We start from the raw sequence: 275,820 nt of genomic DNA, 5'->3' as shown, positions 1-275,820 counted from the left end.
CCGCCTCTAATCCAGCCTGGGTGCAGAGGCCTTTCGATGTGGACAAGCCTCTCTTTTGTGCCACAGAAGGGGGGAGGGAGAGAGGGAGGGAGAAGCCCCATAGCTGTTGATGAAATTCAATTTCACCTCCAGCCTGATTATGATAATTTGCAATGCGCCCGAGAAAAAGTGAATTATTATTAAATGCAAATAAAGTTAAATAATGCTGTTTGGGAGCTGCTCAGAGTGACAGAAAAGCCATAAATTAGGAGGAGAGATGTGAGCGGCGCATGATGCATGGCAGGAGCAGCAGTTGAGCCTCACTGAAGGCCCAGCTGGATCAGGGCTGTGCGGCTCTTGCCTCCAGCCAGAGAGGCTCTGGATCTCCCCCCTGGAAGGGCTGGGCTGGGCCAGACAACCTGGGCAGCGCGATGCCCATCTGCCTGCCCTCTCACATTGGGAGTACGATGAAGATGAGACCCTCTTGCTGCTCCTCAAGAAAGAGGTGCGCTCAGCCTGGGGCGGGATGGGAGACACGCTGGGGCCGGGCCCCTCTGCAGAATTCACAGTCGCTGGGCAGAGCTCGTGAGGGTTTCCCACGGGGTGAAGGCATTCTTTGGGTGAGCACAGACACTGGGCAAGTGCTTCCCTTCAGCCGTAAGAGCAAGAGGACCACAGACACACACACCCCAGTCTTGAAAGGACAGGAGGAGATGTTTGCTCCTGGCATCCTCTGGGGGGGAGGGGGAGGGCACAGCCAGGGGCTGAAGGGAGGGCATTTGCCCACCTCCCTTGGCCAACTCATCCCCAAGTGAGTGCAAGGCCAGCTGGCTGCCCTCTCCTGAACCCCTTCTCTAGGCGTTTCAAAGGCAAAGGGAACCACGGCTGGTGGACTTGCTCTGCCAGGGCAGTGAAGTTAGCCAGCTAGGAAGGGAGGAAGCCCCTAGCTGCAATGGTCAGAGGTGAAATCTGCTGAACCGCGCAGCAGTTGTGGAGCATAGCAAAGCACCCATGTACCTCCAGTTTCCCCAGCAACAAAGGATATCCGGCACTGGGCTCCAGAAAGACCCACAACAATGGATTTTGATGCAAAATGTGGGCTTGTGAAGAATTTCTCCAATGTTTTTATGAAAACAACAGTAGACCTGTTTTCTGACTTCTGTGAGCATTTAAGTTCTGAATAAGAATTCACAATTTTTATCAGCAAAACTGTATTCATGATTCTTTCAAGGGAGCTCAATAACAGAAGGTAAGTAAATAAAGCATGGAAAATATTACATTTCATGCATTCTAAATGCCGACATATTTTTTTTCAATTACCAGACTTGGAATTTGGGTGAATTTTAATTTCAGCCATCTAATCCGCTCCCTACTTTGCACCTCCTAAAACAACTGAGTGGGGTGCTGGTCCCAGGATCCTGGCTCTGCTCGCCCCCTCAAAAAGCAGCTGAGCTGCAGAGGGTCCTTCCTGGTCTCCGGGGGGGGGAGGGGTGCGTGTGGGGCAGCCTCTCTCGCCTCCTCTGGGCCTCCTGAGGAGCGGAATCTCCCTTGTCAAAGTGCTTCCGAATTCTCTAATGGTCCTGCCACTGTGATGCCATGGAGGTTTTTTGCAATCTCTTATCATACCAAATCCCCCAGCGACTCCTCAGTTATGTCCCGTTTTATTAAAGCACCATTGAACTATAGCCTATTGATTTAGATTTCACAGACAATTGAAATTTAAATTGACTCCAAATTGAATGCCTCCATGCAGCTCGGAAGAAGACAGGCGCTTCTTTTGGGTGACAGCAAAGGCTCTCCTCGTGCTGGGAGGGAGGGAGGCCGGCCAGGATATCGCGGGTGTTTTGAAGAAGCTGCTGCAGGATTGAAGAAGGCAGGCCTTTTCCCCCTTCCTGCAACGCTGAAGCTGAATGAGGCAACGCTATTCATTACCCCACCTTTTTCGGTCTCTCTTTGTTTCCCTCTGCTGCTTAAATGGGCTCTACAGGTTTGATATCACCAGCCTGTTTGACCAGAACAATGGGGTTTCCCTGCCAAGAAGTGCAGGTGGTGGGTTCCTCCGTGAAACCCTGGCTTGATGCTGCCGGTGGCTCCAAGCCTCTGAGAACACTCCAGATAACAAGAGTTGCTCTTGGAAGAAATGGGCCAGAGGAGCTCCAGGTCTGAGTTGGGGGCATAGGTGGGTCCCATCCGTGCCCTGAAAGGAGGGGGCATTCCAAAGGTTGTGCCTAAGAAGGCCTCCTGCAGAAGGCCTGCAGTTGGGGGCGTGGGGTGTCTCTCTGAAGAGATTCTCTCTCTCTCCCATTCAGGCACAGGGAGGAAGCTGCACACACCCATCTGAAATGGGGAGGGAGGGAGTTGGAGAAGGCCAGGTTTGGTTTCCTCCAGAGGACTCAGGCCTGTCGAAGGTGGCAGGGGAGACAGAGGGAGCCTCCACCAAGCAAAAGGAAGGGCTAGACAAGGCAGGAGTCCGAGCACCCTTGACAGAAGAGGGAGGAAGGCATTTGGGGGTGTCCCACACACTTCTTCAGAGGCTTTGACTGAGGAGGGCAATGAGGGAGAAGCCCAGCAGCACCGAGGGAGCTCAGGACCTTGGAGAGCTCCAGGTGGCTCCAGAACCTTTGGACTGGAGTGGATGACCCCAGATCCAAAGGAAGTCACCTTCAGTCAAAGCTGGTGGTGGCCAAGTGTCCATCCTGGCTGAGATGGATCGTGAGGAAAGAACACTAAACTGGACATGCAGCAGGAAAGCATCCAGGAAGGGGAAATCCTTCTGGTTGAGAGAGTGCAACTGGAACCACTCTGGTTCTCGGAAACGCTGGGGAGAGTCTCCCCCAGATGCCCTGCCAGAGAAGAAGGCGTTGCCTAGGAGAAGCGAGGCTCACCTGCGGGGAGCTTCCTGCAAGAATGTTAGAAAATAGTAGAGGAAAAAGGGTAGAGAATTCAGAGGCCTCCAGCTCTTTAAAAAAAGGTCCCATTTTACGGTAGTTCATAAGAGCAAAATGGAAAAGCTGCAGATAATATGTTGATATCAACATGGCAACAATATTTATGAAGACGTATAACTGTAACAAAATCATTGGGAAAAATTGTTTAAAAAGTCAAGTCTGTCTAGCTCACAGTTGAGGCATAATAGATCTGTGATTAATTTAAATCACAATATTTATTATAATTGGTTTATATTATTCTTGGTAACCATCTAGTGTCTATTAACAGACTATGATGAGGATAATTGCCATAGCTAAAATAGTCTCGGTGTCCGAAGCTCACCATCAAGGGGGATGCTTCCAACCACAGCCAAGAGCTGCCTGTCCTATGGAGAGGTGGTGGATTCCCTGCTTCCCATTCTGGCCCCACCTGCCTCAGCTGAGACTTTCCTGGGGGGGAGATCCTGTGCTAGTGCTGGAGTCAAGGGGCATCTCCCACCTCACTGTCTTGGCCTCCTCATCACCTCTGGAAGGGTCTTCCCTTCTTGAGAGGAGGAGAAGCTCAGAGGAGCTGACCTGCAGCCTGGCCAGTTGGTCCAGCCCACTTTTCTGAGCTACGTTACAAGCGATCAGCAGAGGCCTCTGTCCATGTTCGGCTCCCCCTGCTATGAGTGCTCTGTGGCTGCTCAACCAGGCCTTCCTTGTCTTGGCCCTGCCTTCTGGGTCACTCCTGACCACCGGCAGAGAACAGGCGGTTCTCTTCCATCACAATCCGCTCCTTCCTCCTGCCAGGCTGGACCGGGGGGATTCAAGAGCTTGTGGAAGGCTGAGGGGCTTCACATCTAAGGCCAAGAAGCTCCGCCAGAGGCTCCCTGGCCAAAGGCTGCTCTTCCTTTGATGCCCACTGGGCCCCAGTGATGGGAAGGATGGTGGTTGGCCCCCTGAGGTAGTGGGAGCAGCATCTCTGGGAGCGTCCCCTCTAGCGTGACCTTGCCAGACTATCGGCGCTTCCTCCAAAGCCAGGGAAACCTTGATGAGAAAGAGTCACCTCGGGGAAGGGTCAAAGCATTGGGAATTGCCCTCCCAGCCACAAATCATCCACACACCCCCAATGGTCACTTCCCCTCTTGGCCCAGGATGGGTCTTCGCTTGTGAGCTGGGCAAAAGTCTCGGCAAAGGAGATCCAGCAGGTGCTTCTAGGAGGGGCAGAATTGATCAGTGCAGCTGCCCCAATGCCACATGTGGTTATTTGGGGAAATAATTACCCACTTTTTCTAATTACTTTACTCTCCATCCTGCTCCTAAACCAGGAAGGAATATTTTCTTTACATCCCAAGGCCTTAAAGTATCGAACCTTTCCACTTGGCTTCCTTTTTGCAGTCAAATCGCTGTGTTGATGCTAGACCAGAAAACGCTGCAGACCAGCCTGGACATCTTTTTTGCCACCTTGCTATGGGAGGGGATGGTAATCCAGCCAATGGGAGAGTGGGCTCGTCTCTTCCTAAAGAAGCCCGTCTGCTTTCCAGACACTCACAGCAGCTCCGTCCTTCAAGGAAGAGCACCTGGACCTCTCAAAGGGCAGCCAGGGACTCCGCAGACGGGCATCATAAGATGTCATGACGCTCATCCGGTTCAGCTGTATTTCACCTGCCTCAGAATCTAAACACAATTCAGTGCATGTTGTGAGCATGCATTATGCACAACAACAGAGATATTGTGCCATAAATGTGCCGTGCCTCCCTGGTTAAAGATTGCCAAAGGGTTCTCCAGCAATTGAAACAATTCAACCATCTCAGCCATTACTGTAAATAGCGGAATCGTAAAAAGATGCAAGGAAGAAACCGGGCCTTCAAATTAATATTTTATGTAAACATGACATATTTGCATTCAGAATGCCACTTCGTTTCTGCCCCCACCCCCTGGAATTTCTACCCTCCACAGTCACAGTTGTTGGAATAAATCCTTTTCTGTGAGGAAATTGCTTCAGATCTGAAACAGTATTTCAAAATAATGACATCTCTAAAGGACTAAATTCCTTTTTGCTGGACAACTCGCCAGATGCCCAGAAACGTCAGAGGTTGGGCCAGACATAAACCAGTTTCTGCAACGGAGTGTGGCAGCCCCTCTTCCTGTTTGCACTGAGCCTTGGAGCACCATCAGAGGTTCTACCTGGGCCCAAACCAGGCGAGGGCAAGGGAGCCATAGCAGCAGGGAAAGCTGCGCTCCACGGGTGACCCAACCTGGAGCCTTTGCCTCTGCCCAGGAGCCCCAGCCCCCGCCAGAGGCAGAAACCCTTGGCCTCACACCCCTCCAAACCTTGTGCCCCTCCCAAACCCCACTAAATGATTTTTCCTTCCCCGATTGCAAAGGCATTATTACTTTTCTCTCTCTCTTAGAAAAAGCCAAATCTTGTTTTATGCAGGGATGCAAAAATTATTACACGTAATTAGAGTCATTTTGATTCCGATCTCGGCTTGGGCCTGACATATTTTGCATACTTTGCTGGCATATAACAAGCCTGCTCATAAAAATGCAGTCAGCTTGCAAGAGCCGTGCGGCTGGGGCGAGATCGGAGGTTGTCTAAACCGGCGTAAAAACTGCCTCTGCTTCAGAGGGGGAGGGGAACGACATGGTGTAAATTTATTTTGTCTCATTAGGGAGAAAAGCAGAAGCGAAGCTCCGCATCCCAATCAGGCTGCGCTTCCTTCACCCAGCAATGGAGCAAGGACACCCCACACCCTCCTCAGCAGAGACCGGGGACACGTCTCTCAGCCCGTCTTGGGCTCCCCACAGGTGGCCGAGAGGAGGAAGGGGCTGTGGGTTTCATGGAGCTGCTCTGCCAGCATGCAGGGTACAGGATTGGCCAACGCCGGCCTTCTGCCAGCCTCCGTGGTTGAGGGCACTGACCCATCTCCAAGGAATGGACCCTGTGTCTCCATTGCAGCCAAGATCAGCCGAAAAGGAGCTGGCCTGGCTGCCAACTTGGCCAAGGCTAATATGGGAAACAGCCCCGGCTGGCATGCAACTCCTGCTTTTGCCATCCGATCCAAACCAAGGTTGAAAGTGAAATTCCAGGTTCTGGAATTGGTTGAAGAGGAATGAGGTTTTGGCTGGGGAGGGGGCTTTCTGGTGGCTCCTTTTCTCCAGTTCTTTTCCTAGGAGGAGGAGGAAGATGAAGGGGGCCAGGACGTGGGCAGGGGGATTCCCAGATCAGCTTAGTTCAGCTGCTAGTTCAGCTTAGTGCAGGACTGGCATCGTTTTTGCTTTCCTCACCAGACCCCGATCTCCCCAATGTTGACCTGGCCCAGGAGGTAGTGGGGACAGCCGTGGCAGTGCCCATTTTAAATGCTCCTTTTGGCACTTTGAGCCCCCTTTCTGGATTCCCAGGAGACGGACCTGCCTGTAACTCCCGGTTGGGATCTTGTGCGGATTCCCTTCTACACCAGGTGCTTCTTTGAGTCCAAAAGGCCCCTTTCCGTTTGTCTTGCTTGAAAATGGCATTTTGTAGAGAATCAATCTTCTTCTTTTTAACCATAAGATGGATTGCCTGGAGCCAGAAATGAAGGGGATGGGAGGAGAGGGGATGATGGATCATGGACCAAAGGAAGGAGGACATTTTCCTAGAGGGACAAACTGCTTTTCAAATGGCATTTTCTTCCCATTCGAGGTCAATTTGCATGACCTGGCTTTGAGGCTGAGGAGGTGCTCCAGAGAAGTGCTGAGGCTTGCAGGGAGCTGCCAGTGGAGAATAAAGGAGACTGCCCTGGCTCTTCCCGTCCAAAGACCTGGGCTCCAATGCCCATTGCACACCACCCCAAGGCGGAAAACCATCGGGAGAGGCTGAGCAGGTGGATCTGAAGGTTGAGCAGAGGGTTAGCTGGGCTTCCCTCCTCAGGGCAAGTATGGGGCCTTTGGCTGGAAGTAGCCTCAGGCCAGGGGGGAACTCTGTCCAGTGGCAGAGAGGGCTAGTTATCCATGAGCTGCCAAGTGGCAGGCAGACTGCCCGAGGACATGCAGCCACAGCCCTGGCCATGCCTCGCTGTGCCATTGTTTGGCTGGGAATCTGCCAGGCAGAACTGCACTGGGCTTGAGGTGCTTCCCTTGCCTCATTAGCCCTGATTTACGGAACGTGGCAGCAGGCTGGGCATCCTTTTGGCAGGCTGACGGCTTGCTCATTGGCCTCCACAGTGGACTACGAGGCCCCCAAGATTGGCTGCACTGAATTATTCAGCCAGGGAAGGGAGGGTGCCTGGGCAGAGCAGCCTCCCGGGCCCTCTTCATGCATGGGAAGCCCTCCTCGACACAGGCAGAAGGTCACCTCTCTCCCTGGTTGAAGAGGGGTAGCAGGAGCAGAGGAGTGGGGGGTTCAGATAGCCTCTGACCCTGGGCTGTGACACAGCTTTGTAGTGTACCTTAGCCGAATGGCTGCGAACATCAGACAAACGCCACAGCTCGGGCTCTGCTCCAAACCCAGATTCCAAATATGGAGCCTGATCTCTATGGAGCCTTCGCTGGCAGCACCAGTCTAGCTGTTGCTCTCTCAAACTACCAATTCTGATCTCATGTAACTGCCTGGACTTGGCTCACCTGCCTGTAATTAGCTTGTAAAAGAGCAGTTTTTCCTAGAAAATGCTTGGCATCGATTGAGTGAGCGCAAGTCTTGAGCAGCTGACCTTAGCGGTCCAAACTGCAGTCAAGGCAAACAAAACACAGACCTGAGGGGGTCTATTTTCTAGTGCAAAGAGGAAACCAAGGACCAGTCAGGCAGTGGGGGCGAGTCGTCCCAAGCCTGCTCCTTTGGGCAATCTAGTTAGGGAACTGCATCCCTGGTTGAATTTCTACCTGCCAGGCAGCTGAGAACAGCCTCTTGCGAGAGAAGGAAGTTCCCAGGAGAAGATGTGAAAGAAGATGAAAGAAAAGAGAAGAGAAGAGAAGAGAAGAGAAGAGAAGAGAAGAGAAGAGAAGAGAAGAGAAGAGAAGAGAAGAGAAGGAAGGAAGGAAAGAAAGAAAGAAAGAGAAAGAAAAAGTGATCCACAGCCCTGAGCAGCCAACCGTGTACAGATGCCAATTCAGCTTTGCAGCCTGTTAGCATTTTGCAACTCCCGATGGCTGCGGGTGAGACTGGAGGCCGATGCTTTGCCTTCAGCCAGGCCGGGGATCTTCCAGCAATTAACCTCCCATCTGACACTCTCCTCACCAAGGCTGCCTTTCAGTTCCAGAGAATTTTTCCTTGCCCTGCGATGTTAACAAGCAAGGCAAAGGCATGAGCCACCCCCAAAGACCGGCTGTGTGGGGAGATATGTTCTTTCGGTTCTGGGGACTTGGGCTGGGCAGGCCTTGCCACTGGGGACATGGCAAGGCTGCTCATCGGAGAGGTCCCGCCTCTCTCTCTCTCTCTCCCCAAACCTCTCTGTTGTTGGGTGCTCTGCTGCTGTCCTGCTGGCTCCTGGCACCCGTGTCATCTCCAGGCTTCCAAAACCATTGGTGGGACATGGATCAAATGGGGTTCAAGCTCTTTCCCCAGGATCTCCCCAGGAAGCCCTTTCCTCCCGGCTCCCAGGCCTTCTGAGATGGGTCGGGAGGAGGTTGAATTCCCCAGCCCTTCCCTTCCCTGCCTTTGCTAATCCTCTGGCTGAAGAGAGGCACAAGGGAGATTGTCACAGAAGCCAAGAGCTGGAAGGACAAACGAGCTGGAAGGATTTTCAAAAAAGATAGCACAAAGCTCAACTTCCTGCTCTTCTTCTCTTTGGCCTGCCTGAAATGACCTGCGTTCAGAGCAACCCCCCCACACTTAAGACCTGTGCTGCCCCCCACACACACACCCCAAAACAGACCTCCCCACAAAGCTTCTGGGAGAACAAGGTGGTTCAGTCCCTGGGTAGCTCCATCGAGCACAGCTGGAAAAAGAATTTATTCCTTGTTTGTGGTATTATTTTTAAAGGATGGCACTCGGGAAGCTTTAAAAATGAAATTATAGTATGCAATAAAGAAGACACATATAACCCAGGCATGTATTCAAATTATCCAACAACAGTAATGTTCCAAGTTCATAAATAAACATCACTTATTAACCCTTCTCTTAACAGAAGACAGAGGGACTCCCTCTTTCCAAGGAACGGCTGGTTCTCCCTGGAAGCTCCTTTCACCAGGGCAAGTTGGGCAGGCCTTTTGTCCAGGCAGATGCCAGGCTGCCTCACCACCAGCTGCTCATGCCCCTTGAGTGCCCTGCCCACCCCTGCCCCTTCCACTCCCAGGAAATCCCAGGCAGGCATTGAAGCTTCGGTGGGTTTTTCTCTTCATGTCCAGCGGATGCCAAAAGGGCTCAGGCACAGGGCACTCATAGCAGGGGTGAAATGCTCCCGGTTCGGACCGGATCGGCCAATCCGGTAGCGATGGCGGCAGGTGGTTCGGAGAACCGATAGCAAAAATCCCTGCCCCCCCGCCCATGCCCACCCAATTACCTGGTTGCCCGCTTGCCACTTCTTTTAAAAAATGCTTTTAAAAGTTAAAAAAAAATCACGCGCCACAGCTGATCACCCCCCCACACACACACGCTGTTCTACTTATCCCATGCCTCCTTTTGGCATGCGTGGTGCGCGCTGCACATGCACAAGCAGCATGCATGCACATGTAGAGAACCAGTAGTAAACCGGTTCAGATTTCACCACTGACTCAGAACATGGGTTGTGCCCAACCAGCAAGGCCTGCAGCCTCCTGGTTGCCAAGTGGCCCGGCCCAGCCCAGCGCCACTGCCAGGGAGGGGTAAGAGAGGGGCAGAAATGATTGACTCCTCCCCAAAGGATCCCAAGGTTTGAAACCCACCGGGCCAAGCCAACCACTTGTGAAGTCTGCTCTGCACCGTGTGGGTCAGCATCTCCTGAGTGCTGCTCTTTGGCCTGAGTTTTGGGCAGAATGCAAAGTGCCAAATCAATCTGGTTGCAGATTTAAGTGGGGAAACAGCTGTTCCATTAGTGGATCTCTCTTCTCCCCCACCCAGGATCCTATCTCCAGCTTCAATAATTCTCTTTAAGGTTCTTGAGAAATATATGCTTAATTACATTTGCATATGAAAAATTGAGCCTAATTAGTGTGATTGATTATTATTTTAACCTTAATGACATTTTGAATATCTGTCCCCCTAATAGCAAAAGTATCGCTAATAAATCAAGGGTTTGGTCTATTGAGTTGCTTTATGAAATATATTTTATTAATGTACCAGAATGTATTGAATCTGAAACAAGTCAAACAACAGCTCATTTATTAAACCATTTAAATGTCAGCTTTATACAGGCATAATATTACAGAAAATATGTTCCTGTGAAAGACATATGCAGGCCAAGCAGATTCAAAATATTAGTTATTTCACTCAAATATATGAAGGAAATAAAAATTCAATTATGTAATTTATGGCACTAAATAAATTTATATCGGCTAACATAACTGTTTTGAATTAGCAGGTGTACTTTTCTCGCAAAGTCAAGAGAGTCTGCATCACAGCTGCCATTTAATCCAGACCGGAGGAAGGCAAAGGCAGAAGCCTCCAGGAACCCCCCTAATGCCAGGCTGACCTCACCGGAGAAGGGGCACCGCTTGGCTCCTGCCGGTTGATCTGCCATTTGTGTGTCCTGCTGGTATTTCTGCCTTCATTAAAAATCAGGAGAACCTCACTGGCAGAGTCAGGTTAAAGATGATCGGGAAAGGAATAGAAGGAGCATGCAAGAGCACTGCTGATCAGGATCCTTTAACTGGGCTCAAATCTTGGCCTGGAAGGTGCCTCTCCCCAACCTCTCCCAGGGCCAGTTGGCCAGCCGAACCAGAGCCAAGGTGAAGTTGTGCCAGTTTGGCAGGAAGCGGGAGGTCGCACCGCAATGATGGAGTTCCAGATGAGGGTCCAGAAATGCCACCCTCAATTGAGGAACGGTGAAATTTGTGTGCATCCTGAGGATGCCTTCCTACCTTGGAGAAGGGGGCTTTGGGCAGCAGAAGGGCAGCAAGGGGGAAAGGAGAAGGAGGAGGAACAGAGGATGCCAAGCTTTGGCCAGAGGAGAAGGCAGTGAAGTAGCTGGCAGAAGTTGAACTCTCTCTGTTGGGCATCGGCTGCTCGAGGGTAGGGAAGCCCCGGAAGGTCTCCATGGGAGACCGTCATCCTCCCTGGATGACAACGGCTGTGCCACTTGGAACCCTTTCTGGAGCTGAGGCGCTGCAGGCCTGAAGGACATGGGGGGGAGGGTGTCCCCCAATTCGGAGCCCCTCTGTAGCAGAGGCCTTATCACTTTTATTCATGTAATAGAGATGAAGTCACCAGGCCTTTCTGGAGCATCAATCTAGAGATTTATTAACCAATTTAAAATACTATTGTCTTTCACTTCAGAGGGAGATTGAGGTGTGTTGTCGGAGGAATATAAAGCTACAATCAGCAAGGCGCTCTCTGCCAGACGCCACTACCTGGAACTCAATAGATATTCATGAACCCGCCCGTCTTTAGTGAAGGAAATAACTTAATGCCGACAGAGTCGATGGAATAATGGCCGCTTCCTGGCTGACTTGCAGCCCTCAGAAAATGAGATTGCACCTGCCTTCATTTTTCTTGTCTTTTCCGAGTTTCTTGCAGCAGAATGCGCCAGCAACTGGGATGCGCCCTGCATTCCTAATGAGATGCTCTTCTGGCGGGCAACTCCCCTTTCCTCTCCTTCTGGCCAGGTGGGGTTCCTTGCTCTCTTGGGTTTGGAGGAGGCAGAAGGCAATTCCCGACCTTTCAGCCCCCTCCCTTGGGGCTGTCCCCCTCCCCTCCCTCCCCTCCCTCTCTTTCCCTTCCTCAGCTTCTGCACAGCAGGTTTTGCTCAGGAAGATTCTTGGTCAGGCTTTGGGCTCCCGGGATGGCCAAGCATCTCCCTCCCGGCCCCTGGTGCAGCTCCCTCCTTGCTCTGGGTGGAGAAGCCGAAACCTCCAGCAGTCTGACAAGAGCCAGCAAAATTTGGTGACAAAAATTTACAACCTGTAGCATCGAATGAGGCTTAGCTGGTTCACCTGCAAGAGACTCAGTGGCTGCGCATTTCCTAAACATGCCACAGAGAGGACAAACATCAGGGTGTTGACAAATGGGGGGAGAGACTGCTGTTCAGAGAGGCCCCCTGGCCCAGGGGTTTAACCCCCTCCCTCTGCAAATCTGTGCTTTCCTTCTGGGATGTATCTGGCGTTACAGAAGGCCGACCCAGGCAGGCAGGGGGAAATGGACGTGGGGGAGGGGGAGAGGTATGGGTGGGGGTCTTGAGCTCCTGAGCTGGCAGGGCCCTTGCAGGGTGGGGAGAAGAGAAGGGCTCCATTGCTATGGTAACTTAATCGGTTAAAATCCTCCTGCTCTTTTGCATGGGGAGGGGAGGGGAGGGGAGGGAGGAATTCACCTGAGCAAAATTGGCTGATTAAATTAATAGCTATGGATGACTGGGGCTCTATTTCAAAAGAGCTATTTTTAAAAAAGATATGCATAATTTTAATTACACATCGACACTCGCTCTACAGTTTTTCTAATGAAGCAGGGCTGACTATAAGGGTAGGTGCTCTTAATTAGTGCTTCAGCAGAAAACAGGCCAAGAAGGTGGGGAGGGCCCCAGTTTGCCCCCTGCCACCCCATCCATTAGCCTGAGCAAAGGTTGGCAATGTTGGTGGGACCCTCCCCCCAGCCCCTCCCAGAAGTCCTGGCCTGAGTCCCAGCTGAGCGTGGTGGTTGGAGGAGAAGAGATACGGCTCTTCAGAAATATGAAAGTCACCCCTTTCCTCTGCCTCTTGGGTAACCAGAGAGGACACCCCCCCCCTTAGCCCTTTTCCCTCTGGCCTCTTCTCTGCCATTCCATCAAGGGCTTTTTGGAGCTCTTGCCAGTCCCTGGAAATCCTGAAGAAGGAGCCGAGTGGGCCTCTCCAGCCGCCACTTGGGGCTTTCCCTTCAGCTTCGGTCAGACTGACCCAGATGTTCCTCCTTATTGAGCCTGGTCAGATTTGCCAACCTGGGATGCCTAAAGCCTTCCAGAATATGCCTGTGTGAGGGGTGTGTGTGTGTGTCTGGGAAGGAATAGCTTCCTCTCTGCTCCCCCCACCCCCCGCCCCCCCGCCTGAGCCTTAGGTGGAGTTTTCTTTGTGGTTCCCTGTTGGCCTTGTGAGCCAGTTGCTGTTCAAACACCCCAGAAATTATGGCAAACGTGTTTTAAAATTTTGTGACAGTCCGTGCACAAATCACCAATTACAGGCTCCCAAACTACCCATTAACAAGATAAGTTATAACAGCTCCAAACGAGACATTATTGTTTATCATGTCAGCGACCCGTAGATTAAGGGCTCCCTGGGTGTGCCTTGGCAGCCTCGTACCAACAGCAGCAACACTGTGCCTCTCTCTGCATGCACCTGGGATCTGTGGGGAGGATGAGGGTTTAATTAGTTCGCCCATGTGGCACCCCAGAGGGGACGCTGCCCCTTCCTTCCCTCCCTCCCTCCCTCCCTCTCTTCCCTTCCCTTCCCTTCCCTTCCTTTCCCTTCCTCACCAGCACACCTTGGCATTATCACCCGAGACACACATGTTTCAGCAAGTTTCCTGGAACATTTTCACTTTGCTGCTCCAGCATTGCCATCTTCCTCTTAGCAGCAGATCCACCCAGCAGGTCAACACAGAGCCCCAGGAGACCCACTTTAACCCTGGGAGTGGTTGAGCCTCGTGCCCTGGGCACTACTAGCTGGACATCACTGAGCCTGCCTTGCCCTGAGCATCACCGGCACCTTTCCCTCGTGCACGTCAGGTCCTTCCATCTGCCACTCCCAACACTGCCCTGACTCTATCACTCCTAAAATGATGCCAACCCATCTCCGAGCTCTGCACAGCAGCTGGCACTCCAGGGCATGAACTGTGAACCTGCCTGGTTGCACCCTCTGCTGTCCTCCGTGTGGCAACAAGAGATGTGGGCAGCCCTGGGTGGGCAAGATGGCTGATTACCAGTAGCTCCAGCAATGCTGCAGCTTCCAATCCCAGCAGCTTGAAAACATTGCAGCCCCTGCCCTCCAGAAAAAAAGCTTTCTGCAATTGGTGTACAAGATTCTCGGTGCAAAGTTCTCTGCTTATCTTTGATGCAGACTCTTTTGACGAATGAACGGAGGGTGAAAACTGAATACACCTTCCCTGAGAACCAAGTTTAAATTTGCTCTGTTTCTTCTCCCTTTTATATTTGAGTGTTCGTTTTAGCTTAAAAAAAGCTTCATCTGCTCACTCTCTCCTGGTCAAAGTGCATTTGTAATCACACAATTATCCTCCTGCTAAATTATTATATTAAAATGTTCAAACATTTGTTCCAGTAATTAAATAGATATTGGAGAAAACCATATGTGTGTGTGTGTGTGTGTGTGTGTGTGTGTGTGTGTGTGTACAGTTAATATCTCGGGTTTCTTCCCGTGTAATTGTAAACATATCCCTAAAAGGGTAGTAGTGACGTTTCGACAAAATCTGGCTAAAGTTCTCGGTTTAGTGCTTATGGGCAAACCCATAAAAAAATGGTTTGCCCATAAGCACCAAACCGAGAACTTTAGCCAGAAGATGACGAATGTGATTTCGTCAAAATGTCGCTACTACCCTTTTAGGGATTTGTTTACAATTACATGGGAAGAAACCCGAGATATTAACTGTACACACATATATACCCATGAAAACTTACATAAACAAATATATATATATATATATATATATATATATATATATATATATATATATATATATATATATAACAAACTATTCTAAATATATATAAAAGGATGTATGTGTGTATGTATGTACGTATGTATGTATTCTACACACATACACACACACATACATATTGCATGGCCCCCAGATTATGCCAACCTTTCACCTTTTTCAAACTGCTACTCAGACGATGCAAAAATGGTTAGTTAATTGGATGTTTCATGTTCCTGGGAAAGCATCAACCTACCAGGAGGGACAAGCCCGTCCAAAGTTGATGCTGAACCCTGTGCTGTTTCATTAATGAGATGCCTCTCCCTCCCACCCGGCTCCTTTCCATATTCATCCCTGAAATGTACAAAATATTGTCTGCGATGTTGATCAAGGTCCTTCTCTGACCTTGAGACAGTTCCAGCCGCAGCAGAGAAAGAAAGAGGAGCTTCCGTTGCCCTCCCGCAAGTGGGTGATTTGGCCCCAGCGGAGAGGCTGGCTGCTCCCTGCAGCCTCAGAAGGGACAGGAAGCCCTTGGGGGTGAGGGGGGGGCAGCCCCTTTATAGAGGCATCATTTATCTGGCCCCTTTTAGAGACAGAAGTCTTCCCTCAAAGCCTCTGTAGCACCCCAGACTTCTCCATCTTCTCAAGTGCATTTCACTTGCTGAACCATTCATTTCTGCCATTGCCGCAAGCTGCTCCTCACTTAGTGACCGTCGTTATCACCTGCCTCTGGCAGGGAAGCTAGTGGGCACAGAGGGACAGGTGGCTAGGAATCAGGACCTCAGAGAGCGCCTCCAAGCAGCCCAAACTCCAAAGCTCCTGGCAAGAAAGGTTAGATGGAGCCCGGGGTGGCCAGACAGGATCGTCCACCCGGGGTGAGGAAAAGGCGCTGCGGGCCAGCTTGGGAGGCTAGGCAGCTTCTGGTTTGGAGGGAGGCTCATCCTTCTTGATGCAGAACCACATTGCTGCTCCATTCTGAGCAACGTTCCTGGTTATTTCTAGAAAATAACCCTTCCCCAACTGTTTTAATTTCAGGTCAGAAGTGGTGCCGGCTGCCCTCCCCACCCCCCACCCCCATGACAAGAACAGCATGCCAACCCACTCATCTCTCTTGCGGACGGCCTCTCAGGAAAGGGGCTCCCCTCTCCATGGGGGTCACCCTGGCAAGACCTTCTGGGACCTTTGCCACGGCCAGCTCGCCACAGGACCAAGAGCTACACTAATATTGAAGAAATGCTGGAATACAGTCGTTAAAGAAAGGATGGAAAAGATGGGACAGAATGAAGTGTGAATGATAAAAATTAAAATATTTTTTATATTTATTTTAAAAGTTAAATTGAATTGTTAAATTGTCCTGTGGCGAATTGGCCGCAGTGTGTTGGCTGTGGCCAGTTGTTCCATTCCGGGGCTGGAGAATGGGCAGCAGTTCTGCCTTGGTCAGGGAGGGAGGGGAAGGGGAGGGGGATCCGTAATAGCGTCCACAGTAGTGTGCCATGACACATGGATACATCTCACCATGCTCTTCTCTATCCCATGGTAGAAACGCTTGAGGAATCAGCCCAGAGTGTGTGCATGTGTGCAAGCACAAACATACACCTCTCTGTCCGTGTGTGTGTGTGTGTGTGTGTGTGCCCGTGCATAGGAGCAAACCAGAGTTGAGTGAGAGAAGAGGAATGGTGGGTAATTTATAAGAGAAGCAAATAATAATTTTCAGGTAATTAATGGGCCAGGAAAGTGTGTAAGATAGTGCCAAAGCAGAAATAATTATTGGGAGTGATTAATAGGGCAGCCATCCATAATTCTGCTATGAAAGACTCCTTTCCCTCACTGGCTCCCTCCCACCAAACATCTCCGTCTTCATTGGCTAATTTGATCGACAAATTAATTTGATAGAGATAAATTTCTAAATAAACGAGCTTCAAATTTATCAGATGGATACAATTTCTTCCAGAAATCAAGAGGAAAAGCTCTCTGGAGTCCCCAGATTATTGGGAAGACGGAGACCCTCTCTTCCATGTTGCTGTTTGGACCTCACTTCTTAACATCTTTTTGTCCTGAAGACCCAACATTTGGCTCACGCCATCGATCCATGATGCAAAAGTGTCTCTGAATATGTTTGAGGAGAGGTTGTGCCCCACTCCAGACCACTGATATGTTGCCCAGAGTCAAAGGTGCAAAGTGCCAGCCAGCCCGCCCTCCCTCAGGCAAAATGGCGGCTTGTTGGACTGTCACCATTGGCATTTGAAGGCCACTCGGAGGCTTCAGCTGGTACAGAATGCGGCCGCGCGGGTTGTGATGGGAGGGTCCCGATACTCCCATGTTACACCTCTCCTGCATGACTTGCATTGGTTGCTGGTTGCCCTCCAGGTGAGAGTCAAGGTGCTGGCGATGACCTATAAAGCCCTATATGGCTTAGGCCCAGGATATATGTCGGACCATCTGCAACCAGCAACGGCTTCCCATCGCCTGGTGCGTTCTCACAGGGAGGGCCTTCTCCGGGTGCCGTCGGCTAGACATTGTCGGCTGGTGGCCCCCAGAGGTAGAGCTTTCTCTGTGGCTGCGCCCACCCTTTGGAACCAACTCCCCCTGGGGCTCCGGTTGGCCCCTGACCTTCGCACTTTCCGCCGCGAACTAAAGACATGGCTGTTTAAATTGCCTAGCCTGGGCTGATGGGGTTTGATTATTTTAATGAATTTTAATATACGTTTAATTGTATTTTAATATGTTTTTATCTGGTTGATTTTAATTGTTGTGAGCCGCCCTGAGTCCTATGGAGATAGGGCAGCATACAAATCAAATCCAATAAATAAATAAAATAAATTTGATGATTTGAACTGGGCTGGTTATCATCTAAGAACATTATTTGGTATCCATTTTAAATGCATCTTTCCTGACAAACAGAACATAATGAGAGTCAATTTTGAGATTATCTGAAAATGTTTCCAGACTTGCATGCTTTTTTTTTTTTTTAAAGAAGACAGACATTTGTTTTCAGAACATTTTTCAAAATTGTGTTTCAGCAGTAAAACGTCCCAGGATAAAGTCCTCCAACAATGCCGTCAAAATGACTCAATGCGACTCCCCAGTTTCCCAGTCGCTAATTCCACTTACTTAGGCCTCCTTCACGATCGGTACTGTTGTGCCTTCTGGGAAAGGGGCAACTTGTGAATGCCTTCTTAATATACCACAGTTTAATATGCAGATTAACACAACTTGAGATATCAATTTGTAAGTGGCAATGTAAACAAAACCTGACTACCAGGCTTTAAAAGCTGCTGGGTGAGCAGAGGTTAGCCGAGGTAAAGGTAGCTGGGCTTTTCCTGGGGTTTTAAGGAACATCCGCTGCAAATGCCCCAAAATAACCCAGATGGAAAGGGTTACAAGCCTCCTCACCCCAGTGAGGTCAATATTCGGCTTTCAGGCAATCAGGAGGAGCCTTTGTGCCAGGTCTGATCAGGCACGTGACCTGGATGCATAACACGCTTCCTTTCCTCCTACGCCCTTTGAGAGGGAATTGATTTTTAAAATATAGATCCTCCAGTGTGCAGCCTACATTATGCATAGAGGCTCTGAATAATGCACTGCTATCACCCGCGTTAAGGAGGGCTCCCATCTTTAAGTAGGATGTGAGTGACAGGAATAGGAAGGAAGCGGAAATCAAGGGAAAGCTGCAGAAGCCCACCAGTCCCCCAGGGAGAGAGGGAAGGAAGGAAGGGCAAGGAGAAGGAAGGAGGGAAGGGGTTGATTTCCGGAAATGTGCTGGAAGTCATGGAGGGAAAACATTCAACATCCAGCTGTCCTTCAAGCAGGACCCCCAAGCTTCTCTGCTCCACCACGGCCCTTTTTTCCCAGAGAAGAAAGACTCTGTTATGGGGAGGTCCACAACCAGCCTTGAGGTTCTATCTGAGCAGTATTGGCCCAGGTGATGGATTACAGAAGAGCCAAGGCCAACCGGACCAGTGGAGGCCCACTACTGCATCCATAAGTAGAGAGGAGTGGCTCTCAGAAGGGGAAGCCCAAGGAGCCGAGATGGTTGGGTCCTCCAAGCGCAACTGCCAGGCAAGCCTCATCCCAGCAGCCCAGACCCCTCACGTGACTGGGGTGCTTCAGTTCTGGGCCGGGCCCCCTCAGTAGCCTCAATGGCCCAGGGGAGAAATGGCTCCCCTTGAAGGAGCTGCGAATACCCACGCATTTGTCGTCCCACTGAGACCGAGGAGTGATTTGAGCTGCCCCCCCCTCCACTGGTGCGGCCTCCATCATTCTCAAGCATGGAAAACCTTTGTTGTGTGGAAGCAGCCGCTGAGGCATGGGGAGCCCCACTTCAGAGGCTCTTTCCTGGAGAAGCTGCCTTGGTTTCTTCTCTGCCCTTCAGGATTTCCTGGGAGCATCTCAGCTGGTTCTTGGCTTCCTCCAGCCCAAAGTTGCCGTGCAAATAGACTCCCTTTCATGTCTGAATAGTTTGATTAAAAATGTGTTGAAGTACCTGGCAGAGTAATGAACCCACTTTGTTTGGCTAATCACAGCTGCCCATTTCCCACCGGCAGGCCGCCGTATGTGAAGCAGAGCTGTGTTCTGCGATCACATTAGAGTTTATTAAATTCTCATTCAAACATTAGCATATTAGGTTCCTAATCCCATTACAGCCAATTAGCCGCCCCTCCGTAGATTGCCAGCCTGGGTGGGCTGGGCTTGGCAGCTCTTTCACGGGAGAAAATAGCTCCCGGCAGGGCTGGAGCCTTCGGCTGGCTTCCGATTCAGAAGAAGGGAAGCCCCTGAGCCAAAGGAGAAGCCAGGCCCCTCTTCTTCCGTGGAGCCCGTGGGTGCAGGAGGAGCAGGCTGAAGAGCGAGGCAGTGGCTCCAAAAGGAACCCCACTGCCTTTTCCTGGGAAGCTGTCCTGGGCTTTAAGCCCGGCACTTCAGGGGTCCCCTCCCTCCCTACTTTTAGAAAAGCCAAGGCAATCGCTCACTTTCCCTGCTGAGTCCCTGGGAGGCGGTTCTGGCCTCTCTCCAGGGACTCCGCTGCCTGTGGGACTCCAAAGGCTGGAGGCCCCCAAGGCCGGCCTGCTGCTTCCCATCCAGCTGGGCTCCGCAGGAGATGGCTTGGCTTGCAGGACCGGCTTGCTCGGGAAGCCTTTCATTTGCAGAACTGGGGTGCCTCTTCCAGGCCCATCCCACCTGATGTCCCCCGTTTCATAGTGTGGGTTCTGGAAAGAAAAAAAAGTGTGTGGGACGGATGGTGCCAGGAGAGAGAGAGAGAAGACTTGGCATTTCCGTTCTCTGGAGAAGGGCTGCCCACTTGGGGGCACTGGTGCAATCTCAGTGATGAGTTATAGGCCTCTGCCAGGAAGGCAGCCAAATGCCCAGCCCTAGCCTCAGCCAGGGAGAGATGGCCAAGAGGAAGCAGTTGGTCCTCCTTTTCTGAAGAAAACACACTTTTTATGGGCAAGGCATGGCCGATTATAGGTTAATAAGCCTTTGCAATTTGTGGCTGGAAAAATCTACCCATTCTAGACAAGAATGATTTATTCCAATTAACTACAAAGTAAGATCAAGCCAATTTAAGCCTATTAAAATGAAAATGTTCATTGTCTCCCATTCAAATGAATTTACACTTGATACAAACGTAAGAAATACAGGAACCTTTGAATATTTTTTCTGATTTGTGGCTTTAAGTAGAGCAGAGTAGAGGCCTTCCCCCCAAAAATACGACAAACAAACACCAGAGAGAACAGAAGGAACAATAATTAGTTATGTAAATAATGTGGCATTCTTGTTTATAATTAGTTCAGGAATAAGATAAAATTCACGCATGTCACAAGACTAATTTTCGTATGCAAATGAACAATCAAAATTATAAACAGTAATAATGCAGTTTGGGAGAAGGTGGCATTTCCAATTTATTAGCAGCAATGCACAAGAAAGCAGATTCCAGCTGACTGACGTCTGGAGCTTCTGAAGGTAGCCAGGGGCCAGCACGGCCGAGGGAGGGAGGGAGGGAGGGAGGAGCTGCCAAAGCCCAGGGCCTGCAGGAAATGGTGGGGGGGGGGTACTTGTCCCCCTACTCCCCCCAGCAGTCCAGTGGCTGCGCTTTGCTTGGAAATGGGTCTGGCAGCCTGACCTTCAGAGCCAACCAGACAGAGATGCACTACAGAAGAAGCGTTTCCTCTTTCCAAGCAGGCCTTTTCTGCCCCCAGGTTGCAGGCCAGGGCTTGCCTGGATGAGTTCAGTCCATGCAGGACAAGAGCAGTGGCACAAAGGGAGGGTCGTCATCCCCACCCCCAAGGAAGTTTTGTTTCTGGATCCAGGAAGCCAAGGTTCCCCACCCCTCCATCCTGCATTTTATATTTTGCCCATCACAGAGCAGATCCGTTGGAGACGTAGCACTGGGGTGGATGGGCGGGGTATCAACACATCTGTTAGAAATAAAAAGCTAATTATAAAGCCAAAAGGAAGGAAAGTCAGTAGCATGGATTTATAAATGCACAACCTCAACGCCTAACAAGAGAAAATCCCCTTTTTCAAGGAAAGATGGACTTCATCAGAGAGAGGCAGCTTCTTGGGGATAAGTTTCATGTGGGCAGGGATAGAAAAGGAGGTGAAGGGTGTAAGTTACACCGTGTAACTCTACACACTAGTGCCTAACCTGGCTAGGAATGTGTTTCTGGCCAAGGAAAACAGGGGAGCTGCGTAGCCCGTGGCTGCTTCCTGCATAGCAGCCCCTGCTCTTCCTATGAGGAGGAAGGAGCAAAACCCCTTATCTGCTCCCAAAGAGAACCCCCACCTGTGGGGCAGCTTGATGAGCTGTCTGGAGAGGATGTTTTGCGTTGCCTAATCAAAGCCCCATCAAAGTTCATCAGGCAAAATTAGCCAATGAGAGACGGGGATAAGCAGGGAACAAGAGCAGAGCCATGATGTCCAGAGGGCATTAGTGGCCCTGAGCGTGGCAAGTTGTCTATCTGAAAAGGCATCAAGGCTACCAGCCAATTACAGCTACTCCCCTCTGCTGAGGAAGGCAGCAATTCCTTGAGAGAAAAGCCTCACAGAGCACGCAGGATGGAAAAGATTGAAATCTTGCAATCCTCTCCTTTTGGATGCTAATGGTGTTAGGATTGCAGCCTGGCTCTCCTCCTCACCTGAGCACCCCAAAGCTGATGACCAAATCTCTGCATTATCAGGTTTGCAGACCCTCTCTGGGTGGGTTGGATTTGGCTGGCAGCTGCAAAACCTGGGCCCATTTGGCAGCTCCAGCAGGGCTTCTGCTGGAACCGTGACTGGCCGGACAGTCCCCTGTTGGCCGGAGATTTCATCAGCCAGCTTGGTGCCAAACACAGAGTCTCCCTGAGACAGGCACCCAAGTCTCAATTCCCGAGATTCCAATGCTGGCCAAGCCCTGGTTGCACAAAGCCCATCGAGGATATCGTTGGCTTAGGGTGAGGGGCAAAGAGCTTCCCAGCTGTCCCCACCCTTCCCACAAGCGGAGTCAGACAAGGGGACCAAGCAAGGAGGCCCTTCCGTGCCCAAAGAGCCTCTATGAGCTCGCAGCAGGGCGAGCTGCAACATCCAGCAATCACCCATCCGAGGCGTCTCTGACGGGCTGCTGGTTTGGCAGCAGCAGGACCTGGGCAGTCGGGTTGCCCGCTGGCTTTCCTCCAGGCTCACCTGCAGCTGCCAACTTGGGCAAATCAGCCGCAGGTGGAGGCCTGGCAAGGAAACCAGGGGAACCATGGAGTTGCCGCCCGCCCACTGTGGAGGAATGGCACCCTCGCTCTGACCTCCGATGCGGAGGCAACTGCCCTGCATCTGCGGCTAAACAAACCAAGTAAATCATCCTGGCAGATAGATAATTAAATAATTATCAGCCACTTAATAACGAGGAGTGGGTGTTCAGCATTAGCATATTAGACAGTGTCTTTAAGGGCTAATTGTTGCATTACATCAGAGTTACTCATTCATTATTCCTGTCATTTCGGGTGGTAATTTGCACTTTAGAAGACAGAGACAATTTTAGCAGCAATTAGAGGCATGTCAGCTTTGGCCTAGTGAGTTACTGTCACAATTAGAAGCAGTTCGCTTTTGCGGTTTCTTTCTTTCTTTCTTTTTTCTTTCTTTCTTTTTTTTTAATCTGGGCATCCTCATTTGCTGGAATGTGTTTAAGGGCAGCCGTTTAGCAAGAAAGCAGGAAGACGCTATTGGAAACATGATGGTGCCCAGTGGACTTTCTTCCAGGCAGGAAATCCAGTCCCACTTGCCAAAATAGCAGGGGACCAAAGCCGGGCCTCCTGCTGCAGCTGTGGGGGAGAGGCCAAGACAAAAGGGGCTACCAAGCCCTTTTCTGCTTCTGACCAGACCCTTCTTGCTGCCCGCTGTCCTGGGAGTGGTCAGAGTCTTTGCCCAGGTGATGGAGGTGCCCAGGTGCGGCCAAGAGGGACGCACGGCCAGGGGACCCCCAGTTGTTTGTTTCTCATTGGTGTATGAAGCTGTGCACAGCTTCTGGAAGTGGAGGTGGGCGCCCCCCCTCCCCTTTCCAGCCAGCCGCCCTCATGCTGTTCAGAGAAAGACAGACAAGGGGCAAATTCCCCACCCACGCTCCTTTCAGGCGAAAGAGAAGGAGCTGACTTAGAATTATTGGAAAGATTCAATATTTCTTTAACTACAATAGAAAAGAGGAAAACAAAATATGTATGCCAAAGACCATGGGAAACATGCATTATAAGGGTACATATAGTCATATAGAGTTAATTAAGCTAAAACCACAGTAAATCTGTCATTTTTGTATTAATGTGATGGTCAAATTTGGAGGAAATATAGTATTTTGTATAATAAATTGTGTCCCATTGCAGATTTATGCTGGCATCTGCATACTTACCACAGTTTTACAATAATCATTGATCAATCAAACTTTTATGACAAAACTATAATTTTTACTGCATTTACTTAGTTTCTGAGTTTGCTTAATTCCCAGAATGAGGCCCAGTAAATCTTGTGCTTTGAGATATAAAGTAGATAATAAGAATGCCATATAAGATTTGCTTATATTTTAAGCTGTCTTTGCAAATGATTTATAATTAGGACAAAAATCTAAGACAAAACATTATTAAAGACAAACACCACTGTGTAAATCACTCGAGTTTGCTTACGTCTTTGGTAATTTATCAGAGAGTTTTGCCAACGATGGCCACAGACTTACATGTCATAAGTAGAAAATATTTACGATTGGGAAAACAGGATGCAAAACGCTGTTCTTCCCTCAGCGACCTGGCTTGCAAAACCCTCTGCTGTAGCCCAGGAATTGAGACCAGATCCCAGAGCAGAAAAAAGCAGAAGCATTTGCCAAACGAGGCCACCGCCTTCCGCAGTTCTCGGAGGAACCGGTGGCTAATTCACAAAGCCCAGGAAGCCCCCGTTAAGCCAGCCGAAGAGTTGACGGCCCGGCAGAGGAGGAAGAGGAGGAGGAGAAGCAGAAGCCGAGAAGGAAGCGGGGAGGCAAAGCACAAGACCGGCTCAGCTGCCGCTTGAGCTCTGCGCGAGAGCAAACATTCAGCTGCCCTTTTAGCTGCGGCGGTTTGCAGTTGTCAGTCCTCAGACACGAGTAAGATTTTAAAGACTAAAGCCTTATTACTATAGATTTTAAATATCAATTCCAGGAAGCCCTCGTTGAGAAGGGCCTCTGACGACACGCAGACGGATTGGAATGGAAGCCCTCCGCCTCCAAAGCGGGCTCAGGGTTCGGGATGGGGCCCCCTGCTCGAGTCTGCCTGGGCGGAGCTTCGAAGGTTCCCCGGTTTGTACAGCGGCAGCCCCAGCCGCTTCCTACCCGCTGCCCCCCATTTTCCTCCCCCGGCCCTTTCCGGGGAGCCTCGCGGGAGAGGCAGCGGCCGGCCAGGTGGAGGCGCGGGGCGGCTGGAGGCCCTTCCCCTCCTCCGGCGGCTCCTCCGGCATCTCGACGTTCCCGAGGGGGCTCGAGGGGAGCCGCGCTTTGGCGCTCCCGCTGCCCCCTCCGTCCTCTCCTTGGCTGGCTCCCCACCCGAGGCCAGGGAAGGGCTGAGGGCGCCTTTGGTCCTGGTGCTGAACGCGGCAGCCTCCCGGCGGGGCCAGCCTTCATGCCAGCCCTGGCCGCAGAAGACTTTGTATCCTTCCTGCCCTCGGTTAGCTGATGGTTGCTAATTAACGTCAGGGTGGGGATTCTCTCCGGAATCTCTGCCTTCCTCTCCGAAGGGGAGCAAGAAGGGGAGGTGGGAGGGGCTGGCGGCTGGCAGAAACCGCAGCAAGCCTGACTGAAGGCTGGACCTCTCGGCTGGGTCATCTGGAGCAATTAGGCAGTTGCTTCCTGGGTCACAGACCAAACATCTGAATTTTGAAAGGGGTTGCAATTAAAGTGCCCCCTTTCGAACCTCATTCTGATGGGGGGCAAGAGATCAGTCTGCACTTCTGAACAAAGGCGACCCCCCCCCCCCCCCGCCATGGCAGATACCCTGCAGCCTGTCTCACATGTTAGCTAACTTATTGGGCTTGGAAGTTGGGTGGACCCAGCCATGGTGGTTTATTCAAAAGCAAGCTGGTCTCCAGTTTGGAGGAGGGGCAGGTGGGTTTTAAGAGACCCCCATTCCAAAGGCAAAAAGGGAGGCAGCCCAGCTTGGAAGCTCAGTTCTCTTGGCTGCCTTTAGTTGGTTGGCACCCTCCTTTCTGGCCCAGACAGGCAACCGAGTGAAGGGGCTGCTGGGAATTGGGGGCTCCTGTGGTGAACGCCTGCGTGCCCCCTTTTTTCTTGCTGCAGCCCCCTTTTCTTGAGCTCTTTTACAGACAGCTGGGGGCCACCTTTGCCCTGGCTCCACCCCAAGGGGATCTCCAATCCAAAAAGGGGCATCTCCAGAGGCCCAGCTCTGCTCTCCTCCTCCAATTCCTCTGCCAGGTCCCCTCTTCAGTCTACCTGCTCAAGAGGCCTGGGCTGCTGATCACAGAGAAGACCCCCTCCCAATTGGCTTTGCCATGTCCTCCTCCCTCCCCCACCACCCCTGAAGGCCCAGCCGCTGCAGGCGCTTCCTTCCTCTTCATTATTGGGCCCACCAGCGGCTGGCTGCTCATCGGTTATTCATGCCTCTGGATGGACTGCCACAGCCCTGCCCTCTCCCGCCTGGCTCCTCCCGGCCCTCCCCCCTTTTTCAGGGGGACCAAGGCGGGGAGGGCTCGGAATACAGAAATATGCAGATAAGGCCATTAACATTTTATGGGAATTTGGGGAAGGAGTTCTCCTTGGTGTTGACTCCATGACGCAAATAGGTATGAAAATTCTGGCGAGGCGCTTCATTGTTGCAAAAATCAAATGGCTGAACAGCCACTAATGAGGCAGACAAGAGCCGCACTGAGCCCCGGAGGACTGGAAGGCGGGTGAGAGGACGGGGGGGGGGGGGCGCTCTGCATTATTCATGCTGCCTTGTTTGAGTTTCCAGTCATAGGAAATCACGAGGAGAGGGCTTCGTAGTCGACTGGTGACCGACCTTGCTGGGGAGACAGAGGTGGGGGGAGCAACCTGATTCCCAATTCTGCTCCAGCCTGGAGACTGCCCAGTCTGATGCCCCGCAGAAAGGATGGGCTTTGTGCCCAGTTTGTGCCCATCTGCGGACAAGCCACAGATGGCCCCACCACTGTGCTTCAGCAACAGCATGGCTTTTGGGCGGGGGAGGTTCACACCCCCACCTTGGTGGCCCAGACCCTTCCCCATCCCTTTGAACAGGATGGGAGGGCAGGACAGGTTGCAAGCCCCCAAGGCTGGGGGGTGGGACTGGATGGATGGAGGAATCTTTTTGGAAGAGTTTGACTCCCCTGTCTGTGGACCTCCTTTCCCAGAGGGATCCCAAGGAATCCTACCTGATAGAACTTCCACATTTTCTGTGCTCCCCCGAATTCACCCCAATACCAATTAGCACAGATCACGTGGCTGTTGCTTCCAGATAATTCAACTGCCTTGAACTTCATCACAGAGAAATCTTCAAGGGTGAAAGGCGGTTTTGTTTCCATCTTCCAGAGATGCCGATGGACAGGAGGGCCTGATCCCACTGGCCACCCGAAGGGGTTGCAGGTGGAGAGATGGGGCAGCTGGCCTGTGCAGGAGATTCCCACCCACCCCAGTCCAGAGTGACCCTGGGGCCGGCTGCTGCCTGCCTGCCTTCCTGCTGGCTATCTCAGCAGCCTTCAGAAGGCCAAAGTGAGTGGAGCTGCTTCTGCTCCTCATCTGGGCATAATAAGCCCAGCATTTGCTGAAGCTTAAGTCAATGGTTTAGACATCTGTCCTTGACTTGCATGCAAGAATCAGGTTCACTGGTCAATGTGAGCAACAGACCATGGTTGACACCTGCAAAACCCACATTATCCATCTTCTCAAACCAATGCTACCTGCCTCACGAGGCCACTTCTTTGACATTGCTCAATGTTGGGGGTGCCAAGAACCCCCAAAATCTTTTGCAAGGTCACAGGGTCTCTGGGCCTGAGCTGCTCAACTCCTGGCTTGCAAGACCAATCCAGGCATCTGGAGGCTTCCTCCCTGTCTCTCTCTTTTTACCCAGTTAGCTTTGGCCAAGACACAACCATTGGCAGACAAGCCATGTCAAGGGAAAAGGCATCCTGGCTGGCCAGAAGTTTGACTTTTCAAGTGGAGGACATGGCTTCCTCTTTGGCGAAGGGGACACATCCGCTCAAAGGCTTCTGCCCGGGCAAGGGCTTGGCAAGAGACCAGCAGGCGGAGGGGGGAGTGTCAGGTGGCCCAGCGCAGCTGGCAGATCAGGGCCTTCTGAACCCTCCCCCCCCCCGGGGAGAAGCACGGTGAGGCCCACTTGCCTCCTCCGTGATTCCTCCCCCCGCACCCGCCTCAACCCATTTTCTACCCTGATGTCTCCACAGAGGTAAGCCTTTTCATTTCTACTCAACCCACTGTATTCCTATTATTTTCATAATCGTCCAGGGCTTTAATGATAGATTAAATATCAAATAGCTTAACATTTGAAAAATGACATTTATTATACGGAGTAGTAAATAGAGAGATGCGGGGAGGGGGGATGTCTCTCGAATAGTGCCAAACTCCCCAAACGGCATCGCTTTGGTGTATTGCCTGTGATAATGTCAGTGCTAACAAGCAGATAATTGGCATCAGGGAAATAAATTTTGGCACCTTCCACAGAGAGGAAACGGCACTGCATAATTATTTTACCTAGGAATATTCTTTATTTAACAGGCCAATTTGCATGGCAGCTCAACCTTCGCTCCCTTCACCCTGCCCTTCCCCCCCCCAAAAAAATCCATAAAGGGCGTTTTAATGGGAGAGTTTGTTTTAGCCACAGAAAGAACTGTTTATTCATGAGAGCTGCACCTGAGGAGGACTTGGCAATAAGTGCCCCCTGCGCAGGAGGAAAAGCCCCTCAACTCCTGGGCAGCTTGGACAGCCACCACCCCCCATTCCCGCCATGAGCTCAAAGAGGATAGAAACTCCTCCGGGAGATAGACAGACCCTCCTGCTTCTCAGAAGAGATCCAGACCCCCTGGGAAGAGCAGGGGGAAAGAAGGAAGCCTTCGGCTGGGGGCTGGGCTTGGCCCAGGAGGGGGCTGAGAAGGCACAGTCCCTGGAAGAAACTGCTCCAGGTTCAGTTGGTAATTTGGTTAGGTGCCCACTGTGGGAAGCCTGATTCCTCTGCCCCCCTCCCCCCGCTCCCTTCACTTTGGGGACTGGCAGAGGGGCTCCCTTCTGCCTCGCAGCATCTGTCGCTTGGAGCATCAATTTGGGCCCTCAGGTTCTCAGGAGCCCACCCAGCCCCACAGCATCCCTGGTAGGTAGGAGAGGTGTCTCCTCTGGTGCAGGGGGGCTGGGGGGGCTGAAGGGGCCTCTCCTGACAGAGGCAGCATCTAGTTGAGACTACCTGGCTTTCTTTCCCCTTGCATGGAAATGTGCGGCTAAACGATCTGCCTTCCCAGAGATTGCCAGTGTCTCTGGCACAGCAAATGCCTGCCTCCGCCCAGTTGGCACAGGCAAGCCCTGGAGCCTGCCAGCACCAAATATTCACCATCTCCAGCAGGTAAAAGCCATCTGCTGCTGAGCAAATTGGAAAAGGCCCACCCAAAATCACAGCCCAGCGATAGCAGGAGGCAGAAGAACACACACACACACACACATTCCTCCCAGGCCCGGCCATCTATTTTGACTTGGACCAAGTCAGTGGTAGGTTTCAATTTTTTTTTTTTAATTGAAAAAGTTTTACAAACATCAATTTTTCCCCCATTTCCCCCCCCATCCCTCCCTAACCCCCCCAAACCCTCCCTCCCCATGACTTCCCCAAGGTGAAATCCATCCACATTGTATTATATCATACTTTACCACCCCTCTATTCTCCTCCCTGTGCACTATAAATTTCTACATAACAATAAACTATTTTGCCCCCATATACTATACATTTCTACACAACATTTAGCTAAAAGCTATCTGGTACTTCCTGGTTTGGTATTTATTCTACACCTAATCTATCCAATTCTTCCACTCCCATGCATAAGTCTCTTGAGTCCGGTCTTTTAAGTATGCTGATATCTTCGCCATTTCTGCAAAACTGGCCATCTTCAAAGTCCATTCTTGAATTGTAGGCATATCAACCCTTTTCCAATATTGACCAATCAGTAACCTGGCTGCTGTCACCATATACAATATCAATTTTGTTTCACCCACTGAAAAACCCTTAACTATACCCAGTAAAAACAAATGAGGAGAAAATTGAATTTTTTTCTTTAAAACATTTTGCATAACCCACCAAATTTTTATCCAAAAAGCCTTAGCTTTCTTGCATGTCCACCATATATGATAATATCCAACATTTCGGTTGAACATTAGGATACATACATGACAATTTCTTAGGATCTAAATGCCACCTATAAAACATTTTATAAAAATTTTCCCTTAAATTCTGCGACTGTGTAAACTTAACATTCTGAACCCATATTTTTTCCCATGTTTCCATCATAACTGGTTCTCCAAAATTTTGCGCCCATTTTATCATACAATCTTTAACCAATTCATTTTCTGAATCTCTTTCTAACAAAACATTATAAATCCTCTTAATATGCATTGGGCCTTTCTCTTTTATCTGTCTAACCAATTCTTCTTCATGCAACATTAAACCAGTTTTTTGATCTTCTCTCCATCTCAATTGAAGTTGATTATACTGTAACCAAGTTAAATTAATCAAATTTTTTTACTACCAGTTCAAGTTTTTTTACTGCCAGTGGTAGGTGTGGCTTGGTGGGCATGGCATGGCTTGGTGGGCGTGGCGGGGGAAGGATACTGTAAAATCTCCATTCCTACCCCAATCCAGGGGAAGGTTACTGCAAAATCCCCATTGCCTTCTGATCAGCTGGGACTCGGGAGGCAGAGAACAGATGGGAGCGGGGCCAGTCAGAATTTTTACTACCGGTTCTCCGAACTACTCAAAATTTCCACTACGGGTTCTCCAGAACTGGTCAGAACTTGCTGAAACCCACCTTTGGACCAAGTGTCCTGCACCCCCCACCTCCCAGCTGACCTGGCTGGAGGAAGGCGTGAGTGCTTGTGCCCTCACCTCTGCCCCTCCCTTCGGCTGCACTTTTCAGCTGACCTTCATGCATTCTTAGATACCATCCCCCTTCATCCTTCTTGTCTGCTCTTATTCCTGGAAAGGCCCCTCCCCCCCTCAAAGCTGGCACTGAGCTGTAACAGATGCATTTATTATGCAAATACAAACTTGAGGGCCCCTGTGGGTCAGCTTCATTTCTGCCCTCTAAGCCAGTCCCCGAACATGGCGCCTTTGACCTGGCTGGTTATTTGGAACCTGCCTTGGGGGTCTGGGGATCTGGGTGGGCGTTGGTTGGTGGCAAATGGTGCCTTGCCCTGCGGAACAGTCTGGAGCCTTGGATAGCCGGTTGGAATGTGCACTTCTAGGCAGCTGCCACCCCCGTCAAGGAGGCCTCCCAGAAGACCCCGGAGAAGCCCTAGGCCACCCCCGGGATCTGGATGGAAGAAGCCTGAGCCCTCCCCCCTCCCTCCCCCATCAGAGGTAGGTGATGCTGGCTTTGTTTGGCAAGCAGGGTGGGGAGGAGAGGGGGGCCTCCCCGCCAGGTCAGCTCAAACATCCCTGCCCCTAAATCCCTGCTGAGGACAGCAGGCAATTTAGACCTGAGAGCAGCAGCTAATTAAATCAATATGAGATAATGAGGAGCAATTAGAAGTCCAGCTAGGCACATCTTCTCTTGTAAATACTGTTTCTCTCCCAACGGGAATCTCTTTTTTAATAATCTGTTTGTGTTTCGTTTCCAGAGTAGTAATTCCCCAAAGAAGCAATTTGGGGAAAGTGATTTGCTGGTTGGCATAATTGCCAAGGCAATTTAGTTAGGCTTGTTTTGGGGTGCTTCTGCCCTCCTGCCCCTTGGAGTTTGTGTATGGGCCTCTTTCTGCCCCGCCGTTTTCTCGCCTACCCAGCTGGTTGGGGCAAGGGGCCTGCAGTCGGGATGCTTTCTATTTATTTATTTCGATTTATTCATCAAATTTAGTCCTCCTCAATGTTGAGTTTCATTCCAGAAGCCGAAGCCACCCGCAGTGGCCCTGAAGGCCAGGGTAAAGCCAATCGGCTCTTTCTGTCTCCTCTTCCATTCTTCAGTTAGAGGCCCCCAATGCCCACTCCCAGCCCCTCTATGGGGACAGGGTTGCAGCCTCCACTTGGCTTGACCAGGGCTGTCCACACTGAGTGCCGGCTGTTCTTGTCCATTTGGGGCTGTTGGGTGCCAAGGCTGCCCTTTGCCTCTCGGCCAACAGCTGCAAGAAGAGGGAATGCCAGGAAGCCAGGCCGGGCATCACCTCTGCTGCCACAGGGTGGGGTTGTGCTCTGCCAGCTGGCCGGCTTCCTGACTGCCATCCAGAGCAGAGCCAAAGCCTCATCCTATTAAATTGCAATAAGCTTTCACATTAAGCTGAGCGCCCTGTTTATTAGCCATTAAGTGCTTCCCCGTCTCAGGACAGAGGACACTTGGTGCGCGGCTGCCTAATTGGATAACGGCCCTGCTTGGTCTGGAGCCAACGAAGGCCCAGCAGGTCAGAGCTTTGCATGTCTGAAATACGGCTTTTTGAGGACATGGGGCACATGTTTGTGTGTTGATGCATGTAACTTAGCATGTTTTATATTCAGGACATGGTCTGAGCCCAATAAGGAAGTCAGAGGCTCTGTGTCATCCGCTTTGCAGGAAGGGATCAATATCTCAGGCTGAAAGCTTAAAATCTGGGAGGTAGAAATTGGAAGAGAGGTCAGCAATCCCAGACTGGTCCTGCGGCCGCTGATCCCTCTTGCTTGCACCAGAGCCAGCCTCCTTCCTGGCTGCTCCATTGGGAAAGCAGCCACTCCACGAGACAAAATCTGCAGGGGTGGGGGTGGGGGGGAACCAAAAGGGAAATCGAGGGTGTGCATGTGTGTGTGTGTGTGTGTGTGTGTGTGCAGGCACCACCCGCCCTGATCTAATGGGACTTATCAATTATGATCCGGGGCCGTATTTCTTGGAGGAGAGATTGTTTCACGGAGGCTGACATCTCATACAGCTTTAAATTACTCACAAGCAGGACAGAGCCTTACAAGATAGCAGTAAAACCAGCCGCGATTGGCCAATGTAATTATAGTATGGAAATGATGCTGATCTTTCAAGCAGCGAGCAGACCTTGAATCAAAGGGAGGGAAGGGAAGGGAAGGGGCCTCCTGCCCCCCACCCGCTGCCCCTGCAGACCCCCAGCTGGAGGGACCCAGAGCGCCCGCCCAGCCGGGTTAGTTGCAGGAGGGACCTGAGGGGATGCAGTGCTGGGGGGGGGGCACAGGCTCCCTGGGAAGAGTGCCAACTTTGGGGTAAGAAGGGCCACGGCAGACTGCCCCACCCCAAGCCTCAGCAGGACACCTCCCAAGCGGGTGAGGGCAGTGCCCTGGAAATTGTCAGGACTTTGCAGGGCCTGTTTTGAACCTGGGTGCAGCCCCTCACCCTCTTGGTGGAGAAAAAAATCACTTTCATCCTGACCCTGTGGAAGGTCCTCTTGTGGCAGCTCCCCCTCCCCCCCCCGTGAATTGGAAATGTTGTAGGTGTTTGTTTGATTCTCTGGTGGCCCCCCTGCCTCTCCAGGGTGCATTCACTACATTCTTCCCTCTCCCCCACCCAGCAAAGACCCTCTGAGCTATGCAGGGCTGCAAGGCAGGGAGGAGGTGGCCAGGGAGCTTTTTTAGCTGGGGAAGGATTAGAACCCATGGTTCTCTGCTGCCAATCAGTCGCACCTCTTCCCTACAACACCCCACAGGGGCCCTCTATATTTCCAGAAAGCTTCCTTGGTTGATTTAGGATTTTTGGCTGCTCTTTCTCTGTGGTTGCTTTAATTTCAAGAGATTTTTTTTAAAAAAGCTTTCCAGCCATCTATGTTCAGGTTTGTTTGTTTGCTTGTTTGTTCGCTTGCTTGTTTGTTTGTTTATTTATTGGTTCGATTTATATGCTGCCCTTCTCTGGAGACTCAGGGCGGCTTACAATACGTTAAGCAATAGCCTTCATACTTTTGTTTAAACCTGCTTAGTAGGGCTTTCGGCCCCCTCTAAGCGGTGTTCTATTTTATACAAAGTCAGCTTATTGCCCCCACAATCCGAGTCCTCATTTTACCTACCTCGGAAGGATGGAAGGCTGAGTCAACCTTGGGCCTGGTGAGATTTGAACTTGCAGTAATTGCAGGCAGCTGGCAGCTAAGTGCTACTTAACAGCACTTTAGTTCACTGCACCACCAAGGCTCTTGGAGGTTTATCTCCCCTCTAAATGTTTTTTCCATCCAGGACTTTCTTGCTCCTCCTTGCAGCCCAAAAGAAACACCCCTTTTTTTCAGTTCCACCAAGAAAAGTCTCTGGGCATTTGCAGGGTATATGGAATTGGGGGCAGGTAGAATGAACCAGGCCTGCTCCCCGCTCCCCAAACTCTGGGGAAAAGATCACTTTCATCTGGAGCCAAAAGCTGGGGACCGCCAGTCCAGACAATTTCAGCTCCATCTCCCAGTACAGACTCAGAATTGACTTCTCTTTCAATTCCGTCTGAATTTCCAAGCAGATTTCACATTTATAAAGCAGGGAAGGATTTCCAAATTCATAACAAAAAAAATTAAAAATGTTTGTATTAAAAATACTTCCTGGCTCTTTCACGGCAAGCGGTGGAAATGAAGAAACTCTGCAGAAAAGTGTAAGGTCACTTGGAGAAAAGAAGGCAGGAGAAAAAAGAAAAGTGGGATCGGAAGGGATTAGGATTAACTGAGCACTGCACAGGGGGAGGAAGGAAGGGGCCCAGCTCTGGACTCAAGAGAGGCCAGTCTAGTGTGGTCACCCACGTTTAACCAAGAGGTTGCAGCAGGGGTGAAATCCAGCAGGTTCTGACAGGTTCTGGAGAACCGGTAGTAGAAATTTTGAGTAGTTCGAAGAACTGGCAAATGCTACCTCTGGCTGGCCCCAGAGTGGGGAGGGAATGGGGATTTTGCAGTATCCTTCCCCCAGGAGTGGGGAGGGAATGGGGATTTTGCAGTATCCTTCCCCCAGGAGTGGGGAGGGAATGGGGATTTTGCAGTATCCTTCCCCCAGGAGTGGGGAGGGAATGGGGATTTTGCAGTATCCTTTCCTCAGGAGTGGGGAGGGAATGGGGATTTTGCAGTATCCTTCCCCCAGGAGTGGGGAGGGAATGGGGATTTTGCAGTATACTTCCCCTGCCACGTCCACCAAGCCACGCCCACAGAACTGGTAGTAAAAAAATTTGGATTTCACCACTGGGTTGCAGCCCCAGTGGCTGGGCAGAGACTTGATTGCCAGGCTCGGCCGTGCCCAGGAGACGGCAAGGGGGATGCCCGGTGCAGAGAGGGCCGAGGGCCAGCCCAGGAAGACCCAGGCCTGGACCTTGCCATTAGGTCGGACTGGAGCCCCCCTGAGCTGAGCTGAGCTGAGCTGAGAAATAAATCAAGACAAGGCTGGCAAAATCCACAAACTGAGTGCCCGTTAATACTGGGAGAATTTCCATTTTGGCAGATTCTACCATTTTACTTTAAACAAAGAGAACAAGGCAGAGAGCACCAGGAAACCAGACAGATGTTCACGCACCCATTCTGGGTCCGGGGTGTTCTGCAGGGGTCCATCCCCACACAGTTCCCAGAAGTAAATTTTGCAAAATAAGGCAAATAAATGTGTTGTTACCCCCCCCCCACTTCTGTACAGACTCTGGACCCTTGTCGAAGACAGAGTTTGTGCTCTTTCCTTCCATCGTCATCTGTGGGAAAAATCAGGTGGGGTTAAAACAAGGGGGCTTTTGGGGGGGGAGATGAATCGGGAACACCTGTGGCCTCAGCGCTTTCCTCCCAATCAATGGATTTCCATATATTTGAAAACCTAATATAAACAACAGAGCGGGAAATTTGCATTGGAGGCAGCAAGGAATGAAAAATGGGAGCCGGTGTAACGTATGGCCGCTCGCGGAAGAGAGAGGACTGTGGAAGACCCCCCCAATCGGCCCCTCCTTTCCGAGCAGAATATATAAGGTTTCTTCTGCTGAACATTTCAGGCGCATCAAAGAAAGATGGCTCCCTCTTCCTTCGCCACAATGGAAAGCCTTCACTCTGGCTCTATTTCCACCATTTTATTAAATCTTTTAGATAGTTTTAATATAAAACAAGCTGTTTTCCAGAACTCCTGTCCTTTTAGTAGTCTCAGAATTTCTAAGGGTTAAGAGGCCGCCTTCTAGGTAGGACGGGAGAAGAATGTGCCTTCTGCCCCAGACTGAGGGAATTGTGGGGCTGTGAGAGAGCCAATTCCCCTCACCAGGTGGGTCCCCCAAGGGTGAGCGAAGCTTTGGCGCCCCTGGAACAACAATGGAGCACCTGCAAATCGTCCAGTGCCCAAGATCATCTTCCCTTGAGCAATGTGAGGTGAGGGCGACCAGGTGAGGCTCCCTCTGGACTCACCTCAGTGCTTTCCCCAACTTTTTAGCCTCCCTTGGACCCTCTGGTGGGGAACAGCCCCCAGGTCAGGAGAACCAAAGGGGTCCCTTTCCTGTCCTCGGCCTCCCTAAAGGCAGTCTAGAGGAAGCATCCACTGCTCTGCAGCTGGAGAGCTGAACCCTCCCGAGGCAAGGAAGGGGCTTCATGGAAGGCTTTAGGTCAAGCTTTGGCCAGCCCCAAGTGCCACAATCCCCTTGCAGGATTACCTGGGAATTCCTTCAGGGACTTTTCTGAGTGAATTCAAGCATGTGGGGCAGAGTGGGGGGGGTGTCATCCTTCCAGGAACTCTCATTGCAAGGAAGGAAATGGCCCAGAAGGAAGATTGCCCCCTCCCCCCTCCCTGGGGAACTGATCCAATGTAGGCGGCAGGGATGGGTCAAGCTTGGGCATGGGAAGAAAAGGCACTGGTGAAGGCTAACCTGCCCTTAACTACACTCACTGCATTTGGAAGGCCAAATCAAGGGGTCAGTTGTGGGAGGACGAGGCTGCTCCCCGCTTTCTAAGCAAGCCCTGCATTTGCCTTTCTGGGGAACAGGTGCCAGGATGATGTGGGGGGGGCAGCCTCCCCAGAGCAAGGGCTTGAGCCTCTTTTATGGGCTCCTGAGATCTCTTGGCCACACTTGGCTTTGCCTTGACAGAGAGCTAAGATGCAGCCTCCCCCCAGATGCTTTTGCACATTTAATGTTTATGGCTGAACAGCTCTGATTCAGATGGCTTCCATCATCTTGTAAGAGAAACAGGAGAGATGGCCCAGTTTGTAATTGGTCTGGACTGATGGTAGAGGCCATGCTCCGTTTCACCCAATTTGGATGAACCTCAGCCCAACCTGGCTGGTTCAGGCCTGGCCCTGAATGTGGGGGATTGAGTCCAAGCCAGGTGGAGAACTCACCACCCCCCTTCTCCAAGCAGGATCAGTCTTGCAAATGCCATTGTTCAGCCCCTTCCCCAGAGCTGAATTCCTGGTTTTGTCCACCTCCCCTCCTACCCCAGAGCCCACCTGCCCCACATTTCTTCATTGCCTTTGGGTTCTTCCCCCCCCCACCCCTTTCTAGAAGCGTTTTCTACAAAGTCAGCTGAAGTTATAAAAAACGGAGCCCAGTGATAAATGGGAAGAATGTGAGCCTTTTATTAGAAAAGTGCTGTCTTTCAAATGTTTAAGAGATTTGTAAAAATAATTTCTCCAAAAGGTTACAGTTCCACTGAATTCCATTAAGGAGACAAAGCTTCTAAATCACGCTGCCTGCCGGCTGGGGACGGGAGCTCAGCCCTTCCTTTCCCTTCCCTTCCCAGCCTGGTGGGTGGGCTCAGCTCTGCTGGGGGGGCTTTGAGTGGAGGGATTCTTTCACACAGGCACAGGCACACGCGCGGGGGGGGGGGGGAGAGAGAGAGACGGTCCTTCAGCTCAAGAGCAAGGACGCGAGGCAAGCGTGGAAAAAGACCGGCTGCTCACCGCTGCAGAGCCGCGCAAGTGCTCCACCCGCTGCCTGCCGTGGGAATGGTGCTGTCCCTGCTCTCTCCACGGCGCTGGCCTGTTGCGTGCCAGGCGGAAAAGATTGTATTTATCACCTGTCAGGGTTTGGCAGAGCTGAGTTACGTGGAGCAGGACAGCATAAAATTATCATACACAAGCATGAAATTACAAAATCGCTCGGAACTGAACAACAAAATTATTTCATTTCGGAGGCAGCCCATTCCATTTTTTTAGTCCTTGACACCTTCTCGGCTGCCAAACTTTGAACAGAAAATTGATCGCGAGGGGAAGGAGAATAGAGACGCAAAGAACAAGCCAAGGCATGTAAGCGACCCAGGTAAATCCACGCGCATGAACAACCCCTGGAAATTCTCACCAGGGATCTGTAACTAAAGCAACGCTGGGCGTTGCCCCCGAACTTCAGCTCCTCCTCCTGCTCTTGGGGAAAGGAAGGAGGTCCCAGCGGGCAGCCAGGATTCCTGGACGCCTGGTGGGCGAGGAGACCCTTCGGATCCTGGCTCTTAGAGGGAGGACACCGGGGCAATCTCAGCTCAGGCACTGACCACGTGAAGCACTCCGAGCCCCACTCCTGCCCAGCGCAAGCGTGGCTGTGCCCACCAGACATAGCCAGGCACACTCTCCGTATTTTCCCTGCTCAGTTGATGGGACACCCTTTGGAGCGTCCAGGAGCCTCTGGAATACCCCCCAGGCCAGCCCTCCTCCTCGGCTAGGGGGAGACTTTTGCTCCTGGCCCCTGATGGTGCCTCCTGAGAGCCTGGCCAAGGCCCCTCCTTGCCCTCTAGCATAGGGCAACCCCCTTGCCTCATTCTTGACCCACAAAAATTGCCTCCCCCGCCCCGCCTCGCCTCATTTCCTTGAAGCACCAGGAGAACTCCCTGAATTTAGCAAGAGGAGGAACGAGGCTGAATCTCAGGAGACCCTGAGGCTCCCTGAAAGGAAGACCCTGCCCCCCCCAAAGGTGGCCTGTGTTCTAAACTGATCTCCATGAAAACCCTGCCCCACCCCAGCATGGCTTTGAAGCTGCCCCTAGCAACCCTTTGCTACCTGGAGCTACTAATGCATGGAAGATGGTCTGATTTTTAATTCGAACCAGGGAAATGCTGCAGTACAAAAGAGACTTTGGCCTCCCCCCCCCCGCCCGCTGATCTCCAACACATGCCCCCCCCCCAGGACTGTCTGCACGGCCCTCACCTCACCCGCTTCCTTGGCCTGCCAAAGGGTCAGACTGGGCTAACCAGCCCCTCCTGTCTCCCTGTCTTTACAACGGTCTTTTGAGGCAGGCCTAATGGTGCTTCTCCTTTGATGGTCCGAGACCTGGAAAAGAAGGAAAACTGGCCATGGCCTTGCTGGAGACGGGCACCAGGCCAGAGACTGGACAGGGCCAGGCCCGGGGTGGGGGGGCTCAGCATATCTGACTTTCTCAGGCAAACTCAGCTGCTGAACAAGGGGCTGGTTCCCCTTCCTCCTCAGATTCTGCACCAGGTGGCCAAAAAGAGAAGATGGCCCTTGGCATTTCTCTGGATTTTGGGGTGCAGGATTCCCTGGCACTTCCGTGATTACCTACTCACGCCCAGCAGCTTCCAGGAAGGGGCAGTTTTGGGCATCACGTTGTTTGGATGCATGGAAAAAGATGTGAGAAGCTGCTGGAGGGGCAAGAGGCAGCTGAAGCCCCCCAATCCACCACTCCCCCCCCCGGTGGTCTCTTTTGTGTCTTTGGCATGTCAGGAGGAACCAGGCGGGAGTCTAGAAAGAGTTAAGCGCTGCTCTGCCTGCCCGGCTGCTGCTGCAAATTCTGAGCCCTTCTCCCACATGCAGCCCCCAAACAGCTTGACATTTTCCATCCTTCACGAGAAAGACAAAGGCTTGAAGATATTCCCATGATCCCTTTCTGCATGTCTAACGGTGAGCTCAGGTGCAGGCAGCATTTGCCCTGGACCGGCCTCATCAACATGAAGGGCGAACTCATCCGCTTCTGCATCTTTCCTCGCCACGGCTTGATTAATTGGCTGGCGAGGATGCCGGCTGAATGCCTAATGCCGCTCTCGGTCCCTCTCCTCACCCCAAGCCCCCCCGGCTGCATTTACATATACTTTATATTCCATAATTTTCTCTCTCGCACACACACACACACACATGCACGTGCGCACACACACAAGTGGGAGCCCATCTCGGTAATTTGATGTAATGACGGCATGTCACCAAAAAAAAAAAAAAAAAAAAAGGAATTAGAAGAAAAATCTGTAGGTCCTTAATTTATTCTTGGGCTGGTCCTCCCCCCAGTCTCTTTCTCTTTCTCTCCCTCAAATCTCTCTCTGAGAAAAGCATTAATATTCATGCACAAAAGGAGGAAGGGGGGAGGAGTGCTCTGTCTAAAAGAAACTCCTGCATTTTAGCCTTAAATTAAAGGCATTTCCAAAGAAACAATATTTAACTAATAATATTTAAAGGCAAAATGAAGGTGGGGAGCCCTGATTTTTAACCCCCAAGTTGAAGTTTGCTCACCTTCACTGGCTAAACAGGAAAATAAAACTGGCAGAATAAATGTGGTGGTGGTGGGGGGGGGAGTAAGAAGCAAGTTGCGTTTTCAAAGAAGGACATAAGATAAAATTAAAACGCCTTAACTTATGCCAGCTGTGGTGGTTGAGCTGGATAATATTTCAATAACGGCCAGGATGCTTTTCAAGGGGGCTGCATGGCAGAGGACCCTCCGAGTGAGCAATCTGTGGGGCAGGGGCAGAGGGGGCTCTTCCCCAACTAAGATGGAGAGGGCAGAGAAGGCAGACCTGGGCTGGCTGCTGGGTTCTCCTGCTTGAGCAGGGGGTTGGACTAGAAGACCTCCAGGGTCCCTTCTGACTCGGTTATTTCGTTATTAAAAGTCTCTTCGGCTCCCACTGCCCTTTTCCCAGTGGCGAGTGGAGGGCCAGGGACTTCCACCCCATCACAGAGGCCTAAGGGGGCAACCAGGGAGCGTCCCTGGAATCCAAGCCGGGTGGAGGAGAGGTGGTTAAATCCGACTTGGTTGGCCGGTCAGTTCAGACTTTCAAGCAGGGTCTGGTGGCAGGCATAGAAGCAGCAATTTGGAAAGGCTGCTGCTTCTGCCACCTTCCTGGGCCTACCTGCCGCTCTCTTTCAAGGGAGAGGCCCCCCCAGACAGGAACACTGCAGAGGTACGTTCCATTCAATGTTCATCTGGGCAAAGGTCAAGGGGAACAGCAGTGTCCCCTGTCCGAGTCTGGAAATAGCACCTCCCGTGTAGCTCCCTCCTAACTCAATTATTGGGGGGAGGCCTTGAGGCCATGGAGTCCAGCCCTCTGCTCAGCAGAGATTAAAAACAGGCAAAGCTGTTCTCCAAAAGCCACCTCCTCCTATTCCCTGGCAGAGAAGTGTGTGTGTGTGTCCCCTCCCTGAGACCCCCCTCTCTGCATTCCTCCCTCAGGCTTCGCTTTAGCCCCGGCTGGAGAAAACACAAAGGAGTCCAGAGTCAGAGGCTTGGTAGAACCCTGATGGCAACTTCATAAAATCGCTGCCATTTAAGTTAGGAAACGAATCAGTTGTCTCCCCATTGCTTTTTGAAATAAAATGAATTCAAAGTGATTCTCTCCCAACTGCATGAAAATGAAGCAGCACTAAAACCTTTATTTTATTGTGTTGTTATCGTATATCTGCAAGATAGAACATGTAAGGGCAAGAGGATCTCAGAGACCTGGCCCAGAGTGGCCGTGCTCGCCTCCCGGCAGGCCAGGTCAGAGAAAAGTGCCAGAGGACCCCAGGCAAGGGAGGCCACCAGGTGGAGGGGAAAGAGGGTGAAGGGTCCAGGGGTATGCCGGACACCTGGCTCAAATGCCAAGGGCCACCTGCTCAGACCCCCTCTGGACCCTTTGGGTTCAGGTTTGGGAAGGGGAACTGCTGGGTGAGAAATGTTGCTGGGCGCACGAATGCTGCAGGCTGGAGACAAACCAGCACGACTAAATCTTCGCTCCCTTGATGCTGCTGGTAAAAATGGGACCATGTGCTGCCACCGGCTGCCAGCCTGCCCATCCATGCCAATTTGGCTCATCTCAGCACCAGATGCCTGTCCGAAGGAAGCTGCCCGAGAACTGGCATGGCAGCATGGCAGCCGGGGCCCTGGGGAATGCAATGTGGCAGCCCAAGGTGCCAGACGTCAGCCCAGGAATGCCAGCTGGCTGTCTGCAGGGAGTTGCCAGTCAGACTGCCCATCTGCTCAGAAAGGGCCGTGGGAAGCCAGCCCAGCCAGATGGGCTTTGTGCTCTCCCCACCAGGCTGTGGGTTGGCAGGAACTGCTGCGAGCCACCATGGAGGGGCCGGCTCTGGCCTGCTGGGCACAGGTCCCGGTGCCCCCTAGCATTGCTTCCATTTCCCTCCCCCCTTCCCTCCCTGGCAGCTGGGCTGGTTTGAAAGGCTGCTGGGCCCCTCAGGCACTTCTATTCCTTGAGGAGATTTTTCCCACCACCACCCAGTAAAGCTTTGGGGACCAGCAAAAGTAGGAGGAGTTTTTTGCATTTGGCAGGGAAGCCTTGGGGCCAGCAGTGTAGATTACATTTTAATAGAGTTGGAAGGGACTTTGTAGGTCATCTAGTCCAACCCCCCGACCAAGCAGGAGACCCTACACCATTTCTGACAAATGGTAGTCCAATCTCTTCTTGTAAGTCTCAAGTGATGAAGCTCCCACAACTTCCAAAGGCAACTTCTGTTCCATGGGTTGATTATTCTCACTGTCAGAAAGTTCTTCCTCATTTCTAAGTTGAATCTCTCCTTGATCAGTTTCCATCCATTATTCCTTGTCTGGCCTTCAGGTGCTTTGGAGAATAGCTTGACCCCCTTCCTCCTCTCTGTGGCAGCCCCTCAAGTATTGGAAGACAGCTATCATGTCTCCCCTGGTCTTTCTCTTCACTAGACTAGCCATGCCCAGTTCCTGCAGGCGTTCTTCATGTTTTAGCCTCCAGTTCACTCATCATCTTGGTTGCTCTTCTCTGGACTTTTTCTAGAGTCTCAACATCTTTTTCATAGTGTGGTGACCAAAACTAGATGCAGTACTCTAGGTGTGGTCTTACTAAGGCTTTATAGAGTGGTATTAGTACCTTACTTGATCTTGATTGTATCCCTCTGTTAATGCAACTTTGGCTTTTTTGGCTGCCACGGCACACTGCTGGCTCATATTTAGCTGGTTGCCCACTAAGCCTCCAAGATCCCTCTCACAGTTACTGCTATTAAGCCTGGTTTCACCCAGTCTATATGTACTTTTGGTTTTTCTTGCCTAAGTGTAGGACTTTACTTTTCTCTACATTGAATTTCATTTTGTTAGATAGGGCCCAATGTTCAAGTCTGTCAAAAGCCATCTGGATCTTGAGCCTATCTTTTAGGGTGTTAGCTATTCCTGCCAGCTTAGTATCATCTGCAAATTTGGTAAGTTCCCTTTTTATTCCCTCATCTAAGTCGTTTATGAAGATATTGAAGATTACTGGGCCTAAGACAGAGCCTTGTGGTACCCCACTGCTTACTTCCCTCCATGTAGACTTAGACCCATTAAGGACTACTCATTGAGTACGGTTTGTCAGCCAGTTGCGAATCCATCTGGTGCTGATGCTATCTATCCCACTTTTTTCTAGCTTACTAAGGAGTAGATTGTGGTCTACTTTGTCAAATGCCTTGCTGAAGTCTAAGTATATTATGTCCACAGTATTTCACTGGTCTACTAATTTAGACACTAGTCTACTAATTTAGACGCTAAATTACGTGCCCTCATGCCACTCTGAGGTGGCATGTGTATGTGTCCACATGCCACCTCAGAGGGCTTGGGCTGTTCTGAAGGACCCCTGGCTGCCCAGGGGCTGCTGCTCAGAAGAGGCCAGGAGGCCAAGCCTGACTTCCTTTCCCTCTGCCTCCCTGGGAAATGGGTGGAAAGCCTGGGCCATCTCCTTGCTGTGCTGTGTGGGGCGGGTGGTCCCTTGAACCATGGCAAAACTCTTCCCTGATGGGCCACACAGCAATTTTCCCTGTGACGTTCGATTTGCATATGATCTTTAAGCAAAACGCATAACTGTTTTGTTCCTTTCTCCCTGTGACGTCTCCACCTCGACAGGCTGTTCCAGGCCTGCTTGAATGTCCAAAGAAAGACATCTAATGACCTCATTGGACGAAGGAGAGAGGAGCTGGAGGCTGAGCAGCCTGGTCCCCACAAGGCCTGGGAAAAGGGAGGTGCTTCTCAGCAACTGGGTGCTGCCCAGCCCTTCCCTGGCTTCACTCACAAAGGTGGCTCTTTAGCCTCTGCCGAAGCTGGGGCTGCCACAACTCGGGTTCTGCCACTGGCGAGTGGGTGAGCCTGGTACCCCTGGCTGACTCCATGGCCCCTCTGGACTCATATCCAAGGATGGGCAGGTCCCAAAGGCCAGTGAAAATGCCCCCCCCCCTGACTACCACATGGAGACGTTTGGATCGGGAAAGATGAATTGGGACATGGAGATTTGCTTGTCCATTCATATCTTCTAGTCAGTTGGCTATAGATTATAGATACAGAAGCAGGGATCCCATGTGCTGCTTCCTCTCTCCAACTGCTGCTCTTGGCAGCCTGGCAAGGCCGTCTCCGGTGCCCGGGGAGGAGGTGGCTGGGTGGCACTGCAGCTCCTGGAGGCTGGCCCTCCTCACACCTTTCTGCCCTTCACGGCTTCTTTTCAAAGAAAGAAAGAGGAGCAGGGGGGTATGTATTGGGGGGGGGGTTCCATAGAAAAGTGTTGCATTAAAAAGAGATGCCCACAAATCCTGCAGAGCCCATGACATCCACAGATGGCAGTGCAGATGGGAACTACAGATTGTAGGGAAAAATCCAGGCTTCAGGGGAGGTGGTGGAAACCAGGTTTTGGAGAGCAAGTCTCACTTTGGCCTTCCTTGGAGCACCCCAGTCTTCTCACTTTCATCGAGTGGAGTAATGGCTGTGCTGATTGACAGCTGCTCCCTTCCTGGAGCCAAAACTCCTTCCCAGATCATCAGCCCAGAGTGATCCACTGCTGGTCCCACGGAGAGAGGACAGGTTTGAGATCCCTTTGAAAAGGAGAGACAGAGAGACAGGAGGGGATCCAACCCGCTCTCCACAATCAAAGGCCCCCTTCATATTGCTCCAGCGTCCAGCCCAAGGGGGAATTGACAGGTATCCTGTGGGTAGCTGAGCCGTCCCTTTGTCCCTCCCTCCAGGCCGAAGAAGGAACAAACTTCACTGGAACAAAGTTAATTGGCACTGAGTAATTAGACAAAGGGAGCTGGCAATTGCTCCAGCATAATTAGTGCTTCATATTATTGCCATAATAACTACTCCTTTGCTCCAGCATTCGACAACAGGAATCCTCACAAGGCAGAGCAACATATTAGTGTGTGTGTGTGGGGGGGGGACACCTGCAACAGTGGGAGGGGCACTGGGCATGGCACTGGTGCCCACCTCTGACCCAGGGAGGAGCCCTACAACTGCCTTCTTTCGCTGCACCTATCCTGCTCACTAACTGGACCTGCTTTCTGGGTTCGCCCAACTTCAAACTCAGGCAGAGCTGCGTTCCCGCAACAGGCCTTGGAATGAAGGCATCTGCTCAACCTCCTTCCGGGTTCTGTTTTAGAGCCAGAGGCTTTGCTGCCTCCAAAGAAGGCCTGGAGAAAACTCCTGGCAGCGATGTGGTGCTCTTGTGGAACACCCCAGGATGCCCTGTTTGGAAGGGGGGGGGAGTTTCCTGCAGGCCAGCAGCTTTAGACAGAGCCAGAGGCTGGTCCGGCTGCTCTGCGCTGACTGGCAGCAGCCCCTCTCCTGCCTTCCTCCCACCCATCCCCATCCGCACCCCGGTCAGGCCTAACTGGAGATGCATCTCTCCTTTAATTGAAGTGTTTATGTTCGGCCTTTTGCCCAGAGGGGCCCCAAGAGGCAAGGAGATTTAAATCCAAGTCATCTGAAGAACAGAGTGGTTGCCTTGCAAGGTTTAGGGAGGGGGGGGGGTGTCCCGTAAACATAGCTGCTCCTAAAGGGTTTAGCACCAAGGATTGCTCCAGGGTCCCAGGAAGGTCCCCCCCCCCCGGCCTCTTGGCCTGATCTTGGCCAGGAAGCGGCTTCAGATTCCCAGAAGGAGAAAGCGGTGGGCTGTTCCGGTTGGGAGGGGGGCAGGTATGTGGGGTGGGGGTGGTGTATAGGCAGAGCTTCCCATTCCTTGCTTTTTTTACCTTTTGCAACTGCTTATTGTTTGAATGTTTGTGTTTTGCAGAAAACAATATTTCCTTGGGAGGCTTGTGAATTTGGGTTACAACATGTCAAAAAAATAAAATGGGACTAAAAAACAAGAGCCCCCCCCCCCCTCAGCAGAGTCGTCGGTTCCAAGGAGAAGCTAAAAATCAAGAAGATTAGGCAGGGGGAGGGGGGACCTTCTTAGATGGGATGAAAAGTCTTCTTAGAGGTGGTAGGCAAAGAAACCCACAAGGCAAAACTGCAGGAGCTGCTGGGGGAGGGGGATGCATGAGGGAGGGAAACTAGCTGGTGGGGAGGGGCAGTTCTCACCAGTCACCCTGCGGGATGAGACCAGAAGTTGTGGCAGGCCATTTGGTGTGAACTGGAGTTTGTGTAAACAAAGTGATTCCCCACCCCCCCTCTGGCAAGTTGGGGTGGGATGCTGCTTCTCCCACACCGCCAGGGAGTCATAGCGAGGAGGGGAGGGACAGGGGGGTGCAGAAAAGGCCACCCCTGTGGGAAGGTGGCCCACCAGAATAGCTTTGGCTTGGCACTCATGGGAGGTCTTGTGAACGTAACTAAACGTAGCTTGTTTAGCAACCGTGTTAAACAAACCCACCTCTTTCCTGCTCCCTCCCTCCCCCTCCCTCCAGGAGCCTTTTTCAGAGAGGGAGGAGCACTGGGGAGGGCCTGCAGAGGGAGGAGGCGATGGGACACTGGGTGGGTCCATGGGGGCCCTGGGGCAGCGGGGACCAAGGGCTGTGGTCCCCTCTCCAAATGAGAGCCCTGCTGGTCCTGACAGCTGACTGACATTTCAATTTAGTCAAGGAAGATGTTCCCTCTCCCATTGCTCGGCTGTCCCTGCAGGGCCCGTGTTTGGCTCGGCATTAATCTTGATCAAAGCAGCCAGCCTCGCTCTGTGGCTCTTCCTGCCCCGGCCTTCCCTGCAGGCTTGCCATGTGGGGAAGTTCCCTGGAGGGCAGAGATCCCGGCCTGAAGAGGCCCGTCCGTCAGCTGAGAAAGAGAAAGGCCACCCCACCGACTTTACTCCAAGCCAAATCACCAGAAGGGGCATGCTCTGAGGCCAGCCCAGCAGCCAGATGTGATTGGAAAGCTGTTCCCACTCCAACCAGATGTGGCTGGAGGCCACGGCTTCCCTTCCCAACCTCTCCCTGCCAGAAAGTCGGGGTTTCCTTCTGCCTGCGGTCTACAAGAGGAGGGCTTTGGTGGTTGCTGAAGTACTAGATCCCTGAGCTGGGTAAGGGCTGGACTAGATGATCTCCAAGATCCTTCTCTTCTGCGATCCTAATGGACTGAAAGCATTTGATCCAGATGAAGCAAAGCATCCTGCTGGAGGGCTACCCTCCTTACCACAGAAGAGGAACGCGGAGCCGGACACTGGGTTAGGGTTAGCTCTCACTTTTAAGAGCTCTGGCAGAAGATGGTTGAGAGCAGGGGGGCCAGCCTGGAAATGGCAAAGGGGGCAGGGGGCAAACAGGCTTGCTGTGGCTTCACTCGCATCAGCAGTTGGCCCGACTTCAGCTTTCATCATCCCATCCTAGGAATGTCCTAAAGGCAGAAGAAGAGAGAACCCAGGTGCCCCTTTGATTTTCCTGGAGCGTTTGGGTGTCGTCTTCGATTCGGCCGGTGCCAGGCACGCTTCTCCTTCACTGGATGGGAACCGGGGGATCAGTTCGACCAGGGCAAACCCCCTAGCCTGCTCCCCGGGAGCCTGGCAATGAAGCCATGCCCACCTCTTCCAGGTAACGCTTTCCTTGCTGCGTTGGGGGAACTGAAAGGGGCCCCTCCTACCTGAGGGGATTCTGAACCAGGTGGACTGCGCGTCTGCAGAACAATTGGCTCAAGGCAGGGTTGGACCTTGCTGACCGAACTGACCCACCACGTATCCAGGCCAGGACTCCCTCTGCTGCTGCATGCCAGCCCTGCAAAGGAGCTCACCATCCATCCACTGGCAGGAATGAGGCCAGCCTGCAAGGAGCGAGGAGTCCCCCACCTTCCTCTGATATCCTGGCACAGTTCACTGGCCAGAATGAGGCAATGGGGCAAACCCCTCACCCCATTCCTCCCAGGCCAGGATCCTTTCCGATTCAGGATCCTCCTCAGTTTCCCGGCTGGAGAGTTCAGCATCTCCACCCACCCACCCAAAGCCAAAGAGGCCACAGCAGGGGCGGAGGTGAAAGGTGGCCCTCTGAAGGCCCCTCCCTGTGGGAGAAGCTATAAAAACAGGAAACCTTCCCAAAGGTCATTCTGGGGAGACCATTATTTAGGGCCCCCCACACTGCTGTCCATCATGCAAAATCCCCCTTTCCCAGCAGAAAACTGGCAGTCCCTATAAGGGAAATGGGGAAGAGAGGAGGGGGAGGAGCCCCAACTTACCCCTCCCCCACTTCCACCATCTTTTCCGGCTCCCCAGGAAAGCCCAAGAGCCCTGTGGGTAAAAAAGCAGCATAACACAAGAGGAGTTGTGGGGGGGGGGCACTTTTCCTGCCTGCCTTCCACTTAATCCCTGTCTGGTGTGAGGCGCATCATTCCTTCCCAACAGGCTCTCTTTGGACCCCGGGACTGTTTAGGCACAGGACTCCTGGGCCGGGCAGAGGGGGCCGTGCCCCAGGACAGGCCACTTGCTAAAACCAGGCCTTTGCCAATGCAGCGGGCCTCGTTCTTCGTGATGGGTGGAAAATGGAAGGGGAGGGAAAGGAGAGAAGCACCCAGGGACTGCTTTGAGTGGCATCAAACAAAGGAGAAGCCAAACTGGGAAGCTTCGCCTGGAAGATGGAAACAGCCTTTGGAGGATGAATAAAGGCCAGATTGGATTAGATTAGATTAGATTAGATTAATAGAGTCGGAAGGAGTCCAACCCCCCGCTCAAGCAGGAGACCCTACATTATTTCTGACAGAGGGCAGTCCAGTCTCTTCTTGAAAGCCTCCAGTGATGAAGCTCCCACAACGTCTGAAGGCAACTTCTGTTCCACTGGTTGATAGTTCTCACTGTCAAAAAGTTCCTCCTCATTTCTAGGTTGAATCTCTCCTTGGTCAGTTTCCATACATTATTCCTTCTCTGGCCTTCAGGTGCCTTGGCAAATAGTTTGACCCCCTCCTCTCTGGGGAAGCCCCTCAAATATTGGAACACTGCTAAATAATGGAAGGCCTTTTGCCCCCCTCCTGATCCCAATCCCAGGGAACTGAACTGAGTGATTTCAGGAATCAGCCTGGCTCCCCTTCAGATCGCCTGCAATGGCTGTCACTGCCTTCCTCTCAGTGGGGTCTTTGGGGTTCCTTCTTAAAATATTTGCAGATTTCTGCCTGCCGATAACATCTCTGCAGAGAAGCGTCTCCTGGCCAAGGTGGGACGCACATACCCCGCCTTCACCTCTCCCACGCACAGATGCACAGGGAAAGGCTGTTCTAGAAATCCTTCTCATGGGGGCTCTAAAGGGCTTGACACCCGCCCACCCCCCCTGCAGAGAAAGCATCTCAACCTGTGCCAATCCCAGCTGAAATAGCCCTGTCTCCAGATGGCCAGGACAGCGGGCGACAGAAAACAGAGGGAAAGCAGCCCACTCCTGAAATACACCTCTTCCCAGGATACGATTTGGCCATGCAAATGTGCCATTTCCTGGAGTGAGTCTGGATGCTCTCTCGGGGACCCTTCTGCTTGCTAGGCTTGAGCAGCTGTAGCCGCTTGACCCCCACAGAGGGGCTTTCGTTGGGGAGGAGCAGCAGAAACCAGGAAGAGAGGAAAGACCGAGAGCAAATATTTTGGAGAAGGTGGATGGAAAGAAATACTCAGGGAAGCGATTGGTGGGAAGGGGCTGGAAGTGGAGCCAGAGGGAAAGGCTCACATTCCTAGACAACGGCATCATGTTTGGAGAAGCCGAGATTCTGGCAGGTGGGGGAGAGGATATTTGGAATTCCTGGGCACCAGCAGCATCCAGCACCGGGAGGGGGCACTGGGGCTGAAAGGCAGCTTGCCTGTGAAAATGCCTGCGGGGGCCGTGGGGGGAGAGGATGAAGAAGGGGAAACAGATTAAGTGATCTGGACAATTAAGCCTGCCTGCCGGGAGACAACAATTTATTCACAAATTAGATCTGTCTGAGGCCGGGATGCTCCCCTCCTCCTTTCGCCCCTTTGGCCTGCTGGGGAGGGTCCTTCTCTGGTCGTGTCAGGCATCACGCGGCGGTCACAAATGTTAAACTCTCCAGCTCATTTTTATTTTTTCCCCTGCCAGGATGCAGCCAGGCCTCCAACCCAAGTACCTAATCTTTGTCTTTAAATAAATATGCTTTTGTCAGGTTTATGAAAAATAATCTAGCCTGTGATTTTTCATAAGTCTGGACCGGACTCCTGATTTCCCTTTGGCTCAGCTTTCCTCCCGCTAAACGATTTCCTCTCTCCCACCCCCACTCTGCTTCGGCGCAGGGGGAGAAAAATGTGGTGGAGGCAGGGCCGGCCAAGCTTCCTGACTGATTATTGACAAATTAAAAATATAAGCTATTGAGCAAGGCTGGGATAGATTTGCAGAGCTGCTGTCCGGAATCTCAATTAGATTCTTGAAAGTGCACCAATCAATACTGCTGCAATGCACCCCGGCTGGGCAGGCACAGGCAGGCCAGGGCGCAAACCATGTGGGGCTGGCATCTGAGGCTGAACCCCTCGCCCGCTGGGTGCCTGTTCTCTAAGGGCAGGCGGCAAGCTGGCGCACCTCGGAGACAGCGGCTGCTTTGGTTGTCAGAGAGAATGGCCGATGCATGCCCATGCTCAGGAGCACTGTGATCACCACCTGATGGCTGCACGCTACTCAAATACTTGTCTTTAAGCCAACAGGCATCCTTTCCCTCTGGTCTGGCCTCATCCAGCCAGGCTGTAATGCAAGCTGCCCATCCCTCTTCTGGGCCAGAGGCTTCTTCCTGCCTCAGCACTGCTTTCCACATGCACAAACAAAGATGTCCCAGCATGAGCCGCCCCACGGCAACGGTGGTGTGGACTCCCCGAAAGTGGGCTTTCTTGGGACATCCGGAGCCCTTGCTGAAGAGGAGCTTTCTTGGCCAGCAGGCTTGTGCAGAGCTGCAGACAGGGGATCATCTAAGGGGTAAATCAATACTTTATCTTGGATTGCATTTTGGTGCAAGAATCAGCTTTCAAAGGCCTCTAGAAGTGGAGGTATGTACCATTATGCCAATAATTGTGTTCTTATTCACCCGACAATGTGAATCTCTGTGTTTTTAAAGACGAAACCTATAGAGTTTCATGGCTGGGGGCCCTTACATTTTCTGAGACTTTATTTAGTGATCTGTGATTACAAAAAGTTTAAGAAACCTTGCCCAAATCAGGGAAAGCTGCCTTTTCTTTTTGTATTTTTGAAAGTCCATTTTTTTTCTGGCAGGAAACACAAAACCATCAATTTCATTTCAGTGTGTGAACGAGTGGAAGCATTCCCCAATTAATGTCAGCTTCTCATCAAGATAACTGATAATTTTTGAAATGTGGTTACATAAAAATTATTACTGGTTCAAGGTAATTGACAGCCACAGATTTCTGGATCTTTAATCAGAAATTACTAGTAGCTTTGGTCATGTTTGTGTTCAATTGGCCAATGCCATCAATGCTAGTTCCATGAAGCTCCTTTGCAACACTTGTGTAACTCTAGTAAATAATGGATGTGAGGATGATATTTCATCACTTTTTCTTTCTTTCTTTCTTTCTTTCTTTCTTTCTTTCTTTCTTTCTTTCTTTCTTTCTTTCTTTCTTTCCCCCTAACACTTTCCATCCCAGGCATGTAAAACAAAGGCAGCTGGAAGAACAAAGAATCAGTGGAAGGACTTGCCTTGAGAAGTTGTGGATGCTCCAACACTGGAAGTTGTTAAGAAGAGATTGGGCAAGGATCAGTGGTGGGTTGGCCCCGGTTCGCACCAGTTCTATAGAACCGGTAGTAAAACCGGCGGGAGGCCCCACTCACCAACCCCGACATCATCAAAACACTTCTGCGCGAGCAGCCCCACTGCGAACCAATAGTAAAGGTAAGTACACCCCACCCCTGGCAAGCATGTGTCGGAAGTGGAGTAGGGTTTCCTGCCTGAGCAGGGGGTTCGACTAGAAGACCTCCAAGATCTCTTCCAATTATGTGATTCTGTTATTCTGGAAGAGAATGGCCGTTTCCGGGGGAAGTAGAAGCAAGATCTGCTCCTGAAAGAAAGGAAGCCGAAGCGGAAAGCAGCTGTCCGAGATGGCTGTGAAAGGGTTACAGCGAGAGACGTTGGCTGCAGTTCTACCTCGGTTGGATGTGTGCAGCAGGCCTGGGAGCCCTGCTCTCCAGGGACTCCACCAATCAGATTGCTGCCTGGATGTTGGAAAACATTGTTGTCGCCTCCCCAGCAGAAAGGCGGCTCCACTGATCGACAAGGTCTGCTCCCGGCAGCTGTTCCAGAGACCGGAGTGAGTCTGACAGCTGCGCACCACACCAGGAGCTGCCAGGGACGGGGTGCTCTCTTCTGGTGCTGTGGATGTCTTCCTGGCCCAGGAATGCCAGTTTGCACACAAAGCTCCCCCGGGGGTGGGCAGCTCTCCCGCTGAGCCTCAGTTTTGCACACAGGTAGAACTACAGCAATTCTTCATCGCTTTTTGGCAGACAAAACTTTACTTTCCGACAAGACCAAGCTTTTCCTGACGGGCTTCTCCAAGATACCCTGCAAATGTGGCCTATTTACCTCTGCGGTGAAGTTATGTGGACAGCCAGTTGTGTGGGTAGCTTGACATTCCTCACCTCCAGTTTGCACATTTGTGTTATTATGCAAACTTGCACTCTCAAAGTCACAGCGCTGCCAACCTAGTTGATCAGGGAATGGTGGCTTTTGAGACTCTCCATGGCTACATTTTAATAAAAAAACCTAAGCTCTTTGAAACAAAGTTTTGTCTGTTTGCTTACAGAAATGTATTTTAAAGATTGGCTTAAGGAAAAGTGAAAGTTGATGAGATCCACCTGTCTTTCCATTTGCAGCAGGAGAGCATCAGGTTTCTCCCTCAAAGCCATGCCGGGAAGTGCATTTGGGATCCAGCCCAACTCTAAAGACTGACCAGGAGGGTCCCCCTCCCCTATCATCCCCATCAGCAAAGAGGGGGAAGCTCATCAGCAGGAGCCCCCCAAGAGGCTCTGGGACCGCCCCCCTCAGTACATGCCTAGGCGGAGGCACCCCACATCTTGTCCCCTCCCCCGAGGAATTTCAGAGGTCAGGCAACTCATTCCCAGCACAGCTTGGGAAAAGGAATGTCTGTTAAAATTTTGGCCTTACTCTGGAAGCAATTGCCCCCCTCTGTCGCCCCCTCCCCCCTCCCCCCGCCTTGTTGGTGGTGGCCTTGCAGGCTCCCCTCTCGGCCTCTGTGCTCAAGGCTTGCAGAGAAGGCGAGAAGAGCGGAGGCCGGCTTCCTTTGTGGGACAGGGCTGGAGGGCTGCGGGTAGAGAGCCAGCTTCTTCCTGGAGCCAGACTGCTGGAAGGGGACCCCCCCCCTGCCGCCACTCCATCCCTCCGGACCCTCTTGCCAAACGGCAGGCAGCGGCCCACTGAGGCTCTCTTCCTAAGGAATTCAATCAGGAACGGAGACACAGCAAACAGCTTAACTGCGAGGTGGTATTTTGAAGGTGAGGGGCAAGTCTTAAGTAATATTCTCCTTTTTTATTAAAAGCTGTCACTGCAGATCCAGAGCAGGGAGAGGTTTAAGCGCTACGCAGCTACTAGTGGATTCATTAAACTTGCTCCAGAGCAGCTATAAAAAATCAATTTAGTTCACCAGGCAGCTTGAACTGCTGCCAAAGGCAGCCACCGTCTCCTGGGTGATCAGAGGCTGCTCTTCCCCCAGTGCAGCTGAGAGAGTGGCATCCCTGGGGGTGGCAGCTGTGGGGTCCAACTGGCAGCCCCTTTTGCCAAGGCTGCGGCCTGTTCCTGAGGAGGGCTGTCCCTTGGGCAGCAGGTCTGCTTGGCTTGGCGGAGGCCCAGCGGAAGGCAGGGACCCCGCCCCACAAGCATCTCTGCCTCTCAAGCTTTGCACCCTCGGGAAGCAGCACCCATCGGGTGCCCAGGGCTTTAAGGTGCTGAAGCGCTGACCTACACAAAGCTGCCCCGGATGGTGCCAAGGAGACACTGCCCTTTGCCCAAGGACCAGCTGCCTCCTGCTTCCAGCCTGTTTCTTCTCAGCACCCCCCCCCCATTGGCAAACGGGGAGCAGCTTTTGAGCTCCCCAAAGTTGAATGAAGCCTCCTCAAAGGGGAGGGGGAGGAAGTGGGCCTCTCGCCTGGGCTGCCGCAGCCTTCTTGTCCCAGACAGACCAACCAGTTTATCTATAATGGATGCCTCTAAGTTTCGGTTCCCAAAGAAGCACTCCATTTTTTACAGAGAGCAATGTGTACTACTAAAAGATGAATTTTTTATATGTTTCCTTTGTTTCTTTGAATTTTTTATAAACTTTGCGCCTTAAGGATGTTTTTTTTTACAGCAGGCTATAAAGTATGTTAATTTCATGCTCAGAGGGAAATGCTCACTTGCTCTTCATTAAAATATTCCACACACACAGACATGCCTGACACCCCCCCCCACCCCCCACCCCGTCTTCCGGGTGTCTGCTCCCCCAGCTGAGCCGCCATGTCCGGGGTGGGGCCTTGAAGAACCAAGGCAACTTTGTCCCTGAGATGCAGCTCCCTCCTCCGGGCAGAAAGAGCGACGGATGCCCAGGTCGTCGGCATTTCTGCCTTCCAAACTGCGGGCTCTGGAGGACTGCCCATGAAGGGAAAGGAGACCCTGGGGTGATTCTCTAGCCAGACGCAGCTGCCTGACCACTCCGACCAAACCACCTGGGGCAGGGAAGACCGAAGGAGTCTTCTTCCTGGCTCCATTTTGGGACCTGTCTTGGCTCCTTCCCTGTGTTTACGTCCTCTGCTGGTATGACCTGTGTGTGCCACGCAGAGCAAAAGACGCCTGCTTTGTGAGACACACACCCGCCATGCCCAACTTTTGCCTTCCCTCCTGTTGTTGCACCTCTCAAAAGGGGTGTTTCTGTGGGGAGGAGGTAGAGCCAGGGACTTTAGGAACCAGGATCAACTGCGCATGCTACAAATCTGGAACTCATCATCAGAAATTCCCCTGAATTAATCCAGCAGACCAGAGGAATGGAATGCAGGATTCCCTACAAGTGGGGGGTGTCCTTCCACAAGCCCACCAGCCGGCCTGGCCCAGAGTGAGACCTTTCAGAGGCTTCCAGCCCATCTGTTTCCCCCAGGTGAGGATTGACAGCCTCCTCCCCTCTGCCACCCTCTGCAGTCTCTGCAGGCCTGCCCATGGGTGCCTTTGCCCTCGATGACCTTGCTTTCTGAGGAAGGGGCACTGCAGAGAACTTGGCCCTCCAGGGAGGGTCTCCCTCCTCACCCCTCACCCCTATCCTTGGATCTGAGCCCAGCTCCTGCCCTCCTCCGGGCACTTGCTCTGCTTCGGAGCAGACAAAGCCAGGGGGCCTGTCTCTTTGCTCAGCCCCCCTGCCCGTTGATTTCCGCCCCCTCCCTCAGCCGGGAGGGAAGCTGTCAACTCCCATCTCTCCAGCTCGCTGCTCAATCTGCCATGGAGATTGTGGGGGGGTCTTCTTTCTCCAGATCTGGAGTGGGGGGAGAAGGGACTCAGGCCTGACTGCTCCCCCACTAGCTCCTGTCCTTTAAGAGCGCCTTGAAATCCACATTCTGAAAAGTATTTTTTCCTCACATTATACAATTTATTTTGGTATGTTTTGTTTTGGAGCTGAGAACACCATGAAACAAGCAACTTTGTGAAAAGGGTGGGAAAACCCATTTCAAGCCTCTTTTTCATGGAGTCTGGGCAGATGCAATCATTTCATAATAGATTTGAGTTTGCAGGAGCCAACCCCCCCCCCCAACCACACACACATATTTCTACTGAGAACCAGACCACAAAGCAGAAATTTGTAAGGATTGCAGCTGGGAAGGTGGGGGGGGGCAGAGAACTAAGAATGTACCATTCGGAAAAAGAGAGAATATTGTAAAACATAGATTGGATCAGACAACAGTTTGCAAACATCCAACTCAATCATCTTAACTAACATGAAGCAGCAAAAAGAACAATGTCATCTCCCCTCCCCAATATGAGACCCACACCGGGACCCCTCAATATAGATTGCAATTTTAACTGCCCCTTTGGGGTACAGCTGTCAATTACCAGCTTCTTTGCAGTAATGATTTAGTTTGTCTCATGGGCACCAACCAACAAGCATGAGTCTTTGAATTAAAGATACAGCCATTTTTAAACTTCAAACAATTTGCCATAAATTGTTAGCAATGCAAAGGGATTGTTTTAATGCTGCAAATCAAATCTGGGAAAGAAAGATCTTAATTTTGTCTCTATGCATGTGCAACACAAAGTTTAGAGTGTAACATCTCAATTCCTTGTATAAAGGAGTGGGGAATTCCCAAGAAGTGGGGGAGCAGACCTGACCTCTCTCAGGGCTACCCTGGAGCAGAGAGATGGGGTATGTTGAGGAGTCTTAGCACCCTAAAAATAAATGCAAGTTCTAGTCCATATGAAAGAGGAGCCCAATCTTGAAAGGGATTATTATTATTATTATTATTATTATTATTATTATTATTATTATTATTATTCGTATTTCTATGCCGCCCACTCTCCGAGGACTCTGGGCGGCTTACACCAAAGACAGTATACTACATAGCATATTGCCCCCAACAATCTGGGTCCTCATTTTACCTGCCATCTGGGTGCCCCTTCCGTGCTTTTGTTCTTCTCCAGCTCAAGATGAGCCAAAGACATGAGGGGAGCAGGGCCTGCATCTATGTCGTCGTCGTCCCCCACCCGCCCCCACCCTGAGCTGGTTCTTTCCTGCCTTCCAGACAAGAAGTGAAGGGAGCTGTTGCATGGAGCATTATGCTCTCCCCCCAAAACCCTACCTTCTCTGGCCAGGGAGAAACATCCTGTTGTGATGAGGTGGGGTGGGAGAGGAGGGGAGCCATTGCCCCTGGCCATGCAGGCTAACTGGAGTGATGGCTGCAGATTCCCCCTCCCCCTCGCCCTCCTCCTAGAGTAGGGCCAGCGTGGAGGGAGGAGGAAGGCAGCCCGTGTCTCCCCCTTTGGACAAGGAACCAGCAAAGCTGTGCCATGTCCTCCGGTGAAGGCTGCTTGTCCGAGAACATAAAATGCTGGAACAAGCCAAGCGCACTCAAGGGTGACAAGAGGCGCAGGCTTCCTCCCTCGTAAAACACTGGAGGAAAGGCAGGAAACATGAATCAGTACACAACAGACGGTCCTCCTGTGGAGTGCGCAGCTACGGCTCTGGCCTCTCTGCCCAGCGGGCACATAGGAATCTGGGAGCACCAAGGCTCCTCATGGCGTACCGTTGGGGGGGGGGTCAGAGAAAGGTGCAGGCTGCCCCCTTGCCTCCTCTGTATTGTTTAGTGATTCTGCTAACAGAGGTGTCCCTCAGAGGGAGAGGGCGGCTGAGCCACTTGTGAAAATCCAGAGAATTGACCGGGTCAAGTTAGGTGGATTTGGGCTCAGCCCTTCCCCCCCAAGAGCCAGAGAGGCCTCCATGATGGTCCTGGCAGGCAAAGAACTGCAAACAGAGAGCTGGGAGTGGGGTGGGGGTGGGGTGGAGAGATTGGTCCACATTGGTTTTGCTGCTGGCATTATTGGGTCATCAACAGTGGCTCCCAGGCTTCTTCCTCCTTTCTCCTCCTTGTGGAGAGCAAAGTCCTCTCTTTGGAGGATGGGACCCAGGATAGTGCGGTGGCCATGCCACTCAGGCTTTTGCACAGCCACCACCACCCAATGGAAAGGGGGGTCTTCCACCTGAAGGAGCAAAGCAAATGGGCATTGCAGGAAGCCTGTTTTGTTTGGAGCCGGTGAGACCCTTCTCACTTCTGACCTGTAGATGGAGCAACCAACACTGAGGAAATTCTGCTCTGAAAGATCAAAGCAATGCGGAGAACTCTGTGCTTCATTCTCTCATTCCAAATCCCCCCCTCCCTGCAAAATGCAAAATTTCCTCCCCGGAAAAAATATTAGGTTTCTCATAACCACCATGGATAGGGGAACCTGCCTGTGGCAGTTGCCAGATTAGTCACCTTCCCTCCTTGGGGGCAGCACCTTGTCTTGCCCAGAAGCAAGGAGTTGACCAATAAGGCGACGTCTGTATTAACCTGTACATTGAAGAAACATCCACGAACATTTGTTGGTCCCCGAAGTTACCTGCCCAGCGTACTTTCTCCCGAGGTCACTTTCCTCACGCACCAGGTTGCCTGCCTGGAAAGGAGCCGAACAGAGGAGGACCTTTGTCCAAATGAGGAGTCCCGCTGCCCCCCAGGAGGCAGGGTTAGAGTTAGGGTTGGGGTTCACCCCACCAGCCCCTCCAACTCTCTCCTTCTGCAGCCGGGGGCGCTCTTCTCTCCTTCGACCAGCCTCTCCTACCCGGTGGTGGGCCCACAAGCCTCCTGCTCTGGGTCCAAGACCTGAATTTCCACTTCCATCCACCGGCCCACCTGGCATGGGGAAGTCCCTCCGCCTCCTCCTCCTCCTCAGGGGACAGAGCTGCGCAGGGGTCCTGTTTTGCGCCCCGCAAGACCCTGGAAGTTCCTCGAGGGGCTCAAGGCAGTGGCAAATTGGCTTGTTATTTAATGCCCCCTCGCTGCTCCGTTTCGCCCCGGCCTCCAATTACCGTAGGTATTCATAAGGCAATCAGCAAGTGGATCCCCCCGCTCCGCCCCCCCCCCTCGTCAAGGGTAACCGGAGCCCAGCATCCGAAGAAAGCGAGCCCCATTAAGGAGCCTGGTGGTCACTGGGGTGGATCGAGTGTCCTAATAGCCCAGCTAACAGCAATTAAGTCAATTAACCGTTCAAAGCCCCGCTGTTCCCTCCTTCGGCAGCCCTCAGCATCTGCAGAAGACTCGGAAACTTATTTATGGGCTAAGCGGCTGTGAGTCATTATTAACTGTGGAGAATCGGCAAGAGTTGGGCGGCTTGTAAAAAAATTAACAACTGCAGCAAAAGAGGCATCCTAATTGCCTAAGGGAGGACGAGAGGGGGCGGCTCACCCCCCCCATTTGTCATCTCTTTTGGAATTTACCTACTTGGCAACATGGGACCAAAGCCAGGAGAGGAGCTGGCTCCATGCAGCTCAGGGAGGATCCAAGAGGCTGAAGGATGCCGGTCCAGGGGCTCCCGGGACCTTGTCCCAACCGGACATGGTTGGAGAAAGACCCCCCCTCAAACTCAGATCCTGCCCAGATGCCAGTCTCTCTGCGGGCAGCCTCCGAAGTGGAGGCTCCAAAGTTGTGTGTTCCCTGTTAAAATTAATTTAGCCGTATAACATCTAGGCAATATCCTCCATAAACATAGGTAAATAGAGATGGTGGAGATAAATAACCATCTGGTGTGGCCAGAGTGACAATGCGCCCTCTTTCCTGCAGGGGAGGGGAGGGGGCGCCCGCCACTAGGGCCTCACTTTGTTTGTGGCAGCAGCAGAGGGCTCACACTTAGTGAGCTAAAGATGCAGTGACATGCAATGCTTACAGATAATTAAATATTGATTTTTTGTTTTCTAATCCTATATAAAAATTGTCCTGGGTCTCCCGATGGAGTTTCATCTCACCAGGACATGCAGAGAGCCATTAACCCTGCTGGGTTTCAAGCTGTTGCAGGACAAATAATAACAAGGAGGGAGCACTCCCCTCCCCCTCCCCCTCTTCAAGGTGGCTGGCAAAGGGACCCCTGCTTGGCCAGGCCAGAAGAGGCACCCAGAAGCTCTCCCCCACTCCCTTCTTTCTCCCGGACTCCCCCTCCCTTCACTGATCTCTCCCATTGATTTGCTCTGGTGCAAATGAGGCTCACCCACAGAGACAGGCAGAATGCAGAACTCTCGGTGCCCTTTTGTGGAAGGACATGGGAGGGTGCTACATGGGGTGCTGCTTCAGAAGGAGATGGGCCCCAGCAGTAGGGTAGTCCCACAATTCAGGACAGTGTCAGTGAGGCTTCTCTGACATTTTTGGGAAATTTCCCCAGCAGTTGCTTCCACCAATTTCTTGGGGGTGGGTGGGTAAGAGGACACCAGGAAAATGGTCAGTGTTGTTGCCCTAGAAACTTCCTGGAGGAAAGTGGGGGGTGCATGTGGCACTGCCCATCCATCCAGCCTTATTGGGGGCTCTTCTCTCCAAAGGCCTTTGCCATCTCTGTGCCAAGAGACCCTTCCCCGAACTCCTGCCAGCCAAGAGAAGGGCCTTTCCCTCTGGAACTGCACCGAAGGCACTGTGTGATGGTCTAGGTTTCCAAAATGGGAGGCAGCCTGAGAAAGGGGGCAGAGTGCCCTGCTTTGTAAATTGAACAATATTGTGCACAGGGAGGGGAGGGGGCTTTGGCAATTCTGTCCCTTGCTGTGTGCACAGCACTTGCTGCATGTTTGAAAATGAACAACTTTGGAAACCAAACCTTTGCTGGAGGCGATTGTTTTCCCAGCTGTGACAAAGACCAGCCAGAACGGAGGGGTGGGGGCTGCAATTGTGATTTTAATGTGGCTGAATTAATGTGGGGAAGACTCCCATGGAAATGCCCAGTGCCAGGATGTCCCTTTTGCACTGGGCTGGTCAATGCCAACATGGGTGCCAAACAGAGTTTGAAACGCCCCCCCCCAAAAAACCCCATCTTCTCTGTGGTTTGCTTGACACCCTGCAAAGGAAAGGCCCTTCTGTAGCCTTTTCAGCTGAAGCATTTTTGACTCTGCCTTGCAGAACTCCTTACGCACATTTGAAGCCAGAATTTGTTTAAAGTTTTCATTGTTCTGGGACCATGGCTGCCCTCTCCTGTTCTCCCAGACAACAACTGCCAGAGGACTGCAGAGAAAGGCAAATCTCCCCACCACCACCACCACCACCAGGCGAAGCCCAGCCAAAGCAGAGCAGACTTGCAGTTGACGTCCCACCCTTTCTGCTCTCTAACAGGGGCACCGTGAAGCCTACCCAGGAAGGAGGCTGTGCCAGGCCAAGCCATTGGCCTCTGCCCATTGCTCTTTGATTTTAGCCATCCTCCAGCCTCTTGTTTTGCCACGGAGCCCAGTTGTGTCAGTCACAGGGAGCTGGTAGAAGAATCACAGCTCACACAACTTACCCACAATGGGGGTTGCCCAATTGATCTTACCCTGTTCTGGGGAGCTGCCTGAGCAAGAGGGACTAAGAGCCACACAGGGGAGTCACCCACGAGCCCACCTGCCAGCATTTGGCCTCTTTTCCTGACAAGATCTGAAGACCTTCGCAAAATCCCACACGGCCGAGAAGGGAGTTGATGGATTCATCTACGCACTGCCTTTGCCTCCTCAAAATCACTAAGCAACAGGAGTCAAAAGTCTTCCATTTGATAGAAATGCTTATTGGCAGCAAAGCATCTTTCAATCAATGCTAAAATAAGAAAATGCCCATTCCTCACTCTCACCCCAATTTAAATCTGGAAAGGATTTCATAATGCCTTGCTGGTCCTCTTCAACTTGGGAAGCAGAAAACAAACTTCTGAAGAGACTTTAAAATAGGAACTCAGATGTGGTTTTGCAAATGAGTCTATTGGCTTGGGGGTTCTGGAGAAAAAGGAAGTCACATGACAATGTGGGGCAGCTGCTCCGGAGTGGAGGGCCAGGAGGAGCAGGAAGGGGCTGGAGGCAAGCGGTGAGCACTGGCCCTGGCAGTGGGGCAGCCAGTGAGACAAGAGAAGACTTGGCAACCAGCTCCCCAACATCAAGAAATTTACATTCAGGTCAAATCAAGTTTGAAATGTGGGTTTGGGTGCCAACCTTTGATATTTAAATTTCAGATTCTGAAGTCTCAAACCTTTAAAAAAAATTCTTGAGTAACAAACACTTCTTTTTAAGAAATGTCACTGCATAGGAACCGGCAGGACATGCCTGGTGCTGCTCCCAGTTCTCCCAAGCCTCCCGCTGAGATGCTGCTGAAATCTGGGGGGGCATCAGTCACCCCCAAAACCAGGGGAAGGCCCTGCAACAGAGCCCTTTTCTTCCTGGACAGCACTTGCTTAGTTCGGGAACAAACCTAAGTATGTGTCCAAGACGATGAGACATAATTGTTCTTAAAGTAGGGATGAGTAAGAATTTAATATGCTTCTTTTAAACAAAAATAAAAAGGAAAAAAAAGAAAAGAAAAGAAAAGAAAAAAGAAAAGAAAAGAAAAAAGAAAAGAAAAGAAAAGAAAAGAAAAGAAAAGAAAAGAAAAGAAAAGAAAAGAAAAGAAAAGTGATTTCTTCACAGAAATGGGTCAGAAAGCACTGATCTAAGAAATTTGGGTGAGAGAAAAACAAAACTGTCCGTTCTGGAGAGTGAGTGCATAGCTCTTAATAGTCTGGCTTTGAATTCATTTGTGAGGCTGCTTCTTTTCTTTGGACAAGCTTTACATTTTTAACACTTTTTAAAATATTTGCAGCCTGTTCCCTTCTGTGCTGGAAATAACTGTAAAGTTATTTAACCTGTAAAGATTAAAAAGAGAATTTCATTTGGTTTGAGGGTTCTGGTTTTCACAACAAACAAACAATCAAGCTGCACAAAGGAGAACGAAACAAATTCAGAATTGTTTAAAACCGGCAGGTGAGAGACGGCCTACCCTTTCTGTCCCACTGGGCTGGTTGCATAGCCCCCTCCCCTTGGGCCTGCCTTCCCCAGAAGCCCTCTCCAGTTGCCTTCTCCTTCACCGCAGAAGGGTAGGTTAGGGTGCTGGAATAACAGTTACGCTTTCCCAGCAGTCTCTCTCCCGATAGGCATTTTATATATCATTACAATCACAGAATCATTACATGCAGCCCATTAGGGAACAAATGGGAAAACTCAGGCAGCTGGGCAGAGTGGGGGGGGCAGGCAGGGAGGAGCAGACTAATGTGTTGAAGAGGGAACTGCATCCCTTTCTTGCCAGGTGCAGCCAAAAGTAGCAGAGGCAGCTCTGGCCAGCCAGCCGACCCGCCAACCACATTGGCCGGTCCCTCCCAGGTCCTGGAGGCCTCCGTGTCCCTTCCCTTCTCCAGCATCCCAACAGTCACCCCTCCGCTGATTTGGGCCCTTTTGCCAGCCTTCCTTTGGAGTTCAGGGTCTGGAAAGCCTCCTCTGCTTTCAAAATTGGTTTTCTGACCACAACGTTGTTTTACTGACATCTGAAGCCCCAGAACAAGAAAGAACCCCTCTGGCTTGTTTTCCAAAGGAAGAGCCAAGGCAAAGGAAAGGCAGCCGTGGCTCAAGGTCGCCAGGTCAGGCGGATGGCGCTTGACGTCCATGACAGCTCTTGAATGAGCCAGCCCTCGCCAAGGGCCGCTTTCCCACAATGCAGCATGTGCTGCAGCTGATAAGAGTGCAGGCCACCTCGCCTGGCTGTACGTGAGGGGAATGCAGAACAGGACGGGGCTGGGAACGGCTCTCTTGGCCCAGGGGCTTCTAAAGGCCCACACCCCTCAGGCCTCCAACGTGAGATGGGAACGGCAGCCCCGAGGCCTTTCTTGCAAAGGGGAGGCCGTGGCCTTCCTTTGGCTGTTCAACATCAAGGAGCAAAGGCAGAAGTAGATGCTGAGTTGAAGCCTGAAAGCCAAAGGGGCTGCTTCTGCGGGCAGCCCAGCACTTCCAGGCCCCAGAACCAGGCAACTCTCCTCCATGGTCAGCTGCTCCTGGGGTTTGGAGATGGGATCTGGGGAGGGAGGAGGGATGATTCGACAGTTGTGGTTCAGAGGAAGGTCAGGGCAATGGAGACTAAGCGTCAGGAGCACGGTCTGTGCTCTGCTGACTAGCCAGATTTAGGATAAGAGCCCCATAAGACAAAGGAGAGGAAGGCTGGGCCTCCTTCTGAACAGCTGGTCAGTTTGCCTGCTTTGGCATCCCTTTGCCAGCCCAGGCAGTGAGGGGGAGGAGGGGTGAGGACAGGGGGCCTCTGCCTTGCTGGGCTGGGGATGCACCAGGGGGCTCAGAGCTGGGCACCTGAAGGGCTGCCTGGGACTCAAGCAATGGCTTCACAATGCTTACGGGGGATGCTGTCCACTGGCAGGAGCCCCTCCCTGCGCCCGGAAGCCCACCCCTTGCAAAAGACCTCAAGCAGGGAAGGCTCCAACCACTGGAATAACCAGTTCACTCCACCTGGTCACCACAGCCTCAGGGATGAGGGTGAGGCCTGTTCTTTGGCTGCTGTGTGGGGATCTGAGGGGCCGCTGGTCTGACTCCTCACAGCTGTGGGAGGCTTCCGGCTGGGCCTCTGCAGGACTCCCCTGATGAATCTCCCTGGGCTGAGGCGGGGGGGGCACTTCCAGTCTGAGCCATTGCCTCCCAATTTCCAGTCCCCCCTGCTGCCCAAATACCCACCCCTCTCTGGTGGCACCCTGGAAGCAGAGGGCCAAGTCTGGAGCCCCGTGTGTTGTGGGCTGCCTCTCTCTGCTTCCTCCCCTCCTTCTCCTGGTGTCTTTTGATTACAACTCTCCTTGGAAGAGACACTAATTGTTACTTCCACACAATGCTCCTAATTACGCCCTATTACATTTTGAATCATTTCCATATGTCAACACCACAACGAGGGGGTGTGAATTGTCAGGGGGGAGCGAGAGAAAAGTGAAAGGGTAGTTTTTATCATTGGTTATTATCTGAATGCACACAACACCAAAAAAAAAAAAAAAAAGAAAGAACAGACACACCAAAGGGGAAAAACCTACCATGAAACATGAGTGAAGTCGTCTTTGTTGAAATTGAAAATAAGATTATAAATAAAAGTCTTTCTGTGACAGTTGCAAAATGGACACTTTAAAATAAATTGCCACCGTTGATCATGAAGATTGCTAGCTACCTTTTTCACTAATGATGCCAGCGTCTCCTGGTCTCTAAAGCAACTCGCAGAAGCGTCTGTCACTCAGGCCTCCCCTCTTAAAGAAGTCTGACCCCCATGGCGGTCAGTCGCTCGGGCGAAGTCCTCCCACGGGAAGCTCCCCAGCTCAGAGGCTGCCCAGAAGGTGCCCTGGAGACGGGAAGGGCCAACTGCCTGGGGAGCCTCTCTGTAGAGGCACCTTAGCTCCTTCTCTATCCACTGTTCTCTTCTAGCATGCCCTCAAGGCAGCCAGCAAATGTTAAAAATAAATTTCAAGTAAAAAACTATTTCTGAAATTAATAACCCAATCAATTAACTATTAAAGCCGGGTGGAAAATATGCACCTTCTGTGATGCTGGGCACAGCTCTGGGGAAGCTGAGGGAGGGAGGGAGGATCTCTCTGATGGCCAGCCCACTTCAGCCCCCAGATCCAGAAAAGAGGAGCCAGTTGTTTGGCTGCTGCTGCTGCTCTGCTATGCAGGGCTGGAGAGGGGATTGCCCTGTTGGCAAGGACTTTCCCCCCTTCCCCACCTGCAGGTACAGTGGAGCTCAGGGAGGAGCCGAGATGAGTTGGGCAGAGAAAAGCAGGGCCAGCAAGACAAGCAAGAGCACCCCATGGAGCCTGCACATCTGGCTTAGCTCAAGAATGGGGGCTGGCACTGCCTTCTACCTCCTCCCTCACTGGAAGCCAAGTGGGCTGGGAATGGAGCCTTCTCCTCCTCCTCCTCCAGCGGTGAGAAACCTCTTCTGCTTTAAAAGTCCCCATTCCCAGAAACCAAGGATCAGGGCCTTTTTTGACCCTGGTATTTCCCAAATGGATGAGGAGTTTGGATGAAGAACTTGTCTCCTAGAATTTGCACCCTCCTGAATTGGGAGCTCGGAGAAAAGCATTTGAGCAACGTGTGCCCTCCTGGGCTGCCTTACACTTCAGAGACCCTGTGTGGGTGGTGCCCTGTGCCCAGAATATGCTTGGCTTTAGGGGATAGCAGGCCTGTGCTGTGTGGAGGCCTTGAGACTCAAGGTGATGCTTGGAGCCTTCCGTGTGGTGGGCAGGAAGGACCCCAAGTACACAAAGCAAAGCAAAATACATCAGCTGTTCTTGTCCAATTATGACTGGTTGACCTGCTGGCTAAAGAGGGCCCGAGTGGCTGAGGACATTCCAGAGTGCCAAGCCTGTCCTGAAGCCATTCTTGCTGCTCAGCAAGGAAGCGAGGAAAGGCCTGCCAGATGCAAAGGGCTCCCGCCACACCTCCTTTGCTGGCAGTTCCAGCAGAGAAGATGCCCTTGTTTTACCCTCCAAAAAGGGCATCGTCTTCCCCCCGCCAGCTCAGCAATCAAGTCTGGGATCCAGAGAGCCCTGGGGGTGGAGGGAAGGCCCTGCACACCCAGATCTGCTGCATGCAACTGCCATACAAGGAGAGGCCTTGGGACAGGAGGAGGAGGATCCCCAAGGGGAGATTGGGGAAGAGAAGAGGGTCCCCTGAGTCAGAAGAGAAGCAATGGTGGGGGCCTCTGGGGTGGGGAGAGGCTAAGCTTGGAGGGTCCTGCCAAAGGCTGAAGCTTCAGGCAGAGGTGGGGGGGGGAGAGCCGCAGAGCAGTCCAGAAAGGAAGAGAGAGGGGTGTGTTTCAAAGTGCAGCCACATCCCTGGAAACTGAGCAGGTAAAGCTGTGTAAAGGTCACCCTAAATGACCCGTCTCTGGAGGAGGGGATTGTGCGTGTGGACCAAACATGGGGAGGAGCTGTGTTGTCTCAGCAAATGCTTGGAAAGGGAAAAAGTGCCTTTTTTAAAGGACTGTGGAAAATATGAAGATTTTTGATTTTGGAAGAGCTTTGACTGGCCTAGAATCAAATATTCAGAAGCTGTTTGGGAACAAATAATAAATACCGTAAGAGTTAGAAAGCAGTTTGGGGAGCGAGACTTTGCTTGAATTTCTCCATTTCTTTTTAAGTAACTTTTTGGGTGTAAGAAGCTGTTCATTGCTTGTTTGTTTGCCTCCAGTGTGCTTCACATTATTTATTTTAGACCCTGCCTGTAAGAAAAACATGGCATTTCTTACCCATTTTGGCCCTCCTATTTTTGGATTAAAACTGCTCCCCAACTGCTGCCTAGCAGAGGAGACGCTGAGTGCCAGACAGAATGGGGCCCAGCACCAGCAGCCAAGAGCAGTGTTGTCACCTGGCAAGGGCCCCCTTCCATGAATGGGGAGGGGTGGGCTTTTGCCAGGGACCGAATGAGCCCACCCTGCTGAGAAAACCAGGCAGGCAGAAGACCTCTCCCCAACGGGACATCTGATCCACACAGACACACAGACACACACATACAGAGGGAAAAAAATCTTTGCTGAAAGACCCCTCTTTTTGTGGGTTTCCATCAGGGCCTTCCAAAGAAACACAGCCCCAGAATAGGTCTCCCCAGCCTCATCCCAGCTATGCTTGGAAAGCAAATGCTAATCTCTTTCTGGACCCCTAGTCTGGCTGGAAGGGGTCTTGTCTCAATCCTGTTGCTGTTCTTGCTCTTTTTTGGGGGGGGGAGGACTGTGCTTCCTCCCCCATTAAGCAGCAGGTCCTAGGCCCCCTTTCTTCAGCTCCAGGGATGGACCCGGCAAGGGAGGGTGCTGGTTAATCTTACTGCTCACTTTGCCCACTAAACTCTGGGGCAGCATTCAACCCCTTTGTATGTTAGTGGGCAAAGGGAAGTAAAATGACCCAGGCAAGATCCTTGAGGGGCCTCAGGTTTTGGGGGAGCAGGGATGGGGAGAGGGCCAAGCAGGAGCTGCACAGATGGAAAGGGACGTTCTTTGCAGAACTTATCCTCCAAGGTGTAAATTACACTGGCAGATGCACAGTTTGGGAACTTTTCCAGTTTTGTTTCTTAAGAAAGGGAGACCCCCAAAGTGGGAGCCATGTGGCAGCTTGGGAGAGCTGGGCTGGGTAGGGCAAAGTATTGCCTGAACGGGTTTGAGTCACAGTAGCCCCATTGCACAAGGCCCAACTTGGAGGTTGCTGGTGTTGTACACTGGACAAAAAAGGCTGAGATGTCCAGTGTGTGCTGTAGTGGGCAGCAGAGCTGCCTCTGTCAAGGTGAACAAGGCCAGAGGAGCATGTCTCTCTCTATGTGTGTATGTGTGTGAGTGTGAGTGTGCATGCGTACCTACAATCTGGCTGAATCTCTGCACTTTTCCCTCCTATTTGCCACCGTTCCCTGGGCTGTGGCCTAAGTCTCCTCCAGAGATCCCCTCTGCCAGGCTTCCCTTGCTCCAAAGGCTCTTCTCCTGGCAGCTGGGCTTCTCTCATTAGGGATCCTTCTCAAAGCAAAGTTTTCAAAATATATTCTAATCTTTACAATCTAATCTTCATTCTGGAGATGTGCCTCAGTTTTAGATGCCTGTTGTGAATTTCATTGGTCTTTAATTGTAGTTGTTAAAATAATAGATATCTACAAATAAGGTGGGGAGAGTATTTAAAGCTATAGTTTTGTTTCCAAAATAAATTTTTGAGAAGGACTGGTCTTTTTTTCCACCACGCTTTCAATTCAGCACAAGTTTTCAACAGAAAAGGGGAGGAAAAACTATCCACGAAGGACAAAAAAAATGACTATGATAAAATCTGGAAGAAATAAAGAAAGCCTCCTAAGCCAAAATGTTGCTCAAGCAACGTTTCTTTTTTACACGGGGCAAAGAAATGGAAAAGGAGGAGACAGCCCTGCCTTGGCTCTTCGGGATACAACTGTCTCCTTGGGAGGGAGCCCTCCTCCCCCCACCCCACCTCGCCCCAAGGAACTCGGAAACGCTGGTCCCATGTTGTGGTGCTGAAGACGCGAGGAACAGCAGCGGCTCTTCGGCTTTTCCTGGGACTGCCCTCACGAAGCTTTGCGGCCGGCCTTTCGGGGGCGGAAGAGCCGCCTACTTCGGTTGTTTCTCGAAGTGGGAAGGCGCAGCCCAGAACCCTGTTGGGTGCCACCTTTTCCCCTGGCAGGAGGGGCGAGGAGCAGTCCAGGACACTTCCCAGGCAGGTTATAATGGGAGAGGGTCCGTCCCGGCTCCTCGCAGGGGGTAGGGGGGGGGAGAGGAGAGGCGTTGTCTTGAAAGTGGCCGAGCCGGTCTGGCCGGAAAGGATTCTGGGTCCTCCAGTGCCTAAAACTGCCCTGAAACTGCTCTAAATGTCAGGTCTGGGAAGGCAAGCGAGATTTCCTGGCGATGGTGATAAAGGCGAGGAAGATGGAGGGTTGTTGGGTTCTGCTGAAGGCCAAGCGGGGGTCTGTGCCCCACAAAAGCCTCGCAGCATGCCACAATAGGAAGCCCCAAAATAAGGCTGGGCCTGGTGCAGGCAGAGCCCCCTTCAACTCCGGGCGGCGCCCTCTCCTTTTCGGGTCCTGCATGTGGCACTCCTGGCATCTGAAGGGCCTGCCAGCCGGCCGGTTGCTCAGGGAGAAAATCGCTGCCTTCCTTCTGAACAGGGACCAGGCTGCCTCTTCAAACTCCATACCAAATCACAAGCAACAGAGCAGAAAACCAAATTATTCTCAGCTGTTACACTGCTTAATTTAATATTTCCAATGAGCTCCTTTGCCTTCTCCTCAAGAATGAAATGCATATTTGTGCTGTGTCACAAAACATTAGATTTTGTCAAGGCAATTCATTTCTCGATGGTAATTTGTAAAGTGTGCACCCTCCCTCCCCCACACCAAGGGTCTGGGGCTTCTTTCAAGAAAAGAGGAAACTGGAGGCATCTGAAGGGCTATGAGAACAGGGGTGGGGGGGCAGAGAGGGGACCAGGCCAGAGAGGCACTGCTAACAGATGGGAGGGGGGCCCTCCCTCTCTCCCTGGCAGCCAGCCAACCAAGAAGGAAACCAGAGCAGAGCAGAGTAGGGGGGGGTCTCAGTCAGGCAGACCCACCCCTCCCTCCCCAGGGAAACCTCAGCTCCTACAGCACTTTACATGGCCCTTAATGAAGCATAAAATGGACCGAATGAGATCATCAACTAATAATAAAACAAATAAAGTCAGCCTAGTATTTCTTGCTTTTTCTCTCTCCTTGAAATCAAGAAAGAAACATCTCATTTCTTCCAAGGCAACCAGAAAATGCCAAGGGCAGAGGGAAGGTCGCTTCCTGGCCAGCCCTCACCACTCTCTCCCTGGACAGAGGGGGGGGAGGAGGAGGAGAGACGAGGCCCAAAGGCCCAGGCCCTCCTTGGCCGGCTGTGCAAGTGAAGAGGCTGCTGCATTGGGTGCTGGGCTGTTCCCAGGAGCAGAAGCAGGCACGACCCTCTCCAGCACTTGGGGGGGGGTGTGTGTGCCTGAATCTTTGGGACCCAGCCCTTCAAAAAACAGGAGGGGAGTTCAAATGGGGAGGACAGGTGGTTGCACAAAAATAAATAAAGCAAGGAAAGGAGAAAGTAACAACTGTGATTATGAAAGAACTAAGGTTGTAATTATTGCAATAATGAGCAAACCATGACCAATTATTTTCAACCTCATTAAAGTTCAGCCTTCTCTCTTCCTTAAGTAGATTGTGAGTTTTGCAATGCCGCAGAATTCCCTCAGTTATTAGTAACAGAAGGAGATTAATGGCCTAGATCCCAGATCATAGTCCATGTCCGCTGGAACACAGGTGTAAAATCCCGCTTGGCTGTGCATCTGTGCTGGATCAAGCCAGAAGGCCCCACTGGTGACCCCAGCCCCCCACTGCTCCAGCACTGGGCCTCCCACCTTCAGACAATCCTCCAGCCTGGCTGGAGAAGCTGGTCTTCCCAAAGGTTAGCTCCTCTAAGGGAGCCCCATGTCCAGCTGGAAGGGATGGGTGGGTGAAGGGAAGTTGCACAAGTCATCAGGAGCTGCTTTTGCTTTGCCTAGAAAATGTGAAGTTTTTCCCTCCAGCCTCGCTTCCTGAGAAAGGCTAATGAACTCCCCAAAAGAGGGCCATTTCCTGGCAGATCTGGTGTCGGGCAATGGGGTAGGGTTGGCTAGGAAGTGAAGATCCAGAGCTGGGGTGGGCTGAGCCGGATGTCTGCTGCCTCTGACCTGCAGCCTTCTTGATCCCCAACTGGGTCTGTGGGGTTCCTCAAATGGACCCCAAATCGAAGCTGGCAGGGTGATGTTTGCTGCTCCAAGTTGAAGCAGCCAGGAGCCCTCTCCACAAAGACAAAGAGGCTCCCATCAATGGGGCTAATTAATTGGATTAATGGGAGGGCAACCCACAAAAGGACTGGCTTGGATAATTTCAGCTGAAGGCAGAAGACCAATCTCCTAAAGTCGATGAAGAAGGCAAAATGGAGCTAAAGCAGTGAAAATTGCTGAATTCATTAGACTGCCCAAGCTCTGAAGCGGGTGTTTAGTATGCAAGCTATTAATATGCAAATAGATGCAAATGAAGCCCTGTGATATGGAGGGAGAAGAGCTCTGCTGAACAAGGTTGGTGGGGGGATCAGCATACTCCAATTCTTAGGACCTTCCCCAATTGGCCTGCAGACACACAAGGCCAATGGCCAGAAACAGGTCAGCCCTAGTGATGCTCTCCTCTCCCTTGGCTGAGATCCTTTGCCAGAACATTGGCTGCCACTTGACCATACATGGAGGGTCTTCCTCAGGTACACCCACTGGGAGACGCCCTTCAGGAGACAAGAGCAAGGCTGGAGGAAAAGTTGGCAGCCTGGCAACAAACTCCTCTGGGAACACCCCTGTTTCTCCAAAGTTCAGACAGGTTCCAGCTCTGTATGAAGGTGGGACCTTTCCAGGACTGTTCAGCATGGGGCTCCCAACTCAGCAAGGGCCCTTTGCACCTCTCAGCCCTAAGAAGAGCTCCCTTATGCATAAGGGAAGGGGCATGCTCCCCAGTGGTGGGATCCTACCGGTTTAACAACCGGTTCGCTGAGCACGCACGCGGTCACTTTGCAGAAAATTGAACTTCCGCGTTGCTGAGAGCAAGGAAAACAGCTGAGGAGCGGCAATCCTCTGCTGCCCCAATCAGCTGGGCTTCGGAAGCAGAAATATAGGTAAGTATTACGCAGGGGCGGGCCCACTTCAAAAAAAGAGGGAACTGGTTCGCTCACGGTTAAAAGTTGGAGCAAACGGTTTGCCTGAACCGGTCCAAACGGGTAGAATCCCACCACAGATGCTCCCCCCTACAGCCGCCCTATGCTCTTTCTAAAATCCTCAAAGAATGGAGCAACTGTCCTGATCCAGCCTTTTCAGCTAAAGGCAGCTTTCTTTACCTCTGCATCTGCTGGGACAGGAGTTATTCTATCTGCTCCCCCCCCCCTTTTTTTTTTCCTTTTAAAGTGGTATTTTATGGGTGGCTTTGTAGAGTCATTTGAGTTTTATTCATTGTTATATTTTTAGCCATTATAATCATGCCTTATGCTGCTTTGGAAAGGGGCCAAGTGCAAAATAGCAGAGTAGTATGAACATAGTGCCATGATTTGGGAAAGAACAAAAGATCAAGAGAATGTGAGTTATTTCAGAGTTTGTCGTGAGTGTTGGGCTCCTGCTCAGTGATTCTCTTGGTGATGGAACCAGGAGTCTGATCTCTGAATCTGCCACCGTTTACAAATTAGTTTGGCTGTTGGTTTAGCAAATGTGTTTATTGCTTTTCTGTTTCAGCTTCTTATGCAGCATTCATAAGGACAAAAGGTACAATAAAATGCACATAATCAGAAACTAGGGAGAAGGTTGTGGGGGTTTGCCCTGGAAAATGCAAGTGCCTGACAATGGATCAGAAGAGCTAAGAGAAGCTTTCATAGAGAAAGGCCCTTTTCTCCCAAAACACCAAACATTTCTCCTTGAATAGGGCTGAAGACTAGCTTGCTTCCTTTGGCCAACCTTGGCTGTCGAACTCTAGCCGTGACTTCCCCAAACCCTAATATTGATGCCTGCTCCTTGCAATGGATTAGGGTTAGGGTAGTGCCTTGACCCAGAAACATACACACCATCTTTCCCCAAGTCCCAGTTCCATCACAGTGGGGATAGAGGGTACATGTAGAGTAGCAGCAGTTGGGGAGAAGAGGATCATCCCCTCGCCCCAAACTTCTTTGGTGGCAAGACTTCCTAGCCTCACACTTTTTGCACAAGGAAGCAGACCCCTGCCTTGCTCTGCTCTGCAAAGGGCTCAAAACTTCCTCATTTTGGGGCAGCTGGTCAAGGAAACCCCCACAAGGATGGACATTTCTGAGGGCAACGCAGAGATCCTGCCTTTAGAAGAGACTTCTGGTTTATCTCCTCTTGGAGTCTGTAAAAAACCCACATCTTTTGTTTTCCAGAAAAGACTGAAGACATTTTTCACTAGAATATTACCTCCCATTTCTTGTGCATGAAATATCTTTGTTGAGAAAGCCTGCACAAATTCTGGTGCAGATGAAACTGCAGGCTTCCTATAACCTATGGAAGACTGACCCGGTCAGGAAGCTGAGATGGTATTGAAGAGTAAGAATAATCTATCAAAGGCTTCTCACACAATGGTCAATGCTGGAACCTCCAACCTCAGTGGATTTCACCTCTGAATTTGCTTTGTTCTGGTGTGGATTCCTGAATCAGTTCAGGCAGCAGCCAGGCCTTCTTCACCTAATGGAAGAGTCAGGGAGAACCTGGCCTGCCTTAATCGAGATCTCCTTCCAAGCACCAGTGGCGTACTTTCTGTCAATTCAAGCATTATGCCCATTCTCGTGACAGGCAGTCCTCCTTCTCTGCTGCTGGGGACACCTTGCCTGCCATCACCCCTACCTTCCACCTTCCTCCCGCCCTTCTGACAGCAAGAGGGACTGCCTGAGTCAGGGGCAAGGAATGCAAGGCGGGCGGGCGGTGTTCTCACATTACTTGCAAAGCCCCTTTCATTCCAGTCTGGCAGTGATGGAGGGGGAGGCCCTTGAGAGGATGCACCACACCCGCCTGGACCCTCCTTTGGCAGCTTCTCCAGAGCAGAAGAGGTCAAGTGTCCCAGAGGAAGTGGGAGCAGGCAAATTGGTGATTAAGTGCGGCTTTGCTTAATTAAGCACTTTCTAATAACTCTTAGCCCAAAGAAAGTGGAGAGGATTCCGTGGCTCCATCATGTTTTGCCCAGTTTGCTCCAGGCAAGATGCAAGGGGGGTGGAGTAGGAGGGGGATCCTTGAACCACCCTGCTGCGGGGCTGTGTGTGTGGGGGGGTCTGCCTTGTGCTCCAGAAGCTCCTCTGACTCAGAGAGGATGGGATCTGTCCCGGCACAGGAGGGACTCGGAAGTGCTGGTCCTTGGCCCAGATCCTGGGTCCCCACAAGGAAAAGGCTGCCTTGGACCTGGGATGCCCCTCCCAGTAGTCCAGCTGAAGCAGGGTGCTCAGGGTCCAAGTCCTGGTTCTCTTGCACAAAGACCTTGCACAGAATGGGAAAGGCACAAAGAGGTACATCTCCGACCTACCAGATGCTAATAAGTTACTTATTTCCCCCATTTCTTCCTGAGAACCTCACAAACATCAAGCTGGGGACAAATATACTTATTTAATCAAATGTGTGGTGGCCACAATCAGAAGCCCTTGGAACAGCCAGCATTTATTTTTGCCAACTGAAACAGCTCCAGGACCATGGGTGGCAGGTTCAGTGCTTCAGGTGCCAGGTTTCCCAAGAGGGACCCTCACCCTTGTGCTCAAGAGGGAACAAGTGTTCTCCATTTTGCCGGGCTGCGTACCACCCTCCCTTCCCAGCCGGCTCAAACTGGGGACTGCTTTTCCGTTGCCCTCCAGGAAAGAGCTGGACATTTCCCCAAGTGATTCCCTCTCTGGACAGGAGGGGGAGATCCAACATGGCCAGAGTCTGAGTTACAGGAGAAAGGCCCCAAGCGATGCCAAAAGGAGAATCTGCTTGCTGATGGTGTCTGAGGGGTCACTTTGAGCTCTGTATCTTCAGAGCCTCCCCTGATGCTCCCTGTCAAGCGACCTCATGGTGCAGGTCCTCCCCTCCTCTTGGGCCAGCACTGTCCCCTAAGGCTAAGGAATGACCTGTCCCTAGTCTGGAGAGAGCTGTGGACATGGGACCTAGACCGAGGGGGCACCATTGGGGTCTGGCACTCAAAGTCCTTGAAACATTCAAATCCCCTCCAGTGGTCTCTTTGCCCCCTTGCTGCAGCTTCCAGCAGGTTCTCCCATGGGAGACCCACAGCCAGGGGTGAAATGCTCTCGGTTCGGATCAGATCGGGCAATCCGGTAGCGATTGTGGTAGGTGGTTCGAAGAACTGGTAGCGATGGCAGCGTGAGGGTCCGCCCATCCCCCCAGGTGTCATTATTTCCTGGTTTTAACCAGGAAGTAATGTGTTTTTTACCCTCTGTGCATGCGCAGAGGGTCTGTGTGCACATGTGACACACACGTACGGCACATGCACTTCCAAACCGGTAAGGAAGGTAAGTAGATTTCACCCCTATCCACAGCCCTATTGCCTTCTGCCAGGGAATTGTCCAGCAGGTGTCCAAGTGAAGTCAGAGACACTGACACAAAAAGTTGTAGTTTTATATAAATAAATATATTTTACATCTATACAGAGAGCAAACAGGAGCATCATGAGGTAACTCACAGAGCACCCAGAAGAAAAAGGCGGGAAAAAGGGGAAACGCCTCCTCCACACCCACAACAACCAATCACAGTGCAGATTGCCTCACATAGGAGCCAGCACTCTGGCGTAATTCCACCATTCTTGGAGCCCATGGGAGAGGCCCCAGGACCTAAATCAAGAACCTCCTCAGAAAATATTATCGTTTTATAGTTATGGTTGAACTGTGTATTCTGGCACATTGTGCAACCCCACTGTTCCAACTACTAAATTTAAACACCTTCTCTGGCTTTGGATTGGGCACAGCCATTCCCCAGCCCCTTCCAGACTTAATCCTAAACCTTGGCTTTTTGGGTTTTGGTCCCACTGCATTTCTGCAGCTCCCCTCATAATCCTTTTCAATTTGTCAACTTTCTTTGTTGGACTGTGGGAGAATTGCCTGGAGTGGTTTAACCACACAGCCACCACAACTGTTTGGGGGCAATTAATCCTGACACCTTTGGGCCAAATCCTTCCTTCCTCTTTTCATATGATTCCAAGCTCTGTCTTGGAAGAAGTCCAAAAGAACTTGCAAAGATGCCCTGATTTGATTTGGAATATACCACATCCAGACAAGATCCAGGTGGACAGCTTTCAAAAGCTTTGTGCAAAATCAACAGAGAGACATGTACCCTTTTTCCAGCTATATGTCAGTATGAGTGTGTGTCCATGTGCCTGCAGAAAGAATCCTGAAGACAAACATATTTCCTGAGACCCGAGGATTCAAGGACTGACTTCTCTTCACTAACACTTCACTGGGATAAATGTGTTTTCTTTGAAGGGGGCACAAAAATACTTTGCCGCTGCCACAGATTTTACATGTTTCCCCTTCCAGAATAACTGAGGCAGGGAGGCTCTTCCAGAAAGGCTTGACAAATGCCTTGGAAACGAGCAAAATAAAATAAAACAAAAACTAAATTGGCAGCTAAGCCCAAACCAAATAATAAAAATGAAAGAACATAAACCCCTGTGCAGGTTTAATTGCCAGAGAGGGATTGCAGAAGGTTTGGAGCAGAACTTTATTTTCACCAGCTCAGCTCTCCACTCACCTCCCTTCCATGACCAGCATCTATTGGGAAGGGACTCTGGCTCCCTTGCTGGCCTTTCCTTCTCCCTAGGAAGGCGCGTGCACACACACGCGCACACACACATACACACACACACACACACACACACACACACACTGAGAGAGAGAGAGAGAGAGAGAGAGAGAGAGAACTGTTTCAGTGGCTCAAAGAAGTTGGCTGCCTCTCTCTTTAAATTGCAGCGCTAATCAGAAACACATTGTCCAGATTGTCAACACTTTGTTTAACCACTTCTATAAATTCAGTATTAGTGTTAGAAAGAGTCTGCCTTGATGGATGAAATACTTCGACATTCGGAGGCACAGCCCCAATAAAAAATAAACTAATAACTCAAAAAAATAAGAGAGAAGAGATGGCTCTGGAGAAAAAGGGAAAGGAAGGGAAGGGGAGAGGAGAGGAGAAGACAACAGAAAGAGAGAAACAGAGGGAGGTAAGGAAGAAAGGAAAAGAAGGAAAGAAGGAAAGAAGCAAAACCATCCTGTAATTTGCATGAAGCCAGGAAGCAGTTGCCAATGAAATAATGACAGAAAAACAGCTTCGGTGCAAGCATGGCAGGATTTGATAGCTTTTGGCAACAAAAAATGTACTGGGAAAGTAAAAATCTGGAGGTTTTGACAACCAAACATTTGTGCAAAATGGAGAGTTTCCCCTTTTTGTAAGCTGATAATTTAAGGGGTTTTTTTTTAGTAACAAGAAAATGCCACTGAAACAAACAAAAAAAGTTTCATTTTTTGATGTCGCAGAACCAAAGGAGAGAATAAAATAGCTAGAAGGTGGGCTGCCAGTGGCCTGTTCCTGCTTCTGCCTCTCTGACCCTGATCCAATCCCACAACCCAGCTGGGCTCAGAAGGAAGAACAGTGCCGGCCAGGCATGTAGGTGGAGCAAGGGATACAAAGAAGGAAGGGGTGTTTTCTCTCTGTCCGGGACTGAAGCCCTCACCATTCTGAAAGCCCATGGGAGAGGCCAGGGAACTTAAATCAAGAACATCCTCAGAAAATTCTGGCACTCACCCTTCATGTCCACTGCCCACCCCAGAGACAGGCAGCCTCTCTTCTGCCTCCTCTTCCCGCCGCTTGCTGCCCAGGTCATTTTTTTTTTAAATTTATTTGTCAAGAACGTATTAAGTAATATATATAAGTATAAGCATGAATTGAATACATAAAACAAATACGAATAGAGGAAACATTAGAACAGGGATGGTAGGCACGCTGGTGCTCTTATGCACGCCCCTCATGCATTTCTTATTTCTTATTATTATTTCTTCTTCTTCTTTATTTATTATTATGCACACTCATGCATTTCACTGCGATTAAAAAGGGAACAAGGTGGCTTTCTGCCCTGTAGCATAAACTGGATCCAATAAACCAAAGCAGAAGGCCAAGCTGCCTTTTGAAATCAGTTGCATCCTGATTTTACTCTGGGGAAAAAGCAGCTCCTTTTCTTTTGACCCCAAAGTAGGCAAGCCCAAATCTGAGCAGCCCCTGTAAAGTATCCCTGGAGGCTTTTAACCTTTGTTTTGCTGAGGAGAGAGACAACATGACACCCAGGCGGGGCCATCACACTGTTTGCATTCTATGAAAACACACACGCACGCACACACACACACACCAATTAGAAACATGCTTTATCTTATACAGGAAAATAGAATTGGGAATGTGTCTGGAGTCTGACCTATGGTATTTATGCTAGATGAAGATTTAAATACTTCTTGGATGGAATGTGCAGGGAGACCTTGCTGAATTTTCCACATTGTTTCCTCTTCTGGGTCAGGAGGCAGGCCTGAGATGGGGGTGGGAGGTGTTTCTTGCTGCTTTTAACCCTTTGCTGTTCCAAGACCTTCTGTCTGAGGAGTTTGAGCACTTGTAGGAATCACAAAGGCAAAAGAACACACTTGGGGCGCAGAAGGGGAGCTCTGCCTTTGGAGAAGCTTACAGTCGCTGATGGTCAAGCCCCTTTGTTGGATTGGAGGTTCAGGGAAGGCCACCCTTCAGCCCTTAGCCTCTGCTCTGCTTGCCACACAAGTGAGTAAGCGCTTGCTCTCTCCCTTCCCCAACTTGTTCCCAGAGCAACCATAGACACCCCTATCCCCCAGCCTGGGAATCAGAAGTAAAAGGAAGAGCCACCCGGTTGCCCTGGAAAGCAGACCCTCTGTGCCACCAGTGTCCCTTCTTTTCCTTGGCTTCCTGTCTGTCCTGGAGAAGAGGGAGAGGAGCCTCTCCTTCTGCAGAAATCCTTCCAGGCTCTGGTTACATAGCTCAGAGCTTTGCTATGAGGGGGCGGGGGGGGGGCGCAGTCTCTGACTCACAGCTCAGCCAGGCACTTCCTTGTAATCTTGAGGTCTGCCTTCTCCTCTGGGTTGCTCGCAGGAGGGGAGAACAGCTTTACTTGGGAGGGTGAGGGGCTTTGGTTGATCTGGAAACTCCACAGCCAAATGGAGAGTCTTGTAGATTGCAAATAATTAACCTGGAAACACAGAGTCTTTCGAGACCTTGAAAAACAGATTTTAATGTCCATGAGCTACTTATATTTCTAGACTGCCTTGTAGACGTTTTGATTCCCGAAGCTATTGAAAACATATCTGAACAAGCCTCTATTCAAGTGAGTCCCAAACCGAAGAACATGTAAAGCAAAGGCCTTCCTACTTTACATGAGAAATGAGAAAGAGAGCAAGTGAAAATGCTCAGATCCTCTGTGCAGAAGGACCTAACTCACTGCTGGAGTCCAGATGGAGGCATCCCAGGGAAGCATCTCCCAGGCTTCTCTGAAGCCCTGTCAGCAAAGGAGATCCCTACCCTGCAGCAAAGGGAAGCCTAGTCCTCCCTCCCACAGACACAGTTCCACCTCTCTAACATGCAAGCCTTTCTGGCTAATTAAGGAATTGGTGAAGGGGCAAACAAGGGTTTGCTTCACCCTCCCCCCTCTTTTGAAAGGGAAAGAGATGCTAAATCGCTCCATTGCCCACCTTTTAAAGAACAACATCTGTGCATCCAGAAGCCTTGACTGCCCAACCTTGTGGCCTCCTTTGCAATCTGGAGGCCAAAGAAAGCACAATCTCCTGGCTCGCCACCAAATTTTAGCCAGATGTAGCCGTGGCCTCTGTAGCCCAGTTGGCCTCTACTGTTTGTTAAACAAAATAAGAACCCTTTTAATTAGAACTTGGGAAAATTATTAGTGGCAATTTCCTGCCCACATTTCTTATTTGTTGTAAAAATAGTCCACCGCTAAAATCTCTGAGCAGCATTAAATTACCCCAATGTCAAATATGTTGCAGCTGAGAATCAAGCAAACTAGGAATGCTGACAATTCAAGGATCCAAGGATTTATTTCAACAATGTGGAGAGGAATGAACTCTGAGGGGGTCGCATTTTCCCCCACTTGAGCCAAGGATTCTGTCTGGATCTCAGAGAAGGGGCTTTGGAGCTCGGAGGGCAAGGGGGAGGTTGGATCCCTGGAAAGGAGATGGGTTATCCACAGAGGGAGTCCACCCCTTCCCCCAGCCAGAGACGACCTCACGGCACAAAGTCCTAAATCCTTTATCTTTTCTGCTAGGCTGTTTTCCACATGGTGACAGGTCCTCCATGGAAATGGGGGTCCCATTGAGTATCCAGTTCCCGCAAAGTTCCACACGGGGGTAGCTTCACTTGGAGCGGGGGGTGGGGCAACAGATGTGCTGTGTGGCAAAGCAAGCCAGATGAACAGGTCTATGATAAGGGAAGGGAAAGGGAAAGAAAAGAACCCTGTTTCCAGAGAAAGAAAAGTCAGCCCCATCCAGCACAAAGCATGGGGGGAGTGCTTCATAGCCCAAGTCTTAAATCCTCAAGTTTCCCTGCCTTTTGAGCAAGTATTTCTCTGCATTTCCTTCCTGCATCCATTCTGCTTGTTGTTCTCGGTGGAAGATGGCACTTGCAACCCCCTATGCCCCACCCAGGCAGAAGCAGGGCAAGAGGAGCCAGGGGATGGAGAAGGGCAGGAATGCAGGGAGAAGGGGCTTCCTGAGACGAGGCTGTGGGTGTTGGCTTGCCCTCTGGAGTGGCTCAAACCACCAGCCAAATAGTGAATCATTAGAACTCTTTGCAATGAAAAGTTTCTTATTTTAGAAAGTTCAGGCGTAATTCATGGTGATGAAAACAAGTCCCAAAGTACAGCTATAAATAAGGCACCATAGCAACATGCCTGCAGCCTCCTCTTTCTCCAACATGCGTTCTTGCAGCCAAGCCATGTGCTGCGGGGTTGCGCTCAGACCCGGAAGTGATGGCCCTGGTTTGCTTATTATTTTGCCAGTGGAAAAACGTTCCTCTCTCGCACTTCCCTCCATCTCAGGACTGTGCAATCTTTTCTGCAAGTTCCCCCTCATGGCCCTCTCCTTCCTCCCTTCCTGCTCAAGGCCTTTTCTCCATCTCTTCTCAGAACTCCTGCTGCTCCCCTTTTGCTTCCTGCCTCCCATGGCTGAGGGGGTGCTTGGGACATACTTCTAACCTGCTTGGTTGACCCAGTGAAGAATCCTTGGTCTCCGCCCTGAAGAGGCTGCATCCAAGGGCAGAACTGACACAGAGGGGGAGCCAGCACCCAGGAACGGTGGGGTTGCACTCCCTTCATGGCCTTGGGGTAGCACACTTGGCACTTGGGGGGAGTCCTCCAAGGGGAAAGGAAGGCACCTTCACTTTTCCATCACCTTCTTGAGAGGCATTTGCAGCCTTCCCTGGGAATCTTGCTCCTCTTTTGCACCCTCTTCCAAGCCGGCTGCAACCTGGCAATGGGGAGTCCTGCAGACAGTTGGAGCTTACAATCTGAGCTTCTTTGAATTAAAGAAAAACACAAAAAGGAATGTGACCGTGGGAGCAGCAAGCAGCAGCGGCAATGGAGGGTGATTGTGGAGAAGGCGAAACTGGAGAATTTGTGCCCCTCGTCAGTCAGTCAGTCAGTCGGGGTCAGCAAAACCAGACTAAATAGTCTCGCGGACGGCAAGTGAGGCATTCTGGCACAGCCTGTCTGGAAACTGATCTGAGAGCCTGGGAGGATGGCAAGGGGAAATGGAGAGGAGGGGAGCGAGCCAAGAAAAACTGGGGAGGGGGCTCCCACCAGTGCTGCCAAGACAGACCCAGAAGGAGGAGGAGGAGGAGGAGGACAGGAGGAAGCCACCTGCCTCTGTGTCTTTTCACCAAACATGGAGATGAGGAGCTTTGCAGGCAGGAGGAGAGCCAGGATGTCCACAGGCTAGCTGAAGGGACAGGCCTTGTTGTCTAAGCCGCCCCCCCCTCAAACTCCTTCCCATGAGGCGATGGAGACCCACCAGGATGGTGCTCTTCTGTCTCCCTCTACTAGGCTTTGGAACTTCCCAAGTCTCTCCTGGGTGCTCAGAGAGCAGAGACTGAAGCTAGAGAGTCCCCGGCTCTTTCCTGCATCTCTGGACAACCAGCCCAGGTGGATGTTCTGCTCTTTGCAGAAAAACACTCTTGTGCAGCTTGGGGGTCACTGTCTGCGGCTGCCCAGTCAGATAGATGGCAGCTCAAGCCCGAAATAGCAGCCTTCAGCTTCTCCCTCAATTGGGAGATCGGAAGGGCCCAATTTTTGCCTTCACTGCCTCTTGAAAACTCCCAGGCCTCGCTCAAATAATCTTCATCCGATATCCAGGGCACCCACTTTTGGAAGGGCAAACGCTGAGTCACTGGGCCACCCCACATCGTCTGCTTCCTGCTCCCTCTGGGTTTCTGTCTTTTCTGCTCTTCCTGAAACTTCTCTGGCTCCAGCTCAGTTGCCAGAAGCCTGGATGGCAGCTCACCTTGCCATCTGCCACATAGACCATCCATTCAGTTCCTACTCCGGCGGCAGCTGAGGCTCGCCCTGGGAGTCACCAGTGCCACATTCCCAAAGGGAGGCGGTTGCCTTGACAGAGTGAGGATCGTGCAGGCCAGCAGCCCTGAAACTTGTTGAACAATTATTTGATCTCCGTTCCCCTTCCCTGCATGGAAAAATATTGCTTCCACTTGGCTGCTTCTTGCTCAGGGCCCCACGGGGCTCTGCCTGCCACCAGAGATTGGCCTGTCATTGCTGAGATGCCAGGAAAGATGTTCTTGGCAAAAGAGGAGGCCAGGTGAGCCAAGAGCAGCTGCAGAGGACAGAACAGAGAGAAAAAGACCTGGGGAATGGAGGCACCTATAAAACCCTGGAAAGAGGCCCCATTTATTGGCCCTTGAAGCTCCCTTCGGCTGGGGAACTTTGGGGTTTCTTGGGGAAGTTTGCCAACCTCCAATAAAAATCTTCTCTCAGTCGACTTCAGCCATTCCAGTTGTCTTTTGTCTTTCATGGACAACTGGAAAGCAGAGAGTAGGGTCTCATTTTAATCCATTTGGGGAAGAGGTAACTTGAACCCATTACCCAGTGGGTCCTGAGCCTACTTTCAGGGTGTGCAGTGGTGTGCAGTGGCAGCAGCAGGTCAGGACAGGGGGTTGGGGGCTGTTGTCAGATCTATCTCAGCGGGAGCCAGGCTTGCTGAGGGCTCCGTAGAGGCAAATGCTGTGGGACCCTTGCCAGAGGAAGGGGAACAAGTAGGACCAGCCCTCTGGGGTGACTCCTGCCATCCCGTGTCTGATGGGGTTTCCCTGTTCCCCCTGCACCTGCTCAGCCAATCTTGCCACCAGTGCCTTGATGTTATGCAGCAGAGAGAGAGAAGCCCCAACAAAGTCTTCAAAGGCCTCCTTACAAACTGTATCAGTAATCAGCTAGTTAGTCTGGCAACTCCCCAGGGCCCCAGAGAAGGCTGAAGGGGCATGCATTATTCAGCAGCAGCAGGAAAGGGAAGGAGAGTGGTGCCAAGGTTGTGGTGGCAGGAGAGCAGCATTAGGTGTATTGGTCCTGGTCAGAAGGGGAAGGAAGGAAGGAAGGAAGGAAGGAAGGAAGGAAGGAAGGAAGGAAGGAGGGAGGGAGGGAGGGAGGGAGGGAGGGAGGGAGGGAGGGAGGGAAGGAAGGAAGGAAGGAAGGAAGGAAGGAAGGAAGGAAGGAAGGAAGGAAGGAAGGAAGGAAGGAAGGAAGACTCAACACAAACCCTTTGCCCATACTAACTCCTGTCCTCAGTCCCTGCTCTGGGGCTGCACTCATCTTGGAGCATTCAGATGGATGAGCTGTGGGAAATGCTGTCAGATGAAGAACAGAAGAGAAGGGACCTTGGAGGTTATCTAATCCAACTCCCTGCTCAAGCAGGAGATCCTATGCCATTTTAGACAAATGAATGTCTAATTTCTTCTTGAAAACCAGAACTGCATCCACAACTTCTGGAGGGAAGCCATTCCACAGACTAATTGTTCTCACTGTCAGGAAATTTCTCCTTAGTTCTAGGTTGCTCCTCTCCTTGATAATTTTCCATCCATTGCTTCTTGTCCTGACTTCGGATGTTTTGGAGGACAGGTTGATCTTTGTGGCAGACCCTTAGATATTGGAACCCTGCTCTCATGTCCATGCTGGTCCTTCTGAAACTTGTTGTGATTGCAATCATTTTCTTTTTTTCTTCTTCTTTCCTGTCTCATATCTGCTCAAGCCTGGCTCAGCAGACCTGCTTACTTGATTTATTTTCTAAAAATTCAACAGATAACCAAAGTTTGAAAAATAGGGAAGGAATCTCATGCACTTACATGGGTGGGTTATAAATCCACTGAAAATCAAATCCTAGCATGTAAATAAAATTGCAAATCAGCAGCAAAATGGGTTTCATTTCAAGACAGGAATGGCTCCTTTCCACCCACTGGCATCTTCCAAAGAGACTCTTTAAGAATCCTGATCTTTCCGTGTCATAATGGTAAACATTAGCTGGTTGCTTTAGAAATGAAGAAACAGCTGACCTCTGGGGATTTGTTGGTGGGAAGGGAACTGTAGGCAGTTCAAATTTGAAAATCCAATTTAACTGTCCATTATAGGGAGAATTAAAAAAAAACAGTAGGGGAGGGATAATTTTGCAGTTACACAGCATTTGACTAAATCTGATGCCAGGGTGACAGCTTACACCTTAAAAGCCTCATGTCTGAATGTAAAGAGACAGCGGATGATTTATTTATGATTGGGATCCAGCCTCCTGCCTAACAAGTTAACAACTGCGCCAGCACTCCAGGGCCCAGCCACGCGTGGCAGCCTGTCAGCGCTTTAGAAAGAGCTTCTCTTTGAAAGGCTGGGAGGGTGGCAAGGGCACAAACTGGCATGGTGGAAATGTGGGGTGCAGCTAGCCATGATCCTGCTCCCTTATGCACCTCACCAAGAGAAGCCTGGGGCAGCAGAGCCCAGAGCCATCTTTTCATAAGCTGAGGAGACTCTGGGGTCTGCCTGGATGGCCCCACTGTTGTTCACTTGCCCCAAATCACTTGCTAGCCAGCTGCTTGGCTCCCCCCACCACCCCATCTCCTTCACCATCATAGAGCATTTGCAGCTCTTCCAGGGGGGCTTCCAGAGTGGGAGCAACCTCTTGGCTCCTTCCACAAGCAGCACCTCAATCTCATGGTCAGGTTTGAAAATGTGAATGCCCCATGAGGTTAGAATTGGTTTGCACCCATAGTTTATACTAGGAAGGAAGAGTACATAAATACACCCAGGCCTGCCTCCATTGGGACAGCCTGGATAAAAAAGCATTCCCCCCCTCTGGAGGCTGAAGGGCCAAATAATGCTTGAAACATTTTAAGCAGGAAAGTCATGGGGCGGTTCATCCATTTAAACTCTACATTTTCAAGAGTATTGTGGGATCCAGCTGGAGACAGAGTGGAGGGGGTGGGGGGGTAGGAGGAGAGTGAGTTTAGAAGAACGATTGTCATTCCCCCCCCCATCCTGCCCCTGGAAGCCCCAGACCCTTGCTCTGTCCAGGCAAAATATGGAAAGAGGCCCAAAAGGCCTTCCTGCCAGCCCTGCAATGGGCATCAAGCCGAGCGTGAACATTCCATGACATCACAGCTTCTCAGCCAATGGTGGTCCAGGAACGCTTCACTGGTCCACTCGCCTGCCCTGGTACTCAAAGGCCAGTGATGGGTGGGAGCCCATGTTCCCAAACCCCGCACCGTCCATAAATTTATTTATTTATTTATTTATTTATTTATTTATTAATTATTGCGATTTATATGCCGCCATTCTCCCGAGGGACTCAGGGCGGCTTATAAAAACAATATCCAATACAAATCACAATAAAATTAAAATCAACAACCCAATTAAAACAATTTAAAATTATAACAATGTACACCCATAACGGATCAGTTAAGTTGACGAAAGAGCCACGTCTTCAACTCACGATGGAAGGAAAGGAGGTCAGGGGGCTGTCCTGAGCTCGGTGGGCAAATCATTCCAGAGGGTCGGGGCTCCCACAGAGGACGCTCTCCTCCTGGGAGCTGTCAGCCGACATTGTTTGGCTGAAGGTACCCTGAGGAGGCCCACTCTGTGAGAGCGCACAGGACGGTGGGAGAGCAGCTGGAGATGGTCCTGCAAGTACCCCGGGCCTAAGCCATGTTCTCCAAAGCTACTTGGGGGTTGGCTTCCAGCTTCGCAGAGCTGCGTGTAGGAAGCCTGTCCAGCAGATCCAGGCAGGGGAAGGAAGATGGGGGTGGATCAGCACAGTGGGGTGCCCAAAGTGATGGGCAACAACCAAGGGCCTCCTGAAATGCCAGCCACCCCAGCACCAGCAAGCTAATTAATTTCCTTTTTGTTTTTTCAAAGTTTCATTTTTAAATTACAGTCTTCCCTCCTCTCCAATAAATACTTGACAATTAAAACTGTCTCCCTGACATGAGATGCCAGGGTAGGGGCCGCCCCTCCCCCCTGTCACCTTCTCTGCCATAAACAGATTCATAAAAACGGCTTTTCAAACCCCAGCTGCCATTAGCCACTTAAAATCCCATAATTATCATCCTATCATGGGCCTGTTAACGAGCAGTAAAAATAAGGCCATTGAATATGGTAATTTATTCGTAAATTAGCCTAATGAGAATAGGTTTCAGACACTGTTTACTTTCTTCCTGCTTGTTCCGGTAGGAAGCTGCCTGGCTGTAGGAAGGGAGGGGAAGCGGGGCGGGGGGTGGGGGGTACGGCTGGGTGGCAGACAAAGCTCCCAGCTTTTCCAGGAAAGATTTGTTAAGTTAATGTGCCAGTCCACATTTTCTGCTAAATGGGGTGTTCGGCAGAAGGCATTTCTTCTTTTGGCAGGGTTTCCATCACACTTGAAATCTCAGCACCCAGCAGACTCTTCCTCTTCCTCCGTCTCTAGAGCTGGCAGGGTCTCCAGCATGGCAGGTCCCTCCAGAGCAGCTGCCCATCAACCCCTTTCCATGTCCAGCCAAAGAGGCAGCTGTAGGCTCAGGCCCCCTTCTCTGCTCTCTTCCCTTCTCTTTCCCATCTGCTTCATATGACAAATGGTTGAGGGAGCTGGGTGTGTCTAGCCTATTGAAGGGAAGGATTAGAGGGGACAGGATGGCTGTTTTCCAGTACTTGGGGGTTGTCACAAAGAAGAGGGGGTTGACTTATTCTCTCTGCACCAGAGGGCAGGACCAGAAGTAATAGGTGGAAGCTTGCTAAAGAGCGATCTAATCTAGAACTAAAGAGGAATTTCCTGACAATGAGAACAATTAATCAGGGGAATAGCTTGCCTGGGTCTGTGGACGCTCTATCACTGGAGGTTTCCAAAAATAGACTGGGCAACTATTTAACTAGGGTGGTATAAGCCCTTGAGCAGGGGGTTGGACCAGAGGACCTCTGAGGTCCCTTCCAGCTATAGGATTCTATGATTCTGACTCTCTATTCTCATCAGGCCTCAAAGAATAGCAGAGATTGCTCTGGGGAGGCTGCAGCATCTCAAGGAATCAAGCATTTTCTGCCTGCCCTTCAGCTGCCCACTAAGCCAGCCTGACCTTCACCCACCTTCTCTTGACTTCCCAGGATGTGACCCTGGGAAGAGGGACCCCTTGGATATGCATGCTGAGGAGGGCAGGCCACCTTCCTCAGAATTTGCCATCTTCCAGAAGATGGAGTGGTTTGCATCTAATCCTTTAAGTTCAGGTGAAGAAGAGGTGAGGCTGGTGCTGTAACCACTTCCTGTGCAGGATAGGACACCCTCCTGTCTCCTTTGGGTGGAACTCTGGCCCTGATCTGAGCAGCATTGACCAGACCCACCTCTCCTCCTACCCCAAGGGCTTCTCCTCCACCTGGGGCATCTCCTGAGCACTGGAGGAACCCCTCCAGCCAGCACCTGAAGTCCACCCACCCTGGCCTCCCACTCTACCCTGCCAGGCTGAAAGGAGAACTCTACATTGGCACAGCTGCTTCCTTCCTTCCTTCCTTCCTTCCTTCCTTCCTTCCTTCCTTAGGAATCAGGTCTTCCCACTCAGATCTATCCATGAAGTCACCAGGACGGGAATATGCTTGGCACAGCCTTTCCTCTCCTTTTAGAGCAGGGAGAATATTTTAGGCAGCAGAAGGAGACAAAGCCATAAAATGCCTAAATGTTATCCTACAAACCGCTGGGAATCATCTACATGGCAGCAGGATGAAAATACTGCTAGCTAAACAAGCATTACTAGGGAACTATGAGCTTTTGCAGAAACTCTGAAAATTCCAAACATCCAGCAATTTAATATAATTTTGCTTGATAAAAGTATTTATCTGGCTGAGGTATTTAAATGAACAGAGATTCTGATTTAGTTCTAATTTGGGAAAGATCTACTTGTTTCTCCTCAAAATACCCGAAAGCTATTTTGGGTATTGGGTATTGGGTCATTGGGTGCATTTTCTTTGTTCAAAAATGGAGCCACAGCAGTCCCAGAGAAAATGGAATTTATTATACCAGCAATATGTAAATGCTTTCCCTCTATCTTTTCAGAAGCTGCTGGGAATATGATTTCACTTTCTTCCCTTTTCATTTTAAGAGGGTCAACCAAACCCTTGGTGGTTCTGCGATTGGTCCATCAGCTTCATTTTCTTTTTCATTCATCCCCCTCTTCTGCCTCTTGAGGTGCTCCTAGGACTTGGGAAATGACTCCCAGGAGACTGATCAGTTCTTGCCACCCAAAGACATTGGAATCATTGAGAAATACCCTTTGAAGGCAGGAAGGAGGGAGGGATCTTGTAGATCCACATTCAGCTCATTCCAAACTTGGCTGCTGGCTGCACAAGGAAACTTCCCTGGGTCTGCTTCGAAGCCCCCAGAGGGTCAGTGGATGGAACAGAAAATGTTCACTCTGTCTAAATTGATTTGTGCCCTTTCAAATACTCAAAAGCACCCCAAGAATTCCTAGGGTTCTCACTTATTAGAAGGAAGGTGACACTAAGTGGCCAGATAGCTCCGTTTCTAGTTTTTCTGGTGGAGAAGATAACAAAGAAAACACCAATGGCAAGAATGTCCTTTTCTATGTTGGGGGGGGGATGGGAAATGTTTAACATATTTAAAGTTGTTAATTTAATTTAACCTTAACTTTCCCACAGAATATGTAAATAGAGCTCAAAAATCTCATGTTCCAATAACATGATTAGATTAACCTTTTTGCCCTGGAAATATAATTTGGTACTTTTTGAAACAAGATTCACATATTAATTCCATTGAGCATGCTTTGTTGAGCTAGCAGTGGCAACAGAAAGAAGCAGAAGCAGAAAATGTGTTCACTGACAAGGGATAAAAAATGTGCAGACTCAACATGAGTACAGATATATATAACAAATGCCTGGGGAAAAGACCCATATAAAAAGAAAGTATATGCCCAGAAAAATTAGGACTAAGGGATTGTATTTATTTTATTTTATTTATTTAGAAAATTTATATTGCTGCCTACTCACACATGGCAACTCAAAAGCAGCTGTATCCCTTGCAATGTATCAGCTTTTGAAAGATAATTAACTGAATGTAGTAATTCAGTTGTTATATTAGCCAAATATATCAATTAACTGAATGTATCAGTTCAGTTTCAATGTATCAATTTTTCAAAGGCTGCTAACTGGAAGCGTCCTTAAACAGTTGCCAATAAATAAACAGTTGTGTATTGCAGCTTACAAAACCTTAAACACCCTCCAATTCTACACCCACCAGTCCAAACCTGTCCAAGTTCACAAATCCAGCAGGTTAGCCAAGAATTTTGAGGAAGCCAAGCGGGGGGGGACCATGAAGGGATAAAACATGTTAAAAAACCCCAGGGGAAAAGAACGCTGGTGGGATTTGGCATTGCGTGGGAAAAGACCCCATTAGAAGAAGAAAAGAAAACTTCACCTGTGAAGCTATAGAGATGGGCCTGCTCAAAGGAGGTGAAGGGGGGGGCACTTCTGTGCAGCAAATGCAGGCCAGGCATTTCTAGACAAGCCATGGGGAGAGGGAGGCACACAGCCGGAAGAAGGCAAGGGGCTGCCCCACAGACCAGATAAGACTGGCCACTGGGCAGGCTGTCCATTTCCAATGCTCCAGGCTTGGTTCAATGTCCCTGTGAACATTGGTTCTGCAGGCTGGTCCGGTAGAGATTAGGGCTATTTATTATTGATTATGCTGTATTCACTTTTTGGGACAATTCGTTCCAAAGGCGGGCAAACTTTGCCGATGCTTATTTTCTCCGAACGGCTTGGCTCACCTCTGATCCCTCAGTCCCAGTTTCCAAAAGAAAAGCGGCTTCACTGACTGGCAGAAACGTGGCCTACAAAGCAGGCAGGCAAGCTTGAAGATGAGAAAGGATTCAGATTGGAAACCCATCCCAGCCCCTGGCAGCCTGGCTCAGCTTGTGGCGTCCCCCTGGGGAGGAGGGCTGCAGGGCACCAGGCATGAGGGGCTACATATACTCCCATGGAAAACCAAATCCTCTAAGCAGGCAGGGAAGCCCAAGTGGCTTCGACCGTCTCCTTGTGGACCCCTACAGGGTCTCTCATGGAAGAACCCCCCCCCCGCCTGCCAAACTCAATATTCCAGTCAGTTCTTGCCTTGGGAGGCAGCAAGGCATCCGTCCCCTCTCAAGCCGAGGGAATATTACTCACCGGGTCACGGTCGGCTGAGTAAAATACAACTCTCATATATCATCATAACTGCCAGCAAATGACACTTATAATTGAGACGGCAATAACTAGGAAAGAGTTCTTTAATTTAACATCCAATTATTACAAGTTATCACTCCTTAATAAATGTAATATAACAGACAATCAATGTTGCATGTGACGATGGAACTGGATATGCTGGGATGAGAAATTTATCTCAGGGAATTCAGGCTCCTTGGTCTTGGGCGGGGGGAGGGGGGGAGGCACCGGGATTGTGGGCAGGGCTCCCAAGAAAGGAAGGATGGACACACGGACAGTGAAAAATGCTGCAGGAGGACCGTTCATGGCTGCGCTGGCAGGACTCTGGCTTCTGGTGGGGAGGGGGGGACTCCTGGGTGAAGAAACTGCAAAAGAGGAGCAGGAACAGAAGGCAGCAGACCCTTTTCTTCCAGCTGAAACGAAGGAGCCCCTCAGGGCCTCCGCCTTCCCGAGGAGGAGGAGGAGGAGGAGGAGGAGGAGGAGATGGTGGTGATGGAAAGCTCTGGGACTCCTGCCTCTGTCTAAACTCTGCTGATTTGCCCACTTTTTATGACAAGCAGACCTTGAGCTCTACAGACGGATCAAGACAATGACCAGCAAAATCAAATTCTTCCAGGGGTTCAAAGACTGACCAGATCTCTCCTGAAAGAAGAGCGCCTCTTCCACATGGAGGGAAAAGGAGGAAGCCCCCACCCAACAACAAAAGAGAATCATAGCCCAGCTGTCTCTGGAGAGAAGGCCAAAGTGCAAATGACACCCACCCACCCCGTGGCTGCTCACACTGCTCCAACCCGTCTGAGGGCCCCAGGCAGTGGGAGAAAGCAGAGCAAAGGGTCAGGTTAGCACCCTCCTGCTCCTAAGCGGACCCTCAAATTGTGCACGGTCTGCCCTAACCAATCTCCCTGTTTCTGCCTCCAATAGAACCACCATCCCTCTGCTGAAGAAGCTGCCCTTCCTTGGGGGCTGAGGGCAGAGCATTCTGGAACTCCATGGGGCACTGAGCTAAAAGGAGCCCCTCACTCAGACCCTTTTGGGGGGAGGGAGAGAGAATGGTCACCAGGTTGCTAAGGCAGCCACAAACCTTCTTGGCCACAACTTGTGGGGTTGTTAACAGGAGGAAGACTGGGAGAGGAGCAGCCAGCCAGTTCAAGAGGTGGAGTCAGCCCCCCCCATTCCTCCCCACCTGTTGCAGCACCTCTGGGGACCTTCCCTGGTTCTGCTGTTCACATGCTGAATTAAAGAGGACTTAAGTCCAGGGGGAAGATGGATCTGCCCACTCCCCCTCTTGCAAGATAGTGAAATTTTGCAACCAGAATACATTATGGAAATCAAAGTTATTTGCATAAAGGCTTTCTTTAAATTTAAAAAAAATCTCTTTCATTGCTTTCTGCCTAGGGGAAGAGGCAAAGAATCCCACAAGGGAGGGAGATCTTGCTCACCCCTCATACACCCCATGCCCTTAGCAGAAGATAGCAGAAGAGCAGCCGGATGCCTTCTTGGCTTTTCCAGCCCAACTGCTGAGACTTTTTTAAAAAATCCTCCTCCCAAAATGACAACGAACCTATGCTTAAAATCCCGCACATCCCTGGGGTGGGGGGCAGGAGGGGGGGGCAGGAGATGTGTTCCAGCTTTGCCAGGTTCAGCAATTAACCCCGCATGGCCCGCAGGCAGCCAGACTCCCTTCTGCCTGGGCAGAGCCCTGCGTCCCCCACCCCTGTCCAACCACCCCTACCTCCCCCAAGCCCCCAGCCATAGCTCCTTTCTTCCACAGTTCACTGCCAGCCCAAATGCAATTTTTCCCCCGTCTTGCTCTGGGAGACTGCTCGTTGTTCAATCCTTCCCCTGTCACGGCAACTCCAGCGCGGTTTCAATTGGATTCCAAAAATAACTGCTATATTCACTGGGCTCTGGCTATTACAGCGCAGCGGTGCTGGGCAGGCAAGGGGTCATTCCATTATCCAGGAATGAGATAACGGAGCAGAAGGGCAGCTGGGCTCTTTGACTCGCTGCCCTCCAGTAATGGGCCTTTTTTAAGGGCATTAACCAATGTTTCTACTAGGGATTTGACAAGAGTAAAGGTAACATTCCCATTTAATCCTCTTTTTCTCTGCCCCCCCCCCGCTTTCTGCTTTGCCAAATGGAACACTCAGCATAAGGTACCAACTTCACTCCAGGGGCTCCAAAAGACTCTGCGGCTCTTGAGTAGAGGAAAACGCGTGCCTGCAATTGGGAGGGAGGACTGGCTGGTGAGCAAATCGCAGAAGCCTGGCTGGTTGGCCAGAGAAGGCCACTGCTCCCCAAAAGCACCAGTCCCGGAGGAGGAGCAGGAGGGCTGCTGTGAGGCCTTGATGCCCCCACACCCATCAAGGGGGGAGCTCCCCCAAAGCAAACGCTAGAAGGAAGAGCCAGGAGCCCCCCCTCCCAAATGTGGCATTTAGGAGAAGGAGTCCACAGCCGTCACAGTGGGCCAGAAGAGTCACAAATAACTGGCATGGGCCAAACAAATTGGGGGGAAATGAGCAAATTATCCTGATAATTGGTTTAAAAAATGCATCAAAGAAAAATGATCTCCAATCAAGCCGCCAGTTCCTAATGAAAGAGCCTGTAATGGAATCTGGCGGCTTTGGGCTGCCGTTGGCCCCACACTTCACATCCCCAGATTAAAAATGGAACATCTGTGATGATTTAATTTACATGTTAATAACAAACAGGCCTCCAGAAACCAAGGAATAAATGCTTTTTATTGCCGGCATATCTTCTCCACTGCAGCTTGAATGGAAACTCTGGTAATTAATTGTTTTAAGCGATTCTATTAAAAAGTGTCTGGCAGGGCTGTGTGCAGAATGCTTATGCAGGGAGACCAGGAGCCTCTGAGGAAGAGGAGGGAGCGGTTGCTAATGAGGAGCCTTTTCAACATTCCCTGGGACCCTTGAAACCCAGCCCACCCTCCTCAGCTTCCCCTCCTCTTGCTTCTTTCTCAAAGGAAGATCAACATGGAGAGGCGGACGAAGAGCAGAGGAGAGACAGGCCAGGGGGCCAGACGGGCAGCCCACTTATGCCACCAAAGCAGGGTGGGGGCCGAGGGCTCACCAGGGACCGGAGCGGCTGGGTCAGGAGCCTCAGCCGGGCCCTGTGGCCCTGCAATCTGCTCTCTGTGTGGCAGCCACCCCTTGGGCAGCGCCTGGGTGGTGGAGGCGAGCCTTTTCTGCAGGGGGGAGGACAGGGCTGCAGGGCCCAGTGGCCAAAGGAGATGGAGAGTGCAGCTTTCAAAGGCAGCTGCTGGGAGTCATTCATGGGCTCCGATGGGAGAGATTCATCACAATCATTTCCACCCCAGAGTGGAAAAAAGCAGGTCCTCCAGGCAGCCACCATGGGGGGTGGGCAGGGAGCACTTACATTTTGGGGGGGGGGGTATCTTGATGTGAGCTTGGGCCAGGGTTGACCACATCTCTGATACCCTCTCCCCCCACCCCCAGGGAGACCTTCCTGGTGGTGAGGATCAATTGCAGAAGGGAGCCTGGCACCCTCTGGCTGGGTAAGGGGACAAGGAACTCAGCCAGAGGGTGCAGCTCAGGTGGCTCCAGGAGGGAGGTTGCGGCAGGAGCCCCCCCCACCACCACCCTTAGTTTGCTTAATTGGCCCCCTCCCCTCCCCATTGCTGCAATCCCCAAAGTTCTCACCTCACGAGGTCCAACATGGAACTCTCTAAACAGTCCTTCCATGAGGTGGGGAGAGGACCTGTTCCCCTCCTCTTGGAAGTGGGGCCTGCCTCACTGATGTGGCAGGAGAGTCTGCCTGGGAGCCTTTGAGGAGGTCAGCTAATGGCACTCCTTATCTCCTCTGTATCCCATCCTGGCCTGGCCTCTGCCTCGGGCTTTTGGTCTCCAAAGAGTTGAGTCCTGTTTCCAAATGAAACAAAATAGGGGGGGGGAAACAGCCCCCCTGGGAAAGGGATGGCGATGGGCGTGCCAAGGAGGCCGCAGGAGAGTTATTCAGAAACAGCAGGAGGCTCAATTCCCCCACCCCCAATTCCTAACCTGAGGGGGAATAAAAGCAAAAGCAGCCAAGCTTGACAGGAGAGAAACAAGAGCCAGAGGTGGGAGTGGGGGGGGGACGGGGTGGGGGGGGCTGAAGTGGCCCACAGGACCTGGGCAACCATGGGAGTCTGAACCATCCCCCTGCTGTCCACACCAGACGGGTGCTGGCTTGCTTAGCTCTCCCTCCGGGGTCTTTGCTGTTGCTTTGTAGTAGAGAAGCATGAAAAGCAAAAGGCTTCATTTGCCACATGCCAGTTTGCCAAATAAACTAGTTACATTATGTGTGGACATTGGCACGACCACCATTTAACTTAAAAGATTAGCAGGTGAAGGTGTTAAATCCCCAAATGCATTCAGATGGGGTTTTTTCTTTCTGTTTGGACTCAAGCTAGGGCAGGGTAAATGAGAGAATTTGTCTTGCCGTCACTTCGATCTATATTTCACCAAAGTTTGTTTTCACTCTCTCTCTTTATCACAATTAAAATCCCAAGGAGGAGGCCTGTTATAAATCAAAGTTCTGTTCATGTGTCCCACATAACTGTGTCTGTTGCTGCCTTTGCACCAGTAAGAAAATAAACACAACCCCCTTTGGCTACATGAGTAGAAATAAGCAATTTAGGATCTTAAAAGATAAAAGATAATAAAAGTAATTAAGATAATTAACCATCCTGAAGAAAGAAGAATTTAGGGCTGTAAATTTGGTCCTTGAGCTGAGACGCCATTCTGCAGCTGCCACTCAAGGCAGAGACGATGCCTTGAGCCAAAGGGGGAACAAAAGGCCTGACATTCCCCATCAGACCCAGCCGTGCCTCCCAGCGGAGGCTTCCTTGGACCGCAGAGCAGAGGGCTCCTCGCTGGCGGCTTGGTTGGCCACCTCTGGCACCTGGTGTAGCCTCGGAATGAATCAGCCCATTTCAGACAGCTGCCTCTTGTGGCTGCCAGAGAAACCTGACCACACCCCAAGTTGGTGCTGTGTGTGCCGGGGAGGGGGATCTGTGTGCCCAGCAAAACATCTGGCTGGCTGGGACATCTGTCACTTCTTCACCCACCCATGTTTCAGAGGACTTCCAGGGAGTTGCAGGGATCCAAATAACACTCAGGGGGAAATATTACATGAAACTGAGACAAAATGTCAGCAGGGTCTCGAAAAGGCAGAGCAAGGAAGGCTGCAAAAAGTTTTCTTAGCTTTCTCTTTGTAGAAAGTGAGATGTAGAAATAAATCTCCCAAATGCCAACACTGGTTGTTTTGAAGCAGCTGTGCCTGAGGAGGTTGCCCACCGCCTCCTTATAGCCCACTGGGCAAGCCCAGTGGCTGGGAACAAAGAAGGGGCTGAGAGCCAAGCCCCGCTCCGTGGCTCCAGCAACCAGCTATTCAACATGGGCGGAAGCTGACAAGGGCAGCCCAGAATTCCCCACACCTCTGCCTTCTTGGGTTTCTGCTCCAGAGAGACCAAAGAGGCCACCGAAGCCCAGGGTTGAGGGTTGGGGGAAGGCTGAAGCCCCATGCATTTTGCTCCGTGGGGGTGAGTGAGTGGGCAGGGCTTGCAAATGAAATCCAGAAGGCTCCCAGCCAAGGGCCTTTGTCTATTCAGGCACAAAGGCTCGCCTTCCCGGGCCCTCCCCCAGCTGCCTTTTCAGATGCAGGAGGGCCCCTCGGAACAGCAGAAAGAGGTGCTGAACTCCTGCCAAGGGGGGAGGGAGAGAGGGAGGGGGGCAAGGTTGCTCTCTATCCCAGAGAAGCCAGCCCTGCCTGTGCATGGGAACACCACCAAAGACTCATGGCGGGGAAGGAGCAGCTCTGGCTGCCAGTCAGAGGCTCGGAGTGCCATGACCTGCCAATCAATGTGGACAGGAATGTGGGGGTCCGGGAAGCCATTGCCACGAGGGCCCCAGCAGAGCACAGGGACTCCAAGGCGGCCATGGTAGTCCTTCAATCTGAGCAGCGCTTTTCTGCAGGGCCTCAGCCGACTAGGGATCTGATCTCTGGAGGAATAGAGAAATTGCGGATGGGGGAGCGATCCTTCTGCTGAGCCTTCAGCCCAGAAAAAGGCCTGCCCAGAGACTCAGCCACTCTGCAAGCTGTGCTCTTTCCCCGTCCCGGCTTTGCACTTCTCCTGGCTGCTCTGGAAAAAGGGGTGGGTGGGTGTAATGGGTATGGATGCCGCCCCTGCAGGCAGGGAGCTCTGCAGAGCCTCTCCTTTGGACTGACCTCCAAGGGTGGCATAGAGACGGGTGTTCAGGATAGGGGGAGAAAGGGGGACTTGGGCCAATGCTTCAGGCTGACACAAACTGAGTGGTTCTGCAAAAGGAAAAGCGCCCCTCCTTTTTGTCTGAAGAGTTCCTTGGAAAGCTTCCTGTGAAGAGAAAACCTCCATTCCTCTCTCCCCCCTCCCCCCCCGCCCCGTGAGCACATTTTTGCTCAAAGCTGTCATTTCATCTGGCTGCTTATCCCAGGAGGGATTTCCTTTTGCTGCCTGGCCTCCCTGTGCAATCCCACAGTACGCCACATCCCATTCAATGGCCTCCAACACCGAGAACCCTGGGAGAAGCCCAAGAAGCAGCCCAGGGCTCCCAGGACTGCCAGGCTCCATCGATCCTCAGCTTGGGAAGGGAGAAGCACCAACAGCACACAGAGGCAGAGCTGGGGCCGCCAGCTGTTGAATGGGTGTTGCAAAGCGCAAGGCTGGGCGTGCACACACAAAGGCCTGGGAGAGGCCTCCTCCCGCTCTCTCTCTCTCACGGCACCCTTGGCTGGGCCTCCCATTGGGCGTGCTCAGGAAACATCCTCAACAAAGGCAGCCCCCCAGGGAAAGGTTCCCCAGCGTCTTGCACCCTGAGAAAAGCAGGGACGAAACCAAGAAAAGGTTGGGGCAGAAGAAGCTTGGAGGATGGTACTACACCCCCCCCCCTCAGCCCTTGGCACAGGCGCAATTGAAAGAGGCCACATCCCTCCTTGCTGCTGACAGCCACCCCGAATGACGGAGTCAGACGTCCATCCTGGACCAGAGCCTTGGCCCATGGCACCTTGGGCACTGACCCGGGCCCTCAGGACATCTCTCTCTGCTTGAAGCAGACGGCAGAGGGGGGGCTGAGGGAATCCAACCTCGCACCATTTCCTTGAGGTGTTGGTATCATCATTTAGTGAAAAGTGATTTGCACTCCTTAATTTTTACTGCAGAATAGTAGCAATGCACTATATTAAAACTTAACTAGAAAGCCTGGGGAACAGCGCTGAAAGAGGGCTGGACCTCCACCAGAGAGTGGAGTCTGAAGGGCAGCATGGGGAAAAGCTGAAGGAGCTCAGGGCCTGGACTGACCCTCGGGGGTAAAAGCAACCTGAGGGAGAGAGTCACTCCCAGTGCTGTCTGCGCACATTCAATTCACCTGCTGAGATATTGGGATAACAGGCACGTCAGCAAAGTGTTTCTATGGTCTTTTTCTTCCTGGGATTTGGCTGATCTTGGATCATGAGAAGGGCTTATTGCTATTATTGTTCCAGTGATTAATGTGGCCCATGCATGGAAATAGACACAATTGCCCTGCTGGAAGAGGGTCTGTGTGTGCCATGCTCTCCCTTCCCACCAAGTCTCTTCCTTGGCCTGTGGGGTTTTGCATTCACAGCACCTATTTCAGACAAGTTGTTGGTGCTTTTTTTCCTGGGCTTCCTAAGATTGTTGGAAGGGTAAATAACCAGCCTGCTGACATTGCTTCTATTTAAATAAATGACACACTGCGCACGTACATCGTTTGCATAAAACAATATTCAAGTAGGGTGATTTTAATGTTCTCTGCTATTTCTGACTCTCGCTGGATTGCTGTTTGCATATATTTGCATACCCTCAGAGAATTAAGCTCAGAGTATGCAAATGCACTTACAGGCTTTCTGGCTCTTCTCCCCCCACCCCACAAAAGCGGTTTATCCCCTCAATCTTCCCTCCCCCTTCAGCTTCAGGTTTTGGCACCCAGATCAGCAGAGGGGGGGGGATGGACAGGGAGGGAGAGTGCCGGACCAGCAATTGTGCTCTTGGAGAGGCCCAGGGCCAGGCAGCTTCCGCCTCCTCCGAGAACACAGCTAGAAACCAGTGCCCACCCTCACCCACATCGGGGCTGCCTCTTCACACATAGCTTCTCTTCCTAGAACTGGGTGCCAGCCGCTAATGCACTCACAAAGCAGCACCCTAGACACTACCCAAGCCAAGTGATGCAGCAAGGAGCAAATCCTGGGGTCTGGCCCTGAACCCAGCCCTGAGAACGCAGGGGCCACTGGTGCCCATCTGGAGAGTGGCCAGGTCTGCCTACCCACTTGGCTTCCATCTTTGAAAAGAAGCCTTCAGTCACCCTCCGAGCTGTGCAGGCAGGGCTACAATCGCACCCTGATTGCCCTTCAAACTCAATGTTACAACAACAAACTGGGCCTGGTTCTCAAGATGTCATTCTTAACCTCAGAACAGGGGAAAGCTGCTTCCCTTGGTTCCCACAGCTGAGATGATTTCATCAAGCTTAAAGACTGCACTGCACATGCTCACAGTTTGGTCCTCCCCCCACCCCCATTTTTTCTTTTAAACCAGGGCCAGCATAATTACCCTTAATTTATCAGAAAGTGTAGTATTGCACCGCCCTACTGAACAATTCCTCAATCCACAGCCATGGGTGGGTGGCAGAACTGCACAGTAACTGAGATCAAAGCTATCTAACTGCTCTGCCAGGCTGCTTCTGTGCCACATTGTGGTGGTCCCGTAACAGGTTATTATACACCTGGGAGTTGTAGTTCTGTAAGGCACCTAAGGCAGCCTCTCCAACCTGCTTCTAAGCCTGTAGGGAGAAATGGCAGCAGGGAACTGGGGAGAGGACAAACTTGCTCAGGGGCCCTGGGGGGAGGTGTGTGGGCACTGGCATCCTGTTTGCCCACCTGGGGTTGAAGGGCCCCTTGGCCCCTGAGGTCAAGGCAAGACTCAGATCAGCAGCTGTGGTCCTTCAGAGGTGCCCCTGCCCACACCTGGCTGGCAGCAGAGGCTCCTGCAGCCATCGTGATGATCGGCAACTTGAGGCCTGATTATTTCCTCTTTCGGCTTTCCCAGCATGAGATGTGCCAACAGAGTGATTTAGTGGTAGATTTATGGCGGGAGCGTCTGATTTGTCCTACATGATGGAGCATGTCATGCAGTTGCTTTGCCGGCTGGGCTGAGGGACTCCCTCCACTCTGCACAAGACAAGAAGGGGGCTGGGGGCGCAGCCTGTGAAAATGCAGCCATTTGCACTGGAGGGAAAGCTGGGCTAGGGGTTGGCAGCTTCTCCTGCAGAAGATGGGCCTGCAGAGTGCTGGAAAGAGAGCTGACTCCATCTGCTGAGCCACATCGGGGAATCTGTGGGGGGCGCTGTGCAAGGCTAGAGGGGAGGGTGGGGCCAGGGCTGGGCAAGGCAAGGCCATTACAAGAGCAGAGCCTGGAAATGCCACCTTGCTTGGCGGAGGTTCTTCTGAATTGATGCCTCCGTCTTCTACCCCTCCCTGTGGCTTTCCTTGCAGGCCTCGGGGCATTCCTTTAGCCCATCCACCGAAGTCCTCCTCCTTCCTCACTCCATTTCCAGGGCAGCGCAGGGCCTTCGGACGGCTGCTCTGCCCACATTTTGCACCAGTGGAAGAGGCCTTCTCTTCAGTTCCTCTGGGCTGGCATCTCCAGCCTCCCTTGGGGCTCCTTATCACGTTAAGATGCTTCCTCTGCGAGGCCCCATAACTTGAGGTGCTGGAAACCCAGCGTGGAATCTTCTGCCAAGGGTTGCTGCAGGCCTCTGCCTCATCTGTTCCCAGAAAGCCTAGTTTCCTTTATTCCTCCCCATCCCTGGATATTTTTCCTAGCAGTGACTGAGAGGAGAGCTCCATCTTCTTCAGAAGGCAGCTGTTGCTCAGGTCTGGGCTCTCTGGAATTCCCATGTGCCCACCCAGCTCTATTTATAGATGGTGCCTGTTTCTCAAATCTTCCCCCTTCATCACAAGAGCAGCGCTTGCTCAGTGGAACATATTTGGTGCCTTCTCCCAACGTGGCAGGGAGGGACGATCAGGCCCTCCTGCTTGACTCATCCCTCCAGGTGGGCTGCATCCTTCCAATCTCTGAAAAGCAAGATTGCCACAAACAAGACTCAGCCTTCCTGCTCCTGGGATGAGGTCAAGGTGTCGCAAAAGCCCTGTACCCCCCACCTTCCCGTCTCCATGGGAAGGATAGGTCTCAACTGTCAGTAGCTATCCTTCCATTTACCCTCCCCGCCACCATCACAACTGATGAAGCTTCTTGGATGACAAGTGAAACATTTTGTTCTTCTTCCTGAAGGAAGCAAATATCCCAATTGCCTTTTGAAAAAGCACCTGGGGGCCATTCAGCCAGAGGCTCTCCAGACTTCTGGGTTCAGGTTTTCCTTCCTAGAGAGTGCTGTGGATATGGGGAAGCAGTGCTTTCCTGACCCAGATCCAAGAGGGCAGCCCCTCCCCTTTTCTTGACCCTTCCCATCCAAAGACTTGGCCAGGGCAGCTTGAAGGACAACCAGGGCAGAAGCAGCTCAGACTCGCAAACTCCTGTAGCTCAACTGGCTGGGCCAGGTTGGATCTGCATGGACTCCTGGATGTGTCAGACTGATGCTCGTGTGTGTGTGTCCCCATGTGTGTGTCCTGCCCGTGCTTTAAACCTGCACTAGACCTGCAAGCGAATCACATCACAGCTTAATGAGCTCTAAGGAGAGGCACCAGGGCCGGATTTTCCTATAGGCTAACTAGGCTTCAGCCTAGGGCCTCAAGATCAAGAGGGGCCTACATTCAAATTGTTAGCAAAATTAAAATTACACTTTCACTATAGGTGAAAGGGCCTCATAAGTGGAATAGCCTAGGGCCTCTTTTCATCTAAATCCGGCCCTGAGAGGCACCTATCAAGTGGCAATTTCCCCCTGTGCAAAAACACCCCTGGCAGAACATCTGGACTTTGGATGCTGTTTCTGGGCATGCCCGTTGGCAGGGAGGGGTGCTCGTCACACGGCCACTCTCCCCCCCCCAGAGGCCAGCAAGGGCCTTCCTCCAATCCCTGCTTCCTGCTAAGGCCCAAGTGGACCAGAAACACAGGATCCCTCCCTCACCCCTGCCTGGGCAAGTGGAGGAGCTGGAAGGAGAGCAAGCGCCCAGCAGCTCCGTTTCCATCCTGCGGTCCAAAATTACAAGGCATCATATTTTGAAAGTGATGCTGACATTCCTCAGCCGGGAGGCAAAGCCAAAAACAACGCAAGCACAGCTTGTCTTGGCCCGGGTTCAAATCCAGGGCCTCAGCCAGTGAAACCAAAAACATTGACACAGCTGGATGCAAATCTGCCTGTTTCTCTCAGCTCCTCTTCTCACTCAGGCCACGGCTGGCCAGTCAAAGGCTCCAGTGTTCTCAGCCTCTCCCGGCCAGCCGATCTAGAGATGGACATGCACTAGGGAAATTGGGTGGTCTTTCTAGGGAAACCCCAACCCAAACAACCTTGGAAGGGGCTCCGGGAAGATAGAAATTAACCTGATCTAGAGGCTCATCCATCCACAGTCAATTTGCATGGGGAGAAATGTGGAAGCCTCATCAATTGGCGATATGGAAGTAATGGCTAATAAACGCTTTAACAAACCACAAAGGAAAACAGATGCAAAGGCCGGAAGAGCCAACCGACCAGCCAGCCAACCAGCGCTGCTCGCCTGCCAGAATTTTGCTAGGAGCTTCAGCTGCCCTGGGCCCCATGACGTCAGGCTGGTGGGACTTCTTAGGACAGGAGAGCTTGCTCCAGCCGGCTGCTTTTTGCATTCACATTTGCCCTTTCATCTGCAAGACAGAGGGGAAGGGGGAGCAGTGGGAGGGCAACCGGACCATCCCAGGGACAGCCTCAGAAGTCTTCATTTCAGGGCTGCAATGGAAGGGCTTCTCTGGGACTCACCAGGAGTGGGTTTGGCCTTTGGTTGGGGTCAGCTTTCTTTAAGGCGAGGAGGAGGAGGAGAGGTTGTTTCTGTGCAGCACCTGGATGGAGGGAAGTGAAAAAAACTGATAGGTGCACCTGGATGGAGGCCTTGAGGAGGGGGAATAGGCACAGAGATTTCAACCAGACGTCAATCTAAAGGCCAAACATTTTATGTGATGTTGATTGCTCTGAAGGGGGCCCACCTGTTCTTTCACCAAAGTTGCAGCTTCTGCTCTGCTGGGCCACCACAGCTTCCTGCTTCAACTCCAGCCTGGGGCCTCCCTGGTCGCTTCCGCTGGTCACATCTGCCCCAGGGCGGCCTTGCCCCATTGCTGCTTTGGCTGGGCCACTTCCTCTCCAGGTGCAGCTGGGGGCCTCCCTTCACGATGGCCTCCTCTCCCTTTGGGGTCTGTCCTCACAGTGGCTCTCTTGCCAGGGAGGAGCTGCCCCAGGCATCCCGTGGCCTAAAGCAGGATCACCACTGTTCCTTCTTGAGGCTCAGAAGCTCCCTTGTTCCTCCTGCGGAAGGAAGGAGAGCTGGGGGGGGAGAGAAAGGCTCTTTGCATGTGACAGCCTCCCCTTAAAATATGCCCTCCGTGACGGACAGCAACTGCTGAACTTCCAACAAAAGGCAAACGCTGCAGAGTCTCAGGGGAAGGAGCATTCAAATTGAAAACCTATGCAAACCAGGCCCTAATTTGCACACACTTTTTTGATTTGCTTTGTTATATTTTCTTGGAAGGAAGTTGGCTCCGTTCAGATGCTCCTTCTGAGCTGCAAAGGAACAGAGTAAGTTTTTTTAAAAAAGCTTAATGCCCCACTCTCCCTGCAGCCGATCTGGAAAGGTTTGCTTGTCTGGTACCAAAATGCCCCTTAATGCACCACCCTCCTTTGTGGTGCATTTGCACTAAGCCAAAGCGGTTTCCACCCACAGATTTCTGTCCACAACCAAGTGGAAAATTCCAGTTTGAATGTCCCACCATCTTTCATTCTTCCAGGGAGAAGCCCCGAGAACAGCGCTGTTCTCCCAGGCTTGGAACTGAGAGCAGCCCTTAGCCTGGACTGGGGTAGCAAGGGCTCAGGGTTGGCACGGTGGCAAAGGAGAGTCTCTGGCACTTTCTGGGAAGGGGAACCCTCACGGTTCCTGGGCAAGGCACGTGCACTCTGGCAAAGGGTGCCCAGGAATGGTGCTGCAGCTGGCACTACTTTGCTGGGGGGGGGGGCACACTTACCGCTGCTGCTCTGGTCTGCATTAGCTCCAGATTGCCCAGGTCTGCTTTAAAAAGGGAAAAGAAGAAAAAAAGCTTTATGACTTCAAATAGAAAACTCTTTTGAAAAATAGAGTTTTATTCAAATTAACTTTTGTCCAAATGCTTTTGACAAGAAAATAGGTGACTGGGTTGAGAGAGCTTATCTTAGTTGGTGCAGAAGAAACCCATTACCCATACCCATGGCTTAGGGCCGGGGTATCTATGAGACCGCCTTCTGCCGCCAATAGCCTCCCACCGGCCAGTTCGCTCACACAGAGAGGGCCTCCTCAGGGTGCTGTCGGCCAGACAATGTCGGCTGGCGACCCCCAGGGGGAGAGCCTTCTCTGTGGTGGCACCTGCCCTCTGGAACAACCTACCCCCAGAGATACGCACGATACCAGACCTCCGGACTTTTCGTCGGGCCCTGAAAACACATCTATTCCATCTAGCCGGGCTGGCTTGACCCCATCCTTACGGTTTTAAATTTATAATTGGTTTTAATTGGGTTATTTTTAAATTGACGGCCAAAAGTATTTAATGTTTTTTAAATTGTTTTTAAATTTTATATGTTGTATTTTTACCATGGCTGTTCACCGCCCTGAGTCCTGTTGCAGAAGGGCGGTATACAAATTAAATAAATAAATAAAAAATAAATAAATTACACATCTGGGGGGGCGGGAGGTCCTGGGACTCCCGGTAAGAACTTTCTCCTCCCTTTGACCCAGGGGATGAGGCGGGGGGGGGGCAGCTGTCAAGGCTCAGGAGCCTCCAAAAAATGCACTTCATGGAGAGGGTCTTCAGCAGGACCAGGGAGCAAAGACACATTGGGTTCCAGCTCTTAACCTGTGGGTCTTCTGCCTGATGCCCGGGCAGCACAGCATTGCCCCCCTCTAGCCCCAGCTCCTCTTCCCCCGGGGAAGGGCCAGCAGTCCCTAAGCCCTTGAGTTGGCCCAGTGGCCATCTTGCTGGCCCGGTTGCTGCCGCTTCGCTTTGGAGTGCTATGACAAGAGACCCCTTTCGATGTGCCCATGAGCCCCTGAGCCCCCTCTAGACCACCCAACAGAGAACAGGCAGCCTCCCCTGCGATCTGACTGGCTGGCTTTGAGTTCTCAGTTCAGGGCCTCCAAGGCATTTTAGGAAAACATTCTTTTTAAAAAAGGCTGCAAATCAATGCCCTTTCCGAGACAAGCAGAGGGGTGAGGGCCTGTTCCCCAATATTACTCTGATATTGGAGCTGAGCTGGCCAAGGGCCCCCTGCACATCTGGGGCTTGAGTCGCGTGTCCTTTCTCCAGAGCCCCTAGAAAGGCTGCTTCCCGGGAGCCTGGATGGGGGCCTCACTCTGCTCCCCAGTCCCTTAACCAGGAAGAGCCAGCTGTCCTCGCTCTGCATCCCCCCTGGCAGAGCCCACCGCGGGGTCCTTCTCCCCTTCCCACTGACCTTCAGCAACTGAGCTTCACTGCTCCGTCTTCTTGGTGGGTGAACCAGTTTGACTATAGTTTGCTAAGTGGCTTTAGGCTATTTCTTCTGTTCAACTGAGAATGTCTTTCTTTCTATTTTGACTGATGCACCTCATCCAGAATCATATATTCTGAGCTGGGCAGCTTTACGCATCTCTTCAAGAAAGAAACAAATCAATAACCAGCGGCAGCAACCCTGGTGATTGTCTCCAACCTCCATCTGTGGATGCCGGGAGTGGGTGGAGGGGGGTCTAAGGGTCTCTGGGCTCCAGCAGTTATGTTGTGATGGCCTTTAGCCCCCAATCCCATGCCGGGCACCCAGGTGGGGTTTACCCAGCTATGAATCTCTCTCTGTCCAGGGCTCAGGTTGCAACCTGAGTTGTGACTCGGCGGCGATGGCAACTCTGCTCCCACTAGGAGGAAGTCTGTGGCCGGCCCTGGGCCGACTCTGCAGATGTGGCTGATGGCCCTTCCTGAGCCCTAGTCGCTCCCCTCCCCGTCCTCCCCTCCCAGCAGCTGCACCCGACAGATGTCGCTCCACAAGCCCCGCAGGAGCTCTTTCCCCACTTTGTGGTGGGGCACATTGTTGGGAAGCCACCGCGTTGGCTGCTGTGGGGTGGCACCTTCCTCACTGAAGAAGCACAAAAGGAGACGGCTCCACCACTAGCCTCCTCCTCCTCCTGGTCAAGGCTAAAACGAAGCTCCTCCAGAGCCCTAAACCAACGTTGACCCAGCCTGCTGCAAGGAATCAATGGAACAAAGGCTTTGTCCTCCACACTGGGGGGTGGGGTGGGGGGGTTGGGGGAGATGGGGGGGAGGGAAGCAGGCTTGTGAGTAATTAGCCAGTGATTTTGTGATCTCTTTGGAATCCTGATGCTGAGCCTTCCCTCCCTCAGAAAACACCAAGGGACAGAGAACGGCTGATCCTTTTCTTGCCCCCCTCCCCCTCCTCCCCCCCCCCCACTTGAGGAAGGCTGCCTTCTCTCCCAGGAAATGGCTGACTTGAGCAGGAGGCTTCTTCACCCTTTTCCAGCAGCCATCCCCCCCCCACCCCAAAGCAGCAGCATCAAGTCAGCCTCCAAATGACATGATTGCTGCCCCCCCCCACATTAGTATTCACCGCACATCTGACTCCAGAGAGGATTAATGGACTCTGATGCCTAATATCCTGGAGAACAATTAATTTGCCCACAGTTTTGTCATGGTTGAAAGTCAAATGCTGGAACCGATCGATGCTGGGAGAAGAGCGCTGCAGCCTTCTGTTGGAGCTGAATTTTAATTTCCCCATCATTTCCTGCCATGCCCACACCAGCCCCCATCCCACGGTGGCTCTTTTGCCTTTTTTTCTAATGGATTTAAAAGCCTCTTTTTCCTTCTCACACATGACAAGTTGGGCTAACAAAAGTCTTTACAAAAACTAAGTGGGGGACGGACCCACAGATATTAGAGTCGCGCATGTGATGAAAGTGAAGCTGGACCAGGAAGGTTCTCTCTCTGCCCAGCTGGGCTGAATCCTTTGTGCTGTGACTGATGCCCAGAGATACTTCCCCCCACCACCCCCATTCTCCTTCATGCCCCAAAGACATGCTACAGCGGGGGAGATGTGCTTGGGGCTGCCCCTTCTGTCAGGTCAGTGGGGTAGGTGGGGGATCAGGACCTCCTTCCTCCTACACACAAGAGTGGGACTCTAGCTGAGAAGCCCCCTGGGCCCAGCGGAGCCTACAGCGATGGTGGCAGCCCTGTCCCAACACACGCAAAGGAAAAGCCACATCTCTCGGGGAGGAAACCTTGGGCCGCTTTGCCCCCTGGCCACTTTCTCCTCATTCCCCCCATGGCTGGTCTGGTCTCCCACCTCCAGGCCAAATGTGAGGCTCGGACAAGCCCATCACTCGCTTGGCATTCCAAGTTCTTCCTCCTTTCTTGGGAAGCTGACTGACTCCAGCTTTGCCCCTGAAGTGGCCGGTCCCCAGAGGGACGTCTCAGAATCCAGGCCAGCATCGGGTCCTCTTTGGCTGGCCCACAAGCCCCAGGCCCAGGATCCTGGCCTTCTCGGGGCTGGGTTGTGCCTGTGCCAGAGACAGAGATGCAGCCCAGCCACACAATGGGAAGCCAAGGTTCCTCCCCCATCCTGATTTTAATTCCGGTCATGGAAGAGTTGCCTTTCCAGGTTGCAAGAAAGGAAGGCAGGCTTGGAAAAAGCTCCAGGCTCAGCACGGGGCAGCCTGTGGTGCACAAAGGCCGGTCAGTGGTCCTCAAGGGAGGAAGTTCTGAGTTCACATGTGCACAGTCCACGCGTGACCTCCTTCTGGTCTCCCTCCCCTCCCAAGGGGAATTATGCCTCCCATTGCCCTTGAATGGAAGCCTCTACTTCCTCCCACAAGCAGATGCAGAATAGGGTGCCCCTGATCTCCGGGCTTTGATTAAACGTCATAGCTGGGGAGCCCCTCCATAGATAATTCCTCCTGCCAGGAAGGGCTGCTTATTAGAGCCTCCTCCAGGATGAGGGACAGGAGGCCTGTCAGAGACACTTCAATTGCACACTCGGGTTCACACCCACCACCGCATAGGATTTGTGCATGGAGATGGGATGCCTTGAAGTGGGGGGGGGCAGGGAACAGGCCTCAGGCCAGATCCCCTTGACCTGGAGATGGAAGGGCTGGCCATAGTGTGTGTGTGTCTGTGTGTATCCGTGTGAACCAGGAGGACAAGAGGCAACATGGCAAGCAAAGGGTGCCCCCCTCCCCCTCCCGTGAAACTACAGCCTAAAATTGGAGTTGACTGGGCTCCATTATCCCATGGCTGCGCTGTTCAGTGTCCCCAGCAATCTTTTTGAGGCAAAACAAGCCTTTGGAAGCAGAGGTGACCCCAGGAGCGATAAGGGAAGAAGCTCACCTGAGAGGCTGTTATCAGCTGTTTGTGCCTGGCTGGGCCTCCAATGTCTCATTTCGATGCGAGGCGGCTGAAAATTGGATAGATACGGACTTCACCTCCAAGCAGGCTTCCCTTCCTTGTCTTCAAGGGTAACGGGATGAGGTTGTGCGAAGGGGGCTGGGGAGCCCAATTCGGCAGCCAGCACCTCTCTGTTATGGCTGGAGCCTGGCAAGGGGAAAGCAGGAGCCTGGCCTGGGCAGAGGTGGAGGGATAGCAAGGAGGATGGAGCTCCACAAGTTGGACGGAGGAGAGGGGTTGGGTCCTTCCACCCCGGTTTCAGCTTCATCCACCTGGCGGGTGGAAAAGAACTGGGTGGGGGGCGCCAAACATAACAGGGAGAAGTGACAACTGCCCTACCAAACCAATGGGACCCCATGCCCTTGTCAATTCCAGCTCCTTCAGCAGCAGCCCCTATTCTCCAGTCCCCCCTCCCAAGTGCTCTTTGCCTCTGGTCATTTGGCCCCCAACTCAGCTGACATGACGCTCTGAGGTGACCCGGGTCTTGGCCACCTGGTTTAGCTTCTCGGCAATTCTTAAATAATTCATCTTATTTCTGGGATACAAGTCCAGCAACCTTCTGTTTTCTCTCCCTTAGCTTCTCAACAGCTAATTGTATGAATTCTCCACTCTTCTGCATCTTCATCAAAGATGAAGTTTTAGCATATTTAGATTGCTAACTTTTCATTTAGTGATGAGTTCGGCCCCTTGAGCAGCAGGAAAACCTGGAGAGTTAATGGCTGAGCCACAAGAAACCCCTACCCAGTTTGACTCACAACTTGAAGTCTCATTGGCATGTCTGCCCACGTCCCCTGAAAAACCCTGTGCCAGAGCTCGTGCTGCTCGTTGCTTCGGTGGTGGGCACCGTCTCCGGCGGGGCTGAGGCTAGAACTGCTTGTGGTGGGCACCTTCTGCTCCACCCAGCCTCTGTGGCCCTGGCAGCCTCAGGAAGAAAAGGCTTCCCTCTCATTGCAGATGGTCTTTCTTTCTGCTGCAGTGCTGTAATTACAAAAGGCTGCCATAATTATTGAAACACAACTAGAAGTATTTCATTATTAAAATACCCCCCATGGCCCTTTATTAATTCATTAAATAAATTTGGTTTATAACTCTCAATAATTAATGGACTAAAGTTTACTCTGTAGATTCTTTCTTTTATTAGTAACGTGTCAGTTCTTGGTTTGAAATAGAAAAGAATAACGGGAGGCAGGAACCCAGCAGAATTTGCCCAGAAGGATCAGGAAAAGTGCCACTGAGGAAGTCGTGGCCAGGAGGCAGCCTTGAAGCAAGCAAGCTCTGCAGCCGAATCAGGAATAGAACTGGGGAATCTTTTCCAAATAATTTGCAATTTCTTATCCTCCCCACCCAACCCCGTAAAATTGGGGCAGATCATACAGGTGGAAGAGTCAGCAATCGCTCTCATCTGCTTCTCCCCCAGAATTCCTGGATTGGAGGCCCCTGAGGTCTTTGCAGCTCTTTTTTGAAATGTGCCCCAAACTATCATCCTAAAGAACCACGACCAGCACTCCCGACCACACTGGAGGTGTGATGGGATCATGCAGAGAGGGACCTTTTGGGAAGGTGTCTGGTTCTTAATCTGGTGCTCTGAACTGACTCTGGAGCCATGTGGGCATTGCAAGTTCCCTCCCAATGTTTGGCAGCCAAGTGGAGGGTGTGCCCTGAGGTCTCCTCTGCCAAGCCCCACCTGCCTCGTTGCAGGCCGCCTTTCCTGTGAGGCTCTGCTCACATCAGCACAGAAACTGGGGAAAGGATCACAACACGGTGAGGTGGCACCTCTAAGGAGTCCCACAAAGGCTAATGAACATCCCCCAAGATTAAAACCAGGCAGTTTTTAATTGCCTGCTTATTGCAGCCAAAGCCAAAAAAATTCAGGAAAGCCCCTTCTGACTGGAAATGCTCCTTTGCCCTGCTTGTCAGCCACAGAAGCAGCTCTGGCAACTGGAGGCCACACCTGGAACCACGGCTGTCCATGCCACAGGCCGGCTAGAAACATCCCACTGCCACCCTTGAGGGTTAAACTGAGGAGGCCTTAACCTCCCTTCCTCCTTGGTGGGGCACAGCAAAGAGGGCTACTCCCTGCTTGGAAAAGTGGGATGCTTTCCTGCACCCCAGGACTTTGCTTCTTTACCCCAGCAAGTTCCAGGCAGAGGATTCCCATTTCCCAGCAGGTCGAGTCTAGGCCCGCCTGGCCCCAGGTTCAGTGGCCACTATGGGAGGTGGGTCACAGGTCTTCCTTCGGAGACTGGAGCTCCGTCCGGCAAATGAGTTTCTTAAGGTGGAATCTTGACGGACAGCAGGAGGAGGACTGGGAGGGATGGTGACCTCTGGTCCTGCAGGACGAGGGGCAGGGCTGGTGCAGGAGGATGCCCTCAACTGCCTGGTCTTCCGCATCACCATCGTGCCAGATGCTGACCCAGAGCAAAAGCTCCCCATCTCATCTCTGGGGCTGGAAGAGGCTGAGCCTCCTGTCACTGTGAAGGCAAACAGAGAGAGTTGAAAAGGTCACCAGGACCTAATGGATTGTCCTGGCGTTGCTCTCCCAGAGATTTGACCAAATAAGACAAGATTCAGAGCAGCTCCCCTCCATAAAGAGGGAGAGAAAAGAGCCTCTCCTCCCACCTGCCTCTGCTCGGCCAGAGGAGAGACCTCCCAGCCTCCAGTAGCCCCCACGGCAGCCCCTGCAGGTGGGTCTTCCTCAAAGGAGCCTTCCCTCCAGGCTGAGGGGGAGCCTGATTTTGCAGCCAGGGCCTCAGGAGGGGGGAGGCCTTGGGGTGGGCCGCAGGACCCTTTCAAGCTTCTGAGAGCGCTTTTCTTCTTGCCTGGCAGAGGGGGTGTCTCAGGACAACCTCAAACCCCTCTGTGAACATTCGGTTCGTCCACAAGGTCCAAGCCAGGCAAAGGGCTGCCCCTTCCTTCTCTGCCGTGTGATTCTTCCTCCTGCCCCTTCCCCCCTTCCTCTGGCCAATTTGAGTGGAGGGGTGAAGGAGACCCAAGAGGGGCCATCTTTCTGGCCAGTGGCTACCGGAAGATGCAAGCCCCCCGGCCGGCAGTGTTGCTCCTGGGCTAAATCAGGGGTGGGCCTGTGAATCAGCCCATGCATGAATGCACAGCACAAGTATGTTCATGAAAACTCCCTGGAAAGGCCACAGTTAATTGCTTGCAAAATGACACGGGCTGCCCCTAGGAAGCTTCATTTCAACTCTTCAGGAACAAAATCCCCCCCTCCCTTGGTTGGTTCTGTTTGGCCTCAGCAAGGCCGTTCCCTAAGAGGAAGGCCCCCACACACGTAGAGGTTGCCTGGCAGGCTGGGGGGGGGGCGTGGTCTCCCGGCTCAGTCTGTCTGTCTTGGAACTCCTCTGCCCTTTGCTGAACTTGGCATTAGATCTGTCCTTGTGCTCCTCCCAGGAGGTGGGACAGCCTTGCCCTCTCAGACTGTGTCACTTCTGCTTGAGCGAGTTGGGGCTTTCCTGCGCACGAGATGCAGCCAAGCACTTGGGCTGGATCTGGGCTGTAGAAACTCTGTTTTTAGGTCCCTGGAGGCCCCTCAGGGGGTTCCCTTGCTTGCCTGCTGATACTCCTTTCAATTAACAGAGGTCTTCCTGCTCCAGCTCAACACTTGTGGAGCAACCTGGGAGAGAAGACCCTCTCCTGGCATGAGAAGAACGACCCTCTCCATGTCCCGATCAAGGTGGCCGGCCAATGGCCTCTTTCCAAAGGGGTCTCCTGGGACTCTGCCACCACGAAGTGCCAGTGGTTGGGTAGGGTTTTCCCCTTGGTCATTATTAACAGATGGAGAAGCTTCAGAACAAGTTTACAAGAAGCAAGTGGCAAAGCAAGGCAGCCGCCGGTGTTTAATGGACTGTGTTTGAAATATTGGAGTCTATGATAAGCCATTATGTAAATTACATTCATTGATGGCTCTGCTGTGAAATCGCTCTGCTAGGGGAAGAGCAGATAAACAGGGGGCTCTTTGGAGATGTCGCTTACTCATCCTCAAAATTGGGCAATGGGGGGGAGACACTTCTTCACGCCTATCCCTCACCTGAGCCAAGGAGCCACGATGGTGGCCGGTCACTCCTGGAGACGGACAGACTGTGGGACAGCCAAGCATCTGGGTCTCTTCAGAGCAGCTGCCCCTCCCTCAATCCATGGTGAAGTCTGTCGGGGGGCAAGCGATCCCCAATGTTGAGGCCGTTTGACTGCTCCAAGGGACAAGGGGCTCTCTTGGGGCTACCAAGCAGGAGAGCCCCAGCAACTGGGCAGGTCCCTGACAGGCCTCAGATGGGGTGGGGGAACCCTGCCCTCCTCCCTAGCGGCACATGCAGATCCAGATACGGGCCAGCAGAAAGCTTTGCAGCCAGGCCAATGGTTAGAAAAGGGAGGGCCAGAAAGTTTCTAGTTTCTAGAGTCTCGGCCAAGCAAGCTCCTTGAGAAAAAGGCCTCCCCTCCTCCGTGGAATGTCACGTCTCCCCCCTCCCAGGGCCCCAATAATAACTCTTGGAATTCAACCTGGTCAGGACCCCTCGGGCCTGTTTGCCTTGGCTTGTTTCTGCCAGACGTGGGAGTTATAAATAAACATTTTGCAAGGCTTGGAAATTCCTACTCCCTTGGCTGGTTCCCCCCAATTCCCAAACACTGCGCCCCTCCAGCTTATGAGACATAAACCACAGGCAGGACATGACTGCATGTGTGCGCACAACTCCTGCTCCAGAAATAGCGGATCTCTTCCCCGTCTGGCGGCTGTGCTGCTTTTCCTCCAGGTCCTCCGAGGCTTCTCTGCCTGTCCTTGGCAGCCGAGGTGCTCCGAAGAGTCCCCTGACCCTTTTCTGCACCTGCTAAGTGCTGGGCAGGGAGGTGTCAGCAGATATTGCTGGGGGGGGAGGGGCAGGGAGGCCTGGGATTGAGGCTCAGACCTGGAAGGTTTAAAGGAGGAGGAGGACAACTGCCCCCCCCACCCCCCGGCCTTTGTAAAAGGGTTCCTGGTCCTTCTCACGAAAGGGAGTCCCGCTGCTGGAGATTCAGGGGTCCTGGCCTGGCACTTGACTCCTGGGGTCACATCAGTCAGTCAGGCTCTCTTTCCTGTCCAGACCCAAAATGGCAAGAATGACCCTGCTGGCCTGGTTTAGCTGATAATGGGGGTGGGGGGGCATGAGAGACTTGCAGCAAGGGGGTGTTCTTTGTAAGCTCCCCAAGTGGCAGAGCTCATCCCTTGCTGGTCGCCATGGGAGTTTCCCACTGCTGGATCCATGGGTGTGCCCTCCCGAGAAATATTTTATTCATGGCTGCTTAGTTAGAGGAGTTTTTCCAGGGTTCCCAACTGAGAATGACCCAAAGTCCCTCAAGAGATGGAGTCGGTCCCAGAGAGCCAGACTGAGTTTGGCTTCTCAAAGCACGAGCGGTGCCAGCAGGGAACCCATTCCCACGCAAAGGAGGCAGGTGCCAGGCAAGGGCAGGGGCTCGGGTGGGAGTGGGCAGGGAAGGTCAAGGCTCCAAGTGGAAGCTTCGCCCCCCAAGGAGCTGCTGATCTTCTCTGTGCCTCTTCCTGCGGGTGGGGGGAGCATCTGCTAGAGGGCAATTATTAGAGGAGAGATCCTTTTATCTCAAAGACAGCATTTTGCTAATCTGATTACTTGTTAATTGCTCTAATTAAATCTGAACATATGGAGTTTTCTGAAAGGAGAACCTGAAATAGATTTTAGTCAGTAGATTCCTGTTGGCTTGCTGGAGAAGGAGACGGGGGGGGGGAGCCTTTCCTCTTTTTCTTTGGCAGACATTCCTTGGGAGTGCTGGGGCCCCAATCCTGTAGCCTGCCCTGCTCTCCAGTTTGGAAGGCCCCTGGTGAAGCCCGGCTCCCCCACCCCGAACCTGGAGTTCCAGGATTGGAGAACTGGGATCTTCCTACAATTCCCCACCTGCCCTTCTTTTTCCAAGTGGGCGACACAAATGAATGGCCCCAAGATCCAGAGGCAAGTGGCTTGGGAGAGAAGCCCCAAGAGGTGCCCACCTCTGCTTGCAGGAAGTTGTGCAGGGAAGGAATGGGGGAAGGGGAGGCTGGCAGGAGGATGGATGTAGCAACGCTCTGATCAGTGGGAGAAGACCCCAGGGCTGAGGCAAAGCAGAGGCTCCCGCTCCCCGTTATATTGTTCTTATTTCCTGCCACCCTTTCTTTCTCTCTTGAGGCCTGTTAAACATTTGATACAATCTGGCCTGAGTGGGTGGGTGCCAAATCTTTTCAGGGATGGCTGCGCTGGTGCCTCCTCCCACCCCCTCCCCATGCTGCAGCATTGCTCATTCCCTCCACTCCAACAGGCCCACTTAGTTCAGTGCTCAGCTAGAAGCCATTTTGACTCTGCCTGGGCTCTTCTGCAGAGAAGGCATGAATGGGACGGGGTTGGAGCTGCTCTCAAGACAGGCAGTGGAGGGAGGGAGGGGCTACGGACACCGTCCAGGGTCTGTCCAGCCGCCACCAGCATGGCAGCCCTGGATTTCCGTAGGTGCCGGCCAGCTTCTTTCCTGTTTGCCTGCAGTCTCCAAGTCGCCTAGCAGAAGCAGAGGTAATTGTGAACAGATGCCCCCTCCTTCCGGTCTCCCACATCTGGCTCCCACAACCTCCCCCCACCAGAGCTTCCATACTGTGGGATGCAGCTGCCCTTCCCTGGTGCCAGCAGGCTTCTCAGGGACCTCCATGGTCCTCCCCCTCCTGCCCCCCCCCCGCATTGTCCCCACTTGGCTTGGGAGGGGGGAGGGAAGAGAAGACACCCACACCCTGCAGCTGCATGCAAGGAGTCTCCTGGAAGTTGAAGGAACCAGACTTGAGGGCTCCGTGCAACAGCCGGAGGCCTGAAGGATCTCAGCAGCCCAGAAAGGAAGATCTGAGCTCCTCCACTGTGGGAAGGAGGCAAGTGAGGCTGCGACCCCCCAGCACAAAGACCCCCCTGTGGCCACTCAGGACAAGAGTCAGTTGGAACATCAAAGCACTGGAATGGAAGAGCTGTTTTTTCTTGCTGGGAATAATTCCCAAAGCTTATTTTTGACCGTGTTGTGCTGCAGCTCATGAAAATAGACAGAAAAGGTTTCTGTTTCCTTTTCTTTCTGACTCGGTCATAAACCCGGCCGAGCAGGAGTGCGCAAGGTCTCCTGGCTGGCTTTGATGGACCAAAACCGGGTTTCTCCACTCCCAGCCTAGCACCTTCCCTCCGGGCCAGGCTGGCCCTCAGAAAATGACCTGCAACAGCCTCCATCAGGCTCCTGGGTGCTGACTGGGTTCAGTCTGAGTCTGGCCACCTGCTTGGGGCTGGCACTGGAGAAGCCTGGAGAGCCTCTTCCGTGTCCCAGATATGGTTCCTGGATCAGAAGGGCAGGTGGGGAGCCTTGGCTGGAAGGTGCCTTGTGTGGCTTCACTCTTGGCCACCACTGGTCCCCACTGGCTTATTCCCCTACCATTCCAGGTGCTGGAGAGCCACTGAAGAGGCTTGATCTCTGCTGAGAAGGCGGGTTGTGTGTTTGTCTGTGTGTGTTTCCCTGGCCTCCTGCTCGGGCTTCTCAGCCATCTGCTCTGCTCACTTTCTGGAGCCCAGGATCAGCCAGCTTCTCTTCCTCTTTCCAGAGGCATCCCTGGCTGCTGCATGTGACCAAAGGCTTGTTTTCTATTTAAATGCAAATTCTGACTTTTTCCCTCTGTGGCAAGAGGAGAGAATTTTTCACACTGGAGTGAGGGTCACGATAATAATTTATCCACAGGCCTCTTTCTGCAATTCTTGTTTGCACAAGAAAAGTGTTTATCCTTCCCTGCCAGAGAGGAGGGGAAGGGGAAGAGAGAGGGAGGGAGGGAGGGAGGGAGGGAGGGAGGAAGGAAGGAAGGAAGGAAGGAAGGAAGGAAGGAAGGAAGGAAGGAAGGAAGGAAGGAAGGAAGGAAGGAAGGGGCTGAGGCAGCAGGAGGTTCTGGTTATTGCAAGCATGATGGGGCAGTGGCCATGGGGGGCTTCACATGGCCATCCATTGGTGGCCAAATCCTCAGAAGGCCAGGCAGAGCTGTCCAGCTGGCACCAGATTGTGTGCTGTGCCCAACCGTTAGCTTGCTGCATCTCCCCTGCAGCCCACCCCATCTGCTGCCACCTCCTTTCTTCAAGCCTGCTGGGGTTGCCCATCCTTGGCTTAAATTCCTCCTACAGGAAAAGGCTTCCTGCCCCCAAAGCACCCTCGATTCCACTATCGGCTCCAACTCTGGGAGCCTAAAGGGACACAGCGGAGGTCCAGGGAGTTCATCAAACCCCAGAGGCAGACACCTGGCAGCTGCATTCTTCCCTCTCTGGAGGATGCAAGGAAGCCAGGCCGGCAACTTCCTTCAGAGAAAGGATGGGGTCAGGCTGAACTCTGGAGTGGGTCACCCAAGCTGGTTCTCCCTCCCCCCCCCAGCACTTCAGCCTTGGGTGCCTTTCTCTGGGGCCTCTCCTGGTGTCCACCATGGCACCACAAAGCCAGTTCACCCCCCATTTCCTCCTCTCCTTGTGCCCCCCCACCAAAGTCTGGAGCTAAATCTGCCTTCTTTTCTCTAATGGGAATTAATCTGAGTTCAGACTTAATTGTGAGGATTTTCTGTTAACTAAGCAAGAAATCTTACAACACAACAATAAGGTGCCATTTCCCTGTCTCCAAATGGAGCGATATGCTGGCGCCTCATTTATATGCAATTTCCAGACCCCCCCCCCCGCCCAATTGCTGATGCTGCAGCTTTTAATGTATTTGCTCTGGGGTGGCGGTGGCAGCGCTTTTGCTGGGGAGGCACAGCCATGGGTGAGAGGCTGTGCCTGAGGTGGAAGCCTGGGACCCCTCTCTCCCCATCACTTGTGGGGCTGCGAGCAGTCAGAGCCCAACTGAATGAAGGGGCTGTGTGCTCCTCTGCTAGCCCTGAGAGGGCCCCAGTGGCGGAGAAGAAAGAAGGTGCTTCAGGGTGGCATTGCCCAAGGGCACAAAGGAAAGGGGGATAACAATTCATGGTGCCCCTGGTGCCAACATGCTTCACACCAAGCAAGCCAGGTCTCCTGCAAAACTCACGGGGCTACGAGTAACCCTTTAATTACTTTTGGAGGGCATCTTGGCGGCCACTTGCCACACACCTTCCTTTAGCCAAAATTCCTCTGTGTTGGGGGGGGGGCTTGACCAGGAAGAAGATGATAGTAGACCATTTCTCAGGGGAAGGATGGCTGCTACTTGGGGCACCATGCCAGGGGCAGTAAAGTTCTCCACATTGCTGGTGGTTTGGAACTGGAGGCCACAACCTTGGGGCCCAGAAAGCAGCCACCACATGGAGGAGGCTCCCTTCTGGATTGTGCTACAGCTATGGGCCCTTGAGGATCACTACGCCACAGCCGCCATCTCTGCCGGCCCCAGAGGGAGGAGAGGTCCGTCAGGCATGTGTCCTCCCAGGGTCTCCCCAGCCATCCTGTGAGCGCCTGATAAGCCCTGGCGAGGGAGGAGAATAGCGGGGCCTTGTCTATCAGCCCATTAAAGGCTATTCTTGCAAGCCCCCCCCCCTTCATTAATACTCTGGGTGAATAGACCACTGAATAAAGATCGGTGGAGGCCGCACAATTGTCAAATTGAAAGGTAACTGTCAACAGAAGGAACGGGGTTACAAAAGGGCCCATTTCAGTGCTTAGCAAATGGTTTTCGGCTTGTCATTTCAATAGGCTGTGTTTTTCAGAGATTGTGGTTTCCTGAATAGCATTTTATTACCCTGCTGCTGCTTTTGTTTTTTTAGCCCATGCTGTCTCTTTGCAGGCTCCATTTAGCTGGAGATGTGGGCTCCCTCCTTTTCAGGAAGGTTGCCCTCAACTGGCCCAAGGAGAAGACTACCCTGGGCTGGCGAGCAGGAGAAGGAGCAGGAGTGCGGCTGTGGCTGGGACCACTCCGCCTGCCAGCCAGGGAGCCACTCTAGCCCACCACTCAACTTGCATAACTATGCCATGACCATGCCAAGCACAGTTGTGGGGGAGGACCCATCACAGCAAGGGGTCTCTGGCATTGCCTACCTCTTGTTCTCTCTGCCCACTGTTGGCAAGGTCAGGCAAAAGGCTGGATCTGAAGCAGCCCACTCAGCCTCTCCCTCTTGGCCGCCTCTGCTTCCCGTCTCCAGGCCAAGAAGACTCGCCCAGTCCAGGATGACTGTTTGGCGAGGCCTCTAGAGAGCCCCAGGGTGGTGGGCACACTCAGCCTCCGCAGCCTCGGCCTCAGCGAAGAGCATCCAATCCACCATGTGGCTGCTGCTCCTGGCCTCCTGCCCTGCCTGGGACCAGAAGCAGCATTTCCAGACCATAGAGCAGGAGGACGGCCCCCTCCGAGTCGCAGAAGCATCTGGAAATCACGGAAACTATCCCAACTGGTGCTGGCAAAGAGGGAGGGAGGAGGCAAAACTTATTCCTACCAGCCCCTGGCCTGTTTTGCCAAGAGACCATTTCCTTGTATACAGATAACCCCTTATCTTAAATGACCAGCTCCCTTCCCATTTGTAGTTAACTGTGGGCCCATTTTCTTTCTGCGATGTTATCCCAGCAAGATGAGAAAGGCATGACTCTAACGCCCCCGGGATCTTCCGATATCAGCATCCAACGGTCTGACCTGTCCCAAAAGTGGCCCTCCCCTTTCTCTTGGAAGGCTCCACCCTTCTCAGAGCCTGCTCCAAAGGCAAGCCCACCTCCGCTGGTGCCGATGGCCACCAGCCCACCCATGGAATGCAGGGACCCCAGCAGGGACCCCCTCCCTCCCTCCCTCCCTTGCCTGGCCGTGGCTTTCCCTGTGCAACTGCTGGCTGGGAAGGTCTGCTCTTCACCCAGCTTTCCTACCCACCATATGCTTTTCAGGTCTCTGTTTCTGGGCAGACTCGCCAGGCCTCTGGGGCATCAAGGGACAGCCTGCCTGGTTCTGCATGGGCCATACACATCGCCCTCCCCGCTGTCTGGGGTCAGAAACGGGCTGGCTGGGGCCATGCCGCTGAAAATAAGTGCCTGAGGCTGAACAACCAGATTTCCGACACCATCTCTATGGCCTTGCCAAGACTTCAGGGACAGAGCGAGGCCTCTCCTGTGCAGGGCTGGCATATCAGACCTGGTCAGGAGGCTGGAAACCCAAGGATGCCTTTCCCTGTCCAGCTGTAAGGGATCTCTGGGTCAGGGGCTGTCTGGGGCGAGGGCTGCCATCAGAGCCGAGTTTCATGCTTCCTAAGCACGGAAGCCGCTTCAGACGTGGTCCAGAATTGCCAGGCCAGGCTGTCCGAAAGGGTTAATCCTGGAAGAGTGCTGGCAGCAGGCAGGGAAGAGGGGAGGGGGAAGCAAACTCTACCTGGGGAATTGGGCATGAATATGTTTCACCTTTTGCAGAGCCCCCTCCCCCCGCCTCAGAGGATAACTGACCTTTGGAGGAAAATAATGAAAAGAAGAAATCCCTTAGAGAAAATCTTGTGGCTGGGCCTCTGAAACGAGATCTGCTCCTGTAGGTTGCCATGGCAACCACAGTCATTTTATGATATGAAATCCATGAATGGAGAAGCCCCCCCCCGAAACTCAGTGGGGCCAGGAGCTGGGGACCCCCATTCTACCTTGCTTGGGACAGCATCAGCTTCCCCTGGTGCTTGGGACTCCCTCCTGGCTCCTCGGAGGCACCATTCGGGAGTGGTCCCGGGATGCCAAAGAGGACCCTGGCCCTGTTGGGAGGGAAGATCAAAGAGTGTGGGTAGAAGAAAGGCAAAGAACAAATGGCTCCCCCGGCCTTGGCTCTTCCTCCCTTTGGGATGGGGCGGGGGGGGGGGTGTCAGCCACCACCCCTGTTTGTTCAGGGGGGCCTCGGTGCCCCTAAGTTCAGAGGAGAGCAAGAGAATGGTGGGGGCTGCCATGGTTCACCTGCCCAGCTCCGCTTTCTGTGATGATGGTCCTACTTTGCTCCCCTTCTGATCCCTTCTGCCAACAGGGAAGGCCAGAGCAGGGCTTCTCCTTTTCAGGGCGGATGGGCGCCATCTTGACAGACCCCAAGGAGACACCCACAAACTCCTTAAGATGACGGGCAGCAAAGAACTGGAGCTGAGAGCAAAGGAACAGGCTTGGAAGGGGAGGCCTCATGGAGGGGCCCCTCCCTCTTTGCCTAATCAATTAACTTTGGGTCAAATTAGAAGGGTTAGAAAAATGAGCCGTAAAGAGAGGGTTTGGGAACAGGGGCTGTAATAAGAAGCAATATTGATTACTGCCATGGAACCTTATAAATCATTCATGTTCTCTACCAATCTTCCCATCTGATTTCCCCGAAGCTGTTTGCCTCGGAGATGCAATTAAAATTAAAATGTTGAGCCGGCCATCATAGAGAAGACGGAAGGCTCACAGATGGCAAAGCTGGGCCTCCAAGCATGATGGCCAGCCTCAGCGAGACATAACCTGGCCTGTTGTTTTCGCCTCTTGTGTTTAAAAAGAGAGAACCTCTCCAGGCTCTCCTTCCCTCTTCCACTCCCTTCCCTGAGACAAAAGGTGCCTGCTCACCCAAGGCAGGCAGGGCCAAATGGGCTTCTGGCAGCTGGCTAAACAAGAAAAAAGGCCAGGCTTGGTAACTACTTCTGAGAAGATTTGAGATGGGGCCTGATGTTTCTTGGAGGCCTCATAGCAGGACAGCCTCTCTTGATTAGTAGAAGATCAAATGCCTCCGAAATAGGAGCTCCACTGCAGTTAAATGTCTCAGGCACAGTCGGAAGCCGCTTGGACTGGAGTTTGGGCCTTTGGCCTCTGTGCCCAGAATAGCCTCAAACTGGCACAAGGGCTCAAGCTGCCTGGCGCAGAAGAGGATGTTTCCCCAAGCCCTCTAGCCGGCCCTCAGTGGAAGTGCCAAGGTTTTTGACTGCTGGGTCTTCTGAAAGCAAAGGGGATGTCCCAGCCACCAAGGAATGGATTGTCCTGGCTCAGATCCAGTGTTGGAGGCCGGGGCTGATGTGCCCTTGAGAGAGGATGAGGAAGCCCTTGGAGATAAGGCACCACCAGAGGAGAGAGCTGGTTGTGGAGGAACAGGCCAGGGGAGGAAGAGGTGGATTTGCTAGGTTAGCCAGCCCAAAGGCCATGCGGCAGCAGCGCCTTTACTCATGTTCTGGGGTCCCCCTTCCCATCCCATTAAACGCCTGGCTAATCAGCCACGCAAAAGGGGTTCTGTACATGGAAGCAAGAATTAACTTCCACTGCAACTCCAGCGTTAGCCATGGCTACGAGAGAGAATCCTAATTTATGGTAATTGCTGCTTGTGAGCCCACTTCAAAATAGACCTGCCTGATTCTGTGCATTCTCCCCCCAAGATTCCAGTTTAGCTCAAATCAGGGTGATTTAAGCTTTCAGCTCCTGGAACAGGGCAGCATGGATTGCCAAGTAATTTGTACCGGACTAACACCCTTAATTAATAGCAAACTAATTAGCAGCCATTGACTCAGGCAACACCCTTCCCTTCCCTGCTCAGAGGGGAAGAGTGTCTCCTGGGGCGCAGCTAGAAAATAAAGAATGGCCTAGGCACACACACACCTGGTCTGAAGATGGGGGTTGAAAAAGAGTCTGCAGACAGTGGCAATCCCGAGAACTCAGCACTGGAACAGCCCTGCTCGAAGAAGGTCTGTATTCCTCTTGATTCCTCAGTTGCCCCCTTCGGTCCTCCGCGTAGGTGGTGGGACTGTAACTGGCTCACTCAAGGCAAGGGGCTCTGCTCTGGGATGGTGAAGCACAGCTGGGGGTGGGGCTTGGGTGAAGGTTTTGCCCAGAATCTGTCCTGTCCACCCTGCGGGATAAAGTCCAGCGCAGACTCAGGGAGGGGAGAGGCTTGCTGGAGTCTGATGCTTTTAATTATGGGCTGCTTTGATGCTCGGTGCAATGGTTCTGACTTTTCCAGCAGATGGGTGGGAGTTAAATGGGCAGGAAAAAGGATCTTGCGCTCCCCCACCCACTCACTCCCGGCCTGGCTGAACTTGTTTTTCCAGTTCATGGAAGCTGCTGTGGGCCTGACCTCCCTCCCCCCCTCCCCCTGCAAACAGCTCCCCTTTGGAGGCTGCAGCTGCCCAGGAAATGGAGGAGGCGGTGCCACTCCGATTGCTGCGAAGCTGAGCTGAGTCGAGTCGGGGCTAGCAAGGCCCAGGAGAGAATGAGCGTCTGGATGGGAACTGTTGAACTGGCTGGTTGGACTCTTCTTGGCCAGTGAAGAAACAGACAGAACCCCAAAGAATGGGAACTTTGGCCAAGGATCTCAAAGAGGCCCCAATTCTTTCCTGAAAGAACGGTCACTCGGAGCAAGGAGGGCCATCTGGACATCATGGGACTCCAGGGGTCTTAACAGCCCACCTCTAGTCCAAATGGGATAAAGGAAGGAATGTCTCCTGCTTGGGTTTCAGCAGCTGAGAAAGAAGGTCCTGCCTCATCGCAAGGAAGCTGCCGGCTGTCAGAGGCGAAGCGGCTGGTAGGGCTTTAAATAAAGTTCCCAGCACTCTGGAGCAGGGTGGGACAGGATTGCTACCACAAGCTGCTATTGCTGGGAACAACAAAGCCCAGAGGTCCTGCAGCCAGCAGAGTTCCAATTGGGAGACCCGTGGGGGGACCCCGAGACTCTTATCAGCAGTGCCCCCCCCCAGCCCAAGATATTGATTTGGAGTGTCTTGCAGATGAAGTGCATCCAGCCTGGATTATTTGAATGTCTCCTTTTCCCCTTGCCCACTGCCAGTCTGGAAGGGAGCAATGACGCTGCAAAAGATCCTTTTGCTGAATGCCAGAAAATGGAGGCTAGGCTTCTCTCACCCCTGGGGACCTCCAGCATCCTAGCCCTCCACCTCCCCCGTTCAGCCCAGCCCAAGCAATCTGCCCTCCCCTGGCCAGTCTGGGCTGATTTGTCCAGAGCTGCCTACTTTTGCAGGGGGCTTTCAAGAGATGCTTTCAACAGGGCAACAGAGTGCCCTCCCACTTGCCAGAGGGTTTGGTTCACAAGCCATGCTGCATCAGTGGCAGGAGGGGGCAAGTGGCGATCCGCCCCAGCTGCAATGTGCCACAGTCACGTTCCTCTTGAGAGGGAGAGCCAGTGGAGGTGCTTGGGTCATTCTTTCCCCCAAGGGTGGCAGTTCCCCTTCTGCAGGCTTCACCCCAACAGAAGCGGCCAGAGCAGGAAGCTCCCACCGTACCTCAGCCTGGATCCTTCTGCTGCCAGGATCAACCCTTTTCCCAGCTCCAGAAGTAGAAATACTGGAAATGAGGGGAAGAGGGAGTGGAATTCCCTGGCCACTCGGGCTCCCATAGTGGGAAAGCCCTATCCCTGGCCTGCCTTACCAGCTGGGGTGATGCTGTTTGTCCCAGGAGCCCCAGCTTGGTCAGTCAGCCAGGCAATCCAGAGCTGTTGCTGGAGCAGCAATCCCTGCCTTCCTGGCAGGCTGCTGGAAGTGTGCAGCCAGTGCATCCCTCTCCCTCAAATGCGAGGCGGCAGGCCCATTTCTCGCTTGCCTGCCACTATCACCGAGGAGGCACTAACGGTTTCCGACAGAGCCATTTGCAGGTTTGGCAGCTCCAGCACCCACCCTGGAAAGTTTATTTACTCCGGCTGAGCTGACAAGCGACGACTTCTCCAATCATGACTGCCCAAACTATTTGTGCAGGAAGACATGGGGACCGGCACCCACGGAGGGGACAACTCTGGCAAATGGCCTTAAGGAGCAGGCGAGTCTCCTTCTGTCCCCAAAGACAAGGTGTCGGTCTCAATCGGCCTGGGCAGAGGGCTGCCGTCATTTGGGCTGGCCTGCCCGGAGTACCAGACGCCCTCGAAGCGATGGCTTCCTCCTGGGTTCCAGCAAAAGTGGCCCAAGCAGATATTGGAATGCAAGCAGGAGAGCGGGAGCACTGGCTGCCAGCCACGTGGAGACCGTCCGGCTCTTTGTGCCATCCTGTGGAGTGGAAGAAGATTGCAGGTTGTGGACCCGTGCTTGCAGCTGGCACAAGTTCTGGTGTGCAAAGCAAAGGGTTTTTCTTGTGCACGTGTCCCGCAGAATCTCCGGAGAAGGCCAATGTTGTCTGTGGAAGCCTAGCTGGGTCTGATGAATCAGCTGGGTTAGTTTCAGCTAGCGTTTTCTATCCTTGAAAATGTTGGCCAGCTTCAGAGTTACACTCAGTCCTGGGGATCGAGGCCTCCTAGCCACGAGATTCCCTCTGGAGGCCATTGGCGGGGAGGAGTGGGCTTCCTCGGGCAGCTGGTTGGCCACCATGAGAACAGACTGCTGGACTAGATGGGTCAGGAGTCCAATCCAGCAAGGCATGACTTTGGTTCTTCACAGGAGCACAGGTGAGAGCTGGTGTTTAGGCTGCTGCTTATCTGGCTACGTTAAGACTTTCTCCTCTTCCCACAGTTTGCAAACTTTTAAAAAAATAATCTCATCATTTCAACAAGTGTAACAACTAAATTATCATCTTTACATGATTAAAGTCTGTGCAGTGTCTTTTCTTGGCAAACATTACATGCCCATAATTTTACTAAATGTAATAAACCAACCATAGAACTATTAATTTTACCATGGTATTCATAACAATTAGAAACGCGTGAACCTTAAAATGATGAAAACTGAACTGAATGCTAAAATAGTCGTGACTGCAGAGACCCCCCTCCTGCTGATGCCCTGCTCAGAAAGCAGCTGCAAAGAGGCCACAGACAGAGCTCTGCTCTTCTGGTGCCCCAGGGATGCTCCCCCCAGCTAGGAGAAGGGGGGCTTCCATTTGTCCATCTCTTCGGCCAATTTAAACAGCCACCCATCTCAAAGCAGAGACTGGTAAACAATCACAAAAACACTTAAAACTCAAACTAAAAAGAAATAGCAGCCAAGAGATATTACAGTCCATCGGTGTCAGCATTATCAGGCAAGGGGCCTTTTTCTCTTCCCCTCTCAGTCTCTCCAGTCAAACTGTCCCATCCAAACAGAAATCCCCTCTTGGGGTGGATATGCTAAAGGAGACGAGGCTGGGCTGAGTCGCTTGCTGACCGCCCAGTTATGCGTCTCCCTTGGAGCCAGACCAACTCTTTGGAGGACTTTGCATGCAAAGACTGGTGTGATCATTGCAACTTTTCCCCTGTCCAGGTGGGCAATTCCTTCACTAGGTCAAGGCAAGGGGTATCAGGGCCACAATTTCACCGCTCCTGATAATCATTTTGCCGCAATTTCTCATCCAGCAGCAGCTCCACTTTGTTCCCTGGAAGTATCTGAGCAGGCAGTTTGCAAGTGGAAAGTCTAGACCACAATTCCTGGGTGGAAGCAGCCTGGGGTGCTTTGCACTGAGAAAGGAAGGAGGAGACCCCACTTGGGCCAAAGCTGGGAGTTAAAGCATTTATGCGGTGAAAAGAAAACTGGGTGCAGAAGCGAAGGAGCGCCTTGGCCAGTGAGTGCAGGGATGCTGAAATGACCTTCTCAGTTGACCTTCTTTCCAGGCAGGAAATCACTGCTTTGGTGGGCCTTGTAGGAGGTGAGAAGACAGCTCTCCATGCCATGAATTCTTCTGGAGTGGACGTGCCCCCTCTGTGTCACTCAGGAAGGAGCAGCGGTGATTAATGGTGGGGGTTCCCAACCCAGCGAACTGCCATTAGAGGCTGGGCGCTGGGAACAGCAGGGGTAATTAAACCACTTGTTTAATTGAAAGGGGTTTGATTTATGGGGCCATAAACTCTTGCCTTCCCATTTTCTAGCCAGGGCCTGGGGTGCAGGCAATCACCTAATGGATGCTCACGACCACTTGGGGGTTGGAGGAGCTTAGCCAGGCTCCATCCCATCCTTCATGCCACATCACAACCTCCCTTCCTTTGCCTTTGACCTGCATCCGGCCCATCTGGAGAAGCTGGAAAAGCCACCACAGGCCCAGAAAGCATCCTTTGCAGCCTGCCCAAGTCTTTCCCTTGGACCGACACAGGCAGAGCCCTGGATGCAGAATTCCTCACAGGAGAATAAAAGGTGCCTGAATGCAAAAGTCTTCCTGGAGTCTTGCAACGGTCCTTGCAGTGTGGATGCCAGGGCTGGGATCAGGTTTCCTGTCCTTGCAATGTGGGACGCCAGGGCTCCTGTGCCCTTTGGCAAAGGGCTGCCTTTCCTCATGTGGTGCAGCTGCTCTCTGGGGGTGGCAGGGGAGAGATCCACCCAAGGAAGGCCAGTAAGTTGACCCAGAGTTGGGCAGCCTGGAAAACTCCCCCAAGAGCTGTTATAATGCAAAGCCCGCAACCCCCCAGGAGGGGGGCTCAGGATCGAGTCAGGGTAAAGCTAGAGTGGGCGGGCACAGACCCCCTAGAGACACTCAGGTCAGCCAATGGAAGGGGAGCAATTTGCTTCTCAGAGGATGCCAACCTTGGCCCAGTGGGCCAGCGAGATGCTGCTCAGTCCTACATCTCTTCAGTGAGAGGCCCCCTCGTCCAGATCTCTTAATCCCAAGGATTAAGAGGGACCTGCAGCAGAGAGGGACCACCTGACTTCCACCTCTGTCCCAAGGAGTCCCCTGCTTCTCCTCCTCCTCCTCCTCCTCCTCCTCCTCCTCCTCCTCCTCCTCCTCCTCCTCCTCCCTCTGCCATTGTCCTTAAGGTACTCCTCTCGAAGGAATGCAATTAACAACTGACTGTGAAAGGAACAGTTCTGCTCCCACACAGGGAAAATCAATTCTTTGCTTCCAGAGATATAGATAATCATATTCTGCTGCCTCTTCCATGCTGCCTGTCGCTCTTAGGGAAGTCCAAAGGAGCCTTAAGGAAGGACACCAGCCAAATCAACAGGGCTTAGCTGCTCAAACCAGGGCCAGGCAGCAAGCGTGAGACCAGGAACAAAGCTACGTCCTGCGTCCCCCTCCTACCCCCCTGAATTTTCCACTACTCTCTCCCTGGGAAGCCTGGCTGTTGCATCTCGTGGGAGGCCATCCTGTCCACCCATCCTTGAGGGCACCAAGATGGCTGCAAGCCAAAGGCCATCAGTCTCCTCCTGGGGCACTTGCCCACAGTGTAGGGAGGTTGAGCCCCTCCAGAGATTGCCTCTCAGGCGCAACAGAAGGGGGCCAAGTCGGAGCAGGGTCCAAAGGGACCACCCAGGCACTGCAATCTAGCAGTGATGCAGGCATGGGGAGGGAACTCCTCTTAAGGACAGGTCAACGGCCGTGACCCTTTCACACCCAGAAGAACTTGTCTCCCAGGCCTTCTCCAGGCTCTCAGGATGCCGCTTCTCCCAGGTTCCCAGCAGTTCCTCTGGCCATGGCTGAGGAAGAGCGCCTGGTTTCAACAGTGTCAGCTTCCCCTTTATTACAAATCACCGTCAGTCCCCAAGACAGCCACAGATCTTGTGCTTTTAATTGCACAGCCCATCAATCTTTCCGCCATGGTGGTAGAAATGGCGGTTCCTTCACCCGTGAAGGGTGATTTTCTTTTATGAGTGCTGGAGCTCAATAACTCAGGGCCGCCTGGGGAGGCCTGGAGCAGAGCAGAGCACCCGATCCTGCTCTGGGGCTCAAGGGGCCCAGAAGCATGGGCACTCGGGCACAGCATAGGAGTTGCACATGCCCAGACGCTTGGAAGGGCCCTGCTATGCCAATGGGGCGGGTGAACCTTCCCCAGAGAATGCCTCTTACAGGAGCGGGGTCAGCAGCCAGGGAGGGAGGCCAGTCAGGACACAGGGAAATTTCTTTCGGCCGGTTGCAGCCCTAAGCAGATGCCCCCTCCCTGCACAGTAAACAGATTCTCCCGGCGAATGGAGACAGGCTAAGCTGCTGCCCTTCCCTTCCGCTGCTTGCAGCTCAGGCCTCTCCTAAAAGTTGCCAGAGTGGGGACGCCTTCCTGGCCCGAGAGAAGGGGGGGTGTTTCATTTTCTTGGCAGTGGCAGCTGCAGCCTATTTGGCGGGGGAGGGGAGGGTGTCTTGTGGTGTGGCGTTTGCAGTTCATTAGCAGCACTCGCCAAGTTCATCAATAATGGATCTTGTGTGGCGGATGGTGGCTCCGTCCCAGCAGGTGGTCCGGGGTGGGAAGCCAGGCTGATGGATGGTTGACCACTCCAATCTTTCCAGCAGTAATTTAAAGCAATTAAAATGCTTCCCTTGGAGATTAGCAAGGTAAAGAATGGTGGAGGCCTGGGGGGGGGCAGGAGGCACCCAAGAAATTTGTGCGGTGATGGTGGAAGGCAGACAACTGGAGGGGGGCAGAGAACTGATCACAGCCCCTTTCTGTTCCAAGCAAGCCAAGGGAGCCTGTCGGTGAACTTCCAATGGTTGCCCCAAAGTTCCTGGGCCATCCCTGGCAGAAACCAATGGACGTGCCCCCATTTGGCCCTGGCAAAGTTGCTCTGTTCAGGGAACGAGGTGTGGAGCCAAAACACATCTCTCCAGGTAGCAGCAGATCAGAGGGGCAGATGTGCACCCCTTTTGGGCCATCTCCCAGCTGCTTGGCTCCTGCTGGTTCTTTTCTTTTTGGAACACCCCACCCATGACCCCTGGCACAATGTCAGCTGGGCAAAGGTGTCCAGACCAGGTGAGGCTAATCTGCCTCCTGCCCCTGCAAAGGTCTCCAATTCAACTCCCCACTCCCCCACCCCACCCCCGAGCAATGTGATATTTGGGGGCCCAATCAGCTGCTGCAAATTACAGTCTCTTAACTGGAACATTCAGCTCAGGGAAGCCCAGAGTTTTCTCTCCCCTTCTGTACTTAACCATAGCAAAAGTCATTTGACCTTCCACACCCTGCCAATGGCAGGGAAGTGACTTTTTGACAAATGTGCTTTGTAATGGTCTCTGGTCTTCCTCAGGCAGCAGCTGAAATGGCTTATATCTCAAACTGAGGCCGCAACCACCCCAAGAAGGCTCTCATGAATCTGACTTCCCAATTAATCACCCCCAATGGCTGCCTTGTCATCACTTCCCAGGGCACGGTGGGGCTGGTGCCTTCCGCACAACTGCAGAGAGAATTGCTGATGCTCAGCTGGCCAGCCTGAACAGGTCAAAAGAGGGAAGCCTTGGTGGGTCCCTGGGGCAGCGGAGAGGGACACCTGTGCACAAGCACATCTGGGCTGGGAGCTCAGGCTATCTTCCCCTCCCGTATTCTGATTGTGTTTGCGTGACACATATATATCATTAAATCACTCCCCAGCCCAAATTTTATGCACAACGCAAACCGACTGCATGGGCTGGATTTGCCCAACATACTTGACTAAAATGTGCTTGTCTACTTCATTATCAGTGCATCGTGTGAAATAGCCTCTGTCCACAAGCTTAATTTAAGTCACTCTCGTGTTCCAGGACGCTTCTCTTGATGCTATAAATCCTCAAAGCCTAAGATGGGAAGGCCCATCGGGGATCTCCTCTACACTACATTCCCCCAGATGCCATCGGGCATTGCTTCCTTCCTTTGCTGCAGCTCCTCTCTCCTGCAGCTAGCGAGGCAGCAGACTGCCTGGTTCCTTCCCCCGCATGGCTCCTCCAGTCCTGCACTTGGCCTCTGATTTGTCCTCCTCAAGAGCAGGTCTGAGCAGGAGGGCCTGCTGAAATTCATCTTGCTGGCTCGGGACTGTCCTGACTCTAGGTCCCCTCAGGTCTGCATCTCTGAGATTCGACATCCAAGTTGCTGGCAAGGGTGTCGAACAGCCGAGGCTGAGAAGCGAGACTCCCCTCCCCTCCCCTCTGTTGCTTTGAGGCAGAGCCCTCGACCTGGACTTGCTGGGCACCCTCCTCCAAGCGGCTCTGCCTCCATCCAAGGGCAGCAGAGTCCGGTCCACACTTGGCCATCTTCTTCAGCCACGATTGCGCTGAACCCCTTTGCTGAAACCTAAACTGAACCTTTGATCCAGTTGAACCCGATTTATCCTTGATGAATCCCTTCTGTAACTCTTCTGGACTTTTGCCCAGGGCAGGTGTCCACCCGCCCTGGCCTCTCCGTCTTTTGCAAGGCAGGAGCATTGCTCTCCTCCATCCTCAGCAAGACCCTCCACCACCCCCACTCCATAAAATTCACCTAAGGGCCTTGTGCTGCTCCTGACTTGAGAGATCCAGGAGGACTGAGCGCCTGGCTGCCTGGCTCAGGATCCCTTGCAGACCAAGGGCCAAAAGCAAGCAGCTTTCCTTAGTGGGACAGCCAGCCCCTTGGTTTCACCAAGCCCCTCCCATCCACTGGCCCACTGTATGTTCCCCACCTTGCTGAAACTGCAGGGTGCCTGATCAGTTACACCCTGGAAATCAGGCAAGGGTTGGGACATGAAAAACCAGGAGTCATCTGGCCAGCCTTTCCCAGGTCCACCCACCCACCCACCCCAGGCACGCAATGCCCACAGGATTTGGAAGGCTCCCTGCTCTGGGATATTGGCGCAGGTGGGCTGGGAAGCCCCAGAGGACGGCAGGGCTGCATCTCCCTGCCACAACCTAATGAGCACGGAGGGCTTGGAAGCCAACACGCAGCACGCCACCGGCCTCACAGGCACGCAAGTGCCACTCAATCTCGGCTAGCATCCTCATTTAACTTTTATTGACAATTAATACCACAGGAAGGAACGCCGCTGTTGTGTCAGGGAAACATAACACTGCTTTATAGCCTCATCAATTAGATGTTTCTGGAAACAACAGAGGTGTGGGCTGAGTGCCAAGTCTCCCTCCTGCCTGTCACCTCCTGATCTCAGAGCTGCCGACCTGGCAAGCCCAAGGAGCCTTTGGGGACAACAAGCAACATGCCGAAAGCAGGAGATGGCATGGCTGTGGGCAGCAGGGCCACTCCCCTCACCCCCCCCGGGAAAGCGGTTTCCCCCCCCCATGGGCTTTGGCTTTTCCGAGGTCTGTGGCTGGGGGCAGCAGCGTTCAATCCCCTGCAGCCCTAGCAGGACTTGGGCACTTCCCGTCCGTGCCCAGAAGGAGGCATAGGGAAGCAAAGTCTCTGGGGAAGGGCCACTGCAGGCTGCCCCGCCTTCCCAGTAGGCAGTCTGCCTCGCTCCAGTCAGGAGGACCCCAGAGTATAGGGGGTCCTGGAGAGGGTCTCAAATTGAGTAAATAGGCACAGAAAGTAAAAGCTCAGAGGTGGTCTTGTGAATGGTCCCCCCACCACCGTGATCTTCCCCTCTAGAGGAGGGGGCTCCCATTCAAGCTCCGTCCTGGGAGCCACTGTCCATTTCAAGGCCCCGGCACCTGCAGATAAAGGGGGAGGGAGGATGCTTTTGGGGACCTGGAGATTCTCTGCCAACCAGTTTGCCAAGCCCTGCCTACCTGGTCTGCCTTTGTACCTCAGGGTATCACAGCACCCCCTGAGGCTGGAACTCCAGTGGGCAGCATAAATTGTCGTGCAAAATGCCCCCAAGATCCATCTTGGTATTCAGGCATGGAAAGGGGGCTGAGCAACCTACCAGCCCATGCAGAATTTTACTTAGGGAACTGCTAGGGACAGTAAACAATACCTGCAGTGGCTGGGACGTCAAAAATGAGATCAGGGGATTTTTTATTTTTTTTTGGAAAAAAGTTTTTTATTTTTATTTTTCATCAACATGTTTAAATGTACAGTCTTTTATCCATCCTTATCCATTGTTCATTCATCTTCTTTAACTTCCATTAGGTAATTAATTAATTATTTGTTCGGGTCTGCTCTTTTACCATTTCCTTCTTTTGTTTTACTACAACCTTTCCTTTTTCCCTTCCCTTCTTTCTCCTCCTTTCTTTCTTCTTTCCTCCTCTCCTCTCCTTTCCTTTCCTACTTCCTTTCCTCTTTCCCCTCTCCTCTCTTCTTCCTCCCCTTCTTACCCTCTCTCCTGCTCTTCTTTCCCCTTCCTTCTTCCTCTCCTTTTCCCATTCTTCTTTTCTCTTCTTCTCACCTCCCAACTCCCCTATTTTCCCTTCTCTATTCTCACCTCTTTTCCATTCCTTTGTTGTTTCCTTTTTAATTCAATCTGAGATGGTATTCGAGCAGACCCGATTTCTATTTACATAAGTCTTCATTTCCAATTTCATTTTTTACTTTACTATTATTCCTCTAGTATTCCTGTACATTTTTAAATCAATCCATGTATCATCTGGGTATAACATTTGTGCTATCATCTTCAAAGTTTACCATTATTTTTTTAAATATATATTTATCTTTCCTTCTTTCATTCAATTTTAATATACTACAACATATTCATCTCAAAGTTCTTGTCTTTATCCTGTTTATTATCTATATTCACTTTCTATCCATTGATAAAATTTTCCCCAAATGTTGTAATACTCCTGTTTTCTCTTTAATTGCCAATGTCAACCTATTTATTTCTGCACATTCCAATATTTTCTTAATTATCTCTCCTTTTGTAGGGATTTTTTTCTATTTTCCACTTTTGTGCAAATATCATCAGGGTCAGGATCAGGGGATTTGATATAATTAAAAACAACATCCTGAAAGAAAACGTTGAACGTGTAAGCACATGTTCTGCTCTTCTCAAACACCAGGAGATAGGAAAACAAAATCCACCTGAAGCGAAAGCGGTTTGCCAAACCAGAGTTGGAGTCCAGAAGCTTAAATTCCTTGAGCTGCGCTCTGATGGCACCTGCGAAACGCCTCCGCTGCCCTCCCCGCTGTCAGCCGCAAATAACCAGGAGTGTCGATGGAGCTCAAAGGACAGAAGAGTTTGTTAGTGCTAGCTATACACAGGATCTAGTTAACTAACGGTCAAAGTGAAACTGAAAGTAGATCAATGGGATCCGTAGGGGGCTGGACCTGCCACACAATGACACCAAACTGATGACATGTTTGACTCCCCCTTCCAGCGCAGCTGCTCTTCCCCTACACCAGCACAGAGTTCATGCCTGTGGGAGGGGCCTCCTGCTGCCTCCGATGCAGGGAAGGGGTTGCTGGCGAGGCCAGAGGTCAGCCTTAAATGGCACCCTCTATTTGCCAACTGCTCTCTACAATGCTGCCTTGAGACTTTCTGCTCACCCGCTCCCAACGGGTGAGTGGGAGAGACTCTTTCAACAAGAGCCAGTTGGGCAAAGAGGCAGAGAGCCCACCTGGCCCTGCTCTCCAGAGCTCAGCTCCCACCTGCAAGCTGGTGCCATCAGCTGGGAAAGGCGGACATGTTTCTTTGCACAGCAGAACAGAAGCAGCAGAGAGTCTCCCTGCCCTTAGCAGGCACACCTGGTGGACCCCCCTCGAGGAAGACCCCCTGCTAGGCTAGGGGCTGCTAGGAGGGGGGACTGCTCTTCCCCTAAATTGCCCCAACTGCCAGGGGAGGCTGCAGCCACGTGCACAGCGCCAGCATTCCCAGTGGCTGGCCAACCAAGAGGGCCCTGCCTCTCCCACATTCACTCTGGCTTGCTCCAGTTAATTGTTGGCACGCTTTGCCTGAATACATGAAAGGCCTTATGACAGGGTGTGTGATTTATGGCACCCACTGCAGAAGGGGACAGAAGCAGCAGCCTCTCCCCTCACTTAGCCAGGCACGCCTGTCCAGGCAACTGTTAGGCTGGATCCTTCGGTTGGCTCTGGCCTTCCTCCCCAGGCCGCATTTGTGGAGCCCTGGACAGGCCAGCCAGAGGGAGAGCCACAGACTAACCCCGGACGGAGCAGCCTGACTAATTACCAGCCTCTGCCGGGCTGCTCCTCTCCCACCCGGATGCTCATCTGCCCCTGCAGAAGAGGCGCAGGGAGAAGCCCTGGGCAGGGAGAGAAGACCCTTGTCGGCCCCCTGCCCTAAGGCTTGCCCGAAACAACAGGCCTGGCCCCTGCCTCTTTCTCCCTGAAACAGCTGCCTGGGGGTTGCTCGTGATGCACCCGTGCACCCTGGGCCTCCTGAACCCCCACCCTGGTCCCACGCCATGAGAGGCTTCCCTATGGAGCACCCACCCCTCTCCTGGGCCTTCAAAGTCACAGCTGCTGCACTGCCCAACCGGGGGCCAGGCCACCCTGCCCCAAATCTGAAAGTGAGGCTGGAGCCTCCGAGGGGAAGGGGTTTCTCCTCCCACAGGCTGCTCGTGCAACCCCACAAGGGCAGCATTGTCCTGGCCTCTCCACAGGTCTCGTTATGCACAATTAGTCTTGGGAAGAAAGCTGCTGCCTTCTCTTTCCTCCCCCCCCCCTCCGATGCCCCCAGGTTGTCATGGCTACTTCCTGGAATATATTTGTCAGCAGGGTGTACCGAGCGGGGATGTCCCTGCATTTCAATGGGGCAGACAGCAAAGGCCCTCCCCTGCCCGGCCTTTGTCATGCCTGGGCTCCTCTGTGGGCCTCCCCAGTTCTTCTCTGCATGGGGATCCCAAAGTCTCCAGTTCTCAGGGCATCAGGTTACCTGCACAAAGGAAGCTTTGTGGGGAGCAGCAGGTGCCGGGGCCTTGCTGGCCCAGCTGATAGCATCGGCTTGCAGTCCAGAGCTGAGCCTGGTGGGCTCTCTTCCTCTTTACCCAACTGGATCTTGTTGGAAGGGTCTCTCCCACTCCACCACCTGAGTATGTGGGGGGATTGCTGGATTCTCAGGAGGCCTGCCTGGCTGGGCCTGCTTTCCTGGCCAAGGACAAATCTGAGGAAGAGGGAGCAGGTCTGGATTCACAGAGCAGGGCCACAGCTGGCTCAGGGCCATGCTGAAGCTCCTAAGTAGCTCCCCTGCCTGGAGGGCAGGAGCACATCAATTCTCCAGCTGTGGAGGTTTCTGTGGAGAGGTGAGAATGGGGCAGAGGCAACTGAGGCCACCACCTAGCCTTTCAGGATGAAAGCAGGCCGGTGAGTCAAAGGAGGCGGTCTGGAGTGCCTCTTTCCACAGCCAAAGGTGTCCCAAAGCAAAATCTGGTCCCAGAAGCTGGGGATGGGTGCCTCTGTGGAGACATGAGTGACTGGACCTCTCTGCTGGGACTAGAGATATGGCCAACCTCCATGGAAGAAAGATGGTTCCAGAGATAGCCCAGGACCACTGCTGCTGCTGCTGCTGCTGCTACTGCTACTGCTACTACTACTGCTATTATCATTATTATTATCTCTTTTATTCATTAAACATTATTATTATTATTATTATTATTATTATTATTATTATTATTATTATTATTATTATTATTATTATTACCTCTCCTTCTCCTTCTCCTTCTCCCCCCCTTCATTCTGCACATCCTCCACCATGGCCACTTTCCTCCTGGTGTCCCTGCTTCTCAGCTTCTGTTTCATTCTGAGACGGTCTCTAGATTCATTAATTTTAAGACCCTCACCCTAGCAGAATCACCCATCATTCTCCTGCCCCAGATAAGTCCAATTACGAATGGTGCTGGCCACCTCTATGGTTGGCAATTCACATTCCCTTCCCCTGATTTAATGACCTATTTGTATTCTATCAATAAATGAAGTTCCCAGGGTCCCCCCTTAAATGGAAGAGATGCTCGGCAGGCTCCAATAGCTGAAGCCCGGGGTGGGGGGGTGGGCGGTGGGCGGAGAATCTCATCACAGGGCCCAAATGCCTTGTAGGATGAAATCTCATGACTTATCGGCCTCTCCTCTTGGCTGCACTTGAATATTAAACGTTGTATTAATACCTCACTCTTAATTATCCATGAGTAATGTACTACAACTGGAAAATTAATGGAGGGGAGCGCCACAAAAATGAGAATTCCTACTCTGCCTTGGTGGGGCTTGAAGGAGCAGATTATGTTTCAGCCACTGCATCCCTGAGAGGAGGGAGGGCTAGAAGTCGATTGACTCTCTCCGGCTGCCATGCAGACCCAGAGCAACTCTGTGGGGCCCTTGGCCCTGAACAGTGGGGAGGATGCCATCAGTGGTGCCAGTTTCCTGGGGAAAGAAATGGACCAAAGGAAGGGAGTGACGTGGGAAACCAGCTGGCAATCAGGAGAATATGGGAAGTACTGAGGAGGCTGCCTCTGAGCTTGCTCAGAGGGCACTTCGCTCTTTATCCTCTAAGCTCAAGGGGGGAAGCTTTGCAGATCATACCCTTGTCTGAAGGGGAGCAAGGCCAGAGGCACAAGAGGTAGAGACCCCGTGGGCCTCATCCGGCTTGTGTTTCCCTGTGCTGCCTACCAGGCAGGAGGGGCCTTGCTTTGCCTGCATTTTGCATACACACACACACACACACACACACACACCAATAACAGATGGCCCAGCACTTCCCACCCTGCTTGATTGGCAGCCTTACCTCAGAAGGGCTGGGGGCACTCAGGCAAGAAGCTTTGGCAGAATTAAGGCTGGGGGTTGCGAGGTTCCAAATTGCCATAGCCATCAAGTGCAACGCTGCCCTCTTCTCTGGATGGCCTGGCCGGCTCTGCCCCAGGTGCCAGGCTGCTGGTGGGTCCTACCGGTAACTGTCTGCAAGGATCCAGCAGGGCAGCCAGCCGCCCTGCCCCCGGGTCAGGCCTTGGCATCGTTGCTCTTTGAGGGAAGAGTTCTGGCGTCTTTCCAACCCACACGAGCTGGCCAGAGGACAGCTGCCAAGCTCTGCCCGCAGAGGGGCTGCTTCTCACAGGGTCGTCAGCTGCGGGATATTTATATCTTGGGAAGGAGAAGTATTTTAAGTTGGCAAGACTTGGGAGTTGGTGTGGGTGAAAGAGAAGGCATCTGTGTGCACAGTGATGCCTGGCAGGGGTGCAGCCCCAAAGGGGGCAGGTGAATGCCCGGCACTCTCTCTTCTGGAGGGGGCCATCCTCTGGAATAAGGCACCAGGAGAGAAAGTTTCAGTGGTGGGGGAATTGATGGCAACACCATCAGGTAAAGCAGCCCCAGGAGAAAATGCTGGCAGCCTTTCACCCACGAAGAAACTGCGCCAAAGCTGGACAGGAGTGCCAGATCTGCAGCAGCAAAATATGGCAAATGGTCTGGGAAGAGCCCAGCCAAGCACAAAGACAAATTGGTGCCCAGTGGAGGGTTTCCCTTCCCAATTCTGCCAACCGCCATTCTTCCAGGCCAAATGTGGTGGGCAGACCGCTGGCATCTTTCTCCCCAGAGTGCCAGGGGGAGTTTCAAGAGTGTCCTCTGAAAAACTGCGAAGCCAGAAGGGCTGCCTGGATTGGGGGGGGAGGGCCTCAGCTGCCCTTGCATTTCCCCTGCATCCAGTCATTCCTTTCCATGAGCCCAAGAAGGGAGCAGGCCTGGAGCCCCTCTGCCTCCTTCCCCATCCCTTACAGAGGTCGGCCCCCTTCCGTACCTCCTCAGCTTCCAGCTTGCCCTGTGCTCTCCCTTTCTCAAAGCTTTGAGAGCCGAGGGCTGGCTGGAGGCAAGAGCAAGGCCTCAAATATGCTGACCAACCCAAGCTCCAGTTGCGCTTTCCTCCCCCCCGCCCCCGCAATCCCCCTTGCATGAGGACAAGGTCTAGGGGGCTCTTGAGGCCCACCTCTGGCAGAGAACACACCTGTTGCTGCCCAAGGGACAGGGGGCCATAAATCTCACAGGGGGCGGTTTGCAGGGGGCCTCCCTCTTTCCCTGGCTATGCACTGGCACCTTTTACAGCCCATTAATTACTTTCTCTAATAAAGGTTGACAGAATGATAACGTGCCCATAAAAAGTGTTGTAATAAATACATTTTCCATAACTTTACACCATTCTTGCATGTCTGCCTCATAAACCTTGGCTGTGCTTCACCAGTTCGTGGCCTCACTCTCAGAGGGACCCCCAGCAGGGGGACGGGGCCTTCTAGGGGAAGGCTGCGTAAAGCACCTGCCCATTACCTTCCTGGGCTATTTTACCCAAGGGCTTGCCCGTGGGTAGCTGTGCCTCAGCCAAAGGTGAACTAAAGCCCAGCCCAAAGTCCTTCCTGAGGTCAGTCTCCGCCCTGCGAAGGAGACCAAAGGAAAGAGGAGGGACTGGGGATGGGGAAGCTTCCAAGAAACCCCTCCGGCTTTGTGTGGGTGAGGGTAGCTGGACCCCCGCAGGGGCAACCCACTCAGCTGGTCTCCTACCAAGCGGAGACCTTGGAGGGTTTCCACTCTGCTTCTGCCAGGCCAGCACACCAGCCTTTGCCTCCAAATTATGCCCATCTGGTCATAGGCCTTGCTCTAAAATGTTGAACATCTCTTGTCCCGGCCCCTCCCTGTCGTCCCCCACCCACATTGCTCAGTCACAAAAGCTCTTCCTCTTCTTGGGCCAGCAAAAAAAAACCCTGCTGTATGTTTTGGGTTACCCAGCAGGGAACACACGGCAAGGCAGGATGGGGGGGGATATCCCCTCAAGAAAGCTGCAGAGGGGAGAGTCAGGGAGGCCCCTTGGAAGGAATGCATTAAAATACTGGGCTATTTGGAGGTGGGGGTGTAACTCCTCTAGAAAGCCCTCCCAGGGCTGTTAAAGAAAGAGCAAAGATTTCCAGGAGGCAGAGAAAAACTGGCAAGTAGAGGGAGGGGAGGGGTGGGGGGAGATACCCTGCATTCTGCAGAGGATAAAGGGCTCCAAGGGCTGCTCTCCGCCTTTAACCTCCAAAGATGCTGTGCCAATTCACCGCCCCCTCCCCGCCCCCAAAAAAACCTCTTTCACCCTAGTGTGGTCTCTCTGGGGAGAGAGGACCCTTCTGTTAAGAGCAGCTTGTGGGTGTGATTGCTGGGGGGGGGCAGGGGCCGGGAGAGAGACAAGACAGTTCGGGCTTCAGCACAAACCCAGGGAAGAATTGAGTGAAGAGCCCAGGGAGCAGATGGGAAATCTGGTTTCAAGGCTTCACTCAGAGCCAAGGGGGAGCTACGGCGGCAGGGGGGGGGTAGGTGACCTTCCTGGGTGACCCCTCCCTTTGCCTCCCTAACTTACTGGACCCCTCGGATAGGTGCTCAGGAGTCCCTCAAGCAGCCACCAATGGTCTTGGGACAAGGCTTCCTAGCTGGTCTACCTGGGCACCATAATCCCTAGCCAGAATGATGAATGCTGCAGAGAAGGCAAAATCGCTTGACAGAGCCAATGCCCAAAGAGCTGGCTTGATTAACCCCCCTCAATCCCTGGGAGAAACGAGGACCCCTCATTAAGTGGCCCCCATATTCTCTCCCAGCAAAAACTCTTTCAGAACACTACAAAACACATTTTGTAGGGAAAATGAACAAGAACCCAACTGAAATGGTACTAGAATCACCATTAACATCATATTTATTGTTATTTAGTTGCTCAGTAAAACATATACAGATATATACAATATGCATGAATAGAGAAGACTGCACTTTACATATTTAAAAAAGAAAGAAAATAACACTCACTTTTTATGAGCTTTTGTCACAGTCTTCCAACCAAGCCTTGAGAAACCAATTTAAACTAAATTCCCAGAAAAGGGGATGGGCGAGGGGAAGAGGCGGGAAGGGGAGATTACAAGTTGCCCTCCATGTTAATATTTTACATGTGCAATAACTTTGCTTCTTCTTCGGACTGAGCAGGAGGGATTTGGCTGGGAGGGGAGGGGAAGGGAGGGGAAGGGGCTCTTTTCCAGTACAATGAAAATAAGGACATCCTTTTCTTTTAGGATTTGTTTTTAAAGCTGCGATGGCTGGGGAATTCTGGCAGGAATGAAACCAAGAAAAAAAATTGGCAAGTCCCCCTAAACTTAATTTTATCCTAAAATCTTGGTTAAAATGGCTGGCTTATTTTAGATTGCTTTTCCCCATCAGAAAAGCTGCTGTTAATTGTGCAGAGCAGTTCTGGACCTTTGGCTGAGGAGCACCTCGCCCCCCCCCCGAAGCCTTTCCAGAGAAGACGAGGGGCTGTTTGCAGAGTCCTCAGAAAAGCTTGGCCTGGTTTAGCCGCAAAGTTGTTTCTTGCAAAGGGGTGCCTGTGCCCTCAGGTGCCCCACACCCGCTTTGATAGTGGCTATGGCCCAGTTTAGCAGAGGAGGGCACCCAGCTCTGCCCTCAAAAAAAGACCCATTTGTGTGTGCTCTTGTGTGTGTCTTCAGCAGGTTTCCAGTGATTTTCGGAGGAATCACTGGCCCTCTGCCTGAACAGTTCTGCAATCCTCAGGGTTTTCTTCCTTTCCTTTTCTTCACAGTGCAGGATGTTACTCAACTAAATGCTTTCAGTAGGCAGTTTTCTGATAATTTCTGACAACTCTATTTTTATTTTATTGTTTTGCTGTTAAAGCTATTTTCCAGTAATTTTTAAACATCACTTGAAAATATTTTTCTCTTTGCCTGAATGAAGTTTGAGTTTGCTGTGTTTTTAAAGTTTGCATTTTAACATTGTCGCTCTTTATTTAGGATTTTCTTTGTGGTTGTTATTCTTATTTTAATGCTTCAATTCCACTGTGCTGGTTTTTCTTCTTACAAAAGCTTATTTTCAGAAAATAACAGAATAAAGACCCACCTCCTGACTCACTTCTTGCAGATTTCTGGCAAGATGAGGGTCCCCAGATGGGGAGGGCAGGAGAAAACCCTCCGTGGGGCAACTCCACAGGCTGGTAGAGGAGCAGAATCATGGTGCTGCTCCCTCTGAGCCACGAACAAACCTCCCCGGACAGGTGCAGACAGCCAGGACAGGAGGCTGATCAAAATTTTACTGTCCGCAAAAAGGGGGAAAAAGACCACAAAAAATCCAAGACATTAAAAAAGAAATGCACCCCATAGGTTTCCCAGATTTCAAAGAAGAAAAAGCAACCGGGGTGGGGAGCTTGCTGTGGGTGGGAACTGGGCCTGCTCTGCAGAGGACACCTTGCTCCCCCCCCCACACACACAACCAAGACTGAGCACTGGGCAGGACCCACCTGAGGCACCAGGGGGGCTGACTCGGAGCAGCCTCCCTGCTGCTAGAAATGCCAACCTGAGGCTGGAAATACCACCCCGGGGGCATCGTGGTTGCCTGGCTCTTCCGTTTCCTCTGGTGAGGCTGGCACCTCTGTTGACCTTCTCCCACGGCTCTGCCGCTTTGAATCCCTTGCAGCAAGAGCAGCCACCGCCCAGGAGCAGGAGGAAGCCTCATCCTGCTGCCTCGGACCTCCCTCCGCTCTCCAGACCCGCTCCGCAGAGGGGCCTCTCTCTGCAGGAAACAGAGGAAGACAATGAGAGGCTGTTGGCAGGGCAGGAGGACCCGGCTGGAGCAAGGCGGCTGGGCTGCTGGCTGGGAGCACGCGGCCCCCTCCCTCCCCTCTCCAGGAAAGGCACTCAGCTGTCAAGTGGAGCCCGGCAGACCCTGAGAGCAGAGCTGCCACTAAGTGCGCGCGCGCACCCCTGCACACACACACACACACACGCACGCACACACACACACACACACATTCAAGGAAAACAGGCAATGTGAAGCTTAGTGCCAGAAAGCAGAAATCAGGCAGCAGCAAAATGAGGTGGGGAGGGGAGGCAAGAGATCATCTTGCATCCCCCCACCTCCTCGCTCGCCCGCCCACCCGCCTTCTCGCTCTCCAATGAGACAAAGAGCTGCCTGGATCCTTGGCTGAGCATTGATGGTTTGGCTGTGGTGGGCAGGAAAGGCAAAGGCTCGTGGGGAGGATCCCTTGGATGGCTTTTGGGGAGGCAATTTCCCAAACCCGAAGTTTGGACTTCGGTGCTGCTCTCCAGATTACCATCTCAATCTTAAAAGGAGGGGGGAGGGGAAAATCCTGAACCCATCCTGCTTCCCAGCCCTGGTGGAGAAGGCCCTGCTTGGCCACATCGCTGACTCCTTCGTTCGGTGCTCCTCCTCCGGCAGTAGAAATGGCAGCTGTTCTTTTCTTTCCTTCCTTCTTTCTTTTTTTAAAAAGGTTGAGTTTGTTTTAAATTAACCCTTGCCAGTCTGTATGCCGCTAAACAGATACCAACCTAGAAAAACTGTCCAACTAGTAGCAGCGGCTGGTTAAACATAAAAAGAACAGAAGAAAACCACCCACTTTTCCTCTTCCTCTCCTCCTCCTCCTCCTCCTCCTCCTCCTCCTCGTTTCCTTCCTTCTTCAAGTCAGGGCAGCCACAAAAGTCCCAAATCTGTTAGAGATGTCCGAGTGCAGGGATCTCCACGTTGGCACCGCAGTCCGGCCCTTGGCATCACCCATGTCATCCGTGCAGTGGACAGAGAGACACTGCAAGTGGCTGCCCGTCTGTGCTGGAGCCAAGGCCTTGCTTGAGGGGAGGTCGTGGGCTGCAAAAGGGGGAAGAGAAAGAGGTTAGGCTCGGGTCACCCAAGGGCCAAGGGAGCAAGAGCCGTCTTCAGCCTGGGCTTCCTCTGTGGCAGCTCCAGGCTGGGAAGGGCAGGCAGAGGCAGAGCAGAAGGAAGGGGCCCCAGAGGCAAGAGGAGAGCAGATCAGGGCCGGGGCCCAGGCCAGGTTCTGGAAAGAGGGGTACTTAGGCTTAGCTCTCAGTTCCCAAAGCAAGGTGCCAGAATTCCTTGCTCTTTAAGAGCTCTCCACAAGGAGGTCCCAAGAGAAGGAAACACTCTGCTTGCCCTGAGCCTGAATTGCTGGGTAGCCAGAACACCTGCCAGGCTCTGCAGAGGTTTTCCCCAAGTTCTGAATAGAGTCCAAGCATTCAGGGTTTGAAGTCACAAATGCAGCCATGTGATCCAGAGGAGGGTATCCATTGTCCGCAAACAGACAAGTAAGACCACCCATCAGGGCAGCCCAAGTCTGTGCAAGGAAATGGGGCTGAGATTATACAAGGTATGCAAATTTCTCTCACCCACATTGTTTTTTCTTCTTTCTTTGCGCCTGCCCAGCTCTGACCAGAGAAGAGTCCAGCTTCAGGTCAGCCTTCCTGATGCCCAAAGGCACTCAATCCCCAGCCTTTCCCGGCTCCCCTGGGAAACACCCAGCTCCCTGCCCTGATTCGCCTTCTCTCTTCGGACAAGGAACCAGAAAGCTCTTGTGCAGATCCCTCGGCTGGAGGAGGAAAAATGGTGCCAGTGGCAATGGAGCAAATCCCACAAGGCAGAAGGAACTCAGAGAGACCAGAGGATTGGCTGGGGAGCAGAGTGAACGCACGAGCTCTGGAGAAGAAGCACCAAGGGGCTGGCTGCCACGCTCCTCCTCCCAGAGGCACCAGGGCCATAGCAAACTGCAGAGCTGAGAACGGCATGCCCCCAGCTTCCCCTCAAGGCTTCTTCCTGGGCCAGGCTGCTGAAAGGGCAAAACATGGCACACAGACCCTGGGGAGTTGCCCATCTGTCTAAAACCTGGTGCTTGACAGCCAACCTGAGTCCACTCCATTTCACAAGCCACTGACCTAGATGCTCATCCCACACCTCTGCCAATGTGCTAGCACGATCCTTGGCAAAACCCAAGGTCTGCCAGCCTGTCTGCCTGGTCCAAGGCTAATGGCCCTCAGCATCCGACCAACCACAAAGACTCCAGAAGGCTGAAGGCGCCTCCTCCCTGGACATCTGTCCCCATGGGTGTTGGGCCATGCTGTTCCGAGACCACCCCTCACATGCACCTCTTTCTTCGAAACGCCCCCGTGGGGCAAGATCCTTTTCAGCTACCCTCCCTGGTGACAGTTTGACATACCAGTCTGGACACCTGCCTGGGCACTCCTGCGAAAGGCCTGCCGCCAAGGACAGAGCGCCAATGCCAGGCGACACGCTCTGGCTTTCTGATCAGCAAACCAAGCACTTTGCCCCACAGAGTTTGGGAAGGAGAGCGGCAGGGGCCCACGTGAGCACGCCAGAGGGCAGACGAAGCAGGCACATGCCTGGCGCACATCACTCATCCAAAGGTCAACCTCTTTGCTCAGCCTTTACACGCCTCCCTTGCAAGCTGCCCCTCCCGCTCGGGAGCCTGAGCCTGGACCTTCATCTCAGCGGGGCTCTCAATCCACAGGCAAAGTACCGTTTCCAGTCAATGTTGCTTTGCCAGAGGTTTGTGCCAGCCAAGGTTAGCTTGGCTCCTGGCAATGGACATGATCCCAGCCCGCACATGCATCCCCTCCCCATTGCAAGCACGCCCACATCTTCTGCCTATGAGAGCTGAATTAGTAGCAGGGTCCCTTTCTGAAGCCGGCTGGCTTGCCAGGGAACTGCTGGATGCAAGCCAGGGAATCGCAGGCAGGAGCCCTCCTGCCACCCCACTTCTGCCTCTTCAGAAAGCCAAAGGAAGGTCTCGGGCAACGCACTCTCCCCATTGAGCCGCTGAAGATTAAGCACCCCTCGGCACAAAGGCGGCAGGGGCAGGAGAGGGGTATGCCCAGTGCCGCCTCCTCCCCACCCAGCGCCTATCGGGGTTCAGCAAGTAGCCATTTATCCCAAAGCCATCTAGGCGCTCCTGGGTTAGCAATGCAGGAAAACCGCCTGTGATCTTGGCCAGCTCTTCTCTCCTGACAAGGTGATTAATTGAGGTCCCGGAGATTCTAAAGAGAGCTTGTCTTGGGCCCATGTTGCTTGAATGTTTGTGTTGCTCCGAGTGCTCGAGAGCTGGCAAATGGCTCCTGATCTTTGGCTTCAGGGAAAACTGATAGGCGCCAATAAGGCAGCCTGCTCCAAAGAGCAAAGCCGGTCGCACCACTGAGAATTAAATCCTGTTCGCAATTGCACCCAGGGCAGCAAAACTAACTGCTCGCCCCAAAAGTGTGTGGAGATCCCTGGCCTAAGTGAAGGAAGGGGTGAGCCAGGGTCATAGCCTTGCTGACCTCCCCAGAGAAGGAAAAGGAAGGGGCTGGTTTCCTGAATCTGGATCGGGAAGGCCACTGACAGCTGGCTTCTCCATTCAAAGAGCCCAGGCAGCCCACTTAAAACATCTTGGTGAGACAAGAACAGGCGGAAGAGAAGTGTTGGGCCAAGGTTGTGCTGGAGCCATAACCCAGACAGACTGACTCAAGCTGCTGAGACAAGCAAGGAAAATTAAGCCAAGGCATTGTGAAACTGACTAGATCCCTTTATTCCATAAACTGGCTTGTGAAGTTGACTAGATGACTGGCAGCTTAAGAAGAGGACAAAGAGGGCAATGTTGGCTTTTTTTTCAAGGGATTTGATTTAAAACCAACAATGCAGGTTGAAGGAAGATTGCTCCAAGCTGGTACATGGTTTCTGACAGAGATCATAAGTAAACAGAGGTCTACAAGGGTAAGACTCGCTTGCTCAACCAAATCTCTTATACAAACTGGCTCATTTGGCCTCCAGACAGGGAAGAAACTCCAGGATTAATCTGACCAGCAGTTCTCTGTTCATTCAGATCACCCATCTATGCTTCTGTTCCACACCAGAAATCAATTTAATTTAATTTAATTAATTAAATTTGTATGCCGCCCCTCTCCAAAGACTCGGGGCGGCTCACAATACATTTAAAAAATCATTATAAAAAGACATTGAAAAATTAAAAACATTAAAAACTCATTCACACCATTCATGGCCGGATCTCACCAGATCACAAGAGTGATTGCAAGATCAAAAAGGATTGCAGCTTGCTGACAGTCCCAATGAATTCCACTTTGACTCTATTTTAAATACATACGATCCAAGGAGAGGCTGCAAATACCCTATTTCCCCCAAAATAAGACACAGCCGGAAAATAAGCCCTAGCATGATTTGTCAGGATGCTTGTAATTTAAGCCCTACCCCCAAAATAAGTCCCAGTTAAGATTGTCAGCATTTGGTACTACATTTCCCAAAAACAGACATAACCCAAAAATAAGCCCTAATGCGTCTTTTGGAGCAAAAATTAATATAAGATCCAGTCTTACTTTTGGGGAAACATGGGTAGTAATGAATAAACCTCCGGTTGATCTCAAATCAAAGAAACCGCAGCCACCGCCATGATGTGGATGAGGGGTTCCAGTGGTCTACTGCCCTTGCTTTTGACTGAGGCTCCTTCTCTGTCCCAGGGCTCTGGGCCGGGAAGGAGGAAGGGCAGCATGACTGTGTCCATGGAGGCCTGCAGAAGGACTCCCTCCTCTGAAAGCAGATCCTGTCTCTTCTTTCAGCTACAGGAGACAGCGACCCTGGGCAGAGCTGGCTTCTCACAGGCCTAAAATGGGCAGCAGCAAAGTCCCTTTTTGACCAGAGCTGGTGCAGCTCAGAGAAAGCAGAGGAGAGGGAGGATGAAGGGTCCTAAACGCATGGGCCCCTCCGTCGCGGTGGGCTTTAAAAGACAGACTGTGCAGTAAACCCTGGCAGCCCTGACCATTTGTATCCCTCCACTGTCCCAGCCAAAACAGCTGAGAATACAGCCCAAGTGGGCTGCCACAAGGAATCCATCGCCAGGAGCATGTTGGGTCCAAATCTGGATCTGGCGGTTCTGAATCAGACCCAACGGATTGCTGTCAGCACAACTGGGCACTCTCTCAGCTGCCACACCAAGCAGCGGTGGCACCATGAAAGAAAAACAAGCCCTGACCAGGTCAGCCGTGGTGAAGGACGCCGTAACCCTGCAAAGGGGGAAAGAATCACAAAATCTGGGGTCCTATTTGAATTGGGGAGTGGTCTGGAAGGCTTGCAAGTGGCCTGCAGCCCCCAGGGAGCAGCTGGGGAAGGCCCAGGGGGAGAGAAACAAGGACATAGGCAAACGTGCTTTGCTGGGGGCTTTCTGTTTCTCAAAGCAGCGGGCATCAAGCTTGGCAGCCACGGGGCAGGGAGGCTGTCTTCTGCAGCACCCCAAGCGGCAATGGAGCTGTAGTCACAGCACTTCTTGGGGGGCAAAACACCCCTCAGCAGCCGAATTGGAAAAGATAAAGATGCTCCAACCACTTCCCCACAACTGCCACTACAACGGACGCTTGATTTTTTCCCACTTTCTGCCTGGCTTTGGGAATACTTCCAAGAAACAACAGGCACACCCACGCTGACCCGCCGCTCTGCCCACCTGGCAGAGGAGCCAGTGGTGGGCTGCAATCAGTTTAACAATCGGTTCTGTGAGTGCACGCTTCGCTTGAGCGCAGCGTTCAAAATAAAGCAATCTGAAGCTCAGCTGCTGACCTTCTAAGACAGCCCCGGTAAGTAGAACAGCAGAGGCGTGGAAATCAGCTGTGCCGCGTGAATCAGCTGAGAAAGGAAATATAGGACAGGATAGGGCGGGGGTGGGTGGCCGGGGCCAGCTGATCGTCAGAACTACTGGTTCACCCGAACCGGCCCGAATCGGCAGCAGCCCACCACTGAGAGGAGCCCTGTCTCTGGATAAGGTTTGCCCGGCCCATGAGGAGCAAAGCTGCCCTCCACCAAGGAGGGGCAAGAAGGCAGAGAAGCTCCCAGCTGGGGCTGGGTGCTCATCAAGGGCCTGGGACCCGTCACCTGGTGCTACTTGCTTGGCACCTGCATCTTTTCAAAGCTTACCCCATCTGGAATCCAAAGTGCTCTCCCGAAGCCAGCTCTACCATCGCCATGGCAGGCAAGGACAAAGAGGCATTAGGAGTCCGGGCACCCCCTCCAAAGCTGCCTGCACTGAGGAGCCCTTTCCAAACAGGCCGGTCACCTCATAAGACAACCAGCTGGGCTGAGAAGTGACCACCTGCCCAAAACACCACAGCTTCTCTCGGGAAGTGGACTCCATGGCTTACTGGAAAGAGAAGGGCAGCACTGCTCCCACCACCACCTGCTCCCCCTCACTTTACCCAAGAAAGCCTGTGGCTTCCTTGCTGGACCAGCCCTGCCCAAGAAGGAAAGGGGAAAGGTGGGCATGAGCCTCACCTGAGCCTCCTGCTCAAAGGGGCAAGAAGAAGAAAAGCCCAAAGCTGCCTGGAAAAAGGGGGAAGGGCAGAGAAAAGAGAAGGACTGGGGGGGGAGGGACACAGCAGGGGGCCTATCTCTGCCCTGTTTGTATTTTTCTTAGTTTTCACCTAAATTCTTTTCAGCAAGCAGGAGAGACCAACGTGGCCGGCTAGGAGGCCATTGGAAAATATCAGGTGTCTGCCATTCAGGAAATAAATTTAGCTATGGAATGGAGATATTGATCGGGAATAATTAAAGCAATTATTCAGAGATTAAATAGGCTGCGGATAGTGCAACCTCCCTCTTGACTTCTTTATAACCCTTCCGTGTGCAAAAAGCACTGGGGTGTGTGTGTGTGTGTGACTTACAGAAACGTCACCAGCAGTTGAGGGGCAGGTCATTATTTGGGGCATTTGACCAGCTGATTTCAAAACCAGCATTGCCAGTTCCAAAAACAGCCCAGTTGCCAAGGTGTCAGGGACCAAAAGAGACAGTTTCCACTTAGAGCCTTTCTTTGCCTGAATTGGACAACTTTGCTTCCCCCAAGGATTGTGACAACCCAGCTTCTCCATTCCTGTCTGGGCAGCCTCTTCTTCTTCCTGGCCCCACTGAGCCTCTGCGCAGTTACAGCTGCAGAGGACTCTGCCAGGCAGGCTCTTTTTATGGAAAGAGCTGCCAGGGAGGGTCCTCCAAGCTCCTTGCCAGGAGAGGAGCTTCTCCGGTTACCGGGGCACTGCCCTCTTTTGCCTGTCCAAGGTTCAGCCCTAGAGGCCTCCGGCCTACCCATCGGAAAACAACATTTCAATAGTGTTTTAAATGTTGAGCACAGATTAAAATATAAACTGTGAATTAATAACAGTGAGCTATAAATAGTAGACCATGTGGAAGCTGCTGTGGGCTTCTCAAGGCTGGCTTGGGACGCAAAGCCCCGCCAGTTAGTGTCACCGCCCGCCTTGATGGGAGCTGTGCCCTTTGCTAGCTTTCTCCCTCTAGCTTAGCCGATGACTTGGCACCACTTGGAAACCGCACCAGTCCAAGGAAAAGTGCCTGTTCAGGCCTTGCTGCCCATCACTCGAAGCTTAATCCTCTGATCAGCTGCCAACTCCTGACCACTTTATAAGAATTAAACTACGTCAATCCCAAATTCCCAATTTTACGATGATGAGGATGCATCTTTTCCAAGATTCTTCAGGGGAAAAAAGAAATTATAAATTTAATTTATAAAATAAAATTAGCCAATCCAATAAACAAATAATTAAAAACCACAACAAACTAAGTGCAATCACCTACAATTCAAACAGATGTATGTATACCCAGGTAACAATTTAGCATCTACTAAGTTAAGGAGTGTTGGGTAGGATAACCAGGTCTACCTAACCTCTCTTAGCCAGTAAAAACGGAGTCTAAAAGTTTGCAAGATTTTCAGGGATGAAGGGAAGGAGGAAAAAATGCAGAATTGGGAGAAGGAGCCTGTCCAGCCCTCTCAACTGCTGCAGCCTCCAGCATCTCACGCTGGAGTTACGCTGTACACAGCTCAGCCTAGCAGATCCTTCCTGCCTCTCTGGGGAAGCCATGCGCTCATACATTGCAATATGTCTAACATATATATGGACAAAACAAAATGCCCAGTCAATTTAACATCCTAAATATTTTCAGCCATTTATACGTGTTTAATGGGAATGTCAAAATGTGGATTTTAAAAAGGTGATATTAAACAGATTCTCTCTGTCAAATGAAGTAATCGTTTATTTTTATAAAATCTTCAGCATATCTCACTCAGCCTAGAGGAAAAATATGAAAAGAGAAAGGATTCTGTAACAACTTTAGATGAAGTGTTTTTCTGTGCAGAAGAAACACATAGATTGCCTATTTAGGAAGTGTGAATTCACACATTCCAAAGGGCGTTATTAGCTCGGTGAGGGATCCCTTTTCAAGTGCCCGTTTCTTTGCACTCCTGATCTAAGACCAGGCATGGAGGTGCCATTGCCTGCCTCTGCAGCTATATCATAGGCAAATGGTCCAAAATGCCCCCTCCCCCACAGGAAGAACCATCCAAGGCAAGGAAGATCCTGGGCGGAGGGGGGCAGTGGAGAAAGCAGAGAAGCTCCAGTCCCAGTTGAACTGAACGCAGGCCCACATCCTTCCCAAACCCACTCAGGAGAGGCGCCAAGTAATACAATTGCCAAATGCATTCATCATCAAGTGGTATGAATCTTCATGCCCTGCATTGGGAGATTTTGACTTTCTTGCGCTTCAAGTGGCACCATGGCTGCAAAGCCTCCAGCAAGGGGGTCTTTCCAGTGCAATGCTCCAGCCTGGCTTCCTGCCTTCCTCCCCTCCCTCTTGTGGCCCTGCAATCTGAGGCTGCTCTAGGAAGAGGGTCGCTTGTGCTTCATCTTTGGGGGATCTTTCAGCAATTATTTCTGATCCCCCAAAGACACCTCCAAAGTATCTTTGGAGGGTGAAAGCGCAACAGCCCTTGGCTGGGATGGCTGGAGAGCCAGGAGGGGGAGGCTTCAGTGTCCCTGAGAGGAGGCTGAAGGATGGCAGAACCAGATCCAACCACACCCCTGGGCAAATCTGGCCGAGTGGAGGCACTCTTTGGTCTCTCACCCAGGCAGCTTCTGCCCCTCCAATTCAAAGCAATCATTCCATCCGCTGACTGGATCCTGTTTGGGAATCATAATGCCTCAGCCCAAATTGTTGGACTGAATGAAATGACTGGTGGGGCTGGGGGGATCTTCTTAAGCAATGGGGATGCCTAGCCATGAATCATATCTTAACTGATGCACATTCTACCTCTCCAGAAAATAAACCATAGAGAAGTATAAAAATGCACACACACAAAAGTGAACCTTGTTCAGCAATAGAACACCAGAATAACTGTGAACACAGCATTTTCTAAAACAGCAACCTAAAACCTCTCCGGCCCCAGACCAACGTGGCAGAGTGTGGGTCCAGGAGCAGGCAAGGGAAGAAGGGAGAAAGGTAGCCTTCCCGAGTCCTGTGGCGAAGGGACTTGCACTCTAGAACCTCTGCAAAGACAGGAAAGGTTGCCTAATCCACTCTGGAATTGGTGGGTGGAAGAGCTGCCATCCCCGTGTCAACTCACAAGCACCTTCTCCACCCATTCTGCCCCCTACCCTGGCCTTGCTCCTCCAGGAACCCCAGGAAGTCGGAGACAACAGGGTGAAGAAGGAGAAGCCCAAACTTGGGTCTCCCTGCATTGGGCAGCTTTCTGGAACTCTGATGACTTGTAATCAAAACTTTTTTGCTTTGCTTCCAGAAATTATTCATCAAACCACTGTGTGAGCAAATGAAGTAGACTTACAAAATAAAGGGTAACAAATACCATCTTCAACCCAAACTGCTATGTGGGGTTTTGTTTTAAGGGTATTTTCAAAGCCTCACGAGAAATAGTGCGGTCCTTCACATATATCGTGATGTTTCCTGAAACAGACCAAATAACGGGATTCAGAATCGCAGCTCCAGGAAACCAACGCAAGCACTAATCACACCTGAGCATGAATTGCAGTCCCAGGGGTCCATCTTTTGTCTTTGACCTCCTTATCTCAGAAGCATCCATGACATCCCCTGGACGTTACGAGCCTCAGAATTTCAGGCTACTATGGATCGAGCATGGAAAATAGGTGGACAGGTGCCCCAAATGGTAGCCACCAGAAGAGTCTCTGTGTAAAATATTGAAAGGTCTCGTTTCTGAGCCTTGAAAAGGCACCCCAAGAGCTGTACAGGGAGCTTATAAAGCCATCCGAGTCATCCACCAAGTCGCCACCGAAGAAGTGAAAATAAGGTGAAACCAGCCTGGAGAGCAACCAGCAGGAATGAACTCCTCTTCAGCTCTCCTGAAGGGCGGCTATTCAGCTCCTGGTGTTCTCAGAGGGGTCCTCTGGAGCACTGCGTTTTTGGGTGTGCTTGAAAAAGGTTTAGGCCCAGGCTGTCTTTAAAATGCATACGTGGTTGGATGGGGAGAGCCACATCTCTCCCCTGTTTCAAAGCTCACATCAGCCACCACTAAGGAGCAACCAATGGGACAATGCTCTGCCAGTGATCCACCTTGCTCTTCATATTGGGTGTTCAGCATCAGAAAGTCGTGGGGGATTAGGCTAAAGAAGCCAGAGAACAGGATCCAAAATAAATGGATTCTCTCCTCATCAAAGAAGACCAATTGGGAGCTCAAACCCCACCTTGCAACTATTCAGAAAGCATTGAACAAGCCATCATTTGTGGCTCAAAACAAATAGTTGATGGGTCTCTTTGCTTCTAGCACAATTTCCAATTCCATCCTGGTCAAGAAAAGAGAAGACAATTTGTCCACTAGGACAAGCAGAAAGCATGTCACAAAAATTACAATCTGCAATTTAGAGATCATTCACTCCGAACCATAGTCTGATGCAAACCTCCAGCTTCTTGTCTAGCAGTAGAGAAGCAAGGAGATGGAGGTTTCCCCCGAAGGCTTCCCTCTGCTCTGTCTGTGATTCTGAGACATGGCTACATTCAACACCGCCTGGCCAGACCCTTTCATTATATTCTTACCAGGGAGCAGGCTATGAAAGAAAAAGAGACGCATCAACTGGCAGCAAGATTTTCCCTAATGAAATACAGAATTCCAAAATGAAGGCTGAAACTACTTTTTCTCAGAACTTCAAGTCACGAATCGAGTCAAACTAGCTTCAGCTATTAAATCTGCTTTGCCAGAGATGTTCAGTGGGGCCTGAAGGATTTCACATCCATTCCCATGAAAAACAAAGGCGAAAACAGATCCCACCCGCTCTCCCTTCAGCAGTCTCGGCTTTTGCTTTGGTGTCAGCGCATTTTTCCTTTGGCAGGACACAAAAAGGATTGGGAAGAGAGTGCAAGAGAAGGGTTTAGGCCAGCACTGAGGGCTGAGGCTTCCAAACCCCCGTTCAGGTGTAGGTATGCTTTGAACCAAATTATTGGGTGGCGGGAAAAATTCCATCATGAAATTGTTATGGGTGAATAGTTATTTCCAGGCCCTACCAAGAACAAAGAAAACATTTCATGAATCCAAATTCTGATTCTATGTTTAGACTTGGTGGTGCAAAAACTCAGCTGAGGGACATCCCGGGGCTCAAGGTGCCTTTTGTATTTTTGGTCCTTCTAGTGGAGCTCCAGCATATCATTGTTTTCTGTACTAAATAATTTTTTTAAAAAAAGCAACAGAATGAAACAAATGAGGCTATTATGCTTTAGAAAGATTTCTAGATAAAAGAACTCCAGAGATGTAAAATTAAACATATCTAAGCCATAACAAAATCATTTGTACAAAACAACCACAAAACAGTAAATGAACTATTAATTCATAGCGATTACTAAATATTGGTCCTAGTGTAGCCTCAACTGAATGAGCAGAACCTGTCCTTGCAAGCAAATTCCCCCAAATTCCAAGCAAGAATGCTTAGGAGTGAGATCACAGAAATTCTTGGTCAAAAATTACTATTTTAAGAACAAGCATTCTCTCTATATTTATGCATGTAAGAGACATGCTGGGACCTCCCAATGAATAACCTGCATATAACATTGTCTTCAGTAACCAATAAAAATATTAAGCTGTCTTGATATTAGCAACACTATTTCAACTTGATATAATAATAGTATTTTCTTCAATTCACATAATTTTTCACTTCTGAAAATGAAAGAAAAATATCTGCATTTGGTAGGTAGTATTCTAATATTTTAGCACTGAATAGTCAGACTAATACTGAATGCTATTATTAATCTATACATTAAGTCTTAAAATAACTAATCCTTCATTATAAAACCATATCTAAGAAATTATCCTGGGTGTTTATATCCAGAAAGTTTGTGGACAGAGACTCCTCTTTCAGATATTTGATGCACATCCTTTACCAAATTAAAATTAAGTGCATCTCACAAACAAACCATTTTGTCATTTTGAAAGAAGTATATTTTTCTCTCTTCAAATGCTGAGCATTAATGAACCTGGCAATGCTTCTCCACTTAAAGAGAAAAGCGGCTAGTGATTCTACCATCTGTATCCTTCACCTCTTGTAGGAAGCTCAGCTCCACACAATGAAAATGGCAACATCTCTTTTATCAGAGGAGCCAAAGATTAACAGACGGGTTTCCCCTCTTTTTCTTTTATGCAGTACAATCATCTCACTGATTCCCTGTAAAGGATAAAGAAGTTCAGCTGGCCAAAATTAATAGATAGTCCCTCCAACTAGCAAATTCCACTAATTTAAGATTTAAAGCAATCAGGAAAATCTTCACTACATAATCTTAGAAGTACATAAATCTGCTGGAGAACGACGGGTATATTTCAGCAAAAATGAAATGCCATTAAGAGAGAGAGGCGGCTCAAGGCCCGTTCTTTCTGCCATGTCTCTGTTGGATATTCCCCAAGGCTGCCTCTCGGGGAACTGCCATTAACAAGACAGGCCAGGATGCTCTCTCATTTTTAACCCCAAACCATCGTCTAGGTGATAAGATGTTGACTAGCATTTTGCTCCTCAGGGGGATTTTTGACATTCCTTTCCAATTCTTATGCCCAAATTAATGCTTAATTTAAAAAGATGAAAAGCAATCCTGTTTCCTTCCGCTTTGCTGTTCAAAGGAACCTTCCAAGACTCGGGTTTTCCTATCTTAAACCCAAATTCAGGCTGCGTAGACCTAGAGAAGAACACCCTCAATGTCCAAATAGAGATGGCATACAGTTTTTCCTTCTCTGGTTAGAGTAGCAAAGAATAGTTCCCTATTCCCAACCCAACAAACACAGGCCAAAAGACGCACGCTGTGCTTCTGCCTAGACCTGGGAGGCTACCCACTGTCAGAGAGATAGATACTCAATGAACTCCACAACAGGAGGAAACTGCAGCAAGAATTGTCGATGAAGATTCTCAGTCATCCAGATGGAATTGACAAAACAACACTCCGTTTGTGAAAGGGTTTGTCATGTGTGCAACTGCAAATTCCTCTGTGATGAGGCTGCGTTGCTCACTACTTGTATCTGTAACACGGACAGTCTTCAGGCACAACTATTAAAGTCATTCAAGGAAAGCAAGACTGTGTTCCAGGATGGTTTACGGAGAGGTTTTGTCTGTTTACATAAAAGCCGCCTCTGCAACTTGAGTCCCTCCGTTAGCATTGTGCAATTATTTTCTTTTACCGCTTAGGAAGTTTATTTATGAAATAAATAAATAAACTTATGGAATTTATGCATCATGTTCCTGCCTTTCTGGCTAAGAAACACTATACAAAGCACAGAAAAAAATAAGAAATTACAGCAGAAGATAAACCAAAGGAAAATATATTTAATTCTATAAGCAAATTTTGAAATATTAAATAATATCTAATTTTTGTATTCTAAAATACACAGTTCCAAACTGAAACATTGATCACAACCAACAGGATTAATTTTAAAAATGCATGAGAATATAAAGCACAGGTACGAAAATAAAAAGTAAACTACGAACTGCAAAGACTTATGGCCATACAGGAGGGTACGAATCAGCCCAGCATAACATTCCACAAGGGCCGTAGGTCAGCATACTAAGCTATGGTGGCTCAGCAGTTCCACCTGTTTCCATTCCATGTGCAAAGGACACCACATGGGATTCCCTACAAATGTTAGAAGTGGTTTGCTTTTGTGGGAATGAATAAAAAGGGATAACAAACAGCTTAAGCAGCATTTGGTCTACCCAGCCCCAGCCTTTAATGGCAACTGATATGCAAACTTTAGCTTGAGAGGTATTCAGAAATATGACTGAAATTGGAAGAAACTTTCCTGCAAATGCCTGTGAAGGACACAGCCTGGGCACTGGTGCTTTGCTCACCTGGTAAAGTCATTTGCCTTAAAAGCCTTTGTCCTATCCTTAAGCCCAGCAGCGATGGACAACTTTCCTATCCTTGGTTCTGGGTACTTTGCCTTATGCATCCCAGGTAGTGATTTCCCGTCTTCAGGCCAGGATGCACAGCAGGCCAGCAAAGAGTCTCCTGGGCCAGAGGGTCAAGGGGTGCTGCTACAGCAACAAACACACATCACCTTTAACAGATTTTCAGTCCACTTTTGATGCCAGAAAGCAATTTCCATGCTTTTCCCATCCTTTAAATTTCAACCAGAGATATTTCAGAACCAACCCTTTAAGACTTCCTCCTCACAACCCCTCGGCAGCTTAAAAAACAAACCACCAAAGATGCAGAATGCGGGAAGAGCTGGTAGAGACAAAAAACCCTGTCCTCGTGTGGCCAGATTAACATTTCATGTTGAAGCGGTTCTTCCATGAATGTTCATGTTCACACCATCCCATGTGGCAGCTTCTTCCACTGACAGATTTATGCGTTCTATGACAGGCAACCAAACCAGCATCCTGGAATAGCCCGGGAAGGAGAACAGGAGCTAGACCACAGCCTTCCACCTTTTGCCTTACAGCCACCAAAGGCATTTGCTGCTGCTGCTGCTGCTATTGCAGGTTGCAGTAGGTTGCTACAGAGCAGCATCCTGGGGACTCTCTGCCCCTCTCAAAGGACAGAGAACGCTCTTGCCTACCTGCGAAGGGGGGAGGAGGGTGCCCACCTGCAATCCTCTCTCTTTCAGCTAGCCCTGATTTCAGAATCAAGCTGCTGGAATGCAGCTCAAGGGAAACCCGAGAGCCCCCTCAGTGGCTTGTTTTCAACTTCAAAATGAAACCATCTCCAAAAGTCATGCATAGAAATTCTGCAACTGCTATTCTATAACACCGCGGGTCTTGGCACATTTATCTAGAAATAACTCTTGCTCTGTTCATCACACAGTGCAGTGTGCATAGAAGATCTCTCTTTGGGTTCTCTGTCACTTGTGGAGGAAATGAAAGAAAGCCAGGGATCTCCTGAACAACTTGGGAATCACCCCATGAAATTCTCCACAGGAAAGACGATTGCATGGATGGGCTTGCATCGGATCCCACCGCTTGCATCCCACAGAAACAGCCAGTTTCAATTTCAAAAAGTTACCTAAAAGGATAGCATAAGATATAGCTTGAGCAAAATAATTCAAACAAAAAAATAGGCAAAGATTTCCTTTTCCCTTTCCCAATCTTCACTCCTTTGGTGACCTTGGACAAACTACCAGCATTAAAGCTGCATCACTTTTCTCCCATTTGAAAAGCTCCAGGATGCTGAAATGCAACTTGAAACTCTGCCTCTCCAATCTTTCCTTTCTCCTAGTCCGGGAAGTTCCTGCACTCACATCCCAGTGCAAAGAACAGGCGCAATCAAGCAAGCAGGAAAGCCACCAGCTGATGGGCTCCTCTCTCCTGGGTCTCCTTCATCCCATCAACCTCAGATTCCAAAGCGGAAACTTTGCTGCTTACACAAAGGAAAAGCATGGCTGGGCCAGCCTGGCGAGATGGGAGTGATTTGTGCGCTAACAAGCTATTGATCCAGTCAGATCTGGTGTCAATGAAAGAAAATGCAAGGAAGGCTGGTGGGAAAGGAGCCCCCCATGTTCTTGCCCAAAGGAAGCCTTGGCGATGGGGTGGGCTCTCTCCTGGGCATCCCCTCTTTCCTCTGGGGCCCCTTGCCAGGGAGGCTCCTTGCATCCAGAAGGGCTCACCCATCCGGCAGAGTTGGAAGTCGAGGAGCCAAAGCAAATCAGACCAGCGGAATGCAGCTGTCTCAAGCTGCAACCGCACCGACCCCACTCGCGGGTCCCTGGAAACCCCCGATGTTTTTAAGGTTCTCTAAAATATCCTACCCGCCTTAAAAGCCCCACCACCACCCAATCTCCGCAAAAGTCACTGTGTTGGGCAAAACTCTGAAAGGGTGAAATTAGGAGGCAAAAAGATCTTCTGCCTCCCAAGACGGTCTCTCCCCGCCCCCCTCCCGGGAGCGGGACGCGGCCTCCAGACACCCCAGCCCTGCGTTTCTACGAAAGGGCAGCTCCTGCTTAGGGGATTTCGTCCTGAATGTTCACGCGGCAGCGCTTGTGGACCGCGCCACTTTTCCCTCCTCGGGCCCGGGATTTGGGTGGGGGCTCCAGCCTGATTCCCTACATAAAGGCGGTGTGTGTGTGTGTGTGTGTGTGTGTGTGTGTGTCTTCCTGGGTACCTGCTGCTCCCACGCTGCTGCTCTGCTTCCCAGTGGAGACACAGCTGCGAGGCAAAGGCGCCCCAGCAGCAGCGCCGCCTACGCGGAGGGGAGAGTGGCGCTCGGATCTGCACCGCGCCCGGGGGAAGTAGGGTCCTGGAGTAACGCTTGGTCAGGGGACTCCGGCCCTCGCGGAGCGCGGCGGCGGACGCCCCTACCTTCCTTGCCGGCCGTGGGCGCCTTCGCTTTCTCCCAAGGCACCAGGACCTTCTCGTCGGGCTCCCCGTCCAGGAGGGCTTTGTCTCCGGGCAGGTACCACGCGGCGGAGTGCTCGGCCATCAGAGATTCCAGGTCGATGGTGCTCACCGCGCCCTTGGCTCCGGCGCCCTCGCAACAGCTGCTCAGTTCGCCGCTGTCCCCGTTCTGGCCCCCGCCCGAGCCTTCGGGGCCCTTCTTGGCGCTTTTGAGGCCCAGCGGCTGGTCCTCGGAGATGCTGAACTGCTGACGCTGCAGCTGGATCTGCGCTTGCAGGATCTCCAGCGGGTGAATCTCCTCCTGCACCGGCCCGGGGGGCCCGGCGCCGTAGCTCTCAGGGCTGGAGGTAGCCGTGCTGCCGCCGCCGTGCAGGCCCAGCTGAGCCAGCGCCGACGGCTTCTGTCCATTCAGGAGCGGGTGGTCGACCGGGCGGCCCGGCGGCTGAAGAGGGCTGCGCCCGGCGGGACACCCTTTGGCTCCCTGGTTGTCGGAGCTGGAAGACACCTCATCCTCGTTTTCCGCCTCGCCGGGGAAGTCGCCGCCGCCGCCGCCGCGCGGGGAGCAGGATTCAGCCTGGTCCAGGGAGGGAAGGAGATCGGCCTGCTCTGCGGGAGGCTGGAGAAGGAGGTCGCCGCCGCCCTTGGCCCAGGTAGAAGGCGGGGAACTCAACGCCTTGGGCGGCTCGTGAAGATGGGGGGTGCCGCCGCCGCTTCGCTCCCCGCCTTGTCCGGGGCTGCCGCTCTCGACGCCCGCCGTCGGGCCATACTTCTCAAAAAAGCCGCCAGTCGCCCCGGCGGCTGGGCTGACGTGGCCGCTGTCCCGTTTCCTGCGTCCCCTGCCTCGTCCGCTTCCCGCTTTGGCCTCGGGGCCCGATCCAGGGGAGTAATTGGGGGAGAGGCCGTTTTCGCCCGCAGGAACCGTCGCGGCCGGGAGGGGAGGCTGCGGCCCTGCGCCGTTTGTTTCGGGAGTCTCTGCGGGGCTAAGCTTGTTCCGCTTGGCGCCCTCTCCGCCGGCCCCACCGCCCACCCCCGCGGGCGCGCCCTTCTTGCCGAAGGTGACGTTGAGGTTGGGCGCACCCAGGCTGGCGATCATGTTCTGGCAGGCGGTGGAGAGCGCTGCCAGGCAGCTCTGTCCGAAGAGGCCGCTGCTCTCCTTGGGGCCCGCGCTCCCGGGCGGCGCCCCGACACCCCCTTTTGGGAAAGAGCCTAGCGAGAGCGCGCCCAGCTTGCTGCTGGCCGGAGAGGGCCGGGGCTGCGACGGAGGGGGCGCAGAGCTCTGGAAGTCCGTCGGCGGCCCAAAGGACCCGGGCGACGCGCTGTGCGGGGTGGCCTGGCGGCTGGGGCCCCCAAAAGGAAAGCTTTGCGCCTGCGCTGCGAAGTCGGGGTGGCTCGGCCGCCTCTCCGACGGCGGGCTCAAGCCGAACTGACCTTGCAGGCCGCCTGGCGAGGGGACGTGTCCTTCGCCCCCGGAGGACATCCGCAGGGCCGGCGGCGGCTCCTGCAACCCGCCCATTCCCGGTCGGAACAGCAAATCTCCGCTGCCCGCCGGAGGATGAGGCGGCGGGAACCAAGCACCTTCCTGCGCCTCGAAAGCGGCTTCGCCCGGGTGTTGGTGCGGGGACTGGTGATGGCCGTGGCCGCCGGCAGCGTGAGGATGTTGATGGTGCCCGACCTGCTGCAGGCCGGGTGGACGGAGGCGCTGAGATTGGCCGCGGGTGGCCGCCATCTGCTTGATCATCAGCGCCGCGTTCTGGCGCTGCTGCAGAGCCGCCTGGGGATCCGAGCCCGGCGGCGGCGGCGGAAAATGCTCAGGCACCGGCGGAGTGAAGTCCCCCGGCAGGCCAGGATAGGCCGCGGAGGGCGACAGGTGGCTCTCCAAGGCGGCTGCCCCGTGCATGCCTGCGCCGCCGCCGCCGCTCCACGAATCAAAACGGGGCCTCTTGGGGAGGTTCACGTAGGGGGGCGCGTCGAAGTGCTGCAATCGCTGGTTGGGCGGCTGCTGGGGCTGCTGGTGCTGGTGGGCCACGTTGAAAAGCGGCTCTGCCGGGCCGTAGGGATGCTGCTGCTGCTGCGGGTGGTGGGGGTGGTGCTGCAGGCCCCGGTTCTCCAGCCGGTGGATGGGATACTCGAACTGGCCGTGCTGCGCCGGCAAAATCGGGCCCCCGCCGTCTTGCAGGTTGGCGTTGGCGGCGCTTCCCTCTGGGCATTGCTGTGGCCGCGGCAGCGCCGGCGGGCAGGAATTCTGCCTGGCCAGGAGAGCCGGGGGCGGCGGCTGTTGCTGAACCAGGTGGTGCCTTCCGGCGCCCAGGCCCGGCTCCAGCCCCAGAGACATTTTGCGAGCGCCGCCGAACCGATCGAAGAAGACGCCGTGAGGGGGCTGTTGGCTGGGCACCTTCCCCAGGGAGCCCGGCGCTCGGGGCAAGGCCGCCGAGTGCCCAGGGAAATTGCTGCCTCCCGGCGGAGCCGCCTGTCGTCCGGAGCCGTACTGCGGCAGCTGCCCCTCGGCCTCTGACGACGAGAAAACGGGCAAGTCGAAATGGTTCTCGCTGTTCGGGTAACTATATTCCAGGGCATCCACCGCGGCTGCTCCTTGACTAGGAAGCCGCCTCTGCGAGTCCAGGCCGTGCGGTTCTGAGGAGGCGGCTCCCGGCAAGCCGTGGAAGGAGGCAGCGCGATTAGGCGACTGGTCCAGCGGCAGGCACGGGGCCGGCACGCCGGGATTGTGAAGATGATGCGGCGGCGGCGGCGGCGGCTGGAAGTCCTGGAGGGGTCCCGCCCTCTGCTGTCCGAAGCCATCCCCGCCCGCCTGGCCGTCCGCCAGATGCTGCTCGTAGCCGCCGTCCGCCGCGAACGTCTGCTGGCCTCCCGAATAGCCGAGGAGGCGGCCGCCGTGCAGGCAGGAGGCGCTGGGTTCGGGCCCGAAGCCACCGCCGAAGTGCGAGACCGGGGGTTGGGTCTGGTGGTGCGCGGCCGGGCCAGGCGGCGGGCTGCCGAAGAATCCGTGGATCGGCTGGGCCGGGCCCAACTCCGGAGGGCCGCCGCGGGGGCCGTGGAAAGCGCCATAGCCCTCCCCGGACAAGGTCAGGTTCATGGCCAGCAGGGTCGAAGAGGACTCGCCCAGGGCATTGACGGCCGCCGCTTCACCGCCGCCGCTGCTTCCGCCGTGAAAGGGCGACGGCTTGAACTGGGAGCCCGCGCCCGGCCCAAAGCCGCCGCCCCGCTCGCCCGGCACCCCGCTCCTGCCTGAGCCGCCGCCGCCGCCGCCGCCGCCGCCGTGTGGGTCGAACGGATCCAGCGCGAACATCCCGCCGGTGCCTGCGACTCTGTGGCTCCAGTCCCGGCTGACTAGATCCTCAACGAGGCATCCCGGCCGGCCGGCCGGCCGAGAGAGTCCGCGCCACCGGCAGGCAGGCAGGCAGGCAGGCAGGGGAGAGATCGGCCGCCGCCGCCGCCTCACGACCGGCTCACATCTTGCGCGGCAGTTGCCGTCCGGCGCCGGAGTGGCGGCAGGGGGGACCCCGCCGGGCCTGGCCACCCTTCATGGGCTGCGCGACTGGGGCGCCGCTTCCCTGGCTGGCGGGCTGGCGGGCTGGCGGGCTCCTGGCTCTGCCGCGCTCTCGCCGCGCGCCGGGGAAGCAGCAACAAGTTTTGCATTTCAGCAATGCCGTCCAGCCATTCGAGCTGCGCCAATCAGCGGCCCGGCGGGGCGGGGCTCCCTCTTAAGGTGGCGCCGCCGCCGCCGCCGCCGCCGCCGCCCTTCCCCCGCCGAGCGCTCGGCCCGCTTGCGGGGAGCCCCGAGTGGGGAGCCGGAGGCCGCGGAGGTCTCCTGGCGTCCGAGCCGAGCGCCGGGCTGCCCTTGTCGCTCAGCGCCTGCGGGGCTCGACGGCCGACGCACCTCCTTAAAGAGCCCCGAGCGCGGCGGTGTCACTGCATGGAAAGCGTCGTTCCCCGCCGAGTCGTCCGCCTCCCCTCCGGCCTGGCGCGGGAACCGCACGGAGCGCCCCCGAGCCGCCCCCGAGTCTGCGGGAGCCGCTCTCTTCCTGCCGTCCGGTCCCGGGCCGGGCCTCTCCAGCCTCCACCGTCCCCTGCCGTCCCCTCCGCTCCCAGCTCCATAAATAAGGGGCTCAGGCAGCTTTGGGGGGGCACTCTGCAGGGTCAGGATGCCGAGCTGTGATTAAATATTGATTTTGTGTAATTAGTTTTCCTGCGCGCTCTTTCCCTTCCTGATGGCGCCGAGCTGGCCGAACTAGATGTCAGGACAGGACAAGCGACAGGCCGGGAGGGAGAGGAGGCCCGCCGCCGCTGTCGCCGCCCCGTCCCACAGCGCTGGTTTTCCACCGCGCGCCTCTCTCCCTGGGAGCGCCTGGGAGCGTGCGAGCCCACGGGAGTCCCGCTGGTCCGGTTGGTGCCGTTCTGCTGGCCGCTTGGCTGCTCTTTCCCAGGGCTGCTGGGCACCAGAAGGGGAAAGGTTGGCCACAGCAGCTGAGAGGCAGAGCCCTAGAAGGCATCAAGGACACCACCTGAAGGAGAGACCTGGCCACTTGGGGAGCCTGGGATTGGTTACTGGAGATCTGGACAGGGAAAGGGGACACGGAGAACTGGAAAGGAGAACAAGGGGGAGGGGGGAGGGGAGACACTAGGTGTTTTACTGAACTGGGAAATGGGCAGCAAATAAATGATGAGATGGGAGAGAGAGAGAGAGACAGACAGACAGACAGACTTAGGCCTAAGTACCCCTGAAATTACTTTTTCCAGGATCAAAAAGTCTGCTTTTTCAATGGCAGGAATGTGCTAGAGCCTAAGGAGGCAGAAGCCTTCAGCAGGGAACTGACTGAAGTCTTGTCAAGTTCAGGGAGCAAGACCAAACTGGTGGGAGGTATTAATCAACTAATTAAAGGCACAGACGCCCATCACTGACAGAAAAGCTGCTCAGAAACTGATGCTCAAAAAACTGGACCGCATTTGATTTTGAAAGCTCTGCCTGCCTGATGGAGAACATGAGGACAATCGGAAGGACCTTTGTCACAGCCTGGTAACGTTATGCAAGCCCCTGGGTCAGTATCACTCACAAATCCTAAGGCTGTCCTAAGGTCCCCTGGCTGGAGATCTCTCCGCCTGCCTGCTCTTGCTCTTTCCACTCAGCACACAGAGCCTTTGTTCCCCCAAACCCAGCCATCTTGTTTCCTACAGTACGCAAGGCCACAAACTATGCTTTATGGCGGGACTGTCATGAGCATAGAGCAGTGGGCAGGAGTGCATGGAATTGCTATGTGGTGCTTTGTCTTTGCCCTTTTCTTCCTATGTGTCTCTGCCCGATTTTATGGTTCTGGTTTTGCATTGATTCATTACTTGGCTGTTTTCCTTGATAAAAACTGATGGGAAGGCTTACGTTGCATTTCACATCAAGTGGACATTGTAGTTGTTGCTTGTTGAGGTGCTCCAAGAATCTGCCATCTCCCTCCTCCTTTGGGGGAGACTTGTGTGTTTCCCACCCTGCATGGTGTCATCCAGGGAAATGTTGAGAGACCCTTTGTCGCAGAAAACACCAGCAACATTAATGAGTTGATTATGGAAGACAAGTTGGGAGGCTGCCAGTCCAATCACTATCCAGGGAAAGAGGCTTCCTGGGACCTCCATGTGGGTAGGGACCAGTCTTCTGAAGAAAAGGGTGACTGACTGACAAGGGCATGAAGAAGTGATCCACAGCTGAATAGTGCAGCTGAGAAGACCCTGAGGACACATCTTCCTCTCACTGCTGCATGGGACCTCTGTGACATCTAGGAGAAACATAGAACTGGCTTAACCTCCAGGTTCACACCAGAGGCAGTTATGAGCTGCTGGTCTGGAAAACAGGTCCTGGAACATTTGCTCACTGGCATCCCAGATAGGTTCAGCTGATTGCAGGGAGGAAAGAACTTAGCAAGAAGCACCCAAAGATGGAGAGAAAAGCCAGGCAGGAAAGAAGGAATGAAAACATGAAAATGTTGCCCGTGTCTTTACATGGTATTGCCAATGTTTTTTTTAAAAAAAATTTATTGAATATTTTACATTTTTAAAACCGAAAACATAATAGAAAAAGAACAAAAAAAGAACAAAAAAAGAAAAAAAGAACATACACATACACCAAATGGTAATTTACAAAACAAATAACATATAGTATTTTACAACTTTCTGCATCAACAATCATCTTTACTTTTAAATTCAATCTTCCTAATCATTCTCTTATTCTTGTGTATTGCCAATGTTATCTTCCTATTAAAAAATGGGAAAACCCCATAATTCTTGCCATTTTTCCAATTGTATATTGTACCCAAAATTTATTGCCCTTGCCACCATCGTTTCCTTGACTTGCTCCTCCACCATTCTCCAATAAGAATGTATACATTTTCTTTACCGTATAAAGAAAATTTATATAAAATGTTCTACAGGTGGCCTCTTCCACCAGCAAGATTGACAAAAATGTTTAGAAATTTATCACCAAAATGTTGGAAACGCAACCACGAATCAGGCACGTACTACATATGTGGTCGTCACGTAAAAAAGCAAAGGAGTATTGGTGGAAAATTCATTTATGGCTGGCAGAATTAACTGGAGAAAAAATAGAATATAAACCATTAAATTATAAATGGGAAATATAGTAAAGAGGTAAGTTACTTAATAATACATATTATAACAGCAGCAAGAATGACCTTTGCCTAAAATTGGAAAAATAAGGAAATCCCCGAGAAGATGAAGTGATTAAAAATTTTTTTGACATGTGCGGAAATGGATAGTTTAACGCTGGAATTGAAAAATAAATATGAGTCAGAATACTACAAGATATGGAATAAATTTTATCAATGGTTAGAATGGAAAGGAGGGACGAAAAATACTAACTGACCAGAATTCATAGAATGGAGAATTAAGGTTATGTATGTAATTATAAAAGAATGAAAGTAGATAAGACAAATGTATAAGTAATATAGATAGAAGAATGATGTTTTTATATATGTAAATACTGAATAGACCAAAAGCTCTAGGGTCAGTTTGGGATAAAAAATCAGCTCTGTCATGATCTCATTCAGTGAGTTTTGACAGTTCTGGCTTCTGTTCTACTCCTGCTGGGTGTACATCCCATTCCTATGTTGACTGACAGTTGTGCATTTCACATAGTTATTGCAGAGGCAAATGAGGAATCCAAGCCATCGGATTACCGGAAATGCTTTGTGTGCCTCCCCCCCCCTTCCAGGAGGAGGTGCCAATGCAGGTAGTCCTTGACTTACAACAATTTTGGACCAGGAGTCTTTGAAAATTGACACAAGGGAAAGTGCTGGGGTGCATGGAGGGTGGGGGAAATCAGGGTCAGGTAATTAAGAGTTGCCAAGGTGGTGTGTGTTACATGCTCTGGAGTAGGTGTTTATGCAGAAATAGGGGTTGGAATTCTCCAGATGCTGAACTACAAATCCCAATGGTTCCAGAAAGCATAGCCAGCAGGGATGCTGGGAAATGTTATTTCAGCAACTACAAACTCCTTGTTGCTGATTGTAAACAAGGTTTTGCCCCCTGCAAGCATCACTGGAGTGTGAGTAACAACAGGTGCAAAATGATTTGATGACTGTGGACTCTAGAGTAAACGTGAACTAAAGAATCCAACAGTTATTTGGCCTGCCTGCCACAGAGCCTTTGGTATCTTCTCTTTGGTCACTTTTCTGCGTAGATGGTTCTTGGCCTCATTTGTTGAATTTTCCAATGATTGACCCCCCCTCCCCAAACTCACAAATTTAAAGATTATCGGTATTTAGGCTGATCATAAACTATGGAAGGCCTCTTGTTCTTGACTTTTTCTCTTAACGGATTCATAAAAGCCCTGCCAAAGTAAAGCAACTGGGAGGCCACCAGAAGGGAGCTGGTGGCCTTGGTTCCAGGAGAAGCCCTGAGCATGAATGTGTCTTTTTTAGCCACTTGGGAATCCCAACCTTCTGCCTCAGATGCAGCCCCAGACGCTGATTTGAACCCACATGAAAGGCAACACAGATTTTCCAAACACTCCTGCCTTTTTAGCCCTGGAAAAGGGGCGGAAAGGAAGCAATCATAATTCTCCATGTGCACTACATATACTCTGTCTCTTTGCAAACATGAGAGAAGGAAATTATGCACAATCGAATGGCTTCCCATTTTATAAACATACATCTGCATTTTCACCCTCGGCAGCTGTATTTGATTAAAGGTGAGGACCAGGAACTACGGGGTTGGGGGGTTCTCGCATCTTCCACCGCCACCTGCTGGCCACAGGAGGGAGAGGTCGGCTTCTTCGCTTCAAACGGCCTGGCCGGGGAAGGGCACTTTGGAGGGACTCTGGAATCCGCCTGCTCTTGCACTCTTTAGTTGAATTGGAGAACAAAGGGGCCCTTGCTCCCATTTGGATGTTTCGATACAAAAACTGGGAACAAGAAATTCAGCATTTGGATTAGAGGATGCAGAAGCCCAGGAGCGATAAACTGCCACCCTTCGGCCAGTGTTGGTGTTAATACTTAATCAGTAGATTCGTTAAATACAGCAGTTTTAACCTACTATGTTCTTGACTTTTTATCTTTCTTGAAAAGGCTGCAGGACTAATCCCGATTAAAAACGAATACATTCCTAGGTTTAAGCAATAGACAGCTGAATGTTCATAAAAAGCACATGTAAAATTTCATGCAGCCACCTAATAATTGCCATTACCTAGCCTGCTGGACTGGGAGATGTACAGCATTTAACATTTTAGAAAGAAAAGGGAAAGAGCTGGGACATTTCAGGGTAGTCATATTTGTCTTGGGTGAACTGCAGGAGAGTGACGCTTGAATTTAAAGGCCTACATTCCAGGGCCTCTTGAGCCTGGAAGCCTATTGATCCATAGGCGTTTGTGGGAGGGTCACGCCTTCCTTCACAACTGGACTCTGCTGACCACCTGGAGTTGCAGGTTGGTGCCAAGCCGCTGCTGCAGTGTCGGTGCTGCATCTGCCATCACAACCAAGGGGTGAGACACGTTGGTAGAGCTGTTCAAAAGAGGCACCATTTGGCAAGGGTCAGCACTGCTTTTCTTTCCCCAAGAAGAAAGCACCGGCAAGCTGATACTTTTGCAAAAAATACAAGGAAAGCAAATGCTACTTTCCTGCTGTATCCCGTTTCAAAATAATGCTTGTCCATGATTTTAATTGTACCCTTCATCTACCCTTTTTAGGCCAATTCCAATCATCTAAGCCACCCTGAGCGATAGAGACACAGAGGAGGCCCGCTTGGAGCCCCCACGTGTGTGAGATGTGTGTGTGTGTTGGATTTGAAGGATGAACAAAGAAACCATCCCGACCAGCAAGAAGAGCAGCTGTGGCCTTTCTTCCCCTTTCAGTTGCTGAGCCCTTCAACTTCTTGGTGTCAGCTGATGTATCCGTTCATTCATGCTTTTGATTAAATCTGTACAGCTTTGCCTTCTGTTCTTTTTCATAATTAGTGTCCTGGGTTACAGAATTTTAAGATTGCCCTGTGGCTTTAAACAGATGGCATTTTAGAAAATTTTTACTGCACGTGCTTTTTTCAATTTAAGTAACTTTTAAAGGGTTGCACACTTTCATCAGAGAAAACAGGGGAAAAATTAAATAATGAATTGCATGGAAGCAGCTGCAAAAATGGGCCATATGGCTGGATGCCTTTTGCTAAAGCAGCAACACAGCAGCAAAGGGTCTATTCGAGGCACTTTATAAATTTTAACAAATATAGTTTCATGATCCATAACTTGCCAAATGTTGCAATGGGGGCCGGGGCTAACTTTTTATCAGAGAGGACAATAACCTTGCATCGTGGGAATGCAGGAGCCTTGGGACGCAGGTCTCTGAGGACAGTTCCTTCCAGCCACAAATTCTGTCAGAGAGTTGCCCTCCCGTCTTCTAGGCTCAAACAAGCAGATGAGAGAATGCTTTGCACTATAACAGAAATCCGAATATCAAGGCTAAGAATGAGGCAACTGTTAAAAACAAACTTTCAAAAAGTATTGGGTGAATGGCAGAATAAAACTAAGATTTTAGAAGAGGGAGAAAAAAGATCTTGGAATCCATAAATCGCTCGCTTGTAGAAACGCAACTGGGTTGCAGCTCCTGGCTGAAAACACCTCTCCTCCCCGAGGAGTTGTAGCTTTTTAGCCAACTAGGGGGAAAAAGGCAGATTTTCTAGAAAGCAGATTTTCGTTCCTGACCCCCAGCTTTGCCTCAGTGTGCAATACCCCCCAACACTTGAACTGAATCCAAATGCAACAGCTGTGGATATTTTATAAGCAAATTTATTTAAATTGTCTTAATGCAGTTAAAACTAGAAACTGCAGAAGTAATCATTTTACATTCACTACAAAATGTCCTCTCAATGTTCACATCTAATCCTGCCCCAAACTAGGCAGAGCCTGGCATTCGATGCTCTCCTTGGTACTGACGGGAGATGATTCCTGCACTAAAGACAGCAAGCCCTTGAGTTAACAGCAGCCTAAATGGTCAACCTCTAAAAATATGTATTTACAAAGCCAATTCTCCAATGGGGGAATGCGCAAGCCTTTCTGTGTGGCCAGAGCTAGAAGCTGAACCGCCAAATTCAGGCACACACGAATCTCGCTTCCAGAAAATGGACGGATAAACAGCCCTTGCCTTGGCCCTTGGAGCCTCAGGGCCCGTCAATCCCGTGGGGCAAGCCCTCCCACTTAACTAGGCCTAGAATACGTTGCTGCCGGGATCCTCTCTTCTTTAAGGAATCTGTTGAAGGTTTTCCAAGTCAGGATATCAGTTTCCAAAGGGTACTGGATAAATGTCAGCTTTTCCTATAGTTGGTGCAAAACGGAGCTTATGCAGTTTCTTGGATGACACAGTGGAAGACCTAGGAACGTTCTGAACAGAGCATTATGAGGCTGTCATGAAACGTCATTCCTTCAGGATTGATTTGAGTCCATGAACAGTTCTAAAAAGAAAGATTCATATTCCCCTTTGTGTTCCCTTTTACTGGCAAGCTTTTTTTTTTAAATTTTGCCAATTCTAATGAAGAAACCCTCGACTCTTTTTATATACAAAACTCCAATAAAATAGATCTCTTCGCAGCAAATGGGTGAAATTTTTTTTTGTAAAAAAACAAACAAACAAAAAAAAATAGCAAGAAATTGATCCTCACTAGAAGAAATGATCTGATTTCAAGAAAGTGATAATTCAGAAATAAATATCTTTAAATACATTCAGAAGGTCTATACCAAATCATGAATGAACCACACAAATAGGAAAATTAATTGCTGATGCACATCTAATAATCTAAACAGAGATAACTGAGTCTTAGCAAGGAGAATCTCTCGTGTATATTATAAAAGATAAAGTAAATTGGTCCGGCATCTGTAGTTTCAAAATATTCCAATTGATATAATTTGTTCTCTTCTTCCATTAATTGACACTAGGTGGGTTTAATTAGCTTTGGATATACAGCACAAAGGCAGGGCCTCTTGGGGAGATCCCGGGCCTTGGAGCAGCAGTTCAGTACAAGTGTGCACCCAGTGTGTATGTGTACATGTTTCTGTGTGCATGCATGCACAAATGTGTAAAGAACTGTGCACCCACTCACACCCCAAGGGTGGATCATGACACCAGATGCACAAGATGCTTTTCTTCATTCATCATTAGCCGCACTTGTTCCTCTCACTTCTCCTTGATTGCGCAACTGGGGGAGGGGAGAAAGATCAGTCACTCTCAGTTGGGACTCTCAAATAAAAGAGGATTAAATGAAAGGATTAGAGATTATTTTGCCTATTTCTCCTGGCATAGCCTTTGCCTGAAGCAATGCAACCATCACCAGCACTGACCTACTGAAAGAAATATTGTGATATGACCCGGGTAGCAATTTGAACAGAAAGGAGTGAATTGAGACTGCAAACAACAACACTGAAAATGGCAGAGCCTGGAGGGATGTTTGGGGGGGGGGGGAAGAGGAGGAGGAAAGGGCAAAAGATGGGGCTTTGCAGGTGCTCACTTATTTAGGAAGAGGCTGTCCTTGAACTTCTGCCGAGGCCAGCCTGAGAAAACCCATCTAGACTACAACGAGGTGTTCTGACTCACATGACAAAGAAGGGAAAAATGAAACCCGCAAGAAATAATCAACCTTTTTTTCCCAGTTAAACCACGAGGTTGCCAAAGGATGCTCCTTCTCCTGCTCATGAACTCTGCTGTGCGAGTCAGGGAGCCCTGCTGCACGGGAGCCTTATTCTGAATACAAACCTCAAGCTGCTGGATTTTGGAAAGGGACAAGTTGTGAGATACTTAGGCAACACTGAGATCTCTGCTTTAAGGAGGGGTGTGTGCGCTACCCCACAATGAAAATCAGGAGAGAGAGAGAGAGAGAGAGAGAGAGCTCACGACTAACGTGAGCAAATATGGACATTACTAAAACTTGTGTTTCTTTACCAGAAGAGGCCAGAGTCACTTACATAGTGGGATTATTTGCCTGCCTCTGACCCTACCGAGGGCTTCCTCTAGGCGCTGGCAGCCAATGTTCCTCGAACACAACCCTTCTTACGCATCTAGGTGCAAAATAAAACTGTCAGCCACCAGGCAGTTCATCAGCAGGTGTTAGTAGGAAGGGGTTGGAAGGGCCGTGTGGGGCTGAAGCCTTGGAGCCAGGCCCCAAAGGGGCTTTGCTGTCCCTGGATGGTCATCTCGCATGTGACCCAAGCTAATGGATTGGTTTCTGCTGGGCTATCCTGGGAGGGAGAAGGATCTGCAGGTAATGGGAAAGGCAGCCATTCCAGTGCTGTGGGAGGGAGTCTTCCGAGGCTACAGAATGGCTGCTCAGTTCCTCTCTGGCTCTTATGAGGGATGCATTCACCATCCAATGCAAGGGGGAAGGGAGAGGACTGGGTGAAGCATTTGTGTGGAGAAATGAGGAAATCTCAAGTATTTATGCTCCTTGCAAGTTTCTCCTCCCTCCATTATTAGCATGTCCTTAGCCATGAAAGCCAGCAGGATGACTTTGGGCCGGGCCCTCTCTCTCTCAGCCCAACCCACCTCACAGGGTTGTTGTGGGGAAAAGAGGAAGATGTGTTGGGTATGTTCACTGCCTTGGGTTGTTTCTAAAAATAATAAAGGCAGGCTACAAATAAGAGCCCTTAAGAGGACCTACTCAGGCCAGTGAGCACCTCGTGACCCCTGGAGGTGCTCTGCAAAGGGATGCAGCTGGGCTACACCTGGTGAGAAGGGCAGCTGCAGGCAACTCTCTCTCCTGGCAGCCGACTTGGCCTGATGATCTACAGCCCGAGGAGAGAAGCTAATGGCCCTCTAGATGAAAAGCCTCCTTTTGGAAAGCACTTTTGGCTTGAGAGACCTTAGGAAGGGAGGGGGCTCAGACTAAACCACTTCCTCTCTTCTGAAGACTGACTGTTTTCGATCCTCCCTTTCAAGAGAGACTTCTGATGGAGTTAGTATTCAGAAACATTCAAAACAAATGCATGCAAGCATCACCATGAAATAGTGCCACATCCTAGAGAAAAGACAGCATACATTTTCATGGAGAGTATTCATACACACAAACAAATTTATCTCAGAAACTACTCTGGCAGACACAATGGTCAATCTTTGGTTTCTTTAAGATCCCTTGAGGAAAATCACTTCTTAGGAGAAGCAAGAGCTAAGAAATATCCTGGAGGACACCAAAGTCTCTAAGGATCCCCTCCTCCCCCTCAAAAATGGGGGGCAGGGCAAGGCAGAGCAGTTAATTTGGGGAAGTGGTCCTTTCTCTGTAATTCTCCAGGGGAGGATGGCCCCCCACTTTTCCCTCTGGGACTCCAGGGTCTTGCAATGTGTCAATGGACCCCTGCTCCCTCCCAACAAGCTTCCAGCCACATCTGGGGAGTGCCCACCCTGCCTCATAGGCTTGAATATTCCTACCGCCTCCAGCTCTCTTTGGGTCTCATCCTCCATTCGCCGGATGTCTTCCATCGTCAGGTCAATCCATCGGTCAATCCAGCAGAAAAGCTGCCGATGGAAGTTGGTGAATATCCTCTTTTCTTGCTTTAAAAAAAGAAAAGGCAGCTCTTGGCCCTACACAGAGGCTCCACTGCCTCCTAAGGAAGGAAAGAGGGAACCACGCCAAGCTAGGGGGTGGCCTGGCCCGAGACAGCAGCCTCTCAGCCCCACTTGGAAGCCTGGTGGACACGCCCCTTGTCCCCAGAAAGGGACAGTCCTTCCCAGCTGCGTACCTTCTGAATGAAGTTCTCAATTTTATTCTGCAATCCCCACCACTTAAACTTGATGGTCACCAGCTTGTAAGCACACATCTTGGGACAATCTTCAGCTGCTGCCAATTCCTTCTGTTTGGAGGAAACGAGAAAAAGTGAGCCTTTAAGCACCTTCTGCTCTTGGCTGCCTCTTCTCAAGGAGCCTGAAAGTCATAGCCAAAGGGGAAGGCAGAAGCCTCTCTTGCTTCTCACTCTGCCGTTGACAGGCACCCGGTGCCAGCCATGGGATGGGTCCAAATGCCCAGAAAGGCGAGCAATTGGTACAGGACTAGGGGAGAAGCTGTGATGGGCAATTTGGTCACACTGCCCTCCTTGAACCGAGGATGCTGTGATTGGGGGGCGGGGGGCAGGGAGGCCCTTCTTCTTTGTCCCTAAAGCCTCCCTGTGCTTCCTGATTCTTTTCAGTTCATCCTGCTCTGAGAGGAACAAATGAATAGTTGCCCCTTAAAACAAGCTTTGCCAGTGGTTAAGAACTGTCCAGGAAGAGAGGGCAGATGCATCATCGCTCAATAAGCAGCAGCACGAAAAGACACTCATCTGATTAAACTAGTCAATGAGGGACTGAAGAGGAAGTGGTTTCTCACACACACCTTCCCAGCCAGTTAGGGAAACACAAAAGGGCTGCTAGTTCAGATGGAAATCTAACAACCAGAGATTATCTCTTGAACCCAAGGCCATATATATCTGAATCCCTCTTGTTGGTCTCTCAGCAACCCATAACCAAAGAACATCTTAGCCCACAGCTCCATTTCACTCCCAAGCGATTCCACTATCCTGAAGGGTGCCTGTAGGGCAAGGGGAAAATAATGCCCAAGCTCAGGCTGGCCACAGCATAAACCTGCCCTGAGATTCCTCCACTTTTCTTGTGGCCCTGGCAACCTCTCAAAGCCTCTTCAGAGTTGCCTTTCTTGGCTCGGATTACCTTCCAGTCAGTCCCCAAAGGGCCTCTTTTGGTCTTGACCGACTGGAACAATGCAGGGTCTTCATCAGCTTTGTAGTCCTGTGGATTCAAAGAAACTCCCAAGTTAAGGCTGGGAAGAGAACTGAATAAGTTTGGAAAGGAGAAACTATCTGCACTGGGTATATGAAGCCCCAAGAAAAATTAGGAAGAGGGGGAAAGAGACTTTCTGCCCTGAAGGACACATTCCCAGGGCCCCCAGCTCCTTTCTGCAGCCCTCGGTGTGTAACTTCATGCACATTTAGCTCAAAAGTTTAAGTCCCACTGGGTCAAAAACGTTCGTTCCCTGGAAGGGCTTACAAGAGTTCTTGATCTGCAATTCAGTCTAAAGCAGCTGACAGAAAGAGGATGCAAAAGTTACTGAAATGCTGCTGGGAGACCGCGGGGCTTCTGAGCTATGACCCACCCAGGATTTGTGGATGTAAGGAAAAGCCAGACGCAACCTGCACTGCTTTCAATCTGAAGCAGAGAAAAAGCTACAAAGCTGATTTCAATTTGTTTGCTTTCACTCTGCTTATTTTCTTTCAAATTTCTTCTCAAGCTGCCTCTCTTTCCGAAGTTAATTGTGTGTTTCGTTCTGCTCACAGTTTAACAATTCTTCCTCTCCTGGGAAGTAACTTTTGTAAACAAATCACGCAAAATTGCTTAGACAAAAACCCTGGAGCTGATTAGGAGAGACCAGGCCTAACCGGTCTACCATAGGATAAGAGCAGCTGTCAGCTCAAGCATTTGTATACATCTGGGGAAGCCCAGGGCTGGCACCTGAGTTTCATTAGGGCTTCCAAGAGCAGGCAGAGTTTGGAGCCAGGCTGTTTATTGATCGGTGTTTAGAGCTGAAAAGAGTGGCTGGGCTGTTTGGCCACGGTCCCCCCAGGCTGAGGGCTTGCACTCTACGAGGGCCTGCAGTTGGGGAGCCAGTCCTTCCCTGCACTCACAAGCTTCTGCTGCCACATCTGAGAGCAGGCTGAATCTTGTCCTCCCCCAGAAAAGAAACCCAAGGGGCTACAGAGACAGGAAGTGCCTTTTCAAAGAGCACCAGAACTTGAACCGCAGAGATAAAATCTGCAAAAGAGAGGAGAGGCAAGCCACTCAGGACGGACTGAGGCAGGGAAAGGAGGCCAAGAGAGGGAATTGCCACTTCGTTTATGCCCTGCCTTCCTTTTCAGCTCAGGATTGCCTTAAGTGGAAAGACAAGACTGCTATAGACAGTAAAATTAACCTTAAAAAGGCTCTTGTCAAAGTAAAAAAAAAAAAAAAAAAGCTTTCTAGCATTCAAATAGGAGACACATGGTTAGAATTTAGCTAGAGAGAAAAGGAGAAGCAATTTCTTGACATTGGGCTCAGTCCACGAGCGGTGACTGTATTGTCCTCTTGTCCCAATGCACCAACTGGAGGCATTTAACATCTACTGAGCCAGAAAAGAGATGTCCAGATAAGTGTAAAAACAAATTAATGACCAAATGAGAATTTTAGAGTAAGACAGAAATCAGGCAGAGAGTTGGAAAGAGAACTAGATGACATTTATCCATCCAGTCATGTCCGATTCTATGGGCTAGGTGGTCTCGCCACATCTTCTGATCGCACATTGATTCTTTGTGTTTTTCTATGCTCCGGCTGATGTCAGCTTTGATGGTGGAGAATTAGATAACCTGACTCATTTGGAAAGGAGGGAGAAGGAATTTTACTTGAGACTTATGGCAATCCCAGAAGATTCTCTCTTGAGAAACTACGATGTATAAAGGTGCCTCAAACTTATTTTGGGAATGTGAGTAAATCTGAGTACAAGGGATGTTTTCATCGGATATGTGGATATGTAAAGCCTAGAAAATTTTGGATTCAACTACATATACCGATCAGGAGAATTTTAAAGCTTAACATACAATTTGTGCCTTTCCTGGCTGATTAAAGCTGTGCGGGAGAGGAGTGGAATAGGCTCTGGACGGTAGTTAACTGTTCCTTAAAAGAGGAAGTGATCCAACCAGTTCTTACGGAGGCAGTGGTGTGCCCCCTCCTCAAAGGACCATTGCACAACCCAATCAATATGGACACTTTTCATCCAGTTTCCAATGTTCCCTTCTTAGGAAAGATTGTGGGGAGTGGTCACATGGTAGCTTGCAGAGGAAGTTGGCTGAGACAGATTACCTGGGCCTTTTACCCATCCAATCCGATCCAACCAATTATGAAGTGGTTCCTATCGGCCAAGGAGTATCAACGGGCAGGAACTAGAAGACGGCCTTTTTCTGCTATAGCCCCGGTCTTATTCTGGAATATTCTCCCCTCAGAGATTAGAATGGCTCCAACCCTGCTGGCCTTTTGCAAAGCTTTGAAAACTTGGCTACGTACCTGCGCCTAGGGCTCAGACTGTTACAGGTGCCATTCCTTGGCTTTACTATTAGTTGATTAATCATCACAGATGCTGTTTATAGTTATTTTGGGGATACTTTTATTGTTTTAATGTTTTTTAAACTCCCCCCCCCCCTTAATTTTAAAATCACTTAGTTGAGTTGGGTGGTTATCCAACATTGATGAGAGACAGACAGGCACAGGCAGACTGAGAGAGACTAGAAGATTTTTTGGGGGGGAATTGATGGATAGTTGTAAAAATGTCATGGAAATTTGTATCTATGCATAACTGCAGTGGGATTAATGTATGCACAAAGAAGGAAAGATTCAGCAGTTACCCATTATGGAGGCAGATGGAGAAGATGCAACTTGCTGAGGTGACTAAACTGACTTCTTTGATCAGAGAAAAGATAATACTTATCTTATTTAATAATTTATATTAAATAAACTATTATATAACTTAATATTGCTGACTGCAACCCCCTTATAAACTTTTTGTAAAGAAAATGAACTTAAACTATAGTTTTGATTAGACAGAATAAATTATAGAAAGAAAAGAATTATGTTGTAATCACAGAGAAAAGTAAATTTATAAGTATGTTTAGGATTGCTGTAAGGAGGATTGGAAAATGCTTTTTTGTATCTTTTTTTCCCCCTATCTTGCACTTTGGGATTTCTCTTTTCTTCCTTATTTTATAATCATTTGTGTTAGTTTTTATCTTTAAAAAAATTAATATAATTTTATATTTATATCTATATAAAATAAAGAAATCCCAGGGTTAATGCACAAGTGAGGAATTTCTAAGCTTTAGTTATTGCCTCGAAGATTCTGGGAAACTGTGTTCACCGCCAGTTGCTGTAGGCATCTCGTTTAGTTGGAAACCAAAATCCCCATTATAGCTTCAGCCTGGCAGGCAGGAAAAGGAGAAGCAGGTGTTGATGCCAGAGCAACCTACCTGAGCTGGAGTGGTACTGATGGCTAAGCAGCTTGATTGGCTCTTTTCAACCCACAACTGAAGCAGCTCTTAACTTCCCTCTTTTGAAGTAGTGTTTATGTGCAAGAACAGGCATAAACCCACCCACAGCATCAAGCTGCAGGAGAGACGTGAATGCAACTTACTCCAGGCTCCACTTGGTTTCTGTCTGCTATATCAATATGAACAACTTCCACGTTTTTCCATGTATTGGGATCCAAGTCATGAACCTGTAGGAAGATAAAGCATCACTGATCACAGGGCCAACTCCCCTCCTTCCCTTTGCACAGGGGCGAATACCTGCTTGCAAGGCACGCCTAGCAGCTGGGAGGCCTTCCCACAGACCTTGGCAAGGCAGCCAGGAAAGCTCTGCCAATCTGCAAGGAAAGCTAAGGGGATTGTTTCAAAGAGGAATATATGAACTACAATAATAAACATAAAACTTAAAATAAGAACACCCACCTTCTACAGTCCAGCTTAGGTATTTCGAATTTGGACGTTTAATTGTGCTTTAATGTGCTAGTTGTTTTACCCATATCCATCGCTACTCTTCTAATTTTCTTAAAATGCTCAAATCACTCTGATCAAAAAGTACACCAATGTTTTAAAACACCCAACACAGTCTGGAGGCAGAAGAAAAACTCAATCCCAGCACTGAAGCAATGTTAATCTCCAAACCCCAAGCAGGAAGCTGCCGATCCTCCCTGAGTGGCGGTGGGAGCCACGCAAACCTAAGCTGAGCAGGGGGCCCTCCATTTCCCAGACCCAGAAACAAACTGCCTAAGGCCAACTTACATTGTCCGACGTGCCCAAGTCAGGCTTATGCCAAGTCTCAATTTTGATAAAAAAATCCTCTTTCATGTATTCATTCTATGGAAAGAAAAGCAAATGGAAGTGCATCTCCAGACAGAGAGAGACCCTGAGTGGGAGAACTGGGCAAAAAATGGTGATGTTCGTTGCACAGAGACACCCCTCCCTCCAAGCATTTCTTGGAAAGTTCAGTGGGAGGCAGGATAAGAGAGGACTAGTGTGAGGGACATGTTCAGCGGCGGAGCCCACAGGTCTGCTAAGGGGCTCCTTCAGCGTGCATAGAACTGCATCCTTCAATGCGCCCTGAAATATAGCAATGGAATATGCAAATTCCAACACAATCTTCTCTACTGGAAGTGACCCATGTTGCCAGCATCTAGGTCCAACATGCAAGCAGGGGGTGTGGTCTGCAGAAGATTAGAATGAAGACTGGTTCAACATCCTTCCCCAAAGGTCCTGTGCTGGAAAGTTCAAGGGCTGTTCTGAGGAGTGGTGGTCTCATTCCTTTTGCAGGCCAGCCCCACTTAGCTCCCCACCAGCCTGCATGCTCTTTCACTTTAAGAGAGGACCCTTAACAGTGAAACCCAAGGGCCTGTGAATTGTTGCTAGGCCACAATGACAAGCATAGGAAGAGAAAATACTCACCGTAACGACTGATCGCCAGGACGTTATGGAAAGAGAAAGAGATGGAGACAAAGAGAAGTGACTGCACTGTAACAGGACAGCTACGTAACTTCACTATGCTCTCTATATTATCCAGATTAAGGTAAATGCCAAGTAAAACAAGATGGCCACAGAGCTCCATTTGAAAGCGAGCAAAGAAACAGCTAGTAAAATCATGTTTACCATCTTCTAATCTCAGCACAACAAATATGCACCGGCCCCTCCTAACTGCTAGACATCAGACTACAATGCCCATCATCCACAGCTAACAGCTAGGCTGATTAAGTTCTTCAGTTCATAAATCATCCCTTCCTTACAGGTAAGGGGCAATCAGTTGCCTGCTCTCACACCTACCAAGAAATGAGTTCGAATGAATCAATATGAAGTCTTAAAGTTCTATTTAATAAGCATTTTGCTCTAGTGAGCAGCAACTAAATGTGCAGTTGCAGATGGTTCTAGATAATAGAGTCCTCTTTGGCTCTACCTGAGCGTTTAACTCGCCCCTCTGGAGAGCATCCTTCTGACAAAAAGGGAAGAGCACACTGACCTGTTCTACAATAAGGATATGCGTTCCAGGCTTTTTCGTGAAATACTAAGGAGCCTTCCGGAGCAAACATCCGCACAAAGCCAGGCACTTTGCTACGAGGAAGCAGAGTCACAGCTTTACTTTTGCCAACAAAAATAAGATCAGCAGTTTTTACTCCGTTAGCAATCGTTCTTCTCGTTAGCAATGCATTCTTCTCACGGTATTGGGTGACCTTAGCAGCTCAGCGCAAAGGCGCTATTGAAAGTATATACCGCCTTCTCAGCCTGTCCCAGGCTCCCTAACCCCGCCACTCCCCAGGAACACACAGCTGTGGCTCTTCCAATCATTCTTTCCTTGCATTAGGTCGCCTCCCCCGCAGTTCCCTAATAAAAAGAGCCACGATTTTGCAGGGCCGCGATGTTTTAAGCAAGCGGGTAACAAAAGCGCATCTCCGGGCCCAAGGGCTTCGGGAGGGCCCCCCTCCCTCCCTACCTCTTCAGGTGGTAGATCTTGTGCGTGTACTGGCCCTTCTCCCCATCCTTCTCGTAAGGCTCGTTGGTCAAGACCTGGATGCCTTCCCCGCCGCCCGTCTCGTTTTTGCTGGCTTCGGCCACGGAGTACAGCTGTCCGACCTGATACTAACAGGAGAGCGCAGCAAGATTGGGATCCCCCACCCCCACCCCCAGACGGGCCCCGGCCGGAGGGAAGCCAGGCTTAACCTCTCCCCCCTCCCCCCCTTCCTTCCCAGGAGGGGAAGCGGCCCTGGAAGTGGGGGGGGGTCGGAGGGGGGAGCAACACCTACCTCCTGCACCGAACACGGCAAGACCACGCGGCTGCAAAGGGGAACAGAGCGGGCTGGTCAGCCTAGCGGGCGAGGCTCTAAATGACCCCCGCCTCGCGCTTCGGAGGGCCCGCCGGGACACACACGCAACCCGCGCGAGAAGGCAGCGCTCGCTGCCCGCCGCCCACCCGCGGATGAACCGAGCCTCCCCCTCCCACCCCCTCTTGGGGGCCCGCCCCGCGCCGCTCACAATTCCTTGATGAGCACCATTTTCCCGCAGGCAGCAGCCCAACGCGCATGCGCCGTCGGGGCCGCCTACCCATAGGACATAGCGCGAGGCACTTCCGGGAGCCTCGCCTCGCCCCATCTTGGCCGGAGCCAATCACGGCGCAGCAGGAGATGGGCCGCCCGTGCGCTGCCCGTCATTGGTCGACAACCTAACGGATCCGGCTCCCCAACCAACGGTGCGACATAACGGGGGTCCTCAGGCCGGCCCACTATAGCTCCGTCCCCGGAAGCAGGGGAAGTCACGCGGATGACCATAAATCTAGGAAAAGTAAACCTTTAGAGGCGGCCCCTGAAATCCCACAGCCACGTTAAACGGTGCTGCCTGGGTCTTTGGAGCGGCGTCCGTCCATATCTCGCTCCCCGCAGAAGCCATGGGATGAATTGCTTCCAGGCCAAGGTCATCGCTTCCTCTGCACACCGGAAGCGCTCGCGGGAGAACGTCCCCTCCCCTCCCCAGGGGGAGCGCTGTCTTCAAAGAAAAGCCCAGAAGTCCCGTTGAAGGAAGCGCCTCCCCCACTCTCCTCCCCCCCCCACCCCGGGAACACACGAGAGAGAGAGAGAGAGCGCGAGAGAAGAGTTCATGCTTTAATAAGACACGGAAACCACAAAGGGCGGCCAGGCGGCCTCAGCAAGTGCCATAAAAATAGGGACTCCTCTGTACAAGGCGGACTCGGAATACAAAACGCGTAACGGCGCCCGGAAACGGAGGCGCGGCTACAAAAAAAGTCCGTCGGGCTAAACGTGGCCGAAGGGCGGCGCTCCTTCCCGGCGAGGACGGGACGGGGGCCTTCGAAGCACCGTCGTGGAGGTCCGCCAGGAGCGGCTTTGCACGGGGTCCTCCGGGAGCGACCCCGAGTCCGGCGGCAGACGTGGGCATCTTTAGGCCGCAGCGGTCTTTTCCTTCCCTGGCCCCGAGGCGAGCGGGGAAGCCGGGCCTCCCGTCGCGCGCCTTCAGCCCAGAAAGGAGGCGCCTCGCTCCTCTCCTGTGGCCGTGGCCGCCACGGCTGCATGCAAACTAAGGAAAGATCCCGACATGGGATAGAATGATACCCGCTGTCCTCCCGCCCCCCTCCCCCTCCCCCACCCCCCTCACAGGACACAAAATTTAAACGGGAAGAGACGGAGGGACCGACGACATAGGGAGACGCTGGGAGAAAGAAAGAGGCCTCTGGTGTAGCAGCCTTCCACTCCGGCCTCGGACAGATATCCCTGGTGCGGCCAGTGCCCAGTCACTTGGGGAACGGCACCGCGCGGAGCCTGCCGCCGGTTCCTGTGCTGCCATAAGGAGGTCTGCCTGGCACAGCCAGGAGAGCCTCTGGGTTGGCCCTTGAGATAGAAGCAGTTGTGTGACCTTACTTTGCTTCTCAGCCGGCTGCCAGTGTGAAGCCTTCTCACAACCCTTCCTGGAAGCACTGACAAAATGGCTTGTATTTCTACACAAAAAATTGTGTATCCTATCTAATAGAATTGCTGCCCCTCCCCCACCCAGCACCACTGAGTGGCAACTAAGAAGACAACGAAGGGCCGGCTGTCACTAAGCAAGATCCATAGGCCTGGCCTCTGCTCAAATCCATCTTGCTGGGCTCCAGTTCCCCAACCTGCTTCCCACTGTACTGCATCTTTCAAGCTGGTGAACAGGAAAAGGCCCAGAAACTCCACCTAGGCAAACAAAAATATGAGCCGCTTGAGATTCAGCACTTCGATGAAGGGAAGAACCTTCCTGGTGACAAAAACTTGTAGCCATTGCCAGAAGGTAGCCGTATGGGGTAGCTGGACTCTAGAGCGCTGCTGGAGTCAGCTGGAGGTCTACGCCCATTGGGAGAGTTCTTCTGCAAAAGAGCACAGGGAGCAGACAAGTCCTTCAGCTCCAGTTTGTCGGTGGCTTCCTCTTTGCTACGCCGGGGAGACAGGTTCAGCAGGCTCAGCACATCTCGTTTGGAGGCCTTCCCAGAAGAGCTGTGGGAGCTCCTCATGGGTCCGGGGGGTTGCTGGGGGACATTTTGCCAGAACATCTTCAGATTGTGAATGGCCTGCACCTTTCCATCGATGGCCGCCATCTTGAGCTTGTCTAGGGCAGGTGGGTTGGCGGGGCTGGAACGGGCCGAGCTGGCAGAGGAATAGGAAAGGGCTGGGGAGGAAGTGCTGTCCGCTGGGGATCGATGTCCTGAGCTGGGGGAGATGTTCTGCGGAGACCTGGATATATGGGCACTGTATGGAGAGCTGGGATACTTCAACCTGAAGACTGGCTGTTCTGCCACAGGCCGACAAGAGTCCAGGCTGAGGGAAAGCTGCCTAGCACTTTCCTTGGTGGACATCTCGGAGGGAGAAGGGCTGTTGTCTCCAGTACTAGATGTTCGCAGGGAGGAACTCCCAAGGAGGAGCTCAGGCCTCACTGGGGTAGGAGAAGGCTGACTTTTGATACTGGAGCACAGTGGCCTGCTAAAGGCGCTGGTCTCTGAGGACCGGAAGGTGGTGACCCTGGAGGGTGAGGCAGTCCCTTCATCCAAGCTGCTGCTTCGGCCAGGTTGGTGGGGACAGCGACTGCTGCCAACACACTGGAGGTGCTCCACGGCGAGGAGGTGGCTCTGCGTTTCCTGCAGGATCTTCTGGGCCAGCACCTGAGGATCCAACTTTGGGCCATTTCCTTCCTCTTGGGATTTAACAGTGCTATCTGTTTCGGTACTGGAATGGTCTGATTCACCTATATCTGAACCTGTTCGTTTCCCAACCTTCTGGAAAGGGGAATTTGGGCTGGGAATGAGCGTCATTTTGCCCGGGGAGTTTGGGGAACTGATGCTATGCTTGAAGTTAACAGAGCCTCTGACTTCTCCAGTCTGGGAGAGGCTGTGGTCTGTGGAAAACATGCCTGGACTCTCCTGGTATACTGCCAGAGGCTCATTGCTCACAATGGAGAACCCTTCGTATTCCTCTTCGTCTTTGCTGGGACCAGCTCTGGTTTGTGTCGAGAAATTACTCTGTGGTAAGGAGATCCTCTGGGGATAAATGGCCTTCGGCCTCTCAGTGTCTTGGTGCCCCCTGGAGCCGCCTACCTCAGACGTGCCCTCAGGCTTGGAGACGAAGCTAATAGAAGAAGCAATGGAGCTCAGGCTGTAGACTGAGATGGCGTCTGAGGCCAGGCTGTCTGGGCCCATAGGAGAGAAGGGGGGATTGTGGCCAGGGAGCGGCCCGGAATTGGAGATGGATTGGGCTGAGGCCAGTGATTCAAGCGAAGAGGAGCTGTCCAAGCTCAGACGTTTGGGAAGTTCTGTGGAGTCTAGAGAGAAGTGGGACAGCAAATTAATTCTAAAGCAGCACAACTGGGCAACACAGGTTTAAGGTCCTCCCATTTACAAGAGGTGAGGGCCCACAAAAGTCAAGGTGTTTTGGCTTCACAGATACTCCAAGATTGTCTGCCCTCTCTCAGATGGTTCTTTGCTTTCCTTAAGCTCTTCCCCCTCCCCGCGACTGGGATAAGTGGCATCATCGGCTCTTGTGCACCAAAGTACGGTTGCCCTGGGCAGTGTTGGGCTTCAGGGTTTGGCAACTATGGTTGCATATTTTCAGATGCCAGCTGTGAAAGCCTACATCAATATGTTGTACTGCTTGTGGAAGCCAGAAGCCCTGCAACTGTGGCTCTTCCATCGTTCTGTCCTAGTGACTCTCCCCAGCCCAGGAAAAGAAGCTGCTCCCCCCCCAAATCTCCATGCCTGCCCCCGCCCCCCCGCCTCATCTCAGAAAGAGCCTCACCAAAAAGAGCCAGCAGAGTCTGGAGTGCAAAATGCATTGTCCGGCGGCTGGCCTGTTTGCCTGTCTTCAGAATCACTTCCTCCTGCCCGACCTCGCACAGATCAAACCCTGCAAGCAGCAAAGCAGAGCCAGATGAGCCCCCTATGAGATTCTCAGATTCCCGCCCCAACGCAGACCCTCTGCCTGTCTCCAGCCCAGCACAGGCTGTGGAAGCCTCTTGGGGAGCACAAGAAGAGAGACCAGCCCTGCTCCCCATAGAATTCCCTGTCTTTCCAGAGACATTTGCCTACCAAGAGCTGCCAGAAACTCATGGCAACCGGGCAACCGCCAAAGCTGAACACTGATGGAGACTTGAATCGGGGCCAGTGCGAAATCTTGCTCCTTCTCTCCAACCTGCAGCTGCACTAAAACCTGATGGATCTGAGGAGGAGGAGGAGTTGCCAGTCAGTTGGTCCTAGCCCACCCTTCTGCCCTATCCTCCTCTCAAGGTTTGCCCCAGGAAAATATCAGGGAAGAAATGGGGGTGCAAAAGCAGCAAGGAAGAAAGGAGGAAGCCCCACCCACCCAGCGCTGCCCCTCTGCATAAGCAGGGAAGGGGGATCATCGCCCCCTGTTGGCCCAGGGGATTCAAGGGGGGGATCCTGTACTCACCATTCCCACCATATTTTTAACAGCCTTTGGGGAGTAGAAAGGGCAGGCAGGTAGGGGGTGGGGAGAGGGTGGAAAAAGAGAGAAAGAGAAATATTTAGAGCTAGGCTGGAATGCAGGGCAGCAGCTCGATGCTTTGGAGCAGCAAGAGGGGGAGAGCGAAGCATTTGCTCAGGTGCCGTGCCTGGAGCTGGGACCTCCAGAGGCAGCCTGCCCCACTGCCACAAAGGCAGGCCAATACTTGCCTGGCTAATCAACTGCTCTCCTGTTTCAGAGGCGGTGATCAACTTGCAGAGGGCCTGCAGGGCAGCATTTGGCAAACCTGCGAGGGGAGGCAGAACTTGAAGGACTCGGTCGCTGCAGCCCAGGGTGCCAAGGTTACCCTAAGGGGCCCAACCTTTACTCACCAAGCAAAGACTGGATGGTGCTGCTGCACTGCTGCAGTCGGTCCCCGGGGTCCGCCGTGGGGAAGAAGACAGCGGCTGGAAGCCCACTGGCTGGAGGGTCCAGCCGGAAGCCCACTGCTGTCAGCAGGGCCTGCCAGCCAGGGATGCCGCCAACTTTATTCTCCACACTCTGCTGAGAGGTGTACATGGAGTTGTGCTGCCCACTGTGGATGCGCTGCAAGGACTTCTCCACCTAAGAGGGAGGTGAGGGAGTGAGCTGCCTAGGCACTTCCAGGGCACCCCAGTGATCTCAGGCGACAGACTGCTGAGTCCTTGATGCTCCTCACCAGATGCAGCAGGACTCGCAAAGCATCTCGTGCTCGTTCCGGGTGCTGCAGGATGTCAGTCAAGGCTTGCCCCACCAAGGAAGAAGGACTGTTGAGTTTCACGTCACTGCCGATCAGCACAAAGCCTGAGGAGCAGAAACGGGAGCCTTGGGGCACACGGACACAGGCAAAGGCCCCACCAGATCATGAGCTCTGCCTGTTCTGCTTGGTTGCCCTCGGTCCCTGCACAGCTTCACATTTCTGAGTACCTTTGATCAGTGGTGAAATCCAATTTTTTTTACTACCGGTTCTGTGGGTGTAGCTTGGTGGACATGGCAGGGGAAGGATACTGCAAAATCTCCATTCCCACCCCACTCCTGGGGGGAGGACATTGCAAAATCTCCATTCCCACCCCACTCTGGGGCCAGCCGGAGGTGGTACTTGCCAGTTCTCCGAACTACTCAAAATTTCCGCTACCAGTTCTCCAGAACCTGTCAGAACCTGCTGGATTTCACCCCTGCCTTTGATGCATCTCTTGTCACTCCGAGTCGCCTCATAGCAGAACAAGGCAGCATTTTTAGGCACATAAAGTTATAGTGGCAAGGCCGCTGCTGTTTATGGCAACCGGTCTCTCTCCCTCGACTCCTAAGCCCCCAGGGGACAGCATAGCAGTTGCCCTCTCCCGCAGGACTGTGACTGGCTCCCCACGAGCTTTTCTAAGACTTGTTATCCCTTCCTCACCTGCCCAGTTGGAGGGGTGGGAAAACAGCGTGCTGCTCTGCAGCCTCTTCATCGCCTCACCGAGGGCAGCGCTGGCCTTCAGCCCGTTCAGCAGGGCAGAGTAGAAGGTGTGCACAAAGGTCTTGGATGCTGCCACTGGGACTGGCCATAAGGAGACCAGGACGCAGAGGGCACCGGCAGCTAGGAAGGCCCGCGTCAGCCCTACCAGCCCATCCGCTGTGACCTTGCTGTTGGATTCTTGGTAGGAACCCAGGAACACCAGCTTGACTGGCAAGCGAAGTTCCAGCACATCGGCTGCTGTGAGCAGGAACTCCTGCAGTGGTGGGCAGTCCGAGATGCTTTCCACATCACTTGCATCGTCCTGCATGCGCAAAGACTCTGGGATTGTGTAAGAATTTCCAAAGGACCCCTTGCGACTGGAGGTTATGCTCTCAGCATTGGGTGTCAGAACCAGGGCAGCCAGCTTCCAAGAGATGTGCGTAGCGAAATGCACACATTCAGCCTGTGCCAGGGCACTCATCACTGTCTCCTTGGTGGCTGCACTGCCCACCAGTGCCTGGCAGCCAAGCAGTTCTGATACCGCATAGGCCTCTTCTTCCGCAGAGGGCATGGGCCCCCACAGCCAGCGGTCCATCACGGAGGGTGGCAGCTTCGGGTTGCCAATGACAGCAGCCGTGGAAGAGGAGCTGCCATAAACTGAGGCATTCTTCTTGGCCTGGCCCTGAAAGAGACCCCTCAACTTCACTGGGAAGAGCAGCAACAGTGACAGCAGTACCCCTTCTATCCCTACCTACCAGCCACTGCTATGAGAATCCCCCGGTCATGTGTAGCCACCCTCCAAAGAACTCACCTTTTGCCCCTTTGAAGGAATCAGTGTTTGTTTGTTTGTTGGCCCTGCTTCTGCCTCTCCTGAGCTCTGTGCCCTTTTGGGTAGCCCCATCTTTCCAGGAGAGTAAGAAACAAAGGCAGGCGAGCCCAGCATCTCGAGAGCCACCAGAGGATGGATGGAGGAGCAAAGGAAGGGCCCCCGCTCGTTGCTTTGGCTCCCCCTTTGGAGCAGTGGCTACTGGGCAGCCCAGCCTTGCAGAAGAGGCAGAGCGGTCTGGGACAAAATTCCACCAAGAGAAGCAGGGGAAGAACCAAGGGAGCCTGTAACAGAATGGGATATTCCTGGCTGCCACCCTGAGGACACAAGACCCACGCTGCCCACCTTGGCACTGGCACTCAGGGCTTGGATGGAGGGCACAGCAATAAGGCTGAAGCGTTCGTATAGATACTCGTTGGATGAGCTGCCCTTGAGAAGAGCGAATGGGATGAGGTACAGCTCTGCCTCCAGGACAAGGACCAGCTGCCGGTGACGCCCCACTGGGCCACTGGAGTGCATCAGACCCTGTGAAGGGAGAAAAGCTGCATGAGCATTCTTGGGCTTTTGATCAGGAAAACCCTCGGAGCCACCCTCAATATCTGGGGATCCTCCCCCACAACTGCATCAGCCACCGCTACGTCCTCCGTGTCCTCGCTCACCAGGTGCTTTGATTCTCCATTGGGGCTGATCCCCAAGATCTCACCCTGCGCTTCCTGTGGCTGTCAAGGGGCTTTCCTCCCTGTGAGGCGAAACAGGAATGGCACAGCAGATCCAAGCTGCCACAAGTGCTGTAGCAACCCAGAAGCGCTTCCTTTCCTGTGTCAACCCAGGAGGGGACAGCACGAGAGGTTGGGAAAGGTCTTGAGGAGTTCCAGAGCACAAGATGGAGGCCTCAGCCCCAAAATTGCTCCTTCCTGAAGGAGCCTTCCCTGCTTCTGCAGCTCTTCCTGAGCCCCTGCCCATCTGACTGCTCCCCATGGGAAAACCCCAAGCTCCGCAGGGCCCATCTGGGGCCCAGCTCACCCCTTCCAGTGGTCCAATCAGCATGTCATATAGGACTCGGAGGGGCGACTTGCTGGAGGAGTCTGGCCATCGAGGTAGGGAGGATGCAAGGCCTTCCTCCGTTGCTGTGGAGGATGCAGGGCCAGCAAAGAGGCTGCTGGTGCTTTGGCAGCTCCTATGGAGACAGAAGGCATGAGACCGGGGGGGGGGGGGCTGAGGAGGACTGACCTCCCACCTCCCCACCATGGAAGAGCCTGGCCCGCCTCCCACCGGCTTGCCTGAAGTCACAGAGCCAGCAGTTTTTTCCATCTGGAGAGCACCCGGGCAGCCCCTCCCTGTTGGGGCTTACTTTATCTCCAGTTGCCAGCCCCTCCCTGTCCCCCCCAACAATCGGCCTGTAGCTCTGGCTCTGAAAGTGCAGCTCCAAAGCCTGGGATGAAATCCATCTCCCTGTCCTCCCCGGTGGAATCCATCAGATCCCAGCAGAGTCATTCAGCTAACAAGGTTGGTCATCAGGTTTGCTGAGGGAAGGGAGTGGCCGCCCAACACTGCGGCCTCCTTGGAGCGTTGGCGATTCTCCCGAGTCAGGAGGGAATAGAGGCTGCCCCAGCCTTGCCTTCCCTCCCCTGCTGCTTTGGGTTAGCTGCCTTGTGCCAATAACATTCTGGAACCTCACAATGTCCATCCAGATGGGCCTTCCATTGAGGAAACTAGGCACCTTCCCTCTTTCCTGCAGGCATCAGGCTTCACTCATCCTCCCCCAAAGTGTTGGGAGAAGACCCACAGTTCCCCCAGGAGGCTGCTGCAATGCCTGTGCAGCTCCGGGGAACCAGCTCTTGCCTTGTGGCCCTCCCTCATTTACGGCCCCCACAGCCCCTGTGACACAGACACTGTTCAGCCACATGGAGCTCACCTGTTGAAAAGGTTGTTCCTGCTCACCATCCTCAGGAAGCCAGTGGGGTCATTGGAAGAGTTCAGCTTGCCACTCATCTCCTCCGGGGGCTGGTCCATCAGGTCTCCTGCTTCGCTCTCCGTCTCACTGCTGGCAAAGGGAAGAGACCTCGGTGGAAGCCAGGGGGTCACGCCGGACCCAGCCATGGGGTGGGGAGCTGTACGGCATCCTGTCTCTGCCGATCATCCACAGTAAGCCAAAGATGGGGCAGGGAGTCAGAAAGCCCAAGGAGATCACTGCCAAACTCTGCCCTGCCCCCTCCATTAAGGTTCCAAAAAGACGACAGGAAGATGCTCCCGAGAGCCTCATCCAGACAGTCCCTTCCCAGATGGGGGCATCCTGCTGGGACTACAAGCATGGGGATCAATTGTCTAGGTCTCCCTGCCAGTGCTCTGGGATGGGAATCTTCCCTGTCTGAATGGGACACTTTCCAATCAGAATCTGTTTCTAGTCCATTGGAGATCCCAAAGGTGGTTTTTTCAAGAGGCAACTGGACTTTCTGGGGGTTTTTTGGAAGATATTTCACTTCTCATTCAAGAAGCTTCTTCCACTCTCCTTCAGAGCTGAAAAAGTTTCTTGAATGAGAAGCAAAATGTCTTCAAAGAAAAACCAGAAAGTCCAGTTGCCTCTTGAAAAAAACATCTTTGGGACAACCATGACCTGGATGACTGAGAGCCTCCACAGACAGTCCATCGGAGGCTGTTTCACACTACAATAGTTCCTCCGGCCCCGTCCTTTGAGCAGGGCTTCAGGGACAGCTGTGCTTGGAGCCCCAACTAGAATGGTGGTGGAGGACGCCAATGGAAGTGAGCAGACAGGCCCTTGGCAGAAGTGGACCAGCCTCTGCTCCAACTGACAAGCACTGGACTGATCGGACGGTCTTGTTGCGGACAGGCTTTAATTCATCAGCTGCCCCTGAATGCCCAGGGCTTGGCATCTCCTCCACTGCTCAAACGTCCTCTGAGCCAAGGAACGTCCTCTGACTTCCCACCTCTGGCACATACACATCCGGGTACATCTGTTTGCCTCTGGCCTAGCCCTACCTTGGGGGAAGGGAGGTGACGAGAATCCCACTCGGACCCCACACACACCTGCAGGGATAGGCGCTCACCTCACAAAATGGGGCTCCACCCCCAGGGCTTTTCGTACACTGGAGCTGAGCTGCTCTAGCGCTGAGCTGGCGAGTGTATGCAGGCCCGAGCTCCTGTCTTGCAAGTCTCCCGAGTGCCCAGCTGGGCTCTCACCCAGGTAGCATTCGTGGAACTTCAGGATCCCTAAAAGCAGAGAGCAGAGCAGACTCGACAGGCAGAATCCTGACAGGCTCCCCAGCAAAGCAAATGTTGCTGGGCAAAACACTGAAGATGGTCAGAGATATACACCTCCCCCCCCCCCATCCAGGAGGCACTGAAGAAGCAGCAGACTCTTCTTAGCCACTGGAGGAGCCGGAGGAGGGAGAGCAGCACGGTCCCCTCCCAGGAGGAGGGTGCGCCCAGCCCCCTACTCTACCTGCCCCAGGAGCCAAGAGCCAAGAGTACAGGTATCCCGCTGCCAGTGAGAAGTAGAGGACCAGTCCCCTCTGGCTATTCACTGTCTCCAGGACCTGATCCACTGTCACAGGAGAGTAAGGGTCAGAATCCTGCTGCCCAGTCTGACGCTCCACCAGCAGGTCAGCAAAGGCCCTCGTCCGACCTCTTTCGGCCACCGCCAATGCCTCATCGTGATGGCCTGCAAAAGCCCCCCCACCCCCGGTGACATTTCAGCTGTGGCCCAGGAAGGGGGGAGGGGCTACAGATCAGCCTCAGGCACCAGCTGATTTTGCCTCTTCCCCCCCATCCCCATCTCCTTTAAGCCAATGGTTATGCCAGCAAGACTGCCCAGATGCCGACCCATAGCAGCCCCAAGCATGTGCTGAAGTCACTCCATCCAACCCCCTGCCATTTCCTCTCCCGCAAAATCCACCCTCCTCTTACCCAGCGTAACCAACACCCGTTGCAGGGCCTGATAGGAAGACGTCTGCAGGTCAAACAGTGAGAGCTTGTAGTCAATGCTCAGCCGCGCTTCGTGCCGGATGGTCTCAAAGAGGGCCGAAGCCCGGTAGAGCTGCGAGAGGAAGCAACGTCGGGAGGTCAATCTCTGCCACTCAACCAAGGACGGTGGTGTCCCTGTAGGCGCCCATTGCCCACCTGATGCTGAGCCTCTTCCAAATTTCCACTCGCCCAAAGTGAAAGGCCCAAGCCGTGACGGATCCTGGCTTCGTCCTCCCTGCGCCCCAGCTGCTCAGCCAGCCTCAGCCCTGCAGGAAGAAGGAGCGGAGGATCTGAGGGCCCACCAGCCTCTTGCTGCGCTCTGGTTTGCCACCAGATTCCCCTCCTTTCTTCACATTTCTTCACCAACTTCTCCCAGAACGTGGCTTAATTTGCCCATCACCACACCACTGAGGAGGACTCTGGCTTTGCTCCCCCCCAGCCCTCCCAAGGAAGAGCTCCCCCTTCTAAGGAGAAGCATTTCCCCTGGGAGCCATGTCCTGCCTCGAGCGTGTCCCGGCTGCAGGCCTTGCGTGGCTACTGACCTTCCTGCAGGTACATCACCGCCTGGGGGTAGTTCAGCAAGGCGTGGTGTGTCCTGCCCAGGCTGCTGTAGGAGGCAGTTTTGGCCGCCAGGTCGTTCAACTGGGCTGCGATGCTGAGGTGCTGCTCCTGGTAGACCACGGCTCTTTCGTAAGTGCCCAGTGACTCATAGGTCAGGCCCAGGTTGCCGTATGCCCGGCCTTGGCAAGCCGGATTGTTAGTTTCCTCTGCAATGCTGAGGTCCATCTGGTGGTACTGAAGGGCCGTGTCATATTCTGCCATTTGCTGGTAGACGTTGCCCAAGCCGCAAGCTGCGTTGCCCTCCAGGGCTTGGTCCTTCATATCCCGTGCAATGCCCAACTGGCGCTCGAGGCAGGAAATAGCCTGTTCGAAGTTGCCCAGCTGGCTGTGCAGAGTGCCCAGTTCGCCGTACGCCTGGGCTTTATCAAAGGCTTCTCCAAGCTCATGGGCTACCACAAGCCTTTTTTCGAAGCAAACCAGGGCCTGCTGCAGGTTGCCCATTGCCCTATGGGAAGGCAATGCCAGGGTTACCCTTCTTTTGCCCCCCCCCATGAGAGAGCAGCCCATCATAGCAACAGCTGCTCATGCTTCATGCCCGGGCTAGCCACACCTAGCAGTGGGGCACAGCAAGAGCAATAGAGCCGCTCTGCCAACCTCCTCTCTCTCCCCAAGTAAACTGCCCTCTTCCTCTACTGTTAGCGTGTTCCTGAGAACCCCTCACCTCACCTGTGCCCGCTGCCTAGGCCCCGATAGGCCTTCGCCTGGTCCTGCATGCGGCTGAGGCTCTGGGCCACGGACAGGTACTGGTCGTAATACTTGATGGCTTCCTCATAGTCACCCAGTGCTTCGTAGCAGTCGCCCAAATTGCCAAAGGCCCGGCCTCTGTCCAGCACGGCCTCGCTCCCGCTCAGCTGCTGCAGGGTGGCCAGCTGCTGCTCAAAGAAGCCAATGGCCTCCTCCGTGGCATTCATGTTCATTTTGGTGATGCCCATATTGCCGTAGACCTGGGCTTCGATGCCAGGATCCTTCAGCTTCTGGCCCACTTCCAGCTGCTCTTGGTAACCCTTGAAGGCCATGGTGTACTTGCCCAAGGCCATGTAGACCGCCGCCAGGTGCCCGTGTGCCCGGCATTCTCCCAGCATCTCACCCAGCTCTTGATGTACCTCCAGTTCCTGCGTATGGTAGCCCAGCGCCTTGTCGTACTTTTGCAGGAGACGGTAGGCTGAGCCGAGAGCTGCGTAGGCACTCGCCTCCAGCTTCCTGTCTGCGGCCTGATGGGCGAGGCTCAGCTGCTGCTCGTAGAGCCTGACAGCACTGCTCACGTCTCTCTTGCAGATGGCAATGTCCCCCAGGTTGCCCAGGGCTCGGAACTTGGCCTGAGGGTTGCTGAGGGCCTGGGCGAGGGACAGCAGATACTTCTGGCACTCCTCCGCTTCAGAGAAGTGGCCTAGGGCCTTGAAGGCCAGGCCCAGGTTGCAGTAGGCCTTGGCCTGGCTGAGCTTGTCGTGCAGGTCCTTGGCCAGGGCCAGGTCTTGCTCGTAATACTTCACGGCTTCCTCGTAGTTGCCCAGGCAGTACTGGGCATAGCCTAGGTTGTGGCAGATTTTGCCTTCGCTCTCCATGTCCTGCAGCTCCGGGGAGAGTTGCAGGTATTGCTCGTAGTACGGGGCTGCCTGGGCGAATTCTCCCCGGGAGCAGTGGAAGTTCCCCAAGTTGCCCAGAGCCCGGGCCTCACTCTGGACATCTCGCAGCTCCCGGGCAATGTTGAGGTGATTCTGGTAGTGCTGGAGCGCCCGGTCGTGGGCCCCCAGAGCTTGATAGGCTACAGCCAGGTTGCCATGAGTGGAGGCCTGGGAGGCACGATCGTTCACCTCCATGGAGATCTGCAGCTCCTGACGGTGATACTTGACAGCATAATCAAACATGCCCAGAGCGTTGTAGGCATTGCCCATGTTGCCGTAGGCCCTCCCCTGGGCTGCGTAGTCATTCAGCTCCTGTGCAATGGAGAGGTGCCCCTTGTGCAGCTTCAGGGCCGTCTCATAGTCCCCTTTTATCTGGTGGATGATCCCTGCAAAGAATAGCAAAGAGCTGCCTCTGTCCCGGAGCCCACATGAGCTCAGGCCAGGAGGCAGCTGAAAAAGTGGGACTCTGCCAGCACAGGAGGAAAAGACACAGCCCAGCTAGGAATCTCCTGCACCCAACCCGCAAGATCCCCAGTATAATGACTTGGCAGCTGGTTGCCCTGCATGCCTCTTAGCAGCTAGGAGAGGTTCAGCCAGCGCCCCCTGCCTCTTCCCTCTCTGGGTTGAGAAGTTTGGTCTCTGCAGATAATGTAGGCTGCCTCTGGATGCAGAAGGGGAGGCAAGCAAACAACTAGTTCCCCAGAACTAACATCTTGGACCCCAACAGGAACTTGGGAGCACATCTGTGTGCACAGGGAACCAGGCAAAGCCGCTGTAACAGCCAGGCAGAAAGTGGTCTCCTGGTGGGGAAGGGAAGGGTGGGGGGAGTCCTCCTCCTTGGCCCGCCTAACCTGCCTGGCTTCTGGTCCTACAGAGCGCAAGCCTGCACACACACGCACACATCCAGTCATCAGAACAGCAGTACTGCTCCTTTGAGAGGTGTACCCACCATCACAGAACATGTGCAAAAGGATTGCTCCCAGATGCCCCTGTCCCATAGAGGTAGCTGGAGAGGAAATGCTTTTTGAAGGAAGCTGCAGGACCTTTCCTCTGCTGGTTTTCGTTCCTGGCATAAACACAGGGCCAGAATTGACGCCAGGAACGAGAGCCAGCAAAGGAACCTGAGCCTCTCCAGAAATGCACCTATCTGGCTTGTTCTGCATTTTCAGCCTCAGCTTTCTCAAGAGAAGTTTCTCCTGCCATCTTGCACAGTGTAACTTCAGCCCAGAGTCTCTCCCAAGTCGAGTCCTGGGGTGCCCCCTGAAGTTGCCATGGTGCTTTGTGGGCGTACCTGCACAGGTCCCCACAGATACCTAGCCCCGAGCCCTTGCCCAAGCTGTCTGCCTGGTTTGTGGGCTGGCACCCTCTCTACTATTTTCAGCAAAGGGGAGGAATGGTACCATCAACAGCCTTGGCGTGCAGTTGGGAGTTTAAATCCCAGCCAAGGGAATTTCTTCTCCAAACTGAAGAATCCTGGGGGATTGGGGGAAGGGAGTAACAAACCCAACATGGGGGCTGAGCCATGACCGTCTGCTGCACAGCTCTGTCTGAAGACCACTCACTATCAAGAGGGTCCTGTGCCAGGCTGCCAAGAGAGAGGCTCGATCAGCTGCCTGTCTGAGGAGGGGTCCTGTCTGAACATACAGGCTCAGGCTCTGGCACTGGGGGCGCAGCATAGAAAAGCTCATTCTGAAAGGATCCTCTCACCTAGATTGGAAGAGGCACGGCCCTCTGCAGCTCGATCCTGCAGGCTCTCGGCGATTTGCAGCTGCTCCTCGTGATACCGTTTGGCCCGCTCCAGATCCTGCATGCAGCGGGCAGCGTGACCGAGCCCGGCATACGCTCGCATCTCAATAGGCTTCTCCTCCAGCTCCTGGGCAAGTTCCAGGACATGGTTGTGATAAGACATGGCCTTGTCAAAGTTGCGGTGATAGTGGTAGGCGCTACCCAGGTTGCTGTAGGCCCGGGCCTCCTCCCGCTTGTTGCCAAGGGCCTTGGCAATCCCCAGGTGCTGCTCGTGGCACTGCACAGCATTCTCAAAGTCACCCATGGCGATGTAGACAGCCCCCATGTTGCCCAGTTCCCGCGCTTCAGAAAGCTCCTCTTTGCCTTGCTTGGCGAGAAGGACACACTGCTTGTGGCTGGCCAAGGCGTTGGGGTAGTCCCCGATGGCAGTGTAGACATGGCCAAGGCTGCTGAGGGCGGAGGAGGCAGCCTGCGAGGAAGAGCCAAGAGACACCTCAGGGAGTTGCAGAAGGTGGTGACAGCCCTCAAGGCACACCTAACGCCCTGATAACTGAGACACGGGCCCCTGAAGGCCACCTGCTCAAGGAGATATAGGGAAGACCATTCTGGATCTTGGGAGCCCAGCAAAACTCCCAGTGGGTGACTCTTGGGGTCAAGAGTCACCCACAAGGACACAGGTCTTTTGGAGACCAGCAACCGAGGCAGATAGGAAGAACAGGCAAGAGGGCGCTTCCTCCCCAAGCCCAGGCAGACATGGCTCTCCCACCACTTGCAATTGTCCCACATAGGGATCCTCCTCCCCCATAATTCTGAGTCATCTGTGTGTCTATCGTAAATGTTTATGCTGCTCCTGGTTCAGGCTCCCAGTGAGCTCTGCCTTCCCATGGTGCTGCTTTATGCAGCAGACCCTTCAGCTCAAGCTATTCATCATCTAGTTTGCCCACTTGGTCCACTGCTCCTTGCCCTCCTGGCCATCCCCCCTTTGTCTCTGAGAAGGCATGTAGGCATGGCTCTCCTTCAAAGGGCAAGGTTGGTCCCACTGTGTCATGCCCACAATGTAGCCAGCCCTCCAAGGCCAGATGTCACCACTCAGGGTGGCTGCAGCGCTGCCCTCCACTCCCTCTATCCTCATCCCTGAGCCAAGTTGGCCTCTGCTAGAGGAATGGCCTGAAGCCAGGCAGACTCCCACCAGCCTGAATGCACCGAACTCTGACGTCCAGGGACCGAATGCCCACAGCCTCCCGTATTATAAGAGTTACATCTAATTACAAAAAATGAAACATGGGAGTGCACAGGTTCTTTTGGACAGTTATCTGAGGCATGCACAAAGATTGGTGGAACAGCTGTGCCACGTTTGCTTGAACCCCGACAGGCCCTCCCCACTCCCAGCATCTGTTTCTGGGCTATCTTCCGATTTGGTCTCCCCTAGTAGCCCATGCAAGCACCATCCCAGAGGTAATCAGGCAAGCCTCCTGGGCAACGCCACTGCAGAGCCACACGAGAGGCAGGTCATGTCCCTGGATGGATGAACCCCCTCCCAAGGAACACGCTGGGCTTTTCTTCTCATTTGCAAGACCTGGGCAATTGGGGAGCTGCTGGAATGGGGCATCTTGTATCATGCTCCAGCTTCCCCAAAGAGTTACAGTTTGGCACAACAGAGGCTGTGTATTGACAAAGATCTTAACTGTAAACCCAGAGGAATTATAAATGAAAAGATGATGATGATTGGATAGTGAGCCAAAGATGCCAACCACTAACCCTGATCTTCATCCTTGCCAAGGAGACCACGTTGCTCAGCACCTCTGCACAAGAGACAGTTCTGCACAGGGTAGCTTGTCACCCAGCGCCTCGTTGTCTTCCCAGCACCCATGTCAGGGCTGGTACCGCTGCGGGATTTGTGGCCAGCCGGTGCCAAGGCTACCTGAACTCTTCTGCCAGGCTGCCTTCACCAAGCTGATGTAGATTTGACATTCCAAGGCCAGCTCTGGCTTTCCAAAGCTCTGCGGTGCTGCCTCAGCCTTTTTCTCCGCAAAGAGATCCCTCAACAATCCCTCCATGCTCCTGCCTTCCTCTCCTACCTCTCTGTCCTTGAGCTTCATGGCAAGCACCAGCTGATGTCTGTGGTTAGTCAAGGCCTCCCGGTAATTTCCCTTGGAGAAGAAAGCAGAGCCCAGATTGCCATGAGCGCGGCATTCGCCCATCTGGTCACCTGGAGGAGAAGCAAACAAAGCTGAGGGTGAGCTGGAAGGCGCCTTCAGGAGGCTGCCAGGTAAACCCCATCCCCTGGTTCAACCTGGGGCAACCAGAATGGGTCCTCGATTGTCTTTCCTTTCATACCCAAGCCCCTTTGCTTGTCCTGGCAGGCCCACAGTGTCCACTACAATTCTGCCGATGACCCCTGGACATTATTTCCTAACGCCCAGAAAGCAATCATTGTGGCAACACACAAAGAGACACCTGAACTTCCTGGGGAGAAAGGGAACCCACGGAAACCCACCACCATCAGATCCCAGTGGCACTGCCCTCCCACCCACACAACATCATGTGGCTACCTAAGGTCTTGGCAACGTCCAGGTCCTGCTGCATGTAGCCTGAGCTTTTCTCGGCATTGCCCAGAGACCAGTATGCACTGCTCAGGGCAGAGAAGACGGAGCCCCTCAGTTTCAAGCTGCAGGTGCCAATTTTCAAGGCCGCTTCCAGAACCACAACGGAGGCACCGTGATGGCCAGCTGTCAGCAGCTCCTGCCCAATCACGGAAACCACCACAAAGGGGCTCTTGTCCAGCTTCATCCTCTGCAGCTGCTGGTATGTTGGCTCGAGGGACTCTAAGGAAAAAGCAGAGGCCAGTTCACACCACTGGGATGGGAACCTAAGATCCAGTTCCCAAAATCCCCCAACGGCATAGCCCATGTTCCAAAGTCAGGGGAGTAGTCATCCAACAAGAGGGTGTCTTGTGAGCCTTCCAACTCTTCCCCTCCTCCACCCTGGCCAAAGAGCCTCCTCTTACCTCGCATGGGAGACTTCATGGCAGCTTCCACCATGCCCACCAGGAGCTGCAGGCTCTTGGGATCTTGGGCCAAGCCGGAGGCAAATGCTGCCAAAGCGTCGGCATGGCGCCCGAGGTACTGGAGGGCAACCCCCTGCCGGAAGTAGGCCTGCAACAACATGAGCAAAGATCAGCTGGGGCGCCTGAAGTGGCAGTGCTGGCACCTGGGAAGAGATTCTTCCCATTGTGCCAGCATGATCGAGGCCGCGTGCCTTAGGGCTCCACTGCTGTCCTGCAACAGACCCCGTCCTATCGACCACCCGTGCTTATCATCCAGGCTGGATGCTTTGATGCCGGGCAGGTCAGGGGAAGTCTACCTGCCAGCAGTGAGCCCATATGGATCTCTCCCCTCCAGGCAATTCTTGAGTCAAAAGCCCCTACGACTCGCTGCCCAAGGCTTCCAAATAAGCTTTTTCATCTACTTTTGGGGAATGGTGAGTTCCAGATGATACCCCACTCTACTTGCAAGCCCCCCTCTACTTGCTATGCCAGCAAGAAAGCATTTGAGCAGAGAGGACTGGCAGACCACCAAGCTGTTTAACTGTAGCATTGTGCTGAAGTGTCAAGACAAGCTAAACAAATAAATGGATGTAGAAAATTTACGAGAGAGAAATGCGCACAGAAAGGGGTAAGGCTGGTAAGAGCAGAAACTCTCCAGCACAGATGTTGCCTGGCCACTGCAGCCTCCTGCTATCCCAAAATGGCACCTAGCTGAGGAGGGGCAGAACACCCAGTCTGAGGGCAGGAAGGGAGCCCAAACCTTTGCCTGGGGCAGAAGTCCTCCTTCCATCCCAGACAAATGGCTATCCGACCTTCACTCCTGTGGAACCCTGTGACTCAGGGGCCGGCTCTCCCACTGCTTAATTGTTCCCACCACCAGGAAATTCCTCCTCATTTCAAGCTTGGATCTGTCTCTGTAAAGCTTCCAGCCAGTAGATTTGTTCTGGGAGAATCAATCCACAGCCCTTCAAGGGTTGGTCTGACATGTGTTGGCAGGTTGTAGTCCTGCCTTAGGCATGAAATCCAGCTCGGTGACTTAGTGCCAGTCCTTCTCTCTGCCCACCCCACCTCACAGGGTTGTTGTTATGGAGGAAACAGGAGGAGCGAGGAGCATTAGGTATGCTTGATACCTTGAGTTATTTATAAAAAAAATAAAGGTGGGATAAAAATAAAGAAAACTAATGGGACAATGTAGCACAAAGGAACCTTCACTGTATGAACAGGCAGCCTCTGCTGGGCTCCACAGAGGCTCTGGGAAAATAGAGTTTTTACTGGATTCAGCTACAAATAATTAAATTTATTCCAAGAGGTCTGATCTATAAAAGGAACTACCATAGCAATTACCAGGACTTCCATTATGCTGGCAAGTCTGGCAGCTGCATCTGATGTCAATTTAAAGGAACACTGCTTATTCTCCCAGGGAAATTACAATAACACAGCCTTTCTTTACCAAAAGCTGCCTCTGAAAGCTGGTCTCCCCACTGCAAGGATGTCACTTCAGCCAGAACCCTCCAGCAGGCCAATCGCCTCGTTTTAGGCATTCACTCTTGAAAGCCAGCAGTTCACTCCTTTCCCAGCACCAAAACCCAAGGCTGCACTCTGACCGTACCAGCTACCTGCACATGTGCACACACACACCCAGAGTAGGGGAAAGTGGCAGATGAGTCCACAACCTTGCAGAGCCCTCCCCCCCACACACACTTACACTCAGTTCAGGAACACAAGTGTAATTTTATCAGTACCCACCTAGAAACACTAGTGTAATTTCAGGGTTGCCTACCCTGCAGCTGCACCCTCTTTGACAAGCTCCTTCTCACTGAAAGGAGCAGACCCCCCCCCCCGCCTGGCTTGGAGGGCAAGAATGGAAACAAAACTTCCCCCATAAAGTTCAGAGCAGCCCACAGAATAGGAGGAAGCTCTTGTTTCTGCCAGTGGACAAACATGCGCTTTGGCCACCAGAGGAGGGGTGGCGCTCATTTGCCCTAAGCAGTCTGTCTCACCTGCCAGACCGCAGGTGGTAGATAGGGGTGCAGACCAGGGGTGAAATGCTCCCGGTTTGGACCGGATTGCCCGATCCAGTAGCAATCGTGACGGGTGGTTCGGAGGACCGGTAGCAATCGTGGTGCGAGGCTCCGCCCACCTGCCCTGTTGTCGTTACTTCCTGGTTTTAACCAGGAAGTAATGTCTTTTGTACCCTCTGCGCATGAGCAGGTTTTGTTTTGCTTTTAAAAGTAAAAAAAAAAAAAAGGCTCTGATGATCACAGCTGTACCTTGTGATTGTCAGAGCCTTTTTTTTACCTTTTAAAAGCATTTTTTACAACCTATTCAGCCAAATAGGTTATAAAAAATGCTTTTAAAGTAAAAAAAAAATCCCACACCACAGCTGATCACCTCCCGCCCGCGGGTGCTGTTCTTCTTACCCCATGCCTCCTTTTGGCGTGCGCTGTGTGCGCATCTCGCATTTGGTGCATTGTGCGCACTGCACATGCATGCGTGCAATGCGCGTTTGGCGCACATGCGCAGCCAGCAAACCGGTAGTAAATTGGTTCAGATTTCACCACTGGTGCAGATCCCTGGCAGCAGACAGTGCCTGAGACCAAGCTCCTTTGGGATCCTTCCCCTTTCCTTGCTCTTCTGGAGAGTCCAGAGTTATTGCTATTAACTGATTCATACATATAAAGTAGGAGGAAAACAGGCCTGCCTGCTATTTGTCCACTAAGTGAGACCAGACTCCATGTCAGGAACGAGAGAAGGATTGTGTCCAAGCAACTTCTTTTCCTGGTTTGCTTCTGGGGAGCTTAAGTATTACCACAAACAATCCAAACAGATGGACAAAATGACACAATAAACCTGCTTGGTAAAGGTTGCTGAAGGCAAAATGAGCTATGTTTTTAAAAAAACTGATTGATTACAAAAATATACTATGAAGGACTTCCCTCGGATACATAAATACATGTACTATGTAAGGCATTGTTTATTTTTCAAATTCTGAGAACATTTTAAGCTCTACTATTTTGATCCGAAGCCATGGCACAAAACCCTGCTAAACACAGAATCACCACCTCAATTTTCATCCTCAAAAGGTAAAGGAGAAGATCACTAGGGACTGAATGCCGCCACTTCTTCTTTTCCAAAGAACAATGTGTCTGCCCGGTGGGGCAGTCCAAGCTTTGTAAGCAAGGTCAGGTCACCCAGGGCTGTAGGTACCAGTGCCAGTTTTGCCTACCTTCCCAGTAAGTGTGCCAAACTGAGCAAAATACCAAGGAGCTGCACAGTTCTATTCTCTGGCCGAACATCTTAGAAAACCGGGCCCACTCCAAGGAGGAAGGGAGAGCTGGCCTTTCTAATGCTACTAAAAAGCACCAGGCAGAAGCTGTGACTGATGCAGTACTGGGGACTTGCAACATCCAGCCAAAGATGCAGAGCTGGGGACATGGTACCAGTAACACAGGTGAGTGGAGTTTTTCATAGGGAGACTCGCTGTACCTCACCACCACTCTCCTTGTGAACAGCTCAGAAGTCAGGCCCTGCCGGCACCACGATTTAAGGGACAGAAGGCAGACACTTCTTCCCACTCCTGATGTAGACCTGCCAACCTTCTCCTCGCCAAATCTCCAATCAGAACAGCATCCTGCCTTCCAGCCATGTTACTGACCTTTGGCACCTCTCTGGGGCCACCTGCTTGGATTCTCCAAGCCACACTGCCCAGGGCTGTTCCCACTTTGGGTCCCGAGAGACAGGGCCATCAAGCCACAGTGGACGGCAGAGCACTGTCCTTGGGCTGAGTGGCTACGAAGGGCTCCTACCCAAACCCACGGCCTCTCTCCTGGCAGCTCCTTCCAACTCCAGGGTCAGCCTTTCTCTTCCTCTCTGAACGCACATGCATTCCAAGGAAACCAAACCACCCGGGCGTTGTGGACCTCTGGGAGGGAAACCACCGCAAAATTCTGAAGCTGGGCCCTGGAGGCGATTCCCCCTAATTAGCGCAGGCGGATCATTCAATGGGATACTGTGGAGGAAAGTGCGTCAGGTTTGGAGCGGAACTTCTGAAGCAACCCTGCAATTGATGGAAAAGGAAACGCTGAGTGGGTCGAAGCCCTGAGCACAAGGCTGGCCGCATCAATATGCTGATGATACCCAGCTTTTCATATCCACCCCGAACCAGCCCAGTGATGCCCTTGACGTGATGTCCCGGTGCCTGGAAGTGGTACAGGTCTGGATGGGGAGGAACAGGCTTTGTCTCAACCCTGCCAAGACCGAGTGGCTGTGGGTACTGGCATCTCGGTCCGATAGAGAGGTTCCATCTTTGCTTATTGGGGCTGAAGTTTTACCCCCTGTAGACAGGGCACGCAACTTGGGTGTCCTCCTGGATTCACGGTTGAGCTTAGAAGATCATATAACAACCGTGACCAGGGGGGAGTTTGCCCAGGTTCGCCTGGTGCGCCAGTTGCGCCCCTATCTGCACCGAGATGCCTTACGCAGTTACTCATGCGCTAGTCACCTCCCGTATAAACTACTGCAATGCTCTCTACTTGGGGCTGCCCTTGAAGACCACTCAGAGGCTTCAGCTGGTACAGAATGCGACCGCGCGGGTTGTGATGGGAGGGTCCCGATACTCCCATGTTACACCTCTCCGTCCGGGATTTGCATTGGTTGCCGGTTGCCCTTTGGGTGAGATTCAAGGTGCTGGTGATTACCTATAAAGCCCTTCTTAGGCCCAGGATATCTGTTGGACCATCTGCAACCAACAACGGCTCCCCATCGCCCAGTGCGTTCTCACACGGCCTACTCAGGGTGCTGTCGGCTAGACAATGTCAGCTGGCAATCCCCAGAAGTAGAGCTTTCTCTGTGGGGGCTCCCACCCTTTGGAATCAACTCCCCCTGGGACTCCGGTTGGCCCCTGACCTTCGCACCTTCCGCCGCGAATTAAAAACATGGCTGTTCAAATTGCCCAGCCTGGACTGATGGGGTTTGGATTGTTTTAATATGTTTACTATGTGTTTAATATGTATTTTAACATGTTTTATCTGGTTTGATTTTAATTGTTGTGAGCCTCCCTGAGTCCTATGGTGATAGGGCGGCACACAAATCAAATTAATAATAATAATAATAATAATAATAATAATAATAATAATAATAATAATAAGGCTGCCAGGTTTTCTGCTGCACATCAAGATTGCTCCTCTCAAGACGCAGGACGGCTCTTAGCTCTGGTCTTGCTGCCTGCAAACACGAGAACAATTGTTTCCAAACTGAAGGACGTCAACAGGAAAAGGTCAACACCATCCCATAGGAAGGACGAGAAATGTTGCCAGCCTTCCACTGTAGGCTCACTTCCTCGTTTCCACTCTGGGGCCATGGCAGGTTCTCTTCTGCATCTGAGCAATCAGAGGCTCCAGACTGGAAAGTCTTGGTGAATGTCACTGGGACATGAAATGATTGTAGCCTCTTGAGCCAATCATTCAAATTGGCTCAGAATTTTGCTACCTCTGTCTTGGAGGGTCAATAGTTGCTTCTCAGAGTAGTGTTAAAGGCCCATTTTGTTATGCTGGAATGAGGAAAGATCTCCCTCTCTTCTATGCTTTCAGGGTGGGAGGGAAGGAGGGCATAGCCACTCGTGTCAGCAGCATTGCAAACTGGTGGTATTGATTGTATAAAATTGGGGATGGGAGAAAATAAGAGCTCGGAAGTATCAGATTTCTTAGGCCTTCTTATTCACTGACCCAGAATGCATCTATGTTTGCAGAGAGCATCCCATTGCTCTAAACCCCTGCACTTGTCTGCTTTGAAAAAAATGGAGCTTTTGAGCTAAATTCAGCATCCCAAAGGTAAACATGTCCACCTCCCCCTGCCTTGACTCTCAAAAGATCTTGTCCCACTAGAATCCTGACCTGACACTCAGTTACCCGGCATCCCTGCCTTGGCATCAGCCTTTCAAGAGAGATGCCAGGACGAAGCTCTTGCAAAAAGGGAGGCCGACACAGGCTTCTTCAGACTCAGGGCTCGGGAAGAGGGAAAGCCACAAGACCCTTTGCTCTAAGTAAAGCCGAGCATGATCAGCCACAAAAAGTCTTGCAGCGCAGAGACTATGAGCTACAAATCGGCTGGGCTAGTTGAACCTGGCTTTGAAAAACAGAAATGCTGAGCTGAGAAAGAGCCTCCTCCTCCTCCTATTGCTTGACCCAAATTTTCAGCTGCAGAACACAAACACAAGGAAAGTAGGTTCCTGCACCCCTTCCTCAATCTGCGCTTCTTAGTAACCAATGGAGGTCCTGGAGAGGGGGTGGCTTGCCAGGAGGCAGCACCATGGAGGAGAAAGTAGCCTAAAGCAGGAGCTATGGGGGGGGGGCAACATTCCGCCCACACTCCAAGGACATATCTTTTCTTTCAAAAACTGGAAACATCCCCAGAAGTTGGAGCCTCCTCTGTGCTCAATTGCTCATGTTCCATCTATGCACGTGAGTATGCCTCCATTAAACTTCTGGCACCCCTGTTCACTGCGGGAGGAAGGAAGGAAGAAAGGGAGGGAGGGACAAAGGGAAGGAGGGAGAGAGGGAGGGTGGGAGGGAGGGAGGGAGGAAGGAAGAAAAGGAAGGAAGGAAGTTCTGCTAGCTGCTCAGAATTCTCCAGGCTGCATAGCAAGGCAGCATCAAGATGCTTTGCTTCCTGCCTGCCAGCCACCAACCAGAAGGTCAGGAGGGAGATCTAGTCTCCCCAGTCAAAAGCAAGCAGAAGTGAAGCCAGGAGCAGCAGCAAAGGGGCAGGTACGGATCCTCCCATAGATTTCAGCTCTGGTTTTCTGATGGTTAATTACTGGCAATGCGCTACTTACAAACATTTCCGCCAGAGTCCCACGCGTCACACAGGTCTCTCTTTCACCAACAGAGGCCCAGGAAGAGCCACCCTCCTGCCCAATGCCCACTCTCAGCACAGACTCTTGGGTGGCAGAGAAGTGTTACAGCAAGAGACCAGATCCCAGAATCAGCTTGTCATCAGCACCTGTGGAACAGGCATCTTGGACACCAATCTTTTGAGAATGCTGGATGGACTTCTTATGGGAGCAGCAGATCAGAGAGTGTGAGATGCTCCATCAAATGTGAAACTGGTGCACTGCTCCAAGTTTGGAAATCACCACAAGGCACCCCATATGAGTACTTGGGTAGGGGTGGGGGTGGGGCTCCAAACTAGCCGTTTCAACAAAAACCAATCCGGTGGTATGAGACAATGCCAAGAGACCTTCATCCCTCCAAGGACAGTCAGCTCCCCAAAACAGACGTAGGCTCTAGGGAATTGCACCCAGCGCACAGGTCGGCTTACAGGTGGGCATTACAGGATGGTCTCCTGAATGTTTCCTGAAGTCTGGTTCCAAGCAAAAAGTAACTCCCTATTTTCCTCTTATGCTCATAGAAAACATAAAATTAATCCGGCAAATACGTCAAAGGCCAGAGCAAACCACCCAGAAAGTTTCAAAGTTGTTTTTTCAAAAGGCAACTGGACTGTTTTTTTCCTTGAGGAGGATGGGTATATGTATGTTTATAGCAGATGTACATGTGTGTAAGGTATGTGTATAGGTAGATAGATAAACTTTCTTTTGAGAACAGGTAACAGCATTTCATTTTTAATGCGTGCCAGTATGCTCACAGTAAAAAATTACAAAGGATATCCTAATCCTAACTTCCAAAAACAGTGCCGTTTCCTTTTGAAAAAAAACAACTTTGAGACAACTATGAGCTGGATGAGCGACAATCTCCACGGACATAAACCCAGAAACAGCCAGAGCGCAGCTCGCCCAACGGGCACCCCGGCCCTTCCACCGCCCTACATGGGCCCCGCGGCCGGCAACGGCTAAGCAGCGCGCCGAGCACCGCAGGGAAGGTTGCCACGAACGCAAAGGACCGGCTCGCCCCCCTCCGGCTCCAGGGAGGGCGAGCCAGCGCACGGGACCAGCAGCCCGCCCGGCCGCCCCCCTCCCGGCGGCACCTGCGGCGCTGTCCAGTTGCTTCCCCGGTGCCGCCAGCTGAGCAGAAGGGCAGCGTCTCCGATCGCACAAGCCCCGGGCAGCCCCGGCGGAAAGCAAGGCGCCTCCCTCGAGCAGGAGGAGGAGGAGGAGGATCCGGCGGCTGACAGGAGCACCGCTACCGGCCCCCAGCGCTGCTCCCCGCTGGCCAACTCCGGCCCCGGCGGCTAACAAAGGCGGCACAGCCCAGACGCCGCAGAAGCCGCCCGGGAAGCAGGCGCGCCAGCCGCGGCGCAGGCAACAAAGCGGCCTTATAAGGCAAAGGCCCGGAGCCGCCGGGCGCGGAGGCTCACCTTCTTCCGGGGCTGCCATTTCATCATATTTGTGGAGCGCGGGGCTCGGGCATCAAGGCGCGGCGGGGGCAGGCGCGGGCTCGCCAGGGCCGCCGCTCATGCCGCCGCCCGCCGCTCAGGGCAGCGCCCCCGGCAGCAGCGCGCCCGCCCGCCCGCCCGCCGCGCCCCCTTCCCGGCCGCAGGCTGCCGCTGCTCCGTCGGCACCAGAGGCGGAGGGAGCGGCGCGCGGGAGCCGCGGCCGGGCGCCTGGCAGGCTCGGCAGCCGGAGCGCGACCAGAGGGAGCTCCGCGGCTCCCCGCCGCCGCCGCCGCCGCCGCCTCTTGGCTCGGCCGCGCCTCCTCCCTCCGCCGCACTAATGACTTCCTCCCCCCGCCTCCCGCCGCCCAAGCAAACAGCCTGTTTCGGCCCCGCTCGGGAGCCGCCCGGCCCTAGTGCCTGCCGCTCCCCGGCCGCAGCGTGGCGAGAGCAGGGCCGCTCCTGCTCTTGGTTCTCCGAGCCGGCTCCGTCGACGGCCGCTGAAGCATCGGCACGCGAAGGCCCTCCTCTCCGGGCCGCCGTGCGCGGATCTCCCCAAAAGCCACTCCGGGGCAGAAAGCTCCGCTCCCGCAAGGCTCCCCTTGCCGAGTCCCTCCTGGGCTGATAAATGGAAGCGGGGCAGCAGCAGCCCCCGCCTCGCCAGCCTCTCCGAGCCGCTTCTGGCCGGCAAGCAGGGGGCCCTTTCTCTCGCCTGCTTCCAAGCCCTCTTAGCCTGGAGCTCAGCTCCTAAAGTTGCCCTGTCTTCCTCCAGAAGCTTTTCCCCACCTCCCTGGCCTTCCCAGGTGACCTTCCAGCCAAGAACTGACTTAGCTTCCAAACTCAGCTGAGGCTACCCACACTGTGCCCCAAAGGGCCAATTCCGCATGTCCCAGCATCTTTCTTCTCCTGCCACAACTCTTTCATTAGCAAGGCACCTGACTTTTCCAGGACAGCAAAGGGTCTCATGCAGTGGTGAAATCCAATTCTTTTTACTACCGGTTCTGTGGGCGTGGCTTGGTGGACGTGGTGTGGCTTGGTGGGCGTGGCAGGGGATATTGCAAAATCTCCATTCCCTCCCCACTCTGGGGCCAGCCAGAGGTGGTATTTGCCGGTTCTCCAAACTGCTCAAAATTTCTGCTACCGGTTCTCCAGAACCTGTCAGAACCTGCTGGATTTCACCCCTGGTCTCATGGTTAAAGTGCTTGACGGGCAGCAAAAAAAATGTGGCCTGTAATCCTGCCTTAGACCAAAGCCGATTGGATAACTTGTGACCAGTCCCTTTCTCTCAGCCTCAGAAGAAAGCCGCAATGGCAACCCCCTTGTCCATATAATTTGGAAGTAAGCTGGATTTAAAAAGCAGGCACTCCCCAACCGCAACTCCCCCTAGTTAAACTAGGGGCAAATGAGCTCCAATGCCAGAAAACCACCTGCAGCCTAACAGAAAAAAACAGGGTGTGGGGAGTCTGAGGTCCATCATACCTCTGGAGCTTGCCCGAAGTCCAATTTACCCAGCCATCTAAGTGACAGATGTCACACACAGAAATAGGACTGAGTTTCCAAGAAGCCAAGGTTGCTAAGCAATCGTCGGCTGGATTCACAGGAAATACATGGGGCCACAAGGCTAACCCAATGCAAAAGGGTGGTGAGGCAGGTCTTTCCCCCCAGGATGGAAGAACATCTTCCATCCTGGGGGGAAATCAAACACTGCAATTTAAGACCAATTCAAGATTAGGGTTAGGGTTAGGGCACCAAGGATACTCTTCTGGCCGGTAGTCACATCTGGATGACTACTTCAAAAATGCTATGCACATCCCCCATGCCTCTACCATCGATGCTTCAACCCCCCACCCGCAAAACAGATTCCCAGCATTCTTGATCAACTGTATGCTAAGAAGGCACAGCCTTCAGCCCCCCCTCCATTTACTGGACTAAACACAACTCCTCTTAACACCTCAACAATCCACCTCTTGGGCCAAAGCGGAGAGACCCAGTCACAGCTTCGGATTTTCTCTGCCCAAGAGAGAGGCAGAGCAAGGAGTGGCACTTTTGCTGACAGCACAACAGAAACCCCACAGGCAGGTTAAGGAAGGGGGTCTTTACCTGCTGTCTTTCTGCTGAAAAAGCTGCTGCTCCCTGACTCGGCCTCAAGCCAGCCATTTCCACCTTAACCAGTTTTTCCCAGAAATAAAATAAAGCAACTGGACTTCCCCACCCCAATTTAAACAGTGTATTTGAGGCAGGGTAATGACACAATGAAAGCCGCATCTGGAAGTGCCCCAGGTCCTCCTTTCTGTCTTTGTTCAAGATGCAATGCTAGGAAATACCAGCAGCAACTTGGCAGATTCACTGCCAGGCCTGAGCCCAACACAGCCTGGCTGGCACAAGGGACTGTACAAATGTGTTCAAATTCCTGCCAGACAAAAGGCCGAAGGAACAAACAAGCTTTTGAGCACTGTGAGCCCATCCTTTTGCTTCTGAGTTGCTGTAAATCACCCAGCCTAAAGTGCAACAAAATGAAGGGGTTTGTACAGGCTTCTTCCTGGGCACCAGACCTGCTGACGGCCGGCTCAGCATTCCTGGGGCCTGAAAGGAAGCCTTGTGAAACCTGCTGATCTCTACCACTTTTACCCACCAACAACAGCCTGAAAGAGTGACAAAACCAGCAATGCTGGAGATGAGTAGAGCAGAAAGCCAAATAGATTTGCATTCTCCACCTTTCCATCTTGTTGGCGAGCAACAGTTAGCAAGCTTTTAAAGCATTTCCACAATATTTGATCTATACTGATTATTTTCAGTCATCTTGTTTTTGATTTCACAGAAAAGCAAAATAGTCTTGTTAAAATTTCAGTGAAACACATGTTCGTGACAAATTTTCTTCATGGAAGAGCAACCCAAGGCCCCCTGGACATATTCTCCTGTTGGCTCTTGCCCAGAGAATGTGTGTTGCGGAAGCAATCTCCTGGGTTGGGATCACTCCGCAGGGGCATCCTTCTGGGAAACGGAGGGTAGATGCACAGCCATTTGAGGTAGCAACAATGCAGAACGCCAGGACCCTGTCCTGGGCCCAGCTCCGTCCCTCAGTCTAGGGTTCAGAGACTCTCTTGGGAGGCAAACCAAGGTGTTTTTGCCAAGGCTCAGATGTTCTTGGAGTGGTGAAGGAACCTGCCCTAGAACCACTGTGGGAAGCAGGTCAGTCAGTCTTTGGAAACAACAGAAAAATCTTGTGCAGATCACAAAGAACCTACGGCAGAGGCAGGACTTTACTGAATTAAGCGACCGCCGCCGCCGTTTCCTCTGGATTTTTTTATTCTCCTGCAAGGATCTCTCCAGCAGGAAGGGCTCACTTTCCAACATAGAAAGCCATGGTTTTATGCAATGGGGAGATAGGACGTAGTAAGGAATCTGGTGGAACAGAGCATCATGCATCCCTGACTGTGTCCACAAGGGTGTCAAGCCTTCTTATGGCAGCCAAGGTTATAAAACAGATCCATGGGGGAGACGAAGGTGTTAATTCTATCTGCCTAGATGCAGTCCCACCACCAGGGGGACAGGGAGAAAAAGCCCCCGCCCCCAGGCCCAGCCTTCCCACTTCCTATTTCTGTCCACACAGTCAGTCATATCTGATCCAAGAAGCCATCACTTCTTTCTTCGGCACACATGTGCCGAATACCTGTATACTGCACGAGTCAAAAAGAGGGCTGTAAAAATATTTACAGACCCCTCGCGTCCTGGACATAAACTGTTCCAACTCCTACCCTCAAAACGACGCTATAGAGCACTGCACACCAGAACAACTAGACACAAGGACAGTTTATCCCGGAACGCCATCACTCTGCTAAACAAATAATTCCTTCAACACTGTCAAACTAGTTACTAAGTCTGCATTACTATTAATCTTCTAATTGTTCCTATCACCCATCTCCTTCCACTTATGACTGTATGACTGTAACTTTGTTGCTGGTATCCTTACAATTTATATTGACTGTTTCCCTATGACTATCATTAAATATTGTACCTTAAGATTCTAGATGAATGTATCTTTTCTTTTATGTACTCCGAGAGAGTATGCACCAAGACAAATTCCTTGTGTGTCCAATCACACTTGGCCAATAAAGAATTAAATTAAATTAAATTAAATTAAATTATTCTATCCTATCCTATCCTATCCTATCCTATCCTATCCTATCCTATCCTATCCTATCCTATCCTATCATGTGCAAGCCATGAAAACATTATTCCAGTTCTATTTCACTGCCAAAAAATGTTTCTTTGGCACTTCAGGAAGAGAAGTTCCACCTGGCCTGGACCACTGAGGACCCTTGTCTCAACAGAACAGAAGAGGGACAAAACCAGAGGTGCGGAGCTGGCTTCCTGGAGGAAGCAGGATGTTTTTTGGGAGAACATGGCTCAGCTGGGCGGCCAGGCCCTCCCTTCTCAAAGCGCCTGCTGAACCTCCGAGGGACAGGCAAAGGTGCAGGTGGTGTTGTCCTGGGTCATACAAAAAAAAAAAAAAAAAGCAGAGAAAGAAGCCAGGCAGTTGGGGCTGTCAAGGTGGCGGAGGATCCAAGAGGGGTCAGCAAAGGCATATGGGAAGGGGGTTCTGTTACAATCAGGACACAGAGAAAGAGCTGAGAAAACTGAGTGGGACCCCATTCTGTTTGAATTACACCGTGCGCCCACAAAAGATGTCTTCAGTTCAGCTGGAGCTGAAATTTTCTGCAGAGTTGATGGCCTTTTGCCAAGAAAAGGCCAAAATGCTTTGGCTCACATGCAGCTCTTAACCACAATTCCTCCCCTTTTCCAGGGCCAGAAACATTTTCAGCCAAAGGGGATGTTTTGGGATGCAAATCCCAATCGTTTTAGACTCCAAATGGAAAGGGCAGAAAGCACCAAGCGAGATGGAGCTTTCCCCCCTTCTGGTTGGATGGTGGGGGGCTTTCATATGGTGGTATCCCCAGGCATGGAGTTGTCTCCCTGAGGAGGGAAGCTCTCCTGGCACTGCATTTGGCATCATTCTGAGATCCAACAGAGACTTTCAACTGCAAGCAACAAGAGCCAAAGAATCCATCGTCTCAGCGACTGGACAACTATCACTGAGGATTCTTCAACTATCAGCGTTGATGATTTTCTCAAAACATAAAATATTAATGCAGCCCGCTATTTATACAACCTGGATCCTGGCCAACAGCTTCCAAAAAAAAATCTGCAGACCACAGCGAGCATCCAGAAACAGCAGAGTCTAAACTAGGAGGCCTCCAAAACCATTCATTTTCTGTTTAGGTGATAGTGGTTACCATCATTCAGAATTTTTTTGAGATTTCAGACATAGAAGCATTCAGCATTCTGGAGAAAATTGGAGGCCCCTCCCCAGAAGGGTTGCTCCTCCAAGCATTGGACACCCTGGCTGCTTAGCCTCTTCATCCATACGCTGAGATCAAGGTTGAGACTCAGGTCTCCCTGGAAGGCATTTGTCCCAGGAGTCTTGTCCACTTCCTCTGGCTGAGGCAGGAGAAGAAAACTGCCTTCCATGGAAAAGGAAGCTTGGCCACAAACCAGCCTTGGTGGGAAAACTGCCCCCCCCATCTGAGACCCCAGGAAGCCAAACCACAGAAGGAACTTGCCAGCCTCCTGCCCCCCCCCCCACTCCAGTCCAGGCAGAAGTGAAATGCTCAGATGCCAAACGAAGGGAAGCACTCTTTGGCATTGTTTGCCATTGGGAAAGCATTTGGATGCTTCCAAGAACAAGAGGGTCTTGGTGGATGTGGTAACTGGGGTGGGGGGGAAAAGGTGGAATCTGATGAGCCTCCCAGCAAGGTACTTCCTGTCCTGTAGCCCATCAGCAACAAAAGAGAGGGCTCCAAAGGTTGCGCAAGGGGCAAAGATCTGTAGCAGCTGAAAAGGTCTCCCCTGCATACTCAGGTAGAAGAAGAGAAAGTGACAACGGAGTCCAGTGGTGAACAAAGCCCGATGCTTTCTCTGCTCTCTCCATGCATCACGGCTGGCACATAGTTACTCCAAACCTCTGGACTCTACTGAACTAGAAAGTTCCTATGCAGCTGGTTATCGCCTCCCCAATGGACCAAGCAGCGATAAAATACAGGACATTATAATGGTAAAAGGAAGGCCCCCAAAAATTCTGCAGAGGAGGAAGCTACAACTGGACATTCCCCCAGAAAACACCCCCTTCATGTCCTAGTTGAAGACCCCTTTCCCATTTTGTTTCTGGCTATCTCAAGAGCCAGAGATTTGCAGAAAATGGCTGTCTACACAGAACAGAATTCACATCCCAGAGACTTCCTGGGGCTGCTCGACAAAGTACGCATGAGCCAAATCTTTCCACCCATCCCTCCCACCACCACAGCCGTCTCTGTCTCTGTCAGAGCAATTTACAAGCATTCCTGCCCCTTCCTCAGCTGGCTGCTCTTGCACTTTGCAGGAGGGAGGTGTACCGTACATGTGCAAATCAACAAAATAACTAAGCTACGCAAGCCACGAAAGGGTGTCCAGGAAGGCAGAGGGACTCTGTTTCAAGACACAGCAGATTAGAGAGTCTACTATTCTGTGCTCTGCTCCTGATAGGCGGAGTGTAGCAAGGCTGCAATTAAGGGAAAACATGCACAATGGGGAAGCGGGATTCTAGCTTTACTTCCAGCTCCATGTGCAGGGCTTACTAGCACCACACACCTCCTGCTGGGAAGCCTTGCCTTGCCACAGCTGCTTTCTGGAGAGAGCGGGAAGCATGTTTTCTCGAAGGCCCCTGCCCAGTAACACACGGACTTAGACACACAAACACACACGCTCTGGGGTGAATTACAGCCACTCTGTGGGAGTTCTTCACGGCAGTTCTGACAGGAGAGTTTGAAGGGAGGGGCAGAATCTGGTCCCAGGAATTTCATCGAGTTCTTTGAGAGATCAACCCAAAGGCCATTTTGGTACCCAGATGGTGGGACAGAAGCTGGATCGCTGTTGGTTCAGGAACCCAAGGGTGTCCACCATCTCGAGGTAAAGAAGGCAGGTCAGGCAGGGAGATGGCTCTCCGTGTAGTGCCAGTTGGGGCTGCCATGCCCCACGCTCAGGTCCCTGAGCTTGGTAGGATGCTCCCATCTCGAGCCGGAATTGTGGGGCTCCCACCCTCCATTCCTCACACATACCTCCCTAGACACACTTAAGTGTGGACATCCCTACCTTTGGCCATTTGGGGTTCAGAAGCTGGGCCTTGACGGCATCGTCCAGAGCTCTGTCGTACTGCTGGATCTTCACATATGCTGCAGAGCGGTTGCTGTAGAGGATGCAGTTCTGGGGATCGACCCCCAAGGCTTCACCATAGAGCAGGATGGCTCTATGGTAGTCACCCGCTTGGCAAGCCTGGTTGCTCTGTCGTACCTTCTCCACAAACTCAGCCTTACTCAGGGTGGGCCCGCCGGACCCCTTATCCTCAAGGCTTTTTGACCCAAACAGAGTCATCTGGCAAGGGGAAAGTGGCATTCACTTAGAGACCGTGCAACCACACAGAAGCCATTGGGTGAGCTGTCGTCAGCTTGCCACCTCCACCCTGGAGCAGAAGTGGGCCCTCTCCCTTTTGGGTTTCCCTTGGAGCTAACCTCTCCAAATAAGACACTCAGAGTTATAAGCTGCCCGCCCTCAAACCATAGTCCTTCAGGGAATCGCTGCCTCATGCCACAAATAAAGAAACTTATTTCTTAACGCTCTAATATTATGACATGGGGACTTGAAAACTCGGATCCACACTTTATTCTACCTCTGTAGGAAGATCTCCCACAGCAGGAAGAGAGCTGATCTCTCAGCCATCTCATGAGACCTGTAGCCTACCCACCCCCCACCCCATATGCAGTGTCCCTTGGGTCTTTCCCTCTGGCGTCCCTTGGATGAAGAAAAAGCTGTACTGTAATATGGCTTTGTCCTCCTCCTCCCTCTTTCTGCACAGGGATCTTGGAAGAGGGAGCAACAACTTCCTGAGTCAAACTAGTGAAAGGATGAAGAGGAGAACGTATGTTCCCATAGGAGGAAAATGCAGCACGATTAATGAAAAGCTGGAATTGGTGGCATTTGGGAGAGCTCCCTCAAGTTAAATCAAATCTTTCAAGGGAGGACTACGATGTCACAGACCAGATGGTTTGCTTTAGATAAATCAAAACCAAAGATCCAGGAAGGCTAGTTACATGCAGGTGAGAAGGGAGTTTAGAAAAAAAATCCTTCCTTCCTCTTGGCTTTGTTGAATGTTTAACCCCTCCAGATTACATAGACAAAAGGGCAGGGGTGGGGTGGGGTGGTTTCCTGTCCTTGGAGAGAGAGCTGCTTAAGACAGGCTGCTCTCCAGTCTAGAGCAGCAATAAAACACTATTAGGAGAGCATCACCCCAGTTGTGAAATGACAACTCCGATTTCACTAGGAGTTGAATAAGGCAATTTAGACTGAGCTCTTCAGCTCTGCAAGTTTCCACCTTCCCATCAGGCCTTTGGGAGAAAACAGGGTTTCCTCAACAAATTCAGCACTGGGGATCCCCAAATATGAGTGGAAAGGAAGATCATATCTGTTGAATAGGGGCTTCTGTGGCAACAAGCCGCCCGGGGGCCAAGGCGGCCCTCCAAGGGACCTGAAGTCGGGCAGGGGGCAGATTCCGCAAGAGAGGCTGCCAGTTCCTGGTCACCGCTCGGCAGGCGAGTGGGCGAGGGCGGCGCTGCTCCTGCAGCCAAAGGGGATGTTTCAGGCCTTCCATAAACCCACCGAGCGAGTACTCGAAACAGCCTCGCTTAACCAGGATTTGCGGCTTGTGGAGCCAAACAAGAATTCGGGTCTGGAGAGGGCGCAACGAATCGGGGACAGGGAGGGGTGGCAAAGGGGGAGCCAAGCGCCCGCGGCTACAAGCAGCCGCGGCCGACAAAGGCCGATCCGGGGTCCGGCCGAAGCGGCTACATGGAGCGGCTCCGGGGGCCTCCTTGGCGGGCAAGGTTTTCCTTCCTTCGGGCAGGCTTCGCACCTGGCTCGCTGCGTAAAGCAATCGGCCAAGCCAAGGCGACTAGGGGATTCCCCCGCCGGATCGCGTTCGGCCGCCGGGAAGCACAGCCGCACGCCACGCCTTCCCCGCTCGCGGGCCCACGTAGGCTCCAGCTTTTCCGAGGACGCCGCCGGGCTGCCTGGCCGCGCCAGAAGGGGGGCTGCACCGCCGCCAGTCGACCAGCGGCAGCTAAGCCGCCGGTGCCCGCGGGCGGGATCTCGCGCTATGGACCGAGCAGCTCCAGGCCGGTCCCGCGGCTCACCCGGGCGAGTGGCGGCTCTCCCGCGCCGGCTGCTTCTCCGCCGCCGCCGCCGCCGCCTCGGCGCCGCCACGCGCTGCGAGCCGCCTCCTGCCGCTGCATGGCCCTCAGCGCTGCCGGCCCCCGGCCGACCTCCGCGCCATTTTCGGGTCCGGCCGCCACTTGGAGGGGGAGCTGCCTTGCGCCGCGCAGGATAGCCAGGCAGGACCCGCCCCGCCCGCCCCTTCTCCCTTCCCCCTCCCCCCCAACTCCTGGCGGAGTTTTCCCAAGTTGAAGGGAGCCCTCCCAGCTCGGCTGCCAGGGAAGGGGCGGTCCGCGATGCCAGCCCCAGCCCCCGGCCGCGCAGGGGGTCCGGAGGACTCAGCCGTCGCTTGACCGAGTCGTGCAGCCCAGGAAAGCAAGCAAGGCCCAGCTGGGTTTCAAGTTTTATTAGAGTTTAAAAAAGGGGCTTGAGGCCCTTTTGAGTCAAGGCCCCGGCTGCACTTTCTGCCTCTTGGAAGGTCCAGTCTTCTCGTCCTCGTGGTAGTCTCTTTTTCTGCCTGGGGGCACCTGGAAAGGGGTGGAAGCCACAGTCACCTCTTGCAGAGCAACCCCGTCCTTTGCTGGCCAGAGGCTGGTGCGCGCCCCATGTCCCAAAATAACAGCCGTGGCCAGATTAGGGATGGCCCAAGAACAGCTGCCCTGGAGTGATCTGGATCTCCGTGCCCTCGCTGGACACCAGGCCACGTCCTCGTTTGTTTCACCTCTGCGTGTGGTGTGATGGCCAGGACAGTTAGCTCCTTGTGGGAATTGAAACTCAGCCAAAGGGGATATTGAGTCTCCATCCCAGCCAAGCTGAGCCCCTGAAAGCCCTTCAGATGTTCAAACAGAACATGGGGGACAGAAGAAAGCCTGCATTGGGCCCCACGTCCCCCAGCACTAGAAATGGCACGTTTTAGCCCATGTTCAATGGCACCCATGGGCACCAGACATGGATTTACTGTTCTTTGGCAAGCCAGGTTTAAAATTGCGGAACTGCTTGGTCCCTTCTTCAAGAACAAAAGCAAAGGCCAGGAATACCTACCAAAGTCAGAGGCTCAGGCTTAACTCTCATGTTCTGTGTTTGAGCAAGTAATTGTTGAAAAGTATGCCTCATATGTTCATCCTATGAGGAACACATGTGAACACAGATTTAAGGGAAGCCCTGGGAGAGTCGACATGCACATTGGGCAATGAAGAATGCTGAATGGCTCGGCAGAGGGGACAGAACCTGCAGGGGAAGGGGCATCAGCCCAAGCACTGGAAATGAAGACCCCAGCCCTATTCAGCATTTTCCTTCATCGCCTTGTTCTTTGTACTCACACTTGCGAAGCAATGATAGGAGCCCTTTTCTGGTTAAGCGATGTTCTACGGAGCACAGCAAAGAAGAGAAATGGCCACAGAAGGAAAGGAAGCCTGAGACTTGCTTGGTCAGATTTGGCTTCCCAGATTTGGCTCACTGCCACCTCTCCATCTTTGACAAAACAGGGCTCAGGCACACCCCCTGCCTCATTCCTCTTCCTGCAGGACCACTCCACTCCTCCTCATCCTCCAGTCTCCCGTCAGCAAGCAGCCAGGACCCTCGCAGATGGGCAAACCAGCTTGGTCCCTACCTGCAGCCAGGGGTGCTCCAAGGCCTCTTCTATTTTCAAGCGCTTGGTGGGGTCCACAACTAGAAACTTCTGAACCAGGTCAAAAGCTGCAACAAGGAAACAACTGACTGTTAAGTCAGGGAAGCTCCACCCTCCTATGGTGCATAAATGCTGCTGATGGAGGCTTTCCTTGCCATGGGCCTGTGGCATCCCTGCATCACTACCCTCTCTCCTGCTGGAACTATGGCAGCAACTGAGAACTTAATCCCCTTGCCCAAACAATGCCATCTATCAGGACCTAGGAGGCCTGTCTTGTCCTCTGGAACAGCAGCTCCAACCCTGATGAAAGTCTTTGAATGCTTGGCTATGCTCCCAGGCTTTGTGGCTTGTTTATATGGTTTTTCTTCTGGATGCACACGTTCTGTTTCGTCTTCATTATTTGCTTTTAAAATGTAAATTGTCCACAGTCATTTGGCCTCCAAATTGCATAGATAAATAACCATACCATGACTAACCTTCTGTAAACATGAGCCCAAAACGGGAGAGAAAGGACAGGGATCCCCATCAGTTGAGACAACACCTCTACTTCTGTTCCTCACCTTCCTGTACCATCTAAACATGGAAGTCCTCTCTCTGTCCTGTAGCTGCGGAAATGAAACTAAACCTGGTGAAGATATTATCTTTTACCCTGGAGTGTCTCCAAGTGCAGCTCCTGCCAATCTCTCTAAAGCCACTGACAGAGCGAGCAGACTACAGGAGGGACACTACGGCTCGTCCTTCGCCATTCTCCTTCAGCTTCACCTCCCCAGTGTCTTTAGCCTGAGATGAGACTTCCCCATCTTGGTACCTTCTCAAGGTAACAGTACTAATTGACGGCAGTGTCTAAACTTCCCGGTCAGCTCTCTTCAGGCCAGAGAAGCCTGGGTGCCTCTGCAGGGCCCTTCCTTGGAGGTTCACTCAGAATGGGATTTCAAGGCCGGAAAGGCCGCAAACGTTTGGGCAAGTTCAAAGGTGAAGACAAAGGTATGCTGACTGGTCCCCCAAAAGTAGTCAACTCACTCTCTCCCCACATACACCCTGTCTCTGTGTCCTCCCAGTTCCTTGGGGAGCACTGCCATACCATCTCTGGATATATCCTTCCATACTTCTTCAATGTAACAGTAGTTGCCGCTGGTGATTTGTTCTGTCAGAGACGGCCGGGCACTTTTCTTGGAGAAAGGTGGATAGCCAGAAAGGCTGAGCAAAAAGAAGAACAGAAATGTCCCGCTTTACTCCTTTTATAACGGGGACAACTGAAGCTCATGCTCCACTTCTACTAGTCCTCAAAGCAGCCTTTGGCCAGGTTTTGCACCTCTGTTGTCATATGAAATATGACAACTGTAGTGTAAATCCTAACACAAAGGTCACCCTTTGGCCATGAACGATTAGGTTGCAATGCCAAAGAGATCTGTACTTTGGTCTGGGGCTGCCATACTTTGCGATCCCGGGGAGCGGGGGAAGGGGAAAACTCATCCAGACATTATTCCAATCTCAGCGAGTTTACACAAAAGTACAGCATTAGTAGTTCTTGTGAAAGATGGGATGTGAAACCGAGTATTTTACCAGCCATACTAAACTTTTTTACCACATAAAGAGAATCACTCCAAGACTCCAGCAGTCCACAGACCGTCCATATCCAGCTGTTCCAGCGAAATGTAGAATCTCTGGAGCAAGATAGTCAGGAGTGCCACATAATGTTTGCATAAGAGAAGTTTCTCCAATGATCTTGGATTGTCCAAAATCTGTAATCTTGTACAAGGAAAGTTGAGAACAGTTCAAAGCTTGAAATTAGACTTTTCTCTGTGCCTGTTAAGAGTCTCATCAGAAATATACATCTTACTTTGCCCTCTTACTTGATACAAAATGAATTTATATATAGTGGAAGGCAGTTCCTTACTTACCTTGACAAGGCAGTTCTCTTCCCTAGATGATAAAAGCACATTCTCCAATTTCAAATCCCGATGAATTATGCCATGTTTGTGAAGATACTTTGCAGAGTACCAAAAAGGGGAAGAATCATGGAATAAATAGACTTTAAAAAGATGAAAGACAGGAGTTTGGTAGCCCCTATTCAAACTGACATGGTTTATTTTTAAGGTATAAGCTTTGGTGGTCTGATTACCATTCATTGCTATTCACAGCTCTACTTAATTTCTGTTTGAGCTTAAAGCCATAAAATGCCCCTTTGACAGCTCCCCATTCCTACTTGATGCAATGCAAAGCATAAACCCACCTCTAACAGTAAATTCAGCAAAGCTGCCATAGAAAATACTGCAGCTGAGTCACCAGCCAAACTCCCAGTTCGTGTTGTCACAATTACCTGCACAGCCAACAACATCTGGTAAAAATAAAGTTTGCAAGTTCTTTCACTCAGCCGTGCTGGTCGCTGAACCTTGTCAAACAGTTCCCCACCTTCCATCCTGAAAAGATTAGAGGGAAGTTGAAGGGCTTTGTTTTCTTCTTGGAAAGCACATGTTAAGGTAATGCACAGAGACCCAGAGCTAACCAGGAAAGGTAGGCTCTTCAGGTTGAAATTAGAAGTGGGGTTCTTTGCAGATGACCCCCGATGACCTGATCAATTTCCTGGCTTGCTGGACCTCAAAGTTGTTTGAGCCACAAGCATTTGCGATCAAGGGATCATTCATTAGACACCTCACCTGGACCTCCAAAATCAGGTGCCAAGATAAGCCTTCAAGCAGCACTTGGACAAAGAAGGGGATGGGCTCTACTTCATACAGTTAATTGGGCCATGAGATACTATTACCAGTTCATCTTCTAAATATTGCTGGTTTCTGGGAATCCCAGATTCTCATCTGAATTGCAATAAGTCACAGACAGAAACCCAGAACTACAACTTACAATTCCAACACAATATAAAAGTCTTTTCCTTCAAAGAAATCTATTATCCTGATTAGGCAGGGCTGCAGAGAAAAAGAAAGACAATATTCAGAAGTGACTCTTGCAAAACACATTTAAAACAGCAATTTTGTTTTGCTTTTAAAAAGAGGGAATCCATTCATACAGATACGTATCACCTGACTAAGTATGATTTAAAAAAAAATCAAAGTCTTTTTAAAACAGATAAATTTCTCCAGAAACCTTACCAGTAATTCCAATCAAAAGAGAAGAGGAGCAAAACCAGCACAGAATATGCTATTCGCTTTGAAGCGTCACTCACATGGTCGATTCTCTTCAAGATTCCCACTTCTGTCTCAATATTAAAGGGCTTGTCCTGCTGTTAAACAATAAGAGCATCAAAACGTAAAGTCACCCCTGCAGCTTGAACTCATCCCTTTAAATGGAAGCAATTTTCAAAACAAAACAAGGTCCAAGATAGTGATAAGAGTGGCTGCTGTAATGAAGCAAAAACCAGAGGAAAAATAAATAAAAATGTCTGTGCTCAACTGCAAATTAAGTGACAAAGCAGCTCTTGGAGAAAAGATCTTCACCTTAAAAAGTGGGAACGGTAAATGAAGCTTATTTGTGCAGCGAATCTATTACCACCCATTTTCTACAGGGCTGTACCCATCCACTGAATTGCTGGGGGGTTGGCAATAGGGCAGTTTAAGAGCTCTGTTGAAAAATTATGCACTTGGATGAAATTTTAAGTCCCTTGGTCTTACAAAGGGGTTCCCTCAAGGTCAGGACTGTCAAACTTCTGGCCTGTGGGCCAGATGCATCACACGTTGGCCACGCCCATGCCCAGTTTAGTGAAGGGGGAAAAAGTCCAGATACATCATATGACACCGCCATGACGACATGAGTTTGACATCCCTGCTCAAGGTTCAAGGTAAGGGGTTTGAGTGAGATAATAGATTATCAACGTTTTCTTCCTGCATCAGCCTCTAGTGAAAAACACACACAGAATAAAGGCTACACAAAGTCCACAAACACCCAGCCAGATAATGCACAAACATGTTGCATCAACAGTCAGGGAGCAGCCAATATGTTAAAATCAGGGAAGCAATACTCCAGGGTACAAACAAAATGGAAAGACTTACCATTTCTGGCAAAACATCAGTCATAAACTTTGATTTCCTTATGATTTTTATGGCAACTTTCGTATGGGTGTCCCTTTCAAAGGCCAACTTCACCTCTCCACAGGCCCCACTAACAGAAATAGAAGGAAGGAAATGTTGATGTGAGGGAGACCTAGATGCCTAAGCAGTCTTGTTCTCTCTCTCCTCCCCCCACCCCCATGGGCCCAGGGGAGACTCAAGGGCAGACCCACAGAGATCAGGGGGCAGCTCCCGAGAGGACGGCTATGGGCAGCTTTAGTTTAGCTCTCTGGTGTGACCTATTCTGCCCAGACAGTGTGAGAGCAGCTGAAGCCGATGCAGCTGAGGGAGACCCATGCTGAAACCAACCTGGCCCCCAAGCAAGGGATCTCTCCGACCAACCTGCCCAACGTCTTTGAGACGATGTATTTGTTCTGCATTTCCTTGGGGTATTCCAGCTGATGCCCGACCTCCAAATCAGAGAACACAAACACTGGGAAGGCAGCAAGAGGGCACTCCTGTTACAAATGGCACAAAAGTAGGTTTTCTGTGCCTCCTGCTTTTGGGCATGCCAAGAAAGCTCTGCCTACCTTTGTTGTGAGGCACAGAAAGGGCAATTTTGGCCACATGGGACAGAGGAATCTTCCTGCCCTTGCCCACCACGCGGTCATTGACAAAGGTCCCGTTTGCGCTTTGGTCTTCCAGGTAAGTCACAAAGCAGCCCCGAGGTCCCGGTTCCTTAGCAGAAGAGCAAACTTGGGTCAGCTCCCATCGAGCGGAGGGCGGCAGCGGACCCAGCGCCGCAAAGGGGCAGCCCCCCACCCCAGCCTCCGCCCCCCTTAGGGGCTTACTCTGAAGATGCGGAAGTGCCTCTTGCTGTACTGCCGGTAGGTTTCGCCCCTGGGCAGGTCCAGGCTGGAAAAGCTGTAGTCGCAGCCGGGATCGCGGCCAAACCAGTACTCGTTCTTCAGGCAGTCTGGACGGGAAGAAGAGCGGCTCCGGTGAGCCCGGGCAGGAGAGGGACACGAGGCGGCTCGCCCAAGCCCAGCCGTCCGTCTCGAGCCGCCGAAGCCCCCGGGCCGCCTACGCACCGCAGTCCCGGAAGCCCCCGGCCAGGGCGGAGAGGTGTCCCCAGGGCTGCCCCGCCCCCGCCCCCGCCTCCTCCTCCTCTTCCTGGTCCTCGGGGATGGCGGGCAGGTCGTGCGCCGGGAGGGTCTCCAGGGAGCTGAGCGTGCCCGAGGAGGAGCTGTTGGAGGAGCCTGACGGCGGCTGGCTCGGCTGCGTCCCGCCCGCCCGCGGCGGCGACGGCAGCTCCCGGCGGGACATGGGGCCACGGCGCCGGGACACCTTCCGCGCCTCCTCCCCGCCGTGCGCCTGCGCGGGAAGGGGGCGGGGCCTGCCTGCCTGCCAGTCAGCCGGAGCGGATGTGGCGGCGGGCGTTGCGCGCGAGGGCCCCGCGGCGGGCCCGATCCCAGGCGGCCGGGCGCTGCTGCTGGAGCTGCGGGGCCCCGCTGGGTTCGGGGGCGGCGGGGCCCGGCTTCTGCCCCTCGTGCCGCGCTTTGCAGCCGCCGGAGCCCCGCGCGGACCTCTTCGGGGTGCTGGGCTGGTGAGGGGCGCTCGGGGCCTGGGGGGTGGGGTGGGGTGAGAGGGCGAGGAGGCGCCCGTTGACGGTCCCTCCTCCCCACAGCCCGCGCGGCTTCTCCGTGGACCTGGCCCGGCTCCGGCAGCGCTTCCTGGCCCTGCAGCGCTCGCTGCACCCGGACCGCTTCAGCCGCCGACCGCAGGTGGGAGCCGGTAGGGGGAGCGGGGCGCTGGGGCTGGGCTGGAGGACCCCGTGACCCCCTCCGTGCCTTGCAGGCCGAGCGCGGCTTCTCGGAGCAGCACGCCGCCCTGATCAACCTGGCTTACGGCACCCTCCGCAGCCCGCTCAGCCGCGGCCTCTACCTGGTAAGGTGGCGGGACTGGACGGGGCGGCGGGATGGGGGGCGGCGGGGTCCACCCTGAACCGCGCCCTCTGCTCCCCCCCCCAGCTGGAGCTGCGCGGAGTCGAGTTGGCGGCGGGCAGCGATGCGGAGGCCGAGCCCGGCTTCCTCGCCGAAGTCTTGGAGCTGAACGAGCAGCTGGCGGCCGCGGACTCGGAAGCGAGCCTGGCTGGGCTGGAGCGCCTTCTGGCAGGTGGGTGGGAGCCTCTGCTGCCTCGGGCGGCGGGAGGGGAGGCTCCTCTGAGCTCCCCTGCGAGGGGGCCGAAGGCTGCGTGGCTTCCTCCTCCTCTTCTCTCTTCCAGCAAAGCAAGAGGCTCTTGTGCAGGAGGTGAGCAGGGCCTTTGAGCAAGGTAGGAGGCCAGGTGGGCCACTGGAGCGTTGAGTGGTCTGACTGCAGGCAGGTCGGCCAGGGCATCCCACTCTTGTTCCTCCACACAGCCATGCGGGTTCCTTAGCATCAGCCATTTCTCCTGACTTCCTTTCCAGAGTTTTTCCCTAAGTTCCCACCGTAGTACGGGGCCCTGGGGAGTTCCGAATCAGTGTTAAGGCTTGTTCCGGTCTTGTAATTCCAGATGACCTTCACAAGGCCAGAAGACTCTTGGGCAAAATGAAATACTTTGCGAACCTAGAGGAGAAGGTGAAGGAAAAGAAAGCCCCTTCTTGACCCCTCACCCTGTTTAGGGCAACCCGTGATGCATTTTGGCTTGTTGCTTCCTTGACACGGAACCACCGAGGAAGGAGACATTCGGGGACTGAGGGAAGGGGAGGCCAGGTAGCAACCTTGTTCTCTGCTTGGGGGCCTGAAAGAGAAGCTGCCTGTGAGGGAGCCCACAAATCAAAATAAAGGCGCTCTGGGGATCCATTTCGGTTTGTGTATATGAAAGGCGCTTGGCCAAGATGGTGCCTACTTCTTGCGTCTCCCTTGGCAGAAGTGGGCCAACCATGCTTGGAGAGACTTTTTACTGCCCTGCAGGATGGTAGACATTAGGGCAGGGAAGCGGGTGCCGTTTGCCCCACCATTACTCCCTGCAGCCGGGAGTCTAGAGCATGCTGGGGTGGATTCACAGAGGTTGCTGGGACTAAAAGGGAATGTGGTCTGCCCAAAACCGTTCAGGAAAGTTTATCGTCGCATGTGCCCTGAATGCCATTTGAGTGGCTTCGCTCAAGGACTACAAACAAGATGTGGGGTCCCTTCCTGATACTGGGGTTCTCACAATGTTAATTTTACCAAGTTGTGCATATTTTATAAGCCTCTATTTCCTTCATGATTTCCTAATTAAAATGCTGTGAATTTTTATTCTGCCCAGAGAACTACCCAAGAGCTTCCCATATTATAAATAACATATTTTATATGGAGTGCTATTACCCTAACATGTATTCTCCGATGTGAGCCTCTCCCTCTTGATTTTCTCTCCAACTGTTGCTGTTTCTAGCATGTCCCTACTGTGTGCAACAAACCTGATCGGTGAATGGTGTTTTGGAGGCCAACTGCCATGTCGGCCCTGCCAACTTTACTCCCAGCAGCTCTTCCTGCATTCATCCCCTTGACTGGCACGGCTCAGCTATGTTCTAAATGTGAAGACAGGAGCCAGATGAAAAGCAGCCCTTTATTGAACAGGCCCTGCTCTCTAGAAGGTGGGGGTGGGGGGTGGATATCCTCAATGCACGGACTCCCCTGCCTTTTGCCAGGGTCTGCCTGGGTATCTGGCAGGCTCAGAGAGGTGCAGCTCCTCTGGACCCAGCCGCCTCTTGGAGAGCCTCTTGGGATGGCGTCTTGATTGCCCAACTCCAAACCAGCTCTTAGACCTCTAGGCAAAGCTGCTGTCTCTCGTGCGATTCTTCATCCGGCTCTTTGGCTCTCCTGAAGTTGAGCTTGTGAAATTCTCTCTTAATTTCTAGAAAGGTTTTGTTCTTCGTCTCGGGAATAACACAGAAAATGAAAGTGGCCACTGCGCTGCATTCTAGCAAAAACACAATGAAGCAGTATTGCTTCAGGCCTTTCTGAAAAAAGCAAAAAAGTAAAAAGTGAATGACCACAAAAACCTGCAATGACTTTATTTTATCCATCCCCTCTGGGCAAGTTGGACTAGTGTTAACTCTAGTCTTTGGCTACAGCCAGCCAAGCCTCCTGTCCTGGTCCAAGGCATCACCTCAAGCTGTACAGAGGCATCACAATGGGGAGAAGGGGGGAGTGTCACTGAAGACACATCAGGCAGTATGCATTCCCATTTCTGCAGTGGTATTTCACAAATATGTTTTCATTAACCTTCTTGTCAAACTTCTATACTGAAATTAAGAGCGGCTTCTAACAGAGCAGAAGGGAGACCTGGCTCTCCCAAACCAAAACCTTTCTGTCCCCAGATGGCACAATAGCCTTTTTCAGGCCTCCTATCAGCTGCCATCTTATTATGCTTCCTTGTGCTTTGTTGCTATGCAGTGACAGACTGCCATGAACTCTCGGGAGGGGAAATGCTTGGGGAAACAAAAGTAAGTACCACTTCAGTCACCCAGCTGGAAGGAGGTGTTCGCCTACCAAACTCTGCTTGGACTAACCTTTAGGAAAACATCTTGCCTGAACCAAATTGGTTGCACTGGAGTGAGCAATGAGAGACAGTTGAAGGAGAAAAAAATAAGAGATTTTGGCAAGAAATTTTCAGTTTTGGCTTTGCACTACTGCAATACACTTGAATTTTAATAACCTATATACCTTTCCCAACAAACGGAGCCAAGGATCGGTTAGGGTTTAAGTGATGGCTGGAACGACACTTTCCTTGAAAGAGATAAGGGCCAAAGCAGATCCTTTTTCTCGGGTGTCGAGCTTCAATTCACTTTATGCCCCACTTTGCAAAGCAAATGATCATAGGCTGAATATTATTTAAACTTGGACCACCTCTTGATAATCAAATATCTAAAATCATCTCCACAAAGTATAGAGTCATAGAATAATAAGGCTGGAAGGAACCTTGGAGGGCTTCTAGTCCAACCCCTTGCCCTGGTGTCGTTTCCTCTGAAGGTATGCAGAGGAAGTGTTTTGATCATGTCAACCCCTCACACCCCTGGGAAGCTTCAGCTGGGGATGAAGTCAACCACAAGAGATGGCCCAAAGCACAAGGCTGGAACCAGAGTCTCATAAAAGGACCAACCTACCACAACAAAGGGGAAGAGCATGCCAACAGCGAAGAAGCTCAGCCAGCTCATTGATCCTGCAATGGTGTAAGCGGCAGGGCGTGAGGACTGCATGAACAATTCGGTTGTCAAAATGTTTGTCACACCACCTGAAGGAAGGGGCCCTTGTTAGACAGAAGGAGTGGACGTGAATTATGTAAGAGGAACGGTGCAGAGGACAGAGGGTAGAGTTCAACCTTCTGGCAGGCATGGTGAAACAAAGCAGAAAGCTAACAGATTATGGGTTTGCTTGTTGGGGGACATTTACTTCAGGTCTATGCAGAAAGATGGATGAAGCATGTTTTTTATTACAGAGCAGAGCAAAGAACTTCAGTAGCTGCCATCTTGGGCTCATCAGAAAAAGTTTTGAATAGAGGTGTCTGAAGACACCTTGTGTAAATCCATCTGGCCAGTGAACACCTTGGAAGGTCATTTCCTACCCACCTCTTAACTCCTTAGGCAAGCATGCAAAAGCAAATATTTATTATAGTCAGACCAGCATAAATGGATGCATACAGTACCTCCAGGTTGGGGATTTTAAGATTATATAGGACAGATGTGGCTGTCAGGCTGAAAAAACACCAAGCAACAAGAGCTCCTGGTTTGGTCCCCCCCTCCCTTTGCAAACATGGCTGCCTTAAGACAGGCCTCCTCAGCCTCTACAGGCAACTGTCAGACCCTGCAGGCTTGCACGTGTGAATTTCACTGTAATCATAAAAGGGATACCTGGTCCAAGGCCAAAGCTCAAGATGAAGGCAAATATGCAAGCCATGCTCAGATATGGTGCCCATGCATACACCTGAGGAGAAAGCATAGGACAGCAAGTTACGTATTTCCTAACTAGTGGAAAAAGTCTGTGAGCCAAGGTGGTGGTGGCATTGCTAGTGCTATGCCGGTAGTAGGTGATGCTCAGCATTTACAGCCACTGTTGCAAAACCTCCTGCAGGTGGGTGCAGTGAGCAATGGGCACGCTCACCCCCTTAGCTGGAAATGGGGAGGTTCCCCAATTACCTGGAAGGTCAGGGAGATGGTCAGGATAATGCACCAAAGCATCATAAGACAATAGCCTCCCAGGATCAAAGCTCTCCTCCCCAAGGATTCAACTAGCAAACCCTGCAGGAGGAGGAGGAGGAGAGTAAAGCTACTTGCTCACTCAGTGAGAAAAGAATCCCTTTGTGGCCACGCGGAAAGCCTGATTCTACTACTTACACAGGTGAGGGCAGTGAGGCATTCACACATTCCTGTACCTAAAGTTACATAGGGGATCTTCTCGGGGGGAATCCCTGTCTCTGCAAAGACGTAACTGGCATAAAAGTAAATCTGAAAGAACAAAAAAATCAATAAGGGAAGACGCTGCAAGAGGATACCCGTTTCGCTTGCCAACAGGGCCACCAGCAGGGAACACCTCTGTCCGAGTTCATAGAACCAGCTTTGGATTGCAGCTCGCCAAAGACTGCGTTGTGACTAAACTGCATGGCCTCAGCTCTGCCTTTGAACTTTGCTGCCAATGCTCAGGAGGACATCCGACTCCCACACCTGCTATGTGCCCCCCGTTATCTCGGCCAGAGGTGCTTGGAGAGCAGCAGTTGCATGGAAGAGCTGAGCACCCAACTAAGATGTGGACAATTCCCATCCTGCTCTTGGTTCCAAGCTGTCAGGAAATCTGCCTGTGGCAGGAGCTGGACCGAGGCTCCTGACAAAGGGTGCCCTGGCACTCACTGCGTTGATCCCACTGAGCTGCTGGCCCATGGTCAGACAGATGACTGCAATCAGCTGCCAGCGGATGCTACGGTCGGCAAAGAGCTCCCAGGGCTTCTTTGCCTTCTCCCCTCCGAGGGCAAAGTTCTCTCTCTGGATGTCCTCCAGCTCCTTGTGGTAGCGCAGAGGACCATGGAAGCGCTTCAGTGCTGGGAGGAAAACAGGGTTCAGCCTCTTGGGGGGGGGGTGTTCAGGCCCACCTGAAGCCACTTGGCAGGTCCAGCAGGTTCACCTTCCGCAGCTCCTCCCTGGCTGTGACACTACTGAGATGAATGGGGATTGATTTGCCCAGAGCTCTCCCACCCCTAGTTTGTCCTACAGACATGGGCGAGATTCAGGAACATTTCTTTCTGGCTAAAACCCCGATGGGCAGAAGGAGCTGCTGGTTTGGAGCTGCTCCCTGGCCTGAAAGAATGTGCCCAGTTCCCTCTTGGAGGCTTGGGAGGCACAACTGCCAAAGGCTGTGGGCCCACTGTACCTTTGATACCCTTGGCCTCGTCCCCTCGGTCTAATAATGTGAAACGGGGACTCTCTGGAAACCAGGGAAGGCTCAGGAGTTGGATTATGGCAGGCAGGCCACAGCTCAAGAGCAGGAAGGGCCAGCATTCCTCTCCCCCCAGCAGCTCCCTGTGGGAAGCAGCACAAAGGCAGCTCTTCAGGCCCCTAGGCAGCCAACTGCCCCCTATGCTGGGGCCTCAGCGATCCAGAATTCAACACTCACCTTAGACCCATCACTTGCCCGGTCAAAATACCTCCTGTCAGGAAGATGGAACTGCCTATCACCATGGCCCCTCGAAGGTGTCTGGGGGCAGCTTCACCTATATAGAGAGGCTGCACACAGAGTCCAATGCCTGAAAACAGAAGAGGGTCTAAGGAGCAGGGTTTCTCCCATACATTTCCGAAAAGACTGCAGTGGAGAGGCTGCTGCTAATAGAAGGAAAGCGCCACTGTCCTCAATGAACAGCACACCTGGTGCAGGTTGGTCTCTCCCTGGAAGCACACGATTCATTAACTAGGGATGGATCCAGAGACAAAATCCAAATGCTTTACCTGTATTCATTCCGATCAGAAACCTCCCAATGATCAGCAATTCGAAGAGCCCCGTTGGGAAGCTGGCCCACATCAGGATAGCAGCAAAGAGGGCAAGGAGGTTATTCATCAGCAGAGCTCCTTTTCTGCCAAAGGAGAAGGGAGTCAGAAGAGCCACTGAAGAAGGGAATGGAGGAGACCCCGGAACAGGTCTTGACGGCTGCGAGAAGGTTGGCCAGCAGATAAGGCGGGTGGAGACTCTGGGTTTCCAAAGAGAGAAGGTTTCCTCCCTGCAGGGACTGGTGCATGGCTGCCATTTGCTCAGGCTCCCCTCCCTTCCAGCCACAGCACCGAACCCATCCCTGCAGTGTCTCTTCCCTGGAATGTCAACTCAGGCCAGGTAATCGCTCTCTGGCAAAGACAAAGGATAGACAGGGGCCTGTCCACTTTCTTCTACTCTTTGGAGGAGGAGGAATTGCTGAAGAGTAAAGGAAGCATGCCTCTAGGAATGATTACGCTCACCTGCCCAGCCAACCAGCCATGATGCCCCCAAGGTGAGCCCCAAAGAACCCGCCTAGGGAAAAAATAGAAGCAATGGTGGACCAGAGAAGAGTCAGCATGCTGGAACTCAGCTTGGTTTGGTAACGGCTCTGCCAGGTACCATTGAGGAACTTGTGGATGTGCTGAAAACCCAAAAGGAGAATAATGTGGGGGGATGGTAATGGTGGTGCTGCCTACTTCCCATCACCAGTATGGGGCAAGCGTTTCAGCCTCCTCAGCTAAGGGTTTTACACAGGCTGCCTGGGAGACACACACCCTCAATCGGAAGCAGAGCAGCACAACTCTTGGCAGAAAGAGGCCAAATGAGTTGCTAGGAATCCGCCTCTTTGCTTCCTTCCCCATCTTGGAGACCGAATCTTTGACATGCCCCACCTGCTGGCTGGGGAATTCTGGGAGGTGGAGTCCCCAAATTCCTTAATGGTGGAGGTCGAGAAATACTGGGCTAGAGATGGCTGCAGACACGTTCAGGGAACAGTCAGCTGCCACCGAAAGATCTAGCATGCTATGCGCCCAGTCAGTGGGTAGAGAATGGCCATGGACTCCTTCCACTTCTTCCAGAGGTCCTGGCTGCAGAGGGCCTCTTTCTGAGGAGATTCCTCGCCCCTCTTCCTGCATTTCCTGGGCTTGCTAGATGCGTCTCACAGAATGAGCCCTGAGGCAGCCTCTGGATTTCAATGCTGTTTTGGGAATTGTCTGTTTATTAGCCACCTGTCTGAAATGATATAGGGTCTCCTGCTTAAGCAGAGGGTTGGACTAGAAGACTTCCAAGGTCCCATCCAGCTGTATTAGGATTGATCTCCTGAACTGCAGCTCAGCCTGTCAGTCTCCATCGCAGTGTGAACTATGCATACACATGTGTTTAGCACATGCTGTTGTCCCTCCATGGTTACTTTTGTTTTTAATTGTCTTAGGAAGCATGAAACACTGCATTAAATCAATCTTGCAGAGTTTAATTAGTGAGGGAATCAGCTGATACAGGAAGAGTCAGCTGCCTTGGCACCAGACCCATTTGTTGCTCTGATCTTTACTCCAGGGAGGCTTGTCAAGAAGTGCTGGGACTGGGGGAGTAGGTGTTACTCTGGGAAAGGATGGCATCTCACCGCTTGGCATTTCTCCCCCAAAATGGCTAGATGAACCAGAATGGGGGACCATAGCAGAAGGGGGTTCAGTTGCCCTGCTAATGATGCCCACACAGTATTCTTGACAATGTGGCAGATATTTGCGTCTAAGCCTTCCGGGACCACATGTCTCTTGCATCCAGGCAGAGCTTCACTTATGTGGGTCCTGGCAGCCATTCCATACCTCCTGCCATTTCCTTCATCATCAGGGAATGGACCTTGAGCATTTTCAGCCCAGCTGGACATGGAGCCTTTTTCAAATAAATAATGGACAATGGGAAGTCTATGCTGGTTCATGCACCCTTCCACCCTGCTTCCTCTGAGTTGGGTAAGTGTGAAGAGAAGAATCTACAGCAGAGCAGCCACAAATAGCCCTTCAAGATGCTTTGGAGGTCTTACCTGAGTGGGGGCACTAATGAGAGAAACATTATATCCGTACTGAAAGGTCCCTCCAATGCCAGCTGCACACACGGTACCAAGGAGGGTCCAGGTTGGGAGCTATAGAAAGAGGAAGTCCCAAATGCCATGGTCAGGGAGGGCTGGACTACTGGAAACTAGCAACCCTGAGTGCCCCATTCTGGCTCAAGCAAAATATGTTTGGGTTTGGCAGATCATAAGATTGCCAGACCCGTTGGGAGCCGTGGGTGGGTGCATGGGATGGGGGAGGGTAAGCCTTTTTTAAAAATCTGAGCTATTGTTTTCCCCAGCCAAGGAAGAAGCTTCAGGAGAAGGAAATCACAGCTTGTGGGTGGACCATCAGTAACAGCCAAGGGTCTGAACTACAAAGTAGAAAGTAACTTTTTAAAAATACATTATTAAATGTTAAACAAATATTAAGTCAAAACAGAAGCAAGCAAACAGAGCAACTAATCAGTGGAAGAAGATCATGCTGTTATTTCTTCTCCCACTCTTTGTGGTAGTTTTTTTCCTACTCAGCAGCAACCGTCATACTCCTTCCCATACTAGCTCTCCTCCTGGATCAATCTAGACTAAAAGTTGGACACCCAAATCTCTTGCCTTTTCATACATGTTTGAAACTCCTTTGGCTACTGGAGTGGGGGGAGTTCTTGGATGGCAGGCAGAGCAGGAGGTGGAGGCAACCTCCCTTTTACCACCCGTTAGAATATTTTTCAAAGGAAAAAAGGTGAGAAGGTGGCAGTTAAGAGGTATTCCCCCTTAGAAAATCCCAAAGCTTCTGTCAGGTAGGTATGTTCACTGCCTTGAGTTATACAAAGTCATAAAAGTCAAATAAAGGGACAGACCGGGCAGCTTTGACCGAGTCCACCCCACCGCCCTCCATAAAACCCGGCTGCGGGTCGCCCGAAACCCCAGTGCTGCGGCCGCAGGACGGCTCCGATGCCGGCCGGGGAACGGGGCTGGAAGCTCCCGGCGACCCGCAGCCAAAGGAGAGGGAGGCTCTCCCAGCGACGGAGCTCCTCGGGCCGCTCGGAAAGCAACTAAGCGCCGTCCCGCCGAAGAGCAGCGGGGGTCTTCCCTCTCCCTCACCTGGCGCCGGGGACTCCGGTGGGCTCCGGCCCTGCGGACCAGCGGCTGCCTTTCCATGCTCGCCCTCCGAGCCGCCTGAGCTACATACAGCCAGCCAGCCGGGGGAACAGCGTGTTTTATGCCGGCCCCGCCCCCTCCTTGTCCTCCCCCCGGCACGTGCAGCGCCTACGACTCCCGGCAAGCCACGCGCGCGCGTCCGTCACCTGCCGGCGTCTGCGGCGCATCTGGATCACGTGCCCGAGCCCGTCCGGCGGCCTGGCGGCGGCACCCCTCACGAACCCACAGCCGAGCGGCCGGCAACGCCATGGCCTCCGGACCGCTGCCCAGCGCCTTCCCGCCGCTGTCCCCGCGGCTCCGCGCCCGCCGCCTCGCCGCCTCGGGGCCGGCTAGACCTCCGCTCGGCGCACGGGCCTCGACGGTCAGCCCGGCCTACGCCCCGCCGCGCGTCTGGAGGAAGCACCGGTTGGAGGAAGAGCCGGAGGGGTGAGCGGGGCCGGGCCCCAGGCAAGCAGGCAGGCAGGCAGGCAGGCAAGCAGGCGGGGTGCCCGCCGCGGCGCCGGGTGCCAGCCTCTTCGCTGTTTCCTCCCCAGGTGCCCCCCGGGCAAGAAGGCGGCGGGGTGGCCGTGCTGCTCGGGGGCGACCCCCGACCCGCCGGAAGCGCCCTGCGAGGAAATGGAACAGGTCGGGCCGGAGCAGCAGTGCGAGGCTGCCCGTCGGAGGCTGCAGGAGATCGAGGACAGGTGAGCCGGCTGCCCGCCCGCGATAGAGGCCGCCCTCCACCCGCGCCCCTCTCACGGGGCTTCCTCCTTTCCCCGCCAGGATCACCGAGGAGGAGGAGGAGGAAGAAGAGGAGGAGGGACCTGCAGGCCGGCCCGAAGGCCACCTGCCCACCCTGGTCCTGTCCCACACCCTACAAACCGGACTGAAGCAAGATTACGAAGGAACCTTGACCAAAAAAATCATTGAGTCCATGTACGTCTAGCAGTGGCTCCAACAGGGAAGGGGGGAATTGAATCCCTGCCATCTTACCAGCTGCCCCCTTGGGTGTGGTAGCACCCCTGCCCCAGAGGAGAGACCCCGAGCAGCCTGGGCAAGGGCTGCTCCCCAGAGATTGATTTTGACCCTGGTGCTTTCTCTCTCTCAGGAGCCGTCCATCAATGGAGCTGGTGCTTTGGAAGCCTCTCCCTGAATTTCTCCCTGAAAAAGGAGGCCTGGCTTGTATTAAGAGCTACAAGCCATTGGTCACAGAAAGACGCCTTGGAAAGCTAGCAGCCCTGGAAGCTGCCTTTCCCTCACAGACAGACAAATTCCTGACGCAGTCTCAGCAAGCAGAAATGCCCTTGACTCACTTCGGGGCAGTTGGATCAGGTGGGCCTGCGGAAGAAGAGATGGAGCTGTAGAAGAAGGGAACAAAGCAAGTTGCTTTACCTTTACTTTCTGGACAAGCAGAGATTGAAAGATGCCGTTCATTAGGAATCCAGGGGCTTAGTTATAAATCTAGGATGCGGAGAAGGCACTTGGGGCTCCTGAAAATAAGCTGGCTGGTTCTTTGAATGCACCTTGTCATCTTTTTACACAGTGAGATGTCCCATCCTTTATGCCCATTAAGCCTGAAGCCTTGTTTTCTTGGAGCACCAGTCTAGAGTTTGGATCTTTTTAAGAAATTTGATTGCTTGTGACAAATACAGCATTCATTTCTGCTACAGCCTTTCAAAGTTTGAGTTGAGTAGGCAAACCTGAAGTTCCTTTGTTCTAGCAATTGACAGGAAATGTCTGTTCAGGCATGGGGATACAGATCCGTCTTCACCAACTCAAGATCAGTTGGTGGCATTGACTTGCAGACTGTTGTATGAACAGAACATGTGAACCATTGAGCCAGGAGTGATTCACATTGGCAAAAGCCCTCTGTGCCCTATGGTTCCTCTCTTGAGAATCTCAGTGGGCACTAGTAACATTGAGGGAAATAGATCATGGTTGTGCCAACCTAGCTGAGCACAGCTATTGGTAGATAATGTGCCACTTACAACATCAGACTGCCTAAGCTGTCATATTATGCACTTTTTAGCTTCTTGTGTTCAAGGAGCCAATTGGCAGCCTAGTGCTCTGAAATTCTTGCAGCACCACTGTAAATGAAAATTATTGCAGGAATGTTTATGTATAGGAAATAGTTTTCCTAGGAAAAGCTCAAGTTTTGCACACTGCCTTCGAGAAAGCCAGGAAAGGCAACCTCAGTTGATTTTTTCCCCTGTGAAGGAGGACAATTGAAAGTAGCTTGTGCATTTTGAGTTCCATTTTAAATTTTCTGCAGATACTTTCTTGGTTCCAAAATGTATTAGCTTTCATAGCTAATAATCTTGTTTAAACTTAACATTGTGCAGATCTCAGCAAATCTATTCTGATGTTTACAACTCAGTTCTTTATATTGCTACTTTGTGAAGTTGCCTCTGCTTTTAAATAACCTTTTCATTTAGCAAAAGCCTTTGTGCCTCTCTTCTGTTTGAGTAGCAAGCCCGTGTCACTCTAAAAGCTTGTAATCTTAAATTAGGGAAGGACCCAGACAGCCCTTCTGTGCGCAGAGATCAGAAACCAGCTCTCCCAGGGAGAGCATAGCAAGTGCCAAGCAACCAGAGTGGGAATTGGCTTTGCCTACATCCTGAAAAACCCAAATCTGACTTTTATCAGAGCTGTTTCAGGTTAATGTTGGTTAGATTTTGCTTTGGTGTAAGAAAGGAAAAAAGGATGTCTGTTTCTTCAACTGTACATAAAGTAACATTCCCAATTGTTGGATTGGCCTTGAAATTACCTTCTCCTTCATTCGAGGGATTAAAAAAATCTTTTGAGTGTATCCAAAAGTGTAATTTTTTTGAGGGCTAGATGGACACCCACTGGTGGAACAAGAATTGCTTGAGAGATGGGAATTTTGGGAGTGTTTTTTGTTGGATAATTAATATAGACACCAGCAACACTGCATTGTGGTCTGTCTGCCATTGGGCCAAATCACAATTTGTATGTCAATAAACATTTTTTTTTAAAAAAAATTGTAAAATGATGTACACTGCTAACAAGTACTAAAGATTTGTCAATACCTTTTACTTTACTTTGCTGTAATCAATTGAACTCAGTGGTTTTGTGAGCTGCCAGGGTGACACTTTCAGAAAGTCCTGAGGTAATCAAGCATTTTAGTCTATAGCCAAGGAGTAGTTGTACAGAGAGACCCTCAGTGGAAATCCCAAAATGATTTCAGCTAACCCTTTTCCACACCTATGCAGATAAATGTCACACGACCCTCCTTAGCACTGGAATGACAATTTAGCACTGTAGCCTTCTGTTGCTCAACTTGTGGAAGCTTTAGCTAGGTGCTTCCTATGGTTCCCTGGTTCAAATGAGAACTTTCCTTCCTGCTTCTGTAATATTTGGCAGGTCTGTAACTAGCATTCCATCAGTGTAAAATTGAACCACTTTCCACTTAAGGACATTCAAGTATACAATTGGGCAACAAGCATTCAGAGAGACAACCCCTATAGTAGAAGGAAGATGGGAAGAAGAAAACTTTGTGTGTTCTGCACAGCTGCTACTTTTGTGATGGCTGGCCAAGGTTTAACCTTCCCTAAATTTTGCACACACCGTAGTTTAGATTGCCCTATTTCAAGTAATAGTTTATATGACTAAGAATGCATGTGTATTTAAAGGTAAAGGTTCCCCTCGCACATATGTGCTAGTCATTCCCGACTCTAGGGGGGCGTGCTCATCTCCATTTCAAAGCCAAAAAGCTAGCGCTGTCCGTAGACGTTTCCTTGGTCATGTGGCCGACATGACTAAACGTCAAAGGCGCACGGAACACTGTTACCTTCCCACCAAAGGTGGTCTCTATTTTTCTACCTGCATTTTTACATGCTTTCGAACTGCTAGGTTGGCAGAAGCTGGGACAAGTAACGGGAGCACACTCTGTTATGCGGCACTAGGGATTGAACGGCTGAACTGAATTATTTCAAGATAATTGAACTAGTTTGCCAAATAATATGAATGGCAGAGTTTGTGCAGAACCTTAAAGGGACCAATTCATTTCTCCCCCCCCCCTTTTTGAATGATCTTCCACTGTTACCTCCCTCCCACTTTAGAACAAAGGTAGGAAAAATATCACTTGCTCTGCCTTTTAATTACAGCAAATTTTAAATATCCTGCAGGAAAATAACTTTCAAAAAATACAGTATGTGTATATTTACATAATATCTGACCCCACCGCCTTTATTTACACATTGAAGCTACTGAGAGGGATTAGCGATTTCTCCCTAAGCAGGATCCCTTCTTTCCAACAAAGCTGACTTGGAAGGGCAATGGAACACCTTGATGAGGCAGGTGCCAGGCAGAGGCGACATACAAAAAAAGCAATACTTAGGAATATGATGAAACACTTTCAAGAGGAACATTCTTCCAAAACACCTGTCCATCCAAGGGCTGTCCATAAGCTAAGCAGGTATCACACACTGATCAGCTGAGGAAACAGCTCCTTGGCAAAGGCCTCCTCCCAGCTGCAATCTGTGTCCACAGGAGAGGACAGGTCACTGAAGGGGGAGGGGGAGCCTTCATAACCCGAGTCACTGGCTGCATCCAGCAGCGAGGGAGGCCTCTGGTCTGAGGAGAGCAAATGGGAGAGGCCCAGGTCAGGCAAAAGGGTATCTGTAGGCTCCTCCTTCACAGAGATGGGGGCCGGCAGGGGAGGAGAAGCAACCACTTCCTCCAGGAGTGCACTGGTCTGGGTGGCCGCTTCCGATATGATCTCCAGGAAGAATGGTTTGGTGTATTCATGATCAAAGCGGATCAGTTCATTAATGGCATCTTGCCTGAGTGGTGCAGGCCCCAAGGAGGGACTGGTGGAGGCAGGTAAAGGAACAGCTGCTTCTCCACACGCTTCCTGCTGCAGCTTCTCAAAGGTTGCCTGGGAGCTGCTGCAGTGCAGGAACATGTCTGGGTCCAGACTGTCCAAAATGCCCAAGAGGAGATCAGACTGTAAGAGAACAGATACACACACACACCATTTTGCTGGTTAGGACAGGTGATTCAGAGGATCCCCCTGACATTTGCTCCTAGCTGGACCTTATCAGGAAGGGCAGCAGCTATTTTTACCCACCTCAGCATCTGAAGAAGCCAGGCTGTCTGTGCCCAGAGGGAGGCCACCTTCATCCTCTTCCTCCTCCTCTCCCCCACTGTGGAGGCAGAAGACTGCTGGGCCTGTCCCTTCTGCGGAGGAACACGTAGTCTAAGTGCTGCGGACTCAGAAGACCCGGTCTCTGCCCCCCCAGGGGCGATGCTTGCTGTCTCCTCCTGCGTTTCCACCTGCGGGGAAGGGTCCTTGGTGAGACGGGCGGAGGCAGGCGCCCTGGCCGGGCCCCTCGACCTACCGATCCTCACCTTCAGCGCGGGAAGTCCGAGCCGGAGACGCAGATCGTGGTTCTCGCGCGCCAAGCTGTGTGCGCGCTCCCGCAGGCGCCGGTTCTCGGCCAGCAATTTCTGGTTCTGCGAGAGAGAGGGAGAGAGAGAGGCGGTGAGGGGGCGCCCGACGGGACGGCCGCCCGGCCGCCCTCCCCACCCCGGCCGCCCGCCCTCCCCGCCCCACCTCGGCTTCCAGCTCGACGGCCTGCCGCTCCAGCTCGCCCATGCGCGCCTTCTTGCGGTCGCGAGCGCTCTGCGCCGCCACACGGTTCTTCAGCTTCCTGGAGGGGAGACAGAAGCGGGTGAGAGGAGTTCGCGTGGCGCCGCGCAGCGCCCAGTCCCCGGTCCCGGCCTCACCGGCGTAGGGCCTTCTCTTCCGGGCTGAGGTGCGCCAGGCGCTGCCGCTTACGGGGCGGCGGGGAAGGCGAGGGAGCCCCTGGAGCGGCCGCCGGAGCCGTCGATGCGGCGGGCAGCAGGAGGAGCCGCGGCGGCGCTGCAGGGCCCGGCAGCGGAGCCATCCCGCTGGCGCTGGCGGCCTCGGCCTCCCCCTCCTTCGCGATCGACGAGCCCCCGAAACGACCGGCTCCGACGGTGCGTCGAGCCGTCTGCGCTTGCGGTCGTCCGCGGCTCCCGCGCATATCTCACGTCGTGGCTCTCATTGATTGGCTGCCGTCAGGAGACACCCCCATGGGGACGCTTGCCGATTGGCCTCTGACAAGCACAGGCGGGGCGCGATTGCGTCAGGGGCGCCTGACGCAAGCCTCTGGCCTTCGCCGAGCGCCACGCTGGCCGCCCGCACCCGCGCAGCCGCAGAATGACGGCGGCGAGGGAGTTGGGGTGGGCTGGGTTCGTCGGTGCGCGCGAGCGTTTCCTCCCGCCCTCGGTTGCGTCGAGCAGGGCTCGGGCGGAACCCGCGGAACCGGTTCCTTCGAGGAAGCGGCGGCCTCCGCACATCCTGACTGGGCGGGGTTCCCTGTAGCCAGCGACGCGACCGGGCTTAGTCCGGGGAATTCCAGCTGGTTACGCACCGGGGACTTTTCGCAGCTCCCGATGTGTAACCAGAAGGAGAAGCCCAAATTAACCGCGTGAAGGAAAATACAGCGCAGTGAAGAGCGCAGTCACGTGCTCCGTGCGGGCGCAGCCGCTGAGCTTCGGAGTGGGAAATGCAGGCGGGTTCCTCACCCCGAACTCTGGCGGCCGTCACCCCGCTGTTGCCAGAGAGCGCTGTTGGACGGCTGCCGTCATAGCGGGAGGTCTGCCCGGATGCGGCCTTGTGCAGACCGAGACACGACCTGAGCACGCGGTCCGCCCCCCCCCCCCCGGGGACGCAACAGGCACGAGTCGGGAGCGCTTGGTCCTTGTTGCTGCGGTGGGTGGGCGCCGGGATCCTTCCGCGCTCCGACCAGCAGAAGGTTCCGACGAGCGAGCGAGAGGGAAGCGGCAGAGGCCTTAGCCTTGGCGGTCGCCAGCTGATGGTCCTCAGCCGTCGGATGCCGCCGCTGGACTTTGTCTGAAATGGGCGGCGGATCCTTGGAGATTAGTCCCGCTGCATAAGCAGGGATCTCTCTATATTCTAAGCCAGCGGTTTCAGAGTGTATTTTATTGAAAACACCACCCGTACTCCTGTGTGCTCTGGTTTGCTGTACTTGGCCCGCCATTTATGGTGCTTCAAAGGAGGTTTAAAAATTTGCAATATCTAAAGGGACCGGGGAAATCTGCCTAGCGATCTTGCAGCCCCAGAGCAGAAGCCACTTGATAGCCAACGCTGGTTGCCTGAAGCAGCTGAACACGGCTAATGGCACTTCTCCTCCCCTTCGCGGGCACAACCAGGCTTCTGTAGAAAGAGCCATTGCTCTCTGACAGGCTATCCGCCTATCTAATGTTTCCTCCAGGTATTTGCAGCCCGCCCCGTTTTAGTGGACTCCGGGCGTGAGCATACAGGGAACTGGGCAGGACATGAGGGCTACAGAGCCGTATCCGATACACAGCCTGAGCGGCTTTCCGCCGGCAGCTCTCATTTTTTAGCAACCAGCAGAGGAGCAGATGACTCGGGCAGCAAACCGAATTGGTGTAAGAGCACAAGCCGCCCGCAGCCCTTCCTTCCTCTCAACTTCCTTCGGGTTTGATGGCCAGTGCTCTTCTGGCGCCCGGAGGAGTCTGCGGGTCCCGGGCTGGGAGGAAGCAGACTTCCGCCTCCGGGGCCTTCGACCTCAGGAGGTCTGCAGCCCACCTTCCTGCCTGCTGGCCGGATAAGGGGTGCTGCGAGGGGCCGTTCCGGGAGCCTGCTGCTGCTGAGAGCTGCCCAGGGGGCCCGTCCCGCGCTGGGCAAACTGGTTAAGAAAGCCGGCCCGTCAGGGCAGCTCCATCCCCTTCTTGGCTCCCTGCCCCCCATTTTCTGATAATCCAAGTTTGCTTCACCCAAACCCTTGAAGCGGCTCCCCTTGAACGTCCGCGGGGCCGCACCCGTGTTCCTCTCGTGTTGTGGAAGAAGAACGGGAGTCTTCCTCCAACGCTGACGCTACTGCTCAGGACGGGGGTTGGGGACCACAGCTCTTTGGCAGGAGGAGGCGGGTAGCCGAAATCTGGCTTTCTAGCCAGCCACTCGGCCACCAGCTACAAGGTGGGCTTCCACCGCTGGATGCCCCTCACTTTGGAGGAGCCCTGCCTGGAGGCGTAACCCCCACGTTCACCCTTTTCGGGCTCCCCCAGCCCCGCCCAGACGAAGTCACCCGTCAGGTCCCGCGCTGCCCGGCCAGGAGGCGGCGGCGAGGCGGGCCGGGCCCGGCCGGAGGCGGGGACAGCCGCAGCCCCGTCACGTGGAGCGGATGAAAGGGACGCGGCGGCTGGGCCGGGAGGAGAAGGAGGAGGAGGGAGCTGCCGCCAGCCCGCCGCCCCGCCGCCGCCGCCGCCGCCGGGAGACAACGCTAGGCCGAGGCGGAGGCCGGGCAGAAGGAGAAGCCGCCCGGCGGCGCAGAGAGGCCCGGCGGCGCCCGCGACGCGATGCGCGACCCCGGCCGGGCGCCCCCCTCGCCACCGCTGCCCGGGGCCGGCGCGGGGGGCCCGCCGGCGCGATGAGGCCGGGCCCGGGGCCGCTGCTGGTGGTGGCGCTGGCGGCGGCGGCGGCGGCGGCGCTGGGCCGGGAGGCGGCCTTCGTGGAGGTGGTGCTCTTCGAGTCCAGCCCCGGCGGCGACTATACCACCTACACCACGGGGCTGCAGGGCCGCTTCTCCCGGGCCGGGGCCACGCTCAGCGCCGAGGGCGAGATCGTGCAGGTGAGCGGCGGCGGCGGCGGCGCAAAATGGCTCCGGGTGGGAAAGCGGCGGCGCCCCCTGAGCATCTGCAGAGCGCACGGGCCCGGGATCCGCGTGGCGCCCGGGCAGGAACGGCCGCTCCTCGGCCACCTCCCCGGCGCTTTCCGCCGACTTTCGTTTCGGGAGAAGGCGGCTCGCGGGCCGCCGAACATCACCCAGGCTGCCCGAGAGCAACGGTCCCGGCTCGCTCGGCCGCCCTCGGGGGTCTGGCCGGAGACCTGGAGCCTGATCTAGGAAGGCAGCGCCTCTTCGTGGACGGCATCGCGGGGTCTGCTGCTCCTCTTTAACCGCGGGTGGGCTGAAGAGGCCGCTTTGGGACACCCCCCCCCCGCCTTCGAGCCACGGGAGTCCAGAGCCAAGGAGATGGGGCCAGTGGGGCTGCAGAAATCCGAGGGCAGCCCGCGGGTGGCTGCTGCTGTGCTCGGGTAGCCATTCTGGCTGAACGTGGGTTTCGGGTCAAGGACCCAGGAGCTGCGTGTGTATTTGCGGGCTCCATTCCAGAAAAGCGAGCCCCGCAGATGCGCTGGGGACGGGCCAGGGTGGAAGCGTTGATGCGGCGATGGTTCCCGCACGGAGGTTTCCGAACGCTGATGGGCAGCATTTGCCCTCGCGTGATCGAGCTTTTCCCCTGCCAGTAAGAAACACGGGCTCTGCGCGCGTGTGTGTTGAAGGCAGGTCTGCAGAGGAAGGGCTTGGGGTGGAGGTCACTTCACAAGGGCTGCTCCAGCTTTGAGAGGTTCTGGATTAGGAAGAAGTGTTGCCCTGCAGTGTCCCCCGCAGAGCCCAGAGGCTGCCGGTTAAATTCTAACAATTTGCATGAAAAATGTGTAATCACCTTATTAAAACTAGTCTGCTACTGGTGAACCTTTTTTTTCATTTCCTCCTCCTCCTCCTCTGCTTATGGTGAATGCAGCTTCTAGGGGTGCTCAGCTCCCCCCCCCCTTTCGCTCTGCCTCAGATCAGAGGCTCACATGTTGAAGCCGGCAGTGCTAGAGGCTAGTTCCTATCTGTGTGACAGCATTTTTAATTTAACAGGACCAGCTTTGATCTTGCATATTTATAGGCAGCCTCAGATCACTCTAGCCTGTACTTCTTTATACTGTAACTGAAGTTCTTTCTTTCATCTTGAAGCCTTTGTGGATATGCTGTTTATTTTGGGCACTGTGGAAAATGGAAGCAGAGGCAGGAATGAAAATAAGGGAAAAGGCTTTCTCAAAACTATATATTCTCTGCAAGTGCAAACATGGCTGTGTTTGAATACAGTGGGGTACTGAGGCCTGAGATCAGCCCCTCTGACTTGTAGCAACATGGCTACCTGAATCTAATCTTGGATTTTTTGGAAGGCCCCTTGTTTTTCCCGCCAGGGGCTGGAGCTTTGGACTTGGTTCAGGAAGGGGCTGTGTGTTCCCTTCCCGAAGCTGATGTTTCTGGAGTTTCCCTGAGGCTGCACCAGTTGCAAGGCGAATGTTGGGGCTAACTAGGCCTGCTGTGAGGGCAGAGGCCTATCTGCTGCTGACACAGCCCAGGAGATGGAAGCTGCCCCCTTAAATAGGCATCAATACAAGGAAGGTGGCTGGCAGCACAGCAGAAGTCCTGGCTGCTCTAATTGAGGTGCCAGGGAAGAGATCCCTTCTGGGGTGGGGTAGGAGACGGGGCACCTTTTTCTGCTCTGAGAGGCTTAATTGGGAATTGGGAAGTCATCCATCTCTTTTCCCCAACAGTGGAGAAATGTGGAGAAAAATTAATTTCAGCTTTCCATTAGCTTCTTGTCATGGAGGGTTCCCTTAGCTAAGCCCAAATGTTGGTTTGTCTTTGGCTTAGTACATCTGGTGAACTCAACCATTGATGTTTGTAAGCCAGGATTTGTGGCTCAGGAAATCATAGAAACAACCCAGGGTAGCCTAGACTGTAGTCTTTCCCACTTTTTAACGGTGGGTCAGGTATCCTAGTGTCTTTTTCATTCTCCACATAAATGATATTTTTGGTCAGTACTACTGACGTACAGAGCAGAGCTCTGATCATCTGGAGTGCCAAAGAGGGTGGCTAACGATGCAGCTCCAAGATTGAAGTGGGGGGCTTTGCAGAGCAGGAGAGAATGAAAAAGTCTCTGCCCGACTTCTGGGAAGAGGGAAAGTGCCCAGGTGCCTCCTGCGAGTGGCACTGCAGATGTGGGGTGTAGGGTGCTGCCTCCCACCACCTTCACCCTCCTCCTGGCTGCTTGTCACCATTTCCATTGGTTCTGATGACAGAGCAGCTCGAATAGGCCTCCGAGGTTGATGTGTATGAGAGAAGGCAGCTCTTCAAGTTCTTGTGTGGCTATTGTCACAGTAGCGGCACGAGGTTCGCATTGGGGCTTGTGCTGATTCCGCAAGTGAGACAGATGGGCAATGCCTAGTAAGAGAACCAGCTGGGCGGTAGCGGTGAGGCAGACCTACTGTAACAGCATCTTTGCTGGAAGGTCCAGAGCACACATTGTGGAGCAGCTGTAATTGTAGAACACCTTGTCTGGGATTGTGTCCAAAGGCAGGGATTTCTACAATTCTTTACCTTGAATCTTTGAAGCCGATGCTGGATGCACTGTTGTTCCACACATTTGGGGGTGGCTGGGTGGCTGGGTAAGACTTGTTAAAATAAAGGGTTTCTTTGTGAAGTGGTAAGCAGCCTGAGAAACATGCACAGGGGTTCTGGGACGTCTGTGCCCAAAGTGGTGGTGTACGTGATGCCCGAACCTTACCCCACAGACACTTATGGCCATCTGATGGATGTGAACCTCCCAGGAGAGCTCAAGGGCATTTTCACTCCCTTCAGTAGCGGGCAGGAGAGGAGGGGAGTGTTACCCCTTTCACAAGGGTATCTGGTCCATGAGCTGCACAAAACTCTTAATTAAGCTGAGCCCTGACAGCATAGCTGTGGAATCTGTTTCCCTAATGGTGTGAACAGATTTGCAAATTCTGGGGCCAAGTGGTTTTGCCAGTGCGCTGGGGACAGAGGCATATTCTGGATTGGGACTATTTGAATTTTAACAGTTGTGTAGCCATAACAGCAACAACCATCAGTTTAGCTTCCAGATAATGGGAAGTAATACTAGTGGAAACAACTGTACCTATACTAATTGATAGAATTTGGTTATTATTCTTGCAATCCAATATTGCTTATTACTTTTATGTTTTAATGTCTCTAAAATCAGCTAGATTTCCCCCCAATTGAGGTGGGAGTAAATCATTGTAATAATAATAACAATAACAATAATTGGAGGAGGGAGAGGGGATGCTAGAGTTTAATTTTGCGTAAAATGTAAAATAAAACTATTTTAATAACAACAATAATTTCTGCTTTGATTAGACCAGACTTCAAGTTCTGGATGTCATGCTATAAAAAGAATTGGACAAACTGCCCCCAGTTCAGGGAAAGGCAGAGAAGAAGAGTAGGAGATTAGAATTAGTCCTGTGAAGGGAGACTGAAGGAGCTGGCCATGCTTAGCCCCTGGAAGAGAAGACGGAGGGGAAAATGCAGTGCGCTTCAAAGGGCCAAAAGGACATTACACTGAAAGAGACGATCCCTCGGCCCCAGAATGCAAGACAAGGAATTTCTGAGTACAGAGATAGTTGGTGAGAAGTGAGTCCTCTCAGCTCTCTACTTCTGTAAGCCAAGGAAGGACAGAACCTGTTGAGTGGTGTTCTTCTGGTGCCAGCTTTTGCCCTTAATTTTGCTCCTTGCACTGCCTGCTTCTGTTTTCCAGGAAGGCATCTTCTTCTTCCTGATGAGCTAATTCCTGGGCGATCTTCTGCTGTCAGCCTGGTCCTTGGAGTGTTGCCAGGGGAGGGTAGAGGGCTGCCTGTGTGGGGGCTGATGAGACCATAGTATATGATCCTTGGGCTTCCTCTGGATCACCAGCGCCAATTGGCCTCCCCTTGTCAAGGCAGAATCCTGCCCGAGCTCTTGCTTGTGTCCTCTCTGCCTTCCACGGTGCAAGTTAGTGTGGGGCACCATTTTGGTTTTGGACTGGAAGGGCTTGTCCCCACAGCCTCAAGATTAGCCTGACACACAGGGCTCTCCTGGCTTGCTCTGTGGGTTCCAGAACCATCACCAACCACCCATCGGATGGTGGCACAGCCAAAGGGCTCGGGCACAGCACCCACAGAGTGTTCTTGGAGCGGGTGCCTTCTCCGGACCTCTATCCAGCCTGACTATTTAGAGGGGTTTCTGCAGGAACCGAGTCTCACCTTAGTCACCCAGCTGAATTCCTCAAGCATCACACCAAGCTATCTTGAGCTTGGTGAGAGCGTGGGCAGTCAGCTTGGCTTTTCAGCCACACCAAGGGTGGCTCTTTGGAGGCTCCCCAGCTGCCTTCCTCTTTTCCTTCTCCCTAGCTAGTGTTGGCAGTGGTGGAAGATGCCTGCGTTCAAAGGGTTAACTCCTCCCTGTGCTTTGCAAGCAGCTGGCCCATTGCGCTCCTTGCTGGGCTGTACAAAAATACTCCTGCTTTGAAGTGTAGTCAGAGGTGGATAAGGGGAAAATCTGGACTGAACTGGCCTCCCGGCTGCCTCCACCCTTGGCCCTGGCTAATGTGATGGCAAGGCTGAGCCAGACGCTGCCGCCCCAAAGCAGCACAGCCAGCCACGGCTTATTTCCCCCTCTCTTCTTGTGTCTGAACTGACAGGGAAGTCCATTGGTGGGAGGGGGCAAGGCTCCTGCGGATGGAACAGCATGGAGTGCCTCTGGTAGTTTGGCCTGCTTGCCTCCTCTTCTGATGGGTGCAGGTCTCTGGGGAAGATCTGGCTTCTGCACTGATTCTTGATGATGTTTAGACCCCATGGCTTTGCTGGGAGAAGTGGCAGGGTCTCTTGTGGTGCAAGGGATGGCTTGGCCTGTCAGTGTACTTCCTCCTGGTCCTTCAAGCTTGTTGGCCTAACCCGACCTCCCCACTTGCTGGCATCATCCAGGCATCCGGAACTGAGCTTCTTCGGCTGGGGTACTGGGGCTTCCTCATGACTTGGCTCCTTCTTTTAACATCCAGACAGTGCTATTCCTTAGAACAATAGTGAGAAATTTCCAGTGAACCAAGTGTGGCCACTAGACTGTTGTTGGCTTCCATGAGTGACACTGGCTTTGTGGTTCTTTGTTGGAGAAGAACTGATTTTGAGGGCCAAGATTTTGGCAGTCCAGCAGTTCTTTTTTAGGTTTTACTCCAAGCTTCACCTCGTGGGTGAATTTCAGTAAGAGTTTGATTTGGACAATGGGCAGTTGGCTTGATTCAGAAGGTAACAAAAGCAAGTAATGGGTGGAACAGCAAAGTCTGGCCATTGGGCGCTCCATCCCCCTTGCTTGCTGGGGGTGGTTCTGGAGGGGTAAGAGGGTGTGTGTGTGTGTGTGCTGCGAATTGATCTACAGGGAGGGAGATTGCCCAGTTTCTGCCTCTGTTTGAAGCTCCCTTGGCAGAGGGAAGGGAGGAGTGGAGCCGGGAGCAGCGAAACTGTGGCTCAGGGCCGGCTCAGGCTCCTTTCAGCCACTGTGGGGAAGTCAGAGCAGCAACAGCAAATGGCTACCATCATCTGGGTCCATGTTGGAGAGATTAAAGCCCCTCTTGCCTCACCTCATCTGCCTTAAGTAGCTGAGAGTTTTACTTGTTCTAGTCCAGGATTTGGAGGTAATTTCTGCCTTCTTCCCCATGCAGACACCATTGCAACTCCACTTGCAGCTGGTCTTCCTCATTTTTCAGTAGCCGTCTCTGCCTGGAGATCGGAAGGGGGCGTCCTTGAAATCCTGAGCACGCGGGACAGAATTTGTAAGGCCTCCGATATGAGGAATGAGTGCAGAACGTATGGGACTGTGTGTGAAGAGCCTTGTGCTTAGCTCAAATAACGCCTTGTTTAAACTCCAAAGAATGGAAACATGTCAGTGATGCAAAGCTTAAAGCTCAAAGGCTCCTAAGTAGATTGTCCTATTAGAAAAGCTTGCTCATAGTTCAGTCTATGGCTCCTCAGTAATTCTGCAGTTTGTGTTTAAGTACTTATTTCCATTTAGTTCTTTGGGTCTGGTCCAGAGGTCCACTTTGCTTCACAAAGTGTGGGATTACAAATCCTGACGCCAGCATCTCTACGAGAGCGGTCGCTGTACAGGTCCTGCTTCAGCTACACCATCTTGAAAACAAATAGCTATTTTGTTTTATCACAAATAGGTTGCGTGTTGCTTTGATGCCCTTACCAAACTGAGTTTAAAGCACTGTGTGGCCTTACTTGCAGGGAGAAGGACCATTCTTGGTTCATTGGTTCAGTAGCTATTCTGGAAGTCTGGAGTCATCTGACCTGGAAAGCAAAGTACCCTGGATTACACACACACACACACACACACACACACACACACACACACACCCCACCGCCTCTCGAGGAAGATTCCCTGCACTTCCCACAGACTGGAATGCTGGGCTGGAAGTCCGCTTCTTCCTTCCCACCTTGGCTGGGGGGTGGGGGTGGGGCAGAGAAAGAGACCTGCCTGGTGAGGAGGTGTCTTCTGGCTACAGTTAGGCCATGAGTGTCCAAGCCTGGTGATGAGCTCCTGATTTGGCCCAGACTCGGCCAGCAGGAATGGGTGCTGTTGCTGCTGCTGCTCCTGGGTTCCGGGCCCCAAATGTACCCAAGGCAGAGGAGATGCTATCAGCTCTCCGCCCACTTCTTTGCCCTGGAGAAGGTTCAAAGCCGGCCGCCACTGCGGCCAAAGCCTTCAAAGCCAGGTAGGCCGAATGATACAGAGAGCGTTCCCTGATGCAATCACAGCAGCTTGTGAGACTGGTTTCTGGGTTTGGAAAGGGAGAGACAAAGACATCCTTGTTTGCTTTGAAGGGGGCAGGGGGGAGGGAGTACCTACCAGGCCCACGGAAGAAGCCTTTTCCTTCTGTGACCCTGGCTGTAACCCTGACTGGACCTGAAAGAGAACAATCTGGGCAGCATTCTGCCCTGAGTTTGCTTCTGGCTCACTTATGTCGGGGGAATCGCAGTCCTGGTTTCTAAGGTGAAGCAAGTTTGCCCCTAGAAATAAAGGTTTAAATGTCTTGATTTGGACCCTCAGCTCAAATTTGTGTCTCTTGCATCTTCTTGCTGTTGTGTTGGATGCTAGAATTGGGTGCTCTAGCTCCTTCCCCCCCCTCCCCCCGCATAACAGGACTCTTCCACCTGGCAAACTGCAGAATGGGGGGTGTCTGTTTGTGGAGAAGGGACATTGGCCAGGTCACAGCAAGTGTGCATGCTCTGGAATGCTACCAGGAGGGTTGTCCCGCCCTCCTGGTGGCATATAATTCAGTTTAATAATGGTTTGAACATATTTTGGCAGAATGTACAGAAAAATAATAACAAACATCTACCAGGCCATATCTCCAAGTGTTTGTTTCCTGTGCTAAAATTAAATTCTAGAATCTGTTTTAAAAAAACAAAACAGGTATTCAAGAACAAACTTTGTTGCAACCTGAGAAGCCCAGGTAACCTTTCCTTCCTTCCTGGACCCTGACTCTATCTTCTGTGCCATCAGTGGACTTTGGGGAACAAGGCTGTGGGGGCGTGGACAATGGTTGGGGGTGCCTATTCAGGGCGCTTTCCGGTCTTTTGCAGTCTGATCTGCAAAGACTTGCTTATCAAACAAGAAAGCAATTCCCCCCCACATCTTACATCTGGCATATTTGCCTGGAGGTATCACTGCCCAAAGGACAAGGTACTCTGGACCTAGATTTTGGCTGATGTCTAAGTTGCGTGTCCTTTCTGAAGGTACTTTAAGCTTTTAGGAATCTTGTGATCTTCAATTAAACCCTTTGATCTGTATATTTCAGGATGGCCTGTGGATTAATTGTACAGCGAGCCCTTTTCAGGGCAAATAACTCCTCTTTCTAACCGAATGTTTTTTTCTGACGGTTTAGACGTAGAGCAATATTCTCCATGACTGTTTCCTGATGGGCAGACAAAACTACTGTGATTGTACAGGGTGATATGGTGGGAATTAGAAGCATCTTGTCTAATGTTTTTGTTGGGAGAGGCGTAGGAAGGGGGTTAGCGGTAGGGCTGGTGAGATTGGGGAGGGGTGTGTGAGGGTACATGATAAATCTGTAAAGCAAGGGAAGGAAGGAATTGTCTGTCTGTCTCAGATCCAAAGCTCGAATCGAAAGTGACCGGTGGCCTTGGCTGGTTTGACTCTCCTTGTTTAATGCTGAGGACAGAGATGAGAACGGCTTTCAAGCCATTTCAGTTCTGCATTTCCCCCCTTTCCTTCAAATTATCCCTTAGGCAGAATTTATTGGAATTGGCTCAAAACCTATCTCCTAACTTAGCTTCAGTGGCTGACTGAAAAATAGATATGGAAAATATATTCATTTGAGCTGTTGAGTATTGATAGCTTTTGGAACTCAAATGTAGTTATTTCACGATTTCAATTTCAGAAGGGTTAGAGATCACTGTCCAGAGCAGGGTGTCATATGGGGACCCCCGGAGGTCCCTGAGGCTCTTTCAAGGGGTCTGCAAAGTCAAATAAATACATATTTTAAAATGTTTCAGTTTAATTTCTAAAACAATAAATGTTGATAGTTCTAGCTCACATAAACCAAAGCTCTTAGGGGTCCCCAGTCTACAAAATGATTGAGAATTGCTGGTCTAGAGATTAAAATCTTTGATTATCTCACTCTTTATGCAAAGCCACCTGCCAGTTAAATGGGCTGAAAGAATCATTGCAATTTAGGATTGGCGGCTGCATGTATAACCTGAATGCCAGATGGGAAAGAATAAATTTAGCAATCAAGGCCTTTGGTCTACTTCAGCTGGGTTGCTCTGATGACATCAAACTACTGTTTGAATGTGAAAAATTGCTTGGGGTACTCAAGAACCATCTCAAAAATTAGCTTTTTGCCAAGGAATGCGAATGAGAAGGGAAGTGCAACTAGAGAACAAAAGTTGTCTTCTAGCGATGCAGAGGAAACAGTCTGGAAGGGATGATAATCTGATACAAAGGGTCAAGGGAAAGGTAATTTGAATGTTTGTTGGCTACACACAAACACACCCCTGAAGAAACCAACCTGGTGGAGAAACCTCTCTGATTCAGTATATCCGTCTGGACGGACAGCCTGCTGTTAGCCACTGTAATCAAGGCTACTTTAGATAGCAAAGCAAAATTACAAGAAGGAAGGAAAAGAATTAGAGCTGTCCTTTCTGGAAATTAAGAAACAAAGGTGATCGATCTCAGTTATTGCTTTGCTTGCAAATATGGCAACAAGGATGTATAAGCAGAAACCGTCTAGAATTACATGTTCATTTATGTAAAAAGTAGATTGAGAATTAATTGGATTCAAAACAGCACAAGCTTGGAATCCCTGGCAGCAGCAGGTCTTACCAACTTGGAAATTCTTGTGGCAAGTGCCCAAATAGACAAGCCATCATTTTTGTATTCTATGTGTTTTATCTTGTGCCTGTTCACCGCCCTGAGTCCTTCGGGAGTAGGGCGGTATATAAATCAAATAAAATGAAAAAAAAAAATGAAAAAATCAGAGGAGAAGACAGGTTGCCTCTCACCCCAACCTCCAAGCACAGCTCTTCTTCTGCCTGCAACTTTGTCCCAAGGCACATAGTTTGGGATGCACCTTCTCCGAATGCCCAAAGTCAGTATCGTTCAAGAAATATAAAAAATCTAGGTTTTGCCTGTGCCTAGATTTCGTGAGGGGGAACTTACCATAGACTCCTAGGGCTGGAAGGGACCTTGGAGTCCTTCTAGCCCAACCCTCTGCCCAAGGCAGCAGGGGACCTTATTGCATCCCAAACAAATCTTTTCTTGAAAACCTCCAGCGATGGGGCATCCACAGCTCTGTGAGGCAAGCAGTTCCACTGATTAATCGTTCTGTTATATTTTCCTTTTACTTTGTGCGGGGGCTTCAAAATAGAGTCTTTGCAACAAACTCCTGAGTGGAAGCATGGATAATTCCCACTTGCTCCCTATTGGGGCCATTGGGGCCCTTCTGATGAAGAGTTCCACAAGGAAACAGACATCTTGCACAAGTTTTTCAGTCTTCATATGGGGCAGGAAAGCAGTGAGGTCACGAAGGAAAAGAGCCGCCAGTGGGATTTTGAGGTACATTTTCACAGAAGCTCTCTCCTCCTTTCTTAGATGCATCCATTGGGACTCTGCAACAACAATGATGAAGAAGACTTATATGAATACGGCTGGGTTGGAGTTGTGAAGTTGGAGCAGCCTGACCTGGAACCCAAACCCTGCCTCACTGTTCTGGGCAAGGTAAGGAGGGCAGAGAACTTTCCCTGCAGCAGGGTCCTGGCTGGGGGGAAAAAACCTGGTGTGATGGTTTGCAACTTGCTCCAGAACAGCTTTCTACTCTTTTTGACCCCGCAGCTTTTCTAGGGACTCAGTTCTGCACCAGTCACAACACGCCAAGTTTCAGCCTTGTAAAACCCATGCAAATTTGCCAGTGTTTAGGTGTCCTAGAATGTGTAATAGGATTCATAGGAAAATGGTAGAATATTTATTTCCCAAAAGTCAGCGAGCTAGTCTTGTTGCAGTAACGAGCAACCATTGTAGTTTATTTAACAAAGATGTGCAACATGACACAAAAATAACCTCCTGCTTAACAGAGGAATGCAAGTAGTTAGTTCAGTAGATTTTTGGGAAAGTATCTTGTTTGGTGGGAGGTTAGCCATTGACTAACATGTATTCTTGCCATAGTGGTGGAAAGATGCAGCTAGGCAAATTAGGCATACATTATGCGGCTTTACTAAGGGAGGCTTTTGAGACATTTCAGCAAACAAGAGAGAACGAATGTCTTCTTTCTGATGGTGCCGCATTAAATTGCCTGAGGATGACCCAAACTGCATGTCATTGACAAGAAATTGATGGGTGGGTGGGTGCAATCAAGGCAAGACGGTATACATTCAATATTTCTGCAATTTCATCCACTCCTTACCGAACCTTTTTAATTATTGCAAATTAGCAGCTGAGGAGAAGAGAGTCCCCAGTCCTCTCCAAAGTCTAGTTAATTGTTTAAATACAAATCTGCTTATGCGGTTGGGGGCAGAGTAACATTTCTGTTTGAATTGGTGTTTCAGAGGGGAGGCCAGGGTCGGAGCCTTCCTTTCCTGTAGGGCTTCCTCAGATATTGGTAAACTTGTTCCTTTGAACAACGTGTGCACATGATGATGAGCACGGCTCCCGTTGTCTTAATGCTGCCACTGGATCAGGAGCCAGGCAGGTTAATTCAAAAACATCTGGAAAGCAGCCCAGTCAGTGGTTTGACAGGGGTGTGCCAACCAAGGAAGAGAGAGGAGAATTTGGGGGCGGCGGCGGCGGGAAAGAGAAGCTATGCATGTCGTCCTTCAGCTGGGGCTGCAGATAGAGTGGTCCCAGAGATAGCAGGGCTGGGTAAAATCCAGTAGGTTCTGACAGGTTCTGGATAACCGGTAGCGGAAATTTTGGGCATTTCGGAGAACCAGTAGCAGAAATTTTGAGCAGTTTGGAGAACCGGCAAATACTATCTCTGGCTGGCCCAAGAATGGGGTGGGAATGGGGATTTTGCAGTATCCTTCCCCCAGGAATGGGGAGGGAATGGGGATTTTGCAGTATCCTTCCCTCGCCACGCCCATCAAGCAACATGCCCACCAAGCCACGCCCACAGAACCGGTAGTAAAAAAATATGGATTTCACCACTGGTCTGATTCGAGGCAGGGTTGATGATAGCATGACTCCTGACCAAAGGGGGGTGGGGTTTGTTTGGCCGAAAGGAAATCGGGAGATGCCAGTCCGGTTGCCTATGAATGGCAGAGCATTTGCCAGGTGGGTCTTTGATGGAGGAGGCGTTATCAGTCGGGAAGGGATGCGCTGCCCTCTTTGTATGCGGAGGTCTATTTTTCATAGTGGCCTCCTGAGCCCCCCCAGGAGGAGGTGAGCTTTAAGGCTGCAGGGTCTGTAAACAGGGCTGTAAGAAAACGAGTGGTGTTTCCTTCCTAGTGTTGAACACTGGACCAACACATCCCCAAACAAGGGCCTGGTCCTCTGAGGTAGCCTTTGTCCGAGCTGCTGCTCGGTCTGCAGGCTGGACCTTGTTGGCTCCGAGGAAGGGGCTGCCCTGCTGGGAGTCGTTCTCGAGCAATGGCTGGAATCTAAGTTGTCCTGCTGCGGAATGGCTCTTTGGCAAAGGAAGACCCCTAATTAGAGGCAAAGGCTTTCTGTTTTTGTTCTCCTTTAATCCTTACCCCGAGGCCCCTGTGTTGCGGCCCTGCCTGTGCTTGTGCGGAAAGAAGGCTCCAGTTGTGCTTTGTAATAAGACCTCTTCACAGTGAATCAACATGCTAATGTCAGATCTGGGTTGCCTCGACCTGTCCTGGGAGCTTCAAGAACGCCGGCTGCTGTAAAAGCCGGATCGATGCCCTTGCTCTACTCTGTGGCTGTTTCCTTAAGAAACCTCCTCTTTTGCATCTAGCTGAGGAATGGGCCAGAGGCCTCATGCTTTGCTGACCAGGAAAGAGGGGACCCAGCAGGGAAAGGAGCACGTGGCGCCCTTTGGCTAGCCACCCCAGCAAAGACTCTCCCACAACCCACTCCATTCCCGAAACAGAAGCTGTTCCACCTCACATAGTTTCGATGGATCAGGAGCGAAAGAAAATACATTTAGTCAGACAGAGTCATTAACAGAATTCCCTTGGGAGCAGCCCAGGTGTGTTTGGCTTGGAAAAAAGGAAATAGTTATTTCCCCCCATAGACACAGCACTGAGTGACGAGCGCTCAAGCACGGGAACTGCTGCATGGGAATCGCCTTTGGTATCTGCCACCGGGAGGGGGGCGGTCCCGTCCCCCCCCCAGCATCCCTCCTGGTGTTCCACTTACAGCTCTGCTTCTATAATTTAAGCCACCACCGCACACCTGCTCTTGAGCACCCCAGTCTTACTTGTGGGGTTCCCCTTTTCTCTTGATTTAAAGCTCCCCGCCCCAAGATTCTCTTAATCTAGCCAAGGAACTGGGGGAGGGGAGGTTCAGGGAGTGGGGTCCAAATGCCTCAGAGTACCAGCAAGGTTTGCTTCAAGGAAGACTCTTCGGAGGACATCTTGGGCTGTGGAAGACCTCGGTACAGAGGCAGAGAAGGAGGGTTTAGAGGATTAAGAAGAGATTGGACAGCCATTTTTCCGGAATGGCCTAGGACCTCCAAGTTCCCTTCTAACTCTGTGGTTCTGCTATTCTGCTTTATGGCTTGAATTTTCTTGTTTGGGGAGGGGGAGCTTCTTTCCCTCTGGGGGGGGGGAACGAGGGGAAGGAGGTGCGGGGAAGCTGCCTCCTGCTCTGGTATGTTTGTGGCTTGGCCGCTTTGATCTCCTGCCAGGGAAACCTGGAAGGTCAGGCCAAGCTGCAGCTAAGCTCCGGAGACCGGAGAGCCGGGGAATGCTGGAGCGGAGCCCCACCCACCAGACTGTTGCCTGTGTGTCACTTCCTGAACCAGGCAGTAAGAAAGTCCATGCGCTGCCCCCTTAGAGGGCAGGATCAGAGAAAGCCAAGAAGCAGTCGGAATTGGACAGGGCTCGCCAAGGACTTTCTGGAACTTTCCCCCTCCCACCATCTGCAACTACAACACCCAGTGGCTCAGCACCCTTTGAAGCAGGCAGAGTGTCGAAAAGCTGGGCCTCTTCAGCAACAGACAAAATGCTGGGTGGCCTTCAGAGGGGCCTCGGGTGGCAGCTAGGGTCTGCAGCATTGAATGAGACTCACTGCAGATCAGAGCTGGAGGTGGGGAGGCTAGAATCTGGCTCAGGATCCAAGTGGGATGGGAGGCCTTTTAGTCTCCAAGCGATGTGCTGGCCGTCTTTGTCCGCAGTGTATGGCCCTGCTCGTGAACTCTCCTGGTCAGGGTAAGACGGCTCTTCTTTTCCTGGGGGGGCTCTTGGTCGCCACCCCCACTTCCCAAATTACCAGAAGAGGAAAAAAGCAAGGAAGTCTCCCTTGGCTCAAGGTTGCATTCTAGTGACCATATGTGGCAACAGGCAAAGAATGTTTGCAGGGAGTGTGTGCTGGTGGGGAAGGAGCTGTGAAGAGTCTATGCTTTTGGGGGCATTTCATTACTTCTGATGCGCCCCCCTTCTCACTGAATCCTTTTCTTCCCCCCTCCTAGCCTTTATGTTGTGAGGGGGGAGGGGGGGAAGGAAGGAAGGAGAGAGGAAACAGACAGGGAGCTGATCTTAGGCCCCATCTCCCTCTTCTTTATAGGCCAAGCGAGCAGTTCAAAGAGGAGCCACAGCTGTCATTTTTGATGTGTCCGAAAACCCAGATGCCATTGATCAGGTATGCATCATGCCTCACTCTCTGTATGAGCATGGGTCAGTATAAATTGTTCTTTCAGTATATCTAGCAGCGGATACAGGAAAATCAACACCTTAACCATCAGAAGCAGTAATGAAAAATACTCGGTAAAGATTTTTTTTTTTTAATTTATATGCCGCCCTTCTCTGGAGACGCAGGGCAGCTTACAAGGCGTTAAGCAATAGCCTTCATACTTTTGTATATTTTATACAAAGTCAGCTTATTGCCCCCACAAACCAGGTCCTCATTTTACCTACCTTAGAAAGGATGGAAGGCTGAGTCAACCTTGAGCCTGGTGAGAATTGAACTCGCAATAATTGCAGGCAGCTGGAAGCTAAATACTACCTTTTACAGTAGCATTAGTCTGCTGCGCCACTCAGGCTCCTTTTGTTGTGTCCACTTGAGTAAAAAACCCTAAATAACAAGAGCTTGCTTTGGCCTGTACAGTAGAATTGGGGCTCCATAAAATGGTTGCTGACCCAGTGGAAACCTGTTGTCTGTCCCCCTGTCCCCCCACCCAAATCCTCATGAACTTTGGAAGGAGGGAGAGCAGCTGCCAGCCAGCCATGTCTGCAGGGTTGCATGGCCAGGCACCTCTGTTCAGACACCTGTGCCTGAGATTTCCTGCTGCTGGGCCATAAGGAGTGGTTTGAATTGGTCCACTGGTCCACTTGGATCACCCCTGATGGCACTGACCTCTCAGGAGTCCAGTTTTGTTTTTCATACCAATTGCAGCTCTTGGCTTATCTCCAAAGGCAGTCCCAGGCAGTCCCAAAGGCTCTGCAGATTGGGTGGGGGTGGGGAGTGAGGGTAGAGACTGGGTCTCCTTTGAGTTCCTGCCCAGCAGAAAGACGGGGGGGACGGGGACGACAAAGGCATTCATGGTGTCTCCTTTCTTGCAGCTAAACCAGGGCTTGGAGGACCCACTGAAAAGACCAGTTGTTTATGTGAAAGGGGCAGATGCAGTCAAGCTGATGAACATTGTTAACAAACAGAAAGTGGCGCGGGCCAGAATCCAGCACCGTCCACCACCAGTAAGTCCTCAGGGCAGGGCAGGGCCGGTTAAGTGACCAGACTACCTTTAAGTTTCCACATCCAGGTTGTGGTCATAGCCTCCTCTATTTGTTGGGGGGAGGGGTTCCGATAGGTCATTTGATGGCCTCCAGCTGTCAGTTCTAGCTCCTCTGATAGGCTCTGAGTCCCCCTGGACTTTCTGGCCTCCGGCCTAGTGGAACGTTTCTTCAAAGAGTATTTTCTCCCCGAGTGCCATTAAGGCACTAGTCAGATCATGGTGCTTTTAAGAAAATCCAAAGAGAATCCAGACAGTGATCAACAATCACTCACCGTGGCAAAGGGAAGAGTTAGAACGTCTCTTGATTCCCAAAGGAGGCTGTGATCGCTCTAAAGCCAGCAGAAGTGGTCAAGGGAGGTTTGATTTTTACCAGATTTTGAGGGTCAATGGACCTACGGGGTCGGGTGGGTGAACAGAGGACTTACCAAATCTTACGATGGTGGCTATTCAAAAAGGTGGTCAACCAAACCGCCTGCTCTGTCTTTGATGGAGAAAAGAGCAGCTAAAATGGAGGAGGACTAACTACAAACGGAGATGTGTTTTCAAACCTCCGCCCAGAGGAGGAACTCAGCCAGTTAGTAGTAAGATTTTGGAATGCCTCATTCCCTTTCAGAAGGCACATCTCTTTGGCCTGGCGTTGGATGGGTTGTCCGGCACCATCTCTAAGGTCGTTTCTGCTCTGGTCTAGGGCTGCAGCAGTCCTATAGGTTGAGCTTCTGCCCAGGACTCATTTACCCATAGCGTTTTTGTACTTGTTGTTTGTGAGAAGCGTTGACATCTGGGGAAGCCAGCTTTGCTGTGAGAGGTGATTAGCTGAGCAATCTCTGGGCACGAGATAGTTCTAGCTCTAGTTGCAGGTAACCAATTCAGAAATCTGAGGCAGGAAATCTAATCCGCCTTTTTTATCTGCTGCTTCCTCCACCCTCGGTTCTAAAGCAACCCACCGAATACTTTGACATGGGGATTTTCCTTGCCTTTTTTGTGGTGGTCTCTCTGGTTTGCCTGGTTCTTCTCATCAAGATCAAACTGAAGCAGCGTCGCAGCCAGGTAAGAGCCAGACAGACCTCTTCAACCTGGTCTTTTTCTTTTCTTTTTCCTCTGCCTCTCCTTCTCCCTTCGGTGCCACCTGAAATCTCAGCTGGAGGTTTCGCGGCAGCGTTACATGCTCTCCTAAGCAGCAGTCCTACAGGATGGCCTTGAATATTTGGGGCTGGACCATTAGCTCCAGGCAACCTGGAAAACGTAATGAGTTATGGAAGTTGTAGCCTGAAACGTCTGCAGGGCACCAACTAGGAAAAGCTGTCGCTTCACTAGCCGATTCCAGCCAGGAATAGCCTCCTTTCTCTTCCTTGCTGGAATGCGACCGAGAATTGGCCACCTGAGTCAGGCTGGCCTGGCTGCCCTCTGATCCTGAGGCTAAGAATCACTGCCGCTGGCCATCGGCAGCCTCACCAGGGTGTCTCCTGTTGCAGAGCTCCATGAATAGGCTGGCTGTGCAGGCGCTGGAAAAGATGGAGACTCGGAAGTTCACGTCCAAGCTGAAGACGCCCTGCGAAGGCAGCTGCGGTGCCCTGGACACTCTCAGCAGTGGGTCCACCTCGGACTGCGCCATTTGCCTGGAGAAGTACATGGATGGGGAGGTGAGGCACTAGAGGAGGCCAATCAGTACAAATGGTTTTAGCTTTTTCTGAATTTCTGAATGGCTTGGGCAAGATCAGTTAGGTAAGGTGGCTTGTGCCCCGGCTCCATCGGGTGAGACTCTCTCCCGTGAGGGATCGCCACAAGCAGAGCTGCCTGGGTATGAGGAGAGGCCTCGCCCATTCCCCCATCTCTTTGGGCACCTTCCTCTCACCCGGGCAAGCGAAGCAGTGTAGTTTTGGCCAGCACTTCCCTGGCAAGCTCACAGCAAGCTGCGTGAGGAAACCAGGCAGGAGCCTTTCAGCTGTGATGTTACTTCTGCAGGAGCTGCGCGTGATTCCCTGCACCCACCGGTTCCACAGGAAGTGCGTGGATCCTTGGCTTCTGCAGCATCACACCTGCCCCCACTGCCGTCACAACATCATTGGTGAGTTGCTGGAGCTTCCCTCGGTCATGTCCTTGAAGGAAAGGGCAATGTTCAGAACTGCCAAAGGCTCATCCCCCTGCCAGGGGGTAGATTCTTCTGGCTGGCAGGCAGTATTTGCCTCGGGGGAACTGCAGTTGACTCTCTCCAAGTTCAGTTGAACCCCCTCCTCCTCCTCTTTTACATGCAGAGCAAAAGAAGGGAAACTCCAGCCTGGTGTGTGAGGAGATGGCCAACCAGTTACACAGCCGGCAGCAGCAGCAGCAGCAGCAGCGTGTGATCCTGCCTGTCCACTTCCCTGGCCGAGCACACAGAGGGGGTCACGTCACTGCCTACCCCACGCACACCAGCATGGACCCCCACGGAAATCCCATCACTGTCTTGACGGTCGATCGGCATGGAGAGACTCCAGCCTTCTTCCGGAGCTACCCGCCCATTCTACACCTGGAGCCCCACCCTGGCACAGTCGAGCGCAAGTCCTGCCCAATGCCTCACCCTTTCCAGAGGCCGAAGTTCAGCGGGGACCCTTTCTCCAAGCCGGATTGCTTCTCCCAGTACGAGACTATGTTTCAGCATTACTATTTCCAAGGCCTTAGCTACCCTGAGCCACCACAGAGCGGTCAGTTCCCTCTCCATGTGGCTGCCAAGGGCCCCTCCCGTGCCTTCCAGCCTTTCGGCAGCCACAGGCTCTTCCCCCCTGCGGTCCACATCGCCCCTTCCGCCCAGCCAGAGAGCGGCAGCGCTTCCGGCTTTGGCTGCTACCATGGCCACCGTTCAGTCTGCAGCGGCTACCTGGCCGATGGCCCCGGTAGTGACAGCAGCAGCAGTGGCCGCTCAGCCCGGTGCCACTGCTCCTCCAGTGACTCCATGGTGGACTGCACAGAGGTCAGCAACCAGGGGATTTACGGGAGCTGCTCCACCTTCCGCAGCTCACTGAGCAGTGACTACGACCCCTACATCTATCGCAGCAAAAGCCCCTGCCGGGGCGGGGAAAAAAGCAGGGTCCTCCGTGGGGAGGTGATGCTTCTGGAAGGTTCTTCTGCGCTGCACCCGGTGGCAGACAAGAGCCAGTCTGAGCCAGCTGCCGCAGCAGGGGACCAACTGTCTGACTGCAGCCTTGAAATGAATTGCAGCAGCAGCAGCAGCAGCAGCAGCAGCAGCAGCAGCAGCAGCCGCTCTTCGCTGGAGCAGAAGGAACTTGCCTGCACCCTGTCTGAGCGAGGAGGCCCCCGAGCACCCCCCGAGACCACTGGAGAGACCAGTCAGACTGGGAGGGAGCTTTGTGAGCGAGCATGTGGCTGCTGCTTGGAGGTACATGCTGCCCCACGGGAATTGCCAAGTAGGGCAGCCGGTGGCAGCAGCAGCACGCTGCTTCAGGGCATGCCACTTTGGACAGGGGGTGGCTCTTTGCGGGAGCCCAAGACAAGGAGAAGTCAGGGCGTGGTCAGCGTTAGGATACAGGGGGTCCCTCATGAAAGGTTGCCCTGTTGCTTCTACGAAGAGCAGCGGGTGGCCAGCAGTGGCCCCATCTGGCCAGACCGTTACACGGAAGACTGTGCAGTGAATGTTCGGTATGTGTGTGCGGAGGACCCCTTGCCAGCCTGCTATCCGGGCCTGCATGAGGCGGGCCAGTGCGTTGCCATCATTCCCGAAGTCCGGGACTCAGAGCTGGCCCTGCCGGTAGATTGCCACAGTGGCAGCAGCCCTTGGGAGGGGCCGTGTGGAACGGCAGCCCCCAGCAAGGCCCAGGGAGCGCCCGTGAAGGCATTTTGCGAGCAAGGAGAGATATGGCAAGAAGGGTCACACCCGCCCATGGCGGGCTTCCCGCTGGAGGAGTCCTGCGGGTTCTTTTCCAGCCCTCCGCAAGGTTGTTTGGAGGCCATGGCCGCTGGAGAAGGCCCTCAAACTTTGGGTAAGTTAGCAGCGCCATCTTGGCTGGAGGCGGGGTGGGTGAGCCAGGGAGGGAAGGGTGGCGCCTTTGTTCGGCCAAGCTGGCCAAATGCCTCCTGAGTACTGCAGGGGGCCAATCCAAGCTCATTTTGGCCACATTCAGGCTCCCTTGAGCCTCAAAGCAGTATCGGCCATAGCGGAGATGACCCCGGAGAGCAGTCGCTCGCTGGACCGGCACAAGATCTGAGCTCTGACCCGAAGGGGCTAGGACAGGGGTGCTTGGACAAGATTCAGGAACAGTTTCGTTTTTTCAGGCTGCTGTTCCCCAGGGCGGTATCAGGCTGGGAACTAATAAGAAAAGGACGGTCTTGAGGCAGCTGTGTTTCTGCTGGACATCAAAGCCTTCTATCGCTTGTGTTCACACACGACAGGAGCGGCCCCAAAAAACCGGGGCTACGTGCCCCTGCCTGCGGTACAGGGCATCCTTGGCAGAGCCCAGCATCCTTTCCTGCCGTAGCCTGGGGACAAGAGGCCAAGTTATGCAGCCTGGTGCCCTCCTTCAGTGCCTGCCTTAGAAAAGAAATAAACGGAGTCCGAGGGGGGGAGGCCACCCGCCCCTCCGTGTGAGAATGCAGAGCTCTCCTTAAGCCTGACTGCGATGGGTGGGAATAGGCCCGAGCAGAGGCCTAGTTGCAACAGTGCCTTCCGCCTGCCCCAATGCTGCGGTTGCTGTGGGTTCTGCCCGAGCCCCCACCCCCAACTGCACTCGCCAGTCCACTCGCCAGACTGCTCTGGGTCGAGATCTTCAGCAGAGGTTCCTCCCAGTCACCCCCGGGGTACAAGTTGCCGCTTCCTTCCCCTTCTTAATAGTTTCCTATGGAAACAGTCCTTCTGGCTGCTGCAGCCACAGCCACGTGGTTCCCTACGGCCTCCTGCCCTCTGCGTGGCTGAGACCACGACCGTTGCCACGTTCGGCATCTGGGATGCTGTTCCTGTTCCTCTGTGTGCCTGGCTGGAGAGTTGGGTGGAGGGCTTTTTTGTTTAAAACAGACGGTGCCTGGATTCACCCACCCACCCCTCACCCCTCGGGTGTAATTTGTTAACGAGTCAGGATGAGCAAAGGTACTTACTAAACTTTTCTTTTTCTGCCCAGTTTATGAGAAAGGGGATTTCTTAATTATTAGTTTATTGTACTAGAGTGACATGATGAAATTCCTTCTCATTCTAACAGTGCGTACTTGTGACCATGTTGATATTGTGCGTTTTTGGCAGCCCTGCTCTTGGCGGCTTCTGATTACGCGGAGGCCAGTTAAGAGTAGGTAGCCTCAAGCAGGAAGCCCTCCTGCCCCACCTTTCTTAAGGCTGCTCTTACTACTTCAGAAATCTTTCTTCTCATCGCCAATATGTAAAATATGTTTTACTTTTATTTCTGCTTCCCTTTCTGGTTATTTACTTTTGTGACAGTAGTTTTCATCTCTTCCACTTCTATCGTAAGTGTTTTCCAAAGTATTTCCTAAAGCTTCTGCCCGGTTTAAGTTTTCTCCCAAGTCCTACATAAAATATTGTAGCGGTTGCATTTATGTAGCATTTATGGTTACGGGCATGAAATACCTTCCAGCAGGTGACGCCATCTCTGAGCAGCATCTCCAGAAGTGAGCGCCTAGGCCCGAAACGGCCAGATTCTTAAGATCCACCCAGTTGCCTTGTTACTATATCAAAATCGGCTGCTTCAGTTGAGGTTCTCAGATGTGTTTTCCAATCCCCCTTGGCTGGAGAATGGAGTGTTAACTCACCCGGCGGAGCCCTGCATCTGAATTTGCTCTAAGTTGGTGTTCTCTTGTGCAGTTCCTGCTTAGGTTTGCAACTGGAGCTGGGGGGGGGGGAGGGATTCCTAGATGCTAACCAGCTTTTTCTGGCACAGCTGGTATTTGTCAATCCTAATGGTCTCCCCCCTCCCCCACTCAGGTTTAGTAGCCAGCCCTTACTACTTTAGTGCCTTCTCCTATCCTTGGTCCTACCACCACACATTTTTTAAGCAGCCCCCTCCCCCCCAAAGGTCAGTGCCTGGTCTTTGTAGATTCCTGGGGGAGAAGCTTTTACACGGTTGCAAGTCATAGCTGGCTTCCTGGATCCAGTGAAGAGCGGCGATGGGCCGGGGAGGCAAAGTCTTCCAATTCCTGTTTCAAGGCTTTGGGGATTGAAGATAGAAATAAGAGCAATTCACCTCCCAAATGTTTCCAATCCCCATTTCTTTCTTCATTTTTCATTTCTGAAAATAAATACATTACCGCAATGCTGCCATTTTGCAGCTTAACGTTGGGGACACAGTTTCGTGGCATCGCAGTCCTCCCGTATACGTATGTGGGCTGCAGTCTCCGAATTGCTGACTAGGATTGGTGCATATTCAGTAAGGATGCTGGCATTTTCTAGTCCTTCCGGCTGACTTACATGTTAATTCTTATCCTATACCCGGTATGGTAGCCTATACCAAGAGCTGTGCTTTTTGGGGGGTTTGTGTGTGTGTGTCTGCATGGTTAATTCTATCCAGACCTAAAGCTATACAGCAACACAGGCCTCGCTGTTGAAGCAGACATGCCGCCTTTCCCCCCCAATCTTCCAAAATCTTTGCACAGATGCAGAGATGACACTCAAAGGAGTACAGAGAACCTCCCTGCCCTTCTGGATGACTGGATGACCAGCCCTAACCTTGCCCTAACCGCCTGGTTGATAAGCATCCCTGAAAGCAAAGTACGCTATTGGCAGAAGTCGGAGCTTCTTCGACACAACGTCCTTCGGCCGATGAAAACCAACTGACCCCCTGCCCACATCCCCAAAATTCTTTGTGTGTTCATTTTCTATCTTTTATAGAAAAAGTAGTTTCCTGCTGCAGGATTGGGCATCCCTTCATGACAAATTTTTATAACGGTCAGTACAATATATGTTTTTATTCTAAAAGGCCTTTTTATCAAAGTAATTATCGCCACTATGATGGGCTTGCGAGGCACTATTTTCAAATGTTTTTTTTTAAGAAAATGAGGTATCCGTAGCACTTAAACTGTTTTGTATAAAATGTACTGTAAAGGTTTGTAAGATGGTTAAAGGGCTCTTCTCCATTACCAGTTGTATTGTTTTTAACGGTAGAAAACAACTTGTTTCTATTCTGTATGTATAGCAGCACATTTCATTTATGGAAAGATGTTCTCAGAATATTTATTTACTAATATATTTATCTTAAGCCATGTCTTATTTGAGTGTGTAATGTTATAAATAAAGAAAAATCGGGAATCACTAACAGAAAGCAATGTAAATACAGATTTCACAATGTTTGCTGACCAAAAAGTGATTTTAAATCAAATCGTAACTGCAGTTTTGTAACGAAATGTACAAATGTCTGTTTAAAAACAAAACCTTTTAAAAAGTTGACTGTCTAGCTTGATGTCTTTTCTGAACACCGGCGGGGAGAAGCCCAACTGCCGCGCTGTCCAGCAAGCGGAGGAGCCCGTATCCCGTCTCGGGGTGGATCCCGTCAGGAGTAAAATCTCAACTCCAAAGTTGTTGGAATACAAAACAATTTTATCGAAGTATTTGCAAAGGCTAGTGGATCTTAATACACACAGATAAGACACCACACCGGTTACAGATCTCGGCATATTTTATACATACCTATCACCGCCGAAGCTATACGCTAGTCTACATTATAAAAAATTACGACTTCTTATAAGGCCTGGAGGAACATTGTCCACGGGGTCACGATGGGTCGGACACGACTTCGCAACCAACAACAACAACATTGTATGTCACAGTGTCGCAGTAGGCAAAACCACATGTCAAACCCCTTGGTGGGATTCTTCCATCAGCGCTACTGTGGCTCCTCGCAGTCCTTTTGTCATAGCTGCCGTATTCATACCGTTGGTCAATACCGAAGGGGCAAAGGGTGCTCGCTCCGACGCCCTGTGCGTTTACAGTATGGACGCGGGCACCGTGGAGGGACCAAAAGCAACCGCATAGCCGGAAGATTGTTTTGTTTTGAAAAACAAAACGGGGAGGACAGCGTGCTGACAACGGCCTGCCTTTGCTTTCGCCCACAATTCGCGGAGACCGAGAAGCGAAGGGCCAAAGTGCAGAACGGCAGCAAAAGCACCGCTACTCTACGCTCCTCTGAAAGGAACGAGCCGGTTCCGTCGGCCTTCACATGGCCGCCGCCTTCTTCCTTTCCAATCATCTCCAAGAGACATTCCCGACACGACGGACTTCCTGTCTGTTCACCGCGACCCTCCCCCAACGCCTTTGAAAAGGACCTTCCTGCCACGGCCAACTTTCGGTCCATCCTTAGTCATCCGTCCAACTTCCTTGCACAGTGACCTTTTCGGCACGGCGGACTTCCTGTCCGTCACGGTCGCCGACCCCCAGTGCCATCGACAAACGACCGTTCCATCACGGCTGACTTCCTGTCCATCTTTCTTAGTCATCCCCCTACTTCCAAATTCAAACCTTTATTGTCAACACAAAGGATGCGTACAATGAGATCGGATGAGCCTCCCTTAGCGCAGCCCCCCCAAACACAAAATACATCTCAACTCATAAGCGAAAGAAAGAAAAAACCCTAACCAAATAGATCATACTAACAGACACACAATCCTATATACATATATACGCATAACATAACATTATGTTACGTTACAGCACGGAAACGATACTGGTCGCCCTAGTAAATGATCTCTGGCGGGCCAGGGATGGGGGTTGTTCCTCCATCCTGGTCCTTCTTGATCTCTTAGCGGCTTTCGATCCCATCGACCACGGTATCCTGCTGCAGCGGCTCAGGGGGATAGGGATAGGAGGCACTGTTTTACAGCGGTTCTCCTCCTACCTCTCTGGTCGCTTGCAGGCTGTTTGCGCGGGGGGCCAGGGATCCTCCCAGAGGCCCCTCACTTGTGGGGCGCCTCAGGGATCGGTTCTCTCCCCTCTGCTCTTTAACATCTACATGAAACCGCCGGGTAAGATCATTCGTGGTTTTGGGGTGAGGTATCAATATGCTGACGATACCCAGCTTTACATCTCCACCCCCGACCACCCTAGGGATGCCCTTTCCGTGACGTCCCATTGCCCGGAAGCGGTGCGGGTTCGGACGGGGAGGAACAGACTCAACCCTTCCAAGACCGAGCGGCTGTGGATGCCGGCATCCCGGGATCTGGACGTTGCATCTTTAGCGATCGGGGGAGAGACCCTTACTCCCTCCGATAGGGTCCGCAACTTGGGGGTCCTCCTGGATACTTGGCTGTCCCAGGGGGGCCTTCGCACAGGTGCGTCTCGCGCGCCAGTCGCGCCCTTTTCTAGACCGGGATGCCCTCGCCACGGTCACTCACGCCCTCGTTACCTCTAGGTTGGACTACTGTAACACCCTCTACACGGGGCTGCCCTTGGGATGCGTCCGGAGGCTCCAGCTAATCCAGAACGCAGCCGCGCGGGTAATTACGGGGGCTTCTCGATACTCCCGTGTAACACCTCTCCTGCGTGAGCCGCACCGGCTGCCGGTGGCGTTCCGGATTCGTTTCAAGGTGCTGGCGCTTACCTATAAAGCCCTTCACGGTTTAGGCCCGGGGTACTTGCAGGACCATCTCCTGCCGCTCTCCCATCGTCCCGTGCGCTCTCACACAGCGGGCCTCCTCAGGATGCCGTCGGCCAAACAATGTCGGCTGACGGCCCCCAAGATTAGAGCGTTCTCTGTGGGAGCCCGGACCCTCTGGAACGGATCGCCCACCATGCTCAGGACAGCCCCCGACCTCCTTTCCTTCCATTGCGAGCCGAAGACGTGGCTCTTCCGTCAACTCAACCGATCCGTTTGAGTGTACACCATTATAATTTTAAACCGTTTTAATTGGGGTGTTGATTTTAATTTTATTTTGCTGTGATTTGTATCTGAAATTGTCATTTTGTAAGTCGCCTTGAGTCCCTCGGGAGAAAGGCGGCATATAAATCGCAATAATAAATAAATAAAATAAATTATATTACATCAGCGTTGCGCTGACCCTGCAAGTCTACAGTACTAAATAGTTACAGTGTTCTATCGTAGACCGGTAGAAGGAGGTCATCCGTCGTCGTTCCACCTTGTTTTTCCGCAAGATCCTGAGGAAACGGAGTCTCCGTTGAGCCTTTTCGACTACCCGGAGCATATTATTTTTCCAGGCAAGATCTTCACTAAGATGGAGTCCCAGGAATTTGAAAGAGGAGACCCTCTCCACACAGCCTACCACCACGATAAAGTAATATCTCGATAGCTTCAAAGCTATTGCTAAGGGACGGAAAACAGTGCTCTCCTGTAGCCCAAGCAGATATAGCAGCCAGAAAAAAAAACAAAACCCTTTTTAATAGCATTTAAAGATTATTATTCTGTCTCTTTATTATTAAAAGCCTTATTAATATTAATAGAGCAACAGGAGGCCCAGGAGCTACATAACAGGCACAGAAGAAAGAATCCTGCTTCAAAAGCCTTAACCTGAGGTCCAAAGGTCTACAACGGCCTCCACGCTAAGGTTGACAAAAAACAGCGCTATCCTGCGGTCCAAGCAGGGATCGCAGCAACCAAAAGAAAGAAACTTTTTAAATGGAATTTTAGGGTTATTCTTCATTATTAAAACTTTATTAATATCAATGGGCCATCACAGGCCTCCTTAACTCCGGTTAAGGCTTTTGAAGCGGGATTTCTTTTCCAGTTCCTGTGTTGCAGCAAAGGGGCCTCCCGTCGCTTTAATAAATATTAATAAGACGTTAACAATAAAGATACAGGATAATAACCTTAAAATCCCATTAAAAGGGTTTGTTTTTGCGGCCGCGATACCTGTTTTGGCCACACGAGGGCACAGTTTTCCGTCCCATGACTTGAAAATGTTATGGTTAAGGTGCAGAAAATTGTGCCCTCCTGTGGTCAAAGCAGGTATCGCAGCCACAAAAAGAAAGAAACTTTTTCGATGGCATTTTAAGATTGTTCCGTGCCAGCTCCGCAACCCTGGAGAAAACAGTGCCCTCCTGTGGTCCAAGAAGGAATAGCAGGCAGAAAAAAAAAGAAAAAAAAACCCTTTTTAATTGCATTTAAAGATTATTATTCTGTATCTTTATTATTAAAAGCCTTATTAATATTAATAGCGCAAAGGGAGGCCCAGGAGCTACGTAACGGGCAAAAAGAAAGAATCTTGCTTCAAAAGCCTTCACCTGTGGTCAAAAGGTCTACAACGGCCTCCACGCTAACGTTGACGGAAAACAGCGCCATCGTGCGGTCCAAGCAGGGATCGCAGCAACCAAAAGAAAGAAACTTTTTAAATGGAGTTTTAGGGTTGTTATGCTATTCCTTCTTGGACCACAGGAGGGCACTGTTTTGTCCAGGGTTGCGGAGCTGGCACAGAAGAATCTTAAAATGCCATCGAAAAGGTTTATTTCTTTTTGCAGCCACAGTACCTCTTTTGGCCACACGAGGGCACAGTTTTCCGTCCCATGACTTGAAAATGTTATGGCTAACATGCAGAAAATTGTGCCCTCCTGTGGTCAAAGCAGGTATCAAAGAGAAAGAAACCTTTTCGATGGCATTTTAAGATTCTTCTGTGCCAGCTCCGCAACCCTGGAGAAAACAGTGCCCTCCTGTGGTCCAAGAAGGAATAGCAGGCAGAAAAAGCACGGTCGCCGATTTTTTCCGTACTGGCGCTTCTCGGAGCGACCTTCCCAGCGTCAGCGCAACTTTCCGTCCGTCTCCTGTGCAACCCCCATCGCCGTTGGTAAAAAACGACCTTTCAACTTTCATTTTTCATTTTTACTTTTTAAGGGCTGCTCCGGGTAAACGTTTACCTTTACTCCAACCTTTCTTCTCCCCTTCTGTTCCTTCCTCTCTCTCCTCCTACTTCCTTCGTTCTTCCTAAGGGTCCAAGCAGGGATCGCAGCAACCCAAAGAAAGAAACTTTTTAAATGGAGTTTTAGCGTTGTTATTCTTTATTATTAAAACTTTATTAATATCCATAGGCCATCACAGGCCTCCTTAACTCCGGTTAAGGCTTTTGAAGCGGGATTTCTTTTCCAGTTCCTGTGTTGCAGCAAAGGGGCCTCCCGTCGCTTTAATAAATATTAATAAGACGTTAATAATAAAGGTACAGGATAATAACCTTAAAATCCCATTAAAAGGGTTTCTTTTTGCAGCCACAGTACCCGTTTTGGCCACACGAGGGCACAGTTTTCCGTCCCATGAGTTTAAAGTGATCGCTAAGGTGCAGAAAATTGTGCCCTCCTGTGGTCAAAATAGGTATCGCAGCCCGAAAAAGAAAGAAACTTTTTAAATGGAGTTTTAGGGTTGTTATGCTATTCCTTCTTGGACCACAGGAGGGCACTGTTTTGTCCAGGGTTGCGGAACGGGCACCGAAGAATCTTAAAATGGCATCGAAAAGGTTTATTTGTTTTTGCGGCCGCGATACCTGTTTTGGCCACACGAGGGCACAGTTTTCCGTCCCGTGACTTGAAAATGTTATGGTTAAGGTGCAGAAAATTGTGCCCTCCTGTGGTCAAAGCAGGTATCGCAGCCACAAAAAGAAAGAAACCTTTTCGACGGCATTTTAAGATTCTTCTGTGCCAGGTCCGCAACCCTGGAGAAAACAGTGCCCTCCTGTGGTCCAAGAAGGAATAGCAGGCAGAAAAAGCACGGTCGCCGACTTTTTCTGTACCAGCGCTTCTCGGAGCGACCTTCCCAGCGTCAGCGCAACTTTCCGTCCGTCTCCTGTGCAACCCCCATCGCCGTTGGTAAAAAACGACCTTTTAACTTTCATTTTTCATTTTTACTTTTTCAGGGCTGCTCTTTTACCCTTTACCTTTATTCCAATCTTTCTTCTCCCCTTCTCTTCCTTCCTCTCCTCCTACTTCCTTCGTTCTTCCTTTGTTCTTCCTCTCCTTCTCTTTCCTACTTCCCCTTCCCTTCCCCCACTCCTCTACTCCTCTTCCCCCTCCCTTTTCTTCCTCTCCTTTCCCCTTTCTTCTTTCTCCTGTTCTCTCCTGTCCTCTGTTCTCCCTTCCCCTCTCTCCTGTCGTTTCCCTTTCCAGTTCAATCTTTTAGGGTTTAGGGTTTAGGGTTTAGGGTTTAGGGTTAGGGTTTCATTTCGTCTCGTTTCCTGACTTCCGGTGGGACTGGAATCAGTTGGCCAACATGTGCATGCACGCTGGAGTTGAGCTTAATGTAAATGAAGCGGGCTCTGATAGATGACCACTGGATAACTTTCTATTCACTCGATTCTAAAAAGCAATGCATCCGGTTGGAAAAAGTACAACTCAGCCAAAATTTTGGTTCCTCTAGGAGGCCTCTAAGTTGTCAGAAGAAAGGAACATTCTAATGACATACAGCTTAAAGGTTGGTTAGGTCACGGGGATCCACATGAGTTAAAAGTTGTCTATCAGAAGATGATTTGAGTCTATGCTTCAGTAATCTACAAAAAGAATTATAACTGTTTTGCAAAGAAACTCAGTAATTAGGAAATGTCAATTAAAAATGACAAATGTATATGACCATATGAATTGCTGAGTTAACAGAATCCTTTGTCTAGAAGGGTATAAAACCATTGTACCTAATTTCTGTCTTTGTTCAACGCTTCACGTACAGAGCTTTGAACCTATTGCGCAATATACAAATTGTCTCTGATTAATCCAAAAGTTGTGTTTGTCTTATTAAATCCACAACAAGCTAGGGCAACACTCGCGTGCCCACCAATATGGCTCCGCATGCCACAGGTTCATCATCACGGGACTAGAGCTTCCCATCTCCTCCCAAGGGAAGGGAAAGGAGGCACGGGGCAGGCAAGCCTGCAGGCTCCGGCACCCGTTCTCAGGACCTTTAGTTATCGCTTAGAGCTCTTCGCAGGTAACCCCGGCCTGCATTTTATGGAAAGAAGCTGGGGAGGGGAGCTTTTGTGCAGGGCCGTTGACACCATTGGGTGATGCAAAAAATCAAAATCCAAGGGAAACCATTAGAATGTTGTTGTTGTTGTGTGTGCGCTTATCTACATATACCCAGCTAGTTTAGAGACATAATACCATACAACTTTTGGCAATAAAGTTTCAGCCAATAGAAACTTCTGGCTCAACGATTCCAACACTTTAGGAAGTCTTTGACCGAGGAGCATTCGGGCGAATGCTCAACGGATGGAGAATGGAGCCGGAAGCCCTGCCGTGTTGCAGTTTGAAGCACCCGTGGGTGTGTGCAGAGATTAATCCACTCCGTCGGGAGAAAGAGCGCCTGTTTGGTGGATAGGAGAGTCTCGGGGCCTCTTGGTAGAGGTAGGCCGGTCGTGTTGCTTTTTGGAAGCAGTCTGACTCTTGTTAAGAACGACTGCAGTTTTTTGCAATCAAGTTGTCACACTTTAAAAAGAAATCATAAGTGCAAATTTTATATCCCGAATTGGAAACACACATCTTATTATTAGTCACTTTAATAGGGAGATTATCAAGAAAAATATATTCAGTAAAAATACCATACACGTGTGAAATGTATGTTAGTCTATTTAAGACTAAGGATGAGAGCAGGTCCCGAGGGATAAAGCCAGGGAGGCGTTTCCACACGCCCCGATCAGCTCTCTCCTCTTTCTCTCCTCTCGCAGACCCCTACGACCAAGCAACGATTGCCAAGGAGGAGGTGAAAGAAGAGGAGCCCCAGCCCTTTCAGAAGATCGGTCCAAGTACGATTGACCGAGTTTGCAACTTAAGTCATTCACTAGCTTTCAGCGTTTCAGAGCTGAGGTTTCAGGCCCAAGCCAGGGATGGAGCGTTTCTGGCAAAGGCAGGAAGCTCTCACTAGTCCAACAGAAAGAGCACATTCTTTGCCCGTGCGGGACCCGGACTCCATTCCTCTGGGCACGGCTGGTGACACGTCGGAAAATCTTCCTCGGATGTATCTTTCACCGGGGTTTGTTTAAGGAGCACTGATAGCAACCGCTAGGTTTTCCAAGGCGTAGCAGGCAGAATAACTCCCAGGATGCCCGAAAGCCGCTCGGTATCAGGTCTGCTCGTCGGTCCATCTGTCCCACGACTATCGGCACGGACCGGCTGCAGGGCTCTGAACATCCGTTCAAGCAGAGGGGTTTTTCCCAGCCCTTCCCTGGAAACGCAGGGGTGAACCTGGACCTTTTGCACGCAAAGCAACAGCTCGAACTCGGACTGCGGCCATCCGTCAGGAGACAAGCAACCTGCTTGCAAATAGCACTCCTAAGTAAACCAAAAAATTAATCTTCCACGTTTGACATAGAGAAGAAACAAACACGGTTGAGTCGGGGAATTATAAAATTATTCTTGCTTAACGTTACATACTTTTAAAAGCATCTGGTTAAAACAATCCAATTTGGCCAAAGTATTTAGATGTAAATACTTTATTGCAAAGAGAAGGAATTAAGCGCACGTTATTTATAATTTATAATTTATAATTATATTCAGACCTAGGAAAAACATTCCACTTGCATTTCTCATGACTTAATTTTAGAATTCACAAAGAGCTCTTCATTAAAGGGGAAGATATCGTCTAAGTATTGTCCTCTGGGATAAAAAAAAGTACGTTACCATGTTTTCTTCGGGAATAGGGTGAAATTGAGGGTGGGGAGCGATATTAAAACTAGAAATCGATCACGATCTGAGATGATACCCCTCGTAAGCGCTGATGAGAGCGCAACTTGGCCTTTGCTGTCTGCGACGGTTTATACAGCCCACTCCCAAACGCTACTTCTGCAAAAGGAAGTCTAGCCTCTGTAGCAGCCGTGTCTTTTCAGCCTCTCTCCAGGAAAGAGAGCTGGGGCAAAACAGAGGAAACAGTTAACACGAAGGTGGGCGCCCAGGGCCCCCTCGGTCAAGAAAACTTGGAACTCATCTCACGAGGTCACGTGGGAAACGTCTAGCCTGCTACGCTCTGAATTGAGATCCACGTTTGGGTCAAGGGTTTTTGGGAAAATCTTTTCTCCTTCCGAAAATTGTTTTCTTACTTTGTAGAAACAGGCAACTATACCTGTGAATTCTGTGGCAAGCAGTACAAGTACTCCACGCCATCCCAGGAAGACGTGGCCCTTCACGCACCAATCCGTGCGTATCCAGCTGTGACACAGCAACCGGGGAGACCCCGGGATCCAGGATCTTTCAAGGCAGAGGCGAATCGCACCTCTAAAGCGATCACGAGGGACAGACCAGTACCGGCATATCTCCCTGATAGCTGTCCTTTGGGGATATACTTTGAGAGAAGGAGTTGTTCCTATTTCAGTGCAAATAGTCAGGCCAGATTGCCTATCATTGTTAATACTATATTAAACCGTAAATAAAATTATACCTGTATTTTGCAGTTTACAGATTTTTGTCAATGTAGATTTTTCAGCTGGACCCATCACCTGCTTACGGCTTATATAAGATACCGTAGCTGTTTCTTCTCAGTAAATTGAAATATTCAAAAGCGCGGGAACCCCATTCGCTTACCGGTTGCAGCCATCCACTTCCAAGGACCGGCCCCTCGGTCCCATTCTCCTCCCTGCACCCGTCCCTAGTCAGAGGGACCGCCTCCATCCTCCACCACCTCTTCCGCTAGGCCCCCCGGGCTCCTTTGCCCTCCGAATCTCCAGCGGCAGTCTTGACCCTCTTACTCAGTTAAAGCCTGCTCTGATTTTGCTTTCCATCGGACCGGTTGAAAGCCCAAGAAGTAGGACAGGAAAGCCTCCTTCAGCTCAAGCATCTAGCCCTCATCGCCCCAGGCAGCACGTAGCCTCATGACAAACAGTCCCCTCCATCGTCCCCCCTTTCAGTGCATTGAGGTCGGTGGCCATCACCTGGTCCCCACGGAAGCAGATTCTGTACGTTAACGCTAATTTCTTGAGGAAAGACTTTCTTTGGCCTGTCCTGATCCGTTAGGACTGCTGTTTTGAGGGGGAGAACGGCATCCTCCCCTTCACGTCTGCACCTCAGCACGTGGCTCTTTTTCTAAAATGAATAGCCCCAGTCTTGTAATCTGGGGGTTTTGTGGGCAAGTGCTGTTGCAGAGGCTTCGTAGGGAAATCGGTAGTGTCAAATTCAACACATCCTTCTGTCTTCTTACGCTGCGGAGAAGATTGCCTGTAGCCTGCCACAGTCTCCCTGATAAGACAGTCGTCTTATCAGGGAGACGAACGGCATATACTGAAATTTTTGGAGTATAAGATGCTCTGGACTATAAGATGCACCTCCCTTTTTTGGTGAGGAAAACAAGAAAAAGAAATCTGCCTCTTCCTGTCAGCAATTTTGCCTCGTTACAGCAAAATAGCCTGCTTTACTTTCATTTTCATTTTCAACATAGCTTGAGTAGCACAAAAAAAAAATTGTTCCCAGCCATTTACCTCTTTGCAGCAAGCAGCAGAGGCCAGGCAAAACAGCTGAGAGTCGGGCTGCGGATCCAATCAACTTGTGCTAATTAGGCTGTGCTGAAGCTGAAATGGGCTGTTTCTTGTTGCTTGCTGCAAGGAGGTAAATCGCTGGGAGGCAGAGGTCAAAGGTCAAAGGTCAAAGGTTAAAGGTCAGGGGGTGTCAAAGGTCAGGGTTAGGGTTAGGGTTAGGGTTCTCCTCACAGCCTACCACCACGATAAAGTAATATCTCGATACCTTCAAAGCTATCGCTAAGGGACAGAAAACAGTGCCCTCCTGTGGCCCAAGCAGATATAGCAGCCAGAAAAAAAAGAAAAAAACCCTTTTTAACGATTATTATTCTGTCTCTTTATTATTAAAAGCTTTATTAATATTAATAGAGCAACGGGAGGCCCAGGAGCTACATAACGGACACAAAAGAAAGAATCCTGCTTCAAAAGCCTTAACCTGAGGTCCAAAGGTCTACAACGGCCTCCACGCTAAGGTTGACGAAAAACAGCGCTATCCTGCGGTCCAAGCAGGGATCGCAGCAACCAAAAGAAAGAAACTTTTTAAATGGAATTTTAGGGTTGTTATTTTTTATTATTAAAACTTTATTAATATCAATGGGCCATCACAGGCCTCCTTAACTCCGGTTAAGGCTTTTGAAGCGGGATTTCTTTTCCAGTTCCCGTGTTGCAGCAAAGGGGCCTCCCGTCGCTTTAATAAATATTAATAAGACGTTAATAATAAAGGTACAGGATAATAACCTTAAAATCCCATTAAAAGGGTTTCTTTTTGCAGCCACAGTACCCGTTTGGCCACACGAGGGCACAGTTTTCCGTCCCATGACTTGAAAATGTTATGGTTAAGGTGCAGAAAATTGTGCCCTCCTGTGGTCAAAGCAGGTATCGCAGCCCCAAAAAGAAAGAAACCTTTTCGATGGCATTTTAAGATTCTTCCGTGCCAGCTCCGCAACCCTGGAGAAAACAGTGCCCTCCTGTGGTCCAAGAAGGAATAGCAGGCAGAAAAAGCACGGTCGCCGATTTTTTCCGTACCAGCGCTTCTCGGAGCGACCTTCCCAGCGTCAGCGCAACTTTCCGTCCGTCTCCTGTGCAACCCCCATCGCCGTTGGTAAAAAACGACCTTTTAACTTTCATTTTTCATTTTTACTTTTTAAGGGCTGCTCCGGGTAAACGTTTACCTTTACTCCAACCTTTCTTCTCCCCTTCTGTTCCTTCCTCTCTCTCCTCCTACTTCCTTCGTTCTTCCTAAGGGTCCAAGCAGGGATCGCAGCAACCCAAAGAAAGAAACTTTTTAAATGGAGTTTTAGCGTTGTTATTCTTTATTATTAAAACTTTATTAATATGAATAGGCCATCACAGGCCTCCTTAACTCCGGTTAAGGCTTTTGAAGCGAGATTTCTTTTCCAGTTCCCGTGTTGCAGCAAAGGGGCCTCCCGTCGCTTTAATAAATATTAATAAGTCGTTAACAATAAAGGTACAGGATAATAACCTTAAAATCCCATTAAAAGGGTTTCTTTTTGCAGCCACAGTACCCGTTTTGGCCACACGAGGGCACAGTTTTCGGTGCCATGACTTCAAAGTGATCGCTAAGGTGCAGAAAATTGTGCCCTCCTGTGGTCAAAATAGGTATCGCAGCCCGAAAAAGAAAGATACTTTTTAAACGGAGTTTTAGGGTTGTTATGCTATTCCTTGTTGGACCACAGGAGGGCACTGTTTTTTCCAGGGTTGCGGAACGGGCACCGAAGAATCTTAAAATGGCATCGAAAAGGTTTATTTGTTTTTGCGGCCGCGATACCTGTTTTGGCCACACGAGGGTACAGTTTTCCGTCCCGTGACGTCAAAGTGATCGCTAAGGTGCAGAAAATTGTGCCCTCCTGTGGTCACAGCAGGTATCGCAGCCCGAAAAAGAAAGAAACCTTTTCGATGGCATTTTAAGAGTTTTCTGTGGCCGTTCCGCAACCCTGGAGAAAACAGTGCCCTCCTGTGGTCCAAGAAGGAATAGCAGGCAGAAAAAAAAACGAACCCCCCCTCTTTTTAATAGCATGTTGTTTTAGGGTTAGGGTTAGGGTTAGGGTTAGGGTTAGGGTTAGGGTTAGGGTTAGGGTTAGGGTTAGGGTTAGGGTTAGGGTTAGGGTTAGGGTTAGGGTTAGGGTTAGGGTTAGGGTTAGGGTTAGGGTTAGGGTTAGGGTTAGGGTTAGGGTTAGGGTTAGGGTTAGGGTTAGGGTTAGGGTTAGGGTTAGGGTTAGGGTTAGGGTTAGGGTTAGGGTTAGGGTTAGGGTTAGGGTTAGGGTTAGGGTTAGGGTTAGGGTTAGGGTTAGGGTTAGGGTTAGGGTTAGGGTTAGGGTTAGGGTTAGGGTTAGGGTTAGGGTTAGGGTTAGGGTTAGGGTTAGGGTTAGGGTTAGGGTTAGGGTTAGGGTTAGGGTTAGGGTTAGGGTTAGGGTTAGGGTTAGGGTTAGGGTTAGGGTTAGGGTTAGGGTTAGGGTTAGGGTTAGGGTTAGGGTTAGGGTTAGGGTTAGGGTTAGGGTTAGGGTTAGGGTTAGGGTTAGGGTTAGGGTTAGGGTTAGGGTTAGGGTTAGGGTTAGGGTTAGGGTTAGGGTTAGGGTTAGGGTTAGGGTTAGGGTTAGGGTTAGGGTTAGGGTTAGGGTTAGGGTTAGGGTTAGGGTTAGGGTTAGGGTTAGGGTTAGGGTTAGGGTTAGGGTTAGGGTTAGGGTTAGGGTTAGGGTTAGGGTTAGGGTTAGGGTTAGGGTTAGGGTTAGGGTTAGGGTTAGGGTTAGGGTTAGGGTTAGGGTTAGGGTTAGGGTTAGGGTTAGGGTTAGGGTTAGGGTTAGGGTTAGGGTTAGGGTTAGGGTTAGGGTTAGGGTTAGGGTTAGGGTTAGGGTTAGGGTTAGGGTTAGGGTTAGGGTTAGGGTTAGGGTTAGGGTTAGGGTTTAGGGTTAGGGTTAGGGTTAGGGTTAGGGTTAGGGGTTAGGGTTAGGGTTAGGGTTAGGGTTAGGGTTAGGGTTAGGGTTAGGGTTAGGGTTAGGGTTAGGGTTAGGGTTAGGGTTAGGGTTAGGGTTAGGGTTAGGGTTAGGGTTAGGGTTAGGGTTAGGGTTAGGGTTAGGGTTAGGGTTAGGGTTAGGGTTAGGGTTAGGGTTAGGGTTAGGGTTAGGGTTAGGGTTAGGGTTAGGGTTAGGGTTAGGGTTAGGGTTAGGGTTTAGGGTTAGGGTTAGGGTTAGGGTTAGGGTTAGGGTTAGGGTTAGGGTTAGGGTTAGGTTAGGGTTGTTAGGGTTAGGGTTAGGGTTAGGGTTAGGGTTAGGGTTAGGGTTAGGGTTAGGGTGGGTTAGGGTTAGGGTTAGGGTTGG

The 275,820-nt window shown here is 51.9% G+C and overlaps 10 protein-coding genes and 3 long non-coding RNA genes across 36 annotated transcripts; 5 read left to right on the top strand and 8 right to left on the bottom strand.

The window, feature by feature from the left end:
• Nucleotides 1–20,360: 20,360 nt before the first annotated feature.
• On the bottom strand, nt 20,361–23,927 carry LOC148111642 (uncharacterized). The gene is made up of 2 exons (XR_015730283.1): nt 23,801–23,927; nt 20,361–21,026 (listed from the first exon to the last, which is right to left on the bottom strand). It is a non-coding gene; the product is annotated as an uncharacterized LOC148111642 (long non-coding RNA).
• Nucleotides 23,928–23,942: 15 nt separating this feature from the next.
• On the top strand, nt 23,943–52,279 carry LOC148111641 (uncharacterized). 3 transcript variants are annotated; one of them, XR_015730282.1, is made up of 4 exons: nt 23,943–24,202; nt 46,917–50,465; nt 51,149–51,393; nt 51,519–52,279. It is a non-coding gene; the product is annotated as an uncharacterized LOC148111641 (long non-coding RNA). The 3 variants fall into 3 exon arrangements; XR_015730281.1 differs by lacking the exon at nt 23,943–24,202 and adding an exon at nt 34,307–46,756; XR_015730280.1 differs by lacking the exon at nt 23,943–24,202 and having other exon boundaries at nt 45,653–50,465.
• A 45,376-nt stretch (nt 52,280–97,655) lies between these two features.
• LOC117672309 (uncharacterized) lies at nt 97,656–105,260 on the bottom strand. The gene is made up of 4 exons (XR_015730279.1): nt 104,560–105,260; nt 102,075–103,147; nt 101,851–101,930; nt 97,656–101,738 (listed from the first exon to the last, which is right to left on the bottom strand). It is a non-coding gene; the product is annotated as an uncharacterized LOC117672309 (long non-coding RNA).
• Nucleotides 105,261–138,531: 33,271 nt separating this feature from the next.
• On the bottom strand, nt 138,532–160,666 carry MN1 (MN1 proto-oncogene, transcriptional regulator). 3 transcript variants are annotated; one of them, XM_087880091.1, is made up of 3 exons: nt 159,132–160,666; nt 157,280–159,074; nt 138,532–141,509 (listed from the first exon to the last, which is right to left on the bottom strand). In XM_087880091.1, the coding sequence occupies exons 1-3, from the start codon at nt 160,617–160,619 to the stop codon at nt 141,325–141,327; spliced, it is 3,468 nt and encodes a 1,155-aa protein (XP_087736217.1). In that variant the 5' UTR covers nt 160,620–160,666; the 3' UTR covers nt 138,532–141,324. The 3 variants fall into 3 exon arrangements, 2 of the variants coding, with proteins under 2 accessions (XP_087736217.1, XP_034284863.2); XM_034428972.3 differs by having other exon boundaries at nt 157,280–160,666; XR_015730245.1 differs by having other exon boundaries at nt 141,122–141,509; nt 157,083–160,666.
• A 2,647-nt stretch (nt 160,667–163,313) lies between these two features.
• Nucleotides 163,314–178,971, bottom strand: PITPNB (phosphatidylinositol transfer protein beta). Of its 5 annotated transcripts, XR_015730246.1 has the most exons (13): nt 178,881–178,971; nt 178,652–178,682; nt 178,342–178,487; nt 177,871–177,962; nt 177,306–177,313; nt 176,646–176,720; nt 175,997–176,080; nt 172,498–172,575; nt 171,537–171,647; nt 171,226–171,348; nt 169,770–169,862; nt 167,120–167,250; nt 163,314–166,329 (listed from the first exon to the last, which is right to left on the bottom strand). XR_015730246.1 is itself a non-coding variant. In XM_034428979.3 (12 exons), exons 1-11 carry the CDS (start codon nt 178,898–178,900, stop codon nt 169,815–169,817), a joined length of 816 nt encoding a protein of 271 aa, XP_034284870.1. In that variant the 5' UTR covers nt 178,901–178,971; the 3' UTR covers nt 167,011–167,250; nt 169,770–169,814. The 5 variants fall into 5 exon arrangements, 4 of the variants coding, with proteins under 4 accessions (XP_034284870.1, XP_034284869.1, XP_034284868.1 ...); XM_034428979.3 differs by lacking the exon at nt 163,314–166,329 and having other exon boundaries at nt 167,011–167,250; XM_034428978.3 differs by lacking the exons at nt 163,314–166,329; nt 167,120–167,250 and adding an exon at nt 167,588–169,006.
• Nucleotides 178,972–179,483: 512 nt separating this feature from the next.
• TTC28 (tetratricopeptide repeat domain 28) lies at nt 179,484–214,472 on the bottom strand. Of its 4 annotated transcripts, XM_060682142.2 has the most exons (23): nt 214,251–214,441; nt 212,158–212,436; nt 196,609–196,756; nt 196,154–196,426; nt 195,680–195,810; nt 193,563–194,070; nt 190,900–192,241; nt 190,155–190,678; nt 189,769–189,878; nt 189,556–189,685; nt 189,092–189,310; nt 188,697–188,859; nt 187,547–187,675; nt 186,655–186,808; nt 185,977–186,156; nt 184,767–185,487; nt 184,047–184,171; nt 183,721–183,952; nt 183,559–183,635; nt 183,317–183,340; nt 182,956–183,085; nt 182,666–182,773; nt 179,484–182,192 (listed from the first exon to the last, which is right to left on the bottom strand). In XM_060682142.2, the coding sequence occupies exons 1-23, from the start codon at nt 214,347–214,349 to the stop codon at nt 180,610–180,612; spliced, it is 7,389 nt and encodes a 2,462-aa protein (XP_060538125.2). In that variant the 5' UTR covers nt 214,350–214,441; the 3' UTR covers nt 179,484–180,609. The 4 variants fall into 4 exon arrangements, with proteins under 4 accessions (XP_060538125.2, XP_060538126.2, XP_060538127.2 ...); XM_060682143.2 differs by lacking the exon at nt 183,317–183,340 and having other exon boundaries at nt 214,251–214,472; XM_060682144.2 differs by lacking the exons at nt 212,158–212,436; nt 214,251–214,441 and adding an exon at nt 204,958–205,203.
• Nucleotides 214,473–214,660: 188 nt separating this feature from the next.
• On the bottom strand, nt 214,661–221,279 carry CHEK2 (checkpoint kinase 2). Of its 2 annotated transcripts, none has more exons than XM_060692005.2 (14): nt 220,986–221,279; nt 220,746–220,870; nt 220,485–220,632; nt 220,297–220,387; nt 219,898–220,006; nt 219,075–219,131; nt 218,756–218,817; nt 218,217–218,316; nt 217,798–217,884; nt 217,482–217,645; nt 216,978–217,093; nt 215,879–215,964; nt 215,311–215,391; nt 214,661–214,796 (listed from the first exon to the last, which is right to left on the bottom strand). In XM_060692005.2, the coding sequence occupies exons 1-14, from the start codon at nt 221,218–221,220 to the stop codon at nt 214,713–214,715; spliced, it is 1,545 nt and encodes a 514-aa protein (XP_060547988.2). In that variant the 5' UTR covers nt 221,221–221,279; the 3' UTR covers nt 214,661–214,712. The 2 variants fall into 2 exon arrangements, with proteins under 2 accessions (XP_060547988.2, XP_060547987.2); XM_060692004.2 differs by having other exon boundaries at nt 220,264–220,387; nt 220,986–221,220.
• Nucleotide 221,280: 1 nt separating this feature from the next.
• Nucleotides 221,281–223,918, top strand: HSCB (HscB mitochondrial iron-sulfur cluster cochaperone). 7 transcript variants are annotated; one of them, XR_015730247.1, is made up of 7 exons: nt 221,281–221,500; nt 221,582–221,678; nt 221,752–221,841; nt 221,925–222,069; nt 222,179–222,226; nt 222,449–222,648; nt 223,310–223,918. XR_015730247.1 is itself a non-coding variant. In XM_060692016.2 (6 exons), the coding sequence occupies exons 1-6, from the start codon at nt 221,319–221,321 to the stop codon at nt 223,336–223,338; spliced, it is 591 nt and encodes a 196-aa protein (XP_060547999.1). In that variant the 5' UTR covers nt 221,281–221,318; the 3' UTR covers nt 223,339–223,918. The 7 variants fall into 7 exon arrangements, 4 of the variants coding, with proteins under 4 accessions (XP_060547999.1, XP_060547997.1, XP_060548000.1 ...); XR_015730249.1 differs by having other exon boundaries at nt 221,319–221,500; nt 222,179–222,204; XM_060692016.2 differs by lacking the exon at nt 222,449–222,648.
• LOC117672314 (solute carrier family 2, facilitated glucose transporter member 11-like) lies at nt 223,470–231,147 on the bottom strand. 6 transcript variants are annotated; one of them, XM_034428990.3, is made up of 12 exons: nt 231,014–231,147; nt 229,907–230,005; nt 228,351–228,402; nt 227,850–227,974; nt 227,521–227,650; nt 227,278–227,426; nt 226,761–226,948; nt 226,251–226,361; nt 226,053–226,154; nt 225,768–225,840; nt 225,024–225,151; nt 223,470–223,877 (listed from the first exon to the last, which is right to left on the bottom strand). In XM_034428990.3, the coding sequence occupies exons 3-12, from the start codon at nt 228,368–228,370 to the stop codon at nt 223,677–223,679; spliced, it is 1,227 nt and encodes a 408-aa protein (XP_034284881.1). In that variant the 5' UTR covers nt 228,371–228,402; nt 229,907–230,005; nt 231,014–231,147; the 3' UTR covers nt 223,470–223,676. The 6 variants fall into 6 exon arrangements, with proteins under 6 accessions (XP_034284881.1, XP_034284875.1, XP_034284877.1 ...); XM_034428984.3 differs by having other exon boundaries at nt 228,351–228,511; nt 231,014–231,141; XM_034428986.3 differs by having other exon boundaries at nt 225,024–225,079; nt 228,351–228,511; nt 231,014–231,141.
• On the top strand, nt 231,132–234,051 carry CCDC117 (coiled-coil domain containing 117). Its single transcript, XM_060692013.2, has 4 exons — nt 231,132–231,496; nt 231,604–231,753; nt 231,833–231,985; nt 232,158–234,051. Exons 1-4 carry the CDS (start codon nt 231,132–231,134, stop codon nt 232,411–232,413), a joined length of 924 nt encoding a protein of 307 aa, XP_060547996.2. The 3' UTR covers nt 232,414–234,051.
• A 1,099-nt stretch (nt 234,052–235,150) lies between these two features.
• Nucleotides 235,151–237,287, bottom strand: XBP1 (X-box binding protein 1). Its single transcript, XM_034428996.3, has 5 exons — nt 236,801–237,287; nt 236,628–236,724; nt 236,423–236,527; nt 236,142–236,347; nt 235,151–236,018 (listed from the first exon to the last, which is right to left on the bottom strand). The coding sequence occupies exons 1-5, from the start codon at nt 237,079–237,081 to the stop codon at nt 235,832–235,834; spliced, it is 876 nt and encodes a 291-aa protein (XP_034284887.3). The 5' UTR covers nt 237,082–237,287; the 3' UTR covers nt 235,151–235,831.
• A 1,883-nt stretch (nt 237,288–239,170) lies between these two features.
• ZNRF3 (zinc and ring finger 3) lies at nt 239,171–262,515 on the top strand. The gene is made up of 8 exons (XM_060682162.2): nt 239,171–239,715; nt 249,886–250,011; nt 253,978–254,052; nt 254,973–255,104; nt 256,079–256,189; nt 256,615–256,782; nt 257,105–257,207; nt 257,395–262,515. Exons 1-8 carry the CDS (start codon nt 239,269–239,271, stop codon nt 259,212–259,214), a joined length of 2,982 nt encoding a protein of 993 aa, XP_060538145.2. The 5' UTR covers nt 239,171–239,268; the 3' UTR covers nt 259,215–262,515.
• Nucleotides 262,516–269,128: 6,613 nt separating this feature from the next.
• Nucleotides 269,129–271,433, top strand: LOC148111640 (uncharacterized). Its single transcript, XM_087880094.1, has 3 exons — nt 269,129–269,307; nt 269,711–269,788; nt 271,086–271,433. The coding sequence occupies exons 1-3, from the start codon at nt 269,256–269,258 to the stop codon at nt 271,406–271,408; spliced, it is 453 nt and encodes a 150-aa protein (XP_087736220.1). The 5' UTR covers nt 269,129–269,255; the 3' UTR covers nt 271,409–271,433.
• Nucleotides 271,434–275,820: the final 4,387 nt, after the last annotated feature.

The sequence above is a fragment of the Pantherophis guttatus genome, chromosome 17 (assembly GCF_059756535.1).
Source record: "Pantherophis guttatus breed Tessera chromosome 17, ASM5975653v1, whole genome shotgun sequence".
Lineage (NCBI taxonomy): Eukaryota > Metazoa > Chordata > Lepidosauria > Squamata > Colubridae > Pantherophis > Pantherophis guttatus.
Note: the sequence above shows the minus strand (reverse complement) of the source record. Positions and strands in the feature narration are given on the sequence as shown.

Excerpts from the sequence above, each read along its gene's own strand:
- MN1 (XM_034428972.3), bottom strand. The coding sequence starts at position 160,619 with ATGTTCGCGCTGGATCCGTTCGACCCACACGGCGGCGGCGGCGGCGGC. Across the intron at positions 141,510-157,279 it reads GCCCACGGCCGGCAAGGAAG|CCCACGACCTCCCCTCAAGC; the intron begins GTAGGGGCGTCC and ends CCCCTTTTGCAG.
- PITPNB (XM_087880093.1), bottom strand. The coding sequence starts at position 178,900 with ATGGTGCTCATCAAGGAATT. Across the intron at positions 171,648-172,497 it reads CTTTGGGGACTGACTGGAAG|AAGGAATTGGCAGCAGCTGA; the intron begins GTAATCCGAGCC and ends TCCTCCAAACAG. Across the intron at positions 171,349-171,536 it reads TTGAGAACTTCATTCAGAAG|CAAGAAAAGAGGATATTCAC; the intron begins GTACGCAGCTGG and ends CTTTTTTTAAAG.
- TTC28 (XM_060682142.2), bottom strand. The coding sequence starts at position 214,349 with ATGCAGCGGCAGGAGGCGGCTCGCAGCGCGTGGCGGCGCCGAGGCGGC. Across the intron at positions 189,686-189,768 it reads TGGAAGAGGCTCAGCATCAG|CTCTACCGGGCTTCGGCCCT; the intron begins GTGGGCAATGGG and ends TTCCTCTCGCAG. Across the intron at positions 188,860-189,091 it reads GCTCTTGGCTCCTGGGGCAG|GGATCCTGAAGTTCCACGAA; the intron begins GTAGAGTAGGGG and ends CTCTGCTTTTAG.
- CHEK2 (XM_060692004.2), bottom strand. The coding sequence starts at position 221,220 with ATGTCCCGCCGGGAGCTGCCGTCGCCGCCGCGGGCGGGCGGGACGCAG. Across the intron at positions 217,885-218,216 it reads AGATGTTGTTGGCTGTGCAG|TATCTTCACAAACATGGCAT; the intron begins GTAATTGTGACA and ends TACTCTGCAAAG. Across the intron at positions 217,094-217,481 it reads GGAGTGATTCTCTTTATGTG|CCTTTCTGGCTATCCACCTT; the intron begins GTAAAAAAGTTT and ends CTTTTTGCTCAG.
- HSCB (XM_060692014.2), top strand. The coding sequence starts at position 221,319 with ATGTGGCGGCGGGCGTTGCGCGCGAGGGCCCCGCGGCGGGCCCGATCC. Across the intron at positions 221,842-221,924 it reads TCAGCCGCGGCCTCTACCTG|CTGGAGCTGCGCGGAGTCGA; the intron begins GTAAGGTGGCGG and ends TCCCCCCCCCAG. Across the intron at positions 222,070-222,178 it reads GCTGGAGCGCCTTCTGGCAG|CAAAGCAAGAGGCTCTTGTG; the intron begins GTGGGTGGGAGC and ends TCTCTCTTCCAG.
- LOC117672314 (XM_034428984.3), bottom strand. The coding sequence starts at position 231,070 with ATGGAAAGGCAGCCGCTGGTCCGCAGGGCCGGAGCCCACCGGAGTCCC. Across the intron at positions 227,427-227,520 it reads GGGCAAGTGATGGGTCTAAG|GGAGCTGCTGGGGGGAGAGG; the intron begins GTGAGTGTTGAA and ends TGCTTCCCACAG. Across the intron at positions 226,949-227,277 it reads CGAGGCCAAGGGTATCAAAG|CACTGAAGCGCTTCCATGGT; the intron begins GTACAGTGGGCC and ends TTTTCCTCCCAG.
- CCDC117 (XM_060692013.2), top strand. The coding sequence starts at position 231,132 with ATGCCGGCCCCGCCCCCTCCTTGTCCTCCCCCCGGCACGTGCAGCGCC. Across the intron at positions 231,497-231,603 it reads TTGGAGGAAGAGCCGGAGGG|GTGCCCCCCGGGCAAGAAGG; the intron begins GTGAGCGGGGCC and ends TTTCCTCCCCAG. Across the intron at positions 231,986-232,157 it reads AAAAAAATCATTGAGTCCAT|GAGCCGTCCATCAATGGAGC; the intron begins GTACGTCTAGCA and ends TCTCTCTCTCAG.
- XBP1 (XM_034428996.3), bottom strand. The coding sequence starts at position 237,081 with ATGCGCGGGAGCCGCGGACGACCGCAAGCGCAGACGGCTCGACGCACC. Across the intron at positions 236,725-236,800 it reads GAAGAGAAGGCCCTACGCCG|GAAGCTGAAGAACCGTGTGG; the intron begins GTGAGGCCGGGA and ends TCTCCCCTCCAG. Across the intron at positions 236,528-236,627 it reads CCGTCGAGCTGGAAGCCGAG|AACCAGAAATTGCTGGCCGA; the intron begins GTGGGGCGGGGA and ends TCTCTCTCGCAG.
- ZNRF3 (XM_060682162.2), top strand. The coding sequence starts at position 239,269 with ATGAAAGGGACGCGGCGGCTGGGCCGGGAGGAGAAGGAGGAGGAGGGA. Across the intron at positions 256,783-257,104 it reads AGAAGTACATGGATGGGGAG|GAGCTGCGCGTGATTCCCTG; the intron begins GTGAGGCACTAG and ends TTACTTCTGCAG. Across the intron at positions 257,208-257,394 it reads CTGCCGTCACAACATCATTG|AGCAAAAGAAGGGAAACTCC; the intron begins GTGAGTTGCTGG and ends TTTTACATGCAG.
- LOC148111640 (XM_087880094.1), top strand. The coding sequence starts at position 269,256 with ATGGAGAATGGAGCCGGAAGCCCTGCCGTGTTGCAGTTTGAAGCACCC. Across the intron at positions 269,308-269,710 it reads GCAGTTTGAAGCACCCGTGG|ACCCCTACGACCAAGCAACG; the intron begins GTGTGTGCAGAG and ends CTCCTCTCGCAG. Across the intron at positions 269,789-271,085 it reads CTTTCAGAAGATCGGTCCAA|AAACAGGCAACTATACCTGT; the intron begins GTACGATTGACC and ends CTTACTTTGTAG.